General features: G+C 44.1%; 1 protein-coding gene across 1 annotated transcript; it reads right to left on the reverse strand.

The window, feature by feature from the left end:
* Positions 1-3506: 3506 nt before the first annotated feature.
* Positions 3507-179052, reverse strand: MAP7 (microtubule associated protein 7). The gene is made up of 18 exons (XM_060240007.1): positions 178279-179052; positions 87459-87554; positions 82798-82875; positions 59707-59870; positions 57309-57426; positions 53637-53747; positions 42700-42813; positions 38527-38651; positions 28651-28748; positions 27528-27802; positions 20123-20306; positions 18243-18420; positions 9876-9971; positions 9516-9566; positions 9385-9427; positions 8735-8852; positions 5434-5666; positions 3507-4347 (listed from the first exon to the last, which is right to left on the reverse strand). Exons 1-18 carry the CDS (start codon positions 178439-178441, stop codon positions 4337-4339), a joined length of 2256 nt encoding a protein of 751 aa, XP_060095990.1. The 5' UTR covers positions 178442-179052; the 3' UTR covers positions 3507-4336.
* Positions 179053-214211: the final 35159 nt, after the last annotated feature.

Here is a 214211-nt window from a genome sequence, read left to right on the forward strand (position 1 = left end):
AGTCCCTATAATATCTCCCCTTTCCCTGCTTTCTTCCTATCCACTAGGCAGCCTACCTTTATCACCCCCCTCCATCATTGGCCTTTCCTCCCCCTCACAGTCTCTCCACGGGAAAACTGAGTTGCATGGTACCAGTCCATACCCTGTTGTGCAGTGATGGCTGAGCTGGCTCAGTTGTGTGGTGCTGCTGGCCTGGGCAGACTATGTCCAGTTACATGGTGGGGAGCCTGCAAGGACACCTCATTTCCCCTGTATGCACCTCCTGACAATATTTTCTTTCCTTCCTTCTGGCAACCCTGATATTCTCAACTATCCCTGTTTCCTTCTCCCCTTCCCACCCAGCAATCAACCCATCTTTTATCTACCACCATCTACAGCTGTATTTACTATTTATTTCATTTACACTTTACCTTTCCTTCAACAGGGGTCCAAAACTGTTCACATCATTTTGCTCTACTCCATTTTATTCTCACAACAACCTTGCGAGGTAGGTTAGCCTGCGTGTGAGTGACTGACCCAAAGTCACTCAGAAAATTTCCAGGGCAGAATGGGCATTTGAATCTGGTCTCCCTAATCCTAATCTGAAACTCTAACCACTACAATATACTGGCTAAAAGGTGGCTGCTGTTGAACAGTATCAACCATGCAAGTTGTGTGTTAGCAAGTAGTCCGGTGGTTGCTGGCTGGCCCAGCCCTGAAGAATCATCCCTCAAAGACCCTCCCCCCCAAAAAACCGTGAAAAGAGCCCTGTCCTCTGATGTTTACTGACAGAAATCAATGCTTGAAGAGTGAGAATACAGAGAGTCAGTTTGGTGTAGTGGTTAAGCATGTGGACGCTTATCTGGGAGAACCAGGTTTCATTCTCCACTCCTCCACATGCAGCTGCTGGAGTGACCTTGGGTTCTCAAGAGCAGTTCTCTGAGAGCTCTCTCAGTCCCACCTACCTCACAGGGTGTCTGTTGTAGGGAGATGAAGGGTAAACTGCTCTGAGACTGAGTGAAAGGCGAGGTATAAATCCAATCTCTTCTTTTATGGCTGCCTAGCAATGGCCACTTAAGAGTATTTTTTTCTTACACCTACAGGTGCTGCTTGTATCATTTTGGATTTAACTTGCTTTTTTTTAGTTTTTAGTTTTGTAGAAAGATGTGTTTTGCTTGTTCATGTCCCCAGTCTCTGGATTTAAGTATCCACAGATTTGGCCACATTGAGAATTAGATATCATATCCAGGTTTGAACTGGGCCCTAGAGTGTGGATCAACCCCCCCACCCCCACCTACGTAACTGGGCTAAGGATAGAGATAAGGAAGCCCCAGGTGTACAGAAAAATCTGAAATCTAAACTAAATAAATTGGGGACTTAGTTCCCAAAATAATAGAAGCAATGCCTGTAGCTTTAAGAGATGAATGGCCATTGAGATCTCATAAGACTGTGGTCTGAGGTTTCAGTGGCCATTCTAAGGGTTGCTAGACAGCCAGAACAATAATGTAAAACTTTTCAAGCACTGGTTTCTGTTAGTCAAATGTCTATCATGGACTGAAAAAGGTAAAATAAAGGAAGAAAACAGGAAAAGGGAAAAGAACAAGGAGAAGCTGAACAGAAAATGAAGGTAGGTAGGAGGGTGGAATGGAAGAAAAAGGAAAGAGGCTGGCAGAGGAAGGAAAAGCTGAAGATGGGAAGACTCATAAAATTATGTTGGTTGATGGAAAGAGGGAAGCTGGAAAAGGGGAGAGGCAATAAAGTAGAAAGGTGAATATGGGGAGAAATTAGGTGCTCTTCTTGAATTCTTGCAGGTCCCAAATTCTTAGCAGAAAAACAGATATAACTGTAATAAATATTTCTCACAAGCAGAAAGAAAAAGCTGCCTTATACCAAGTCAGACAGTTGGTCTTAGACTGGCAGTGGATCTCCAGAATCTCAAACAGAGGCCTACTACCAGAACCTTTTAACTGGAGATGATGGTAGGGTAGCCAGCTCCCCCCTGGCCACTGGTGGGGGATGGGGGGGCACGATTGCCAGATACAAGTTGGGAAACTCCTGGAGATTTGGGGATGAAGCCTGGGGTTGACAGGGACCTCCGTGGGATACAATGGCATAGAGTCTACCCTCCAAATCATCCTTTTTCTCCAGGGGAACAGATCTCTGTAATCTAGAGATGAGCTATAATTCTGAGAGATCCCCAGGACCCACCTAGGACTTTCTGCATGCAAAACAAATGGGAGCATGGCTCTTCCCAAACTACTGATCAAAGATGACCAGTTCAGAACCTATCAATTAGGGTTTCCAGGTCTGCGTTGGAAAATACTTGGGAGGCTTTGGGGGTGGATCTGGAAGAGGGTGGGGTTTAGGGAGGGGGAGGGGCCTCAACATGGTACAATGCCAGAGAGTCCTCCCTTCAAAGCAGCCATTTTATGCAGGGGAACTGATCTCTGCCAACTGGAGATCAGTTGTAAAAGCAGGAGATCTTCAGGCCCCGTTTTGAGGCTGGCATCCCTTCCATCAACTGAGAAGAATAGGGAGGCCTATATGTACAAGAGTTCCACACTTTACACCAGCAAGTTGAATCAGAGCGACAACTATTTCATCCTAACCTTCTGATCTTGACAAAGAAGCTGAAGTACTTCTGAAAAGAAAAGAACACCATGTCATCTCTCTGCTTCTTAGAATATTATTTGAAAGCCATATCCAAACCCTGCTTCATTCCTAGAGCTGACTGACTCCAACTTGTCTGATTTGAACTGAAATGTCCACTGTTCTACTCACTTAATGAGAAATCAGAAAGGTATTTGTTGAAAATGAGAAAATGTCTTTGTTGAAAGTCACAACAGCAAGTTGTGCATCAACAAAACCAGACATTTGAAAATTACAAATATTTCATATGATGTTTACTAGAGATAATCAGACATATTACATAGTTTGGTCATTTAAAATATATTATCTATATACAGGAATGATAGAAATGGGAATTGGATGTTTTACTCCCAATACTAGCCAATAAGGCCCTAACCTTCTCATTGAATTTCCAACACAGTACAGTTTGAGATCACCTGCACTAAACAAACTCAGATTCCTCTCCCCTAATATCCATGGGCTCTATGTGCAACAATCACATGCTAACGCTTCAAGAGCACTCTTCTGTTTTTGTGCTAGGGTTGCCAGATTGCACCTGGCCATTAGCAGGAGATGTAGGGTTCCCAGTTTACCAGGATGTGAAACTCCTGGGGATGGAACCTGGGGAGGACAGGGACCTCAGTGGGGCACAATGCCAGAGTCCACCCTCCAAAACATCCATTTTCTCCAGAACAGATCACTGTAGTCTTCTTAGTGTGACACTGTTCAGAGCCGAATTGGCTGTATGAGCAGTGTATCACTAAAGTAAAAGATCTCTGTAGTTTGAAGATCCCCAGGTCCCAGCTGGAGGCTGGCATCTCTATCTTGTGCTCATGAGTTCACTGTTTAAAATCAATGTCTTCTGGACTGGCATGAACAAAGAAGAAACAAACAAAATATCAAGTTTACAAATGTAGATTTTGACCACATTTTTCTATGATTTATTTTATACTGAACAAAATTAATAAATACATTATCTAGGATAACAACAGGTTTTCATCTTATCCATGAAAAAATAATGCTTTTAATTTTTCACATTTTAAAACCTGCTTTGTTATTTTATTTTAAAAGAAAATGCAAGACAACAGTAGTGAAGCCTAAATATACAGAATGTCCATGAAGGAGATACATTTACAAGAACCTGATACAGAAGCCTATATTTTGCCCCCATAATTAAGAGTTCTCTGCAATAATATTTAAACCAGCTGGTTTAAATAAAACACCTCAGTAGCCCTACTTCTAGAGCAATGAGGTGTTTACTTTTCAAGTATTTAATCAGTAAAATGTAAAAAGATTTCTTGCTGATTTTACATTGTACCTTTTAAAACCAAAACGCCCATCCTCAAAACAGAAAAACAAAACAGAAAGACAACAACAGGTCCATTAACCTGATCAGCCTGTCATTGTTAGAATCCCGTGTCTTCAAGAAAGCAGAAAATATTCATTTTGCTAACCAAAGGAGTGTGCCGGGGAAAAGCAATTTATGCACATGGAACATGATTTTTCTAGTGGTGAAATCTATGTGATAGAAAGATAATCCAGGACTATTCCCAATAAATTCTTCTGCTGCTGGTTTTACTATGGTCCTTAAAAAAAAAGTTGTCCAGTTACCCAAGAAGTCTTTAGAAAACTCGAGAGTGCAAAAAATACAACACTCCTTCATAGCATGGAAGGAACTCCATTGGCTGTAGAGATGCTTACTTTGCCTTTGGTAATTCAAAAGCAGAAATCAAATAACTTCTGTAAGAAAAAACCAGCAAAGGATTAGCAGATAAAATTGATCTTCACTGCATAATATGCAATAACAAACACTGTCATGGAAAAGAACAGTGGCAGAAAGTGTTGCTTGCCAATGGCAACCATATTTAAATGAGGACAGACTCCAAAACCATTGAAACACTGAATAGGAAACGGGTTCATCTTACCATGCAAACAGAGGCAGTCATAGCAACAAAGCAACCATCCAGCGACAGCAAACACCCTGTCTGGGGCCTGGGCTGCCCACTCATGGCAGCGGCTTATGTTTACTTTGCAAAGGGGCTCAACTGCTTCTTGCCTGGGGCCAGAGTGGTGCTTGGAAAGAGGGGGGCAGTGAGACTGGAATCCCATTCTGGAACCCTAAACTTTTACTTAGAGCACCAGAATCGCTAAGAGTGCAAGAATGAGAAAGATTGCCTGAACCTGTTGAAATTCCTACTTCCACAGATTGTTTAAAGGTACAAGAACACAGCCTTTGCATCTAGTTATCCTATTTCTTCCCTAATGATGTTCAATTATACATACACTAAATACAAACAACAGCATCAGCAAGTCTGCAAAAATCCTGTGTGCACAGAAGTGTACAAAATGTCTTTTCCCCAAGGGCTCCACCCCACCCCCCATTCTCAATCACATGTAGGGACCTGATGCAGACCTTCTGCTGAACAAGCAGTGGAGGAGGATTCTGCCCTTCTCTATTCACATTTAATACATGCAACATGAAATAGTTGTTCAAGTGTACACTCTCAGGTCCTAAAAAAACATACCTTATGGAAGGTTAAGGATATAATTACTTGATTTTTTTTTAAAAAAATGAATAATTTGTTTCATCTACAAAGAGGTGTCATGCATTACTAGGAAGTCTAGTGAAACTCGCCATCATCTCCTCAGCTCTTTGTCTTCCCCTTTTAAAGCATCGGGCCAATATAAAAGGCTATGACAAATATGCAGCGCTTCCTTCCACGTCCTGAAGTTGTATGTAATACACTGAAGCCAGATGTTTCTTGGATTCATCTCAGATATCAATTAGAAATTAAAATGGGTTTAAGACATTTCAAGCAAACCTACCTGCTGTCTGATGCGTTTGAACATTATCTACCTGAGGCAATGGCCCAAGTGTCCCCTTATCTTCAAAGGCCAAAATTGGAGTCAACGGAATTTCAGAGCTATCTTTTTCATCATTGTTCAGGGCATCCAACCTTGATGGTTTCGTTTCCATAGGTAAGTTGATGATCTCTTCAAAGTTTTCATTCTGCATAGACACTCCATTTTCATTTGCATGTTTTCCTGGGTTGAGATTACTGAGAAACAGGAATATGATCAACTAACACATATTATGGATGTATTATCACAATTTTATAAATATATTACATTATACACTATTAAGATATACAGGGTATTGAGAAGTATAAATAAAACAACATTCATTATCATGCAAATACTATTTGCAACATCAAATAGCTGTTAACAGCAAACATTTAGTGCGTTCAACAAATAAAATGACCCGCAATCTGCAAGATCAGTGTATTAACAACCAAATAACTGAAGGTTTCCTTGTATCACAGGTCTGTTTAAAAAATTATTACCAGCAACTCCTCTTGTTTTGGATCAAGCAGTCTCCTTTCCTTATCTACACAACTGGAAAACACAGTCCCTAATTGACATTACCTGGTGTTCAAGTTGAAAAGACAGATAACAGTCTTTCACCAATAAACACTGACAGCAGATGGTATTTGCTATTAATCTGAAACACAATCAAACCTCAGCAAGGAGTAGTTTTGCCTTGATAGGCTGGCAACATTTCTGTTTCAAGGGGTTTAATATATGATTGGATTTCTTCCAAGAAGCAGCTTCTTGGCTCAGCACATAGTTTAAAAAGGGTTTGGGTTGGCTGTCCCTATTATTTGGGCATAAGCTTATGGATGTAAATAGACAAGGCTGTACTACCCCCCTTCCTCTGCTGAAGAGAAAACTACCATGGACAAAAGTCTGCAGTCTTCAGTATTTTTTAGGACTGCCATGGTCGGGGTATAGAAGGGGAAGCACGTGTTCAAAAAACTGTCCAATTTGAAAAGAAAAAAAGGGACTCCTACTATAGTATCCTCCCACACAGGCCTTGATGGGGAAAACAGAAATTACTTTGTGAGGGTTCACTTAAAGGCATACAACATATAGATCCATATATGTAGCACCCACTGCACTTTCCTTTGCAATAGAAAAAGCTACAGGGAATGGAAAGGGGGAAAATCCACACAGCTGAAGGGGGATTGCACTGGAATGCAAACAGGGTTCCACAGGAAGAGTGCAAAGTTAGAGTCTAGTGGGACCCTTAGGACCAACAAAGTTTTGTTCAAGGTATGAGCTTTCATGTGCACACAGACTTTTTCAGATATAATGAAATGGAAAAAAAACCATGCAAACTTACAGACAGAGGCCGAACAGCAAATTAGCATATAACAAAGAATGCAGGGAGGGTTTTATCCCAAATCCCTTGGAACCTAACATGTTGTTTTATTTTATTGTGGTGGCTATGGAGTGTGTGTGGTGTGGTGTGGGGGAGGCTTTGAGACAACAGTTTTCTGGATTGGTTCAGAGAATTGGAAGAGAGGAAGGACTAGGGATACACACATAAAAATGGTATTTTTCAGGTTTGGGTATATTTGATTTAAAAAATCAGTATTTTCTAATATTCTTGAATTCCAATATCGGTATGGCATTGGGATTCAGGATTTTTTTTGGAAACCCCAAAATTTTCAGCTCCATTATACCCTATGGGACCTCAGAAGGCAGCAGTGAGGCTTGGAGGAATAGGAATTTAACGAGACCCAATGTAGTATAGTGGTTACTAGTGGTGAACTCTAATCTGGAGAACAGGGTTTGATTCTCCGCTCCTCCACATGCAGCCAGCTGGGTGACTTTGGGTTAGCCAAAGGACTCAGAGCTGTCCTCAGAGCTCTCTCAGTTCCACTTACCTCAGGTATCTGTTGTGGGGAGGGGAAGGGAAAGGACAGCATAAGAGGCTCTGAGACTCTGAGGCAGGGTATAAATTTAGTTCTTCTCTGGCAGTGGTGCAACTCAGCAAGTTGCACCACTTGAGATCAGGGCCCTTTGGGACATATTACAGTTCCTCAAGGCCTGTAAAATGGAGCTGTTCCAACAAGTTTTGGCTGAGGTGATGGATGTTCAAGTCATTCCAGCCTCCCTGCTGTATTCAAGGACAGCCCAGCAAAAAGTCCATTATAGTAATCAAACTGCATTGTTAACAAAAAGCAAAAGAATACCAATTTGTACCCAGGTCTCACTGGTCACAATCCAACATTTTAACTACTACTCTGTTTGGGTTTTCTGATGGTGCTCAGAATTCTCAGTGCATTATATGGGTGCTTAAAAATGCAGTGTGTCACCTATTGGCATAGTCATTAACACAGCAACAGTGGGCAATCTGATTAAAAAGTAGATAAAGGTTTATTTAGGAATTAACATACTTGATAGGAAATAGTATTTTTCGCATAGTATATAGACAAAGGCAGGTTCCTAACTACATCTCTAGCTGAGAGAGAGAGTAGACTGAGTGTGGTACTTCTGAGAAGAAGGGGGAAATTGCCCTAAGAGTAGCAATCTGGAGTCAGACAAGGAATGACACTAAACAGGAAAGAAGGTGCTGACCTCCCTATCCTATCTAATTGTCTTCTTGCTGCCCCCTGCAGGGTCTTCTTCTCTTCTTTGTACCTCAGACATTGCCTTTTCCAACATCACCCACACTTTGAAAATATATTTTTCTTGAAGCCAGTGTCAATCCAGCCTCTCAATCAAGAAAGCACTTTCAGGTATAAGAGAATGCTTTATATACAAAATGATTTTTTTTTGTTCTCTGACACTAGTTTTTTAAAAACTTTAAACACTCTGATAAGAACATAAGAGGAGCCCTGTTGGATCAGAACAATGGTCCATCTAGTCCAGCTTCCTGTCTCACACAGTGGCTGAAGTCTGCAAGAGAGACTAGAGCACTTTTTCCTGAACCATGGAAAGCAGACATGAGTAATGTATTTTCTATAGTAGCTGTTATGTTCTTAACAACCACCAGAGGAACACAGAATGAGAAAAGGACTTTTAAATTTCTCATTAAATTTTAAAGAGTGTACTCTTTGCTACCAAGCAGTGCACTGTGCTTTCAGCAAATGTTCTCAGTTATGTAGCAAACAACCCATAAGAGATGATATCTAAAGCATTTGAAAGGCAGTCGTGGAGTAAGCGAAAAATACACAAAAACAGGAAAATAATTGTATTTAATATACTTGCACTAAAAAAGAAGAAATTATCTAACACTTCTCAATAAACATCCACTTCGAAATAGCATTCTCTCACTCACCTGTCTACATTTGTTGTGGGCTGATGTGAAATGAGCACATGTGTGTGGGTTACCATTTCCCCATTGCGTGGAGATTCTGGCACATGCTGAACCTGAGAGTCGATCACAGGGCTGGTCACTGACAAAGGGGAAAAAAGGAAGAGGAAAAAGGTTTTCCATATAACCTTTCCTAGAAATAATAGATTTCTCTAAATCTAGACGTGTGCACAGAATGTACGTATGTGTGGAAGCTGCCTATATGAAGGATCAGCATGTTGCTCATGTTTAGATGTGCTCTCTTCCTTGGTGCCATGGTATTCAAATATGAGGCCAAGATAAGACTTCCCTCAACATTAAAGGAACAGCTATACAATTTTTAGCTACTAACTTTGTGGATTTACAAGGTTAACACAAATCTTTGTTTCTGTACTTCTTGCTCAGAATTCATCTCAAGATTCTTTTTAAAGTCACAAATGGAAGTAGACTGCTAGTAACGTAATCACATTTGGAATAATTGATTCTCATAGTATACCTGCCATTGGGTGGAGCTAAATATTTTGTCATGCTTATTTAAAATAATCTCCTCCCCTACTAATAATCTAAAGCTTCAGTGAAATAATCTATCAATTAAGACTTGTACTGCTAAAACAAGCACAAATCAAAAGCAATACCTGCATCTTTTGTTATCTCCCCGTTTTGCTGCTCATTCGACTTCTGTAAAATAAAGTATGTTAACTTTAAAATGCTGCATTAACAAAGAACATATCCAGTGATCTTTATGAGAAAGAAACTGAAAATGTACCTTCTCTGCAGCTTCTGTTCGTCTAGTTCTTTTCATAATCTCTTCAAGGCGCTATGAAGAAAATGAGGGGGAAAGCCATAAACTTCAGTCAGTCTAAAAATGATAATTTTGAAATATATGAAAATGGTCACAGAAAGAAGAGAAGTGATCTGGTTGTAATGGAACCATTCTAATTCAAAGGCACTCACACTGATCTGGATGGGCTCAAATTTCAGAAAAGTTAAAATTATTTGCAATAATTACTGTAAATTATTCACAGCAGTGTAAGAAGCACAGGTCTACCGCCTATGGAAATGGAAAAGCCCTGTTTGCATTCAAGCCTCTCTAGACCATGGGATCGTGTACCATATTTGCTGTTACCTTCTTTCTTTCTAAACGCTCTTGTTCTTCTCTTTGGAAATGCTTTTCACGCTCTAACCGGATCCGTTCTTCTCGTAACCGAGCTTCTTCTTCTTTCTACAGGGATAGCACAGGAAATGAAAAAATACACTGATTATTAATGTACTTTTAAAAATTCCATGCTGCCTCTCCAAGAAACCTGCCCGTGGCAGTTTAAAAAATAAAACAGCCCATAAAAGTTAACAATTTAAAACCCTAATCAGTGCATAAAACCAACACAAAGCATTAAGCACCTTAAATTCTCAGCCTAAAAGCAGACTATAAACATATTAACACATCAAATTTCTTAATTAAAAGTCTGGGTAAAAAGAAAGAGAGTAGCAGAGACATCCAGGCAAGCTTCAAAGGGAAAGGATGTTCCACAGGCAAGGTGCCACTGACAACAAAACCCTGTCTCTGGCTGTCAGCTAGATCAGAACTGAAGGTACAGAGAGCAGAGCTTATAAGGAGGATCTTGGCTGGTGGACTGGACAGTATGGGAGGAAGCAGTCCTTCAAGCATCCATACCCCAAGACATGTAGGGCCTCAGAAATAAGAATCAACAGCTTGAATTGTGACTAGAACCAAATGGGCTGCAAGTGCAGATTTCACACTAAACACTGGACTATCAACAACATCACTTTATCTGAGCATCATAGTTTAACTAACTAGGTATTTTTAAAAATGAAATTAAGTTACTACAATCCAGCAAGTATATGAAATATGCATGTGTAGTTTGTAGCATTTTTCTTCTTCTACAAAACAGGCCCCACAGGGGTATACTAGAACCAGCCGCAAATGGGACAAGGTTGGGGAGAGGGGACAATAAAAATTGGCCATAAAAAGAAAGGAAAATCTGACTAAAATGTTATCTCTGAATCTCTCTGCATCATAACTAAGGTTTTCCACAAGATTTTTCAGACTAAACTGAGATTCTAAATTCTCTTGTGAATTCCTCTACCCCCTTCTTCATAAGATTAAAATAGCAGGAGTGCTTCAGAGAAAAACAGGTTGCTTACCTGTAACTGATGATCTTCGAGTGGTCATCCGTGCAGTCACACACATGGGTCTTGCCGTAGGCAACGAATCCATTCCTCGGAGTTCCAATAGCTCGCCTATAGCGCTTTTTGGCGCGCTCCCCTCCCGCCCTGGGGAGCAGGCAGCGACCGCGCATGCCTGGAGCGGGGGGGGAGCGCCTATCCCACTCAGTTTCTTCCAGCCGCCGCTGACACTGACACTGTACAGAGTTAAGCAACAATCACAAGAGGCCAGCAGCGGGGAAGGCTGGGTGGGCGTGTGTGACTGCACAGATGACCACTCGAAGATCATCAGTTACAGGTAAGCAACCTGTTTATCTTCTTTGTGGTCTCTGTGCAGTCCCACACATGGGTGACTAGCCAGCTGAATGACCTGGAGGAGGGTGCTGGAAAAAAAGGAGAGTTAGTCACATGTCACATGATCGTAACACCATCTACATGCAATGAAGAGATGAAAGCGAATGCACTCACCCATAACTTCAGTGGAAGATGGATCTGAGGACCGCTTGGCCGAAAGAAGCGTCTCGTCTCGCACGCACGTCTAGGGCGTAATGGGAGACGAACGTGGATGAGGAGGACCACGATGCAGCAGCACAGATGTCCTCTAGGGAGACGCCCTGCAGGAAAGCCGAAGACGTCGAGACCGCTCTGGTAGAGTGGGCTTTGAGGCCCTCAGGCAAGGGCTGCTTAGCCAGTTCGTAACACAACCTGATGGCACTAACTACCCATTTCGAGAGTCTCTGAGTAGAAATCTTGTGCCCTCTGTGAGGTTTGCCGTAGGCCACAAACAGATTAGGGTCCTTACGGAACGGTTGCGTACGAGCCAGGTAGAATGACAGGGCTCTTTTAACGTCCAAAGAGTGCAGGGCTCTTTGCCCTGGGTCTGATGGAGAGGAGAAGAATGCAGGTAAGGAAGTTGAAGCTGATAGGTGGAACTGGGAAACAACCTTAGGGAGGAAAGCAGGGTCTGGACGTAGGACCACCTTATCCTTATGGAAAATGGTGTAAGGGGAGTCATGTCGGAAAGCACATAGGTCACTTGCACGCTTCCCAGAGGTGAGGGCAACCAGCAATGCTGTTTTCCAGGAGAGAAGGTTGAGATCTATGGTAGCCATAGGCTCAAACGGGGTTTTCATTAAACATGAGAGAACGAGGGATAGACTCCAAGCCGGAACGAAAGGCTTGATGGGTGGGTGGAGATGCAACATTCCCCTAAGAAAGGATTTGGAAAGGCTATGAGAGAACACCGTCTTGCCCTCAACAGGGTCATGAAACGCGGAAATGGCGGAGAGGTGAACCTTCAGGGAAGAATAACAGAGTCCTGATCTCTGCAGGGAGAGCAGATAGTCGAGAATCAGATTTAGGGGTGCCGATTCTGCTGAAGAGTGATTAGATGCCGCGAAGGAGCAGAAGCGCTTCCACTTGCGCTGGTACGAAAGTCTCGTGGAAGGCTTCCTGGCGTTGAGGATGACGTTGGCTACATCCGCGGAGAGGGAGGAGGGCGGATTCTCCACGCTGTCAAGGCCAGGACCTGCGGGTTGTGATGTAGTATCTGGCCGCTGGCCTGCGATAGGAGATCGTTCATTAGAGGGAGACGGCGGTAAGTGTGACCAGACATTTGCAGTAGCCGCGTGAACCATGGTTGTCGTGGCCACCAAGGAGCAATTAGAATACAGTCCGTGCCGTCTCGTGAGATCTTCATGAGTACCTTGGTTAGTAGGGGGGTTGGAGGGAAGAGGTAGTGGAGGGGACCTCTCCAAGTTTGTAGAAATGCATCCCTGCCCCTCCTGGTGTAAAACCGAGGGCATTTGGCATTGTCCGTGGATGCAAAGACGTCCACCTGGGGTGTCCCGAAACACCGAAAGATGGGACGAAGGTAGGTCGGGTTGATGGACCACTCGTGGTCGTCTATGCGCAGTCTGCTGAGAGAGTCGGCCAGAACATTCTCCACACCTGGGAGGTGGATGGCAGTCATATAGATGTTGTGTTTGACACACCATTCCCAGAGAAGTATGGCTATGCGGCAAAGTCGCAGGGATCTGGTGCCCCCTTGCTTGTTTATATAGAAGACTGTTGCCATATTGTCTGTGGAGATCTGAACGTGGCGACCCCCGATGAGAGGGAGGAACGATTGGAGGGCCCTGTGTACAGCAATCAGCTCTAAGCAGTTTATGTGCATGTCCCTTTCTGAAGGAGTCCAAAGACCCCTGACAGTTCTGCCGTCTAAGTGGGCTCCCCAGCCCCACATGGAGGCATCTGTTGTCACGGTAGCTGTTGGGGGGGTTGGTAGAAACGGCATGCCCGCAAGAAGGTTGTCGGGTACAGTCCACCAGGTGAGAGAGAGAAGTGCTCTCTGGGGAACGGTGAGCAGAGTGCTCTGAGGTTGCACGTGAGGATGGTAGGCACGTACAAACCATAGCTGAAGTGGCCTCATTCGTAGCCTGGCGAAGAGGAGGACTGCTGTAGTGGCGGCCATCAGGCCTAAAAGGCGTTGGATAGTGAAGGCCGTTTGGGTGGGTTGTAGCTGAATCGATCTGGCGAGGTTGATGATTGTCAGCGCACGGTCCTCCGGGAGGAAGGCACGATGGAGGGAGGTGCAGAGATAGGCCCCTATGAAGTTGAGGTCCTGAGTTGGGGTGAGGTGTGACTTGATGGCATTCACACGCAAGCCTAGAGCAGATAGGAGGAGAAGAGTGGTGTGGAGATTGGACTCGAGCTGCTGCTGTGTCGAAGCAATGAGGAGCCAGTCGTCGATGTAAGGAAAGACTGGGATGTTTCGGATCCGTAGGGCAGCCGCCACCACCGCCATGCACTTGGTGAAAACTCTGGGTGCAGTGGAGAGACCGAACGGTAGGGATGCGTACTGGAAATGATCCTGGCCCACTGCAAACCGGAGATACTTCCGATGTTGAGGTCGGATTGTGACATGGAAGTAAGCGTCCTGAAGATCTAGGGAAGCCATCCAGGAATTCTTTGGAATCAAGGGCAAGATGGACTGCAGAGAGATCATTCTGAATTTCCTGTACTCGATAAATTTGTTCAGCTTCCGAAGATCTAGAATAGGACGCTTGCCTCCATCCCTCTTGGGGACCAGGAAGTATTTTGAGTAGAAACCCGTCCCCCGATGTTGAGGGGGAACAGGTTCTATGGCATTTTTCTGGAGCAAGTCCAGAATCTCCTGATGGAGGTGAGGAGACGGGGGGGGGGTAGTTATAAAGTAGTGGTGGTGAGGCGGTGAAGTGAACTCGATTGCGTACCCTAGGCGTACGATGGTGAGTACCCAGGAATCGGTCGTGATAGAGCTCCAAGTCCGATAGAATGGGGAGAGACGTGTTGGGTAGGACGGCTGCATGGGAGGGAAGTCAAAGAGACTGTTTGGTAGAGCTGGAAGACTTCTTGGTTTGCTGAGGGCGCGGCCTCTGGTGGAAAGGAGGTGTTTGTTGTGTAGGCCTTCTTTTCCAATAGTCGCCCTGCTTGGGAGAACGTTGGCGTCTCTGGAAGGCTGGCTTCCAGGACTTGTTGCGATTAAATGGTTGTGAGGATGGTTGAGACACCCCCAGGCGTTTGGCCCTCTTACGACCGTCGTCGACCGAGGTCAAGACCTCATCGGTAGAAGCGTGAAAAAGGCCAAGGCCGTCAAAAGGAAGATCCTCTATTTTCTGTTTGATGTCCGGTTGCAGATTGGTGGACCTAAGCCAAGCATGACGGCGTAGGGCGACGGAAGAGGCGAAAACTCGGGAAGAGCAGGAGACCGCATGACGAATGGAATTAATTTGTTGCTTGGAGACCCTGGATAGTTCGGCGACCAGGGAGGAGGCTGTTTTCTGAGAGGTGTCAGGAAGCGAGGGTATAAGTGGTGTAAACTGGTTGGCCAAATTAAAGGTGTAAGCGGCAAAGTATGCTAAATAATTATTGAGCTTCGAGTTGGTGGAAGCCAGAGTAAAGATTTTTCTTGCTAAGGTGTCTAGTTTCCTTCCCTCACGATCCGGTGGTGTGGGATGTCTGGAGGGTTTGGCCTTAGTGGCCGAATGGACAATTATGGAATTCGGTGCCGGATGCGAAGCTAGGAACTTGGCGTCGGGGGCATGGACCCGATAGAGGGAGTCGAACCTCTTTGAAGCGGGGGGAATTGAGGCAGGTTTATCCCAGGCCTCTCGGAGACCCTCCAAATGCACGGGTAGCATCGGAAGTAAGGAGCCGGGTGGGAAGTCTGACTGCACTAGGTCATGTACCATGTCCGACACCTTGGGGGAGTCCGCTGGGAGTGGTATTTTCAGCGCTTCCGCCATAGAGGTGATCAGGTTGAGGTACGCCTTGGATGCATCCGATGGAGAGAGCCGGAGCTGTTGCGCGGAATCAGAGGGTAGGGAAGGTGTGTGGTCTTCCGAGTCCGACGAGTCTGAGGACTCTCTGTCAGATAAGGAGGCCTCCCCCAAGGGAGAGGGTGGAGGTATGAGCGGCTCCGAGGTGGGAGCTCGAGGTTCTGAGGTTTTGGCAGGAGATCTGGGTGGGGTGGCCGGGGCAACGGACACAGTAGCAGAAGCTGTGCGAGGTGCAGCTACGTCCCGGTACCAAGGATGCTCCTGATGGTGTCTAGAGGGGCCAACTTCCTGTTCCAAGGATCGAATGCGGTCACGGAGTCGAGGTGAGTACTGGAAATGTCTTCCAGGAAAGTCACGGAGTCGAGAGGGATGATCATAATGGAGACGAGGTGAGTCGTCGCGTCGCGTCGGGCGCGTATGACGGGGTCGAGGTGAATCCCCGTAACGGATCCGTGGAGTGGAGACGTCGCGATGCAAGTAAGGCTCCGACTCCTGGTATCTAAAATGAACGTCCGAATCGGAGGGCGATCGGGAAAGGGGACGGAAACGACTGTGTCGAGGTGAAGGAGATCTAGAGAAGGGCGAATAGTCATACCGCCTTCTAGAATGGTAATCATGCTGCTCAACGTAAACGGAAGATCCGGAGTCGTGGCGGCTACGCGGTGAACGTGACCGAACTAGAATCCGATGGGAGGACACTTGGGTTGCCGATTCACGGAATAGTGGCGAGACTGCGACGTCCCGGAAGGATCCTGGCCTTAGAGATGAGCGCAAGTAGGTCTGAGTCGGGTCGGTGGTGCGGTCGGGTTCGAGAAACTCGGAGGGTACCAGACTGTGCACCGAAGGCGATCGCGACCGGATTGGAATTACCTCCACGGCCGTGGAGGTATGTGGAGTAAGTTGAGGCATGTCCATGATGACATCCGCCGGGGTTGATAATTCAGGCGGCAGGAGTGGTTGAGTCGAGGTGGACTGGGAAGTCGAAGCCACGGAAGTCGAAGCCATAGCGTCCCGAGGTTTTACGGGCGCCGAGTGCGACTGGTGAAGGCTCTTTAGAACCGAATCCGCCGATTCGGGATGCCGAGCCGATTCGGAATGGCGAGGTTTCTTAGGGGCCGAATCCGGAGTCGCCGAATCCGAATGCCGAGGTTTCTTCGGCGCTGAATCCGATCCGGAATGATGGCGCTTTTCCGAAGATTTGTGGCCGGTCTCAAGGTGCTTTTGAGATCGTTTCCCGGACTTGTGCGGCTTTTGAGACTGAAGCGCGGCCGGGGTAGCCGAATCTCCCGCTCGAGGTGGGGGAGGCGGCGGGTCAGAAGTGGGCATAGCCCGCAAGGACCGTTGAAGGAGGAAGGCCTGTAGTCGCGCAGCGCGGTTTTTGCGTGCCTGCTTGCCGAAGTTTGCACAATGAGGGCAAGACTCGACTCGATGGCCCTCCCCAAGGCAGAAAAGGCAATGGCCGTCTGTGGTGGGGATTTTGGCTCCACAGTGCCTACAGTTTTTGAAGGTAACCTTCCCTTCCATACGCTCCGGACAGGGGCGGGGGGGGGGGAAGGGTAAGAAAGAAAGGAAAGGAAAGCGCAGAAACGGTTCCTCTGTTTTTGTTTTTTGTTGTTGTTGTTTTTAGGGACGAAGAAAATTGGGGAAAAAGAGATACGATACCAGATGAAGAGAGAGAACGAGGCCGAGAAGAGACGAGGCGAGCTAGGAGAGAGCGCAGCGAGGAAGGTGTTGTCCGGGCGGCGGAAAGGAAGAAACTGAGTGGGATAGGCGCTCCCCCCCCGCTCCAGGCATGCGCGGTCGCTGCCTGCTCCCCAGGGCGGGAGGGGAGCGCGCCAAAAAGCGCTATAGGCGAGCTATTGGAACTCCGAGGAATGGATTCGTTGCCTACGGCAAGACCCATGTGTGGGACTGCACAGAGACCACGAAGAAGATTACTAGCCTCTCTGAGGGTAGACATTAGCAAGGCCCCATTATGACTTTAATGGGCACTAGGTGTTTGTGCCTTTGTGGGCTCCTTGCTCCATAAAAATGTTAAAAATTACATTTTATGACTCTGTTGGTATGAAGACAAATATAATCCAGGTAAGATTATATTCATTTTTATACCAACACAGTCAAAGTATGCATTAGGGCTGTGGGGATCTTTGACCTAAAAGTTCATTTCCCTTCTGATTTTAAAATAAATTAAAACATTTTTGTGGGCCCTAGACACTGTGCCTACTGTGTCTAATGGATGTTGGTCCTGGACATTAGTCTGCTGTTATTCTTGATGTGTGTATCTAACACTTAAATGCTTCCCCTTTTAATCTAATTACAGAATTGAGTATTGTTTGTAAACAGCATGTTTAAGCATTCAGGGTAACCGATAGAAGGAATATTGCTGAACTCTCATCCTGTATAGCTTTACACTGATTACATTCCACTGGCTAGTCTTGGGCTTCTTTTGGTGGGCAACCAGTTCTGCGGGAGGACAGGAGGAGGCAGAAGCATTATCAAAAAGCCTTTAGCAGCTCTCCTCCTGCTAGTCCTTGAGATCACCCTGAGAAAGAGCTGAGAAAGGTAAAATGCCAAGCTGCACTTTGAAACTGGAAAGCAAGTATATATTTCCACTGGCAAGGGAGAACAGATATAATTGACTGGCTCCTAGCCAATCACAGACTGTGCCTTGACAAAGCACCATTTCAGAACCTTAAAGCAATTACAGGAACATTACATGGAGTGTTATGAGAACCAGCCCAGTCCCATAATTTAAAAGTATCACACCAGAAAAAGGAACACTTATGCTGATTCTCCAATATCGCCATGATGCTCATTGAGTGAATTTGGATAGGTCTGTCTGTGTTGGGTTTGGAGAGTATATGTATTTATAGGCACCTGTCTTCCTGCCTTTCCCTCTGATTTAGTGTTTCCACATCTTCAATAAACCACACACTCATCTTTTATCTATCTTTGCAAGCAACCACAGACATTGGAAAATTACAGCACACCTGCTTCTGAAGCCGTTCCATTTCCTCCCTCTCTTTCTGTTCTTTTTCTTCAGCCAGACAGCGCAGTGCTTCTTCTTTCTCCTGCTCCAGTTCTGCCTCTCTTTGCTTCTGCTCTGCCTCTTCCTCTCGACGAGCTCGCTCTTCAGCTATCCTCTGTGCCAGCTCCTCCTTCTTTTGCCTATAAGCATCCAGAACAGAATCAGACATATGAATGGGACAAGGGGCTTGGAATAACAGAGTTCTATAGGATTGTTTTGAGAAGCAAAAACTTTGAAAAAAAAATAACTATCTTAAAAGTTCAGAGGGCAAAATTTAAACTTCTGAGAGAAAACTGCGCCTTTCTCCTCTTATAAGATCAGTGGGCTTACAGGGATTTCCCAGGAAGTCTCCCATTCAGGCACTGACCAAGCCCAGACCTACATAGTTTCAGCATGGACAGGTTGCCGCCTTGTATGCTCTCCTAACTAATCCTGGGACCACAACAGCAGACCATAGTGACCGCTTTACAGAAAAAAATGGGAAGAGATGCTTCTCCACTATAACTCAACTCTTAGAAAGAGACAGAAAGGTAATAACTGGATATACTGCTGAGTTTGCCATCTCTCCATGGAAAGACTAGACAACCCAAGGTACGGCCAGTAGATACTTCTTACAGAACTATACTTCCTCACATGGCAGAGAGTGGGAGACATGCACGGAGATATTGATGTGGAGCCCTTTAAATCAAGTAGTCTCCCTGGACATGCAGCTATCAGGGCCGTCTTTCTGAACATTTAAACCTGTTCCCTTATTTCCAAGACAGTTTAAAAACATAGCTCTTTTACTATGCTTATGCCCAGATGGAAATCAATATTTCTCATCCTTAAGACAAAAACTACCAGTAAGTAGATTATTTGACTAGTGAGATGACAGTCTGATGCACCCTAATATCAGCGGCGAATCTCTTCTGCAAGGGAAATCAAATTTCAACTGAGCTGGAAGAGTTGGGAATCAAACATCTATGCTGCAAAACCCTAGCCACTACATTTCTGCCACTGGACACAACAATGCATGTCATACAAAGAAGTGTTTGCTTCAAGAAGTAGGCATTGTCTCATGGGAATGAAGGAAACCACACAGCTCCACTCTTGGAAAAAAGTGGTCCATAAGGAAGCACTATATACAACAGGTGGTGTCTTACAGTTTGATCCACAAACCATTAAAGGGAAATATTCTGTACTAAGCTCAGTTATTTCCAATGGCAAAAAAATGACTAAATTTGCTAAAGTTAAATGACAAACTGATTCAGCTAAGTAGAAACACTGGGATACAAGTCTATTTACTCTCCTTGATAAACCACTGCAGTTAATGGCTGGGATCCAAAGACAGCATAAGCCAGCTCCACTTGCTCAAGGGAGACTTGTGCTTGTGTTTCTCAAAAAGCAACTCCTATGTTACATAGCAATTGCTTTTGAAACTGAGGCTTTCACAAGAACTGTGTGATTTGGTACATGTTCAAGAAAAGGTTGCAAAACCCCCACTGCACATACCCAGTCCTTGGGACATGCTTTAATTAGCTTTTTGGATCCCAGCCAACAAATTCAGACAATTCAAAATGCAGAGGTTCTTATTTCTCTGGGCTGCAGATCACATAATACCTGCAACAGCTAGGACAGTGGCAGAAGGGCAGCTACTCAGCTGGTGTAACACAGTTCATTTCCATCACTTACAGAAGACAGGTGGATATTTAGACAATATTGATTGCACAGCTCAAAAGACAACAGGCCTTTGATAAGCACCTTTTTTGGGCCTCATCAGCTTTAGGGTCTAAAACATGCAAAGGAATATTAAAAAATATGATAAAGTGCATCTGTTCTGCTCAGGAACTGGACAGTGGTCACCTTTCAGCCACTTCCCTCTCCCTTCTTTCTTGCTCTTCCCGTTCTCGTTGTTCCCGGGCTAGTCGTCTTTTTTCAGCAAGCACCCTGGCTGCTTCTTCTGGGTCTGTTGTCCCTGCAGAAGGTTTGCTGCAGACAGGAGACGGTGAGGCAGCTGAAGCAGGAGGGGACAGAACTGGGACAGCACCTGAAAAAACAGGTTACTCACCTGTAATTGATGATCTTCGAGTGGTCATCTGTGCAGTCACACACATGGGTTTTCCCGTCAGGACGAACCCTACCTCGGAGATTTTAAAAGCTAGCCTAGGCGTTATTTTTGGCGCGCACTCCCTTCCGTCCTGGGGAGCAGGCATCCACTGCGCATGCCTGGAACGGGAGGGAGGCGCCCCACCCACCCAGTTTCTTTCCCCGCCGCCGACATAGTAGATGAGCGGTTGCAGAGTACCAGTGGCCAGCAGCGGGGATGGTTGGGCGGGCGTGTGTGACTGCACAGATGACCACTCGAAGATCATCAATTACAGGTGAGTAACCTGTTTATCTTCTTCGTGGTCTCTGTGCAGTCCCACACATGGGTGACTGATAAGCTGAACTGCACGGTGGTGGGTGCTGGCACTAGAGTAGGAGAGAAAAATTAATGCAATGTTAATGCAAATCAGTCAAGCAAGTATTGGACTCCAAGGTAAGTTGGTACTTACCGGATCCAGATCGTATCTTAGTCGAAGATAGAGCGGAGTACTGCCTGTCCAAAGGAGGCATCTTGCCTAGCACGAACGTCCAGAGCGTAGTGCATAGCAAAGGTCGAGGTGGAAGACCAGGCGGCGGCAGCGCAGACGTCTTCCATGGAGACCCCTCTGGCTAAGGCAGATGATGTTGACAAAGCTCTTGTAGAGTGAGCTCGTAGTGTAGTTGGAACCGGCTGCTTTGCTAGTCTGTAACACAGCTTTATAGCAGCAACCAACCATTTCGAAAGTCTCTGCGTAGATATCTTTTGTCCCTTATTGTGCCGTCCATAGGCCACAAAGAGTCTGGAGTCCTTCCTGAATGATGCTGTTCTATCTATGTAATAGGCGAGTGCCCGTCTAACATCTAGGCAGTGTAGGGCTTCTTGGCCCTTATCCGTAGGACGTTGAAAGAAAGCGGGTAGAGTTGTGATCCTGTGGAGGTGAAACGTGGATACTACCTTAGGCAAGAAGGTAGGATCTGGTCGTAACACTACCCTATCGTGATGAAAAATGGTGTAAGGCGTGTCTGCTCTAAACGCACAAATATCGCTGGCTCTTTTAGCGGAGGTGAGTGCGACTAGCAGCGCCGTTTTCCACGAGAGGAAATGCAAAGGGATTGAAGCCATGGGTTCAAAAGGTGGTTTCATTAGCTGGCTTAATACTAGAGATAAACTCCAACTGGGGTACAGTTGTCGTGATGGTGGATGCAGGTGTAAAATTCCTTTCAAGAAGGATTTCGCAGCGGGGTGTGAAAATACAGACCGTCCTTGTATGTGAGGGTGAAAAGCTGAGATTGCTGCCAGGTGCACCTTTAAAGACGAATGAGTTAGCCCCTTTTCAGATAATGACAATGTATAGGCCAAGATTTGAGGCATAGAGGCAGACAAAGGTTTAAAGTTATGCTTGGTTGCGTAGATGGAAAATCTTTTCCATTTCATGGAATATGACTTTCTCGTTGATGGTTTTCGTGCATTTAATAGGACGTTTCTCACTCCCTCAGGGAATTCTGAGAAGGTATCCTCCAAGCCGTCAAGCGGAGTCTGTCCGGGTCGTGATGAAGAACCCTGCCGTTCTGTTGTGAGAGGAGATTCTTGGCCCGGGGGAAGTGATGGTAAGTATTGTCCGATAGGAACAGGAGCGTTGTGAACCATGGTTGGCGAGGCCACCACGGTGTGATTAGAATACAATTTGTATTGTCCAGTTGAATTTTCTGTATTGATCGTGTTATCAGTGGAAACGGTGGGAAGAGGAAATGTAATGGACCTGTCCATCTCTGAATGAAGGCATCCCCTGCAGATTGTGGTGAGGGCGGACCTCTCATAAAGAAGAGAGCACATTGTGCATTGTCTGGTGCAGCAAACACATCTATTGATGGTGTTCCGAATTTCTGGAACACTGGTAGGAGGTACTGCCTGTGGAGTGACCACTCGTGGTCGTTGATGAGGTACCTGCTCAATGTGTCCGCTTGTGTGTTCTGGGCACCGGGGAGATGTACTGCAGTGAGATGGATCTGATGTGCGATACTCCAGTGCCAGAGGTGCATTGCTCGCTTGCAAAGACGGGTAGATGCAGTCCCTCCTTGCCTGTTTATATAGAACACAGTCGCCACGTTGTCGGACGCTATTTGAACGTGACGGCCGTGAAGAGTTGGCAGGAATGATTTCAGAGCTCTGTGGACGGCTAAGAGCTCCAGGCAGTTGATATGGAGCGACTGTTCGTATGGCGTCCATTGCCCCTGGACTGAGAGGGTGTTTAGATGGGCTCCCCAGCCCCACCTTGATGCATCTGTTGTGACTACCGCTGACGGGCTTGGTCTTAAGAATGGCATGCCTGTCAGCAAATGATTTCGAACTGTCCACCATCCCAGAGAGGGAAGGATGTTGTTTGGGACAGTTAGGAGGGTTTGTTGAGATTGGTGTTGGGGACGATATGCACGAACAAACCAGATTTGTAGGGGCCTCATACGGAGTCCTAACATGCGTTGAATGGTGAAAGCTGTCTGTTTTGGCTGTTGCATTATTTCTGTGGCTAGTGTGTGAATAGAGGCTATTCTGTCTGTTGGGAGGTACGCCCTGTGGTCCGTGGTGCAGAGGCGAGCCCCTATGAATTGAATGTCCTGTGAGGGGATTAAATTCGATTTTTGCTGGTTGACTTGGAGACCCAGGTCTGCTAAGAGTGCAAGGGTTATAGCAATGTCTTTTTCCAGTTGTGGCCTTGAAGGCCCCACAAGGAGCCAATCGTCTATGTATGGGTAAGTTGCAATTCCGCGCTGTCTGAGGTATGCAGCGACCACCGCCATACACTTTGTAAAAGTCCTGGGTGCTGTGGAGAGTCCGAAGGGAAGCGCTCGAAACTGATAATGTCTGTTTCCCACGGCAAATCTCAGGAACTTTCTGTGGCCTTGATGGATTGTTAGGTGAAAATAGGCATCCTGTAAGTCTACCAGCGCCATCCAAGCATTTTGAGGGATTAGGGGCAAAATGGATTGGAGGGTGACCATCCTGAATTTTCTGTGGTGGATGAACTTGTTGAGAGCCCTGAGGTCCAAAATCGGGCGCTGACCTCCATCCCTCTTGGGGACTAGAAAGTACCGGGAGTAGAAGCCTGTCCGATGGTACTGATCTGGGACAGGTTCTATGGCCGCCTTGGCCATAAGAGTGATGATCTCTTCTTGGAGGGGAGGGGATGGAGGGGTTGCAACAAAGTGGTGTCTTGCAGGGGGAGAATGAAACTCTATTGAATAACCTCTTAAAATGATATTCAGGACCCATTTGTCTGTGGTAATTAACTTCCAGTTCTCGTAGAACGGTAGGAGTCTGGAAGTGTTGTGAGGTGGCAGAGGTGGAGAGTCAAAGAGACTGCTTGGATGCAGTTGCAGTCTTTTTAGGTTGTTGTGGTCTTTGCTGCCGCTGGTTAAAAGGTTGCTTAGATGGTGGAGCCTTACGCTTCCAGTATTCCGATTGTCGAGGGGACCTGGAGCGTTTGAATGGCATTGGCTTCCATGGTCTGGCTTTGTAGCCCTGCTGTTGCTGTTGAGTCACACCAAGTCTTTTTGCCCGTTTGCGGCTGTCGTCGACTGTGGTGAGTATGTCGTCTGTCGTGGCATTAAAAAGGCCTTGGCCGTCGAAAGGGAGATCTTCGATTTTGAATTTAATGTCGGGTTGTAGGGAGGAGGAGCGAAGCCAGGCGTGCCTTCTCAAGGCAATGGAGGCAGCCATCGCCTTGGAGGTGCATCCCACGGAGTGACGAATGGTATTTATCTGTTGTTTGGAGACTCTATTGAGCTCCTGTAATAATGTGCATGCCTGTTTTTGAGCAGGTTCTGGTAGAGCCGAGACAAGCGTGCCCAGTTGGGAGGACAGATTGTGGGAGTAAGCAGCAAAATATGCCAAATAATTATTGATTTTGGCGTTTGCTGTGGAGATGGAATACATCTTCCTTCCCAGTGTGTCCAATTTCCTGCCCTCCTTCTCCGGGGGTACAGGATGACGAGTCTGCTTCGATTTGGAGGAAGAGTGGACTATCATCGAGTTCGGAGCCGGGTGACTGAAAAGAAACTTCGACTCCGTAGCTTGGATCTTGTATAGGGATTCGATGCGCTTTGACGTGGGAGGAATAGATGCCGGCTTGTCCCAGGCTTCTTTAATGGCATCTAGATGTACCGGAAGCATCGGCAGAAAGGAACCAGCAGGTAGGTCCGAATGGACCAAATCGTGAACTACATCCGTGACCTTGGGCGCGTCCGATGTCAGCTTTACATTAAGAGCAGAAGCCATGTTTGCGACCAAGTCCAGATATGTTTTGGCTCCGTCGGATGGTGACAAATCTGCAGGCTTTGCAATATCTGAAGCTGGGGATCCAGGAGAGGACATCGATTGCATCGAGTCCGATGACGCGTCGGATTCGACATCGGAGTTGTCAGGTTCGGGTGCTTGCGGGTCCGGTCTGGTTGGACTCGTGTTCTTAGGTTTAGAGGTCGAAGTGGAAGGAGTCGGAGATGGCTGTTTCGTTGGTTGCTTACTCCGTTGGACGGGAGTTGCTTCCTTGGATTGGTTCCTGTGGTGATCTGCACGGTACCGAGAGTGGTGGTAACCGCAGCATTGATGGGAATCCATTGATGGAGACCTCGAGGTGTAGTAGCGTCTTCTCGGGGACATGGATGGAGACCGAGATCTCGGGTTGTAGCGATAGCGGTCCCTCCCCCTGCTAGGGGATCTCTCCGGGAAACGTGTATGATGGTACCGATGCCTCTCGATGCTCGGAGATCTGGCTGGGAATCGATGAGTATCAAAGTACCGATGAGTATCGTGTCTATATTGGATGGGATTCGACATATCGCGGAACGATCTGGGGTTGATGTGTTGTTGAGTCCACTGCAGCGGGTCTCGGATCTTCTCCAGCAAAGGGTCTGGTATGGATCCTTGCAAAGAAGGGGATCGGGACGGAACCGGGATAACTTCCTCCGTCTGCTGATGCGGTGAGTCCGTAAGCGGAGTGGCCGCTTCCTAGGTATCGGATCCGGGTGTGGACGGATCACAATGTCTGTCAGGCTCGTGTTGTTCCGAAGGTTTGTTCGGAGCGGTAGGCTTTTTCGAGTCCTTCGGGTCGGTAGATTTTTTCGGTTCCTTCGGGTCGGTAGGTTTTCTCGAATCCTTCGGGCCCTTCGGATCGGAGTGCTTGTGTTTCTTGGTGTGCTTCCCAGTTTTCAGTTTAATAGGCGCGACCGTTTGTTGTGACGTCTTCGCGCCGTCGCCGGTTTTCGCGGCATCGCCGGGCTTATGCTTGCTGGGAACAGTGGCCACTGAAGCTGCCGACCTTGCGCCGTCCCCTTGGGGAGACAGAAGGGGAGGCGACTTACTTGTAGTAGAGGATTGCGACATTTCAGGGTGAAGCACAGACTCCATAAGATGACTTCTCAGTCTAGCGGCCCTGTTTTTCCGCGCCTGTTTGCCGAATTGAAGGCAATGCGCACAGGCGTCTACTTTATGGGCTTCTCCCAGGCAAAATAAACAAAGTGAATGTCCGTCCGATGTAGGGATTTTTGCCCTACAACGCGAACACCTTTTAAAGGTTATTCTACTATCCCTTCCTTCCATACGCCCGGGGGGGGAGGGGGGGTAGGGGAAGGGAGGTCTGAGGTAAAAGCAGGAAAGATATTTTTTTTCTTTTCTTTTTTTTTTTTTGAAGAGTAATGAAGAGTATAAGAATATAAGAAGGAAAATGGAATAAAAAGAGAGGAAACGACGAAGAAGCGAAGGCTAGGTTCTGAGGTAAAAGAGGAGCGCAACGAGGTAAGACTATCCCGGGCGACGGTTGGAAAGAAACTGGGTGGGTGGGGCGCCTCCCTCCCGTTCCAGGCATGCGCAGTGGATGCCTGCTCCCCAGGACGGAAGGGAGTGCGCGCCAAAAATAACGCCTAGGCTAGCTTTTAAAATCTCCGAGGTAGGGTTCGTCCTGACGGGAAAACCCATGTGTGGGACTGCACAGAGACCACGAAGAAGATCAAGGAACACACCTTTACATTCTATTCAGTCAAACTTTTATATTCTGCCTTCTCCCCAAGATTCCATGTATCAATGTGCAAAAAGACAACAATACACATCAAATATATTAAACAGAAGTATCCAGTTAAGCTAACAAATGACAGTTACCAGCAGCCATGGAATCAATAAAGCAACACAAATGTAAGAACAAGCTTGCGTAGAAGCCCTATAGAAAAGCTCCACCTTTTAAGACATTCTACAACTTTGTATGGATGGGGTCTCACAAATTTCCTCAGGAAGACTGCTGCACAGTGTGGAAGCAGCAGCAACTGCAAAGACTCAAGTGCAAGGAACAGAATATACCATTCTATGACATACTGAGCAGGGATTAGTCATGAATGTAACTGGTTAGATAGGCTTTTAACAGTTAAATGCATGATCTGTATCTTTAAACAGCATGGGATCTGTGACCTGTGCACCACAACTATTTATTCACCTTCTTTTAGAAGACAGATTGATATACCAATGAATGGCCTTAGTAATTCTGATACCCTGGGCAAATGTCAGAGAAGGCATCCCAGAATCAATGGGTGTAGGGGAGGCAATCAGGGCAGCACATCTCCCACAGTTTTGGTCAGGCATTTCTCAGCCTAACATACCTCTCATGGTTGCTGATGTGATAATAAAAAAGAGAAAGGAAGAATGCCGTAAGCTTGCTTAGGGTCCCACAGGGGAGAAAAGCACACTATAAAATATCTAAATAAATATTCTCAGAAGTCCAGAGCAAGATTGATGCAAAAGCTTCAAACCTGATTTAAATATCCACCAAGGAACAATGACATTATAAGAAAGAGAACTTCTGAACATGTGCAGTCATGTGACTGGGCAATTTGCCAGCCAAGGCTAGAGTTTCTCCTGACTTCACTCACTCATTTACAATTGCAGCTGGGTCCCAGCAACAGTATTTGCTCCCACTGCTCAGGAAGTGGCTTGTATTGCTTGGCCCTTGGCAGCACAATGGGCATGAAGCACTTTGAATATTATTGGTAACATTACTATGAAATCCTTACACTTTTCCCCCCTATCACAATTACTTCCAATTTCAATAAACCAAAATGGCACTCAAAAACTGCACAGTGGACTGGGAGCTACACTGAGTGAACAGAGAAAGACACAACCCAAGAGGAACACGGTGAGTCTTACTATGCATGGTCTCTGGTTTACTAGGTTCTTCTACATTTGCAGCCTCTCTGAGATTTGGGTTTGCCTTCCCATTGCCCGTCTCATCTTCAACTGCCTTCCGAAATTCCTGATTTTTTTCTTTTTTCTCATTTTCCTTTTTTTTTTCATGTTTGACAGGTCGAATGTTGCCAGGAGAAGGAGGCCGTTGCTGAGTAGAGGAGAATCTGGATGATCCAGGTGTTGTGGTTACTTTTCTGGGCGTTCCAGGCAAAAAAGGCAAAGACCTGGAGGCATGCCTATTTCAACCACAACGACAGAAATAACAATGCTAATCATTTTTTTTGTTTATATCTTACCGATTTTTTAAAAGCCTACAACAATTAGCAGTGTCTACATTTCTTCTATCACATGAAGGTGCAATCCTAAACAGAATTATTCTGGTCTAAACCCACTGAAATACTGGAGTAACTGAACAGGACAACACTGCAATTATATTTATCAGTTTTAGTTTTCTTTAAGTTTATATGGAGGTCACTGAAATTATCTAGCTAAAATACTTGTCACCATGAAAATACCTCTGTTTAAGAGTTATTATGGAAGGTTAAAACGCTTGGGGCTCTTGAGCTTGGAGAAACGTCAATTGCGGGGGGACATGATAGAGGTTTACAAGATTATACATGGGATGGAGAAAGTAGAGAAAGAAGTACTTTTTTCCCTTTCTCACAATACAAGAACTCGTGGGCATTCAATGAAATTGCTGAGCAGTCAGGTTAAAATGGATAGAAGGAAGTACTTCTTCACCCAAAGGGTGATTAATATGTGGAATTCACTGCCACAGGAGTGGTGATGGCTACAAGCATAGCCAGCTTCAACAGGGGGTTAGATAAAAATATGGAGCAGAGGTCCATCAGTGGCTATTAGCCACAGTGTGTGTGTGTGTACTATTAGCCACAGTATGGCCACTATGTGGCCACTGTGTGACACGGAGTGTTGGACTGGATGGGCCATTGGCCTGATCCAACATGGCTTCTCTTACGTTCTTATGTTCTATAGTTCTAACAAAACTTGATCAAGAGAAAGGATCAAAACAGCTTGATCAAAACAGTTCTCAAAATGAGGCATATTCCATCAAGAAGTTACTTACCAAGCAGATGATTTACTTCTAAACGCAGAAGGTGAACGAGCCCTTTTTTTGCCAGGATTAGAGAATGAGAGGCCCCTCTCCTTTTCTTTTCTGTTCGCCTAAAATGTAACAAAAAGGATAAAGCAGCCATATCACAATTCATGAAAATAAATATTTCTGGATGTTTTGTTCATCTTAAATTTAATTACAGCATTACATAAAGTTAAGGTTATAGCTGTCCCTCAATAAGGTTGTGGGGAAAAGAAAAACTTTATGAAGTGAGAAGGATTTTGACCAGTGGGTTGCAGTATCTAATATGGACTGATAATGCTACCAAGAAGGTTAATTTTTGAGGAAGGACCCTTCCTAATATCCATGTCTATTTAATTTGTATTCCTGTATCACACCTCCAATTCAGTTTGCAGTTTTGTTTTTGTAGTGTATTATGCAGCAGTGCCTTTCAAATAATTTAATTTGTACCTGCAGCACTTTGGAGCCTATGTCTCCCTACTGACAGTCACATTACTGGAGTTGGGAGTAAGCAGTGAAGTGGCCAGGTTTGCAGATGACACAAAATTGTTCAGGGTGGTGAGCCGCCCTGAGCCACTTGTGGGAAGGGCGGGATATAAATCACGAATAAATAAATAAATAAATAAATACTAGGGGTGTGCATTCGGTTCGGCCGAATCAAAGAAGCCGCCGAATCACCCCTGATTCGGAAGTATACGGCACTGTATACTTCTGAATCCAATTGGGACCCATTATACGGGAGCCGTATAAGGCTCCCCGTATACTTCCGAATATATATTTGGAAGCATATGTAAGTCCATGGGAAAGGCGCTTCTGCAGCCTCAGGGGAATTGCTTGCTTCATTTCCCGCCTTTGGAAGCCTTTTCCCACCTCTCCCATAGCCTCCCTGGGATCAGGGAGGGAGGGGGAGGGGGAGAGGAGCCCCAGCAGCCAATCCAAAGCATGCATTTGCAAAATGCATTTTGTTCTTTTGTTTACTTGGGTATCCAAGTAAACAGTGTTCTCTGGCCAATCAAAGAGCAGTGCTATTTTTTGAAACTGCTCTGTGTAGTGCCAGAGAACCTTTTTAAGGAGTCTGCCTGGATTGACTCCATTCCATTGCTGCTGTGTTTGTGAGAGAGAGAGAGAGACTGTGCTGCGCTGGCCCTTGGCCTCAGCTGCTGCTGCTCTCTCTCAGCCTTGCCTGACCTGTCTGGAGTAGAGAAGACGTCTAAGATAACACAGTCTTGGGGTTCTTGTTTTTATTTTAGTTAGTAAAAGGACTTTTTAAGATTCAGAGTCCCTTTACTTATCCAGATTTGGGTGGGTGAGTACTGGGTAGCTTATTTGGGGTTAGGGGGTTCTGCTGGGGGTGGGGTCTGGGGTGGGTGGGGGGTTGCCATTTTGCCCATATCTTACTTTAGTGAGAGGACTTTTAAAAGTGCAGTTTCCTTTTACTTTTCCTGATTTGGGTGGTTTGGATTTCTTGGGGTTAGGGTGAAGGGTTTTTTTTGGGGGGGGGGGGGAAGGGATTGGTAAAGTTTCTGTATTGTTAAAAGCCAAGTTTTTTACTGTTTGAAAAGGAGTCTGTGTTTGATTTGTTGCTGCTGTGTTGTGCTGCTGTTTTCTTTTCTCTTCTGGTTCTGGTTCTTTGGGGTGGGGGGGGGGGCGCTGTTTGGCCTAATTTCCATTGTCCTATTGTCCCTTTTCCTGGTTCTGGTTTGGGGGGGGGGTGTTGTTGACTGATTTGGCCTGAGGTTTTTGTTGAAAAGGACACTTTTTTAACAGTTGAGTTTGTTGGCCTTTTCTCAGTGATCTGTTTGGATCTATTCACTGTCGCTGTGGGTTTTGAATCCTCCCGTCCTATTGTCTCTTTTCCTGGTTCTGTTTTTTGGGGTGGGGGTTAAAAGTTAAGTTTCTTTCTGTCACTTTTTTTTTTTAAATTACCTCTGGTTGTGTGGGGGTTGGTGTGTGGGCTGGGTCACTTTCATGTTTTTATAGTTATTTTTTGAGTCTGAGGGTGCTTTTGGTTTGGCTAGGGCCACTAAATAGGCTGCCCCACTAATAAGGGTGTTTTTAGGGATTGTGTTTTTTGAAATTTTAAAAAAAATTAATCCAGTTTAGGGCTTTATCTTCTTTCAAAATTTAACTAGGCCAGATAGGGGTGATTTAAAAAGATTTTAGGTTTCTCATAAAAGGCAGCATGACTACTAGGCCACATCAGGCTCCCTTTTAAAGAGACTAGGGTTGCAGTGCATCTTGCTTTCAGCCACTGAAAGCTGGTGCATCCTTAGATTTCCATAGGGTAAACCACAGCTTCTCTCAAGTTATAGGGGGCACCTGATTTCTAGTTTGCAAGGAGATCAGGTTTGCCCCAGGATCTAGTCAGGAGAAGTTTAACTAGGAGAATATAACAAGGATTGCCTTCATCTCAAGGTAGCCTTTTAAAAACTGGAGCCAGGTAGAGGCAGGATCACCTAGTCTCCTAAACTTTACCAGACTACTACTACCCCAACCCAAAGGACAGGTTAGGGACCAAATAACCAAACAAACAAGTTTTGGTGGGAGGGTTTTTAAAAAGAAGACAGGGCACATGTTGGTTCAGGGTACAGAGCAGTGAGTTAGGTTTGTAAAAAACCCCACTCTCAGTTCAGGTTGTGTGAGACTGGCCAAGGGTGACATGAGTGACAGGCAGCAGAAGAGGGGCCCGAGGGCAAGGCCAAGGAGAAGACTAGAGGGGTGGAGAGGAGAGGGAGGACCTAGGTTTACCCCCCACCTGTGCATAGGCTACTCCACAGCCACCTTCCAGCACTCTGACCTCTGGCCGGAGTGTGATGAAGAAGAAGGCCCGCCTTGGGACCTTCATCGAGGATGCTGCTGGGGTGTCCCCAGCAGAGGTGCCATTAGGTGCTGGCACTGAGCAGGGGTCTGCTGCTCAGGCAGTCTCTCCTCAAGCTGATGTCGCTCGGCCTCAGCAGCCGGAGGAGGGGCAGCAAGAGCAGCCCTCTTTGGAGATGAGCTTTGGGGACAGTTTTCTGTCCAAAACCATCACCCCAAGGAGGATGCAGAGTGTCGTGCAGGAGCTGGAGGAGAAGCTGGTTGAGGAGAACCAGCCCCCTTCTTCGGTTCCTTCGGGCACCAGCAGCCCTTCAGGGGATAGCCAGGAGGGGAGGCCGCGTGGGGTGGAGGGGGAAGAGATGGAGAAAGACGAGGTGCCTCCATCTCCACCCACTCCCCCCCCCCGGCAGCCAGCCCCTCTTGCCACCCCGAGACACGATGTGGAGGTGGCTCTGGACACTCACAGGAGGTGTCAGCTTGGCATCCATACACCTCCGAAGTCTGGAAGCATTTCCAACTTATGGAGGATCCACGCTATACGCAGTGCCAGCTGTGCAGGGCCCGGATCAGTTGTGGGTGGGACCCTGCCCACTTGACTCTGGGGGGGATGCGGAACCACCTGTGGAAGCACCACCTGGCAGTGCTTCTTAAGGGAGAGAAGAAGGCTGCTGCTGGGGTGCCCAAGCGGCCAACACCACCCAGCCAGGAGGTCTGTCCCATTGCGACTACCTCCAGAGCTCTCCAGGAAAGTTCTATGGCAGTGAAGGGATGCCAGCCATTTCTGCCTGAGATGTTTGGTGGGGGTGGCACCTGTGTGCCAAGAGGAGGAATCAGGTATGGCAGGAGGGTGATCGCCTGAAACCTTGCCAGGTCGGTCGCCCATGGGCTTCCATTTTCAGTGTTCGAGAATCCTGGGGTGCTTGGGTTGCCTGAGTACCTGGCACCCTGGTACAAAGTTCCTGCTAGAACCACCATTAGCAGGACCATTGTGCCAGTTGTTTTCAGGGTGACCAGATCTGTGGTGAGGGCACATTTGTCCCGTGCTGACGGGGGGACTGGTCATTTCACCTCAGATATCTAGGATCCCAACATGCGTTCGAGGGGTATCTCTCCCTGACTGAGCATTGGTGGCAACCCAGAGAACTGCAGGGTGGGGGTGGCACTGGCAGCAGCGGCAGGAAGGGTCAGGGTTATCAGGCTGGCTATTGCTGGGCCTTGCTGCATGCCGAAGCAGTTGACATGCCACACATGGCGGACACTCTCAGAGCCATCCTCTCATGGCAGTTAGAGGGCTGGGTAGGTAGCGGGGACGTCGCCACGGGCTTCGTGGTGACTGATGGTGGTTCCAACATCAAGGCAGCTGTCCAGCATCAGGGCCTACAACGCCTTCCTTGCGTGGCCCACCTTCTCCACCTCGTGGAGCCAGACGAAAAGCCAGGATCATTGGTATCTAGCCACGACCCATGAGTACCGACTTCTGCTCCAGAAGTGTTGGCACATCACGGGTCACTTCTCACGGAGCAATACGGACTCTTATCTGCTGCGTGAGAAACAGACACTGACAGGCATGCCAGGGCACCGCCTGATCAGTGACGTCAGCACACACTGGAACTCCACCTGTGCCATGCTGGAGTGAATGGTGGAGCAGAGAGCAGCCCTGGATGCCTTTGTCTCTGAGACGAGGGTTTTTTGGGATGAGAACTGTCTAACGCAAGAGGATTGGGTGGTCATTTCTCAGACTGTGGAGGTTCTTGGGCCCTTCAAGACCCACACAGAAATGCTCTCATCTGACACAGCGAGCATCGCATGGTCGTCCCCATGGTCCACATGGCCCGTGAGGACCTGGCCTCGTTTCTAGTGCCAGCTCAAGGCCGTGCAGACGTTCTTCCAGTGATGCATGCCCTGGTTGTTAGGCTGCAGGAAGGGCTTGAGGCCCACTTTCATACTTTCACCCAGGATAAGGTCTACATGATGGCGACCATGTTAGACCTGTGCCTTAAAGGCACAGTTGCTGAGCGGGCCAACGAGCTCGATCGCTGGTGAGACGAGCTCTCCCAGAAGGTCGAGAGTTGCAGAGTCAGGGCGAGCCCAGTGCCGGTAACTGAGGAGGAGGGGGGTGGAAGCATTCACCTGCCACTTCCACTGCTGTTCATCCCCAACCTCCCTGGCTAGGCAGTGTTTCCCACCAGACTCACGCCACGAAGAGTTCTGAGATGACACTCATCGGGCGGCTTGTTGGACCCTCTGGGAGTGGTAAACCCCTGAGAGCGGAGACGGGTGCTGCGATGGTGAGGGACTATCTTTAGGAGCCCAACGAGTCGCAAGAAACTTCTCCTTTGGACTACTGGGTCATGAAGGAGGGGGTCTGGCCGGCCCTCTCCTCCTTGACCAAGGCATTCCTCTCATGCCCACCGACGAGCGTGCAGAGCGAGCGCGTCTTTTCGCATATGGGCGACATTGTCTGCCCACATTGCAATTGCCTGCAACCCTGGACAGTTGAGCAGTTGGTCTTCCTGAAGGTCAACTTGCCTCTGTTCGGCTCCCCAAACGTAGACTTTGAGAGTGAATTAAGTGAGCACCTACTTGTGCCTGCATCCTCTCTTGGCTCGCGCTTGGGTTGTAAAACGCTCTCCCACTAAAAATAGGCTAGAGTCCAAAGACAGTCCAAAAACTCACTCACAAATTGATTGACAGTGCATCCCCTGCCCCACCCCTCATCCATCCCCAAACTAAAAGTGAATGCTGGTTTAAAATCTGCAAAGCAATCCAAATTTCCCCAGTCCCCATCCACACATGCCTAATAATAATGAAAGGGCCATTGCAGCCCCCAACTGTAACCGACAGCACCCACAGGCCTAGCCAGGATAACCTAGATTTTTTTCAGGGGCAGGAGGAAGAAAGGGGGAGGAGCCAGTGATGATGACAGGCAGCCAGCAGCAATACCAATGCTGAGGTCCCTCTAATGGGACAGTGATAGCTGGTGTGTTGCTGCTGAGCTGAGAGAGAAGGAATGGTTCCCTTCCTCTCCCACAATCTGAGGCCCTCCCAGTGATCTTCCTCATTTGGGGTGCAACTCTGGCTTGCCTCCTCAGGGTGCACCCTGGGTAACACAAAAGAGCCTGGACCAGCCAACAATCCATCACTCAAGGTAAGTCTAAATGTTTCTTGCTTTGTGTCAGATACAGAATGATGTGGAGCTAGGTGTGGTCCACCGCTTCTCTTGTTTTGAGAGTCGGGTTATTTGGGGCAGGGCTGGAGAGCTGGCATCTGTAGATGTGGCAGGGAAGCTGGAACCTGGGTGAGAGACCCAGAGCCAGCATGCTTGTTGTGCTTGGCCAGCTCTCCCCGCGTTGTTTGGGGCAGGGCTGGAGAGCTGACACCTGTAGATTGAGTGTTCTGTGGCAGGGAAGCTGGCACCTGGGTGAGAGACCCAGAACCAGCATGCTTGTTGTGCTTGGCCAGCTCTCTCCATGTTGGGGGATTTGTAGGGGAAAGTCCCCTGAAGGTCCCCTGGAAATTTGGGGGCTCTCCCTCAAACCCCCTCCCCTCCAGGCGGCTTCCAATATACCCTATTTTGCCATTGATTTCAATGCCCATAGGGTACAATCGGGCCGTATATTTGGAAATAGCTGTGCATCTACCACCATATATGCGGCTATTACGAGTACCCATATTCGGAAATATACGGTATTCTGATTTTTTTGGCCCCGTATATTTCCGAATCCGATTAATTCCATTTTTTTTTGTGCACACCCCTAGTGAGAACCAGAGAGGATTGTGAGGCACTCCAAAGAGAACTGTTGAGGTTGGGTGAATGGGCATCAACGTGGCAGATGAGGTTCAGTGTGGCCAAGTGCAAAGTAATGCACATTGGGGCCAAGAATCCCAGCTACAAATACAAGTTGATGGGGTGTGAACTGGTAGACTGACCAAGAGAGAGATCTTGGGGTCGTGGTAGATAACTCACTGAAAATGTCAAGACAGTGTGCAATTGCAATAAAAAAGGCCAACACGATGCTGGGAATTATTAGGAAGGGAATTGAAAACAAATCAGCCAGTATCATAATGCCCCTGTATAAATCGATGGTGTGGTCTCATTTGGAATACTGTGTACAATTCTGGTCACCGCACCTCAAAAAGGATATTATAGCATTGGAAAAAGTGCAGAAAAGGACAACTAGAATGATTAAAGGTTTGGAACACTTTCCCTATGAAAAAAGGTTAAAACGCTTGGGGCTCTTTAGCTTGGAGAAACGTCGACTGCGGGGTGACATGATAGAGGTATACAAGATTATGCATGGGATGGAAAAAGTAGAGAAAGAAGTACTTTTCTCCCTTTCTCACAATACAAGAACTTGTGAGCATTCAATGAAATTGCTGAGCAGTCAGGTTAAAACGGATAAAAGGAAGTACTTCTTCACCCAAAGGGTTATTAACATGTGGAATTCATAGCTACAGGAGGTGGCAGTGGCTACAAGTATAGCCAGCTTCAAGTGGGGGTTAGATAAAAATATGGAGCAGAGGTCCATCAGCGGCTATTAGCCAGTATGTATGTGTGTGTGTTTGTGTGTATATGTATGTATAGGTGTGTGTGTGTATATACACACACACATACTGAGGCTCCGCGCCTGTCTTCAGATTTAGTACTGGACCACTTCGACCCACTCAGCTTGGAGGAAGTTGATGGAATTCTCTCTGCTGCTCGCCCAACAACATGTGATTTGGACCCTTGCCCCTCTTGGCTGATTAAATCCTGCCAGAGGGAGCTTAGATGTCCTTTACGGGACATCATAAATAGATCCCTCCTAGAGGGGCATTTTCCAACGCCTCTGAAAGAGGCCTTGGTCCGCCCCCTCTTGAAAAAACCTACAGCAGACCCGGCCGAATTGGCAAACTACCGACCGGTGTCCAATTTACCATTTTTAGGTAAAATTATCGAGAGGGCAGTGGCGTTACAGCTACAGAGATTTCTAGATGACGCTTCTGTCTTAGACCCGTGCCAGTCTGGCTTCCGACCGGGCCACGGGACGGAGACGGTCCTGGTCGCCTTGGTGGACGACCTCCAGCGGCAACTGGATCGAGGCGGCGCGGCAATACTGATGTTATTAGATCTGTCGGCTGCGTTTGATACAGTCGACCATCGGTTGCTGATCCACCGCCTCGCCGACATAGGGGTTGAGGGGCTAGCCTTACAATGGCTTTCCTCCTTCCTCATGGGTCGGGGACAGAGGGTGGCGATTGGGGGTGAGCGATCCCAGAGGCGCACACTAGACTGTGGGGTGCCCCAGGGAGCAGTTCTCTCCCCGATGTTATTCAACATCTATATGCGCCCCCTCGCCCAGATTGCCCGGAGATTTGGGCTGGGTTGCCATCAATACGCAGATGACACCCAGCTCTATCTACTAATGGACGGCCGGCCCGCCTCCGCCCCGGGGAACCTGGACCGGGCTCTGCGGGCTGTTGCAACGTGGCTTAGACTGAGTGGGCTGAAGTTAAATCCAGCGAAGACAGAGGTTCTCCATGTGGGTCGTGGCACTCTGGGGAAGGAAATATCTCTCCCGGCCTTTGACGAGGCGCCGCTAAAGACGGCGCAGCGGGTAAAGAGCCTGGGCGTCTTACTGGAGCCTTCATTATCAATGGAGGCCCAGATAACAGCCACTGCCAAATCAGCCTTCTTCCACCTGAGGCGGGCGAGGCAGCTGGCCCCTTTCCTAGAGCGTCAGGACCTAGCAATGGTGATCCACGCGACGGTCACCTCAAGACTGGACTACTGTAACGCTCTCTACATGGGGCTGCCTCTGTACCGGACCCGGGAGCTGCAGCTAGTGCAGAACGCGGCGGCCAGGCTGTTACTTGGTCTCCCAAGATGGGAGCATATACGGCCGGGGCTGCGCGGACTGCACTGGCTGCCAATCGTATACCGGATCCAGTACAAAGTGCTGGTCATAACCTTTAAAGCCCTATATGGCCAAGGACCGACCTACCTGAGGGACCGTCTCTCCCCAGAGAGCACTGAGGTCAGTGGGGAAAAGCAGACTGAATATCCCTGGGCCAAAAGAAGTTAAACTTCAAAGCACCCGCACTCGGGCCTTTTCCGTTGCGGCCCCACAACTCTGGAACCAACTCCCAGAGGAGGTGCGGGCCCTGCGGAACTTAGACCAGTTCCGCAGGGCCTGCAAGACCGCCCTCTTCAAACAGGCGTTCACCAATAACTGAATTAATGTTTACCGCCAGATTAATAACGTTTACCGCCAGTGTTGATTTAGGAATGTTTTAATTAATTATCGATTATTGACTGATTTTAATGTGAATTTAATGTGAATCTTAATGTGAATTTAATGTTTTTATTACTGTATTGTTTACTTGAAGTGTTGTTAGCCGCCCTGAGCCTGCTTCGGCGGGGGAGGGCGGGATATAAATAAAATTTTACATTACATTACATACATTGGCCATTGTGTGACACAGAGTGCTGGACTGGATGGGCCATTGGCCTGATCCAACATGGCTTCTCTTATGTTCTTATTACCCACCAGGGAGTTAAGAACCCAAAGCAAAGCAGTCCTCCTGCTTAAGAGAACCGAACCAACACTTTTAGTATCTGTGATGCATGCTAGCTATTACTCTTACCTGTCTTGTAGCTTTATTGTATTCTTTTAACCACTGGTACAGAATAATCACTGTAGATAAATAGTGAACCACACCATGTCCTATGTTCTATAGGAATTTGATAACAATTTTCCAACTCTGAAATATCCACAGTTGCTAGCCAGTTTGATTGGGAGTAGGCTGCTGGGAAGTCAACTATGAATAGAGAGTAGTGAGAACCTGAGCATTATGTTCTCGAGATGCATCTTAATGACACAGGTGTATGACTTCATATTCCACCATTTATCTTCTAACATCTAAGCAACTTCCATTGTCTGTTGTTTATAGGACAATACATGACATTACTTTACCACTGCCATCATGCCAAATGCCCTGATCAAATTTGTAAATACCTCCTGGATGGAAATAAGTGAAATCTAAATAGAAATAAGCAAACATGCTTACCCCTGCTGACTGTGTAGTCCTCCTACGTCCAACATCAAATGTTGCACCAAAAAGTTTTGCTCTGTCTGCTGGATTTCGACAGCTTATAGCCCTGAAGGACAGAGGGCTGATGGGGCTGCAAGATGCTGAACGAGGACAAATGGGGATGACTGGGGTGTGGGATTATTTTTTTCATTATTTATGTGTAAACAAAACAGCAGTGGTGTTATGAAAGGCAAGCCAAGAGAAGGTAATAGGACCAGGAAGGAAGGAAGAAAAGGAAAGGAAGCAGAAATTAATACATGCAGAAGATCAGACACACCTTTAACTCAGAACCATCACTTGATTATCGGCTGAGAATTGCTAACTTTAAAAAGATATTTAAAATGGGTACACAGACACACCTCAAGAGAATTAAATTCCATAATAAAAGTAGCATTCCATGAGAGAATGTTTTATGGAATAATTTTGTTTTTAAATGAAAAAAGGAACTAGGAAGAAATTCAGTTTATTTTCTCTGATGAAAGTTTGCATCCAATATGTCTTGTGAATATACACCTATGGTACTGCCTTCTCAATTTTCTGTGAATATTTTTACACACATATAAATATTGCTTAGTCTTCTAAGATTAATCCAGTGATTCAGTGAAGTCAGTAGTTTTAAACACTAGTTCAGAACTTGCATTTGTGCCCTGTAAAGTCAGGGTTGGAAGGAAGCATTTAGAAATATAATCCCACTTGATGAAATCTGCACGGATACCCAATATATAGTATGCTTTGTTTTGGCAGAATAATACATTCAGTTCAAATAGAGAATTCTTATTTCTGTGTCAGGAAAGATAGCAGTCTAGTTAATAACATTACAAGTTCACCCATCCACTAAGGGGAGACACTCAAAGACCTTGCCTTAAAAAGAAACCATGAAGTGATGGTTCTGATAATGTATTACTGAATTTAGAACTACTGGAATGAACAAATTGGCTTATACAGTCACATTTCTAGTAGATTAGCATTAACATGCCCAAGAGTCAAATCAATTTTGTGTACTAAGATTAGGTTTGTAAGAAGAGGCCCGCAAAAAAGACACAGAAGAATTATTACAGATACCAGATATTAATATAGATAATAAATAGATCAGATATTAGCACAGATGCTACATCAGTGTCAGTAGAAATCAGTAGTACAATATTTATTTATTTAGAACAGTTTGATGCATCCTCTCCAGGAATCTGCTCTTGGAAGCTTATAAAATAAAAACTAAGCATTCATTAAAATCCGGCATTAAAAAAACTGCAGCCAAGAATGAAAAACATAGATCACAAAAACAGAGCACAGACAGTTTAAAATAACAGTCCCCAGACTAAAATTGTGTTTTAAAAAATCACCCCCTTAAATAAAAGTCTGGGTGAACATAAATATTTTGGCCTGATGCCAAAAAGAAAGCTGGGTAGGCAGGAGTGGAATTCTAAGCAGGAGCTCCTTTGCATATTAGGCCACACATCCCTGATGTAGACAATCTTCCAAGAGCTTACAAAAAAGAGCCTTGGAAGCTCTTGGAGGATTGGCTACATCAGTGGGTGTGGCCTAATATGCAAAGGAGTTCCTGCTGGAATTCCACCCCTGTCTGTAGGTGCCAGGAAAGCCTCAAGGGGGAGGACATTCCATAAGCACAGCACCACTACAGACACCTCTGATGGTGGAGGCTCTCAGAGCAGGGGTTGTGAGGCAAATCTTAGGTGTAAAGCTGGACTCTATGGAAGGAGGCAGTCCTTCAAGTATCTTGGCCCCAAGCCCTTGAGCTTTAAAGGGAAGAACCAGAACAGCAGGTCTAGGGCTTTTTTTTTTTTTTTTAAAGCAGGAACGCACAGGAACGCAGTTCCAGCTGGCTTTGTGTCAGGAGGCGTGGCTTCATATAAAAACGAATGTATTGCATAGCACTACAGATACTGTGCGCTGGCCTGGCACCCTCCCCACCTGCTCTCTGATGATCGGAATCATCAGAGAGCGGCAGGGAGAGCTTCTGACCGGTGCACAGTCTCTGTAGCGCTCTCTGAGTGATACAGAAACTGTGCCAGAAGCCCTCGCAGGGCAAATTTGGGCATTTGCCTATGGCGCCGGGCTAGAAGGGCCCAATTTGGTGCCCTCCCCAGTCAGGCACCCTAGGCAAATGCCTAATTTGCCTAGTGGGGGGGCTGGCCCTGCCCACCTGGAGGCTGGTATCCCTAAAACCAAGGCAGAAAATGTGTGGAAACAGCCTGAGTTGCAAAACAGTACAGTTTACGCTCTGTTAGCTACAAGTTTTCATCCTTGCTGGAACAAGGTGCAACTTTGAATATTATGAAAGTGCTATATATGCATTTAGTAATTCTTTGGTTACATTTTGAATATGCATTAGACATTGGTCACATTCATAGAGCCTAAATTGTAACCAGCAACAACATATACAATGTCTATACTGTTCACATGAGAACAATTTCTATGGGCTCTTTAGATCACTCTATAGGCTCTTTAGATCTTATGATAGTATGTTTTGCCAGCAACTGAATTATTTTTGGTACCATCAGAGAGAATACTGAGGAAAACAAATAGGCTCAAAAATGAGAGAGGTCAAGAACAGCAAAGAGATGCTAAGGGTTCTGCACTGCTGTCTGAATCTAGTCAATTAACTCTAAAGTCAAACTAAATTGACATTAATCCTAGATTAAAATGAAAGTTTTAACAGATGCTAAAGAAAGAGGAGGATTTCAACTAGCAGATTTAAGATTATATCATGAAGCAGTTTGTCTAGTGTGGATAAAAGATTGGGTGATGCTGTTGAATAAAAAACTTTTAACGTTGGAAGGTCATGGAAATAAATTTGGCTGGCACGCTTATATGTACTATGGAAAGAAAAAGTTGGATGTTTTTTTTCCTCACCATTATATAAGAAATAATCTACTAAATATTTGGATGAAGTACAAGAAATATGACGATGAGAGAAAACCACTATGGATAGTGCCAGCAGAAGTAATAAGAATAACAGCTGAGACAGGAGAGGATAAAGGGATGTCATATAATCAATTACTAAAAATACAAAGCGGTAAAATAGAATTGAAAACTGCTGAAGGGTTGAATAATAAATATGATTGGTTTCAAATGCAACAAATAAAAAGTTTGGTGGAAAGCGATGTTAAAACTGAAGGAATAAGACGAGAACAAACAGAAATGGAAAAAGTTCTGCTTGGAGATAATGAAAAATTAATTTCGAAAATCTATAAGTTACTTTTAAAATGGTCTATGGAAGATGAAGTAGTGAAATCTCAAATGATTAAGTGGGCAATTAATGTAAATAAAGAAATACAGATGGACACATGGGAATATTTGTGGAAGAACTCTATGAAACTCTCAACATGTCAGAGTATTAAAGAAAATTGTTTTAAGATGATGTACAGATGGTATATGACTCCTAAAAAGATGCCAGACAGATGTTGGAAATGTAAAAAAACATGAAGGTTCTACCATATGTGGCGGACTTGTGAAAGAGCAAAAAAGTATTGGCAGATGATTCAACAAGAGATTTCTAAGATCTTGGGATACAAATTTAACAAAGTTGCAGAGACTTTTCTGTTGGGATTACAAATGGAAACATTTCCAAAAGAAGATAGAACTTTAATCTGGTACTTGCTCTCAGCTGCTAGGACATTGTATGCGCAGTTGTGGAAGCAAGAAAAAATACCAGAGAAATGGGATTGGATTGTAAAAGTTATGACATGGAGCGAAATGGACAAGTTAACAAGAACCTTAAGAGACTATATTTTAGAAGTATTTAAGATGGAGTGGAAAAAGTTCAGAAGATACATAGAAAAAAGAGTGGAAAATAAAAGGACATTGGACATTTTAGTTCCTATTAATTAAGGGTACCTTTAATATTAAGATTTTAAGCATATAACACCAGCGGGGGTCAAGTAAAGAGGGGAAGGGTGGGTAGAAAGTAATATATGGGATAGATAAAAAAAAGTTATTATTAATGATGTAAGAAATTGAAATTTATTACCATATGTTACTAATAAAATTGTTTGAAACTAAAAAAAAAAAAAGAAGACATTCATCCTAGACAGGCTTTAATTCCACCCCCGAAAATTGTATAAACATTCCCCCCCCCCCCCAAAAAGGCACAATGGGGTAGAGAATTAAAAGATTAATCATTCATGTTACCTGCATCTCCTGCCAACGTTGCTGCGCTTTTACTCCTGGCCAAGAAGGAATGTGTTGGGGTCAAAAGTCTGCTCACAATGCTGTTCTCCCAAGGACTGAGCTGCAGCCGTCGAGCTGAGTGTTACCACAGAAGCAGGAAGTTAGATCACAAGCCTCCCATAGAATATCAAGTTTCATAGGAAGCAACTACAACATGTTGCTCCCTTTTTCCCATAGAGGATTATAAAGATTAGCAAACTGCTTATTCCAGTTTCTTTTTACCATGTATTTCTATATTGGCTTTATCAGCACACCTTTCCTGTCGATTGCTGATGCCATACATTAAAAAGTGTTTCAAAGGACTAAAATATTATTCTTTCTAAACAGGTTATATGTCAAGTACATTAGGTTGTTATACAATACAAACATCTTTGTTTACAAACACCTGACTTTTATCAGCTATCACTATGAAAATATTATAGACACTAGGCTGGATCCAGTTGAAAAACTCACAGAAGCAGTTGGAATAAATCTTTCTCCCTACCCAAGCAGTCTTGCTGTTTATCCTCAAAACCTCTCTGTGTGTCAGAAGAGTCTTGCAAACAAAATGCACCACATAAGTACATGGTGTTACAGCAATGCGGGATAACTGGAGATAATGACTCTCTTTTCCACTGACGGGAGGACTCTCTTTAATCTACTTTCAGATGGGAATATTATCATTTTTCATATGGAAAAAGAGCTCTTTGAATGAGGAATGCTCACATGAAAGTACTGACAACCATATCTGAAAATGAACGTGTGACAGCCTGAACTTTTAAAAGCTTAGAAGTGATGTGTGAACAGATAAAGGACTGTGAAGAGTTAATACTTCACAGGATCAGAGAGCTTTGTACAGGCTGTTCCAAAAGATTTGATTGGTTAGCATCAGCTGAACAGAGAAAGACTTTTAAACCGGATGCTGAGGAGAGATGCAGTCTGATTTCATCCCTAGCTGAGAAGAGTCAAGCACTAACAGTTTTGGAATTCAGTCCCCCGATACAGAGCAGTTTAACACAAACAGGAGACCTGGGGAAAACTGGCAAGGACTAGGGGGTAGTTCAACTGAGGCTGATTCTGCACACCTTTCTCTGGGGCAGGCTTCTGTTTCTGGGCAGAGCAAACGGGCGATTTCGCACCAGTTGCTCCGCGCTGGCATTTTGCATGGGGCAAACCCGCGATTTGCCCCACCACAGTGTAAACCTGAGAAATCGCCAGTTTGCTCCACCCAGAAATGGAAGCCTGCCCCGGAGAAAGGTGACTGCAGAATCAGCCTGAGACTCCCATTTCGGCCAAGGAAAAGGGACAGATCTTCTAGAGAGGAAAATTTTCATACCCAATCAAACAGGCAGTTAGCTCTGAAAATGCAAAGATCCTTGGTCAGGTGTGCTTAGAAACTGTCTGCAGAAACCTTAAGAGTCAGTTAAAAACTCAAAGCAAGTACTGGTGGTTCAAGAGAAGGGGTTTGGGTACTGGAAAGAGCACACCAGCCTTCTGGAAATCAAGAGTCTCTAAAATCTGTGCATGTACTGATTTTACCTCAGAGTTATCTATAATCTCAGTTGCTATTTCATACCTTTATTGACATAAATAAAGTTATCTATATTGAGTTACTTCAAAAATTTCCATCCCTTGACTTCATCTGACCTTTCTCTTCTATGTTAAATGAACTACTTTGTTAGTTTTGGATTTCAAAATGACATTTAAGTTTCTTAAGTAAAAAGGAAGCTCCCAATCCTTCCCTCAGGTTTCTGGGCTGAGCTAACGGCCAAAATATTGTACTGTGACAGAGTGGGACAGCCAGAGTTCTTCAGCAAAGACGAAAATACATTTCTAGGGCAGCTCAGTCAGTAAAGGGAAAGAGAAATGGAGATAAAAAAATCTTGCCTCTGAGAGAGGGAAGTGAACTTGGCAGGGGGGGTGGGGCTCATAGCATGCAACGCACACTTCATTTACCAGAACTACCAGATACAGTTGCCTCTTGATTTCCACATGAAAGTAGCTTTGAAATAGTACATCTTAATGCTGTAGTTGTCATTACTTATATCTCAGATGGGGGAGCTATTAAAATATCAAAAAGCAAACATATTCCTTATCAGATCCTTAAACACTAACCATTTCCAGAGTATCGCATGGGCAGGAGAGAAGAACATCCTCAGCAAAATAGGACAATCTTCTCCTATACAGTCTAGTCCCTGGGCAAATTTTCTCCACCACACATTTCTGCGCTTAAATTTTATGAGCAGAAAAGTAGATTTACAGAAGAAATCTTGGTCTTTCACCCACAGTATGCTGTTATGCAATGAACCGCTTTAGTACAGCTTTTCAATTTACAGAACCATTTTCCAACAGATTACATAACCACAAAACACAGTATGGGTGTTTCCTTTAAAGCATATCAGCTGTCAATAAATTTGAGGCAAGGGGGGGGAGAGTAAACTAAGTACACAATTTTCTTGTTATTTTGTTTTGACTATTATGGCAGTTGATGATATGCTCTCCATTATTCCATCTGTGCCAATTCACACTAGTGTTGTACAAGTTCAAGAGTAGAAATCACTGAGAGCAAATAAACTAAATGTTGTTCCATACTGTTCTTCTGGCATTTATTGTTTCTGCCCCACCCTCCTGCTAGCACCTTGAAATTTAGAAACAACAGGATGGTAAATTCTTTTCAAACTATTTGATTGGAATATGAACCAAACATAATTCAAATTGATAATTTAAAGGGGAACTTACAACACGATTTTATATGATTAATGACAAGAGGTTAAATACCTATTAATAATGATATGATAGAACTTTTTGTATTTGAGGATATAATGGTATGCAGAATGTATTCTATTTTTCTGAACAGAAGTTTCCTTTTTTACTTTTCCACACCCACCTTCCCTTTCCCCTTTCCTATTTGAAAATAAATATCTTATACATTCAAAATTTAGAAACAACTCATCCAGATGTACTAATATGAGAATGTTCAAAAGTAGCATAGTTACTGATCAGAACAATATAAAACCAGAAGTGGCCTGAAACCCTGACAGTGCCATCCCTGAAGCAGCCATTTCAGTGGTCCCTTTCGCTTCCCCGAGAGGGACCATAGCAAATGGCTGCAAGCCTTCAGTAATCCTGATAGCTGAGAAAGTATGCAGCAAGTTTAGACTAATAGCCTAAACTGGCTGCAAGCCTTTCCATTAGGATTGCCAGGTCCAACTCAGGAAATACCTGGGGACTTTGGGTGTAGAGTCTGGATACTTTCCCAAGACCCTAAAAAACAACAATACAGCAGCACAGGTCCCCTGAATAAAGTCTTCATTTCCTCATCCCATCTTTTTGCTTTCAAAGGGTCCCCAGCAAATACACTTCCACGAAATGAAAGTGAAATCTGTCATACCTCCACAAGTCTCTTCCCAGGCTTTGGTAGCATTTCCAAGCATGGTTTTATTAAAGGACAGATACCCACTCACTCAAAAGCAACCAAAACAAACAGAAACCGTCTGCAAGTCCAAACCTTTGTGATCTCACTGGGGTTAGGGTTGCCAAGTCCTCTTCAAGCCCCATAGAGTTTTACCTCCCAAATGGCTAAAGCTTCCGGGAAAACCATAGTGTTTCCCCAGAAATGCCTAGAGCGGCCCCGCATGTGCGCCACCATTTTGATGACATCATTTCCGGGTGATGTTATTGCACCAGTGACACAGGGGGAGGTTCCCCCCACTGGCCCAATGTGGGCTGGCGGGTTGGGAACCTCCGGGGCAGGGGATTCCCCGCCCAGACCGGGGGCTTGGCAGCCCTAACTGGGGCAGTTTACTCATGGGAATTGCTGAGTGTTAACAATCTGCTGTGTTTCAACCAGCTTCTTCAGACTAACACAGGAAAATGAAAGTAAGGAACAAAGCAGTCTAGGGGGTGGAGTTCTTGTTAACTCCTTACTATCCAATTGACCATACAAATGACTTCTGAATGGCATGCAAAACAGAGGGACTCTGCTCTCTTCCTTTCTCACACACTCACCGGGAATATTTGCCTGCTCACCCCTGCCCCCATGCAGCTTTCCTCCTGCTGAAATTTAAACATTCCAAAACAGTTTTTAAGCTTCTTCTAAACCTGAAAAGATTTAAAGAGACATCATGGATCTTGGGCTGGGACTTCCCCCACAGGTAAGCTGGCTGGCAGTGGATAGGAGCCTGCAAAACTTAGTATCCGCTGCCCAGACCTGGGGACAGGCAAGCCTACTTTTCAGTGATCAGTTTTGCTCCCCCTCAATTAGAACATCATTAGGGGGTGCAACGTCCTCACCCACTTCTCTGGAATGCCCCTCAACGGCCCCTGCCAGCAAGGTAAGGTGACCTGGCAACCCTAGGCCAAATTAGTTATAAATTAAAATTGACCTGCTACTAAAAATTGTGAATTACAAAATCAGTGCAAATATTTCAGATATGATCATGAATTTCTCCTGTGTGAACCATGATCCATTTAAGCATTTCACTTACATGTATTAAGATGGCATGGTCACATTACTGCTTGTATATTCATGGAAGCAAACCATTCCCATAATGGTATTATGCTATTACTCCTCTTCTGTGATCAGAAATATCTTAATATATAATTTTCTTTTCAAGGAAAGAGAGCTTGTGCAAGTTCCTTCCTCCCACATTATAATGCTTGCAATGAGCAGTGACCTACGTATGTCAATCCAGGAAAAGTATTGTATGAAGGCTCAGCTTCCATGTGGTTAAGTGTGTGGACTCTTATCTGGGAGAACTCCTCCACTTGCACCTGCTGGAATGGCATTGGGTTAGCCATAGCTCTGGCAGAGGTTGTCCTTGAAAGGGCAGCTGCTGTGAAAGCCCTCTCAGCCCCACACACCTCACAGGGTGTCTGTTGTGGGGGGAGAAGATATGGGAGATTGTAAGCTGCTCTCTGATTCAGAGAGAAGGGCGGGGTATAAATCTGCAATTCTTCTTCCATGCCTGGGAGAAACTGTTGAGAATGTCAACCTCTTCTTAGTAGCAAAATATATGTGGATGCTTTACTGAATGGTTAGGACACTGATAGTAACATATGTTGGTGAACTGGCCATGAAATGGCTGGCAGGCATTTGAGTGGTTCCTTTTACTGCCTCCTAGCAAAAGGGACCACTCAAATGGTTGTGTCCCACTTATTGTTTTTCAGGCCACTGCTGGCTTTACTAAAAGTGGTCCAAAATGTCATTTGGGGGTGGGATATCCCCACCCACTCCACAGAATGCCCCCCTCCCAAATGTTGATGAATAAAACTAACAAGAAGTCTAATTAACTTCTCAAAATAATAATGAAGAACACCCTAAAGACAACCACTGATACTTTTTTCATGAGCAGAGTGAAACTACTTGGAAGGTGATAGTTTTGAGCCAAAACCACTATACCAACAACAAAAAAGTTATAATGTGCTATTACTTTCTAGTGATATTTATTAAAAGGTTCATATTGGTTCCCATAAAAGTATGCAAAACAGATTTTAAATACATTTTTTGGAATGTTTCTTGAATGAGGACCCAAGATCCCATTTAGTCTTGATTTATCTCCCCTTTTAAAAACATTTTCCCTACTGAATAAAATATGTTTATTTCAGAAATCTACACCCATTTTAGTAGCTAGCTGTTTCTTGCATGGGACTCCTTTCATATTCTGGTGCTAGTCATGGGACAGATGTAGCCATCTGGAATTGCCCTTTGCAATGAAAGAGAATCTGTGCTGCCAAAAAACTTGGGCTTCGCAAACTGTGCAACTGATGCTGACTGCAATACAGTTCTCTTCTGGGTGGGTACTGCTCTATATGATTTGTGGAAAGCAGATGGGCGTAGAACATACATGCAGTGTTCAAAAAAAGGACTGTTTAGGTAAAGCGCAGCTATTGGCTCAAATTGTGATTATTTATCCTCACAAGAAGATTTTTTTCATTCATCTCATCGTGAGATTGATTATGTGTGTGTTTAAGGGTTAGGTACCATCTACTACCTACTGAGAAATGATGGCTGCAATCCATTCCTGGGAGTAGGCCCCAGTGAATAATATAGGATCTAATTCTGAGTAGACCTGACTTGGGATTCCTCTCTAAATGTTCTTCTGGAACTCTTCATCAGAGTTGAATCTATTCAATAAAATGTCTTCATTTCTAGACATCTTTTTTGCACCTCAATATTGAAGCCATCCTAGTAGCCCAAGGCAGGGATCTGTCTGGAGTGGGCTTTGTGAGTTTTTAAGCAGGAAATTTTTAAAGCACATGCCCCCACCAAAGGAAAAAAGGGTTTTGTGTACAACACCACAGATGTCACAAGAGCAAAGAGAACACATACAAAAAACACAGTTTACACATGCAGTAGCAAATATGACTAGAAGCAAGAAATACAGCGACTGAAATTCTTTATATATAGAGTTGCCAGGCACATTTGTTTAATGGGGTGTGTGTGGCGATTTAGCAGATGATAAAGTCTAATCTTTTCTAATTAAAAAGCTGTGTACTTGGCAATCTTTAAAATTATGTTTAATTTTACACATTTCTCAAATGATGCCTATTCCGTGCTATGTTTTTACAAGCATTTCGGACCCAGACAGATTTCACACTCACCCTACACATTGTTTTCATGTTCATCTTCTCAGCGTGACATCCTTCCGATTCCCCACTATCTGCCCTGAAGCTGCAACAAAGATAGGCGTTTAAGTGCAGCAAACAGAAACTGCTAAAAACCAGTTTCTGTTTGCTGCGCTTAAACGCTGATCTTTGCTGCAGCACCGGGGCAGAAAGTGGGAAATCAGGATGCCGCGCCGAGAAGTTGAATGTGAGAGTGGTGTAGGGTGACTGCGAAATCGGTCCCAATTAGTATTTAGCAAAATGATTCAAAGAGTGGCACAAGATCTGCTGCACACAGCTTATTTCCTAATATGAGCCCTTCCCGGTACAAGGCAAACTGCTTTTGAAACTTAATATTCAAAAGTGGATTTGCCCACTGGCTCGTGAGGTTGCTAAGGACAGAGGCACAAAGAGAGAGAGAGAGAGAGAGAGTGAGAATGAGAATGTGAGAGAGAGAGAACATTGTACAACTATGAAGTTTCAGCAACTGATCAAGCAACACTGCACAGAGACCAAAATAAAAATAATTAATGACTGCAAAAAAAAAAAAGCAGTATCAAGCAAATTTCTCATTATTTGATTGAATTACTCCCTTCTCCTAAATGGAAATCAAACTTTGGGTTGGTTGCATTGCATGATCTCTCAGTGGAAGGCACTAAAATGCACTATCCTTCTGCCCCAGAGGCCATTTCTGTCTCCAAGGAAGTTTATTCCTAGGGTTGCCAGGTCTGGGTTGAAAAATACCTGGAGACTTAGGGATGGATCCGGGAGAGGGTGGAGTTTGGAGATAGGAGGGGCCTCAAAATTGTGCAATGCCACGGAGTCCACCTTTCAAAGCACCATTTTCTCCAGGGGAGCTGATCTCTGTCAGATGAAAATCAGTTGTAAAAGCAGATCTCCAGGCCCCACCTGAAGGCTAGCAACCCTATTCCTGGGGTTGTGGGAACTGCATGGAGTACCATGTGGGCTGCGGTAAGGAACATTTTCCCCCTCCCCACTGCAATTTCCTGACACATGTGACTATTGTTTCATACAGGACCCACAATCCTGGGATTAAACTTTTCCAGGGTCAGAAAGGATTGCGTGGGAAGGGGAAAGATGAGGATCCTTGTTCAGACATTGCACAATATTTTTGCAGGATGCAACCCATTCAAATAATATATGACATAGAGCAGGGGTGGCCAAATTGTGGCTCAGGAGCTACAGGTGGCTCTTTCACACATATTGTGTGCCTCTCAAAGCTCCCACTGTTGGCCAGCTTAGAGAAAGCATTTATCTCTTTAAATAACTTTGCCAAGCCAGCCAGTGACTTGGAGAATACATTTAAAGATAAAGCTGCTTTCTTTTCAACTCTCCCTCCTCCCCATTTATTTTCCTTCCTTCCTTCCTTCCTGGCTGCTCTCAAACATCTCACATTTATTCTCTGTGGCTTTTACATTAAGCAAGTTTGCCCACTCCTGACATAAGAGTTTGTTCTTGGTCATAACCAAGCAGTACACTGTCTTTGATCCTTACATACTTCCCTCAAAACATTCTCAGGGACAACATAATCAGGCTATGCCACAATCTTGGATGAAACCAAACTGGCAGAATTAAACCCTAATCACATTCCAGATATGGGAGCTGGGAATCTGAAGGATTGGGCAAGTATCATCACTGAAATTCACCATTTTCTCAGTAAGCAATGAATTGCATTCCTTTTACATGCTGTATGATGGCTCGTAGACAGCAAAATATATGTTAAACACATTAAAGACAGTGGGGAGTATGCTTAAGGAGCACACTTTTCAGGAGCAAAGCACATGACATTCCTACTATTATTCTCAAATCTTTATCAACTGTAAACTGACATTTATCTATCAGTAATTTCTGAAGAAAACTACAGACATTATGACCGATTTCGCATTTAGCGTTTGCTACCGTTTATCTGCGGAGTGATTCTTTCCAGATCATTTTTGCAGATTTCGCACCAGGGTTTCTTCTGCAAGGTCGCTTTGCGTGCGCCAAACTGTTTTCGCATTAGCATCGGATTGACATCAAAGTTATGTCAATCAAATTTGAGTCCCCCCCCCTTTTTTAAGCACATGCGTGGTTGTGTTATTGTGTAACAACGTAACAAAAGTAACGTGAATGGGGTCCCTCCCCCCTTTTTTCGCGGGCTAACTGCATCACGTGTGATGTTTGAGCTTTACTATTGGCTCTAGCATCCTGTGCCGGGTTTTTGAAAGACGAACCCACCCACTCCCCCACAGCCATTTCTATTGTGATATCCACATTCACAATGTCTTGAGACCAAAAGTGTGGCATGCCTTTATTCCATGATGGAGGTGCTGGTTTTTTGCCTACATGCAGCAAGGCAACTCAGTCTGCTTAAGAGCATACGAAAGCTTACATTCTGAATAAAACTTAGTTGGTCTTAAAGATGCAGTCGTCTGGCGCTTTGTTCTATTGCTTCAGACCAACACAGCTGTCCACTTGGATCAACCCTTACATATGATAATGCGTTGCATTTAATGGATGGCAGAATTTCGCCACTGAGAAATATCGTAGTAACGCAATCAAATAAAAATGTTTTTAAAAGAGTGGGCACATGTCAGAAGTCTTATGTGAATGCACTGCTCCGTTCTACGGCTGATGTGGGAGAGAATGGGCGAGATTCGCCCCCCCCCCCCACCAAGCAAGGCTGCCAGCATAAGAATGGCGTTCGTGATTAAAGGTGTTAATGTCTATAGCCTGGTTCTAATGCTTCAGATCAACACGGCTGCCCACTTGGATCAACCCTTATGTATGATAAAATGGATGGTGGAATTCCGCTGCTTTGAAATATCGTTGTAACCCAATCAAGTAAAAATGCTAAAAAAAAGGATGGGCACATGTCGGCTGATGATTGGCATGTGACGTCAAAGGGGGAGGCAGTGGGAGGACTCACCGGCAATGGAGGGTAATGCCCCCAAAAGCAGTCGCTGCGAAATGGGATGATTTTCCCACTGCAAGTTCTGCGGATTGGATCCGCAGGTTTTCGGAAACTCCGCAAAAATGAGCATCCAGATACCGCGCGGTGGAAATGGTTAAGCCGCAGGTCAGAAGGAGGATGCGGAGTAACATGTGCGAAATCCAGCAAATGCCCCAGACAAAAATGGGATGCCACCTCGGGTTAAACGCTAGTGCAAAAACGGTCTATATTTCAATGTGTTCTATTGTAAACCTGAAACAGCTATACCTCAGAGAAAAGTTCTTACAAAGAAAAAAAAAGTCTGAAAAGTTAACAAAAATATAAGGAGCAGTGACTAACTGTTTTTCCTGAATGTAAACAACACTCTGAAGAACTGTGCTTTGCTGCCTAAAAGGTTGCACAGCCAGATCAGTACCTTAAGGTAACATTTCAAAGTTTAATGTTACAGTATTTTAGCAAGGCATATAAACACAACATATGCACACATATATACCACCATACATGCAGAAAAGCACACACAATTATTAAACAGAAAAACCACAGATTTTCAGAACATTATGTTTACCAAATGCTTGAGACCTTCCAACCAGTTTCACATTATAACAATCAATCTTTTGTCCCCGATTGTATTTTTAACTCCAAACAAAGTACGATATCCTTTGGATATTCTGGTTAACATAAATTTTATCACAAATGTTAACTTCTTAATAATGTTGGAGACAAACTTACCAATCCTTCCATTTATTTTCTATTAAAGTAGATGAAATACTGCATGGTAAGTGATTTCCTAACCACCTGATCTGATACCCAATTTCCTTCTTTTTAAATATTAAAATATAATTCGGAATATGGCTTGCCTTTAAAACCAAGCCAACATATAACAATAGTTCTTAGCCAATTTATGCCAACAATTCATTATGCTTAAGGAATTCCAAGATTTTTGTTTGTTAAATTGTTGAAACAAAAAACAACCATGTGAATGTGTTCTAGTGGTGATGGACAAAAAATAAAATGGATTCCATGCATTATGGAATGATACACTGATTCTCTAGTTTTTATTCATTTACTAAAATACCTGACAGAAGCACTGATTTTAGCACTTGCTAAATGTAGATTCAAGCAAGTTTTGATATTTCAAATATGTGATGCATGGGTTTGGTTTTTTGTTTGTTTTCTGCCAAAATGTGGCCAACCATTCAATTCACTTTGTGTTCAAACCCTTTTTAAAATTTTCTTTCCTCCTTAAATAATGTACATAAAACAACTTCAGATCTTCTTGAAGTTTTTCAAAATGGTCACATCACAATACAGAATATTTTAGTCTTTTCCTTTTCAGGCATTGTTTTTTTTTAAACTGTACCTCTGTCTGGAGAATTTAGTAATGTTGCAGATGAGGAGGAGAGCCGCTTGTTAATGACTGGATCAACATGTTTCGAAAGGTTCATTGTTGAAACAGACCGCCTGTCTGGATCTAAAACAAATGGAAATAATGCTAATTGGCAGCCTACATGCAGTAATGCAACCTCCTAGTCCTCTACAGGGAACAGTAAAGAGGGTTACTTCTTTCCCCCCCCCCTCTGTTGCTTAAAAATGGGAAGATTTTTCAAGGAAAATTTTACAGGTGACTCAAAGAATGCGCACAAGGTTGTTTAATTTGAAACTGTAGCAGTAGTCATTCAGTCAAGCAAGAATATAAGTTTTCAACAGGCAAAGCTGAATGAATTGATCAGTGAGATTTTCAACTCCATCTTGCTGTGCTTACAACAGGAGGTTCCGAGACGGGCTTGTGCAAAACAGAAAAATGTTTTAAAATATGAACTGTGAACACCTGAAAGCTGGGAAAAGAAGAATAATGAATATGAGAGAAAAAAGGAGGGAACAAAAGGTTAGGCAGCTTTCAGCCCCAAGAATTCCTGTAGATAAATTATATTACAGGGGATTAATCTCTATCAGCCAATTTTCATGTTACATGAGTAAGAGAGGCTCACCAAACCTCAGTCCTCAGACTCTGTGTTCTATAATCTCAAATGGGGCCATAATTCTAATATAGTCTGATTGTCTCACAAAATAAAAGCCTTACTAAAAAGTGTCCTTTATTGAACAGATGTCCTAATCATCCCAGCCACAACACTGTACCCTCTTCACCTTATCATGGCTATTACTTTCTTGTTGGTGTGATGACTCAGACATCATCTCCTTGTCTCTTTTCATTATATTTTATAACCACCTATAATAGCCATTTTGTAATCCCATGAGATTATTTGTTTTATCACTTTCTAAACTTTAGAAACTTCAGCAAAATTAACAGGGTCAGGTCAGCATGGACACACAAGTTATCTGTACTTGCATTTGGCATTTTTAAACTTTTGTAATGCAGCAATCACCTAACATCACCCAAAGCTACCTTGCTCCACTATTTTTGAGAAAACAAAGCATGTGTGGAGAGCAATTATGCAAAGCTCTTTACAGGCAGGTCAGCAATCAGAAAGAAAACATTAACAAAGGGCTAGGAAGGGGTGCTTCAGCAGACATACCCATGGAGTTATTAGACAGAAACGTTATGAAAAGGAGGACAGAAAGAGAAAGCAATGAGCGGGTAAACTGAAGAACACTGTGATGCACACATATTTTGTGTTATTACAATGTGACTCATTTTGTTTTTCTTAAATGCTAAGTTTCAGAATGCAATTTGATATTGAATCATGTGGCTGTTTTAATAAATGTACCATAGCGAGAATGGAAAAGATAGTTCAAGGGTACTGAGAAGCAAATAGAGTTTGAAAAGTTTTTCTAACAGTAAAAAAATTAAAAAATAGAGAAAGAGAACATCAGATTAAATAAATAATTTTTACATAGGGCTTTTAACAACACTACTTGCTTCCAGAGTTGGAAAGGACTCTGACAGTCAATTCTATACAAAGATACTCCAGTCTAAATCTATATAGACTGGAACACCTCTGCATTGAGAATTTCTTTAAAAAGATATACTATATTCTGAACTGTACCACATTCTTTAAGTCACCTGGTAAGAATTCGGTAATCTTGATGAAGAAAGTAGGGGATATCGAACAACTCTAGTCTATTAGCAGGTGTTAGGCATGCACTGAGTCTAAGAGGACTGTTTAGCTACTGATGTTGAGGTCCTATTCTGGGAAGGTATCTACTAGTAATGAAATCAAATCAGTGATTTATGTACCGGGTTTTCTAGCACCACCCAGAGGTCTGAAGTGGTACTCCAAGCCTGCTAAATCGAGAAAGGTGAATGATGATTCAACAAAATAACCTAGGGACAGAATGCAAGACAATGATTTCCAAAAGGAAAAGGAAAAAAAAGTTAAAGAACAGCAAATGGACAGAAGCAAAGAGCAAAGGTAGAGAGAGCACTGTTTACTGATTCCGCAGCTCAATGAAATAGCAGTATCAAGTTCTTAGTCTTTATAAGAGCAATGATACACATATTCACATATTTTTTATCTCATTACAGATGCTAAACCCACTCTCAGAACTTCAAGAACAGAATGGAGAGGGGAATTGCTGAATTACAAACTATTATGAAACTTGGAACAAACACCTCCCATGACTGAACAGAGATGTTGTTTTGTTTTTTTATCTCATTAAATATGCTAATCCCACTTTCACCAAGTAGGGCGATATATCCACAGTGTTCCAATGTATTTCTCTTTTAGGATAGTGTATCAGAATAACGCTTTTGTATTGACACACTCAAACTAGGGATATTGGCTGTTTATCTCATTACATATATTAAACCCATCTTCTACTATATTTTAATGTATTTTTCCTAATGGCAAACTAGAATGATGTATATATTTATGTTACATGTTAAAAGGTAAATTAGTTGGTCAGGAAAAACTTCTGGGAAAGAAATGCCTTCTTTTTGACCCAGGTTTATTAGCAATAGAATAATCAACAGACATTCTCACATTCTGACATGTTACTGTTTTATGGTTTCCCACGCTATTTCAACCCAGATTAAAGGTTTTCTGAATTTGTTAATTTTACTATTCTGCTATTGGTTTTTAACTTTGTACCACTTGGCATTCCAAACCCCATTCCAAAAGTGGCTCTGCTTATTGTACCTCATTCCTCATCTGAAGAAGTGTGCATGCACACAAAAGCTTACGTTCTGAATAAAAGTAAGTTGGTCTTAAAGGTGCAACTGACTCCTATTTTGTTCTACATATTCACTCTGTGAGCAATGAAGACATATTAGACTGTTTCCATGGAGAGCAGTGTTCCCTCTAAGATGAGTTACTGTGAACTAGCTCACAGTTTTTTAGCCTCCAGCTCACACATTTTTGTCTTCGCTCAGGAAGGATGGCCCCAGAACAAACTAATTTATGCAGCAGCTCACAGCTTTAATGCAAGTAAGATCATTTTTGCTCACAAGACTATACAGCTTAGAGGGAGCACTGACGGAGAGGTGAGAAAAGACTTAACTGGCACATATATTGAGAAAACATTTAGGGAACTGCTTTAGAATTAATGTCACCTATTTACTGATATGCTAGAAAAATAAGACGATTAAGCATTATATTATTACTTGACATTTCAGCAAACATTAGCATCTTCAGAGGAAATAAAGCAGCTTTCTACCAACAAAATACATCCTTTCTCCTTGGTATTTAAGATTTCACATTGTATAATGTTATTTATTTCTCAGATTTATATCCCGTCCTCCCCACCAAAGCAGGCTCAGGTTCCTAAAATACTCAAAAGGTCCAAGAAAATAAATGCATGTTGGTGCTTTTTTCTTTAGATTAGCATAGAATAGACTGTTGGAAGACAGACAAGATCACACAGGCACAAACAAAATTAAACACAAGTCAAGACAGAGTTAAAGCACGTATTGGTTTCTTTTTTGGTTCAGTATAAAATATAAGAATCATGTACATACAAAGTCTAAATTAAAGAACTCAACATAGTTTAGTCTGCAGAGAGAATTCCTCAAAGAGTTCATCACATACCTATATCAGCAAAAGAACATGGATGCTACCTGAAACACCTTTTTTACCTTTGTTATTAATGCTGCTGCTGCTATGAAGTGTACCTCCCCAGGACCACCTATTTTGCCTCTGCTTCAGTTTCTGGCTCCTCTCGATTGTGCGTCGCACCACAGCTTCATGTCGCTCCTTAAAGGCAACGAGTTAAACACATGACACATATTTGATTTATGAAAGTGAAAGTACGACCAGCTTGCTTGTTTGTAAGGTGTACCAGATAGCCATTTCGAAAAAGGATGGTTATGATTCTAGCAGGCATCCATCATTCCACAACAGTCCATTTTTCACTTTTTTTAGATTTTTAAAGTTACTGAACTTTGCTTGAAATATAACAAACATGGTAAAGGATTGGAAAGAAACTGGCTGCGGCAAAAGTAACTCTGAAGTAATAATTTCTATCTATGATGATTTTTCAAGAGAAAGTTCATGTTTTTCAGAGCTAATATAATAATTTCAGAATGAGAATGTTTATTCAACCACAACAAGTGCACCAGCTGCAATTACTTACCTCCACTTTAAATTAAAAGGCTTTCCTTCATTATGGAATTTGCATTTGGGATTATGGATGGCTTGTCTTTTTCAAACGGCTTACAAAAATAAGCAGCAAATACTTAACAGAACCCTGGTTTTTTTAGTGAAACGAAGGCATTGTTTGCAAGGTAAAAGAAAAATGTTTTGGTTTTCATACAAAGTTAATCAGGGAGCAGGGAGACTACTAGGGTGCTCTTCTACCTTTGAATCTGCAAGTCTAAACATTCCATGAAGACGACATTCATAGATAGAATAAACTCTTTACAGAATATTTCTCAGTGAGTGGAAAGCCACCTTTGGATCCCTCCATTAGGGATGAAATGCCAATAAATTCAAAATCAACAAAGCAATTTTAAAAACATTTTGAAAGAAACAAAATATTTAAATGAAAAGGAGCTTTTTACCTTTTGAGTTTGAAATCAGAAAGGTTGAGTACCTTACAATACAGTCACAGTATCTCAAGCAGTTTAGTAATATGCATATTTTTGAAATCATTTTGAGATACTGAAGAGATAGGATTGCCAGCATTGGGTTGGGAAACACCTGGAGATTTTAGGGGTGGAGCTTGGGGAGGGCGGGGTTTGGAGAGGGGAGAGACCGAAGCAGAGTATAATGATATAGAATCCAGCCTCCAAAGCAGTTATTTTTCACAGGGAAATTGATCTTTATCAGCTGGAGATCAACTGAAATAGTGAGAGATCTCCAGGTGCCACCTTGAGGATGGCAATCTTATTTGATAATTTATGTATTTAGATAGTTATAATTTCACTTTTCTTCCTAGTGGGGACCCAAAGATGCTTTCATCAGTCTCTATTGCACTGTATCCTGTAAGGTAGGTTAGACCTAAGGTCACTCAATAAGTTTCCATAACAGAGCGGACATTTGAACTTGGGTGTCCCAGCTTCTAGAACAATAGTCTAACCATTACACCATACTAGTTTCCAATTTATTGAACAGAGGTTATCAGCCACTGCTAAAAGGTCATCTTTAATCTTTTCAAACAAAGCCAAAAAGGCTTCGGATATGAACAGTTTTACAATCTCAGCCCCAGAGATTAAAATTTCATGTACAAAAAAAAAAATCACTAGCTTTAGCTCCAATTAAAATGTGCCGCCCTAATAAATATTTAGGAGTCTGTAAACACCAGGAGTCCTGCCAAAAAATCCATTAAGCAGATATGTAACTGAAACACACAGTTGGAGAAAAAGGAATTCATTGAGTTTAACGTTAATGGGATAACCAAAAGACACAAAGAATTAGATTGTAGTAAGTCAAATACAGCATTATCTTAAACCTTATCTTTGAATTTCTTAGGATAGCAGTGAACTCTGACACTAGTGTAATTCAGAGATACCTGGCACAAGAGGAGAAAATGCCAGTGCAGTACTACACTACTACAACCTCTGTACTGGCACATAAATGGAAGGCTTCAGATTCAGGTCAAGGGAGAAGTCCTTGTCCCAGCCTTCACAAGCTGTACCACTACCATGTCACATAATTATTCCATTAGCTACTATACTCCCTGCCCTGGTATATATGGCTAGGAATGAGACCACAGCTGCCAGAAGCTTTCAAGTGTACTTGGCAATTTATTTAAGCTATATGATTGAACAACCCATGGATAAGGAGATATAGTCCAGGTCAGCCATATGGTGCTAAACAGTAGTGTGGTTGTAACAGCTAAGTTTCCATTCAGTTTATACATAAAAACTTTTGCTGGTTAGCAAAGAGGCCTTACTTATTCCTTTCATGAATGAACTAATGCAATAACTATTTTTCTGGTACCTTGGTTAATTCTAAACAATCAGTCCTTCAAGTAAATTGTCACTACTACATTTCCTCAAAAGTCATTACTTCCCCTTGCAAAGATCCTTTTACCTTATCCTCTTCTATTCTCTGTTTTCGTTTCTCTTCAACTGCAGCTCGTCTTCTCTCTTCTTTTAGCCTCTGTTCTTCTAATTTCTTTTTGCGCTCTTCTAGATGCTTTTCATAATATTGCCTCGCTCTCTCTTCTTTTTCCAACCATGCAACTTCTCTTGCCGCTAGAATGCAAAACAAAGAACAATTCTATATCATTTTATTTATATTGTCCTATCACTCACCGGGTTTAAATAGCTTTATTTCTACTAAGATCTTGTGCAATTTCAGTCATTCAGGCCTATTTTCCTACCCAACTAGATAGGTTTGCCAGCCTCTAGATGGGGCCTGGAGAGCTCCCGCTTATATAACTGATCTCCAGGTGTCAGAGACCAGCTCCCCTGGAGAAAATGGCTGCTTTGAAGGGTGGACTCTATGGCATTGTACAATGCCAAAGCCCCTCCTTTCCCCAAACCCCACGCTCTCCTGGACCCACCTCCAAAGTCTCCAGGTACTTTTCAACACAGATCTGGCAACCCTACTACTGTATGAAGCAGTAAACTTACCTAACAATATAGCATCAGTAGATGAAAGCATAATATTGTTTATGTGTTATGTTTTAACACCAATCTTCTACAAGTTTTTGATACCTGGAATCCTACCATCCAAACAGCGGCTAAACTGGGATCTTTTGGGATAGGGTTGCCAAGTTCCAAGAGGAAACTTGAGCTCTCCTGGAATTACTACTACAGAAATTACTACACCATATTACAGAGATCAGTTCTCTTGGAGAAAATGGCTGCTTTGGAGAATGAACTCTATGGCATTATACTCCACTGAGGTCTCTCCCCTCCCTAGGCTCTACCTGCAAATCTCCAGGAATTTCCCAGCTTGGAGTTGGCAACTCTATTTAGGAACACTAAGTAAACTTTCTTAACTGAACCAATTAAGCAATAAAAAAGTTACCCTGAGAAGCTGTGGAAGTAATAACACTAGAACGTTTTCTGAAAAAGTTAAATTACCACTTAATAGATGCTTGGAAATAAACATATTAAGATCCTATTCTTTTAAATAAGATGGGTCTGGCTGATCCAGATAAGGTCCAGTTTCTTTTGAAGGATGTTACTCCTGACATAACTGTAAACACTGCCTTATTTCTGTACTGGGCCAAAATGATTCGTCAAGACAAGGAACAGTTTTGTTGTCCCATTTAACTGTGATCTTATGTAAATGTACTTTAATCCTGATGTCCAGTATTTTAACCTATTTTCTGTTTTTCAACCCATTGTTCTTTTAACCTGTTTTTACATGCCATTAAAGGTTGATTGATTGATTGATTGATTGATTGATTGAAGAAAACATACAGAAAATAGCTGCTATCATAAATTTGAGTTTCGATCAAAATTTATGATAGCATTAACTTTTTTCTGCATTGAATTCTGGAGTATAATACATTCACTTTTGTCACGACTCAGGGGGGTATTACCAATTGCTGCCACCATTCTGTGTTAAGGGTTCCCCTTGAGTAGGCCCAGAGTTCCCTCCCAAGCCCTTCAGGCCTCCTTTAGCTTAGGCCAAATAAGAGGCGTGAGGACGAGGCAGAGTAGGGTTGCCAAAACAATTCAAGAAATATCTGGGGACTTTGTGGAGCCAGGAGACATTAGGGTTGGAGCCAAGATCAAGGCTGTGACAAGCATAATTGAACTCCAAAGGGAGTTCTGGCCATCACATTTAAAGGGACAGCACACCTTTTCAATTCCTTCCTTCCATAGGAATTAATGAAGGATAGGGGCACCTTCTTTTGGGGCTCATAGAATTGGACCCCCTGGTCCAATCTTTTTTGAAACTTGGGGGTATTTTGGGGAGAGGCACTAAACGCTATACTGAAAATTTGGTGCTTCTACCCCAAAAAACAGCACCCCCAGAGCCCCAGATACCCGCAGGTCAATTCTCCATGTTTTTCTATGGGAATAAATCTCAATAGGGAATAACAGAGCTCCCAGCAGACATTTCCCTCCCCTCCCCCCGCTTTCTGATGATCCTGAAGTGGGGGGAGGGTCTCCAAACCGGTGGATCCCCTGCCCCCACCTGGGGATTGGCAACCCTAAGGCAGAGTGAACAACAACAACAAAAAGAGAGGTTTATTTAAAAGATCAATTCAGTGCAATATAAATTAACAAGGTGCATTAAACAGCAAAAGGAGTGAAGGGAAAATAAACAAATGCCCTAACACGTCTGGACTTACTGTCCCTAGACTGTCTCAGTCAGACCTGGGTCTACTCACCCTTCCTCTAAGGGCGAGGGTCTCTTCCTTTCAGCAGCCCTTCCTCAGCTCTGCTTCCTAGGAAAAGAGCATACCCTGACTGGGCTTGGCTTTTTTATCTTCTCCTCCCAGCTCCCACCCCTCTCTGGGCCTGTTTCCCTCCAAAATCTTGCCACTGAATCAGAGAAACAGAAGGGATCCTGGGAAATGTAGGCTCTTTTGTAACTCCTAGACAGGCTCCTCTAGGCCTGCAGGCCTCATTAGGCCCAGGATCATGACAACTTTATTTTCAAAAACATGATCTTGGATAATAAAAATGAATTAAGTCAGTACTGGGATTTCTGTACAGACTATTTGTATAGGTTATTCTAAATTACAATGTAAAGTAGTATTTAACAACATATTGTGCAAGACTAGGGCCGCCCAGGAGCTTCCCAACCCTCCAGCCCACACTGGGCTGGCAGGGGGAATCTCCCCCAACATTGCTGGCACGATGACGTCACCCGGAGGTGACGTCATTGTGCCAGTGACATCCCTGCGTGACCACGCTAGGCGTTTCTGGGAATACTCTATGGTTTTTCCGGATGCTGTAGTCATATGGGAGGGGAAACTCTATGGTACAACAGGTACCATAGAGTCCCCCCCTCCCAAATGGCTAGAGTGTCCGGGAAAATAATAGTTTTCCTGGAAATGCCTAGAGCAGCTGCGCGGGGAAGTTGCTGGCGTGATGATGTCACTTCTGGGTGATGTCACTGTGTCGCGCGCACACAAAAGTCCCCCGCTGCGGGAAGCGGTGGACTTGGCAACCCTATGCAAGACTTTGAAGAAAATAATGTAAATTGAAACTACAATATGCTGTATTCATTGCTATCATGGACAAACATCATGATTGAATGCAGTCTTGCAATCCCAGTTCAGTTTCCATTTTGTTGGGCAGCTTGCATTCAGATATCAAACTACCTGGAATTTATCAATCCATTGCTTATTCGTAGCTCCCTATCAATCCAACACTTAAATTATTCTCTTATTGGCAGACCAGCAAAATGTGATGGCACTTTAGACAAGGCCTATTGCTTTAATATTTTCATCATGACACTGAATGAAGTTAGACTGTTTCTGTAAGAGTAAGCAACACAGAATATAATTTGATTTATGTCATACTTTTAGCAAAAGTGCAATTTTCACTGAAAACTGACCGCTTTAAACAATATATTTACTAATTGTTTTAAGTGTATTTATAAGGAAACATTCAAGGAACTTTTTGAATGTGTACATTTTCTCAGTCTTTTAAATGAAAGCCAGTACTATGAACATCAACATTTGTGAGTCATGGAACAAAAGTACATATGTGTATTACATGTATCAGCATAACCCTGCTTTCTATTACATGTGCCAATGGCTACTCAACCAGCCATTTGAGCTATAGAGATACGGATTTGACACTCCAAATATCCCCACATTATAGGTACGTGCTTTGTAAAAAAAGAAAAAGGAGTCAAAAAAGGTCAACATCCAGACAATTAAGTATTTTCCTCTGTCTAAATGGTAGATACTGCTTTCAGATAAAATATTTAACTAATGATGCCGTTTGAGAATACAAGAGGGAGTGGACAAGCTAGACTGATTCTGATTAGGAGGCATCTTTCAAAGGTGACCCCTTGGAAAGCTAGCTGCTAAAAATATTAAAGCAATAGATCTTTAGACAAATCTTTTCTAAAATTCCATCACATCTTGCTGACTTGCCAATGAGAGAATAATTTGGGTATCATAGATTGATAGTGAGCTACAAATTCTACTCTGTAAACCAGAAAAGTTTCAAATTCCAAAAATAAATGTTTTAATCTTACTGAAATAATCTTCCCCTATCTGGGCAAAAAAAAAAAAAAGCTATTAAAAATTACTACCACTATGAATTAAACACAGCACAACCCAAGGACATAAGACCTATATACTAATTTGTAGTCACAGACTAGTATGATTTCAGATCAGGGGTGTCAAACATGCAGCCTTCAGGCGGTATCTGTCCCCTGTAGAGCTCCCATCCACCCCCCCAGGGCAACTGGCTTCCTTTTACTTACTTCTCTGGAACTGCTGCTGCCATCACATCACAACTAGCTTTTGCCCAGCTCCTTCTTCCTGGTTTTTGCTTCTTGCAGGAGAAAACCAAACCCTGCTTCCCTTCCCTCCATTAGCTGAGCTCGCCTCCTTTGGGAGAAAGGGAGGGGGAGGGAAAGCAAAAGCCAGTGCTCCAAACAAGAGCAAAGCTTGACTCTTCTTGTGGCTCCTTTAAGAACAGCAATGTTTCATTTCAGGTATAAGCTTTTATTCCTCTTCAGAAGGAGGAGAGGAGGGAGGGAGGGAGGATGGATGGATTTTTCTGCCAAGAATGGATGGATTCTTCTTCGAGACTTGGTCTCCCTCCCTCTCTCCCTCTCACACACACAGTGCCGGCCTAAGAGTGTGTGGCGCTCCAGGCAGGCACCCCTCCCTGTGCCCCCTCCCGTGGCGCTGCAACGCATCATACCCCACCCCCTCCTGTGCTGCGAGGCAGTGGCACCACCTTCCCCTGCGTGTTCACAGCCCAACACGGCATTAATCTTATCTTCAGAACGATGGGGCTGAAATGAACTGGAAGGGCGGGGGAGCCAAGCCTTCATTTTAGCCTAGTCATTCTAAAGATAAGATTCACCCATGTCGGGCTGTGAATGTGCGGGAGGGAGGGGGAGCGAAGGGAAGGGAAGGGGGTGCAGCCACCTCGCACTTTGATCATGGCAGCGGGGCAAGGGAGGTGAAAGGAAGGGGGCAGGCGGCAGCAGCGGGTGGCGGTAGTGGCCGGAGGAGGCAAGCAAACTAGGCACTTGCCTGGGGCACTGGGAGGGGGTGGGGAGCCCAATTTGGTGCACCCACCCTTCTGGAGCCCTAGGCAACCGCCTAGTTTGCCTAGTGGGCAAGCTGGCCCTGCTCACACACACATGTGTAGGTGTGCTAAAAGGAAGGGGCACATAGGGAAAGGAGAATTAAAAGGAAATTATTTTTGGCTTATTCTGAAAAGTTTTGTTTTTTAAGATTAGATCTCGACTTAGCAGAGCTTGCCAAAGTTTTGCTGCCCCGTTTCCCTGCATTGTTAGAGGACTCTCCATCGGCCGGAGATGGCCAGGGCCGTCTCTCTTCGCCATGAGACACACGGGGGACTTTTCTCACCCAGATGAACTCTCTTGGCCATCCAGCGGCGCAGATCGTGAGTGGAATCATTGCCTGGATGCATTGGGAGCTGGATGAAGTTGATTTAAGTCTTTATGCCTTTGTGTTGATTGTGTCTGAAAGGAGCCTCAGCCAGGCTCTGATGCAGTCCAGTGAAGAGAGGGCTGCATCCCTATCTCTGCCTAGGAGAACTGACAAAAGGAGCTCCTCTCCCCTCCGCGAGAGTCTCTCTCTGCCCTGCCTTCTCTGTCTTCCTGCGTCTTCTCCTCAATCCATGTGAAAAGCAGTCAGCTCTCCCTCCCCCTGAAGAATGCAGATTCTCCCTCAAGCCTCTAGCAGCCCCAGGCTCTGCAAGTGCTCCTTGAATTGTTTACATTGCAAGGCCTCCCCTTGGTGTTCCTCCCAAGCCAAATCCTTACAATGTAAATTGCTCTCTCTCTTTCTCTCTGCACCCAAGCCAAGCCTTCCAAATGTAAACGGCTCCATCCGGCAGCCTTGCAGGAAGCAAACGACTATCTGGGCTTCTATCCCTCAGTTTCAAGCATAGCCTTCCAGGAACCAGGCTTCCTTGTAATGCAAGGCTCTCGGTTCCCCAGCAGCCCCACAAGCAGCCTAGCTAGCCCAGACACTACGGTACATCTTTGCAATTGCTTTAAAATTAGATTTCTCAGTGCCTCTGTGGGATATAATTTTCTTTCAAAAAGATCCTAATTAGGAATTAGAACACTTGGGTTGTATTCCATAGTTTAATGACTGGAAGTTAGGGTTGCCAAGTCCAATTCAAGAAATATCTGGGGACTTTGGGGTGGAGCCAGGAGACATTAGGGGTGGAGCCAAGATCAAGGCTGTGACAAGCATAATTGAACTCCAAAGGGAGTTCTGGCCATCACAGTTAAAGAGATGGCACACCTTTTCAATTCCTTCCTTCCATAGGAAATAATGAAGGATAGGGACACCTTCTTTTGGGGCTCATAGAATTGGACCCCCTGGTCCAATCTTTTTGAAACTTGGGGGGTATTTTGGGGAGAGGCACTAGATGCTATACTGAAAATTTGGTGCCTCTACCCCCCAAAACAGCACCCCAGAGCCCCAGATACCCGCGGATTGATTCTCCATGGTTTTCTATGGGAATAAATCCCCATAGGGAATAACAGAGTTCCCAGGAGACATTTCCCTCCCCTCCCCCCGCTTTCTGATGACCCTGAAGTGGGGGGACGGTCTCCAAACCAGGGGATCCCCTGCCCCCACCTGGGAATTGGCAACCCTACTGGAAGTAGTAGGCTAAGTATTGTACATCCTGTAGAGCACTACAGCTGTGGAGATTAGGTGATCCATAAGTATAATAAAATAAATAAAATTTAAAAAATACATTTAAAAATACATTTATTGTTCCATATGTTCCAATTCAATATGTCTCTCTCCCTGGCTGCCTTTCTAGCTCCTCCTCCTCCTCATCATTATTATTCTTATTATTTAATTCATTGCCCATCCCAGTTCACGCCAGGCTCTGGGCGATTGACAACATAAACTATCATACAGTGTAACAACATAAAACTTAAAGTATAAAATCCAGATGGCAGCCTATAGGCTTTTTCATTCTTATCCTGGACCACCAGGGTTTCCTGCTGGGGAGGAAGAAAATTTGCAAAGTGTCAGGGGGATAGGAAAGGAGCTGCCAGCCAGATAATAAACCATTGCTGCCCTCAACTAAAAGCCTGGTGGTAAGGCCCTGTGGAATTGCATAAGGTCCTGCAGGGCCCTGATGTCAGAGAAGTTGGGGCCAGGACCAAACGGACCCTGGCCCTAGTCAACGACAGCTGGACTATCCTAGAGCCTAAAGCCAGGAATCACCAGAGTGTTGTTACTGGAGTGCAAAGCTGTCCCAGGGACATACCAGGAGAGACAGTCACCCAGATACGTTGCACTAGCAACTAATTTTGCCCATTCTGAAATCAACACATTATTTCACTTGGAGAGATCCCCCTCTCTAGTTTAAACAGGTGAATAGATAAAAAAGAAACATAACAGCACAGCTCGCAATCTTTATTAGTGGAAAGGAGCAAGAGCCCAGCTTGTGGCAGGGCATAAGCTTTTGTAAGTCACTGCTTCCTTCTTCAGATAAAGTTAGAATGTGAGTCCATTGGTCCTTACATCTTGGAGAGTGAGTGATTTCAGATACTAAATGACAATAGCAGGCGTTGGTAATGAGACAGGAAATTTCAGCCTCAATTTAGTCCTAGAGGATGCATTGAGCTTCATTATAAATAGCAATTTAGCAGTCTCTCTATTTCTAATCTCCCTTTCAAATCCCTTTGTGAGAGGATGAGTTTGACACCTCTGCTTTAGATCTTGATTAGCCCAAGAAAATCCAAGCTATCATATTCAGCTATGGTTTATTTCAGTGCACAAAGAACTTTTGATCGAGACAGCATTGAAAGAAAAGCTCTCTGGTTACTCTAGCCTCTTGATGGTGGTTGGAGATCTTCTGGGATTACAACTTACATCCAGGTGATAGAGATCAGTTCACCTGGAGAAAATGGCTTCTTTGGAAAGTGGACTCTATGGAACTATACACCCTTGAAGTCCGTTCTTTCCATAAATCCTGCCCTCCTCAGGCCCCATCCCAAAATCTCTGGGTATTTCCCAACACTAGTGACTATAAACTCTTGGGAACCTGTAAAAGTTCTGAAGTATCTCCATCATGGTTATGTCTTTCTGTGCCAATTTAATATATAAACGTAGATTATAAACTTGAAAGAGAACATGAGAAACCAAATCAATTTGCCATTTTTCGTATTATTGTTCTTACTTCTGTGGTTATGGACTGCAAGTATTTAAGTCTGCAAAATTCACAATGTGCATTTTGATAAAATCTACAGTGGGAAACAATATAATTTATATATTTATACCCTGGTTTTCATCCCAATATAAAGCAAGCAACTGTTTACACACACAGAGTCAAGGGTTGCCTACTCCAGTCTGGGAAACTCCTAGAGATTTGAGGGTTGTACCTGGGGGGACAGAGTTTGGGAAGAGGAGGAAGGTCAGCAGGGATGCGATGCCATACAGTTAACCCTTCAAAGCTGCCACTTCCTTCAGGGAGAGAGCAACCCAAGAGTACCACAGAATAAAGCAGAGAAACATGAAACATGAAACTGTGGCTCCTTAATGAAACAAACACTGTGCTAATAAATATATCACCATTCAATGGTTTTCACACATATTACAAATCGAACAGCTACATGCAAATACATCAATCAATAGTGGCTGCGGGCAGATCGTCTGTGAAGTCTTGAGAAGTCTGAGTGAGACGTATTATTGTATACTGGAATGGACTTGTATTTATTATAAACTTTGAGAATTTATATATTAATGTTATTGATTATTGATAAATTTGTATGTAGCTTCTTGATTTTTAATATTTGTGAAAACTATTGAATGGTGATATATTTATTAGCACAGTATTTGTTTAATTAAGGATCCACAGTTGGTTTTGTGTTTCTCTACTTCTTCTAGGGAACTGGTCTATATATTCTGTTCATCAGTTATAATTCCAGGAGAAAACCCCAACCTTAGGCTTGCCATTCTCCAATTGGGGGGTGGGGGATCCCCTGGTTTTGTGGACTCCTGCCCACCACTGACCAGCTGGCCTGTGGGAGGAAATCCCCCCCCCAACAGCTACATTGCACAATGTGCCTATATAACCTGGAGTTGACTTGGGCACTCAGGAAGGGATGCTTTGGTTTTGGGGCATAGCTTGAAGATGATTTTACCATACAGTTTTGCCCCAAAATCAAAGCATTGCCTGATGTGCCTATGTTTCTTGGCACACAACATCACTTCTAGTGGTGTCAGCACATCGGGGGCCAATGCTTCTGGGTCCTGGAATGTGCCCCCCCTCCCCAGCATCTCAAATGGATCTGGCAACCCTACCCAATCTGGATGCTGACAACCCTGATGCATTAAACTAGCTACATTTAGAATGGGGAGCTGGAGTTCTCCAGAAATTACAACTAATATTCAAACTTCTCCACAAAACAAGAGGGAGGGTGAAAAAACTAACACACATCATATCTCAAGGCAACTAACTATACAGATAAAGCACAGAGAAGACTCCTAATGCAGGGACACTTGAAAGAGTAGACAACCAGATAGTAAAGGTGCAATTCAGAACAAAGCTGATAAAATTGAAGTAACCTGCAGCACAAACCTTAGACTGTAAGACCTAACTAACATCCAGTCACCATGTTGAATGATCATGAAGAGAAAGCTGGCATTAAAACAAGGCTCTATCTGGAAAATACTGCTACTGACATTTTAAAAGCAATCTCTATCTTCCTCAGAAATGGCCCCACAAAGGGCTTTGCAACTACAGCTGACAAGACAGAGAAGAGAGATAAGCAAACTGTTGGCACAAAACAGACACACCTGATTAGTTTTGGTGTTTATTATACACTCTTTTATCAACTGCAAAGAGCTTATGTAGCAGGAAAGAACTGTCTGAGTATAACGTTCAATTTGCATTATGGCAAACATTGCAAAAGCAGCCTTTTTTGAGTCAGGCAATCAAAACTACAGCTTGTTTAGTATTTAATTAAAATATGCTTGTAGTGATTATGTGATACTGCGCTAACCTGTCCCCTGAAAAGCAAATTCTTTCAGTCTCTTAATTTGCCGATTTAAAATAATTTTATTTAGAGAATTTCAAAAATACTCATGAAAACATCAAAAGTACCCTCACATTTCCCCCCTAGACTTAAGATACTAGTTTATCCTTTAGAGCAGAGGTGTCAAATATGCAGCCCAGGGGTCGAATCAGGTCCCAAGAGGGGTTCTATCAGGCCCCTAAGCAACTGGCCGTCATCTTCTTCCTTCTCCCTAACTCTTGCTTCCTTCTGCATAACAGCTTGCTTTGCAAAGCTTGCTCAATTGCACAGGAGCTACAGAGCAAAACCTCTATTTTCTCCATTGGCTGAGGCTCCTCCCTTGGGGAGGAAAGGGGGAAGGCAGAGCTTGTTTTTCCAGGCTCTCTCAATCGCACAGCAGAGCTACTGAGCCAAGCCTGTCTTCCTTCCCCCTCCTGGTTCCCGAAGGAAGGAAGGAAGGAAGGAAGGAAGGAAGGAAGGAAGGAAGGAAGGAAGGAAGGAAGGAAGGAAGCCAGAGCTTCCTTTGCCCAGTTCCCTGGATCCCATGGGAGAGATACAAAGAAACCTTTAATACCAACAAGTGCTAATGTTTTAAGGTTTTTTTAAGTATTTAATTTTGTCTGTGTCCTTTATAAAGTCTGCTACCTAATCTTAAATAGGTATACACATGGCCTGGCCTGACATGGTCCAGCCCAACATGGCCTGGCCCAATCTGACATGGTCCAGCCCAACAAGGTCTCATTTATATCAGATCCGGCCCTCATAACAAATGAGTTTGACACCCCTGCTTTAGAACTAGCCTCCAGTTCCCTCTATGTACTTACAGGAAAGTTCATACTATTAGTTTGCCAGTCTCATCACTGCTCATGGACTACATTTAAGTAAGTAATTCTCTTTCCCACAAATTCTCTATTGTTCTCAAATCAGATTTTAGAATTAGGAATAATTTTCTGAAACTCTACTGTATTAGTTCACAGTTTCTCTTTCAACAGATCTCTAGTGTGGAACCTCCCACGTTAAGATTGATGATGATGATGATATTGGATTTATATCTCGCCCTCCACTCTAAATCTCAGAGTCTCATAGTGACTCACAATCTCCTTTACCCTTCCTCCCCCACAACAGATATCCTGTGAGGTAGGTGGAGCTGAGAGAGTTCTTATAGCAGCTGCCCTTTCAAGGACAATTCCTGTGAGTGCTATGGCTGACCGAAGGCTATTCCAACAGCTGCAAGTGGAGGTGTGCGGAATCATACCCAGTTCTTCATGCACTTAACCACTACACCACACAGGCTTAGGTCCTAAGCAGAGCTCCCTCTCTTCACATGAATGGGTGTGTCTTCTGGAATACACTAGTTAGAACTGGGTTATTGATAGTTAAGATTCCTGCCCTTGTAAAGTCTTGTTGTTCCCTCCCTTGCTGTTCTGCCTGTTAAATAAGGTTTTTGAAGACATCCTGCCTGGGTCTCTCTGACTTGAGGGAAAACCATTTACCCATCCCCACAGTAAGTACACTTTAAAGAGGATAGAAACACCACTAGATCTATATGACAGACAGACTTATATTGAACTTGTGCCATTTTAACTATCTACCCTTCTTGCCCAAAGAATCTTGGGAATGTTATTTTGATGAACATGCTATCAATCACCTACAAAACCAGAGCCAACAGGCCACAGATGAGGTGAAACAAATATTAAATCAATTTAAGGCTGCAATTGTGAATAATATTTCTGGGAACGCAAGCTGCATTGAACTTAGTAATGGACAGGATCAGAGTGGAATCCTAAGTATATTGTACTGAATAGGGTTGCCAAGTCCAATTCAAGAAATATCTGGGGACTTTGGGGGTGGAGCCAGGAGACATTAGGGGTGGAGCCAAGATCAAGGCTGTGACACGCATAATTGACCTCCAAAGGGAGTTCTGGCCATCACATTTAAAGGGACGGCACATCTTTTCAATTCCTTCCTTCCATAGGAAATAATGAAGGATAGGGGCACCTTCTTTTGGGGCTCATAGAATTGGACCCCCTGGTCCAATCTTTTTGAAACTTGGGGGGTATTTTGGGGAGAGGCACTAGATGCTATACTGAAAATTTGGTGCCTCTACCCAAAAAACAGCAACCCCAGAGCCCCAGATACCCGCAGGTCAATTCTCCATGATTTTCTATGGGAATAAATCTCCATAGGGAATAATAGAGTTCCCAGCAGACATTTCCCTCCCCTCCCCCCGCTTTCTGATGACCCTGAAGCGGGGGGAGGGTCTCCAAACCAGGGGATCCCCTGCCCCCACCTGGGGATTGGCAACCCTAGTACTGAAGGATGAAACACAATTGTAAATCAGTCTTCCTGCTGGCCATCAATTAATTAAGAGGCCCAATACCAAATTAAAAACTGCCTTCCCTTTGGCAACCAATTCCTATTTGCAGCCTATACTTGGACAAGTTGTACTGCCTTTCTGTTTTGTTTGTTTTTAAAAAGACTCATACTAACAGTGGTAAGGTTCTGAACCACATGTATAAATTCAGTCCAAGTCTGTAATGCAGGGACTTCCTTTGAGTGGCCAGTAGTTTCTTTAGAAAGCAGAATGAAATTCACTAGAGAGTATGTAGAAACACTTAGCCCAAGGCAATCTTCCTTCTGTTAGTTAGTGGCCAGGTACATTCCCAGAAAAATAAGAGTATGTTTACTGAATTCCTGCCAATTGGCAGTCTGTGGAGAAAATGCTCTGTATGAAAAATATATATATATATAGAGAGAGAGAGAGAGAGAGACAGGAAAGGACATCAGCATTTACACACTAAATGAAGTGTTCCACAATGCTGCAACTCTTTCAGTTTGCTGAGGCAGAATGAATATTTTTAGAGATCCAGGGTGCCTAAAGCAATTATCTGCTGTTTGAACATTCTTTCAAGGAAACACAGCAGGTACAAATATGCAAGAGCAGCTTATAGAGAACTGGGCAAGAGGTCTACTGAAAGAAAATGGATGTTTTTTTGCTAATTAGGAAAAAAAAGACACTACCACTCCTTAGTAGCATTCTTGCTCACAAAACTTTTAGGAGTGAAGCAGGTCCCTAACTCTGTTCCTCTGAAGTGTCCTGTAGTTCAATTTGATCCTGACTTTTCACACTTATATTTACAAATATCTACAGGGGTCTGGAATTAATGATGAACTAAAAACAAATCCCCATAAAACTACTGTTGTTCTTTTTGGGCTGGCACTAAATAAATCAAATAAAAGGATTAAGAAAAATGGAAATGCAGGAACACAGACAACAACATTGCTACTGTGCCTGCTTGTGAATGAAGGGTGGCTCAACTGTATGTTTCAATGGAAAAACACAACAGTTTACAAACTCAGTAAATTGATTTAGGATTTGTTTCCCTCCTAATTTTATAATAATAATCTGTACTTTGAAACAGTACTTCATGGTCTAAGTACACCCTGAGCCTGCTTCGGCGAGGAGGGCAGGATACAAATAAAATTATTATTATTATTATTATTATTATTATTATTATTATTATTATTATTATTATTATTATTATTATTAAATATAGGATTCTTTAATTAAATTGTGAAAAAATTACATTGCTTTGCTTTTTTATTCTCCTGCCTTAAATGGAAAAAAAAATCCACAGGATCAGCAAAAGGGGCCATTAAAATCAGTTTGGCATGTGGCATGTTATCAGGGCTCATTCCAAGGAAGACACTCATTACAAAATTAATTATTCATTGGAGAGCCAGTCTGGTGTAGTGGTTAAGTTTGTGGACTCTTATCTGGGAGAACCGGGTTTGATTCCCCACTCCTGCACTCGCACCTGCTAGCATGGCCTTGGGTCAGCCATAGCTCTGGCAGAGGTTGTCCTTGAAAGGGAAGCTGCTGTGAGAGCCCTCTCAGCCCCACCCACCTCACAGGGTGTCTGTTGTGGGGGAGGAAGGTAAAGGAGATTGTGAGCCGCTCTGAGACTCTTCGGAGTGGAGGGTGGGATATAAATCCAATATCTTCGTCTTCTTCTTTGGTGTTTTAGTGTAGTAGTTAAGTGTGCAGACTCTTATCTGGGAGAACCGGGTTTGATTCCCTACTCCTCCACTTGCACCTGCTAGCATGGCCTTGGGTCAGCCACAGCCCTGGCAGAGGTTGTCCTTGAAAGGGCAGCTGCTGTGAGAGCCCTCTCCAGCCCCACCCACCTCACAGGGTGTCTGTTGTGGGGGAGGAAGGTAAAGGAGATTGTGAGCCGCTCTGAGACTCTTTGGAGTGTAGGGAGGGATATAAATCCAGTACCTTCTTCTTCATTGATGAAATTTATTATGAGATGCTTGAAGAAGCTAATGCGAAACAGGGGCACGAGTACAAACCTGCTGCCTTATGGATTGCTGACTGCATATATTTAAAGAACTGGACTTATTGAACATTTGATTGTTTCACCGGAACCTTCCCAAAGGTGTCCTAGCATTGGTTTGCTGAAGAAAGGGGGGCTGGCATTTTGGTGTACTTGTTCCTTGGACTGCACAAAAGACTGAGTGATTTCATTTCTTTGGAACTTGAATATATTGTATTTTTGTATCTATTGCTTGGTTATATTGTTCATTGGAGGCTGGATTTCCCGGGAGCTGTTGCTTTATATTCCCCTGCCTTTCTTTGCCATGGTTCTCTTTTTTGGTTACACAACCTCCTGGTGGGGGCTGAAGACCTCCTGCAATTACAACCAATCTCCAGACTACATAAATAACTTATTTAAAATATTTATGCCACTTTTGCCAGATAAAATGGCTGCTTTGGAAGGTGCATGGCATGGAGTAATACCCTTCCAAGGTCCCTCCCCTCCCTAAACCCCTTCTTCCAGGCTCTACCAACCCAGTCTTTTCCAACCCAGATTTGGCAACCCTATTTCCTGCTCGCCATCCCATTAAGTCTTGCAGTTCAGATGTGTTCACAGAGCATGCCAGACTACAAAATACAACTACTGTTAAGTTCAATCTGTTGTCAGAAGTACTGAAGCTCCCTTTCAAATGTGCGTATTACACCAAAGGAAAATGGAATTCCCTGCAGATTTGCTTGGCTTAGTAGTCTTCTATCAGCAGTCACTACAGAGCTTCCCAATACGCAGGGAATATGTTTATTTATTATTTTGGATTTCTATCCCGCCCTCTCCACAAGTGGGCTCAGGGTGGGTAACAACATAATCAAAAATATTACAAACCAGTTAACATACATATATGAGGCAGGCAAGGTACATTTTTAGGCAGTGCTGGGCACTGGAACACAAAGCAGCAGCAGGTGCTCTCATTTTGCCTGTTCCAAAGTTTAATGTAACAGAAGAGATGCTGTCCTGAATCTTCATAGCTTTGGGGAATGGAGCAGTAGTTTTTAGAGCAACATTAGCCAGACAACCTGTGAGTTTTCTGCAGTTCATGGAGATCACAAGATAGTGTGTGCTACAGGATGCTTTGGCAAGGACAGATGTAGTTGCAAGAGAGCCAGAGAATGCAGCGGCTTGGCACTTAGCTTTTTAGAGGCATGTTAAGTTTCACTGTTTTATGTTCCAGCCTTTGACGGTGTGCCACTGACAATGGCGCACAGGGTCAAGAGCTTGGGGGTACTACTTGAGCCTGCCTTATCTATGGAGGCCCAGGTAGCAGCCACTGCTAAGTCCGCATTTTTTTCATCTTAGGCGGGCGAGGCAGTTGGCGCCCTTCCTGGAGCAGGACTACCTAGCAACAGTGATCCATGCAACGGTCACCTCAAGGTTGGATTACTGTAATGCCCTCTACATGGGGCTGCCCCTGTGCCGAACCCGGAAGTTGCAGCTAGTGCAGAACGCCGCCGCCCGGCTGTAATTAGGGCTCCCTAGACGGGAGCACATTCAGCCGGGCCTTCGGGGACTGCACTGGCTGCCAATAATATACCGAGTCCGGTACAAGGTGCTGGTTATTACCTTTAAAGCCCTATATGGTCTAGAACCTGCCTACCTTAGGGACCGTCTCTTCCCATATGTTCCCCAGAGAGTACTGCGATCTGGCTCCCAAAATCTGCTCGTAATCCCTGGGCCAAAGGAGGCCCGGTTGAAGTCAACCAGGAACAGGGCCTTCTCAATAACAGCCCCTTGCTGGTGGAACCAGTTACCGGAAGAGGTCAGGGCCCTGTGGGATATTGGACAATTCCGCAGGGCCTGTAAGACAGTCCTCTTCCGGTTGGCCTATAACTGACGGGCACCAAACCACCAAACTACCAAAATACTTAAGGAAGTGTATAGATTGTACGTTGTTGTACTGATGCACTGTTTTAATGTTTTTAATGTTTTAATTTCTTAACTATGTAAATTGCTATTGTATTTAAAATTTGAATTCTATGTTAGAATCTCTGTATTGTAAGCTGCCCTGAGTCCGCTTCGGTGGGGTAGGGTGGGATATAAATCAAATTAAATAAATAAATAATTATGGAGTTACTGCATTTTCCATCTCATTTCCCCCCTCAGTATTTTCCAACAATGCAAAAGTTAATTAAATATACTGCATAAAATCAAGAAATCAAAACGCAAAAAACAAAATATACAAACATACAAGCATCAAAAATTACAAAATAGGAGCAGAAAGTAGATTAAACATGGAATTGTAACAAAATAGGATTCCCGTAATCAATTTCAATATGTGATAAAAGAAATATGAACGCAATTGTCATCTTTTTTCCTATCTTAAAAAAACACAAGCAACTATTGCTGTAGACATTATATCTGAGGATTTACTATAATTATATTTTGTAGTTAAGTGCCTTTTACCTCTCAAATAAAATACATTCCAGTCATATTAATAATTAAACTTGAAATCCTTTCTGAAATAATCTTGTTTATGTTATTTTTGTCACATTTTTTGAAGTGCAAGGGAGCTATTTCACCGTACGTTATATCAGTATAAAAATGGAAAAAAAATCATGTTTTGGTTTTTCCTTTGATACTTAAACCTCTCCACCTCCCAGTGGTATGGCTGGGCTTAGTTGCAAATGTTAGCTGTTTGTATGTAGATGTTTTGATGTGATTTGTTAGGAATGTATGATTTTTCCTTTTTTGTTTTGTATGTTATGCCTTTTATTCTTTTTTCTTTGTATGTCTATTTTCTTAATAAAAAAACTCTTCTCTGCAAAAAAAAAAAAAAGGAAAAAATACTCTAAAGGTTGACATGCTTACTGAATCTTACTATTATGCACCATCCATGAAAGTCACCTTTATACAGATCATCAGCCACCAGTCAGTGAGACAGGCAGAATGCTTGGCCACTGTTGGGCAACTTATGCCCTGGACTCTGCCTCAATCGCACTGTAGCAGTGGCCAGAAGTTCCATCTCCAATTCAGATTTCATTATCCATGTCTCTCTGTTAACTTTGATTTGCAAATAGGTAAGTGTGGTCCCAAGAAAAAAATGATCTATAGTGAAATGTATTTTTTTTTTTATCAGCAGACACAAACACAGACAGAAATTTGGGGAAGAATCCACGAAAGCTCTGTATTCCATCATCCTGATCCTCCCCTATACCTGCCAGCAAGCCAGCTCAGAAAACCAACCCATAGAAAATTAAAGGCACAATTTGGAATTGCATGGACTATGCTGTGGTTAAGTAGCATCCCTAAGAGAGTGCAGTGTGTCTCTCTATCTTTGCACACAGAGGATACTTTAGCTCCTCATATGGGGTTGTGGTCAGTACATGTTGGATTGCCCAGAGTCAGAATAGGGCCCCAAAGATGTGCTCAAGTGGATCTTATGTAGAATGGAATTGTCCTTTTAATTTCTATGACAAAAAATTACAAAATGGATCAGAAGTCAGGTTGTATTGTGGTGAATACTCTTCCTTCCACCCTGCTTCTATAGCTGTTCTTTTCCCTTTGACATGGTAGCCTTCTCAGAAGTGCTACCTGTTCCATGTGCAGGGGAGGAGAGACAGGCACAAATTAGGAGTCTCAGTGCATGGATGGGACGATGGTGTAGGGAGGAAGGGTTCAAGTTTGTTAGGCGCTGGGATGCTTTTTGGAACAAGCAGGAGCTGTACAAAATAGACGGTCTCCACTTCTCCCACGAGGGAACCAGGCTGCTGGCACTTAAAATCAAAAGGGTGGCAGAGCAGCTTTTAAACTGAAACTTGGGGAAAAGCCGACAGGAGATGAAATGTTTCTGATTTGGGATAACTCATCTCAAAGAGATGAAGGGTTAGCTGTTACTTTTCTACTGGGAAATGGAATACAGTTGTCCACTAAGACAGTGACAAACAGCATGGACTGCCAGGCAAAGTCTTGAGGCAGCAGGAGGAAGGTTGCGGGCCTAACTTGCCTGGGAAATTACAGATGTTTATATACAAATGCTAGAAGTGTCCGAGGTAAAATTGGGAAGTTGGAATGCTTAGTATTTGGGGGGAAATATAGACATTGTGTGTATTTCAGAAACTTGGTGGAATGAGGAGAATCAGTGGGACACAGTGATTCCTGGATATAAATTATATCAGAAGGATAGGGAAGGAAGGGTTGGAGATGGGGTGGCTCTGTATGTCAGAGAGGGTATACAGTCCAGTAAGATTGAGAAGACCGGAGAATTAGATTCGCTTCTAGAAATGCTTTGGGTTGAAATAGTGGGCCCAAAAAGAAGCTTAACTCTGAGAATTTGTTATCGTCCACTGGATCAAAAGATAGAGGATGATTATAAAATGATGAAAGAATTAAAGATAGCGGCTAGACGTAAGAACTGTGTCATAATAGGTGATTTTAACTATCCACACATTATTTGGGTCAATATGTGTTCAGATTGGGAGAAAGAGATTGAGTTTCTAGACACTCTCAATGACTGTGCTATGGAGCAAATGGTCACAGAACCTACCAGGGGAGAGGCGATCCTGGACTTGGTCCTAAGTAATACCCAAGACCTGGTGAGAGATGTAAAAGTGACCATAATGTTATTGAGTTTACCATTTGTATAGAGAGTTGCCCCAAAAGATCAACACAACCACTTTTAACTTTAAAAGGGGTAACTTCTCTGAGATGAGGAGGCATGTGAGGAGGAAACTGAAAGGAAAGGTAAATAGAGTCAAAACCCTTGGGGAAGCCTGGAGGCTATTTAAAACTACAATCCTAGAAGGTCAGATAAGTCAGGAAAGTCAGGAAAGGCACAAATAGGTATAGAAAAAGACCTGCATGGTTAATAAACAAAGTAATGGAAGCTGTAAAAGGTAAGAAGGATTCCTTTAAGTGGTGGAAAGCTAGTCCAAGTGAGATTAATAAAAGGGAACATATGGCAAATCAAATGCTAGTCTGTGATCAGGCAGGAAAAAAGTGACTATGATGAGCATATTGCAAAAAACATAAAAACCAACAATAAACATTTCTTCAAATACATTAGAAGCAGGAAACCAGCCAGGGAGGCTGTGGGGCTCTTGGATGACCAAGGGGTAAAAGGATTACTGAAGGAGGATAGGGAAATGGCTGAGAAGCTGAATGCATTCTTTGCCTCCGTCTTCACTGTGGAAGATTAAAAGTGTTTGCCCACTCCAGAACTGCTGATTTCAGGAGGGGTGTAAAAAGACCTGAGGTGATGAGAGAGGAGGTCCTACGACTTATAGACAATTTAAAAACTTTTAAGTCACCAGGCCCGGATGGCATACATCCAAGAGTTCTGAAAGAACTCAAAGGTGAAATTGTGAAACTCCTAACAAAAATATGTAATCTTTCATTAAAATCTGCCTCCATTCCTGGAGAATGTAAGGTAGCTAATATCACCTCCATTTTCAAAAAGGATTCCAGAGGTGATCCAGGAAATTACAGGTCAGTCAGTCTGACTTAAATATCAGGAAAGTTAGTGGAGACTGTTATTACAGAGAGAATTAGTAGGCACATTGATGAACAAAAGTTATTGAGGAAGACTCAGCATGGGTTCTGTAAGAGAAGATCTTGTCTCACTAACCTGTTAAGAGTTCTTTGAGGGGGTGAACAAACATGTGGACAAAGGGGACCCAATAGATGTTATTTACCTTGACTTCGAAAAAGCTTTTGATAAAGTTCCTCATCGAAGGCTCCTAAGTAAGCTCAAGAGTCATAAGAACATAAGAGCAGTCATGTTGGATCAGGCCAATGGCCCATCCAGTACAACACTCTGTGTCACACAGTGGCCAAAACAAAAACAAAAAACAAGTGCCTTCAGGAGGTTCACAAGTGGGTCTAGAAGCCCTTCCACTCCCCCCCCCCCACAAAGCACCAAGAATACAGAGTTATGGGGTAAAAGGACGAGTCCTATCGTGGATCAAAAACTGGCTACTTAATAGGAAACAGTGAGTATAAATGGGCAATTTTCTCAGTGGAAAGTGGTAAGCAGCGGGGTGCCACATGGCTCAGTACTGGGTTGGATGCTTTTTAACTTGTTCATTAATGATTTGGTGTTGGGAATAAGCAGTAAGTGGCTAAGTTTGCAGATGACACTAAATTGCTCAGGGTGGTGAGAACCAGAGAGGATTGTGAGGCACTCCAAAGGAATCTGTCAAAGATGGGCGAGTGGGCATCAACATAACAAATGAGGCTCAGTGTGGACAAGTGCAAGGTAATGCACATTGGGGCCAAAAATCCTAACTATAAATACAAGTTGATGGGGTATGCACTGGCAGAGACTGATCAAGAGAGAGATCTTGGGGTCGTGGTAGATAACTCACTGAAAATGCTGAGACAGTGTGCTACTGCAATAAAAAAGGCCAATGCTATGCTGAGAATTATTATAATAATAATAAATTTTATTTCTATCCTGCCCTCCCCGCCTAGGCAGGCTCAGGGCGGCTAACAACATTCAGATACAACATTATACAATAAATACAGTAATTTTAAAACAGCATTAAAAGTTATACAGTAGTTTAAATCAATAATATCTTAAAACATTCCAGTTTATATAATATAACAACACAATGATGTTCCTGGCGCTATTCTGTCCGTTTACATAATGGCAAAAATCATTATATAGAGTCACTTTGATGGATCATCAGTTCGGCCATCCTTTGTCAGCAGTCTGCGAAGGCCTGCCTAAAGAGGATGGTCTTGCAGGCCCTGCGGAATTGGTCCAGGCTCCGCAGGGCCCGCACCTCTTCCGGGAGCTGGTTCCACAGGCACGGAGCTGCAACGGAGAAGGCCCGTGCGCGAGTGTTTTGCAATTTCGCCTCCTTTGGCCCAGGGATAGTCAGCTTGTTCTTCCCTTATTAGGAAGAGAACTGAAAAGAAATCAGCCAGGATCATAATGCCCCTGTATAAATTGATGGGGTGGGCTCATTTGGAGTACTGTGTACAATTCTGGTCACAGCACCTCAAAAAAGATATTATAGCTTTGGAAAAAGTCCAGAAAAGGGCAACTAGAATGAATAAAGGGTTGGAACACTTTCCCTATGAAGAAAGGTTAAAATGCTTGGGGCTCTTTAGCTTGGAGAAACGTCAACTCAGGGGTGACATGATAGAGGTTTACAAAATTATGCACGGGATAGAGAAGGCAGAGAAAGAAGTACTTTTCTCCCTTTCTCACAATACAAGAACTTGTGGGCACTCAATGCAATTGCTGAGCAGTCAGATTAGAACAGATAATAGGAAGTACTTCTTCACCCAAAGGGTGATAAGCACATGGAATTCACTGCCACAGGAGATGGCGGTGGCTACAAACATAGCCAGCTTCAAGAGGGGATTGGATAAAGATATGGAGCAGAGGTCATCAGTGGCTATTAGCCACAGCATATTGTTGGAAAACTCTGTCTGGGGCAAGTGATGTTCTGTATTCTTGGTTCTGTACACTTGGGAGAGCCAACAGTGTGAGGACTTCTGGTGTCCTGGCCCCACTGATGGACTTCCTATGGCACCTGGGTTTTTGGCCACCGTGTGACACAGAGTATTGGACTGGATGGGCCATTGGCCTGATCCAACATGGCTTCTCTTATGTTCTTATGACTCTTATGTTCTCACTTGTCTTCTTTCCTGCAGCAGCATCTCTTTGCCTTTCTGTCTCATCATCAGAAATTCTAGTGGTAACAACAGCCATACATTTCCTCACATGCTTCCCAAAGTCACGGCAAAAGTTTTCAAAAAAGGATTCCTCAATTGCAGATGGTAAGGAGATGGTAGTGGCTTTTCATACCTGTACTTTCCATTAATCTGCCTAGCCCTGAGCAAAACTTCCTACATTTTATTTGTAGGACAAAGAACCATTCAAATTTTATGGATGTTTTTGTTCCCTGGTAGTGTAATTTAATTTATCTCTTGGGATATTTACTTCAGTGTTTTGAGAAACTTTAAGCAGCTCATCAAGAAGATCATGAATGTTGTTACTTGAATGTTAGTCAACTTAGGTACATTCAAAAATGATGGTAGGTACAACAAAACCATTGTTTGCATGCTCTCTTCCACCATGTGTAACATGAGCCAGGCCCTATAGACATGCTTATGTAATTCAGTCATGCTTGTACTCCACCACATATAAGACATGCTTATGTAATTCAGTCATGCTTGTACTCCACCTCTACACAACCTGCAATGTGGTCATGAGAGGACCTTACGATTTCAAGATTTAATTTCATGGCAGAAAGCATATTTTACATATAATTATACTCTTTCACTATGCTGCTTACTTTGTTATAAACATCAAATTATAAACATTTAATAACCTATGAAAACCCTTTGCATAGTAAGCATGGCCCAAACCTGGATGGTCCAGGCTAGCCTGATCTCGTCAGAGCTTGGAAGTTAATTATTATTATATGTTGTTAACCACCCTGAGCCTGTAAAAGGAGGGCAGGATACAAATCTAATGAAACAAATAAATTAAATAAATAATTAGGGTCAGCCCTGGTTAATAGTTTTATTGGAGACCACCAAAGAAGACCAGCATCGTAATGCAGAGGCAGGCACTGGCAAACCACCTCTGAATGACCTCTGCTTTGAAAACCCTACAAGTTCAACATAATCAATTGCAACTTGACTGGGGTGAGGGAGCAGGGAAAGTACAACTCACCTAGAATTTTTTCCCGTTCCTCTCTGCGTTCTCGTGCAAGTCGCTGTCTTTCATCAACTTTCAGCACTGGTGCAGTTTCTTCAAAAACAGGACAATGAAATGTTTAAATATCTCAAATTGCATGTAGAGAATTCTAAAATCAATTAACAAGTAACTTTAAAGAAGTACAAGCATTTGTTATTTAACCTGTTTAAGAGCCCAACACATCCACAAATTAACAAACAGAACAATGTTTGAGTCCAGTGGTACCTTTAGGACTTACACAGTTTTATTCAAAATATAAGCTTTTGTATGCACGCTTACTTCCTCAGATACATTGAAATGGAAGTTACCAGTCCATACATATAGTTATGTATAAGAGTTTGAAGAGAGTTAAGGTAGCACTTGAAGAGAGTTAAGATAATTCTTCTGTGCCTAAACAAAAAGCATTGTCATATATGGTATTCAACCAGTTCTTAGAGTAATGCCTTTTGCATTCAGGTGATAACCCTGTGCCTGAGCTACCTGAAGCGTGAAATGGTTTTCTTCCATATAAAATACACTCCCCCAACATAAAAAACTTTGTCCCTAGGGTTGCCAGGTCTGACAGGAAATCTCTGGAGACATTGGGGGTAGAGTTAGGAGACTCTGGGGGTGGAGTCGGAAGCAAGGTTGTGACAAGCACAATTGAACTCCAAAGGGAGTTCTGACCATCACATTTAATGGGACCATGCTTCTTTAAAATATTTTCCTTTCACTGGAAATAACAGAGAATGGGGCACCTTCTTTTGGGGCTTATAGAATTGGACTACCTCCAATCATTTTGAAACTCAGGTTTTTGTTTTTTGAGGAGAGGCACCTGATGCCACACTGAAAATTTGGTGTCTCTACCTCAAAAAACAGTCCCCTCAAAGCCCCAAATACCCACGGATCAATTCTCCATTATACGTTATGGGGAACAGTCTCCTTAGGGTATAGTGCCTAGCAGACATTCAAACTGCCCCCTCCCCCGCTATCTGATAACCCTGAAGTGGGGGAGGGCTCCAAATTGGGAGATCCCCTGCCCCCAACTGGGGATTAACAACCCTAATTGTCCCTGACTTTTTTTTTGTTTGTTGTGTTATTTTGGGTTTGCATAGAGGAACACTCAGTTATGTGAGCATACACAGCAGCCATATGAAGTCATACAGTCCAGGTACACTTTTCACCTATGAGAATGACAGCTAATGTCATGCAGAATATATGTTCCATCAGCAGATTGGAACTTTCCTGCTTTTGTTTTCCTGCTTTAGCTTATTTCCACAAAATTCTGCTCTTGGGGGAAAGGGGACCAGAGAATGACATGACATGCAGTGAGAAAGGGGAATTATTGGAAACTGCCAATTTAGTCTGGATCCATCCCAATGTGTTTTGGAGATACCTGTACTTCCTGTTCACAATTTGTGGCTGCCAATCTCCAGGTGGAGCCCGGAAATCAGAATTACAATTGATCTCCAGAGAGTAGTTCCTCTGGAGTCAGCGGCTGCTTTGGAGAGTGGACTCTGTGGTCTTATACTCTGCTGAGGTCCCTCTCCTTCTCATAATCTACCCTCCCCAGGCTTTACCCTAATATCTCCAGGAATTTCCCAGCCTGGAGCTGGCAACCCTTAAAAACCCTATACTGAGCATAACTGTTCATTCTAAAGTTCCTTTTAGCACAAGGCATGTCCTGAATACAGTTTACATACAAAGAATGTCATATCTGTATACACTATGGATTTGTCAGAAAGATGTACAAGAGTGGCATGTCACCAAGTATCTCACAGGTCCCTAATCTGTGCAGTATTGCATGAAGCACTTCTGAGTAAGACAAAACTTTCTTTAAAGAAGTAGATGTGTTTTCTTCTTTCAGTGCATGCAATAGATCTTGCTGTCTTATAACTTTTGTTTTAAGAGAATACAAATGAAAGATTCATTGCCTGGCAGTAGGCCCAGGTGCCAGCAACTGGGTAATGGCTACAGCTGACCAGCTGACATCCTGTCACTGTCTACATAAAATGTAAGATATGTGAGGAGGCAGAAAAGTTTCACAGGGTATGTGATGCCTTTGTTTCCCCCCATTTCCAGTGAGCCCTATTTTCCGTTGAAAAGCTTTCAAGCCGGAACAAATAGCACTAAGACAGTTGTAAAACCTGAGCATGTTCTAGAGAATGTGGGATAGAAATCTGTTAAATAAATAAAAACTGACAACGTGGATGGCAAAGAAAGCATAACTCTTTACAGATTCACTTTGTCATTGGCATGCCAAGAGCCATAGGGAAAAACGACAAAAATGTGCTGACAGGATCTAACATAGCAAGGTCAATATTTAAAGTAGAGCCCAGCAACAAGCCAGAACTCTGGAACTTGTAAGAACAAAAGAGACATCCTCCAAAAATGGGTGTGCCACTAAGCATATGGAAGGTTTAATATTAGTGACAACAGGGCTCAGAGATGACATGAGTCTTCAGTGCCAGAATTTGTGTTCACTCACACTCAGAGAGCAGATCAAGGTATGAGAGCCAAGTCTGGATTTTTTCTTTTCTTTTCAAACAAACATCAATTGTTTTAGAGGAATTTAGCTGTAAGAGTGGCATTAAAGAAACCACCACGTATTTGCATTATCAGTATACTCAATATATACTATATATGGCTAGGTTGTAAAAAATATGCATGATCATGGTTACAGTTTGCAATATGGAAGTCCAGCTATTTGAGCTGGAAATCTTGTTACATTAAGAGATGCCAGAGGTTTTTAATCTGTGCTGTTGTAGGTAAAAACACACACATATATGTTGGGATTTCTTCATTTAGAATAACTCACGCTTTTCTATAATTCTGGAATAAAATTGTGTTAATTTTCCTAGTGCCATATCCTTGTTTATTTCTATCATTAACTGTTATCTAGTTTCTACTATAGTCTAGGATATTCTCCATCTTAAACCCACCCCTACTTTCTTGCAAAATAAATTGTCTATTATGGCTTGAATCTCATGGTAGGACTGCCAGGTAACCCAATTAGTGGGGAAATTCCCACCAACTAGGTCACCAAAAAGCTCTATGGGTAAACCATAGTGTTTGGAGTGAATGCTAGAGTCACCCTGTGTGATGATGTCACCACATCGCTGACACTGGTAGGGTTGCCAAGTCCAATTCAAGAAATATCTGGGGACTTTGGGGGTGGAGCCAGGAGACATTAGGGGTGGAGCCAAGATCAAGGCTGTGACAAGCACAATTGAATTCCAAAGGGAATTCTGGACCTCACATTGAAAGGGACAGCACACCTTTTCAATTCCTTCCTTCCAAAGAAATAGTGAAGGATAGGGACACCTTTTTGGGGGGCTCATAGAATTGGACCCCCTGGTCCAATCTTTTTGAAACTTGGGGGGTATTTTGGGGAGAGGCACTGGATGCTATACTGAAAATTTGGTGCCTCTACCTCAAACGACAGCCCCCCCAGATACCCGCGGATCAATTCTCCATGATTTTCTATGGGAATAAATCTCTATAGGGAATAACAGAGTCCCCAGCAGACATTTCCCTCCCCCCCCCGCCGCTTTCTGACGACCCTGAAGCGGGGGGAGGGCCTCAAAACCGGGGGATCCCCTGCCCCCACCTGGGGATTGGCAACCCTAGACACTGGTGAGCCCCCACACATGTTTTAAGTCTGCTGTGAGATTGCCGTGGACTTTCTTGTATCCCATTTCCCTCTAAAAGCCACAAATACTTTCTGAAATTCTACTCCAAGGGGACTTTGGTGATCCACAGCAAGAGGGCAGAATCAGCAAAAAACTGTCTCCATCTGTCCATGGAAATCTCTACTAGATCAAACCCTGAAAGTGCTTCCTAGGGAATGGGAGAAGTGTGCAACTTTGCCAGCTAAGTGAAATACATATATTTTGCAGTATGCATATCTGCTTAATTATCATATTCATGCCCAACACAAAACTTCAGCTGTTCCTGATAAACAAAAACTTATACTTCCTAGCTGATTATTGCCTGGTTCTGTTGGTTATTGATCCTGAATTTTACCTAATAAAGAGAGTGTGTCTCTTTATCAGGAAAGTACATTGTAACAAAATTACAATATTGCCAAAAAAAAAAAAAATCCCAGAAGGCAAAAATTACTTAATATTAAAATCACAGATGAATAAATATGCCTGGCAGTAAGAAACGATGTCAACATTTTTGCTGTCATATTATCTCTTTCCTGCACGACTCAAACTAAAACAAAACTCTGATCCTAGAATTCTCTAATAGGCATTATACTACTTCAAAAGCCCCAGAGACCACAACACCCAGCCTATTTCCTTTTCTAAGTGCTTGTTTGAAGGCCATCCCATAAAAGATCATTAGGAGCCATCTCAAACTCATTGACTCTTAAGCAAGTCCCATTTTCTTCCCAGAAGAGCATTCTCAGAACTGCATCCTTACCAAGAGTAAAATCTCATTTGTGTAAGTTTAAAATGCAAGCATGCAGCATCTGCTTCTCTTAAATATTTATGTTTTATATTAGAAAAAAAAATTAGCACACAAGCTTCCACCGTACAAGAAGAAATATAAGAAAAAGGAAAACAACACACCATTTTTAAAATGAAGGAGTTTTAAAATAGCTTTAGGTAACAGAAAGCAAAGAAAGGTAAAGATGAAAAGGCAAATTATACCTGGCTTAGCTCCAGTATTGTTCTGACCAACAGCAGCAGAGGAAGACCGGTTGGATGAAGCAGATTTTTTGTCTTGTGCTTTAGAACTTTCAGACACTACAATTAAAACAGAGAAAGATTCAATTAATCATGCTACTACTTCTACATTGAACCATATTTCTATTGCTGTTGTTTACACAAGGAAATAACTTCAGTCAGATATATTTAGAATAACTTCCCCCATTATTTTTGGTGATCCTACTAGTCAGGGCTTTTTTTGTAGCAGGAACTCCTTTGCATATTAGGCCACAACTCCTTGATGTAGCCAATCCTCCAAGAGCTTTCAGGGCTCTACGTCCAAGGCCTACTGTAAGCTCCAGGAGGATTGGCTACATCAGGGATGTGTGGCCTACTATGCAAAGGAGTTCCTGCTACAAAAAAAAGCCCTATTAGTTATTTCTTGTATTCTGTGGTACATGCCATCATCTCAAAAATGTGAAATCCACTACTTATTACAGAAATTTACAAAAGCATCTCTCAGAGTCCACAACAAATTAAGTGACTTTCTATCTCAGTGTTGTTGAGAAAAAATGTTTGGGAACAGGTCAGTTTTATCCAGGGGTGGAATTCTAGCAGGAACTTCTTTGCATATTAGGCCACATGCCCCTGATGTAGCCAATCCTCCGAGAGCTTACAAGGTTCTTTTTTGTAAGCTCTTGGGAAAACTGGCTACACCGGGGAGGTGTGGCCTAATATGCAAATGAGCTCCTGCTAGAATTCCACCCTTGGTTTTATCTACTGAAAATGCCAGAAACCAAGGGCAGTCTTGTGGACAGGGTGCAGCACAGAGGGCGCCAGGGAGCGATCTCATTGATGGCCACAACTAAATAGATGGCAGAACAGTTTAAAATTTTCTACAGACTTTTATATTCTTCAGAACAACCCAACCCATTAGGTCCTTCAAAAATTATTTTCTATTTTAAACATATGTATTTGTTAATTTATTTTATTCTATCTGTGTCCTGCCCTCCCTGTAGGAGGCTCAAGACAGGTTCAGTCATAAAATTCAGAATACAACAGATAGACAGGTAAAATATATCTAAAAATGTAGCTAAAAACAGCAATCAGTATAAAATGAATAGTAACAAGGCTCTGAAACCACGACTCCAAAATCTCTCTATTGGTCAGTTACTGTCAGCCTGGGCCCCATCAGTATGTATTTATAGTTGGGAATTTTGGCTCCAATGTGCATTTACTTTTTACTTCCCAATGGTGAACCTCATTTGTCACACTGACGCTCACTCATCCAACCTTGACAGATCCCTCTGGAGCACCCCACAGTCCTCTCTGGTTCTCACCACCTTGAACAACTTAATGTCATCTGCCAAATCATTAATAAACTCCAAATCATTAATGAACAAGTTAAAAAGTACTGGACAAGTCTAAAAGCACAAACTTAAAAAGCACCAAACTCCAAATCAATAATGAACAAGTAAAAAAGCACCAAACCTAGTATTGAGCCCTGCAGTACCCCACTACTTATCATCTTCCACTATGAAAACTGCCCATTTATATTCACCCTCTGTTTCCTGTTAATTTATCAGTTTTTAATCCACAGGAGGACTTGTCCTTTTATCCATGACTACTGAGTTGACTTAGGAACCTTTGATGAGGAACTTTATCAAAAGCTTTCTGGATGTCTAGGTAAACAACATCTAATGCAGGAGTGGCCAAACTTGCTTAATGTAAGAGCCACATAGAATAAACGTCAAGTGTTTGAGAGCCGCAAAGCATGAACATCAGATGTCTGAGAGCCACAAAACAGGAAGGGAGGGAAGAAGAGAGGGAATGGAGGCAGATTGTAATGATAGGTGGCATATTTTTGTCAGGATATCCACAAGTTCACATCTGGTAGGCAATAACAAACTCTTAGAGTTAAGCTTCCTTTTGGGCACATTATTTCCACCCATACTCTTATTGCAAGTAAATCTATTTCCATTACATTCTCAGTCTTATTGGACTGTATACCCTCTCTGACATACAGAACCACGCCATCTTCAACCTTCCCTTCCTATTCTTCCAACACGGCCTGAGCCTTCCTCTTTCCTCTGGCAAGTCCCCCTGCCAGCCAGCTGATCAGACGTGAGAAGTGGGGCCTGGTGGCAGTGGACTCTCAACTCCACGGGGGAGGGGGGAAAGGCAATTAACTTGGCCAGAGGACAACTTGTCATGTTCTAGTCAATGCAACTAGGATTGTTAGGTAGGCAATCCTGAGTAGCCACAGCCAGGCTGCCAACTGGAACATTTGGAACTAGCATATTATTTAGGGTGCTCAGACCACTTTGGGCATCTCAGTCTTTGTCCACACAACACTGTCTCTGAGCTCCCATCAGTTTTACCTGTACCCTACACAAACTGAAACAACACTGTATTTGAAAGACATAGCACTATTTTCGAAAGGTTTCTCTTTTAGATTTATAATAAGGATTGTGTTACACTGTATTAATTCCCTAGAGTATCCCTCCAACATGAATCAAAGTAATTTGTCCAGTTTCCATTAATGCTTTAATTGTAAAGTGTGAGCCATGAAATTAAAAGACGTTTGCTCCTTAGGAGGACAGCTGTGGCAAACCTAGGCAGTATAATAAAAAGTAGAGACATCACCCTGCCAACAAAAGCGCGTACAGTCAAAGCAATGGTAGTAAGCAGTGAAGTGGCCAAGTTTGCAGATGACACTAAATTGTTCAGGGTGGTGAGAACCAGAGAGGATAGTGAGGCACTCCAAAGGGATCTGTTGAGGCTGGGTGAGTGGGCATCGTGGCAGTTGAGGTTCAATGTGGCCAAGTGCAAAATAATGCACATTGGGGCCAAGAATCCCAGCTACAAATACAAGTTGATGGGGTGTGAATTGGCAGAGACTGAGCAAGAGAGAGATCTTGGGGTCGTGGTAGATAACTCACTGAAAATGTCAAAACAGTGTTTGATTGCAATAAAAAAGGCCAACACGATGCTGGGAATTATTAGGAAGGGAATTGAAAACAAATCAGCCAGTATCATAATGCCCCTGTATAAATCGATGGTGCGGTCTCATTTGGAATACTGTGTACAATTCTGGTCACCGCACTTCAAAAAGGATATTATAGCATTGGAAAAAGTGCAGAAAAGGGCAACTAGAATGATTAAAGGTTTGGAACACTTTCCCTATGAAGAAAGGTTAAAACGCTTGGGGCTCTTTAGCTTGGAGAAACGTCGACTGCGGGGTGACATGATAGAGGCTTACAAGATTATGCATGGTATGGAGAAAGTAGAGAAAGAAGTACTTTTCTCCCTTTCTCACAATACAAGAACTCGTGGACATTCAATGAAATTGCTGAGCAGTCAGGTTAAAATGGATAAAAGGAAGTACTTCTTCATCCAAAGGGTGATTAACATGTGGAATTCACTGCCGCAGGAGGTGGTGGTGGCTACAAACATAGCCAGCTTTAAGAGGGGATTGGATAAAAATATGGAGCAGAGGTCCATCAGTGGCTATTAGCCACAGTGTATATATATACGTGTGTGTGTGCAGATGTAAGTATGTGTGTGTGTGTGTATATATACACACACACATATATTGACCACTGTGTGACACAGATTGTTGGACTGGATGGGCCATTGGCCTGATCCAACATGGTTTCTCTTATGTTCTCAATAGTGATGTATGGCTGTGAGAGTTGCACCATAAGCAAGGCCGAACGCAGAAGAACAGAAGAATCTTGAGAGTCCCTTGGACTGCAAGATCAAATCAGTCAGTCCTAAGGGAAATCAACCCTGACTGTTCCCTGGAAGGTCAGATGCTGACGCTGAAGCTCAAATACTTTGGCCACCAAATGATAAGGGAGCACTCACTGGAGAAGATCCTGATACTAGGAAAGACAGAAGGCAAAAGAAGAAGGGGATGGCAAAAGATGAGATGGCTGGACAGCGTTACTGATATAACTAACATGAATTTGAGTGGACTTTGGAGGATGGTGGAAAACAGGAGGGCCTGGCATGACTTGGTCCATGGGGTCGCAAAGAGTCGGACTCCACAGTGTGACTGAACAAAAATTTGTGAAGCTGTGGACAGAAGTCCACTCTGCACAATTTTATCCTCTAAAAACGGTGGAGGGAAAACTATGGATTTTTGTTGTTCAGTCGCACGGTCAAGTCTGACTCTTTGCAACCCCATGGACAAAGTCACGCCAGGCCCTCCTGTCTTCCACCATCCTCCGAAGTCTGCTCAGATTCTTGTTTGTTACATCAGTAACTCTGTCCAGCCATCTCATCTTTTGCCGTCCCCTTCTTCTTTTGCCTTCTGTCTTTCCCAGCATCAGGATCTCTCCAGTGAGTGCTCCCTTCTCATTTGGTGGCCAAAGTATTTCAGTTTCAGCTTCAGCATCTGACTTTCCAGTACTTCCTTTTATCCATTCTAACCCGACTGCTCAGCAATTTCATTGAGTGCCCACGAGTTCTCGTACTGTGAGAAAGAGAGAAAAGTACTTCTTTATCTTCTCTTTTCCATGCATAATCTTATAAACCTCTATCATGTCACCCCTGAGTCGACGTTTCTCCAAGCTAAAGAGCCCCAAGCATTTTAACCTTTCTTCATAGGGAAAGTGTTCCAACCCTTTAATCATTCTAGTTGCCCTTTTCTGCACTTTTCCCAATGCTATATCTTTTTTGAGGTGTGGTGACCAGAATTGTACACAGTACTCCAAATGAGGCCACACCATCGATTTATACAGGGACATTATACCGTGGAAACATCATGTTGCGACGTCACCCCAGATTTGGAAATGACTGGTGCTTGCACAGGGGACTACCTTTTTAAAATTATTATTATGATACTGGCTGATTTGTTTTCAGTTCCCTTCCTAATAATTCCCAGCATAGCATTGGCCTTTTTTTATTGCAGTAGCAGACTGTCTCGACATTTTCAGTGAGTGATCTACCACGACCTCAAGATCTCTCGGGCAGTTTCCTCCAGTTCACATCCCATCAACTTGTATTTATAGTTAGGATTTTTGGCCCCAATGTTAATTACCTTGCACTTGGCCACACTGAACCTTATTTGATGCCACTTGCCTATCTTGTAGTAAGTCATCTGCACTCACTCCCAGGTGATTAATTTGGTCATAATTTGGAAGAGCCTTGTCTGATGTGCTTGCCAGAAACAAGGGAAATCAAAAAGAGACATATCCAAAGAAGAGAAGATGTTGAGAAGGACTGCTTTACTTCATGAAGTTTTTGTCCCTCAGACCATTTTGTATCAAATTATCACAATCATTCACAAACTGTGAATGGGACCCAACCATCACACATATGTAAGAGAGCGTAAAGACCCAGAGAGATATAGAAACTTGAGTCAGATATTGACTTCAATCCCATACTTGCTAAAATATGGGTGGGGTAAATGTCCCCTCACAGAAGACCCTCACTAATCTACACAGGGTAGGCACGGATGGGCTAACCAGTAACCTAGGGGACATCTTTCCCAACCATGCCACCCCATTGCCTAGCAAAGAGCAGAGCTTGCCTCATCTTGGGTGACTGTTATGGAGTACATGGGCCCTTTGTGGGCTGCTGTGTTGAGAATCAGCTTTTGCTCCTTTCCTCATATGTTGGGGGTAGGGCAGAGCCTTTCCATGGTTTCCCAGGCAACGCTATGTGTAGTGTCTTGTATTTGTCTTCTTAAAAAGTATTTGTCTTCTTAAAATGTTTTTTCTTTAAAAATACCAAATATCTTTTCTTTCAGCAGATATAATTTTGGATGCTTCCTATCCACTTCCCTATGACTATGTAAAAATAGATCATCATATTATTTTACTCCTGATGTCAATTTTTAACAGAACAACAAATTCAAGAACAGGTCAAAGCAGTACAGAATTAGTATCTACTGGCAAGTACAAGTATATAGCAAAGAACTGTTCTCAGACTGGTTTGATTTACTGAAATTATGGTAGCTTTTATTACAGCAACTTTGGTTTCAAAATGAGTTGTTGTATGAGCTTGCCTTAGGGTATTGCAGCTAAGGAAATAACATGCTTGTAAAGTGCCATGTTTAATTTACATAGATTAAATATTACAGCTACTTTCCCTATAAATATCTCTAGACTGAAAAAGATCAGACTGAACGATTATGAACTACCTTAATTCAAAAAAGCCACTGAAATGTTATATACACTCATTTTCTATGTTTCTCATGGCTGGCAATAACTCATGTTGTGTCATTATAGGAAAACAAAAAGTTTCAATAAGATGATGATTAAGTCATCACAAATGCAAAACACAGCAAAGGAATTCATTGATTATCTGGTATTACACTAAAGCAATTGGTGCAAAAGGGCCCAACAGGATATCATTCTGTGCAGAAACAAGTCAGAATACAGTCAAATTTTGTTTTGTAAAACAACCAAATCACAATATATTTTCAATATATTTGTCTATTAGATGCTAACCTACCAGTTGTGACACCCCCCGTCCCTTTCATTTGATGTATATCTATACAAGTCAGATACAGACATTTGGTGATGTGAACATAGAAAAAAATTCTGCAAATGTATTTATTTAGGATTTTGGATTTGAATGGGGGTTCACCTGCTAACCATAGTATTTCAAGTTAATTATGCAAACTCAGTTTCATTTTGTAAAAATTGTACATGGCATTCATTCTGTAGATTGTATAATAGGCTTGTGAGGTCTGTGTTGGAAGATACCTGGAGACTCTGGGGGTGGAGCTGGGAGAGGGCAAGGTTTGGAGAGGGGAGGAACCTCAGCATGGTACAAGGCCATAGAGTCCACCCTTCAAAGCAGCCATTTTCTCCAGGGGATGATCAAAATTACTGGAACCAGTGTAATCAGTGGAAATAACAGAAAAAACACGTGAAGCAATTAAATTTACACAGAAACATGTATAAATACGTTTTAGTGCAAGCTTAAATGAAACTTAAACAAAACAAAACTAAGGAACACTGAGCTTTCAACATATGAATTTTCCCACACAGTCTTTCAGTAGCCCTGTAAATCGGCTTCCTTCGAGTAGACTCAGTTGTGGGTGAACGCTTTTTTCCTCGGTGCCTGACTCCTAATGATGCAGAGAGAGTAAGGAAGGAGCCGCTTATGAAAGGACTCCTCACAGTTTCGATCACTTAACCTCCTTCGTCAGCCAGCAGCAACTGATGAGATTATGCGTAGATCCATGTTGAAAAAATTGAGCTTAGGCTCCGTGTAACGTCGGAAGAAGGAGGCTGACAAAGTGATCAAAACCTCGAGGAGTCCTTTCATAAGCGGTTCCTTCCTTACTCTCTCCACATCGTTAGGAGTCGGGCACTGAGGAAAAAAAGCGTTCACCCACAACTGAGTCTACTCGAAGGAAGCCGATTTACAGGGCTACTGAGACTGTGTGGGAAAATTCATATGCTGAAAGCTCAGTGTTCCTTAGTTTTGTTTTGTTTAAGTTTCATTTAAGCTTGCACTAAAACGTATTTATACATGTTTCCATGTAAACTTCATTGCTGCCGGTGGTTTTTCTGTTATTTCCATTTTATCCAGGGGAGCTGATCTCTGCCAGCTGGAGATCAGCGGGAGATCTCCAGACCCCACCTGGAGGCTAGCAACCCTATTTGTTGTAGTTATCATTGCCAATATATGTGCACATCATATCTTTTGTTTAAGGCTACCAACTGCAGCTTGAGAAATTCCTGGAGATTTGGGGGCAGTGCCTGCAGAGGGTGCTCAGTGGGAATTAGATGCCATAGAACCTACCTTCCAAAGGTGCCACTTCAAAGGAACTTATCTGGACACCACTTGCAATTCTGGGAGAACTCTAGGCCCCACCTGGAAGATGGCGACTATGCACTGCCTCTTGGTTTTGTAATGGTTTAAATAATAAAAGGTAAAGGTAGTCCCCTGTGCAAGCACCAGTCGTTTCTGACTCTGGGGTGACGTTGCTTTCACGTTTTCATGGCAGATTTTTTATGGGGTGGTTTGCCATTGCCTTCCCCAGTCATCTACACTTTCCCCCCAGCAAGCTGGGTACTCATTTTACCCACCTCGGAAGGATGGAAGGCTGAGTCAACCTGGAGCCGGCTACCTGAACCCAGCTTCCACCAGGATCAAACTCAGATTGTGAGCAGAGCTTAGGACTGCAGTACTGCAGCTTTACCACTCTGAGCCATGGGGCTCTGGTTCAAATAATGCCAATCCATTATTTGGCAATACATAGCAAGACTTGGACTCATGCTTTCACTTCAACCCCTGACATGCCAAGATACCCTCCCATGCATTCTCGTTTACATCAAACCATAGTGTGCACAATTAAACAGTCTGCACAGTCTCTTTCTCAAACAGGCATTCTCACAGGAGTGAAAGAATTGTTACCACTGCAGTTTTCTAATGACCTAAATATTCAAATATGAACTGCAACATTTGCTTCTACACTCTGTAAGCAAGGCCAGTATTATTATACCCATTTTCTCCATAGTGATAACAACAGTGAAAGAGCCCCATGGCCAGGGAGCACATACCATCAGGTCATGAAAATCCACCAAGGCCCTGAAAGAAAAATAGCTGAGGCAGCGTCTCCCCAGCACTCCTGAAGACCTGTGCCCCATGGGGAAAGCAAGAGACATACCTAGGCTGAAGAGTTCATATCATCAATTCCTAAGCAGATAACAGCTTGATTTTTTAAAGTAATCTTTGTTTTGTCTTTGATAAGCAATATGGCTAAGAACTGCACTCTACCACGTTTCTCTTACAGCTGCGAGATAGTGGAGGGGAAGGGAAACAGAACAGCATTCTGGATAAAATGCTAGTCAAATAATGTGCTGGAACCAGGGCTGTTTTTGTGGGGAAAGCCCAGCAGGAACTCATTTGCATATTAGGCCACATACCCTCATGCCAAGTCAGCTGAAACTGCATTTCTGCCAAAAAAAAAAAAAAAAAGCCCTGGCTGGAGCAGTGCAAGACTTTCCCCCACTTCTTGATAACCTTATGTATAAATTAGGTTCTCCAGGTGAATATGTAATGGCATAGAAGCACTTTCAGGCAATCTGTCTCCTTCAAAAAACAACAACAACCTGGTTATGTGATGAATGCATGAACTAGAGGGAGAGGAGTGAGTTGTTGGACACTGAACCAAAACACACATGTACACCTGGAAGACTGGAATGCCACTATAGGAAAATAAGTAACAAAAAGGGAGAGCAAGATGTGTACCACTGAACACATTTATAAACAGCTTGTGTCTGAAAGCTCGACATCAAGGCAAAGTAAAGAGCTCTGCTTGCCTATGCTTTTAGTACCTGCATTCTAAAGCCATGACACTAAAAATTTAGATACAGTGTTCTGAAGAACCTATAAAATGAATGTCAATCAAAAAGAGCTAGTCACTTGTAATATTGAAAAGCCTGTTATTCACAGATCTCCTAAGCTGAATGACATTACAGCTGATTGTACTTTCTTTCCACACATTTAATTTTTATGTAATGCTTTCTAGATTCCATGTATTCTAGCCAGGCTGCATAGCAGTTGCACAGCTGCTGCAGTGCAATGCCAAGGATGCAGTGAAAAACCAATTGTTTCAGTACTAGTTCCAAAGTACTGCTACTATTCCTGACAATTAATAATATTGGCTTGGACAGGTTCACATAGTCACCAGTTTCCTACCTGTGATATTAAGGTGGTAGTGGGGGAAGACATATGCTGCAACCAGAAAAGGAAAACTCTGTTTGCGCAGCCCCACAAGTGTATCTGTGAGAAGCTACAGAGAAACAACATAAGTACAAGATACATGAAGACACATGCATCTGTTGCATTTATATTGCACTGTTCTCCCATGGACCTGAAGGAGATGTCCTTGAGAATTCAATGTCTTTCCTTTCAGTGCTGACTGTCCATATATTGTATGTCTATCCTGTTCTTCCTCCAAGGAGTTCACAGTAGCTGACAATCACCCTTTGAGGTGGGTTAGATTATGAGAGAGAGAGAGATCCAAGGCCACCCACTGAGCTTGAGTTATTAGTGAATATTTGAAGATGGGTTTCCTCAGTCTGAGTCCAACACCCTAATCACTATACACACTGATTAGATCTAAACCTACCTAGCTTCAGAACCACATACTTTCATCATTACAACAACCATGTGAGGTATGTTAGGCTGAGAGTGTGTAGCTGGCCTGAAGTCACCCAGCAAGTGTCTATGGCAGAGTAGGGGTTCATACCTAATTCTCCCAAATCCTAGTTCACATTCTAACCACGTCACCACACTGGCTCTAGTAGTCTTCTGTATAATAGATAATACTATTACGTAGTAGAACAATATAATACTGGCTGACCTGTAGACATAGACCCTGGCTGACCTGTAATTATAGAGGCACTTCTAAAATGAAATGTAGCAGCATAATTAAAATAAAAGCTTCTAAATTTTATGTGCTCAAAATATATCAGATAAGTTTTGTGAAACAGAACCTATGCTTTGCAGCACTTACAAAGTATGGAGCAAGTCTCCCGGTGTTATATACAATGCATTTATGTGTTTTTATTCATTAAAAATATTCTAGGGTTCTTGAAAGCATTAAAAACAGATGCATTTCCTTTACGTAAAGATAATATTGGATTGTAAAAATGATCAATCACTTCAGGAACATGCAAAATATCTGTTTATTGTTTCACCAAGCACCTCACAGAGAGAATCATTTTCTTCTATCAAAAATGAAATGCATCTATCTTCATTTTATGCTATCAGAAACAAATCGTGCTCATAAATATTTGAGCAGGCTATTCTAAATCAAATATATCAAAACTTTAAATCCCAACAATTCCTTTATAGCTGAGTCCTAATCAAATATGTTTGCAAAGAAAAAAAGAGAAAGAAATCACATATCATCTTGCTATAACATCAGCACCAGGAAGTACATTGGAGAAACTGTTTATTACTTTTTAATCTTTTACTATGCATGTGATCTCCAATGACATGTTATACTTTCCCACTGTAGTACATAACCCGCAATACCACTAGAATTTGTTCAAAGATCACATTTCTAGAAACAGAGCCCATCTATCCATGTTTTCTCCTATAGGTAATTCATATTTTCCTATACTACCACATGCCTGTGGCTAATTCTCATGCTGCTCCAATACTACTGCAAGGTATCACACAGGCAGGCCAAATTACCCTGCTCTTTGCTTCCAGCATGCCACACAGCTCTTAGGGAGGAAGCAGCCCCGAAGGAATAAGTTATGCATCCTCTTTGTGTGATCATCCACAAAATATTGGTGCAATGTGGGAAGACAGAACAGAGAAGCACTTCCCACACTGTTATTACTCATATTAATTTTGTATTAGAATGAATCTTCATTTATTTTGGCGGATGCTTATGTACTTTTAAACCATCTGCTTGTCTCTTGGAGACTGATAGTCAACAAATATGGACCCCTCCATGCCCTTTCTACAGCTAAGACTCATATCACAACATTGGAAAGATAAATGCCCACCTCCAAAAACTCAATGGATTGAGGACCTTAGAACTCTACTAGGCTTGCCCGGGGGGGGGGGGGTTCTTCTGCTTCCCCAGGCTCCTTCCCACCCCCAGTCAGCTGGCCGGCAGGGGAAAACCCCGCCGCCACAACCACCATGTGACTTTTCACCTCCGGAGGCTTCAGTCTCTGATTGAAAGGCTTCCTCTTGGAATGGTGTGTCTGTGTTACTTTGAAGAAGTTGGCAGCAACTCGTGAGTAGAGACGCCAATCCCTCGCTTCAGAGTCACCAGAAATGGGGAGAGGGGAGGAGGGAAATGTCTGCTGGGCACTTCATTATTCCCTATGCGGAGATCGATTCTCATAGGGTATAATGGGGAATTGATTTGGAGGTATCAGGGGCTCTGGGGGGGGGGGCTGCTTTTTGAGGTAGAGACACCAAATTTTCTGTTTAGCATCTAGTGCCTCTCCCCAAATACCCCACAAGTTTCAAAACGATTGGACCAGGGAGTACAATTCTATGAGCCCCAAAAGAAGTTGCCCCTATCCTTCATGATTTCCTATGGAAGGAAGGCATTTAAAAAGGTGTGCTGTCCCGTTAGATGTGATGGCCAGAACTCCCTTGGAATTCAATTATGCTTGTCACACCCTTGCTCCTGGCTCCGCCCCCAATATCTCCTGGCTCTACCCCCAAAGTCCCCAGATATTTCTTGAATTGGACTTGGCAACCCTAAGAACATAAGAGAAGCCATGTTGGATCAGGCCAATGGCCCATCCAGTCCAACACTCTGTGTCACACAGTGGCCAAAATATACACACACACACACAGTGGCTATTAGCCACTGATGGACCTCTGCTCCATATTTTTATCCAATCCCCTCTTAAAGCTGGCTATGCTTGTAGCCGCCACCACCTCCTGTGGCAGTGAATTCCACATGTTAATCACCCTTTGGGTGAAGAAGTACTTCCTTCTATCCATTTTAACCTGACTGCTCAGCAATTTCATCGAATGCCCACGAGTTCTTGTATTGTGAGAAAGGGAGAAAAGTACTTCTTTCTCTACTTTCTCCATCTCATGCATTATCTTGTAAACCTCTATCATGTCACCCCACAGTCGATGTTTCTCCAAGCTACAGAGCCCCAAGTGTTTTAACCTTTCTTCATAGGGAACCCTAACCCTTTTGCAGACTATAGCCTACTTCTTCAGAAATATTTGGGATATGCTTATTTAGTTTTTGCTGCAACATGGTTACCCCCTGGAATGATCTTAGGCTAACATTTTGATCACACTGTCAGGATCCACTGGAGCTGGGTCTGAGTCCAGAGTTGTCTCACTCTTCAGGGTTGCTTTTGTTGGGCAAGCACCCCAGGATAGAGCTTCAGAATAGAGCAAGAGGAGTTTTCCTTTCACCCAGGTTCCCCACACTGCTTGGTCAAGTACCTATTCCCACCTGCCAGGGATTGGGTCTGGCACTTCCTCCATGGCTGCTCTGGGCACACCTTTTAAATGCTTCCCCAAGGGAAGGCCAACCCTGGGTTCAGCTAATCCACTCTTTCCAATGCAGTCAGGTCCCTACACCAACAGAGACTTGTCTCAGATTAGTGAGCTCACTGGCCACTCCCACTGAATTGCTTTAAAGAGCTGGCTGCTCTGCCCAACCTCCTCTAAGAATGTCAGTGCTGTCGCTGCCCCCCCTGGCAGAACTCACCTGGATCTCGGTGCCATGGCTGGGTTGGCTTATACTTCTGAGAGCCAGCTGGTCTCCTTCAAGGCAGCTGACTCCTGAGTAGACTCAGTCAAGGCCACAGCCTGCAGCAACCAGGCTGACAACTTTCCCAGCTCAAAGCTTGCTGGTACAGGGCTTTGGTAGGGCTTGCAGTCCTCTGGGGTAGGTGCAGGGACAGTGGCACAAAATCTGGATATGTGTAGGTTTGACTCCACAAAATCTCTTAATTGTTGATATCACTTGGCGAAACAAATCAAATGACTATTATATGTACATTCATGCACTTTTAATGTTAATTACAAAGGTTATTTTTACAGTTTCTATATATTTTAATAATCATCTTAACTTTAGTAACAAACATACTACGTTTCCCAGTTTGGTGCAGTGGTTAAGTGCACAGACTCTTATCTGGGAGAACTGGGTTTGATTCCCCACTCCTCCACCTGCAGCTGCAGCTGCTGCAGTGGCCTTGGGTCAGGTCTCTTAGGAGTTGTCCTTGAAAGGGTAGCTTCTGTGAGAGCTCTCTCAGCCCCACCTACCTCACAGGATGTTTGTCGTGAGCGAGGAAGATAAAGGAGATTGTGAGCCGCTCTGAGTGGAGGGCGGAATATAAATCCAATGTCGTCTTCTTTTTCTAAATACTTTCTATATTCATGTGTGTGTAAAGTGCTGTCAAGCTGCAGTTAACATATGGTGACCCTACAAGAGACTAACAGAGGTGGTTTGCACCAACATCCTCTACACAGCAATACTAGGATTCACTGATAGTTTCCCATTCAAATACTAACCACGGCTGCTTAGCTTTGGAGACCTGACAAACAGGAAAGCCTGGGCTGCTCAGGTCAGGGATAGAGTACAATGTAGCTTAAACAAACATGCCAATTACTCATAGATCAGCTAGGTTTTATTACTGGTGCCATGACTGAAGGGCCACATCATCCCATATGTCCAGCCCACTAGTTAAGATCTGAATCACAAAGCCTGTTCTCTGTGCCACCACCTTCATATGTGAGGTGGGAGGCAACGAGAGACATTGCTTTTCCAGAAGAAGCACTTCACTTGTGGAATGCTGTTTCCTTTTAGGCTTGCGGGGCACAAACTTTGCTTTCTTTTAGACACCAGGCCAAAATGTTTCTGTTCACCTAGGTTTTTAATTAAGGGATTGATTTTTAAAATACAATTTTAGTCTGGAAACCTTGTTTTTATGCTGGACTAGGTCCTCCCTTCAATGCTGGATTTTAATTAATTAATTTTATTTTTATCTTGTGAGCCATTTCAAGCAGGTTCCTGGAGACGCAGCATAATTTTTTTTAAAAAAACAACAACAACAGGAAAGTACAAAACATTACTCTGTCATATTGGGAGAAAACGGATCTAAAAATGTGGTAACTGAAATGTAAACTACTTTTAAGCTCTTCTTTCTTCTGTACTGAAGTCCAAACTACAGACATATTTTAATGAGTCGGGATGCTGTCAAGATGCTCTGAGATGGGGCTGTTTCAACTCAGGGAAATGGAGTTGTGGGAAGTATGGCTGTCAGTTCGGTAAAGGGTTTACCAAATATTTACCAAATAGAAGCCTTTTTGGTAAATATTCGGAAATAGGGATTCCAGATAGGCTTTTGAGCCTATTTTGCAGTTCTGAATACCTGATTTCCGAATAATTATGGTATTATTCGGAAATATTTGGTAAAGCTATTTTTTTCCATAGAAAACAATGGGGAAAGGCAAAGGGCAGTCTGTGATATCCTTTCCCGCCTTTCCCTGGCCTTTTCCCACCTCTGGCTGGGGTGAGGGGGATGGGCGGAGGAGGCCTCTGACCAATCAGAGCCATGTATTTTTGCAGATTTCTAATGCATGGCTTTGCAGGACCCTGCAGGACTGTTTCTGTTGTGCAAAGTAGGGGGAAGGGAGAAACTGCAATTCTCCAATGGAATTGCATGTTTCTTCCCTCAAGCCAATCAGAGAACAGAACAATTTATTTTCAAACTGTTCTGTTCTGTCCATGGGCATTTTTTGGCCCCTAGACTCCATTGCTGTTCCTGTTGCCATAAAGAGACTGTGAGCTGGTGCTGAGCCTCTGCTGCTTCGGCACAGTGCTTTGCTGCTCTGCTCTCTGTGGCCTGGTGTGGTGATCCTGACCCTCAATCCTGCACCTGGACTTCAGCATCTGACTGGGTGAGATCCTTCCTTTTTTTCCTTATTGTGGGGAAGGGGATTGGGGAATTTTTATAAGCAGGTTTTTGTTTCTATCTTTTAGAAAACCTTCTGTTTTCCTTCTGTTTCGGGTAGGTGTCTGGGTGGTTTTGTGTTTGGGGGGGTTCCTGGGGGGGCTTGGGGGTGGCTCTGGCCTGGCTGGGATTCTTTGTTTTAATCACTTTATAATTTTATTACATTGTCTAGTTTGTTAAAATTATTTTTGCTCTGCTGTTTTGAGCCTGTGGTAGTCCGCTTTGGTTCTTTGGCCCAGGCCATTTTTTTGTGGCCTGAGTGCCTCCCTGGTCTGGTTGTTGTGCTTGTGGGTGGGGTTTTTTTTACCCTTCCTGGTCTGCTGTGCTCTGCTGTTTTGGGCTTCTGATAGTCTGCTTTGATTCCTTGGCACAGGCAATTTTTCTGTGGCCTGAGGGTTTGTCAGGGGGGGGGGGCGGGGTTGCCTGCTGCTGGTTTGCCTGCTTTTTTTGGCTTTTGTCTGTCTCTGGCCAGCTCTCCCCGCATTGTTTGAGGCAGGGCTGGAGAGCTGGCATCTGTAGATTGTGTATTCTGTGGCAGGGAAGCTGGAATCTGGGTGAGAGACCCAGAACCAGCATGCTTGGTGTGCTTGGCCAGCTCTCCCCATGTTGTTTGGGGCAGGGCTGGAGAGCTGGCATGTGGGTTTGCTAAAGTCAGGTCTGCAGAGCAGACCTTGAGCAGACTGTGTTTTGTGTGGAATTGAAGTTGGCAACGGGGTTTATATTGGTGCCAGGGTGCATAGAGTAGATAGAATTAGTACACTGGGGTCCTATAGAGATTATATGATTTGAAGTTAGGTTTGGCTTTGGGTGCCCCAGGAATTGGACCCCCTGGTCCAGTTTTTTTGGCCTTGTGGGTTTTGTGTGGGACAGTGTCCCAAAACAGCTCTCCCCAAAACCCGCTGCTCCCCAGAGCCACTTTTCCCACGATAATTGCAGTGGGGGAAGTGGCTAATTGTTTTTTTCTCATCATTGGGAACAGTGTTCCTTTTGGGGTGCCCAGCGATGGGTGCAGTCTTTTGGGGCCATGGAGGCTGCATGTGGGAGAGTCCCCTGAAGCTGCCCTGCAGTTTTAGGGGCTATCCCTCAAACCCCCTTCTGGCCAGAGCCACTTTTCCCACAGTAATTACAGTGGAGGACGTGGATAATTGGACTTTCACCAGCATTGGTAGCAATGGGCCTTTCAGGGAGCCCACAGACAGGGACCCCTGACCCAATCATTTTGGGACTTGTTTTCGTAGGGGAGGGTCACCTGCAGGTTCCCTGCAATTTTGGGGGCTCTCCCTTAAACCCCCTGTCTCCCAGAAGCCTTTGAGTGTACCATATGTTGCCATTGAATTCAATGTCCCATAGGGTATAATGGTGGGATAGGGGCACCCTCTTTGGGTGTCCCCAGAATAGGACCCCCGGCCCAATCTTTTTGGGACTTGGGGGTTTTGTAGGGAGAGTCCCCTGCAGGTTCCCTGAAGTTTTGGAGGCTCTCCCTCAAACCCCCTCCCCTCCAGGCGACTTCCAATCTTCCAATATACCCTATTTTGCCATTGACTTCAATGACCCATAGGGTATAATGGGAGCCAAATACCATATATATCCGAATATATCTGTATATTCAGATATATCCAAAAATCACTATTCGGTTATATCCGGAATACAAAAAAAATTATTTCCGAATATTTCCAAATCCGGATATTACCAAATTTTGTTGTTGTTGTTGACAGCCCTAGTGGGAAGTAGTGGCCCCTCCACCCACACTGCAGTTCTGAGCTAAATTAGAACCCCCAAAATTTTTAAAATTATACTCCCTGAAAGTAGGGCTGCCAAGTCTCCTGCTGTGGTGGAAGACTTCCATCTATTTCTGCTTCCCATTGCAGCTTGGTCAGCATGCAGGAGAAAGATTAATTTTTGAAAAATAGCATGAGAAATAGCATTTTGAAAAAATTGGCATGATGTACAATTCTTGGTGCACACCTGGCGGAGGCCACCAATGGCGACCTGGGAAGAGGTGGATGCCACCAGGAGCACCTCCAGCCATTTCGAGTATGAGTCCATAATTAAGAAAAAGTTTGTCCCTGGAAGGGCCTCGCAAAATCCAGGTGCAACCCGGACCAGGGGTTTTGTGTGGATTCCCAGTGCTGCACCAGAGCCCAGGGAAGTGCTGGCCGGGACTCCTGGCAGGGCTGGCATTGAGCAACCCAAGACTCGATCGCATCGTCCATCCCGGGCCACCATACATAACCGCAGGCGAGTGCCTTCATGTGCACAATCCCCGGGTGCGTTCCGTGCAACACCATGGGGACTCAGTGTCTCAGAACCACCCTGTTCCCCCATAGCAAACACGCCTTATGGACAGAGAGCTCGTTCCTGTGGGACACGAACGCCCCAAACTCCGGTCCCACCCGACCCATGGGCCATCCCCTCCATACCCAGTTCAGAACTCAAGAGAGTATTTTGTCCTTGGCCGAACAGCGTGCAATGTATTCCGCATGCACTGGGTGGTCCGGGAGGGACTCTAGAAGCAGGATCTGGTGTGCTAGGGCCGGATCCGGATCTTCCTATGGCAGCAGCAGGCGGTTGAGGGTGTGTGCGTGGCCCATGGCTTTCCCTGACCTGTACTGAAGACCATACTGGTAACCCACCAAGAAAATGGATCACCATAGTACCCTGGGTGACAACATATGAGGTGTTTGTCGGTCAGGGGCAAAGAGGCCGAGTAAGGACTTGTAGTCCATATGGATGGTGAAGGGCCGGCCGTATAAGTAATCATGGAATTTTTTTTACTCCCACCACGATTGCCAGGCCCTCCTTGTCTATTTGCACGTAGTTGTGCTCCGGTTTCTGCAATGTTCTGGAGTAACAGGCCACCGGGACCTCCCTGCCATCTGGCAATACATGGGCCAGGACGCTGTCCACCCCGTAGGGGGAGGCGTCGCAGGCCAAAACGACGGGCATCCTCTCATCGAAGTGCGCCAGCAAGCTGTTCTATGTCAGGAGGTCTTTAACGGGATGGAAGGCAGCGACCCCAAACCCAAGGAGCCCTTTTGTCTAAGAGCCTATGCAATCAGGAATCAGTTCTCCTATCCCCCATTTTATCCGCACAACTATATGAAGTATATAAGGTTGAGAGGGTGTGACTGGCCCAAGATCATCCAGTGATAAGGTTGATATCTTCCAGGTGTTACCTGGAGGTCATCTTTAATTACAACCGACTTCCAGGCTACTAAGATCAGTTCTGCTGGAGGAAATGGCTGCTTTGGAGGATGGACTCGATAGCATTATATCCCACAGAAGTCCCTGTGCTCCCCAAATCCTTTCCTCCCCAGGCATCAACCCTACATTTCCAGGAACTTTCCAACCTGGAGCTGGCAACCCTACTCAGCAACCTTCCATAGAGTGGGAATTTCAACCTAGATGTCTCAGATACTAGCCTGAAACTCTAACTACTACACCACACTTGCTTTTGTGCAGTGGCTGCTGTTGAATGGTACTGAGCAGCCAAGTCTGCTAGTGGCTGTTACAGAGTTTAACTGTATTGTGTTATTTCAATGTAACTCTTGTGGATTTCGTTCTCAAGCCTACGTAGGCAATTAAGTGATGACGTAGACTAGAGAGTTTATTATTTATTTTATTATATGATTTATTATTGTTTGTATAATTTAGCTGAGAGTGTTTTTAATTGTTTTTGTTTTATCATTTGCTGTAGCTTGCTCAGAGCCCTGAGTGAGAGGAGGGCAGAATAAAAATCTAATGAAACAAAAAAAACAAATAAAAACAACTTTTGAAAACAGAATGCTCCAGATTGTTCAGTGTTGTCTGAAAATATAGCAGGAAAAGCTGGATCGATTGTGTTTATACTGAATCTGATCAAAGAGTTGGCCATGGCAATGTGTTCTCCTTGCCATTTGGCAACTAACAGAAAAACCAGACTGTTCAATCCCTTTAAAATAATTCAGCACAATAGTAAATACAAAAGAATTTGGAGTGCATTCATACCAGACTTCCACTGAAAAGCAGACTGAGGTGGTGGAAGATGAGGGCTTAAATACTAGATTGTTAAAAAAAACAGCATGATGATGCCTAGGCACAGTTACAGCAGAGAAGGATAGGATAAAAACCACTTCTTCTTGTTCCCATAATGAAAGACATTACCAAAACACAAATGTGGCATTTTGCTTATTTTTATGGAACACACACAAAAAAACCCCTCCTGTACTTAAAGCGAAGGCTTCTCTAGCAAATGGTGGTGTCAGAAATTCCTGTGTGTTTACAGCCATTCATGTGGTTGACATTACAGATGTGACTGAAGACTGCATATCAAGGGAGTATTTTGAGGTAGAAACTAGGCTGTTAAAGCAACAAAGATGTTTTCTACACAGGGACAGGCTTGTGTGATATGCAACAGAACTTCCACATAGCAGATTTCCCCATGCTTTGGAGGATGAAATCGATAGCATTATTTTTAAGCCCCAGTCTCCTGCCCCTAGGGGATTTTTTTATTGTTTTCAAAATTGACATTGTTATGCTGTCATAACACTGTAATAACAGGTTCTTTTGAATTCCTAGCTTTTATTTTTATTTTATTTTTTTTTAAAAGCAGATATATGCCTTTACTAGAGTTAGGGTTGCCGATCTCCAATTGGGGCAGGGGATCCTCTGGTTTGGAGGCCCTCCCCCTGCTTCAAGGTTATCTGAAAGTGGAGGGGGAGCAAAATGTCCACTGGGCAGTCTATTATACCATATGGAGACCAGTCCTCATAGGATATAATGATCAATCCATGGGTATCTGGGGCTCTGGGAAGGCTGTTTTTTGAGCATAGCATCTGGTGCCTCTCCTCACACACACACCCCAAGTTTCAAAAAGATTGGACCAGCTGGTCCAATTCTATGAGCCCCCAAAGAAGGTGCCCCATCATCCATTATTTCCAATGGAGGAAAATCATTTTAAAGGAGTGGGGTCCCTTTAAATATGATGCCCAGAGCTCCCTATGGAGTTTATTTGTGCTTGTCACAAACTTGCTCCTGGCTCCACCCCCAAAATCACCAGATATTTCCTGAGTTGGACTTGGCAACCCTACTTTACCCTTAGAGCTGCATAATGATCTGGGAGTTCAGAGAGACAGATGGTTGTAACATTATGGCAGTATAGTGATATTCAATTGCTGATAACAAAACAGTCTACGGAAGGAGGGGAAATGGTCATAACAGGGGACCGAGGAAGAGAAAGTGGCACTCATCTGGGCAAGTCCAAAGAGATATGGACTTTCATCTCTATATGAGTGCCAGTCTGGCTCTCCCATAATCTCTGCACATCAGGTTTGGGAAAAGATCTCAGAAAAGACAGGTAGAACATGGGAAGCACAGAAGCACAACAATGCCATATGGAAGCAGGAAAAAATGTTCCCCCTATAACATCCAAGCCAGGGCAAACAACCACGTATGAGTGACCAAAGAAATTCTCTCCTTGTCTACTTTCCAGTCTGATATAAACATGCAAAAATCTGAGAACAGTTCTGTGCTAGGTCAGCAGAATGTTTATTTCTTTGCCCCGGGTTGGAATGTGAGTCTGCAATATATGTAAATTCTACATGGAAATTAAAAACTATTGAGCACCTGAGGGATACGTATAGTGCCTATTTTGGTAGTTGAATTTTTTCCTCCATAATGAATGTAAAAAAGTCATGTTTCTTGAATCTCTGAGGCAAGCATTGATCTAATTCTCAGCTCATCTAATTGATCTAATTCTCAGTAGGAGCCTGTAACACTAAGGGCTCTAATTTCTTCTCTATACCAATATTGGTATGCCTTCATCACTTCCCTGAGAAATTTCAGAGACAACCTTACAGTTTGAATTTCTGTTGATGAGAATTAATGACTTATTTATTTACAAACGTATAGTAGCGAGCACAGGCAGAGACAAAGAGGCCCTCCCAAGGGCATCAGATTCATTACCTCATATTATTTTCCCTTGCCCTCAATGTATACTTCACAGGGCCATTCCTGCCACTAGGCAAATTAGGCATTTGCCTACATCACTGGGTCGGGGGCACTGAATTGGGTGCTCCCCCCCCACTCCCTGGTTTCACAGTGGCCAGCTAGCTTTGCTTCACCTCCTTTCTGATCAGAAGCCAGCTAGCTGCTGTGCAGCTACTGGCTTTGCTCTGCCTCCCTTCCAATTGGAAGGGAGGTGGAGTGAAGTCAGCCAGCCTCCCTTCCTGAGTGCCCTCCCCACCCCACTTCGCCATAGAGGGTAGAGGGGTGCGGCATCACAGGACACTGCTGCAGAGGGTGGCAGGAGAGTGACAGCAGGCCAGCCTAAGGAAAGTGACAGCAGGCCTGGAGAGCCAGTTTGGTGTAGTGGTTAAGTGTGCGGACTCTTATCTGGGAGAACCGGGTTTGATTCCCCACTCCTCCACTTGCACCTGCTAGCATGGCCTTGGGTCAGCCATAGCTCTGGCAGAGGTTGTCCTTGAAAGGGCAGCTGCTGTGAGAGCCTTCTCAGCCCCACCCACCTCACAGGGTGTCTGTTGTGGGGGAGGAAGGTAAAGGAGATTGTGAGCTGCTCTGAGACTCTTCGGAGTGGAGGGCGGGATATAAATCCAATATCTTCTTCTAAGGGGCTGTGCACCCTAGGGCTGGCCTTGATACTGCCGTTTCTTCACATATAGACATAGTCTGTCTATATGTGTCTATATGCATTTTCCCTTTTTCCTCCTGTTGTGATGAGTTTCTTATCTTATTCAAGGACTCAGAGCTAACAACAAACAACTCGCTCCCATTGAGATGATATTCACAGCCAGTAAAAGGCATGAGCATGCTTTTTTCCAAAAGCACCATCTATCATCTGGTAACATTTGAGCAAAACAACAGTGATAGAGCCACTTATAGTAATTCAAGAACAAACTCATAATAACATAATCTATTGAATGGATAGAAATGTATACTCTAGTGCAGAGGTGTCAAATGTGCGGCCCAAGGACTGGATAAGCCCCAGAGGGCTCCTGTCAGACCTGTGAGCAACTCACTGTCATCTGCTTCCTTCTCTTTCTCTTGCTTCTTTTTGCATCACACCTTGCTTTGCCAGGCTTGCTCAATCACACAGGAGCTACAGAGCAAAGCCGCTATTTTCTCCATTGGCTGATCAGCACATGAAGCAACTTATGTCTAAAACTCACAATGCCCAGCCATTTCATGTTTGCCCCTGGGTCTTAGGCTCAGAGCACTGACCATGAGATTTCTGTAATGAATGTCAATAAATCAAAAGTAGGCTTGTAACTCACAGACACAACCTAAACAACACCTGAACAGCATACTCAAGATTGCTACAGCATAGACATTTTGTCCAGATTTTGATGCAATAATTCAGAGCAAGAGGCATCAGTTATCAGAAACTGTTAAATAAAATACTGCAAGAGTGCTAAACTTTTAAGCATATTTTATTTTAAGTTTTTTTTAAAAAAATGTGTTTGTGTCCTTTATAAAGTTTATATCTCTGCTACCTGGCATTACAGTTTATGACACACATGGCCTGGCCCAACAAAGCCTCATTTATGTCAGATTCGGTCCTCATAACAAATGAGTTTGACACCACTGTTCTAGTGGTTTACAAAACTGTTCATGATCTATTTTGCACACATCAGAAAATAAAAGCAAAACAAACATTACATGCTAAACTCTACTGACAAAAAGTGTGCAACCAGTTATTGCCATTTTTAATACATGGAAGAAAGCAGGGCTTTTTTTGAGGAGGAACGCACAGGAATGCAGTTCCGGCTGGCTTGGTGTCGGGGGTGTGATCTAATATGTAAATGAATTCCTGCTGGGCTTTTTCTACAAAAAAGCCCTATGTGAAACAATGGTGCCATCAGGGGGAGTGACCTAATATGCAAATGAGTTCCTGCTGCGCTTCTACTACCAAAAAGCCCTGGAAGAAAGTGTTGGTTTTGATTTGGTTAACCAACCACAACTTCTGCCAGGGCCACATGATTTTTAATTTACTTTTGGAAAATAAATCCAAGTGGGCAGCCGTGTTGGTCTGAAGTAGCTGAACAAAGCAGGAGTCAAGTTGTACCTTTAAGACCAACCAAGTTTTATTCAGAACGTAAGCTTTCATGTGCTCTCTAAGCACACTTCATCACCTGATCCCCTCGTCTGATGAAGTGTGCTTAGAGAGCACACAAAAGCTTATGTTCTGAATAAAACTTGGTTGGTCTTAAAGGTACCACTTGACTCCTGTTTTGGAAAATAACACCAGGTTACAGTATCCCATACTCTACACATTCTCCATGTACCCTGGGCTCTCCTTTCCAGTGGTAGGTCCTCCCGCACTTGGTGAAAAGCCAGCAGCACAAGTTCAGGGCCAGAGGGAAAAACTTGGCCACCTACTTATTAGCATGGAGAAAGTAGAGAAAGAAATACTTTTCTCCCTTTCTCACAATACAAGAACTCGTGGGCATTCGATGAAATTGCTGAGCAGAAAGGTTAAAACGGATAAAAGGAAGTACTTCTTCACCCAAAGGGTGATTAACATGTGGAATTCACTGCCACAGGAGGTGGTGGCGGCCACAAGCATAGCCACCTTCAAGAGGAGGTTAGATAAAAATATGGAGCAGAGGTCCATCAGTGGCTATTAGCCACAGTGTATGTGTGTGTATATATATATATATATTTGGCCGCTGTGTGACACAGAATGTTGGACTGGATGGGCCATTGGCCTGATCTAACATGGCTTCTCTTATGTTCTTATGTTCATGTAGAAGGACTTCGCATGTTTGCATTGGTCTTTTTGTTTCCCAGCCTATGTATTGTTTACATTATCTCTTTTGTATGCATACATGCCAAAAATAAGTCTCAGGATTCAATCCCCCCCCCCCCAAGTTAATAGAAATATTAAATCATTTCCAGTTATCCAAGATATAGCGCTGATTGGGCAAAAGTACACAAACTGAAACTTAATCAAGGCATTTACTTAATGTTTACAGATTAACGTTTGAACATAAATCTCCAATCTTAAGAGATCACCAGGTCAAAGTGTAAAATAAATATGAGTCTACTGTTGTCTTTTCTGTTTCTTCCACTCATTTGTTTTACGTCTCTAGGTAGATTAAGGTAGAGAGTACATCTGTACAATCAAGAAGTATGTCTGCATATATCTTTCCACTTCATGCTAATATACTATGATGCTTTAAAGCTGAAAAATACTAAGCATACTTATATGACATACACTTGTGTGGGGCACACAAATATTTTTATGCAATGCATAAGAAAAAGAATTCACTCTTTATTGTACAGTATCATGATGGAGCTGCATCCTTAATTTTTCCTATGGGATTTTAACTTTGGGCCACCGTCTGGTCCGAGGCTTATATGGATTCTGTAATTTATTTTAGATCTAGTTATATTAAAAATTGCTGCAGTAGGTATCAAACACATTCCAAAGTATACTTCACTAAAAATGAGAGTTCTAATTCTCTTAAGTTATAAACATTTTAGAAATGTAAGTTTTTGAAAGAGACTGATAATTTGCATGAAAAATTAGCATTTGTTAATTACATTTCAGCAATCCCACAAAATAATTCTTCATTGTGTTACTACGAAATAATAGCTCAACTTTTATTAAGATCAGTATTGTCTCAAGTGCAAATTTCAGTTATAAATATATCCACCTTCTGGTAGAATACATCTGCACATTCACTCGTCTCAGGTGTGAATATTTCCTTTCCAAAACCTCTGGTTGCCAGGCAACATAGACAGTTCCCCCCAGCACTGCATTTCTTCTGCTTCCTTCCCCAAGTGTTGGTATAGTCACTTCAGAACCCTTCCCTCTTTCAATACCACTACATATTTCTTCAAAGTTCTCCCAACCAGGTCTTATCCTTCACAGGTTTAGCATGGGATACCCACCAAAGAGAAGAAGAAAGGTAAGCCATAACAGTCCTTTATGAGAACTAGTTTAGTGTGGTGGTTAAGTGTGTGCATTCTTATCTGGGAGAACTGGTTTTGATTTCCCACTCCTCCACATACACCTGCTGATGTGACCTTGAGTCAGTCACAAGTTCTCTCAGAGTTGTTCCTGTCAAGAGCAGTTTCTGTTAGAGCTCTCATCTCCACCTACATCACAGGTTGGTTGATCAAACAGCAAGAAACCTGGGAAAAACTTTGGTCTGGGCTTCCTTTGCTGTCGAATAACTTCGACACAGAGTCAAGGCAACACAGATTGCCAACAGATAACAGAATGAATGACAGATGTTCCAGTCCAAACGTACACTTTACATCTGGCAGTCAAGCAGAGCTACATTGGATCTAATCGTGCATCTGACGCCTGCAAGGTGTCTGTTGTGGGGAGGGGAGGAGAAAGGAGATTTTAAGCTGTTCTAAGACTCCTTTGGGTAGTGAAAAGAAGGATATAAATCCAATCTCCTCCTCTTCCTTTTAGACTTCCACACAATCTGAGAGATCTTAAGAATCTTGCTACTACAAGCCCATAAGGCCTCATTCCATTAAGTACACTGCATAAGATCCCAGAGTATCCCATTATCAAAAAAAGTAAAGATACAACACTACCTCTAATAACAGTCCCACAGACAGCCGCCTCCTATCCTTTGTCTCCTGCCAGGAACTGATTGGCATAGACACTTGGCAATATACTCTGAAATTTATCAATAGCCTGAAGGATAAGGTTATGACCCCGCCAAAGACAAAAATGCCATCTCACTCTATAAGCTATATATCATCTTTTGTATACATCTCTTGTTCCACAGAATCAGAAATATTCCAGGGTCTATTTTTTTAGCATTAAATTGGAAGTGATGTAATGGTGATTTTGGACCTCAGATGGCTCTACAGAATCCTTAAGAAGAATCACATCAGGATGGAAATCATTACATTATCGCTAAATGGCAACCAGTGACATGGATTCAAAAGAAAAGGCAATACCTAACCCCCAGCATAGACTCAAATACCAACCAGATGTGAATCACAACTAAGCCTAAGATAAGCTGGCCAGCAGAGCTGCCAAGAGGGGTCTGGAGGACAAAATTCGGAGGGGAGGGGCTCAAGTCCACTGGAGAGTTCTGGAAGCCAGTGTCATGCTGTGTTCATCAAATGCATTTGATTTTTCCCTAATGCACTTCTGACTTGCAGCCACTAGAAGCACAGGAAAGGCAGAGCACAATAAAGAGCAGTATCTGATTCCACTGTCTTGGCCTTTCTGTAAAGTTTACTACGAGGCTGCGGGAAACCACTTTCTGATCAGATGAATCGATCAGTCAAGCCACCACTGGACCAAGACAAGACCCAAAAGGAAAAGCTACAGTCTTTGTCAGAATGCATAAGACTATAAAAGCCCTACTGGATTAGACCAATGGTCCATCTAGTCCAGCAGTCTGTTTCACACAGTGGCCAACCAATTCCTCTGGAGCGTCAACAACAGGGCATGGAGGCTGAGACCTTCCCCTGATGTTGCCTCCTGACTCTGGGATTCACAGACTGACTGCCTCTGAAAAAAGAGGTTCCCCTCAGTCACCATGGCTAGCAGCCATTGACAGATATATCCTACATTAATCTACCTAATCCCCTTTTAAAACTGTCAATTCTTGTAGCCATCACTACATCCTCTGGCTGCAAATTCCACATTTTAATCATTCTTGTTGTAAAGAAGTATTTCCTTTTGTCTATCTTGAATCAAGTACCCATCAGCTTTATTGGATGTCCTCCAGTTCTAGTATTTTGGGAGAGGGAGAAAAATTTCTCTTTGCCAACTCTCACCAGCCATGCGTATTTTATAAACTTCTATCATGTCCCCCTTTAATAATGTCTTTTCTAAACTGAAAAAAATCTCTTCAGCCTTTTCTTATAGGGAAGGTGTTCCAATACCCCCCTAATCATCGTCATTGCCCTCTTTTGCGCTTTTCACAGCTCTGCGATGTCCTTTTGGAGATACAGTGACCAGAACTGTACACAGTATTCCAAACTAGGCTGCACCATAGAGCTACACAGAAGCAGTAGAATATAGGCACATTGGGACAAAAACTCTCAACTTCAAGGTCTGAACTTGCTGAGACTAAGAAGAGAAAAGATATTGGGGTTGTAGTAGATAGCTCAATTAAAATGTCAACCCAGAAGTGAAAAAGGCAAACTCTTTGGTAGGAAATTATTAGGAAAAGGATTAAACATAAAACATAGATCTTGCAAAGAGGTAGCTCTGTTAGTATGTAGTAGTAATTTAAAAAAACAAAACAAAACCCTTTGTCTTTTCCTACATTTCTGTATTTTTTTTCCCTACACTTTTCTCCTTCCCAGCGCCTCTTGTTGCCATCACTCAGCTGGGCCATGAGAAAAAATGCCTGGGGAAATGAGGGGTTACAATATGTGTCACATGGTACAACAACATCACTTCTAGAACAGCCTGGAAGTGACATTATCATGCCAGATGCTGCTGTATTATTCAGCCAAAACCCTATATTTAAACCATAGAGTTTTGGACCAATGCTAGGGTATCCCCAACCTAGATGCAATTATCTCACTTCAGGATTGCTCTAAAATTGTGCCAAGAGCACTGATCTCTCTTTCTCTCTCTCACAATCATCTATGCCTCCCTCATCTCCTGCTGGTTGCCCAGCTGTGCGTGGCAACGCCATGGGTAACCAACATACATTACAGTAGCCTAGCTTCGATGCTACTGTTGCATGGATCAGCATGGCCAGGTCATCACCTGGTGATGGCTTTCCATTGAGGCTGCAAAACAGTCATTCTGGGGAACTCTGAGTGCAACAAAGGGCAAATATCCTGCTGGTGGGGACATAAAGGGTTGTTGTTATTATCTCTATTTATCAATTTGTTTTTATGTTGTTGTCTATTGTTACCTGCTGTGGGTCCTGAGAAGCAATTTCACCCACCAAAAGAAGGGAGAAAATCTTACTGACAAGCATCTCTTCCATCTTGTATGGATTCATGTTCAGCTTTGTCGACTTTGACACTTGATCACAGTTAAAGGCACTTTGATAATGAAATATAGAGCTTCAACTTATGAATTATTCCTTAGATCAATATTGATAAAAGAAAACTATCACCTATCTGACTATCTATCTATCATCACTGCTCATACAGCAATAGCCTTGAGCAGAAAATAATAAAAGAAAACTAGTGTAGAAGCATTGGTTGTTGTAGATTTTCCGGGCTGTGCGACCATGGTCTTGGAATTGTGAGACCTGACGTTTCGCCAGCAACTGGCATCCTCTGAGATGTAACCCAGAAAAGTTATAAGTTATTTGATATAGGGGCCGCCAGGAGGAGATAAAGAGGACATAGGGAGGGGAATGTAGGTAAAAATGAGTTGCTTCTCACAGGTCCTTGCAGATTGACCCAGACAACACCACAGCCTTTGACAACATATCGACAACATAGTGTAGAAGCCATTAATGTTAATTTACAAATTAATTTGAAATGAATTACTTTAAAAAAATAGTATATTAAAATAATACCAATCATTGGTATAAATTGTTAGAATCACTGGACATAAATGGCTTGGAGAACATAAATTTTGTTCCATTACAGGGAACACTCACAAATGAATGAATGAATGAATGAATGAATTATTTATTTATTATGGTCAAAGATATGAATAAGAAAGACAGCGCACGCAATAAGTTCCTCGTGCAAGTAGACTGAAGCAAAACAAGCCGCATGATACCATTCAGGTATTGGGTTGAGTCCAAACAGCAAGGAAGAGAAACTAAAGCTCATCTTTGGACATTTTATATCAGACAAATTAGGCAGCCCCAGTCTTTACTGACAAAGCACCTGTAGAACACCCCATTGGCCTATGTAAGCAAAGCGAAACCCTCCTATAGGCAGGCCTGTACTCTGCATATAGTCCTCAAGTCACAATTTTGTGGGAAATCTATTTAAACCCAGACCTATCATACTCTAGCATTGCATCAAATAACTTATGGCTGAGTTGAAAGTAGGGCTATGTAGATGGCCTCTAGAATAGGGAACCACAATAAAGGGCTACAATGTAGGACATATGTGAAAGCACACAAAATTCTATACTCACTAAAACAAAAACTACATTTGTTCAAGTGTTCCTGTAACATAGAGACCCTTCCCTTGGTCCTTCTGCTCAGAAACCCTGATAATAATAATAATAATAATAATAATAACCATGCACTAATAATAATAACCATGACGACTTTCCACTCATCTCTTGTCCATCTCTTATCATTATCTAAACAAAAGCAACACATTCTTCTGTAAGGATCTGCTGAGCACTTTGTGCCTCCTCTCCTCTAATTTTCAACATGGTCCCATCTGTGCATACTTAAATCTAGACATTGGGACCATGGACAGGGCTGGCCCTAGACCAGGGGTAGGGAACGTTGGCTCTCCAGATGTTTTTTGCCTACAACTCCCATCAGCCCCAGCCATCGGCCATGCTGGCTGGGGCTAATGAGAGTTGTAGGCAAAAAACATCTGGAGAGCCAACGTTCCCTACCCCTGCCCTAAACTGTCTGGCACCCTAGGCAAGGCTAATTTCTGGAGCCCTCCCTGTACTGATAGCATCACAGAGTCACATGGGGGGCGCCCGATTTTTCACCCCGAGAAGGCCTAGCTTGCCTAGTGGCAGGGCCAGCCCTGACCATGGACAGACAAGATGAAACTTTCTTCAAACATGAGAAAAGCCAAAGATCTACAGAAAAAATCTGACATAAAGCCAACCAAAGTGATAGCTGCAGCACCTGCACTTTTAAGATACAAATGTCCTCCATGGCAGTTGCTTGGAAACCATAGCAGTTTTGCCAGCTTTCAAGTCTTGGTTTGTACCAGAAAAAGGAAGGATTGGGGCAGGGTTCTTTCCAGAGCTATTCTGGACTTTGAGACAGCTCTTTAAGACAAGGTCTAACAGCAACAAACTTGATGATTTACTACCATGCAATTTGCTTGAGTCATCCAGTTATGAATTCTTAATCCAGTTATTCCTCATAATAGCTTGTGGATGCAGTGGTTAAAGTTTCAGATTAAGACACCCGGGTCTGAATGCCCACTCTGTCATGGAAGCTCACTGGGTGACTCTGAGCCAGTCACACACTTTCAGCCTAAGCTACCTCACAGGGGTGCTGTGAAGATCAATAAGGAAGAGGTGAATGATGTAAGCTGCTTTGGATTCCCATTGCAGAGGAAGTCGGATATGAATTAAATTAAATTAATAATAAATATAGCTGGAGATTGGGATAGATAAAAGGTAGGCTGGTTGGTGGATGGAAAGAAAAGAAAGAAGCAGGAAAAGGGGAGAGGATATAGGGGCTGCCAGGAGGAGAGAAAGAGGACATATGGAGGGGGATTTAGGTAAAAATGAATTGTTTCTCACAGGTCCTTGCAGGTTCTCCAATGTGTAATAGGGCCTGACCCAGCCAACACCACACAGCTGGGCTTCCCAAAATTGGCACAGCAGAACTTAGCCAGGGTTTTCCAGGGGGGAGGCTGCTGGAGAGAGGGAAATATAAGATAATGGGGCAGATAAAGATAATGGCTTGCAAGTGGGATGGATAGAATTAGTGGTACAGGGAGAGGCTATGGGGGTTTAGGAAAGGGAAAGAGGAAAAAGTGAGGGAAGGAAGGAAGGAAAAATAAGATGGCCCTTGTGGGTCCTCCATATATCCAGCAAGTCCTTGTGGGCCCTCCACTTGTTTTTATACTGTTAGCAAACATTTCAGTTTCAGAGTACATTCTAATCTTTCCCTCTCAAACAAGGACTGTGTTCTGTAAACCTTGGAAGGATATCCCCTTATTTTCTTCTGTTCTGCTTTCCAGAGAGGAAGCAGTCCCTCTAACTGTGCTATTCAGATACACACAGGGAATGTGTGGGACACATTCGGCCGGGTCTTCGGACTCTGCACTGGCTTCCAGTGATGTACCGAGTTTGGTACAAGGTGCTGGTCATTACCTTTAAAGCACTATATGGCCTGGGACCTGCCTACCTGAAGGACCGTCTCTACACACATGTTCCCCAGAGAGTGATGAGATCGGGAACCCAAAATCTTCTCGTTATCCCTGGGCCAAAAGAAGCCTGCTTAAAATCCACTAGAGACAGGGCCTTCTCTGTTATGGCCCCTACATGGTGGAATCAGCTGCCGGAGGAGGTGAGGGCCCTGCGGGACCTTGTTCAGTTCCGCAGGGCCTGTAAGACGACCCTCTTCCGGCTAGCTTATACCTAGCTGAGATGAGAAACTTAATGTAGCCTGCCAGACTCCTGTTTACATAGCCTTGGAATGTTTATTGGTTTATTGGTCTTAAGGTTTTATCTGTTTTAAATGTTTTAATTGTTTATTTATTCAAATAATTGTTTAATTTCATGTCTGACTAACTATTGGGAGCCGCCCTGAGCCACTTGTGGGAAGGGCGGGATACAAATCATAAATAAATAAATAAATAAAATGGAAGACAGGCCGTACTCTTATAAGGGTACCCTAGCCATTTGAACTAGCATCTTGTGAAAGGCTGTAGGCTCTCTTTAAAGACAAGAGACTGTTATTCTCCTCTGCATGCTTTATTTCTTTTCTCAGGAAGACGGACACAGATAATTTTATTTTTCACTTGATGCTAATTTCCAAATAGCCCAGCCATTTTATTTCCCTAGCATCACCACCAAATTGCAATTCACCTTTATATGGCCTTATCAGAATCTGCAAGCTGCAGCTATTAATGGGAAGAAATCCTGTGTGGGATGAGATTATCTCTTTTGAATGGTTTGTAAGCAGGTAGCCCAAATCCACCTTCAGTGATCAAAGGCATAGATATAAGTACTTGAAACAAAAGTAGGGATACCAGTCTCCAGGTGCATGTACCCAATGAACAAATACCATGAATAATTAAAATAATAATAACTACTGTCTATACATAAAGAGCCCTGTGGCGCAGAGTGGTAAAGCTACAGTACTGCAGTCCTAAACTTTGCTCACGACCTGAGTTCGATCCCAGTGGAAGCTGGTTCAGATAGCTGGCTCATGGTTGACTCAGCCTCCCATCCTTCCGAGGTTGGTAAAATGAGTACTCAGTTTGCTGGGGGGGGGGGAGTTTAGATGACTGGGGAAAGCAATGGCAAACCACCCCATAAAAAGTCTGCTACGAAAACGTTGTGAAAGCAACGTCACCCCAGAGTCTGAAATGACTGGTGCTTGCACAGGGGACTACCTTTACCTTTTTTACTGTCTAAACAAAGTAGATACTTATTTATACAACCACCTCAATGTATTTATACAGTAGTCTCCAAAAAATAGAATTAATTCCAAGCTGTAGTTCATTATTGAAAGCAGTCTCCTGAATAACAGCATCTTCATTTAAAGTGACACATTCCAATAAAATTGCAAAAGGCAGCAGCTCCTCAAAACGAAAACATCTCTTGCAATAGTCAAACTGCTTCTTCACAAGACCAAACAACAAAATAAGGTGCTTGTGTCAAATTGTAGAGAAAACTTTTAAGTAACACAATTTTTTTTTCCAAAGTAGAATACCACCTTTAACAGGAGCCCAGCAGGCTTTTTGTAGAACCTGTTTCTATTCCCTTCATCAAAGAGGTGTAGTAGTTAAGAGAAGCAGACTCCCCATTCCTCCACATTAAGCCTGCTAGGTAATCTTGGGCCAGTCACAGTTCTCTCAGAACTCTCTCAGACCCACCCAGGGCCAGATTAACAATTAGGCCAAGTAGGCACTGGCCTATGGGCCCCCATATCTTTAGGAGCACTAGGCTGACTTTCCCCCCAGGTTTCCCCCCTGATTGCAGCCCTTCCAGCATGCACACGCAGCCAACAACTGGGCTGCTCTTTGCCCGAATTGCCTGGTGTGGCTGCTGCCGGTGTCATCAAGTTTGTGTAACTCTGCCTCTCCCTCACAGCTTTGTCAAAGGGGCTTTTGGGAAAATGCCTGTAAAATGTAGCAGGAGCTGCAGGTAGCAGGGTGAGTGCTCTGACTCTGAGATAATTTGTGAGCCGCCCCCCGCCCCCGCCCCCCAAGATTTTGACTGCTTAAGGACTTCCACGGGGTTTAATCCAGCACTGGACCCACCTACCTCACAAGGTGCCTGTAGTAGGGAGAAGAAGGGAAGGAGATTGTAAGCTGCTTTGAGACTCCTTAAGGCAGAGAAAAGTGGGATATAAAAACTAGCTCTTCCTCCTCCTCCTCTGTCCTCTCCTGCAGTCTGTAGTAGTAGAGTGGAGGCAAGGGCAGGACTTTTTTCTTGGGGGAATGTGGCAGAACAGAATTCTGGAACCTCTTCATGGAAACAAAAATCTTGAAAAAAATTTTTAAAGTTCATGAGGGGCACCTGTGTGTTTCCCCTTCACTTCTCTCTTAAGAGTTCCAGCACCATTTTTTCCAGAAAAAAAGGCCCTGGGCAAGGGTTTACCACCAGAGAGGAAGGTCACAGGCAGACTTGGGCCACAGCTTTTTGAGCAGGAATGCAGTTCTGGCTGGCTTGGTGTCAGGGGGTGTGGCTTGATATGCAAATGAGTTCCTGCTGGGCTTCTTCTACAAAAAAGCCCTGTGTGAAACAAGGGTGATGTCAGAGGTGTGGCCTAATATGCAAATGAGTTCCTGTTGGGCTTTTCCAACAAAATAAGCCCTGACTTAGGCCCAATATAAAACTATGACTACACTGATGAAAAGAGAACAGTTGACTACATTTAGAGGTAGTCTATTTACAGGTACAGGACTTTCTGATGGCAATAGTATGGACTCTGGAAACTGTTTCTGCTTTCTTAGGAACGGTTTATATCATAGTAATATAAATCTTGTAATAGCATCAGCGAGACCTCACCCTGCTACAAAGCACTGATATGGTGAGCCAGTCAGTTACTCTCAGCCTCACTTACCTCACAAGGCTGTTGTGAGGTTAAAATGGAAGGAGAATTGTGCTTGCTGCCCTATCTTTAGATATATATATATAAAATTCAAATATGTCACATCTAGAAGGCCTCTGTTTTATCAAACCATGTGTTGTAGTTCAGATCCATGATCATCCATTTAAAAAGTCTTGCTTATAGTCAGAAGTCAAATCTTTTACATAAATCGACATTTTACCACACTGCTGTACTTCAGTTACTATATGTTGTTTGTAACATCCATATTAATCAATGTGATGTGGATTCATTTTAAGAAAGAGCAATTCATGAGCTGATCAGGGGATTAAATTTAGCAACTGTTCACATCTGGACAGCTGGATTAAGGTTAGAACAAAAATGAGGCTGAAGTCTCAGCCTACTTCAGAGTAAATGTTTATTCACTGAATAACCCCCACCCATCCCCCATTTCCATGCAATCTGTTACTATTTGTAGTCTTTAAGCTCATGACTGGAGTTGAGGACAGGAGGGAGCTATTCGTAGAGAAATGTGAATGCTACCCTGAAAGCCTTGGAGGAGGGGCAAGGGAGAAATGTGATAAGATGCATTATTCAATTTATTTAATTTCCACTTGGCTTTAATTTAAAAATATTTAAAGTAATTGTCTAAAATACAATTTATTAAATGACATTATTGTAAATTATTGTAAATTAACAAAGTATGTAAATTAACGAAGTATATATATTTCCACCAATAAGGATGTGACTTAAAACAGTTTTGAAAATGGAGACAGGAATTCTTTGTGCAAACTAAAGACATGTACTACACTGGTATCTCTGTAGCTCTTGCAAGTTAACCAAGAACAGTCAGTAGCAATAAGTTATAACCACTAATCTAAAACTTCTACAAAAAGAAAATATTTTGACTGTTACTATTCTTAATTCAAAGCACATTAAGACCTACCAGCATCCATCTTGCTATATCCTTCACTTTCAGACATCTAGACTCAGTGGAGAACATTTCACTTGGAAATATATAAAAACTACTGCAAAACATTTTCCTCCAAAAATAACAGGGCAAAAACAGCATACCAACTCATTCTGACACATACTACTGCCCAAGAACTGTAAGTGTTTGCACGTGGTTGCCCTGCACATCTGAAAACACTTTCAGAAAACAAGGCACAAAGAAAATCTATTTTCCTACTTGATAAATACCAATTCAAGACTAATATACAAATGGGTCCAAGGCCTTACCAGTTTCCTCCATTACTTTACTCATATCCTTTCCCACGGATCTACTGTGACTCCATGGTAAGCCTCATACCAGACCTTTTCTGGAACTTAACCTTAAATCCATGCAGAGATGAAGCCTGGTTGGTGGTAAAGAAATCCGAGGGAGTAAAATCAAAGGGTTTGTGCAAAATATCTTGACTGTGGTACTTCAGAAACACCAACAAAAATCCAGTGCAAATAAAACATAGCTCTCACAGCAACTTCTTTGTGTGCAAGGATCCTTAGTCAATACTGTTTTACAGTTCCTGGTTCAGCATCTGATCAAAATGGAGTTTGTCAGTCACTTCCATGAGATTATTTGTGGGGACAGGGAAGGGGGGGGGATCTGCAGAGCCTTTCCCAATGCAGTGCGTCAGTATTATGAGCAGCTTAGCTGAAGGTAAGCCTCAAGGCAACTGGTTAGTGGTCCTGGCAGCTGTCTACCACACTGCTTTGCTTCTTAATTCACAGCACAGCCCACATGGTTAAAAGAGAAACAGACTTTAGTTCACCTTTCAATAAAGACCTACTGCTGCACAGAAAATTATGAAGTTTTAAAAAGCCCTACAATAATTAAAATAAGGAATTACAGTTAGGGGCAATAGTATTCATTGCCAGAACTAATGTTTACGTTAGAGATTGTACATCAGAAGTGTTTAATACATGAAATAGAAGCTGTTTAGTGATTAGAATACTGGACTAAGACAACTCAGGCTAGTTTACATCCCTACTCAGCTATGAAGCTTACTGGATAAACTGTATTTTAGTCCTAACCTAGCCTTATTCACAGAATTCTTGTGAAGAAATGGGCAGCCAAAGCTTTTCATGGAACACAGGTAAATAACACAGCCTCAAGGTGAATAATATCTGATTAAACTTCTATTAAAGGTGCAGGCTTTTTTTGCAGGGGGTGGGTGTCTTCAAGCCCTTGACTATTCCATGTCTTTGGGATTAGTGTTCCTGGTCTTTATGGCATTTTGTTCTTCCCACCAGCTGTACTCTCTCTTGCCTATGCATAAGGAACTCTGGGACTAGTAGGTCTTGAGACAGGCGCACCACACAGGGAAATACAATTCTCTCTCTTAAACTACTGTACCAGTTTAACTGCACAAGAATGTACTTTAGACTTGGTTAGCCATTCACTGTTTACAATGTTGTTTGTTCTGCTAGGGTTGCAAGCTCCTGGCTGAGGAATTCCTGGTGATTTGGGATAGAACTTGCGGAGAACAGGTACAACACCATGGAGTCAACCCTATCGTTGACTTCAACAAATCTCCATACGTATACATAGAGCAGTTTCCATAAATATCCTGAAGCATGATCTGCAATTTAGGCTTAGTTTTTTAGTACTTATGGTAATTAGATTTAGGATTGCCAACCACCAGGGGGACCTGAAGATAAATAATACATTTAGCTGAAGATGAGTGACAAATAAAAGGTAGGTTGGTGAATGGTTGAGGAGAGAATGCAGCAGGAGAGAGAGGATATGAGAGTTGCCAGGAGGAGGGAAAGAGGAAATGTGCAGGGAACGGGACAGTAGGGAAAGTGAAGGGACCCCATGCAAGTCCTTGAGAATTCCCTACCCTGCAAATGGGCAAGGCCCAGACAGTGACTGACACCACACAACTAGGCCATAGTTTTCCTAGGCAGAGGCTTCCAGCTTTGGGGAGGGGGACCTGAAGATGGCAGGGGCAGATAAAAGTAGTTTATCCAATGTATTTCTTAAGAAGAGTAATCTGCTTGATAACTTTTCTGTGTTCAATTAATTAGAAATGGAATATGTTACATAGCTCTGCCTACTCTTCTGTCAAAGAAAGAGCTTAATTAAAAACAATATGGTAAGTATTAAGATTTAATTGATCTTAAGCACACCAGTATAATTCTCTAGCTTAGGGTGAATTATTCACAATTGGCTTTGTTTGCCCACATGAGGGGTACAAGTATTTGGGTTTGAGGATTCTCCACAATCACAGCAGCTGCCAGTGAGGGAACATATGGTACAATACTGTTATGTGAAACCCTACCCCAAGTGGAGTGATTAAGCAGGGCTAAGCTTTGATTGCAAGTAGATATAGAAAACATGGCATGACCAACTAACCTACATGACTAGACCAGGGCTTTTTCTGCAAAAAGTGGGAACTCATTTGCATATTAGGCCATACCCCCTGACATCACCATTGCTTTGTACAGCATTAACTTATTTCCATATCAGGGCACACCCCCTGATGTCAAGCCAGCTGGAACTGCGTTCCTTTGCGTTCCTGCTCAAAGAAAGCCCTGGACTAGACCAAAAGCACATGCAAGCACAATTCAGCTTCCATGGGCTAAAATAACACTGTCAACAGGGAGAAGCAGCAGAAGCCACTTACTTGATAGTAGTAACTTGGCTTGCCAGTCTCCAGGTCTTGGAAGTTAAACAACTACTTTGATGATAAACAAAGTTTATAGTAACCATTTAAAAACCTTCATATATTTTAATGCTCCACATTTTAAATTTTACATACTTCATGTTATAATAAAAATCCAATTTAAATATTCATTCATATATTTCATATTGTACATTTTGCATACTTCATGTTGTAATAGAGGTCCAATATTAACATTTCCATACTGCAAAAAAAGTCTATGAGCACCTGGATATAGGCCCATTTCATCAGTAGACTTCCTCGGGAGTAATGTCTTTCTGTTTTTTCCAGGTGTAACAGCCACTAGTACTGACCAATGTTCATGATTCTTCTTACCACATCTTTCTCTCAATCACTCCAAGACACTTAAGCGTGTACATTTTTCATATAGGAGCTAGAGCCAGTTCAAACTGATTCATTTAACCAGATGCTCAAGCCTTCTGGAGTTTGCTGGCCTATAGCCTTCTATGAATATATTCAGCAAGCTGTTCTGTAGATGGCCATTTGCTCTTATTTTCTTTATAATTAATTTTAATGTCAAGCGGGCCCTTCTTTTTGCAGCAATTTTAGCTCAAAACACTTAAGTGTATGGTTTCAAACATACCAGTACTGTACCTATCCTGAATTCAAAAACTCTGGCAAGTAAATTCTAAGAGGTTTTGAATTCAGGATAGAAAAAGCTTGCAAACTGTATTTTGGAATGTATGTGTGCCCTTAAATCACAACAGGAGGAAAGCTGCATGGGGGCGGGGTGAACAGGCAGAGAGCCACATGGCTCTGCCTGATGAATGTGTGAAGCATGTGAGAAAGGAAAAGAGCAGAGTCCCTCTGTTTGTTTCACATTTGTTTAAGAAGTCATTTGCATAGTAAAATGGATAGTACAGAGCTAACTAGAACCTGACTCTGGAATGGAGGAAAACTCGTTCCCCTAGATTGCTCTGTTCCTTACTTTGGTTTTCCTGTTAGTCTGAAGAAGTTGGTTGAAATGCAGCAGATTGCTACATTCAGCAAATCCTGTGAATAAACTGCCTCAGTGAGATCACAAAAGTGTGGGCTTCAAACTGTGTTTATTTTGGCTGCTTTGTGAGTGTGTGTGTATGTGTGTGTTCCTTAATAAAACCATGCTTTGAAATGCTACCACAGTCTGGCAAGGGACTTCTGGAGGTATGACAAATTTCACTTTCATTAAGTGGAAGTGCAGCTGCTGAGGAACTCTTTGAGGGCAAAAAAAGGATAAAGAAACTAAGGCTGCATTCAGGGGAACAGCACTGCTGTATTTTTATTTTTTTAGGTAATGGGAAAGTCTCCAGGCTTCTCTCCCAAAGTCCCCAGGTATTTCCTGAGTTGGACTAGGGTTGCCAAGTCCAATTCAAGAAATATCTGGGGACTTTGGGGGTGGAGCCAGGAGACAGTGGGGTGGAGCCAGGAGCAAGGGTGTGACAAGCATAATTGAACTCCAAGGGAGTTCTGGCCATCACATTTAACGGGACAGCACACCTTTTTAAATGTCTTCCTTCCATAGGAAATCGTGAAAGATAGGGGCACCTTCTTTTGGGGCTCATAGAATTGGACTTCCTGGTCCAATCGTTTTGAAACTTGGGGGGTATTTTGGGGAGAGGCACTAGATGCTATACTGAAAATGTGGTGCCTCTACCTCAAAAAACAGCCCCCCCAGAGCCCCCGATACCTCCAGATCAATTCCCCATTATACCCTATGAGAATTGATCTCCACATAGGGAATAATGAAGTGCCCAGCAGACATTTCCCTCCCCCCTCCCCCCCCCCATTTCTGGCAACTCTGAAGCGAGGGATTGGCGTCTCTACTCAAGAGTTGCTGCCAACTTCTTCAAAGTAACACAGCCACACCATCCCAAGAGGAAGCCTTTCAATCAGAGACTGAAGCCTCATTCTGGTATTATTTTGCATAAGAATACATTCAAAAAGCTTAATTCTACAATATTTTCTTTACATAAATTGTCCCCTATTATTTTGTCTCAACTGGACATAATCCATTTTCAAATTTTATAGTATACACCTTTTATTAAAAGTATCTAGTAATTTTGACAATTCCAGTAAAGTCAGTCAGTCAGTCAGTCAGTCAGTTTATTGCGGCTCTAGGCCAATCAACAACAACAACAACAACTCATCAATAACAGTACAACACAACACCAAGCTAAAATATAACATAACAATATAAAACTATGTACAACCATCAAAGTAGTAATAAAATTATCTGACGTAGGCAACACTTAACTAAGGGCATCTTCTTTCAAATACAAACAGCATTAAGTTTCTTCCTGTCAAGGTCGGTAACATATAGAAACTTAGCAAGATCCAGAGAAAGTTGATCACTCCCATCCCCTAAGAGGAAGTAAATGACTTGGGCCTGATTTAAAGATTTAGCTAGCATTAGATGGTTCCGCAGAAGTTTGTACCTTGCCTCTGTATGGAAAAGACAGTTCAGAATGAGATGGGGAACCGTATCGACCTCCTCCAGGCCGCACGGACAGATCCTGTCTTCTAACGGGATCTTGTGGAAACGGCCCCTCAGTACTGCTGTGTCAAGAATGTTCAGGCGTGCCAAGGACAGCATCCGCCTGATCTTAATTGGCTGTATCTTTTCAAGATACCTGGCACATTTAAGATCACTTGTAAAAAAGGTTGGGATATACGTCCCCCCAACTTTGGCCAGAGATTGTTTTAACTCCAATTCCAGTAATCGGTCTCTGATAATTACTTTTGCCCCGTTCTTGAACATGAGGGCTAGGGAATCAATATTCAGATCACATTCCTCTAGTTTGGAATTTAATTTCCTCAACCAATTGCTAACAAATGAGTCATAGAAGATTTGATGTACAATATCATCTGGATTCGCCAGCACCCTTAGAAGGAGACTCAAACCTCTATTCCACATTACTGTGGAGAGGCTTGGAAGCCCCGTTTCCAGCCTATTTGCAATAGATGAGGCATATTTTGGCACCTGCAGGATACATCGTACAAACTTCGATTGAACCATCTCCAATTTAGTTATTTTATTATACAAGAAAATCTCAGCTCCGTACATTAATTGGGGTATAACCTTAGCGTTGTAAACCTTAATCGCCGCTAAGGCGTTATAGGCGCCCTTGGAAGTGTAAAACTCCTGCAGAGCAATTCCAGTAAAGGTAAATTTTATAATATAAAATACAGGGAAAAAAGAAGGAAAAAATGAGTTCACACCAGAGAATCTTAAGAGTCTTGATTGTCTAACCAGGCATAAAATTTCATCCAATATTTTCTTGCTTCTTCTTTAGATTTCCCAGCCAACAGCTGGGATAAAAAGTCCAGCTCTGCTGTTTCCAGAACTTTTCCCACCAAGTCCATTTTCATGGGGATTTCCTGAGATTTCCATCTCTGCGCCAAAAAAATCCTAGCTGCTGTGTTAAAGTGCGCCAACAAGTGTCTCATTTCTTTGGAATAGTCCTCAGGAAGTAGTTCAATAAAAATAGTTCTGGTTTGAAATGTATCTGTGTCTTCATGATCTTCTGTAGCATTTCATGCATCATTTCCCAATAGTCTTTCACAATCGCACATATGGTAAAAGGAACCAATCTGTTTAGTACATTTCCAACACTTGTTGGACATATTGGTATAAATCTTACTCAATTTCTGCGGGGTCAGGTACCATCTATAAAACGTCTTATATAGATTTTCTTTGAAAGTTACTGACCTAGTTAATTTAACGCTAAGCTTCCACAGTCTCTCCCAGTCTTCTAATGCAATATTGTAACCAAAATTTTTGCCCATTGGACAATACAATCCTTTACAACTTCATCTTGTGTCTTCATTTGAAGTAGATATGCATATAATTTGGAGATTAACTTTTCTTGTGGTCTCAAAAATTTTTTGTCAAATAAATATTGTTCTGTATTAAAACCTGTCACCTTGTCTTTGGCATATCTAGATTCAACTTGCATTCTCAACCACCAATTCATTTTGATATCCATATTTTCCAGTTCTTCTTTGGTTTTCAGTTGGTTGTCTTTTCCCAACAAGTCGTCATACCTATAATTCTGATTTAATTTTAGGAGATTTGGATGGGTAAATGCTTCTACTGGAGAAACCCATCTTGGAATATTTTGGTAAATTCTAGTCTTTAACCATGACCACGTATGATACAAGGATTTTCAAAACCAATGATTCTTAAAATAGGAGTGGCATTCAATTCTTTGATACCACAAATATGCATGCCACCCCATAGTCAAATCATGTCCTTCTAATAGCAGTTGTCTCTTGTCATTCAAAAGTATCCAGTCTCTTACCCATAAAAGTGCAGATGCTTTATAGTATAACTTCCAGTCTGGCATTAAATTTTGGAAATTTTCAGATCTTTCTTTCTTTTTCTTGATACTATATCTAATTGCAAGGCCCCTATAATAAGCTTTAGCAGTGTCCCAAACTACTTGCATCTTTACTTCTTGTGTTATATTCTGTTTGAAAAAATATTCCATTTCGGCCTTGGATTCTTTAAAAAAGTCTTTATCTTTCAAAATTGCAGTATTTAACTTGCATAATTTTCTCTTCCATAGACCTTTTAGCTTTATCATTACAGGGCTATGATCTGAGATAACTCTTGTTTGAATTTCTATGTCAACTAGATCTTTAATCAAACTTGCCGAAAGCCAACACATGTCAATTCTTGACCAGGTTTGGTGACTGGAGGAATAGTAAGTAAAATCTTTGGAATTGGGATATCTTGTTCTCCATACATCTACCAGATCCATTTCTTCTGCTCATTTCCAAAAGCTTGCTGGTAACTGAAGACCTTTACTTTTCATCTGTTTATGCATTTTTTTATCCAGTTGTCTATCAGAGACTGCATTAAAGTCTCCTATTAAACAGTATTCTGCATACTCCAAATTTGATAATTTAAGACGTAAATCTTGAAAAAAAATTCTCTTGGTGATCATTTGGGGCATAAATATTTACACGTAAAAATTTTTTATTGTCCACTGTAATTTCAACCAATAAAATTCTTCCATCTTCAGAGGCAAACTGCAATTGTGGACTAAATTTATCTTTAATATATGTTGCCACTCCCAGTTTCTTCTTATACATGTCTGTTGCTGTGAATAAATTACCCGATTTTTTATTTTTCAAAAAATGTTGGTCTTTTGTTAGAATATGAGTTTCTTGTAAGCAAATTATATCCATTTCCAATTTTGTCTTCTAAATGTCTTCCTCCTTTTAGCAGGAGAATTAAGTCCATTCACATTAATTGAAACTATTGAAGCCATTATGGATTTGGATTTTCTGGTGTGTTGTTTTGTATGGTATCTCCATGGTTCATTTGGATTTTCTTCACCAGAGCCTCCTTCCTCCTCCTCTTCATCCTTCTTTTCTTTGCCTTCTTTTTTCTTCATTCTTTCCAAAAAATTCTGAGCTTTAAAAATGGAGTTAATCCTGCATCTGTTCTCCTGGTATGTAAAAAGAAGGCCCTCTGGCATTAGCCACATATAAGGTATTTTTCTTCTTCTCAGAAAATCTGTTAACTCTTGATATTCTCTCCTCTTTTGTTTCACAGGCCAGGGAACCTCTCTCAGAATTCTCACCATATTTCCAGCTATCATCATAGGTCTATCTCTTACTTGTTTTAAAATGTCATCTTTGGTCCTCTTCCTTGTGAATCTCAAATGAACTTCACTAGGTAGTTTGTTTCATCTTGTATAGCTCGATGGTACTCATCTAACTTGCTCAAATTCTTCTTCCATCCTCTCAGGAGTCACCTGTAAAATTTCAGCCAAGGCTTCACTTAGAATTTTCTGTAAATCTTCATTTTTTCTCTTCTGGTATGTTTTGAAACCTCAGCATATATGCAACTCTATCTACTTCCAGTTGCAAGAGTCTAGAATTTGTATACTCTCTTCTTTTCCCAGATGTTCCACCTTTTGAATATTCTTTGTCACCTGACTATCTAGTACTTTTAGAGCCTTGTTAGTCTCAGCTGTCTGTGTGCTGTTCTCCAAAAGCTCTTTTTTAATCTCTGCCATCTGTTCACCAATATTATCTACTTTGCTTGTTAACTGTACTATAGCAGACATTAAAGCAGTTTGCATTTCTTTCGTATCTCCTTGCATGGTTGTAAATTTGCCTGGTCCAGATGGAACATTAGGTGAACAAAATGTTTGCTTTCCTTCTTTGTTGTCTTTTCTTTTAACAGTTTCTTTGGGACCACTCATTCTTGTTAAAATAAGCACACTCGCAACCACAAATCCAATAACACCTCTTCCACGTTTGTTTTGAAACTCTATGTTCCTGTTTATACCAGATAAGCTAAATTCCACCAAAGGACGACCTTATTATAAAACAGTTCAAAAATGAAAACAACCTTCTGGCTTCTATCAACAGTTTGTGTTAGCCAAAACAATACTAAAAATAATAACACCACTTTTCAGTTCACCACACTAGATAGTCAATAGGGAAAACAGTTCAGTTCAGTTCACTACAACAGCAGCCATTCCCTGTTATGTATCTTGAAGCAAAGCTGATTCAATAATAATAATAATACTTTTTATTTATATCCCGCCCTCCCCACCGAAGCAGGCTCAGGGCGGCTCACAACACATAAATACAATGTACAATAAAACCATACACAATAATTACAATTATATAAAATCTGTCATGGGTGCTGGGGACCCTTCAGAGGAAGTTGAGTCTGATGAGGAAACTGTGCCCCTGCCACCTGCACCAGTGCCCCTGCCTCCTGCTGGAGAAGATCCCAGCCCCCCTGCCTCGCCCTCTCGGGTGGCTCGTGTGCGTGACCGCCTCCGGCAGGACCTCAGGGATCGGAGGAGGGCGGCACGCTCACAAGCAAGACGCTCCCTGAGCCCTGAGTTCTGAGAGGATTCTGGCCCTTCTAAGAGCAAGGATGCTTGAGTGGTAACAGGATCCTGGCTGCCTCCCTGAGCCAGCAATTAGCCCAAACGGGCAACAGCCAGCAGAGGGCTATATAGCTGTGGGCTTTGGGAGGAAGCTTTGTGGAAGCAACTAGTCATCTCCCTGACATTCTAGCATCCACTCCGGCTTGACTTTGGTTCCTGACTCCCTGACTTTGGCTTTGGACTTCTGGACTCCCTGACCTCGGCTTCTGGACCTCAGACCTGCGATACTTCTACAGTGATTCGGATTTGGCGCCTCGGACCCTCCTGCTTACTGGCTACAGACCTCGGACTGCCTCTGGACTTTGCCTGACCCGGCCCCAGCCGTGACAGATTGCTTCCACCGACAAACACCCACTCCACAGGATGGATGCTGAAGCAAGTGAAACCACAGAACTACTGGCTGCGCTCCAAGCCCAGGTACAGCAGCTAACACAGGCAGTAGTGCACTTGCAGCAACAACCTGCGGCCAGTGCTCCAGCCAAGTGCCCAGTTCCCCCACCTGACAGATTTGGGGGTGCCGTGGAAGAATTTCCTGCCTTCCTAGCACAGTGTCGGCTGTACTTTGAACTGAGAGCACGGGACTTCCTCAATGACAAAACCAAGGTGTGTTTCGTCATCAGTCTGTTAAAGGGGCAGGCGGCCAAATGGGCCACACCCTTACTGGTCGCGTCCTCTCCCCTACTGACTGATTACCAGGGGTTTGAGGCCCACCTGTCTGCTGCTTTCTCAAACCCAGTCCAAGCAGCCACAGCTAACCGGAAGATCAGGGCACTGAAACAAGGCAACTCCTCGGTGGCTCAATATGCCACTGAATTCAAGCTCCTGACCCAGGACTTGGCGTGGAATGAGGCTGCCCAGATGGACCAGTTTACTGAGGGGTTGGCAGAGGAGGTCCTGGATGAACTGGCCAGGGTGGAGCAGCCACCCACGCTCCAAGAACTTATCACCCTCTGCCTCCGCATCGATGGCCGCCTGGAAAGTCGCCGCCAAGCCAAGACCAGAGGGCGCCAGCTCCCTGCGCCGTGCTACCTGGCTCCTCGCCCGTCCCCAGCTAGTACCAGCGCCAAGGACGAGCCTATGCAGCTTGGAGCTGCTCGACCCCGCCTGACCCCAGAGGAAAAGACCAGACGCCGCACGCAGAATCTGTGCCTCTACTGCGGCACGGCAGGCCACTATGCCTCTGGCTGCCCTGCTAAGCATCGGATACCTGGACCTTCGCTGCCACCGCCGCCAAAAGGGCAGCCCCAGGCGTAAGTGGACCCCCCAGCCTGGGGCGACTAGCTGGGTCCTCCGAACAGCGGGCTGATACCCCAGGGCCATTCCTGCTACCAGTCAAACTCCGTCTGCCTGACGAACGCTGGCTGTTCGTGTATGCCATGCTGGACTCGGGAGCGGCCCACTGTTTTATAGATGCCGCCTTTGTGAAGCAGCACCAGATCCCTGTGCAGACAAAAGGGATTCCGTCGCTGGTGGAGGCTATTGACGGGCGCCTCCTCCGTTCTGGCCCCGTCACCCAGGAGACCTGTCCCATCACCTTCCACGTCCAGCAGCACCAAGAACAGCTGCGGTTTGATGTCGCCCGCATGCCTCGCTTCCCGCTGATTCTAGGCCTTTCCTGGCTGAAGCTGCACAACCCCATCGTGGACTGGGCCCAGCAGGAACTACGCTTCCGAGACCCATGCCCCCATCTGACTCCTCCCACCACTCTAGCAGCTGGCATCCCGAGTGGTGGTCCTCAGCTCCCTCAGAAGTATGTGGACTTTGCTGATGTCTTTGAAGAGACAGGAGCTGATCAGCTTCCCCCTCACCGGCCCTACGACTGTGCCATTGATTTGATACCTGGGGCACCACTCCCGGTGGGGCGTCTGTACCCAATGTCGGAGCCGGAGTTGGCAGCTCTGCGAGACTTCCTGGACAAGAACCTGAAACGCGGATTCATCCGACCCTCAACCTCTCCCCTATCTGCTCCAGTGCTCTTCGTGAAGAAGAAAAGTGGGGAGCTCCGGCTGTGCAATGACTACCGGGCCCTGAACAAGATCACCATCCGCGACCGGTACCCTCTACCACTGATCCCTGAACTCTTGGATCGCCTAAAGGGGGCCCAAATCTACACCAAGCTGGACCTCCGTGGAGCGTACAATTTGGTGCGCATACGGCCCGGAGACGAATGGAAGACCGCGTTTGGGACCCGATACGGGCAGTACGAGCACCTGGTAATGCCCTTCGGACTGACCAATGCCCCCGCTGTCTTCCAGAGGTTCATGAATGACATATTCCGGGACCTGCTCGACCGCTTCGCGATCATATACCTGGATGACATCCTAATTTACTCCCGCAATCCTGCCCAGCACGCCGAGCACGTCCGCCAGGTCCTGCAGCGCCTACGAGCCCATGGTCTCTACGCCAAGCTGGAGAAGTGCGACTTCGACCTGCGCTCCGTCGAGTTCCTTGGGCACATCGTGTCACCGCAGGGGATCCTCATGGACCCGAAAAAAGTAGAAGCGGTCCTGACCTGGCAGGCTCCTCAGAATCGCAAAGACCTGCAGCGGTTCCTCGGTTTTGCCAACTACTATCGGCAATTCATCCCGGCCTACGCATCCCTGACCACACCCCTGACTCAACTACTCCGCCCCAAAGAACCCTTCCACTGGTCCCCAGAGGCCGATAACGCCTTCTCCACCCTGAAGACTCGCTTTGCCACCGGGCCACTCCTGAGATACCCCGACCCCCAGCTTCCCTTTACGGTGGAAGCTGATGCCTCCAACGTGGCCCTGGGAGCAGTGCTGTCCCAGCGCGAGGAGCCGTCCCAGCCACTACAGCCCTGCGCCTATTACTCGCGGCAGCTCACTGCTGCAGAGAGGAACTATACCATCTGGGAGAGGGAGTTGCTCGCGATCAAGGCGGCGTTTGAGGTTTGGCGACATTACCTCGAAGGGGCTCACCACCCTGTTCAAGTGCTCACCGATCACCGGAAAGACAGGTTGCTTACCTGTAACTGTAGATCTTCGAGTGGTCATCTGTGCATTCACACTTGTGGGATGTACTGCGCCTGCGCTGGTCCCCAGTCGGTATCTGTAAGAAAGCCCGGGAAAGATTTCCGCGGACGGCGCCACTGGGCATGCGCCGGCGCCCCACTGCGCAGGCCCAACGGCGCCACCGCGGCAATCCCACCAGTTCCTTCTTGACCGCTGAAAGCCCCTAAGGAAGGGAGACCGTCAGCAGTGGGGAAGGAGGGTGGGTAGTGTGAATGCACAGATGACCACTCGAAGATCTACAGTTACAGGTAAGCAACCTGTCTATCTTCTTCGTGGTCTCTGTGCATCACACTTGTGGGAGATTAGCAAGCAAGTCATACCTGGAGGTGGGAAGACGGTCAACCGGAGATGACAGATTGTAGCACCGCAGTCCCCAACCGGGTCCTCTGCTGAGCATGCACGTCCAACGCGTAGTGCTTCATGAAAGCATGCGGGGACGACCAGGTAGCAGCTTTGCAGACATCAGCCAGAGGCACGCCCTTCAGGAACGCCACCGATGTCGCCATCGCTCGTGTGGAGTGGCCACGTACAGGTCCAGGCAGTGGCCTCTTTGCTAGGAGGTAGCAGAGCTTGATGGTCTCTGTCAACCATTTCGAGAATCTCTGTGAAGAAATCTTGTCACCCATTCTGGGTGCGGTGTAGGAAACGAATAACTGCTGTCCCTTACGGAAGGACTTGGATCGGCTTAGGTAGAAAAGCAGGGCACGCCGGACGTCTAGGGAGTGAAGCCGACGCTCCTCGTCCGAGGAGGGGCTAGGGAAGAAGGCGGGGAGCCACACTTCCAGGTTGAGGTGGAATTGGGAGGGCACCTTAGGAAGGAAGTTGATATCAGGGGCCAGGGAGACGCCCGACTCTCTAAAGGCTAGGTAGGGGTAGTCACAACGCATCGCCGTGAGTTCCCCCACCCGGCGTGCGGAGGTGATGGCCACTAGGAAGGCAGTCTTCCAGGACAGAAGCTGCAGGGAACATGAGGCCATGGGTTCGAAGGGCCGCCTGGTTAATCTGTCTAGGACTATTGACAAATCCCACAGTGGGGTGGGGGGTTTGGACGGTGGATGCAGTCTAAATAGCCCCTTCATGAACTTCTTGGACTGGGGATGGGCGAAAACGGAGTACCCAGCCACAGGTTCGTGAAAGGCAGAAATGGCTGCCAAGTAGACCTTAATGGAGGAAAACACCAAGCCCGCGTCTACTAGGGACAACAAGAAATCAAAGACTGCCGGCAGGCCAGCCTCCCTAGGTGCGACTGGCCGGCCAGCCATGAAGTCCGAGAACCTCTTCCACTTCCTGTCATAGGATGCCCTGGTGGAGGGCTTCCTGCTATTCAACAGGACCTCCTGGACCCTACCCGAGAACTCTAAGGGTCTATGCGCCACGCCGTCAGTTTCAGGTGTGGCACGTTGTGGTGTAGCACCCGCCCCCGTTGGGACGACAGGAGGTCTGGTTCCGCTGGAAAGTGGTAGAAGTTCCCCCCCGACATGGTCAGTAGGGAGGCGAACCAGTTCTGGCGGGGCCACCAGGGGGTCACCAGGATACAGCGTGGCCTCTCCCTCGCTAACTTGTTTATTACCCTGGTCAGCAGAGGGAGAGGAGGGAACAGATAGAGGAAGCGGCCCTCCCACGGGATGAGGAGCCCGTCCCCCAGGGATGCAGGGTCTGCACCCCCTCTGGAGCAAAACATAGGGCACTTCTTGTTGCCTGCCGTGGCGAAGGCATCCAGCTGTGGGTACCCCCAGAGCTGGAAAACTGGTTGTAGGAAACGCCACTGAAGTTCCCACTCGTGCGGGGAGGCCCCCCCCCTGCTCAGAGAGTCCGCTTGAATGTTGAGGACCCCTGGGAGGTGTGCGGCCTTCACGAAGACGTCGTGCTGGATGCATTCCGTCCACAATTCTATCGCCAACGCACAGAGGCGGCGGGACACTGTCCCGCCCTGCCTGTTGATGTACGCCAAAGCGGTGGTGTTGTCTGTGAGTAGTGCCACTGTCCTCCCTATCAACTTTGGGCGGAAGGAACGAAGGGCAAAGTGAACCGCTAGTAGCTCCAGATAGTTGATATGGTGCACAGCCAGCTTGGGAGGCCACTGGCCCCCCACACACAGGCCTTCCATGTGGGCGCCCCAGCCCCACTGGGAGGCATCGGTGGTGATGGTCACTGAGGGCGGTGGGAGGTGGAAGGGAGCTCCCTGGCAGATATTGTCTCTGGATCCCCACCACTGGAGCGATTGGAGCGTCATAAGGGGAATAGTGAACCTCTTTCGAGGTGAGTCTCTGTTCGGGCGAAACTGGCGAAGAAACCATAGCTGTAGGTCCCTCATCCTCAGTTTCGCGTAAAGAAGCACGCTTGTCGTTGCTGCCATCAGTCCCAGCATTCGCTGAAGTTGCTTTACTGTGCCCCAGCCTTGGTTCTGGAGTAACTGTACTGAGTTGGTGATGTCCTCTGCCCTTTGGGCGGGGAGGAAAGCTCGATGGAGGTTTGTGTCCAGCACTGCCCCTATGAACTGCACTGTCCTTGATGGAGTGAGATTTGACTTTTCTAGATTGACCTGCAGGCCCAGGGCATCGAGAAGGTGCAGTGTGGCTGTGATGTGGGTAGACAGACTTTCTCTTGAATTGGCTACCAGGAGCCAGTCGTCTATGTATGGGAAGACTATCACCCCCTGCAGCCGCAGGTAGGCGGCCACGACGCTCATCATCTTTGTAAACACCCTGGGTGCCGTGGAGAGCCCGAAGGGTAGGGCAGTGAACTGGAAGTGTTGTGAGCCTATTGCAAACCTGAGAAACTTTCTGAACTCTGGGTGGATGCTGATGTGAAAGTAAGCATCCTTGAGGTCTAGAGTGGCCATCCAGTCTCCTTGGTTGATGAGGGGCAGGATGGACTGCAGTGTGGACATCCTGAACTTTCGATACAGGATGAATTTGTTCAGATTCCGGAGGTCCATGATGGGCCTTAATCCCCCATCTCTCTTCGGGACTAGGAAGTAGCGGGAGTAGAAACCACCCGTCCTGGTTTCCGATGGTAATTTCTCTATGGCTTGTTTCTGTAGGAGGGTGTCCACCTCCGCCAGCAGAGGTGGGGATGGGGGGGTGGTGATCACCACTGACTGTGTTGGAATCTGAGCAAAGTCTATTTTGTAGCCCTCTTGGATGACAGAGAGGACCCACCTGTCTGAGGAGACCAGCTCCCAGGCAGGCAGGAAAGGGCGAAGGCGGATGGTGGGCTGGGTGGTGGCAACGACGCGTGGTGCAGGAAAGTCAAAGCCCCTGCTTGGCGGGGCGGGTGCCCTTCGGTTTGCCTGATGGCTGGGCACTGTAGCGCCCTCTGTTGTTGCCCGAGTAGGCCTGCTTGTCGGGCTGTGGAGGGCGTGGTCGCCACTGTTGGTCCGAAGATGGCTTATGCGGAGTCTTTCTCGACCAGGACCTGCTCCACTGTCTGGCTCTGGGTTGTCTGGGAAGTGGCTGCACCCCAAGGCTCCTAGAGATCTTAAGGTTCTTATCTAGTTCCTGCAGTGCGGTGTCCGTGGTGGAACTAAAGAGTCCGTCCCCTTCAAATGGCAGGTCCTCGATAAGCGCCCTGGTGTCTTGTTGCAGGGCGGTCGATCTCAGCCAGGAGTGCCTGCGAATGGAGACAGCGGACATGATTGCCGCAGCTGAAACGTCCACTAGGTGCTTGGCTGCTGTTAGTTGCTGCTTTGCGACCTTCTGGCCCTCGTGCAGCAGTGCCTTGGCAGTGGTTTTCTTGTCATCCGGTAGGAAGGACAGGAGGGGGGACAGCTGCTCCCACATGGCGTATTGGTATCTGGCCATACAGGCCGTATAGTTCGATACCTTGGCGCCGAGGGACCCCGCCGAGTAGATCTTCCTCCCCATGGCGTCGAGTTTCTTCCCCTCCTTGTCAGGGGGGGTAGAGTGCACCTTACGTGACCTCGAGGAAGAGGAGACGATGGCTGAATTTGGTCTAGGATGTGTGAACAGAAATTCAGCCCCCGCCTCTTGGACCTTGTACATGTGGTCCAGTTTTCTTGAAGACACCGGTGCAGAGGATGGCTTCTTCCACGGATCCTTGAGCGCCTGGAGCATGACCTTTGTCATTGGGAGGGAGACGGCTGGAGAAGTGTCCTTCTGGACGATATCAAAAACACTATCGTCCACGGTTGGCTTGGGTTGAGAGATGGGGAGGGAGATGGTCGCTGCCATTCTTTTGACCATCTCCGCATAGGAGCGTAGGTCCTCAGAGGGCGAGACTGGGAGGTCCTCTGACGTGTTGGGGTCCGGTGAGGGCTCCCAGGTTCTCTCCTCGTCGCTTTCCGACCCCGACGGGGAGGACTCTCCTCGGCCCGAGCGCTCCGATAGGCGCGGTGATGGCTCCCTTCGCGGCGACCGGGTCGGTGTCGGTGTTCGGCGCGGAGGCTCCGTCGGTGTGACGCGTTTGTCCCGAGGAGTCGTGGCCGATCCCTGAGGATGCTTGGACCGATGCGATGTCCTGGAGAGCGAGGATAGCTCAGATTGATGCTCCCAGTCCGGGTGGTCGAGTGGCTGATGCCAATGATATTGGGGGCAGCAGGGATACGTCGACTGCCATCGATGGTGCTCCCAATGCGGCATCGATGGGTAGTGGCGTGGCTCGACCGAAGGCTCCCTTGGCCTCACGCGCTTGGGTGCCGCAGGCGTTGTCACGTCGACCGGTGGAAGAGACTCGACGTCCGATGCCGAGTCGAAGCTCCGCTGACGAGACGCCACCGATGGAGACCGACGGGTGAGGTCGATCTCCACGTCGTGTGTCGAGGACTGCAGCCGATGGTCGCTGGGTCCAGGCGTCGGGGAGGTACGACGTCGATGCGCGCTAGCCCGTGGAGTTGAAGGGCTGCGTGGTCGATGGCCGCTAGCCCGCGGAGTTGGAGGGCTGCGTGGTCGATGGCCGCTAGCCCTTGGTGTCGGAGGGCTGCGCTGCCTTCTTGCGCTAGCCCCTGGAGTAGCGGGGGTGCGGAGAGGAGAGGGGGGAACCCTTCTCACTGGGTCGGTGCCGATCGGTGCCGACACGTCGGGGGGAGGCGGAGGGGAGCGTGGCCGTTTCCGCTTCTCCTTGCTCTTCGCCTTCTTAGAGGATTCATGTCCCGAATCCTCCCGTCGTTTCTTCTGGGGCCTCTCGACCGACTCGTCGGTGGGCCGTTTCGCCGACTGCTGCTCCTTCTGCGGGACAACGTCGACCGGGGCTGCATCGGCCGATGGGGCCTTCGGGGTTTGGGCGGCAGCCATTTTCGGTACCGATGCCGAGGAAGACGCCGTTTGCTTCGGAGGGCGAAGTGCCGAGGCAGTTAGTGCGGCCGAGAGCCTAGCCGCTCTATTCTTTCTGGTCTGCTTCGAAAAGCGGAGGCAATGCGGGCAGGCTTCCACGCGGTGTCCTTCGCCGAGGCAGAGCAGACACAAAGAGTGGCCGTCGGGAGGGGCGATTTTCTTGCCGCAGGCCTGGCACCTCTTAAAAAATCCCCAGCGACTGTCCATAGACAGCGGTCGCTGGGAAAAATCCTCTCAGAATCCTCTGAGAGGAGGAAAAACTAGGGGCGAGGGGGGGGAAGTCCCGGAGGACAAGAAACCCCACCGCGACACGCACCCGAACGAAAACGCACTTTTTTTTTTTTTTTTTTTTTTAAACTAACTAACTATGGAACTAACTAACTACTACACTACAGAAAACAATAAACAGGCTAATATTTACAGGAGGCTCGGGGAAAAAGGGGTAGAAAAAACCCAAAGCTCACCGACCGGGAACACGAGGAAACACAACTCTTCGCGCAGCGGTCAGAAAGGAACTGGTGGGATTGCCGCGGTGGCGCCGTTGGGCCTGCGCAGTGGGGCGCCGGCGCATGCCCAGTGGCGCCGTCCGCGGAAATCTTTCCCGGGCTTTCTTACAGATACCGACTGGGGACCAGCGCAGGCGCAGTACATCCCACAAGTGTGATGCACAGAGACCACGAAGAAGATCTTGGAACACCTCCAGACCACCCGCCGTCTCAACCAGCGCCAGATCCGGTGGTCCCTATTCTTCTCTCGCTTCGACTTCCGGATCTCCTACATCCCCCATACCCAGAACCGGAAAGCAGACGCGCTCTCCCGGAAACCGGAATACGCCCCTGCCTCAACTGAGACCGCGCCCGCTGCTCCAATCCTGCCGCCCTCAGTATTTGCAGCCACCTCCACTTCACCAGCACTCGTGGAGGACATTCGGGCTAGCCAGGCCAATGATCCCTGGGTCCAGCAACACCTCCAGGCTCTCCAAGATGACCCAACAGGGGAGTTCACGGCTCGAGGCGGCCTCTTGCTACACCGCGAACGCCTCTATGTGCCGCCCGGGCCCTTGCGGGCAGAAGTGCTACGCCTGACCCACGACTCGTTACCCGCCGGGCACTTTGGACAGCATAAGACCACCCACTTGCTGACAAGGGAATTCTGGTGGCCACGAGTTCGCGCTGATGTTGCCCGCTATGTCAGCTCCTGTGACGTCTGCCGACGGGCCAAAGACATCCCAGCCAAACCCTCAGGGTTGCTGCAGCCCTTGCCCACATCTTCAGGACCCTGGGATACCATCTCGATGGACTTCATCACGGAACTTCCACGCTCCAAGGGTCAGACTTGTATCTGGGTGGTCGTCGACCTATTTACCAAGATGGCCCACTTTGTTCCGTGCCCGAAACTCCCCACAGCTCAGGAGACGGCCCAGCTTTACCTGCAACACATCTTTCGTCTGCATGGACTCCCAGCCCATCTGATCTCCGATCGGGGCCCTCAGTTCTCCTCTCGGTTCTGGCAAGCCCTCCATTCCAGCCTGGGTACTCGAGTGCACCTGTCCTCGGCCTACCACCCACAGACAGATGGCCAGACAGAGCGCACCAATGCCACGCTAGAGCAATATCTCCGCTGTTACACCTGTTACCAGCAGGATGACTGGACCACTCTATTGCCCCTAGCGGAGTTTGCATACAACAACGCGGTCCATTCATCCACCCAAATGACCCCGTTTGCTGCAACCTACGGGTACCACCCTCGGTTCTTCCCAGCGATCCTACCACCCACGAATGTCCCCGCCGTCGATGCCTACCTGCAAGAACTCCGTGCCAGCCAAGACTTGCTCCGAGAGCAGCTACAGCAAGCCAAGGAGGCATATAAACGGGCTGCGGACCGAAAGAGGCAAGAAGGCCCTCCAGTGCAGCCGGGGGATCAGGTGTGGCTCTCAACTCGCTACCTGCGCCGGCCTGGTCGGTCTCACAAGCTGGATGCACGGTTCATTGGACCCTACCCCGTCGTTGAACAAATAAACCCCGTCGCCTTCAGGCTCCAGTTGCCACCCCACCTCCGCATTCACCCCGTGTTTCATCGCTCCCTCCTTGTTCCGGCTGCACCCCCTGACCCAGCTCGGACTCCTTCCCCACCGCCGCCACCACCAGTGTTGGTGGATGGTGAGGAAGAATATGAGGTGCGCCAGATCCTGGACTCCCGGTACCATCGTGGAGGCCTCCAGTACCTGGTGGACTGGGAGGGATACGGCCCAGAAGACCGGTCTTGGGAGCCCGAGGACAATCTTCATGCCCCGGACTTGGTGCACCAGTTCCACAACGACCACCCCGACCTTCCAGGTCCCTCGACGGAGGGGGGCCCTGGGGGGGGGGATAGTGTCATGGGTGCTGGGGACCCTTCAGAGGAAGTTGAGTCTGATGAGGAAACTGTGCCCCTGCCACCTGCACCAGTGCCCCTGCCTCCTGCTGGAGAAGATCCCAGCCCCCCTGCCTCGCCCTCTCGGGTGGCTCGTGTGCGTGACCGCCTCCGGCAGGACCTCAGGGATCGGAGGAGGGCGGCACGCTCACAAGCAAGACGCTCCCTGAGCCCTGAGTTCTGAGAGGATTCTGGCCCTTCTAAGAGCAAGGATGCTTGAGTGGTAACAGGATCCTGGCTGCCTCCCTGAGCCAGCAATTAGCCCAAACGGGCAACAGCCAGCAGAGGGCTATATAGCTGTGGGCTTTGGGAGGAAGCTTTGTGGAAGCAACTAGTCATCTCCCTGACATTCTAGCATCCACTCCGGCTTGACTTTGGTTCCTGACTCCCTGACTTTGGCTTTGGACTTCTGGACTCCCTGACCTCGGCTTCTGGACCTCAGACCTGCGATACTTCTACAGTGATTCGGATTTGGCGCCTCGGACCCTCCTGCTTACTGGCTACAGACCTCGGACTGCCTCTGGACTTTGCCTGACCCGGCCCCAGCCGTGACAAAATCATCCTTAAATCATTAAAACAACTTGTATTAAAATTAACATTATGGTGCTATAACTAAGGTCTTCTATAAAATTCATTGGCTAAGACATATCCAGCGAGACTTCCTTGGCTCGGTATTAAGTGAAGGCTATTTCAAAGAGGTAGGTCTTGCAGGCCCTGCGGAATTGGTCTAGACATCGCAGGGCCCATACCTCCTTCGGGAGTTGATTTCACAGTAGAGGAGCTGCTATGGAGAAGGCCCGATCCCGGGTAGTCTTCAATCTGGCCTCCCTTGGCCCAGGGATATTCAGCTGGTTCTTTCCATCTGACCTCAGCGCTCTGGATTCAGCTGTAATCCAAATCACCACCACATCTTCCAACTAGATTCCAAGTACAAAGACTACAAAGTGTAAATCTGTAATCCAGGGCTGATTACCCTATTTGTAATCCAAGAGTGAGACCCAAAATCAAACAATGAACCAGTAATGCAGACAAAAAGGGAAAAAACCCAGCAAACCCAAAAATAAGGCAAAAAATACAGGTGCATAAAAAAAAGAAATCCCAAACCAAAAATCTTTAAAACCATATCAAAAAATAATCCAACTACAGATGTACAAAAGGCAAAAAAGAAAAAAGTAAAATATAAGTTTAAACGATTATATTCATATCATCCACAAAAATAGATAGAAATCCACTTTAAAAATTTGCAAAATGTTCTTATTACAGCCAGAAATCCTTATATGTCTTATAGATCAATATCAGGTACCCACCAACTTTTAATAGTTACGTGAAGTACTATATAAATTCAGTCAGACCACTTCAACTTGAGCTTCAAAATATTTTTAAGCCAACCAACTTTCACATCCATGTGCACTTGTCAGCAGACATCTTCCCAAAAAACGAATGCATTTTCATCCCCCAAAGGGGGTTTAAGACAAGTCAACTAAATTCAGCCATCCACTACAAGTTGATGAGATCTCTTACTGCAGGTATTTTCAGTGTATCAAGTTAGGCAGACTTTTACAAGCCTTGAAAAAGAAAGAGGGAGAGTCCCCCCCCCTTCTTAGTCTCTTGCCTTACTTGAAATCTGCTCCTGACTCCTTTTTTCTGCTACTCATAAATGTTGCCAATCCAAAAAAAAGTATGGGGAAAAACACTTACAGTAATAAGAAGAGCAATGTCATTTGTCTTGAAGATGTAAAACTTGAGAATCCAGAATGTAGAGTGATGGGAAAAGGAAGAAGAAGCCAGTGGATGACCCTCTTGCCATTTAAAATGGCAATTGGTACGATGAGGCTTGAGAGAAGCGGGATCGGGGAGCAGCCGCCTCCGCTGGTATCTCCGATCTATCGCTCAGTCCTTCTGCCTTCTGGGACCCTTCCTAAGCCCCAGAGTTGAGTCGTCCTTCGGGGGCGACCCCTCAAAAGTGCCAATTTGAAAGTGGTTCAGGATGCATCGGTCCAAGCCGCTTTCAACTATGCGCCGCCGAAACCGGAAGTCCATTTTAATTCCTATCTTACTCGCTATAGCAAGAATAGTTATAGCGTCCAAATGGATAAGAACCCTCCTTCTCTTCAGATGTGGCAGAACAAAATGTGGGAATACTTCCTAATAGGTAAAATTGCAAACCATTTGTCAACTCCATGACAGAATTACACTTCTTTTCAGGCAGTCTGATTCCTGTTGTTGGGTGTTTAAGTGAACAAGATATTATCCCCAAATATGCTTTTTATAAAGAACTATTTTTTTTTATCTTTTGTTTGACTAACAAATCAAGTGGTCATGATATATGTGATATTACCACATTAATTTTCTGTGTGCCAAGATATACTTTTTATCCTTTATATACTTTGTAACTTATATATATATATATATATATATATATATTAGATTTTTATATTATGTAATTTAATGGTAATTTTAAATGGTACTGAATGTATAATTGTTTTATTGTTTAATATGGCTTTTGCCACACTCTGTAAGCCGCCCTGAGCCTACCTCGGTGGGGAGGGCGGGGTATAAATAAAATTTTATTATATATATATACACACATACACACACACACTCTTTTATATATTTTGTAATCTTTTGGCATATTATGGAATTTGCTTATTCTAATTAACTAATGTAACCCCCTTATTTTGAAGTTAAATAAAAAAAGGTTTCTAAAAAAAATAAAAGAACAGTTAGATCCTAATCAAAAATGGATGGAGAAAAAAAATTAAACAAAACATGTCCAAGGCACTAGGATAAGTATCTCAGTGACGAGAACATTCTGAACATTTTCATTTCATATGTGTTTGCCAGTTCCCCTTACCTTGCTAGTGGGGGCCTTTGGGGGACATTCTGGGGGGTGGGTGGGGACATCCAACCCCCAAATTACATTTTGGACCACTTCAGGTAAAACCAGAAGTGGCCCAAAAAACAGGTAGCCATTTAAGTGGTCCCTTTCACTTGGGGGAAGCGAGAGGGACCTCTCAAATGGCTGCCAGCCATTTCATGGCCAGTTTTGCTCTACCTTACTTCTAATTGGAGGGAGGGGAGTGAAACTGATCACTGAAAAGGCAGCTATTTAAGGCTGTTAGCCTAAACTGGCTGCAAGCCTTCTCAGCGATCAGGGTAGCTGAAGGCTTGCACCCATTTGAGTGGTCCCTTTTGCTTCCCTTAAGGGACCACTGAAATGGTTTGGGCCACTTTCAACAGCCAACTGGCTGGCGATAGGGAAACCCTCCCTAAATTGGGAGATCCCCCACCTAGATGTGGGAGGGCTGGGATCCCTATATTTCATACTACTATAGAACTTTGGGGATATAGGATGGGACAATGAAATGACTTAATTTGCATATTGGGAGGAGTGTGTGTAGAAATGACTGGAAGAAAAAAACTGGGTAGGAGGTGGAGCATTTGTCTCTCTAAGGAGGAGTGCTGAAAGCCTCAGCTGAAGAAAGTTTTGTCTGGTGCAGGCCCTCCCTTTATAGACATCACTTCTTTTGGAGAAAGTTAGCCCCCAGACCATCTATCTTTGATTTCTTCTCTTAGAAGGTGAGGAGGGAGGCCCTGAGAACTTTCCTGCTCTGGGGGTCTGTTTCTGAGAAACTGCAGCTAGACTAGCTTCAACAAGAAAAGAAGCACTTCTGGGACACTGACTGCTGAACCTTTGATTTGGAAAAGGAAAGGAGTTTGGGGGTGAAGAGTACCATATCTTGTGTACAAAACTGTATTTTCTCTGTAGTAATATTTTCCTTGTTACTTTGCTTAAGCCAAGGTGTTTGGGTGGGATGGAGGGTATTAAGAAAGAAAGCCCTAAGCCTTGAACTTGCCCTTATTTCCAACTCCTGGGTTACACTACAATAGCTACTTTGCCATGATGCTACAGTACATGTAATGTAACATGTTAGAATGTAACAGACAGGGCTTTTTTTTTAGCAGGAATGCACAGGAACACAGTTCCAGCTGGCTTGGTGTCAGGGGGTGTGGCCTGATATGCAAATGAGCTCCTGCTGGACTTTTTCTACAAAAAAGCCCTGGTAACAGATATTCTTTTATGTGTGTGTGGGTTAGTATACACCTCCAAAAGATCTTGGATTGAAGGAAAAGAAGTTAACGAATAATGCAAAAGTCTGTGAAACACCCTAGGAATTTACATGAAGCATAATTACAAACCACAGGTACAATTGTACCCATTGCAATATAAACATAAGTTCTGTTTTCAACATGACATTGGAGTCAATATCCAATACATTTTTTCCAATTATGACAATCAGGATCTAACTTGACCCCAATATTAGATTACTAGAGTATTTTTTAAAAATACAGGGGTTTAAATGTGTCACTAACAGGCATTTTATTTTAATTGTGAAGTACAGCTAATTTATTAGAAAAGTGCTCAGCAAGGTGGTTCAGCTTTGCTGGAAACCAGCAGAAGATTGGCGGAGGGGGGAATATGGCGTATTGGCCGGTGGTATGACATCACTTCTGGAAAACCCCTAGGTATAAATTGTCTAGGAATAATGGAAAAACTCTATGATTTTTATCATAGTGTTTCAGCCAATTCCTAGTGAGGTGCAGCATCACTTCTGGGTTTTCCCAGAAGTGACATCCTCCTCTAAGCCTGACATATTTTTTTTAAACTTTATTTGTCTCTCTCCTCTGCTTAGAGAAGTGACAGGAAATGCCAGCTGGGGGCAGGGGATCCTCCACCCCCCACCCCCAGGGTACTGGCAACCCTAGGGCTCAGTGGGGCAATATTAGATATAAAAACATAATTGTATATTTGGTCCAATCTTTTCTTCAAGGAAGGAAGGGGCTGTGTACATTGTTCTTCTGACACCCATTTTATCCTTACAATAATCCTGTGAGGTACATTATGCTAAGAGTCACTGACCCAGGATAGTAAGTTTGATCCCACGCCTTCCGGCTCTTAGTCTAACATAATAAACCTTAATATACTGGTTCTCATTTTTACTCATAAACACTGCAATATACCAAGATACAGAATGTTAAAATATATGCTAATTCAGCCATTATCACTCCCAATTCCACTTTGCATCTGAATAGTTAAAAAATAAAGGTCAGTCTTATTTAAAACAAGAGTGATTATTATAATGTGTATATATATATTTGCTTACAAAACAAAGTATTTCCTAAAATGATGCCCATACAGAAGTATAAACACACTAACACACATTGCTCCAGTACCACAAGACAGAAGGTTGGTGGCCAAGAATAGCTGTTCAGCATGCAACAGCAGCTGCAGATTGCCTTAGAACACAGTGATGTAGGACACTGGGGGGGGAAAAGAAAAGGTGGGGGAAAGGACTGTTTGGCTTTCCTCAGTCATAGGCAAGAATAACAAACAAAATAATCAAATACTGTTTGCTGAGGCATTACTGGGAATCGCCTTTTCATGAAACTTTTACTAAAAGTTTGCCAAGGATTTTCTAGTTGATTTTAAAGGTATGTAAATAGTTATGATGAACTTTATGAGGAAAATTTTATGAGAGAAGAGATATTCTAAAGTTCTTTCAGATGACACATAGCCATCCAAATATGTAAACACTAGAGCTGTGATGACCCATCTTTGAGATGCCTGAAAGAACCATCCCTTTGACAGGGCTGGAATAACAACAGGAGCTGTCAAGGAATGCACAATAAACACAAGCTCCAGGAGGTCAGGTCACATGGTTAACCAAGAGGTCTCCAAGGCTGGACCTGTCTGTTTTAAATGTTATATACTTATACATCTGCTTTCAGGTCTGTTTAAATCCTGTGGCAAATCACCCCAAACTCTGAAGCACCATGTTCTAAATTCTGAAGCATAGGCAAATATTCATAGTTCATGAATATGGGCCTTTTCACACTTACCAGTGGAAACCGGAAGGAAGTCGGTATTGTGCCGCCTTGCAGTAATCCGAGACAGGGATGGGAGTTTTCAGACATGTTTCTTTTCCCCGATAGGGTTCCGTGATTGAACTGTTCCGCTTTTATCTCGCTCCCACCAGCGCCAGCCATTTTCGCCCGCCGGCACGCGATCGCCAGCTTTTTTTTTTTGGAACGTCGGGCTAAGATCGCTATAGCGCTATAGCAACGTCTCAAAACAGCAACACCATAGGGACCTGCTGCCCTATGGGCAACCCGTCTCCAGGTGGCAACAGCTCCCCCCCCCAAAAAAAATGTGCCTCAGAGAAACCTACAAACCAATCACATTCCCCTGACTCCTGTGTGGGCATGCAAGTGATAGCAACAGGTGACAGACCAATGCTTGGTGCCCTGATCTCCCGCTTGAACTGTGTATCCAATGGGGCACCTGTTACCAAGTTTCAGCGGCAGCAATCTCTGGCATCACAATGGAGCCCAGGCATCCCTATGGTGTTGCTGTTGTGAGACGTCGCTATAGCAATCTTAGCCTCACGTTCCAAAAAAAAAAAAAAAAAGCCGGAGATCGCCGCTGGCGGGCAAAAAAGGGTGCGAAAACTGCTCGTGGATTAGATACTGGACATTTCACACAGCGCTCCATACCGATTTCAACCCGGAAGGAGGGGCTGAAAACTGGAAGAAGCTGCTCTTCGTTAGTAATGACTCAGGCATGCCTCACTACCGGGACAGCCGTGGGACTGTGTGAAAAGGTGAGAATATTCCGGTAGCAGCCAGTTACTGAATCGGGTCTGTCTGAAATGCCAGCAGAAACCCGTTACTGTTCAGTAACTGACCAGCTTCCATACCAGAATACATAGGCTGTGTGAAAAAGCTCTATATTTCCTACTTTTGAATAGTATGTGGTACTTCTGCTAGGCATGGGAAGGAACCAAGAACAAGGAACTTCCAACCCTGAGTAAAGCTTCATCAGCTCAAAGGGTTGCCAAGTCCAATTCAAGAAATATCTGGGGACTTTGGGGGTGGAGCCAAGAGCCTTGGGGGGGGGGAATCAGGAGACATTGGGGGCAGAGCAGGGAGAAAGGGTGTGACAAGCATAACTGAACTCCAAGGGAGTTCTGGCCATCACATTTAAAGGGACAGCACACCTTTTAAAATGCCTTCCTTTCATAAGAAATAATGAAGGATAGGGGCACCTTCTTTTGGGGCTCATAGAATTGGACCCCCTGGTTTTGAAACATGGGGGGTATTTTGGGGAGAGGCACTAGATGCTATACTGAAAATGTGGTGCCTCTACCTCAAAAAACAGCCCCCAGAGTCCCCAATACCTCCAGATCAATTCCCCATTATACCCTATGAGAATCAATCTCCACATAGGGAATAATGAAGTGCCCAGCAGACATTTCCCTCCCCCCCCCCTCCGTTTCTGGTGACTCTGAAGCGAGGGATTGGCATCTCTAATCACAAGTTGCTGCCAACTTCTTCAAAGTAACATAGATACATCATCCCAAGAGGAAGTCTTTCAATCGGAGACTGAAGCCCCCGGAGGTGGAAATTCACATGGTGGTTGTGGAGGTGGGGCTTCCCCCCTGCCAATCAGCTGACTGGGGGCAGGAAGGAACCTGGGAAAGCAGAAGAACCCCCGCTGGGACCTGGGGATTGGCAAACCTATCACCTCATCCCTTTTTCAAATTCTGCAGTTTCACTAGCATTGCCCACATACTGAAAGCTTAACAAGGGAAGAGATTTTCAGAATGCAGAATTCTGTGTCCAGTGCCAAGTTCTGTATAGTCCTAATACAGTCTGAGACTCATGGAATACACAACTTGAGTTGATTCAGTATCAACTGAAATTGGATGCTAATCAAAAATTTAGAAAAATCACACTTCCGTATCTAAGTTTCATTTCTGGGGGGAAAATACAATGCTACTGTGGACTACAAGAGTACTACAGGCGCTCCTTTTATTATTTTTGGATTTTTTTTAAACCTTCCCATTTTTATTTTTATTTCAGATTTCACATTTTTTCTGCAAACCTAGACCCCTTTTCAGATTTGTAGAAAGATTTCTCTTGCCAATTCACAGCTCCAGTCACTGGATTTAAGTATCCAAAGATTGGTGGACTTTGCTATTAAGATATAAGATGGCATCACTTCAGTCTCAAGAAATGATGTTCAGCATTTTCCCTCAAGTATGTGACATCTATGTATTATCATTCCATTAATATTGATACTAATTACATAACATTATTAGTTAAGTATTTTTGCTCTAACATATAATTTTCCCATAAAGAATAAGAGCTTATAAAAAAGCAGCTCCTCTAGTATCCTTGAAGCTTATTTAAAGATACATTCCAAGATCTATAATTATGGTATTCCCTGCAGGTGATAATTCATTGCAGCAGACTATATCCCACAATGAAAATATTTCTTTTTTCCAGGTGGTTCAACAAGAACGAACCTTATATGGCTTAGCTATTTAATTCTTCATTCAAAAGTTAGAGGGGATTATTGAAGAGCCATCAGTATTAGACAGATAGATAATGGAAATGTATCACTGTTGTTAGAAAACATGACTGTTGTAATTTAAATAGCACTTTCAGCATACAAGATGTTCTGGGTGGTCTGTGGTTCGCAAAATGATGTTCACAGACTGAAAGAGCTGCCATGAACTTCCACAAATTTTGATGCAGTTTGTGAAGAGCAGAAAACGCTGCCAAGAAAACATTGTGATGTGATGTCACCCTTCGGGGCTTGCACAGGGGATTACCTTAACCTTTACCTTAAAAGGTTCTGGGTTCAGTTGTTTTGTTTAGATGCCTCAGAACCATTTCACCCCCAGCCTTCTGCTCACTGTGGCTTTTATCAGTGAGCAAAAAGCAGGCGGTGATATAGCTGGCAGGCATTTTACCCCCTGCTTTCTACTGGCTGCGGCTTTTTGTGGGAGGCAGAAAGCAGAGGTTTAAACTCTAAATGGCTCAGGAACCAATCCAAACTGGTTCGGTTCGAGAACCAGCCTATCAGTTCGTAGTTTAACCACAAACCAAACCACATTTTGTGCCCATTCCTAATGAGAACAAAAAGCCAGGATTAAGTCTGTTTTCATGTCCCACATGAAACTGTAATCAAGAATGTCGTTAATAAACCTCAGCTCAAACCTTATGAATACAAATTCCTAAAAAAAAATCACAAAAATTCACAGCTTTCAAAACCATTCATTTCCAGTCTGAACAAGTGGGATTCATCCTGTATTATTCATTGTATCTCAGTTATTGCCAGATTTCAACCCCCTGATTGGAAATCATGTGGTTTTGATATCTCAGACCTGATGTTGTTTTTCTAGACACGGTTTAGCTCTGAGACATAAAATCACAGACTTATAGAGTTGGAAGGGACCTCTAGGGTCATCTAGTCCAACCCCCTGCACAATACAGGAAACTCACAAACACCCCAAATTCACAGGATCTTCAGCCAGATGGCCATCTAGCCTCTGTTTAAAAACCTCCAAGGAAGGAGAACCCACCACCTCCCGAGGAAGCCTGTTCCACATATAAGAAAACATTACAGTCCATAACACCCAGTAGGCAGCCGTGCTGGTCTGTAGCAACAGAACAAAGCAGTAGACAAGTGCACCTTTAAGACCAACTAAGTTTTATTTAGAATGTAAGCTTTCATATGCTCTTAAGCAGACTTCATCAGACAAAATGGGAATGGCAAGCAGCAATACTTAATATAAGTGGGCAGTGTGGAATCTTGGGAATGTTTTTAGCAGATTAAAAGAATCACAAATAGGGATCTGTGTTTGTTAGTGTAGGACAAAACATTGAAAATACATTGAAGAGTGATAAAAAGGTTGGGTTGAAAAAACATTGGAGAGTGATAAAAAGCAGACTGCTGTCATAGGTGCGGTGCCACAAGTCTAGGTAACATTCTGGCTTTGTTAGTTTAAATAGAGGACATGGTTTCTCAAGAGATTATAATATCCATATAGTTTGCCATAAGATGGGTTGGTATATGCAATAAAACAAACAGCCAATATCCCCCATTTGAGTATGTCAATAAAAAAAGACAAAGAACAAAAACAAAAAAACCCCAAATATTCTGATACACTGTTCTAAAAGAGAAATAATATAAGTTAGCCCTTAGAAAAACAGGGTGCATTGAAGTATAGTGGTAGGTGGTTTAGTATATCTCATCACCCTCCCGGTACTCCAGGCAAGTGCCTAGTTTGCCTGCCTCCACTGCCCACACACCCGCCCACCGCTGCCACTGCCGCCGCCCACCTCTCCTTTCCTGTCCCTTCACCTCCCCCCCTGCACTGCATGGCATCCCTGCCTCCTGCGCCACCCGCCCCCTTCTCCGCCTGCCACCCACCCCCTCCTTTGCTTCCTGTTCCATCCCGGCTTCCTGTTCCATGCCTGCCTCCTCCTCCAACTGTGCCTGCCGCTCCTTTCCCTTCACCTCCCCTGTGCCTGGGCCCTGCCGGCTGCAGCACGCCTGCTTCCTCCACCCGCATGCCCACCCTCCGCTGCCCCCTCCTTCCCTTCCTGTCTCTTCACCTCCCCCGGTGCGATCACAATCATGTGGGGGGGAGGTGAAGGGAAGGAGGGGGTGGGCGAGCGCCTCAACACCTTGGGGGTTGCAGAGCTGGGGGGGGGCGCCTTCCTGGGGCACCATGCACCCTTGGGCCACTGCTGTGCATGGAGTTGACAAAGAGAACTTTTCTCCTTCTCCCAACATACTAGAACTTGAGAGCATCCAAGTCAAGCTGTTGGGCGGTAGATTCAGGATGGACAAAAGGAAATATTTCTTTATGCAGTAAGTGACTAAAATGTGGAATTTGCTGCCAGAGAATGTCGTGATGGCCACAAAGATAGACAGCTTTAAAAGGGGATTATACAGACGTATGGAGGATAGCCTAGGTCTACCACTGGTCACTAGCAGTTCCCTCTAAGCTGAGTTAGCGTGAGCTAGCTCAAAGATTTTTAGCCTCCAGTTCACACAGTTTTGTCTTAGCTCAGGAAGGATGACCCCAGAGCACACTAATTTAAGCAGCAGCTCACAACTTTAATGCCAGTAGCTCACAACTTTGATGCCAGTAGCTCACAAAGTAGAATTTTTGCTCACAAGACTCTGCAGCTTAGAAAGAACATTGGTCACTAGCCATAGTGACTAAAGGGAACCTCCACATTCAGAGGCAGAAAACCTCTGAATCCCAGTGCCAGAAGGCAACATGAGGGGAAGGCCTCAGCCTCTATGCCCTTTTGCTAGACCTCCAGAGGAAATGATTGGCTACTGTGTGCGAGAAAGGTGCTGGATTAGTTGGCACACTGCTCTGATCCAGCAGGGCTCTTCTTATGTAATGTTAAATGATAGATTTAACAGCAAGGCTGCTTAGAATTTCCAGACTCACCTAAAGGTTACCTGCTGATAAAAGGCTATTCCAGTATAGCTTTATAGACTTAAGAACTACTGTTAATATGTAGATATGCTATACATTTATTTTGGGTACCTTAAATAAAGGGGAAAGCTATTAAATCACAAACACTATAAGCAGTTTGTTTATTGTACTGTAGCCTAAAATGTACTATTCCACACACAGTTACTCTGACCATCAGATTTATGCAGTAATCATCTGTTTGCCTACACAAAAATGAACTGTGTGCAAAACAGAGTCCACAGCAATTTTTACTGCTGCATTACCTGGACACAGCAGAGCAAGTGACTACTCCTACATACCTTGAATAAATTCACAGCCTTAATGCAATACCACATCCTTTGTTTATTTCAGCAAGGGAACTTCTCACAGCAAAAGGTCCTCCCATTGGGTTTCAGTCATCTATACTAGAATCAGGGGTGGAATTCTAGCAGGAGCTCCTTTGCATATAGGCCACACGCCCCTGATGTAGCCAATCCTCCAAGAGCTTACCAAAAAGAGTCTTGTAAGCTCTTGGAGGATTGGCTGCATCAGGGGTGTGTGGCCTAATATGAAAAGAGCTCCTGCTAAAATTCCACCCCTGACTAGAATCCCCCCTCTTCTGCATTGCAAACCTTGCTAGACAGCCCAACACTAACAAAAATAGATTCAAGTGAGTAGCCATGTTGGTTTGAAGCAGCAGAATAAATTTTGAATCCAGTCATGCCTTTACAACCAACAAAATTTTATTCAGGGTATGAGCTTTCATGTGCAGGCACAATCCCTCAGATACATAGAAATGCAAGATAAAACTTTATATATAAACTTTTGTTGGTCTTAAAGGTGCCACTGGACCCAAAATTGTTCTACTAACATTTTGACCTGACCTTTCCCACCAGAATGAAATGCTACAGTTACTAAGGAGAAAGAGAATTGTATGAGAAGCAATCTTCAGTAGCCAGATAGTCTTACAGACAATAAAGGATGACTTCTGCCACTGGCCACATTAATTTTTAAACAAGTCCTACAGCTTCAGCTTCCTATATATCCCAAAAGGAGACAAAGAAAAGTTCAGCTGTGCAAGATTTTGAAATACATTTCACAAAAAGTAATCAATCAAAGATTTGTCTGGCTGCAGATGATGTGTTAGGGCACAAATACCAAGAACAGAAAAGTAGAATTTTGTTCCTGCAATTATATTGTGTGGGGAACTAGAGCAAAATCAAGAATCTTATATGCTGGCATTTCCCAATAGCAGGATCGCGACCCAGCACTGGGCCACGGAGCCCTCAACGCCAGGCCACGAGGCCTCCCCTACTCTGGCTTCCCCCCGCGTCCCCCCCACATCACGCCTCCACCGCATTGCACCCCTCCATGCCTCCTTCTCCCTCCCTTCCCCACTGCAGGCAGGTCAGTTTCATGCTGCGTAAAGCCTCCCCCCCACGACCGATCGCCCGATTGGTGGGATATCGGCACAGAGCTCACTCCACACTGGGCCAAGCCGGCAGCAGCTCGAACAGACTGCAGCTGAAAAGGGTGCGTGGCTCCTCCCTCTCTGGTACTTCCTTCCCATCAGGAAGTGCCGGAGAGGGAGGAGCCACGCACCCTTTTCAGCTGTGGTATGTTCATGCTGCTGCCGGCTTGGCCCAGCGTAGAGTGAGCTCCACGCCAATATCCCACAGATTGAGCGATCAGTCGGGGGGTGGGCTTTATGCAATATAAAACTGACCTGCCTGCGGTGGGGAAGGGAGGGAGGAGGAGGCGTGGAGGGGCATGATGCTGCAGGTGGGGGGGTGAGGCCAGGGGAGGCCAGAGGAGGGGAGGCCCCGCAGCCCGGTGTTGAGGGCTCGGTGGCCCAATTTCCCACCAACGAGGGGCTTTACAGTCTGAAATTGACCTACAGTGGCCAGAGTGAGCAGCTTTAAAGGTGAGTTGCTCCCATCCCATTTCTTTCCATTTTTTCCCTTTCTTTTCTCTTTCTTCCTTTTGTTCCTTTCTTTCACTCATTCCCTCCCTTTTCCTTCCTTCATATTTTCTTTCTCTTTCTTTTTTCTATATTTGTTTCCAACTCTTTCTTTCTGTCAGTCTTTTCCCCTGTCTTCTTCCTTCCTTCATAATTTTAGTTTTCTGCTGTGTGGTCCTTGTGGTTTTTCTTAATGTATTATTTTTAAAATTGCATTGCAAAATCCCACTATTCTCCTACCTTTCCTAAACAAAATATTGCAAGAGTTTTAGGCTTGTTTGTACATCATTTCCTGTCTCCCAGCTCCACCCTCAAAGTCTCCTGGCTCCACCCCCAAATTTTAGTGGACCACGAAAGAGAAGTATAAAAATAACCAGGCCATGGAAGGGGAAAGTTTGGGAAACCCTGTATGCAATGCATTCATTTTCACCATGCATTTTTATTACAAGACGGATGCTTCTTTTAATTCATAAAGTTATGGCTAAGACTGCAGCCTATACTGGTGACGTCCTATAATTAAGATTACCTCATTGAAACCACTATAAGAGGATTTATATTACAATATTTATGCAAGCAGGGCCGGCCCTAGACTGTCTGGCAACCTAGGCAAGGCTAACTTCTGATGCTCCCCCCCTTGCACTGATAACGTTACTAAGTCATTGGGGTGGGTGCCCAGTTCAGTGCCCCCAGAAGGCCAGTGACCTAGGCAATCATCTAGTTTGCCTAGGGGCAGGGCCAGCCCTGTACAGAGGGCATTTGGAGATAAATTCAAGGAACTGGATACTATGGTTAGGGTTGACTGTTCTTATTTGATTTAGCACATTTTCACTCTGCTCTTCCCCCTCCACCTCTTCACCTGTGGAAGAGGTATATTCCATTAGAAGAGGGCTGTTTTTATACACAAGGAAGCCTCCACCCTTAGCAGAATTTATTTATTTGATGGGATTTCCACCCCGCCAAGGCAGGCTCAGGGTGGGTTACAACATAATACAACACAATATCGCAATAAAAGCATTAAAACTCCATGAAACTATGTATAACATACAATTATAACACAGATGGCGATACCTCCATGTCTGCTTACTGAAGAGAATCATAGAGTTCAACCTGTTGTTGTATAACAAAATCTTAGTTTCAGACATCACTGGGGAAAAATTATAAGCGATACACTGTTAGAGATGTTGAGTTTTCAGAAATTTTGAAGATTTGAGAAGGGATACTTTTTCTCCCCTTGGGGGGAAAATGATTTTTTTCCAACCCTTGAACTTATTACATTATTTTAATGTAAAATGTAATTTAGCAGTTAGCATATAAAAGCTGAAATATTTAGGAAATGCAGAATACAAATGCCTTTTCCCCATGAACTAGAGAAACAGAACTTCAGATTATGTACCCAATGCCACCATAGAATATGTATCTTATTCTTTGCCATCTCATATAGTCACAATAGGACTATCAAATATGCTGTTATCCATAAAACCTAAAATAGCTGAACTCTTAAATAGTGTACTACTACACACATGGTGGTGGTAGACAGTGCCATCAAGTTGCAGCTGATTTAGGGATTCCCTTCAAGCCAAGACAAAAACAGAAGTGGTTTGCCATTGCCTGCCTCTGCACAGCAACTGTGGACTTCCTTGAAGGTCTCTCATCCAAGTACTAACTATGGCCAACCCTGCTTGGCTTCTGGGATAAGAGGAGATTGGGCTATCCTGTTTAGGGAACAACATACATGACAATACATTAATTGTGAAGAAAAATAAAAATTGTAAAAATCACATTTATGCAATATTTATGTATTATATATTTATATTTTATGCAATATTCATATATATGTCTACAGTAACCACAGGAATTACATTCTCTAATGCCACTTATTATTTTACTACATTTTGAGTGAGTAAACTGTTAGCTTAAAAAGCATTTCATCCCTTCCACAAATGAAAATAATTACAGGAATCCCCACCTCCACACACAGTGTTTCCCCCAATTAACAGTTTCCTCACTGGAAAAACTGAAAAGCCAGGGGAGGTGGGGATATAGGTTATTCCCAAATTTTTGGAACTTCACATCCTTTCTATTAATACCATGAAATTAATTATCTCTTGCTTATAGTGCATGATGAAGGCACATATTTGTAAGTATTCCTTAACTGTGGACTGGTTGCCATTAGTCAGCAGAAGAAAAAACAGATATTCCCACCATTTCCAGTGCTTCCAACAATCCTTCTACTAGGTATGCTCCCCTATGTTCAATGGACCTTGCACATGTTGTAGGACAGGGGTCCCCAACCTTTTGGACTCTGTGGGCACCCTGGGAGTTCTGACATAGGATCAGAGCTTTGTTTTGAAGTAGAAAGTAGAAACTCCTTTGTATATTAGGCCACACACCACTTACACAGCTCTCAGTACAAGGCCTACTGGAAACTCCAGAAGGATTGGCTACATCAGCGGTGTGTGGCCTGGTTCTGGCTCCACCCCCAAAGTCTCCAGATATTTCTAGAATTGGACTTGGCAACCCTAGCACCTACTATTCAATGGACAAGGTAGGCGGGGAGGAGGAAGGGGACCATCAGAGATGTTCAGGAGCTGTGCGCTCCTGTGAGCTCCTGCTAAATTTGAGGTCTGGATATAATACCAGTAAAACACAATGGATAGAGGGAGGGAGGGATAGATGGAGACAGACAGACAGATAGAAGCCTGCTGTGGCAATCAAGATGCCTCTGGGGTACTTCACACAATAAGTCTGCAATATACACAAGCACTCCCAACCTGATCTTGGTAATACTTAATGCAGGATAATGGCTCATATAAAACAATCCTATAGATACAGCTGGGAGCACTTCTTCCAGCTATTGACTACAGAAGCACACCACTGGATGACAGCATGCGTTTCCCTATGTGAGTATCATAGATTGCTTACAGGAGAAAAAGTACTATGTGCATTTCTCCTTTGTCATGCCCCAAATAATCATTTCAGCTTCCTTAGCCTCAGCACCAAATATTTAAAGCCTCACAGTGAACCTTAGATTAGACCTACTATGTTGCATCTTTTTCTTTATGCAGCCTAGCTACTTAAGACGATAATATTCTCAGTCAGTTCCTGCATCAAATCACTCTCAGTGATTAAAGTTTTAATTTAAACTGTAGGGTGAGTATAGACTAAGCTTAGTTATCTTGTCCTTGAGGTGTCTGCTATTAAACCAAAACAGAGGTTGGAAACACAAGGCTAAATCTAAGGTCCATCAGAAATCATCATTCAGCATTGTAGGGAGACATTACTGCTGTAAGGAATGAAATCAGATCCCTGCCATCCTCTTATCTATCTACCAAGGCCATTTCAGAATCTATTTATGGAAGTAATAAGCACATACACTTCTCAGAAGTAGGCTCCATATTTTCTTTCTTCAGCCAGTAAAACTGCAGCAAATATATGCAGCACAAAATACACCCCCAGAAGGTGTGGGATTCAGATGAAGACTGCATAGTGGATGATTTGGGGACTTTTTAGCACCAAGTTAGCACCAAGTTCAAAACATTTTAATGCTGTCCCCAAGATAGTTAATAATCAAAAACAATAAAACTGCCTTGAAACACACACATACACACACACACAATTGGAAACAACAATTAAACAAAGCACGAATAGGAAAGAGGGTTAGTGAGGGATGCCAAACAAAATAGAAGAGTCTTCACCCACTGGTGGAATGATAGCAGTCAACAGATGAATCTCTCTTGCCACCCATATAGCCCCAGGATACAAGGGTACCTGAAGCAGGTCCCCTGAAGATAACTGTAGTGGTTGGGCAGGTTTATATGACAGTAGGCAGAAACATTAGAAATGTCAAGAGCATATCAAAAGGCACTAAAACCATATAGTCATCTTGACTGAAATACCTAGATATTTTAATAATTCTGAAGGCCACTTCATACAAGTCCAATATGTGCAAGTTAGCCATGAACTGGAGAGCAGCAATCCCATGCACCTCTCCCAAATAGGGTTGCCAGTCCTAAGGTCCAAGTAGGGGTTATGTCAAGCATGGTAAAATGTAATGGTGATTTATGGTTTTAGGGCCCTCCATGAAGCTGGTCTGTAAAACATCATGGAGGGCTGAAGTAACATGGCTCTGTTATTCTCCCCCCCCCCCATTTCCTGCTTTATGGCTTTTGTAGTGAAATAGGAAAGTAAACTAGTAGATAAGAGGAGTGACACCTTCCCATACATTCCTGCATGGGAGTGTGGACCATCTGGGGAAAGCAAGGATGAGATAATGATAACATAGTGAGAATGTAGACTTTTATGATAGTTTATGCACCGGCTGGCTTTCCTCATCCCTTCCTGTGAGAACCCTTTAATGTATGTCTCAAAAGAAGTGTATCAATGTATTGTTGGTATTACTCTCAAGGTCTTGCACCAAGAGAGAACATCTCAATTTAGCAATAAACGTAGTTTTGTATCAACTTGACTTGTTCTTTTGGAAATCGCATGCTTGACAGGTTCCCCCCGTTTGGGGGGTTTCTTCCTGCCATAAACCAGCTGGCCAGCAGGGGAAACCCTACCCCTAAACAGGGATACCACCATGCATTGACCCTGATGCAGTAATGTCACCCAAAAATGACATCATCATATCAGGGATGTCACATGTGGACACTCAGGTTTTTGGACAAAATACTATGGTTAGAGGGTGAATTTACCATAGAGTTCTGCCCTCAAACCAGAGTGTTGCCCCTGGCATCGCCAACATGATGATGTCACTTTCAGGTGACATTGGAATGTTGTGCAATGTTGTATGATATCCTCGCCCACCCTTGGAAATCTCCCAAATCTAAGGTTGCCATGTCCAATTCAAAAAAAATATCTGGGGACTTTGGGGTTGGAGCCAGGAGCAAGGCTGTGACAATCACGACTGAACTCCATAGGGAATTCCTTACAGATGGGCTTTTACCATCTCATACTGGTGAGTATGTATGGGTTTGTGTATATAAATGAGTTCTCTAGATATGCCTGAAGCTCAATGGACAAGAACAACACATCCAACATTCTTGCAAATGTTAGTCTCTTAAGCAAAAAGACAGAGAATGGAAGAATAAAGGAAAGCAAGGTCACAGAACTTGAAATATGAAAAGGCAGAAATGAGGAATCACAAGTCCTTCATGAGTTTGTTCTATATGATGTGACAACAACATTATGTCAGGGACTAAACATCTGAATCAGCCCTTATTGTCTAACTGCATCCATCTGCACAAAACCAGAATCCCTATTTTCCAATTATCCAAATTTGATTTGCACTTCCCTTGTAGCCTCATTTTAACATAATCCAATGAGAGACTGCATCTGTTTATCTGAATACTGTTGACTTCCCCTCCCCATTTCCGCTTTAGCCTTTCTGAATAAAGAGCAGTTAGGCTGCCACAGGATATTTAATTTATACATTTCTTCAATGTTAAAACTGCTTTTAGGTGCTATGGGACTTGAATTCATTCTCTCTGATGCCATATTTCAAATCAAAGAAATAGATCTACTACACACTAGCCCAGGTGACCCACCACAGACAACTATATTGCATGCAACAGAAATGACATCCCTGTATCACCGACACCACTATGACACTGGCCTAGGTCTTTCCTCACTGCTGGTAAGTCCCCACCCCCTCGCTGGTTGCCAAGAAGGACCCGGCAATGCTTCCTGCGTCTTTAGCACAGAGCTAATTTGATCCAGAATATGAAATAGTCATCTTATTCTAATGTCAAAGAAAGTAATATAATAAATAAACCATAACTATTTCTAAAATGACAAAAAGATGAAAGATAACTGTTTTGCTAACATAATCCCTAATTATCTAATAACACTGTTGGTTTCCTAATTCAGATTATTTATTTCAATAAAACAGTGTTGATAAATCATCGGAAATTTAGGCTGGAAGGAACAGTCCCATCAAAACAAGGGCACCAAAAGCTTAAATTCATGTTTAAACAAATAACAGAGTTGCAGATGGGCCAAGGGAGAGAGAGCACATAACAGGGTTGCCAATCTCCAGGCCTAGAAATCTCCCAGAATTACAGCTGATCTCCAGACGATAGAGATAAATTATTCTGCTTTGGAGGATGGAATCTATGATGTTATACCCTACTGTTCCCCAAACCATGGCCTACCAAATCTCCAGGAATTTCCTAACTCAGAGGTGGCAACCCTAGACCACAGAGAGTAAAGCGATAGGAATTGCAAAAGTGTAAAGAGAGTTAAAGTAGCAGGGAGACTGAGAGAGGAAAGGAGAAGGCTAAAGTTTAGAGGGAGGAAGGGACTCTGTGGCTGGGTTCAGTCCGGCATTTTGAGCCGGCACAGGGATGGGACATGAGTGGACCAAAAAAGTGCGACCAAACATGTGCAGCCACCTCCCATCCTGCTTCCACCCTCAACCTGTCTGAGAGTCATCCCAGTCGTGCTGTGCGACTGGGATGACTGTCAGATGGGTTTTGGGTGGGACAGGAGGCAGCCATGGTCATGCTTTTTTGGTCCGCCCACGTCCTATCCCTAGGGTTGCCAGGTCCAACTCAGGAAATATCTGGGTACTTTGGGGGTGGAACCAGGAGACTTTGGGGGTGGAGCCAGGAACAAGATTATGAACCCTGAAGAGAGTTCTGCCATCACATTTAAAGGAACCACACTCCTTTTAAGTGCCTTTCCTTCACTGAAAATCATGGAGGATGGGGGCATTTTTTTGGAGGCTCTAAGCATCAGATGCCATGCTGAAAATCTGGTACCTCTACTTCAAAAAACAATCCACCCCCCGGGCCCAAGATACTCACAGGTTGATTCTCCATTATACCTTTTGGGGACCAGTCTCCATAGGGTATAATTATTATTTATTTTATTTATATCCCACCCTTCCCACCAAAGGCAGGCTCAGGGCGGCTCACAAGGGTCGACATTAACACATTAGTGTGACTGATACAATAAACAATAAAAACGTAGAACATAAAAACAATTTTAAACATTTGCATGTGCTACTATCATAATTTCAGGCAGCGATTTAAATTCTGGTGGTTAGCTATACTCAGAGGTCTCAGGATCACCATAGCATAGTGCAGTGGGCCACTGGTGGTGTTCTTATAGGCCAGTCCCATTGCTGCAGATGTTACTATTCATGTAAATGCTTGGTGGAAGAGTGCCATTTTGCAAGCCCTGCAGAACTGTAAAAGCTCTCGCAGGGCCCTAACCTTCTCCAGCAACTCATTCCACCAGCTAGGGCCAGCAACGGAAAAGGCCCTGGCTCTCATTGTTTTGAGCTTCGCTTCTCTGATACTGGAAACTGTCAACAGGTTTTGAGACCCGGACTGAAGTGCTCATTGGGGTACGTGCAGGGAAAGGCGGTCCCTAAGGTATGCAGGACCCTAGCCATATAGGGCTTTAAAGGTAATGACCAGCACCTTGAAGCAAATCCGGTACCCTATCGGTAGCCAGTGCAGCACAAGCTGGATGTGTTCCCATAAAGGAACTCCCATTAACAGCCTGACTGCAGTGTTCTGCACTAGCTGAAGTCACCGGATTTGGAACAAGGGCAGACCCATGTAGAGAGCATTACAGCAATCCAGTCTCGAGGTGACCGTTGCATGGATCACTGTTGCCAAGTCGTCGCGTTCGAGAAAGGGGACCAACTGCTTTGCCATCCACAGATAGCAAAAGGCTGACTTGGCAGAGACAGCTACTTGAGCCTCCATTGTTAAAGAGGGATCCAAGAGCACCGCTAAGCTTTTAACCTTGGGCGCCAGCGTGATCTGGGCTCTGTTGAAGGTTGGTAAATGGACCTCCGGTCCCGGACAGCAGTGACTCAGATAGAGGACCTCCATCTTTGTCGGATTTAATTTCAGTCTACTCAGCCTGAGCCACCCCACCACAGCTTGCAATGCTGCAGACAGATCTTCCGGGGTGGAGTCGGACTGGCTGTCCATCAACAGATAGAACTGGGTGTCATCCACATACTGGTGACAACCCAGTCCATACCTCTGGGCAACCTGGGCAAGGGGGCGCATGTAGATGTTGAATAACATCGGAGAAAGAACTGCTGCCTGCGGCACACCACATATAAATGGGTGTCGTCGGGATAGTTGGTCTCTTAGCGCCACCCTCTGTCCCCAACCCTAGAGGAAGGAGGAAAGCCAATTCAAGGCCAACCCCTGAATCCCAGCATCGGGGAGGTGACAGGTCAGTAGCTCATGGTCAACCGTGTCGAACTCCGCCGACAGGTCTAGCAACATCAGCACTGCCGAGCCACCTCTGTCCAGGTGCCTCTGGAGGTCATCTGTGAGGGCGACCAGAACCGTCTCCATCCCGTGAACAGGACAAAACCAGATTGATGTGGGTTAAGCACTGAAGCATCATCCAGAAAACTCTGAAGCTGTACTGCAAAAGCCCTTTCAATACTCTTGCCTAAGAATGGCAAGTTAGATACCAGCCTGTAATTAGCCAATTCAACCGGGTCCAAGGATGGTTTTTTAAAAAGGGGGCGAACCACTGCCTCTTTTAGAGGCTGGGGGAAGGTTCCTTCAAGAAGGGACCTGTTGACAATTTCCCTTAGGGGAACCCATAGCTTCTCTCTGCCAGCTTTTATTAGCCAAGAGGAGCATGGGTCCAGAGAGTACTCTATCAGTTTCCTCTAGGCTGAGTGGAGTGAAAGAATCCAAAACTTGACTAGAAGACATGCTCGAGGCCTCGAGTTCATTTACTGTTTCCAAGGTGGCAGGGAGGTCATGGCAGAGTGACAGGACTTTATCGGCGAAAAAACTTGCAAATGCCTCACAGCCAATATCCAATTCCCTAGCATTTGGTATACCCTGCGGTAGAGTAGTTAAAGACCGAATTGTCCTAAATCAGAGGTGCTCTCCAGATGTTTTTTGCCTACAACTCCCATCAGTCCCAGCCAGCATGGCCAATGGCTGATGGGAGTTGTAGGCAAAAAAACATCTGGAGAGCTACCGTTGGCCACCCATGTCCTAAATAATTGTGCTGGGTGCAAGTTCGCAGACGCAATCATGGTTGTAAGATATATTTTCTTAGTGTCCTTGACTGCCACCTCATAGGTTCTCAAGTACGACCTATAAGCTGTTCTTGTCACTTTGTCACGGGCTCAACGCCACTGCCTTTAGCTGTTTGAGTCTCCGTTTCATCTGCCATAGCCCCAATGTATACCAGGGTGCCAGCTTTGTACTGGGGTGCAGAGGGCGCCTGGGTGTGATTTCATCGATAGCCATGGTGAGCCTGCTATGCCAGGTCTCCACAAGCTCATCTAGAGAATCGCCAGGGGGCCAAGGATCCTGAAGAGCCATCTGGAACCGCATAGGGTCCATTTGGCTCCATGAGCGGGCTAAAATACACCCACCGCCCAAACAGGGTTGGAGTGGGATATTCAAGAGGACCTTCAGGGCATAGTGGTTCAACCAAGGCACTGCATCAGCAGTAATGCGGTCCACTGTCATTCTCGCGGCAAAGATCAAATCCAAAATGTGTTCAACCTGATGGGTGGGAGCTGTTACATATTGAGAGAGTCCCAGTGCCGCCATGGATGACACCAGGTCCAATGTCAATGTGGAGCCCATGTCGTCGGCATGGACATTGAAGTCACCCAGGACCAGAAGTCTAGGGTACTCCAACATCCAGCCTGCTATGGTCTCCACAAGGGCTGACAGGGTATTGGCCAGTGCAGAGGGCAGTCAGTACAGCAGCCAAATCGCCAAACTCTCTTGCACCTCAACCATCATACTGGTACATTCAACACCAGTGATCCTTGGAGCCGGGAGTGCCTGGAAGGAGTATGCCTCCCGGATGAACATCGCTACTCCTCCCCCCTCCGTCTGCTAGTCCGTTATTGATGAAGGACCAAGAACCCAGGAAGAGCTACTCGGGAGAGAGCAGCTGTCTCCCCATCTCACACCCAGGTCTCAATCACGCAAGCCAGGTCCATATTCTTCTCTAGCAGGAAATCCCACAAGACAGTGGTCTTATTATTAATGGACCTAGCATTGCACAACACCAATGTTGGAGGCAAATGTTTCAGCTTGGCCCCACTGCTTGCAACCGCTGGGATGGGACACAAGCTGGAAGGAGGTCGAGCATTCTGGCATCTCAGCCTCTTTTCCCTATATAAATACCTGTTCCCACCGCTATACTTTCCCCTCCCTAGGAGCACCGGAATCCCCAGTTCAGTCATCTCACACCAATGGTCTCCGCTGGAGCCTCAGGTGTAACTCTGAGAGGGTAACCACAGTACAAACCACCAGTCAATACCTGATATGCTCCAACTTGGCATTAGAATAAGATAGTCCACTAATGGAGTGCTCAGCTGACATTCAACCCCTCCCCTGCTTTCTGATAACCCTGGAGCAGAGCAAAGGCCTCCAAACCAGGGGATATCCTGCCCTGCAACTGGGGATTAAGCCAATCCTGGGAGGGACTGTGATACAGAAGTCAAACACAAAAAGCCGAAAGGCAGTCACAATCTCTCTTCTCTAAACCATAAACCTCCCCAAACCTCAAAAGCATACAACTAAGTCTTTATATATCACTTTATACAATATTATTACTTACCTATTATATACAAATATCACACAATTATTACAATCATGAATGCTCATGTTCTCTTATGCAACCAGAGTAAACATTGCTGCATGTGCCATATATGGGCTGAAGACCTCTGTAATGATGTTTAAAGTTCAAAGTCGTCTTTTAATAATAATCCAAGGGAACCAGGTAAGGACGTTCTGTAGTCACCACCAACAACAAACTCATCGACCTCTTGTTCATTTCCCCCAATGCTTTTTCTAGACTGGATTTGTTACCAATAGCCAAAGTTCCAACCCTCACACATTGACTGAATACATTCACATCAAATGTCTTTCACTGTTCCAACAGCTGCATTCTGCTACCAATTGTCAATGCTGCAATCCTCACACATATCTCAAGAAATCTTTTACTGTTCAAACTACAGCCTTTTGGCTTTTTGTGCTCGCCCAACTGGGGACTGGCAACCCTAGTATCCTAAACTTCTCTTGTGCTGGCTGTTGAGCTGAGAAGATAGGCAAGTACCTCACTGGCCATCAGATGTAGCTATGGGCTAATTCAGAGGACGGAGGTGGCACACACTTGGATAATCAGATTTTGCTCAGGCTCAAATGAGGAACACTTTACAGTAAAGGGGCATATAAGACCATTTCTGCAGTAGTATATTCTCCGTTTTGATGTTTTAAAAACTGAATGTTATGTGAAATTTTCCACAGTACATTCTTCCTCACCAGGTACAAACCCAAAGTTTTTTCCTTCTTACCCCATGTTTTTGGAATCCCCAGTTTTAATGAGTTCTGAAAATGTAGGGTAAGGAGAAAACTTTGGGTTTGCACCTGGTGAGGAAAACTCTACTGCAAAAAATTTCATATAACATGCAGGTTTAAAACCATCAATGCAGGGAATTTCACTACTGCAGAAATGGTCAAGACATGAAGTTGCACAAGTACTATAGGTGCATGGTGCAAACCACCAAGCACTGCTTATTAGCTTCTTTAGTGAGAGCTATAGCCACTTCATGCTGGGGGAGAAGCCTATATTCTGGGTGCCCATGGAGCTGGAGTCATATTTATATGTTGCTTGGTTTTAGGCTTCCCAAACCTCCCGCTCTGGCGGGAGACTTCTGGGTTCGCAGCCTCATCTCCCGCTCTTCAAAACTCTGGAAGCGGGGTTGGAGGTGGAGGGGGGGGAGAACATACCTTTAGGCTTCATGTTGTAGAGCTCCTGAGCCATTTGCAAAATGTCTGCCCCTTTAAGGCTGGGCAGGAAGCAGAAAGGGCTTCTGAGAACGGCCCCTCCCTTTCTTTTGCTTTCGTTTTCACAGGAAGTAGAGTTGTACGGAGGAAGATCTGGTAAGTGTGTGTGTGTGTGAGGGAGGGGGCAGGGGATTCCCTAGTTTGGAGGCCCTCCCCCCCTTTAGAAAGCGTGGGGGAGGGGAGGGAAATGTCTACTAGGCACTCTATTATTCCCTATGGAGAACGATTCCCATAGGGAATTATAGGAAATTGATCTGTGGGTATTGGGGGCTCTGGGGGGGCTATTTTTTGAGGTAGAGGCACCAAATTTTTAGTATAGCATCTAGTGCCTCTCCCCAAAATACCCCCCAAGTTTCAAAACGATTGGACCAGAGGGTCCAATTCTATGAGCCCCAAAATATGGTGCCCCTATCCTTAATTATTTCCTATGGAAGAAAGGCATTTTAAAAGGTGTGCTGTCTCTTTAAATATGATGGCAAGAACTCCCTTGGAGTTCAATTATGCTTGTCACATCCTTGTTCTTGGCTCCACCCCCAATGTCTCCTGGCTCCACCCCCAAAGTCTCCTGGCTCCACCCCCAAAGTCCCCAGATTTTTCTTTAATTGGACTTGGCAACCCTACTTGGTTTGGATCTGTATGATGTGAAGAAGGTTCAGAATTTACGGATCTTTGTCTGGGAACCTTGGCTGGCTCTTGGCACCCCTTACATCTCATAGACTGTCAATGACATCTGTGTCATGAAGTGGCTGTTTGAAGTGGCCCAGCTGCACCTGGCAAAGTAAGATTTAGGAGCAACTTTCATCTCATTACAACAGCACTAGAAAGACAGGTTTATCCATATGCAGAAGGGAGGGAGCTCCTCTGAAGAATAGAAAGGTACAATAAAGGTTTATGAGTAATTGAGTTAATGCTATTTATGTGGGTGTGTTGGGGCAGGAAAAACAATTGAATGAGGCAGTTATTTTCCTTCAAAGGTTAAGAAAAGGCACTCCAGATGGGCAGTGCTCTGAAGATTTCATCAGGTTCTAGATTCCTTCAGCTCCTACCATTCGGCCTGGCAGAGGCAAAACTCCATAACTAAGCTGATAAAAGTACTGACCAAGTGAAAATGTAAAAGAAGTGAGCCAGCCAGTCTCTTCTGCTTCAGCGAACTGCCAGCCAAGTTTCAGATGGAGAAACAGATTACGGTTCCATATCTTGATCTGCTTATCTTCTCTGAATTTTAATAGCCAGCATTCACTTGTCATTTTTCATAATTGATGTTCTTGCAAATTTTTCTTTTCTACCTTCTCAGATACTATATACAAAATACGAAAACCAATGCAAAACAATTTTGTGAATTCCTGGCTCTCTCACCAACACCCTATCCCCTTTACATTTTCTGAATAAGGCTTCAGTATACCTAGATGTTAATAAAAGAACCCCTCTTCCGTTCTAAATAAACAATACAGCTTGTGGTTAAAAACATACACACTATCATTACTATGCTAAACCTCTGTGATCACCACCGACATCCCTGCCATACACCAAAAGGGGTGGGGGTGGGCAGGCCTTTTCTTCATTTGATTTTTTTTCTTCATCCCTTAGAAAACAATGTTATTGTTTAGAATTCCAGCACATTTGTCCTTGTTGTCAACTGAGTAAAAATAATTTCTCCCTAATTCATGTCTAATCAGAAAACAGGAGAAAAGATTGCCTTGGAATTCCTGTGGAGATTTTAACAAATTAATTTAATTTAAAGCATTTCAACATGACAAGAGCTGAAAGATTTATTACAGAAGCCAAACACAAGCTTGTTAGCACTCAGTTCTGGCCCAGACATTTAAGATAAGCATGTATGTGGATTTTAAGACTGTGGACATATGATACCCATATATGTAAAAAGCTTTCCAGAATACTCAAATACTATTGTTCGAGAGGGTTTAAAAAAAAGATTTGTTTCAGTAGTTTCAAACAGTTGAGTATTAAAATGTATCCAGATTAACAGGTGAAGGGATTGTGATAATTACTGGGCTGCTTCACAATGGTAAGCAAGTCACCTGAACACCCACAGATTTCCTCCTCCCTTAGAGAATATTGATTTAGAGTCCTGCTGACACATCAGAGAGGTCAGAAATGTGACATGAACAATATTTTCTAAAATAAGGGACATCTCTTATTTGTTGTGAAACTACGATAATGAAAAGTAAGAGGCTAGTTCCAGATCGTGCTTCAAAAGTAAGTAGTGCCCAAGCTTCATCCCACAGATATCTCCCACCCAATATAAACAAACTTTTGCAAGCTAGTAGTTACCCAGGATACTGCACATGAATGTCAGCCAAACAGACTGGCTAAAAAGCCTTTGGGATTAATACAAAGCAGCAGCAGCCTCCAGGTTAGGGTTGCCAGGTCTGTGTTGGAAAATATCTGGAGATTTTGGGGGTGAATCCGGGGGAGGGGCCTCAGCATGGAACAATGTCATACTGACCACCCTTCAAAGCAGCCATTTTCTCCAGGGGACTGATCAAAGCCACCAAGTAATACACCGACTTTCAGTTTGCAAAAATATATTACAAGGATTGTGTACAACACATAATAAACAATACAATAATGATAGAGGCCGGCAGTGCTACGCCCTTTTAAAGTAACAGAAAACCCAAGGGGGCCAAAAACCTCCGTCCCCAAATGAATAGATATAAATCCAAACTTGGAAACAGTCCAACTGAAATGCAAAAGGTGGGTGTTCCCAAGGAACGTAACTTCAACTTTCTTAAAAAGACATCTCTCTAGATATTGATGATGTTTCAATTCCTTCTTCAGTTTAACAGCTCAATTATTTAGGAACCCTGTTCTATATTCTTTAATCACAGCATTAAGCTTCTCATTTCAGTGTGAACATCGAGCCCGAGTTTGGACTTATATCTATTCATTTAGGGACGGGTTTTTTGGCCCCCTTGGGGTTTCTGTTACTTTAAAAGGCCCTAGCACCGCCAGCCTCTATCATTATTGTATTGTTTATGATGTGTTGTAATATATTTCCTTGTGTTGTAATATGCAATCCTTGCAATATATTTTTGCAAACTGAAAGACGGTGTAATACTTGGGGGCTTTGATCAGTCTACTAATTACACCAAGTGCCTTTCAAGCAGCACATTTTCTCCTGGGGAGCTGATCTCTGACAGCTGGAAATCAGTTGCAAAAGTAGGAGATTCTCAGGCCCACTTGGGCCAGCAACCCTGCTCCAGGTGTGGCCTGGAGTTCTCTCATTATTTATAAGTGATCTCCAGACTATGGTGATAAATTCCCCCAGATAAAATGGCAGCTCTGGAGATTCCACTGCTAAATTTCCAGGAATTTCCTAATCCATAGTTGGCAAGCCTGATACCAAGCCTTAAAAAATACTTCAACTGTAGAGACGATTTACAGATTTGCGGATATGTGGTTTTCTTTCCTGACAAGTCTGCTTAAATCAAAAAGCATTAAATGTAATCATCAGAACTTCTTTAAGCAACTGTGTACAAAAAGAGGAGGGACCTTAAAGGTGTCACTGAACTCAAACTTTGTTCTGTTACTTCAGACCAACATGGCTTCCCACCTGAATCTATCTTCATTTCCCCTGTATCCTTTTCCTCATACTATTCCCTCTTGTCCTAGCAGCCCACATACACTGTACTTGCTTCCTGCTCTCTTTCCCACTCATAATCAACCTTACTTTTATATGCCCCCTCTCTGCTGTTATCAGCTTCATCCATCCATCCATATATATTTCATCTTTCTCCAGAGCAGCTTACAATTCAGGGGTGTTGAACTAATTTGTTACAAGAGCCAGATCTAGGGCTGCCAAGTAGTCAGGCCAGGTGGGTTTTCCCCGCCCTGGAGGTTCCCAACCCACTGGCCTGCACTGAGCTGGGGGAGATCCTCCCCCGACATCGCTAGCGTGATGTTATCACTTGCAGTGACATCATCACGTTGGCAATGTCACGTGCCAGCCACTCTAGGAGCTTCTGGGAAAATGCTATGGTTTTCCCAGATACTCTAGCAATTTGGGAGGGAAAACTCTATGGTACCTATTGCACCACAGAATTTTCCTTCCCAAATTGCTAGAGCGTCCGGGAAAATCATAGAGTTTTCCTGGAAGCTCCTAGAGTAGCCGGCGCACTACATCGCTAGTGCGATTACATCACTGTGGGTGACATCATCACACTGCACACACTGTGTGCATGAAAACAGTTCCCTGCTGGAGTCTGCGGGAGAATTGGCAACCCTAGCCGGATCTGATATAAATGGGACTTTGTGGGGCCAGGTCATGCATATCATAAAATATAATGCTAGGTAGTGGAGATATAAATTTTATAAAGGATACAGAGAAACACAATTAATGATATTATTTTTTACTTAAAATACAAACATGCTTAAAACTCCTGCAATATTTAGTTTAAATGGAAAGGTAAGGGAATAGTGGGATTTAGCAATACAATTTTAAAAATAAAACATCAAGAAAAAGCACAAGGATCACATCAGAGACTTAAAATATAAACCAACGATATAAAATGCTCTGGACTTAGGAGAGCATGAAATGGCTGGGCATTGCAATCGTCTCCCCCTGCCCCAGTTTTACTCAGATTGGCAATGGCTCTTCAGTGCAATATCCCCCTTTGGCTGTGGGTTCCCAGGTTAGAATAGGCACAAGTTCTAAGGTCCATTCAGCAGAGACATGCTGGCTCAAAGCATCAACCTTTTATTTGCAGGGTCACACAACACCTTCTAACTGGCCGAATAAACACTGAAAAATGAAGCTAAGCTCCACTCCATTAAAATATATTGTAGCCCAGACAAAGTTGCAAGGAAAACACAGACTGGATTTTCCATAAGGGTCTCTGTGCCCAGATAGACTCCCAGAGTAGTCTGACTGGGCACAGATACCTTAATGGAAAGTCTATTCTGCATTCCTTTTCAGCTTGCAAGCCCAGAACTGCTTCCTGCTTCAGCCAGGAAAGACAAGGAAGAAGGAGCTAGGAACTTTGGCAGCCTTTGAGCTTCAAAAGGTAAGGACAAGAGGTGGGAGGGGGGGAGAAAAGAGCCCTGATTAAAGCCCTGGGTGGGCCAATTCTGGCTCAAGGGCTGGACATTTGACACCTATGGCTTACATCATTCTCCTGTCCTCCATTTTATCCTCACAATAGTCCTGTTAGATTAGGCTAGGAGTGGGGGACTGACCCAAGGTCACAAAGCAAGCTTCCATGGCAGAGTGGGATTCAGACCTGGATCTCCAGCATCCTACTCTGAAACTCTAACAACTACACCACAATGGCTTTTGTATGGTAGCTTCTAGTAGCGAGTCACCTGGGCTGAGTGACTCCTGTACATTGCATGGTAGCAGATTACCTGGTTGTTTTTGCCAGACCTGCCCCCAAAGAGTTCATACCTTAAAGTCCTGGAAAAGGACTTTACTCCTACTCCCTGCCCTTTACTGACAGAAACCAAGGCTTGAAAGCTGGCAATACTGCTATGGTTGCCTAGCAATTCCTACAGTGGTCACTGAGATTCTCAAAGGGACGGGGGGCTGCTTTTATTACTTTGGGGGTGTTTAACCATCTGTTTCTTCCAGATTTTTCTCTAAATCTGGGGGTTTCCTCGGGTTTGTAGAAAGATCTGTCTTATGTGTTCATGGCTCTAAGCTCCAGATTTAAGTATCCACAGACAGAGCTGTGTTGAGAATTACATATATTGATGATAGAATAAACTGGTCACCAGGTGTTAAGTAATACCAGTATAGACTGAACAGCATTTTTTGGTTTCTTCTCCAGAAAAAAAAAACACAACAGCATGTTGTCAACATGCTGTTTTTGTGTTAAACAAGAAGGGAGGGACGGTGGTTCAGTGGTAGAGCATCTGCTTGGTAAGCAGAAGGTCCCAGGTTCAATCCCCAGCATCTCCAACTAAAAAGTGTCCAGGCAAGTAGGGGTGAAAAACCTCAGCTTGAGACCCTGGAGAGCCACTGCCAGTCTGAGTAGACAATACTGACTTTGATGGACCGAGGGTCTGATTCAGTATAAGGCAGCTTCATATGTTCACAAATGCAAACATTGGGATTTTGAGAACATACTAGATCATAAGACAAACGTTGCGTCTTTTTTGTTATGGTAACCACCAGTGTTCCCTCTAAGCTGAGTTAGTGTGCGCTAGCTCACAATTTGTTAGCCTCCAGCTCACATGTTTTTGTCTCAACTCAGGAAAAATGGCCCCAAACTAATTTACGCAGTAGCTCACAACTTCAATGCCAGCAGCTCACAACTCTAATGCCAGTAGGTCACAAAGGAGAATTTTTGCTCACAAGACTCCACAGCTTAGAGGAAACATTGGTAACCACTGGTACTGAATACTGGCACCCTTCTTCAGGGCTCTCCCAAGTCCTACTCCACATGGGCCTACCTGCCGCACTCACTAGAGAAAGAGACTAGAGATATGTTGCGGCAAGCATGCACAGCATCACTAAGGAGGGCATGCAGGAACCCAAGCTGGGGCAGACAGAGAGACGTGGGTGCATCACAAGTTGAGCTGCCACAGGTGGCAGACATAGAATTGGGTGAGCAAAAACCTGGGTATCTGAAGTCACCACACCTGAGTCAAGTAGGAAAATGAGCCAGGCCACCACCACCCTGCAAATTGGGTGGGTAGAGAGCTGCTTGCTCTTTTCATTTCTCCTTTATGAAATGGGGTGGGTCAGGTGATGGCAGGCCAGATGATGGGCCAAGTTGCTGCAAGATAGGCAGGCAATGAGTTGCAACTGCAAGCCAGGTGGGTGCAGCATGGTGCCTGACCATGGCAGTGGAGGAGCTCAGATGGGAGGAGGCCAAATGGGGTGGAGTGAGGGGCAGAAAAGTAGCTGGCAGTCACTTGCTCCCCCCCCCCCCACCTTGTGTGTTATGTGAAGGGAGAAAGCTGGGCAGGCAAAGAGGCTGTGTGGGGGAAGGCAGATGGGAAACAGGATGGACTGTTGTGACCCCAGACAAGCACAAAGCCATACTGTCCTGCAAAACAGGTGTGGAGCTAGCAGAGAAAAAGTCTGAGTAGGAGTAGTGGGCAGTGGAAGAGCACAGCAGAAGAGAAGGAAGAAGTGGCATTTGGTCACCTGTTCCCCTGGATCTTTCTTCCTCCCTCCCTCCCTCCTTTTCAAGATAAGAGAAATAAAATTTCTTACTTCTAAAGCAAAAGATTAATGTTTGAGTTAAACTTTTGAAGTCCTGCAAGGAGAGCTAAGTTTTCAACTTGCCCTTGCGCCTATGTCTTTAGGAGTAACTGACCTGGTTGCCAACTTCCAATTGGGGCCTGGCATTCTCCCAGATACAACTGATGTTCAGACTACGGAGATCAGTTGTATCTGGGAGATCCCCTGGAGAAAATGTCAGTTTGGAAGGTAGACTTTATGGCATCATATCACCTCCTCAGGCTCTGCCCCCAAATCTTCAGGAATTTCCCATCCCAACCCTAAGCCACACTATTAAGAAAAATTCAAGTACTATTTTCTTAAGTGGGGCAGCCCCAACCCCCACCCCACCTTCTGCAGCAGCCTACTCAACCCTAAAATGTTGTTCCTCCAGATCAGAGATCCTTTAGGAACAACTTAGTGGGGATCTGAAGAAGGGGAAATTGACAGAAATTGGTGCAACCATATAGGAGTACTGGCACTTTTTAAAATAAAAAAACCCACACTAACAAAAGTGACAAATAAACAGGATTGCCAACCTCCAGGTTGGGCCTGAAGTTCTACCCAGAATTACAACTGATCTTCGGAACATAGCAATCAGTTCCCTTGGAGAAAATAGCTGCTTTACATTATGGGACTTTATGGCATTATAACCTGCTGAGGGGTCCCTCTTCCTCCCCTCCCCAAACTCAATGAGGGGAGCATAAAGTACAATTAAAATCAGGAGGAGGAAATGAAACTTAAAGTCAGCAAAACAATTAAGAATGCCTGCAATGTTTTTTCTTGTCATCAAAAAACTTAACAGCTTTGATGCCAAGAGGACAGCAAGGGAAGGAGCCATGACAGTAAAGACCCTATTCCTTCTTTAGAAGCAGCACACACAATAATGTCTGAGATTATTTTTGTTTGGTTGACAGGCCAGGCAATTCTATAAATGACCTAGCTCCTGACTGGACATAAAGTAAAAGAGGATACCCCCAGCAACCATTTCTCATCTCTGTCCTGTAACAGTACATGTGTTACTAGGCACTCAATCAAAGCCATATTCATAGACAAGGCTGCTCTTATGTTACTGGAATGTGTTTTTAATCTCTCAAGAAAATCACCCCAAACAAATATATGCCTCAGAACTGAACTTTCTCTCTAGTAAGCATGTTGAGGATCTCAGCTACTATGTATTTTACAGTCCGTACTTGAAAAAAATACCCTCTATCAGAGCAGAAAAATTGTATTTTTGCAGGTTCCAGCATGGTCGTGCTCCCATCTGCTGACTGTCCAATGCATTAACACCATTGGGACACTAGGTCAACCAACCTTTTAAAGGGGGTAGGTAGTCTTGTATTAACTTCCTTTTCAAAGAGAGCAATCCAATAAAAGAAATATGGTCCAAACAAGATAGGGTTGCCACATCTGGGATGGAAAATACCTGGAAACTTTGGGAGTGGATCTGGGAGAAGGCAGGGTTTGGGGAGGGGCCTCAGCATGGCACAATGTCATAGAGTCCACCCTTCAAAGCAGCCATTTTCTCCAGGGGAGCTGATCTCTGCCAGGGGGAGATCAGTTGTAAAAGCAAGAGATTCCCAGGCCCCACCTGGAGGCTGGCAACCCTAGAACAAGAGTTGGAAACTAATCCAAACAAAATCACAAAAGCTCTGTGGCTAACTGATCTGTCAGTTCCAAACTGTATTATTTACAAGAATATCATTTACCATTTAGGATTATAATTGTTAGACACTGGAGTAGCTAAGACTGTTCTAAGGTAGGTAGTTTTATACATGAAAGACATTAGCTGGAAGAAACTAATACTAATGTCATTTGAAAAATTATTTTGCAGGTACGTTTTTAAAAAATGTGGACATGCGCTCTGAAATGCAAAGCCTGTCGAAGTTAACTTTACTGGAACCAAAGTAGCTGACACTTTGAAACAAACTGGCCATAGATAAACATGAGAGCAATGTAAATATGAGCAAGTCAGACTCTCCAATTAATTGTCTGGGTTGACTGACAAGAGTAAATAAATGGTCACCAAATCAACAACAAAACTGAACATTATAAAGCCCTACCTCCTTGTCAAACATCAAACAAAAATCTGACAGCTAGTTTTTGTGCCTTTGGAACATTAACAAGGAATTTTATACTTAACATTGTTGATTACCCTATCTAGAGATGCAAAAAGAATTATAACAGTCCAATCCATGTTCCAAGTCCCTGGGTAAAGGTACCCGACTGGTTGCAGGTAATCTAAATTTTAAGAATCCTGTATGGGGCAAAGCTACAGATGTTAAATTGTTATTTTATCCAAACAATGGACTGTGAAATTTAAAGATAAACAAGAATTGTGTGGTACCCTAAAGATTCACAAAAGACTTTTTTTAAGGTTAGATTCCTTCCAGAGCCTATTTTGAAGGTACCTGTGTTTGAGACCAGATGTTTTTAGAGGACTTGAACCCACATTTTAAGATAATAAACTATAATAATACAACATATGCTATCTCCAACTGCAAATTTACTTTAGTTTAGTTTACTTAGTATGCTGGAAAGCTCCAATTTCTCCATTTTAATCCCTTAATTTCAACTGTCATATGCCAAAGGAACAAAACAAACAATTATCTCGTAAAGGGAAGCCAACAGATCTTTCTAGTTCTGGAATTTTATCTCTAACAGACCATGCAACTAGAGGTCAGCTTTTGTGTGCGTTTTATATGAAAAAGAAGAAGCAGCTCACCAAGGTTAACAACCCAGAACCCACTGCACCAGAATCCTATCTTCCATAGTTTACAACACAGAAATATAGCCAGCATGCAAGAAGAGCTACTCATAGACAAAATAAAAGGATTGTAACTATTGTGGACATTATGCAGCACAACTAACAAAACATATGTGTGTGCAATGCTGTACACACACTCTAGGCAATGTTGGCTCTCCTGCATAACCAAGACCATACCTTTCGTTCGTTTGGGATGGTTGTTTTTCTGCTGTTCATCCTCCTCATTAATGGTGAACAAAACTGGTGTATTTGGCCTTACGCTTGCCTTCTTCAGTCTTTCTTGACGTACAGCAGTCGCTGAACCAGGCATATTGCTGTTTTCTGGCTTAGTACAATACATACATTTGCTTCACGGCTAAGTAAGCTGCATAGCTGCCTGTTCATTTGTAACAGATCTCCTGTTACAGTGTGCTAAGAAATGCTAACATCCACTTGGCAGATGAAGGCCTGCAGTTTATTCCACCTAGACGGAAAAGCTTTAATTAAAGGCACATTGGTTTGGAAGCCGCCTCCTGTTCCTCGCTGCCTTAACCTGTTCAGTCAGATCCCATGTCGTCTTTCCTTCCTGATGCAGCACCTTTTTCCTCTCCCATAGCTTCTTCCCAGCTACTGCACACTGAAATATTCAGCACGCAACCCAAGAGGAGAAAATATGATACGCCACTGTTAACAGTTGCCCTGACAACAGTGACATATCCTCATCAAAAGGAAGTCCACGAATGTTGTCTCCTCAGCTGCAGGAAAGCAGCCTGCCGGAATGTTCCCTGTATGCTGGCTGCTGAGACAGAGTGAACCAGCATAAAAGCCGAAACCACACAGCAGGCTGGGCTACTCCTTTTTCCCTCAGAGACAGGCAGAGGATGGATAGAGCTCTTGCTTGTACAAGCAGAGGAGTTCTGAGGCCAGCAAGCCTCCAGGCAGGTATGTGGATTTAGCCACCTCCTCCATTCATAAGCGCCAATGCAAGATAGGTCATGGCTTCACAGAAACACTTTCCCTTTCCTTGTACAAGGCAGATAAATACGTTGACAGAAATATTTGAATGCATTTCCTTTTTAAAACTTTAACTATAAAAAGGAGAAATTTACATCTTTTACATATAACTGATATTTCCTGTGGTTAAGTTTTAAATTAGTAACGAACAAAGGTCGCTAATAGTAGCAAACACTGATGCTGAGAGGTCAAAGTACCATCCAAGTAGATGAATTTTCCAGTGACAGTGTCCTTTGATGTTTATGTGCATGCCTTCCATGAGAGGCTGCAGTGCACTGTTATCTTTCTACCTACTATTAAGTAGGCTTGACCAACAAGGAAGTTCCAGAAGGTTTGCAATACAAAACACAGCTTATAAAAGGGTTTGACAAAGACAGTCTTATTCATTCTTGAAGACCAATGTGTTGCAATAGTCAAATTAAATAAAATTTAGTACAATTTAAAAGCAAAGCATTGTATCAAGAAATTGATTTTAAATTTTTGTATATTTGTTTCCATATTTGTATATTTATAGCCAAAATGTCGGGGCATCACTGTAAAAGATGTCAGATTTTGTGATAAAGAACCATAGTCAGAATTAAGAGTATTTAGGATATTAAAACTGTATATCCTTCTTATATACTGATTTTCCCAACAAAAACACTACATGCTAATTTCTCTACAGGGATTACACATTTTAATTTTTTCAAAAGAGTATTTTTCTTTTTGCCCCTTTCCTCTGGGATATGTTTATCTGCACACTCAGAATATCACAATGTAAAAAAAACCCCAGATCTTGAACCTTTAGAAGTGTTTAAAACTTTGAAGTGTAAAACTAGCTTAAAAACTATTAAGGGAGCACAGTAACTGCTGTCAGAAAATTGCTCTTTCTCCAATGTCTTCTGTATCAAATACATGCAGAAGATAGGCATGTTTGTATGTCTTTGAAGAACATGGTATATGCCTATCAGGTTTCTCAAATGTGTCTATGTAGGTGTTAAAAGACAAATGTATGTGCATATTTTAACTACCCCACAGATGAGGAGGAGACTGAAGATTAAAGCAGTTATGTAATTTATGATGTTATTATATTCTCTTCAAAAAGTGGCTGTTCAAGGTTATAATGTCCAAAGCCACTCTGAGACATACTGGCTTTGGAATGGGCTCTGGGGCTGTACACTTATACTCCTATTTATCTCTGGCAGCAAAAACCATTAACAAGACTGAGTTTTCAGACTAATCACAGAACTCATTCCAAGTATATTATTTCAGAATATCCTTGATAGGATGATTTTGAACAGCCTGCTGAATGCACGGTCACATCTACATCTGGCTTGCATTCTGGCTTGCAAACTGCACTGGGAAGCTGCATGGGAAAGGTGCTACGGAAAGCATGAACACCTTTGCCTTTGGCCATAAAGCCAGTGTGGGAATGATCATGCACTGGTTATGCTGTGCAAAATCATCATATCCAAAGCAATTTCTAGCCCATCTATTCTTCATTCCTTCATTCAACATGGAAAGATGGACATTTTAGTCCACTATCTGAAAGGATATAATGCTCATCTAAAACAACTCTATTTGGAAGGCACTGCAGCCATGTTAGGCAAACACTGAAGTACAGCTGAAGCATGTGAACATTCAAGTACAGCTGAAGCACAGTCCTAAATGGTCAGTATTTGGATGGGAGACCACCAAAGAATACCAAGGTCACAATGTAGAAGCAGCAACGGCAAAATACCTTTGAATGTCTCTTGTGTTGAAAGCTTTGTAGAATTAGTGTAAGGACAACTGTTAAATAGAGAGTCCACAAAATAAAGAGTATATTGGTGAAGAAGAGGCACCTTGGCCACTTGCCTGGATCTTAAATGCCTAGCCTCATGAGAACTCACCTCTAAACCTCCATGCCTTCCAAAGATCTGCTCTAGCCCTTTGTTTCTCCTTGATTACGGGGCAGCTTAAGAGTTCTTTGGCTAATGCTCAACCATTCCTGCTGGACGTGGGCCTCTTGTTCTTGGGCTCCGTTCTTCCCTTGGTCATTCCATGTTCTTGTAGCCCTTCTCCAGCCCTAGGGACAACTCTGCTGGCATTCCTGGCTTCTCCTCACCACATGCCCCAGCTGCTGGCGTCTCCTGGGTCCTAGCCTGCCCACGGTCTGTTGCTCTTCTGGTACCCTGCCCAGCCTCTTGGGCTGTATGACCTTCTCCCGTGTCTTTGGCCCATTATCTAGCCTCCCCTCCCCCTCCTGTCACTCCCTGCCTTCTTCTGGCCGCCAGCTTTTAAGGCTCCTGGCAGTTAGGACAGGCCCCTGCACTCCTAGGTGTTGTGTGTCACTTCCAGTCCACCCGTTTTTTGTTCTGGCTGCCGCTTGGGGTCTGCAGGGCCATTTAGGTTGCCAGCCTCCAGGTGGTAGCTGGAGTTCTCCTGAGATTACAACTGATCTCCAGGTGACAGTTCACTTGGAGAAAATGGCTGCTTTGGCAGGTAGAGTTTATGGCATTATACCCCATTAAAGTCCCCCCTCCCCAAGCCTCATTCATCTCTGACTCCACCCCCAAAATCTGCAAGTATTTCTCAATCTGGAACTGGCAATCCAGAATGCAATCCTGATGGCCATACCTTCCAACAGTGCATTTGGAATAATTGAAGTACTGGATGGTTCTGCAACAATACCAGTAGTATTTCTGCTTCACATCATTCCAACTAGCAAATGACTATTAAAGAACTCTGAGACTTTAGAAAGCCACTGCCAATCAGGGCCAAACTAAATGTTATGGCAGCTACAAGTCCAACCTGTTGCCACAGAAGTCATTTTAAAGAAGAATTTGCCAATTAAAAAAATGCTGCAAAGTAGGGAACTCAAAAGGAAGTTCTGGCTACCATGCTTAACGGGACCGCACACCTTTTAAAATGCCTTCTTTCCATAGGAGATAATGAAGAAAGACAGGCTGCTTACCTGTAACTGTAGATCATCGAGTGGTCATCTGTGCATTCACACTCATGGGATAGAGCACCTGCGCCGATCACCGAATCGGTATCTGAAAAGCCCAGGATTTTTCTGCGCTCGGCAGAAAGGCCCATGGTGCAACAAAGTGATCCTGTTTATTCCCCCCTCTGCTGCATCTTTTCAAGTGGCAAAACAGAGCAACCATGGGCTCACAGCATTTTTAAATGGTCAAATTATTTTAAATGGCATTGACAGCCACAGGTCAGAACTGCAGCTGCCAGGGCTTTTTTTAAGCAGGAACTCCTTTGCATCTTAGGCCACAGCCTCCTGATGTATACAATCTTTCTGGAGTTTACAGTAGGCCCTGTACTAAGAGCCCTGTAAACTCTCGGAGGATTGGCTGCATCAAGGATGTGTGACCTAATATGCAAAAGAGTTCCTGCTACAAAAAAAAAAGCTGCCATAATGTCTGTTTTGTCCCTCAGAACAGACAGTGCTGATTTTGATAGTTCAGTGGTCTGACTCTACTTCATGTAGAAAAAGTTGAAGTATGAAAACTAGATGTATACCAAGTTTCATGTTCAGGGATTAATATTTCAGAATATTTGGTGGACAAGATTCATGAGACCTTACTTCTTGGGTGATGTTTGCTCACTCAACAAAACTATAACTTTCTGTTTTCAGGAGAAGCAAAATGGTCCAAGGTCCATTTTACACAGTCCTCATATTTCATACACACAGAGCTCCTAGATTCAGTCTCATTGTCACACTCTTGAATAATCATGAAACAGAAGCCAATGAAAAGGCTGCATGGATGGAAGGATTTGGCTAAATAAATAAAGGCAAACTTTGTTTTAATGATTCCTAATTTTTTAATAAACAAAATGCTGCACTGTAATCTGGGATGCAGGCAGAGAGGCACAACCTGGTATCTAATGAAGGAAACATTGACTCTCAAAAGCTTAGACCCAAGAATCTTGTTGGTCCTGAAGGTGCTACTGCATTCTAATCTAGCTGTTCTACTGCAGACCACCACAGCTGCCCTCTGAAACCTGCCAACTGTTCCACATAATCCTCCTAGAATCTCTGCAAAACATGAGCCCTCATTCCATTCCCCATACGCATTGCCACGGCAAGCATTTGACTCATCAATAAAGTGACAGATGGAATGAGAGAATTCTAAGGGGTTAACCTGCCTCAGAATTATTGATGGAATTGACTTGAGAAGGGAATTGGCAATCCACATGTAAACAAAAAACACAAAACACCTAGCTAGTTTGCCTCACTATTATTTCCAGTTTACTTCAGGCTACTTGCTCCCTGGGCAGGATCTCATCTTGTTCATCTGTACTTAGAAGACTCAGCCTGGTGACACATAAAATATAATGAGGTAAGAAACTCTTTGAAGAAAAGGGTGTGAACCAAATGTTAACAAATAAAACCCTACATGATACAAATAGCTCAACCTTTACCAGTTTGCCTTCCAGTGAATGCCTATTCAGACTATAATGTACTCAGTGACGAGACGTGTTGAAGGCAACATACTTTATTAGCTGGTACATCACAAGAGGGCGAAACGTGGTCCGGGTCCCAATTATATACATGCCCTGGAACAACCCTCCATCTGGCCAGGTCCAATCCTGGCCAGTTAAACTTCCTGCCACAGATCTTAATTGGCGGAGCGTATTAGCGAGCTACATCCGGGGACCAGTGGGTTTCCCCTGGTCGCCTCTGTAGCGTTCGCTGTGTTATACCCAAAGACTTGGATGCAATACATAACACAGACACTGCTCTGCAGTCTCTAAAAAGCCACTGTCAATACTACTTTATTTCCTAAATGCTATTTCATTTCCTAAAATCTTACTTCACAGCAGGCCACAGCCATGGGGGGGGGGGAGGGCGGCCCTGTGGGGGACCCTCCTCCCAACTTCTGGCCAGGGCCCCCTGACTTGGGGTCCCCAGTCATTCAGTGCTGCTGCAACTGTGGTTCCACTGCTGCTTGAGTGCTGTGGCTGGCCTCCTGCACAATTTAAATGCCCCACTGATCAACTGACTGGCAGGCCTTTCAATAGCATGGGAAGGGCAGCGGCTGCTCCTGGGCACCCTCCTATGCATTTTAAGCAGCCCCCATTGTCTCCTCCTCCTGAAGGGCTATGGAGGTGAGAGCTAAGGGTAGAGGTCACTCCTCCCTCCCAGCTGATTTAAATCATGTGGGAAGGTGCCCAGGAGCAGCTGCCAGCCTCCTGCACAATTTAAAGGCCCACTGATCAGCTGATTGGCAGGCCTTTCAATCATGCGGGAAGGGTGGCCTCCAACTCTTTTAGCTCTCACCTCCATGGCCCCTCAGGAAAAGGCAGCGGCAACAGGGGGGCCTGCTTAAAACACACAGGAAGGGCACCAGGAGCAAATGATCTAGAATAGATGATCCAACCTCTAGAGCATTTTTATTGTTTAAAAGCAGTTGCATGGGATGAAAGGGCATTTCAAATCAGGCCATGACTCACAGGGGGTAATGATGTCAAACCCTGGAGGACACAAACGGAGCAAAGGGCAGAGGTTCACCAAAGGTACAAGCATGCAGGGTTGGGACACTGGAGTGAAGGGGTGGAGACCATGTGCCAAAGAACAGAGGTGAGGGATAAAACTTAACAGTCAAAAGAAAACACTCTATTCATCTAGGGTACATCAACCAATTTGTAATTCTATATGATTAGGGCATCATATGTTCCACAAATGTACATGATTCATTTCAGCTTGTTATAAACACTATGTATTGTTTGTTAAAATCCCTGTCCTAGAGGAATGACAACATTTCAAAAACCAAGAAACTGCATTACCCTAAAGAGGAACACATTTTTGACAGCAAGTTTTTGTAGAGTTAACTTTTACAGATATAGTTTTTCCCAGATTGGGGGAGGGAATTGTTTAGTGGTAGAACACATACTTTGTATGCAAGAAATTCCTCCCTTACAACAACAACAACAACAACAACAACAACAACAACAACAACAACAACAACAACAACAATAATAATAATAATAATAATAATAATAATAATAATAATAATAATAATAATAATAAAATTTTATTTATATCCCGCCCTCCCTGCCAAAGCGGGCTCAGGGCGGCTAACAACATATTCATATAATTATACAAAGGTTTAAAATCACATTAGTCTTAAAACATTCCAATTTAAAATGAATACAAATACAAATAGATTTCAGGTGCTAATTCTGTTCATAAAATAATGGTGATAGAAGTCACCTAACATCAGTCGCTCAGCCAGCAAAGGCCATCCTAAAAAGGGTGGTCTTGCAGGCCCTGCGGAACTGGTCAAGGCTCTGCCGGGCTCGCACTTCTTCCGGGAGCTGGTTTCATAGGTGTGGAGCTGCGATAGAGAAGGCCCATGTGCGAGTATTTTGTAGTTTTGCCTCCTTTGGTCCGGGGATAGCCAACTGGTTCTTCCCTGCTGACCTCAGTGCTCTCTGGGGTTCGTATGAGGAAAGACGGTCCCTCAGGTAAATGGATTTCTGGTAGCAGGCCTTGGAACAATTTTCATACATGTAACAACCCAGCAGGACTTGACTGGTTTTTGCTGCAACAAACGTGTAAGCAAGCCCAATCTTTGAACGGGTCGTATTTCCTGGAATCTAACAGTACAATCCTAGACAATCACACCTATCTAAACCCGGCGAATCTAGAAGAGTGTAATTTAGTGGCTACGACGTCAAGTCCCACTGAGTCGGCAGGCGGACCTTACACAATAAGTGCTGCACTGCACGGCTGTCTCCCCTGGCCGAGCTATTTCTGACTCCCCTCACCCTCGTCGTATTGAAGAGAAAGACAGCGAGGCTCCGCGTTTCCAAGGGGGAAGGGCAGCCAACGGCATTCAAAAATCCCCACAAGACAGCAGCCCGCCCTTTCCATCCCTCGCGTGCCCAAAGCCCCGACCTCACGTACATGGCCTTCCAGAAGACCCCCTCGCAGGCCTCCTCAGCTGGGGAAAGTGCCTGGGGCGGCTAGGCCTGTTTTCAGTGGCCGCGCTCGCGCCTCACGGCTTGAAAGGAGACCGTTAGAAGCAGCATCTGCCAGGCCTTTTCCGCCCTCCTGCATCCGCCGGTTCCACACATGGGGAAGTGGGTGGGACTGCCAGCGGTGACGGCAAACGGAGGGAGCGATGGGGGCGTGCGGCCAGGCCTCTCCTCAGCAAAGGGAGAAATTGTTTGCTGCCCAGCTGCTGACACACGCGAGCTGCCAAGAGGCTGAGGGCGTGGAAAGGATGGCCTCAATTTGCCCTCGGGGTTTTTATTCCCGTCCTACTGCAGCAACTGCTGTATGCCCTGTGCAGACAATCTGTGGAAACGCTGCAGAACCTTGTTGCCCGCCGGATTGCCTGTTTCTCAATCATACAAGCATGCGCACAATCCTCCCGAGTTGAACACAGTTAAACATGCCATCGCAAAAACAAGAAGTCGCCTTGTGTCACTTTAAAGACTAGCAGGTTTATTGCGGACGGCAGCAGATGCTCCTTCGCTTTGAGACGTTCAGATACTGCAAAGGAGCATCAAAAGCTTCTGCCACAGCAAAGTGCCCGTCTCAGAGGAGCAGCTATGGTGAAGCGGAGAAGAGGCGGCAGCTGCGCAGCGGCGTCGCCCGCTCCGAGATGGGGCGGCTCGCCACGCTCCTTGGCGCCGTTTCCCCCCTCCCCCGCTTCCGTTTTTTGGGGGAGTGGGGGAAGACGCTGCAAAACCTGGGGTCCCCTGCCAGGGCGGGAGGGTTGGGAAGCCTACAGTGACAGTCATACAACACTGGAAACAGAACAAAAGAAACAAATAATTGCTCAACTACTTAAATATATGCCAGGAGTTAAAATAGTTGGGTCATTTGGGGGAAAGGTCCATTAAATGAGCACACAATCAAAACAAAACAGGTTTCTCTTTTGAATAAAAACATTTTTACAAAATCAACCAAGGGAAACTAAACAGCCCCAAATAACAACATTTAAACTTGTTTCGCCACAGCACCAACAATGATATTATCAAATATATTACGTCCCTTTGTCTATGAACTCCTGAATGGTATCATCAACTAAGCAATTAATTTCTAGTTACTAATCAACATGCTGAGAGAACTCAATGGGCAGCATTCATGCCAAAGAGCAAGTACCCACTTCTTCTCTGTGGTGCATTTAAAACTCTTTTTCTATATAATGCGTCACTTTTTCCCAGCAAGGGAGCCAGTATGGTCATAGTGTCAGACTACTGTCTACGAGAACCAGATTCAAATCCCTACTCTGCCATGGAAGCTCACTAGGTGACCTTGGGTCAGTCACATACCCTCAACCTAACCTAGCTCACAGAGTTGTCATGAAGATAAAAATGGAGGAGATGCAAGCCACATTGGGTCCGCACTGGGGAGAAAGGTGGGGTATAAATGAAGCAAATAACTAACCAAACAAACACATATCATTTACTGACATTTGTGCATAGCTGTGAATCGCTATTAATGCATATTCGTACCTTCTCACTGTAAAAAAATTACCCCCAAATCTCTGTCTATTTATCCATAGACAATGCTGGGGAGTGTTCATAAGCAGGATTCCTGCAACCAGGCTCTTATCTCCTGAATAACCATGGCATTTTGAGCACATGTGTGAGCCACTGGTGCCTTTACCTCCTTCCTACTCCTCTTGGGCACCCCGGAATAGCAGACTGCAAAGAGCTGACATACTCCAAGTGGCTCAGCAGTTTTTCAAGTGACTAGGGGTAAACGGAGACTTTTAGGGACTTTCCCATTTCCTAAAAACAAATAAGTAAAAATACAGCAGTACAGTTCCCCTGAATACAGTCTTTATTGCCCCCTCTTCCATTTTGCATTCAAATGGTTCCACAGCAGCTGTAGTTGCACTAAAATGAAAGTGAACTCACACACACATACTCACTCACACTCACAAAGCAGCCAAGATAAGCAGTTGGCATGCCCAAACTTTTGTGATCTCCCTGGGGCAATGGTATAGATAGCTTTACTCACATGAGCTGCTGAATGTCAATATCTGCTGCATTTCAACCAGCTTACTGAGGTCTAGGGGGTGGAGTTTTCCTCTATCCCATACTCAGAGGTTGTAATTAACTCTTTACTATTCCTTTTACTACACAGTTTCTGAAAGGAATGCAAAATGGTCTCTCACACACATGTGGCTCTTCCTGCTTGCCCCCCCCTCCCGCAGCTTCAGTCTTGTTGAGATTTAAAGGCACACACACCTTCCAAAATAGTAGAAGTTGCAAGTTTCTAAACTTGCCCGAGATCGAAATGCACATTGTGGCTTTTGGGGCAGGGCATCCCCCCACCAGCCAGCTGCCTGGCAGTGTGGAGGAGCCTGCAAAACCAGGGGACCTGGGAACTGGCAAGCCTAACTAGAAGTCAAAATTGAAAGAGGCTACTTTGCCCTATAAATATCCAGATCTGTCCCAGCTCTTCCACCAGGGCAATTTATCTCCACAGCAACTAAGCTTCCTGCTCTGCTCCTGAATATTTATTACAGCATGCTTTTCTTCATCCACACTAGTCTCTGACCGAACTTTCAGCTTGACAGAGCTAGTAGCAAGTGTTTAGTATTCAGCAGAAAATGCCAGGGCCCAAACCTACTAAAATTCAGTCTTTGCGGTCTGCAAGTCCTTTAGTTCTTTGGGCTTGGGTGACTAAAGTGGTGGTCATGCAAACAAGGTGATCCATCCATGTTTCCATCAACATCTGCTCTGCATGTTAAGAACTAATTCTCACATAGGAAAGCAACTTCCATGGGTACAGCAAAAAAATGTCATTTGTGAAGCAGCCATAGGAGCTGTGTAGACTCTGTTTCACCAGGTTAGCTTTTCCTATTGTGACAGCAGTGAGGAGGGGAGGAGAAATTTTCCTTTCTGTACAATTCAAAAGGTAAAGGAGTTCACCCAGGTAGGGTTGGCAACTGCTTAAAAAAAATGCCTTGCCCCTTTAATACAGACTTGCATGCCAGGAAAAGCTTCAGGTGCTCATTTCAACATATTATTTATTAACAAGGCAGGGCATGTATCTCCAGGCCAACTAGCAACCTGTTCCCATATTAGGGTTGCCAGGTTCAACTCAGGAAATACTTGGGGACTTTGGTAGGGCTTTTTTCTAGCAGGAATGCACAGGAGCGAAGTTTCAGGTGGCTTGGTGTTGGGGTGTGTGGCCTAATATGCAAATGAGTTCCTGCTGGGATTTTTCTACAAAAAAGTCCTGGGTGAAACAATGATGATGTGAGGGGATGTGGCCTAATATACAAAAGAGTTCCTGCTGAGTGTCATGGGTGACAAGGACGAGCTGGCATTGGAGCCTATAGCAGGCCCTTCAAGTGCTCAGGAGGTTGACAGCCTGCTGCCCCCTCCCTTGACCCAGCAGCAGAGGAGGAGGAGGGGCAAGCACAGCAGGGAGCCCGGCTGACTTCCCCCTCCCCCAGTAGTCCAGAACAGCTATGCTGTGACTTAGCAACCCGGAGAAGGGAGGCGCGCCAAAGGGGAAGGGGTTCGATTAGCCCCAAGTATTAGCAGAAGCTTCCCTGATGATAATTGAAGCACCATGGGAGGGCCATTTAGCCTCTGCTCGGGGCTCAGGGTCTCCATGGAAGCAACGCATCTATCTTGTGATGTGTGTCCACCTTGGATGGCTTTGAAACCTGATTCTTCAGCTCCTTGACTTGGCTATGAACGACTCTGCTCTCGGTTTGCGTTTTGGACGTTGCTCTCTATTGGTTCCTGTTCTGCTCTATTGATGCTGACCTTGGACTGGATTTGGATTCTGTGCTTTGGACTTGCCCTGGTGGTTCCCTCTCTGCTTTCCAACTCAGACCCAGGCTGGGACATAGTCTCTTCCCCTTCTTGCACCCCAGGGCAGGACACTGGACTTTTTCTACAAAAAAGCCCTGTATATATGTACAGCAGTGCAGTTCCCCTGAATAATCTTCATTTCCTCATTCTCCTCAATCCTTCAAAGGGATTCCTAGCAGCTGCACTTCCACTAAATGAAAGTGAAATTTGTCATACACCCACAAATCCCATGTCAGGCTTTTATAGCTTTGGTAGCATTTCTAAGCATGTCTTTATTAAGGGACACACACACACTTAAAAAGCAGCCAAAATAAATACACAGTTTGTAAGCCCACACTTTTGATATCACACTGGGGCGTTGGTATAGATTGCTTTACTCACATGAGTTGCTGAACGTAACCATCTGTTGTATTTCAACCAAATTCTTAATACCAACACAGGAAAAATGAAAGCAAGAGAGCAGGGCCTAGGGGTGGAGTTTTCCTCCATCCCATAATCTGGTTCTAGTTAACTCTTTACTATCTATTTTACTGTACAAACAACTTCTGAAACAAATGCAAAACAGGCTTCACACACTCACTGGGAGAAACCACATGGCTCTGCCTTCTTGCCCCTCTAATGCTTTTGTCCTGCTGAAATTTAAAGGCACAAGCATCTTTCATAATACAAACAGTTCGTAAGCTGGTGGCGGAGAGAAGCCTGCAAAACTGGGGGATCCCTTGCCGGGCTCTGGGATAAAAAAAAGACTTGACATATACTTCCATTATATTAGTATCTTTAGCTATACAGAGTTCCATGATTCTGAATGCTTTTTCCCTGCTGGGGGGGTGGGGGGGATCAGTGTATGATAATAGGGTGACCTGTCCAACCAGGTTTGGCAATTGGGTTTTTGCATAGCTTTCAAGTTGAAAAGACAAACATGTTGTCAGATGGTTTCATAGATCCTTCTCGATTGAGAGACTTATTAAAGAGATTAAGCTTAATTATCTTTGACACAACAAATCCCTTTTCAGCTCTGAAATAGAAGTGAACCTTTTCTTTGTACACCAATTGTTTCAAAGTTTGTTTTACACAATTTCAACATAGGAGAAATGTGAAAACATCCACACTAATTGATATATGTCATGTTGAGACATATGTTGAGACAGGTGAAATTCAGATGCAACAATACTGCTCTGCATGTTTGCCACTGTGAGGAGAAGTAGCTTAGTATGAGCTACATGTCATTCACTGGTTATTCCTGGTTTTTGTTTTGTTTTTATCAAAGTGTAGCTGATCATTAGATCATAGCTAGAAACCTGTTGTGGTCTATGCTTCTCACAAACCAGGATTGAAAACAGGAAAAACTATGGCTTGCAGGACAGGAAAGAGCTACAGGTTCCCAGTTTGCACAGGAACAATGTTTTGTCTACAGCTTAGAAGCATATAATTACCTTACCACACACAGAGGAAGGAGAATCTAGTGAACAAGCTTTCATTCATGTAGTGACAATGTAGGGTCATTCATGTAATGACAAATCAAGCTTTGACATTATGCCTGAACTAAGCCATAGTAAAAGTCAGTGCAGAATAGTCCTTGGTAGGGATACCAGAACCCACAGTGGGGGCAGGGGTTTCCCACTTTCAACCCCCATCTCTCCACCAGCTGGCCAGCAGAGGGAATTACCCTTCCCCAAAAGGAGGAACACCAGAAATTAATGCGACATGCCTACATGGCCCGGAAGTGACTTAGGGATGTTGGGGAGTGACACTCTGGTTTTGGGGCAAAACTCTATGGTAGAAGCCAATTCTAACAGAGTTTTGACCCAAAACCAGAGTGTTGTTGCCCTCACATGCCTACATAATGTCTGGGTCAAGCAGCCATGCCACATTGATTTCCAATGTTTGTCCCCACTCTTGGTTTCTCTCCCGCTCTCCCCAGCCAGCTGCTCTGAGGGACCTTGCAACCCTAATCCTTGGTTACCAGGCATGAAAGTTTCCCATTTTGCTTCAACGAAACAACTATATGTGTACCCTTTTTGCATATGTAAATCTGCTCGTCTTGAAACAAAATTTCTTATGCTTTTCCACTTTCAGTACATTGAATTGTTAATATTATACATTGATTAATTGTAAAACTTTTAGAATTCAAAAATATATAAAAGTCATCCCACATGGAGCATTTCATTTCATTTCCATTTAATTTTATTCGATTTATATCCCGCCCTCCCCACCGAGGCGGCTCATCACATGCAGCACAAAAACACACATGATTTTACACTAATAAAGTATATATTACTTATGACTTAAACGAACTAGTGCAAGCCAGATTTCACTGACATTAAGAGCAACCCCATCCATATTTAATCAAAATGCTACATGTGATTACAAGGAAAATCTTTTGCTTGCAAATTCATTAGGGACTTTTTTTTAATTTTGGAATATTTTTAGATTTACATTTAGGTAAAATATCTGAAACAGATGCCAGACTTCATGAGTGCAAGAGATACAGCTTTTGAGGAGAAAACACTTAAAAACAATTGCTCACTTACCACCTCAAACCAATCTGTTTGGGGGTTTTTTAGAACTAACAGGAGGGCTTTTGAAGCTCAGCAAACATAGGGCTTTTCCTCATAAGTTTTTCTCCATCAGTTTTGGTCCCATGCTGCTTTGGTTTATCCCCTGATTTCTGCACACATTTTTGTGTCTTTAGTTGTCCCTCATTCTGATGACTGGACTCCCTCTCCTCATCCCACCAGGGTCTGATCTGGGGGGAGGGCATAGGGGGAATTAAGCCCAATCTGGCACCCAATTTGGCACCCTCCCCCAGGATGGGCTGGAGTGGGGGGGGGGAGGAGATATGCACCTTTTGCTGCCTCTCCAAAAGGTTGAAAGGCAGCAAAAGCAGCCCTGTGGCTTCCCCCCTTTAAACACCTTGCCAGGGTGTTTAAATGGACAGAGAGGCAGATCGCTTACCTTTGCCATCTCCCCGCAAGGCAGGGAAGCAGCAAAGGCAAGCCCCGCGGCTTCCTTCCCATTTAAACACCAGACAGGGTGTTTAGATGGGGAGGAGGAGGCAGAGCACCTGCCTTTGCAGTCTCCCTGCAAGGTGGGGAGACAACAAAGGCAGCCTCCAGCTTCCCTCCCTATGTAAACACCCAACGGGATGTTTAAATGGGAGGGGAGGCAGATAGCTTGCCTTTGGTTTCTCTCTGTGAGGCAAGGAGGCAGCAAAGGCAAGCTCCATGGCTTTCCTCCCCATTTAAACACCCCACCGGGTTTGGGTGGGGTAGGCAGATCGCCTGCTTCCCATTTTTTGAGTGGGGACACCATTTTTTGGTTTTGCCCTCACTCAAAAAATATGTAGATCCAGCCCTGCATCTCACCCTGAACACAAAGGGTTTCATTTTTTAGTTTTAAGAGCAACAAAATATCTATATATAGGTCAAGCAGGTTCTTTAAATTATCTACTTTGATTTTTTTTTAAAGTAAGCCTCTAGCCTCTTCCTTTGTGGATACATAAGTGCCTCAATAGGCTAGCACTATGATCCTCCTGCTGCTATACAGATTTGAGGCTATGTGAGAGAGAAAGCCGGGGAAGTTTCACCTCCTCTGTACTTATGCTATATGGGGAATTTAGTAGGGATAGGGAATGCTGTACACTTTCCAGGATATAGTTTGAGTCCAGTGGTACCTTTAAGTAGGGTTGCCAGGTCTGTGTTGGGAAATATCTGAAGACTTTGGGGGTGGATCTGGGAGAGGGTGGGATTTAGGGAGGGGACTCAGCACGGCTTTTTAAAAGCAGAACACAGTTCCGGCTGGCTTGGCACCAGGCAGTGTGTCCTAATACACAAATGAGTTCCTGCTGGGCTTTTTCTACAAAAAAGCCGTGTGAAACAATGGTGACATCAGGGGTGTGGGCCTAACATTCAAAACAATTTTTTCTACCAAAAAAACCCTGGGCCTCAGCATGGTACAATGCCATAGAGTCTACTCTTCAAAGGAGCCATTTTCTCCAGAGGAGGTGATCTCTGCCAGCTGGAGATCAGTTGTAAAAGTGGAAGATCTCCAAGCCCCACCTGGAGGTTGGCAGCCCTACCTTTAAGACCAACAAAATTTTATTCATTATTTATTTCATGTGCAAGCACACTTCATCAGATAAACAGTTTCCTCAAGCCTTACTTATAGGGGGTGGGGGGTTGCTGTCAGGGAAGGGCTGCTTAGAATCAATTTGCATAAGTGCTGGGTGCTTACAGCTGAGAGTGAAAGACAGTGCCATTCTTGTATCTTTCTTGCATCCAGTCTCAGCTATAATCACTTATGCATCTTGATTCTAAACAGCCCTCCTGACAGTAACCCCCCACCCCCTATAAATAATGCTTGAGGAAACTATTCCAATGTATCTGGTGAAGTATGCTCGCCCATAAAAGCTTATACTGTTAATAGATTTTTTTGGCTGGTCTTAAAGGTGCCAGTGGGCTCAAACTTTGTTCTGCTGTTTCAATAGGCTTCCCAACCCTCCCGCCCTGGCGGGGGACCCCAGGATTTCCACCCTCTTCCCCCGCTCCCCCCAAAAAATGGAAGCAGGGGGAGAGGGGGGAAACGGCGCCGAGCCGCCCGATCCTGGAGCCGGCGAGGCCGCCGCGCTGCTGCCGCCCCCTCCCCACCCACCGCAGTTGCTCCTCCGAGATGGGCCCAGGCTGAGCCCATCTCGGAGGAGCAGCCAAGAGGCGGCAGCAGCACAGGGGAAGGAGAGGCAGGCCAGGAGCATGGCGAGCCACGAATCCGGGCCCTTCTAGGACCCGGACTTGTGGCTCACCACGCTCCCGGCCCGCCTCCACCCCCCCTCCGCTTCCATCCCAGAGGCGGAGCGGGTGAGGCTGCCGCGCCGCTGCCGCCTCTTCTCTGCTCGCCATGGCTGCTCCTCCAAGATGGGCTCAGGCTGAGCCCATCTCGGAGGAGCAGCCACGGCGAGCGGAGAAGAGGCAGCAGCTGCGGGGCGACTCGCCACGCTCCCCAGCACCGTTTCCCCCCTCCCCCCTAGCTCCACCCCAGTGTCTCCTGGCTCCACCCCAGTGTCTCCTGGCTCCACCCCCAAAGTCTCCTGGTTCCACCCCCAAAGTCGCCAGATATTTCTGGGGTTGGACTTGGCAACCCTATGTTTCAATGACTACCCCACAATGAAAAGGCCCTCCTATCCAGCATAATAAAATCTACTGTGTCCAACTTTTCATGTGAACATTTCAAATAACGTGTTGGGGCAGTTCCTTAGCTCACCATTCCTCTTACTAGCAAACTTCATGAATGAGCACCTATCAGATATGCAACAAAATGGGACCACCCACAAACAAGGAAAGGGCTACAGCATTACTTTCTGCTTCCTTTAAAAAAAACAACCAACCAACAGCTTGCTTCCGAGCCCTGTACTGGAAAAACTGGTTTTGGTAGCTGTATGAATCCAATAAGCAAACTAGTTTCAGACATGAATTCACCACCACCAAAGTCATATCTATACCCATATTGTATGTCAAAGAAAAGGATTAATCATTACTCATCGTCCTGGGTCCCAAGACTGAGAAAGACATGTTAGAATTTTTTTTTAGAAAAACACATTAGCTAGTATTATCCCTCCCCATCATTATAATGCTACATAGGGCTGCCAAGTTCTCCCACCCTGGAGGTTCCCAACCTGCCAGCCCACATTGGGATATGGAAAACAGTCCCCCGCCAGAGGCTGCGGGGGACTTGGCAACCCTAAAGCTACAGCAACCTAAAAACTTTGGCAGAAGTCTGTGCCTACTTATGCATGTGCATGATCCATTGATTTTAATGGAACAGAGGTGCAGAATTAGCTACAAGGTTACAGCTGATTATACCGACGCAAAACAAACTACCCTTAAGAAAACTACCAGTATATTTCAATTACCTAAGCACAAAGATGGAATATGTTGCTAGTTCCACTACTCAAAAATATTATCCAAGGTTGCCATATCTTCCCTGGCCACTGGCAGGGCATGGGGTTGGGTAAGGTTGCCTGATTCAGACTGGGAAACTCCTGGAGATTTGGGGATGGAGCCTAGTGAGGACAGGGATCTCAACAGGGTATAATGCCATAAAGTCCACACCTCAAAGCATTCATTTTCTCCAAGGGAATAAATCTCTTTAGTCTGGAGATGAGCTGTAATTCCAGGGGATCCCCAGGTCCCACCTGGAGGCTGGCACCGTTATGAACCATCACTTATAAGAAACAGTCTCAGAGTTTGGCAGCCTCTCCTTTTATTTGAATGTCAACAGTGCCATCTTGTGGTTTTATGACTGTCAAGTGGAACACAAAACAGTACAGAGCAGAAAGCTAAACCTAACATAGGCAAACATAACATTGAAGTAATACTGGTGCATTAGTAGTTCATGTATTTAATACCATGTCTGACTTGCCATACTATTGAGCCTGAGACTTAGATGGACAGAGTGACCTCTGCACCTTGAGTCACTTATGATATATGCAAGTGCTAAGCAGTTAATTACACACCCACCCAGTGCTTTTAATTTTTAAAGCACTGCATATACATTTATATTTTATGCATTCAATATTCATAGGGTTCCCATCCTCCACTGGGGGTGAGTTTCCCTCTGATTTCCCATCTTCCAACCTGCTGGCACAAGACTGGCTGGTGGGGGAGCCCTGCCCCGGAAGAGTAATACTGCCCTGCCTCCGAAGAGCCCTGCCCCCGAAGAGTAATACATTCTGCATGCAACATGCCCGACATAATTACCTCACCCAAACCTCATTGTGCCAGGACACTCTAGCATTTGGGTGAAAAAAACTCTACAGCACCATAAAGTTTTTAATCAAAATGCTGGAGTGTCCCCGTGTGACATGTCTGGTGCAATTGCATCACTTCTGGGTGATGTAATTGTACTGTGTGCACAAGGCACGCACAAGGACAGTCCCCCCACCAGCAGCCAGTTAGGACCAGGCAACCTTAATTACTCAGCTCTTATATAAATCTGCAAACATTTTTAAAAGCTGCAATAGCGTTTCAGGGATTAGGAGGGAAGTGAATTCATAAAATCACATTAACATCCTCCAGAAGTGGATCTTCTCAACTCAAATCTGCAGAACCAGTTTTTTAAAAACTAACAACAGAGGGGAAAATACATATGTTTACAGAGCAACTAAACTCTCTCATTGCTCTCACTATACACAATGAGAAGTGACCAGACTATGGCGCAAGCAATTTAAAGCTACTGACATGATAACAGGCTATAAACCTAAACCCAGGTCCTGGATTACAGTGAGAAGCCATGATACACACTGTGAAGGACAGTGTATGCAGGGTCGTATTAACAATTAGGCCAAGTAGGCACTGGACTATAGGCCCCCCTGTCTTTAGGGGCCCTGGGCTGGCTCCCCTCACCATTTTCTTTCTGCTTGCAGCCCTTCCAGCTTGCACACACAGCCAACAACAGAGCCACTCTTTGCCCAACTTGCCTGGAAAAAAGCCTTAAGAAAAAAAGCTGAAAGAAAAAACCCCACTGACATAAATGCTCACAGGAAAAAAGTCCACATGGAAAGAAGCCCGCACAGAAAAAAGCCCATACTGAAAGAAGCCCACATGGACAGAAGCTCACATAGAAAGAAGCCCACATGAAATAGGGTTGCCAAATCCAATTCAAGAAATATCTGGGAACTTTGTGGGTGGAGCCAGGAGACTTTGGGGGTGGAGCCAGGAGCAAGGTTGTGAAAAGCACAACTGCACTCCAAAGGGAGTTCTGGCCATCACATCTAAAGGGACCACGCTCCTTTTAAATGCCTTCCCTCCATAAGAAATAATGGATAGGGACATGTTCTTTTGGGGCTCACAGGAGGTCCAATCCTTTTTAAACTTGGGAGGGTATTTTGGGGAGAGGTACTAGATGCTTTGCTGAAAATTTGGTGCATCTACCTCAAAAAACAGCCCCCCCAGAGCCGCAGATACCTGTCGATCAATTCTCCATTATACCATTTTTTAATTAATTCCAACTAAGTGGTACACCCAGTGATCACGACAAAAGACTATCTAACCCTAATAGTAAAAGCAACAATTATTTAACAACAACTCAGAAATAACTCTTCATTTCTAATAACTCAGAAATAATTCTTCATTGCAAATTAGCCAATCGCTTTAAGGAACTAAAGTTTATCTTCCACCTGCTCATATCGCTGCACAGAAGTGGCAATCATGTCATGTAGTGCCTCGTATTTCCTCTTTTTCACCTCTAGGCGACCTGCCTGTGCTTTAGCCAATGCTAGTTTGTGACAAGCCAGGTCCCTCTGCAGTCCATCGAGCAGAGGCCACACAGTGGGATAACTGCAATGGAACAAGGATTTCAGAGCATTGTGAAATCCCTCACAACAGTTTCTAGCAGGAGTGGCCAAACTTGTTTAACATAAGAGCCACATAGAGTACACGTCAGATGTTTGGGAGCCGCAAAACATGAACATCAGATGTTTGAGAGCCGCAAGGCATGAATGTTGGATGTTTGGGAGCCACAAGGAAGGAAAGGTGGAAAGAAAGCAAAAAGATGGGGGGAAGGAAGGAGTGGAAAGAAAACAACTTTAACTATAAATGCATTCTCCAAGCTGCCAGGTGATCTGGCTTGGAGAAGCAATTTAAAGAGACAAATGCCTTCTCCAAGCTGGCCGATGGGGCGGTGGGGGCTTTGAGAGTCACACAATATCTGTGAAAGAACCACACATGGCTCCCAAGCCACAGTTTGGCCACCCCTGGTTTATAGTCTTTGGTGACAGTTCCAGGGCTGCATCATGATTCCTATATTCTTATAGGAAACTGAGGATCTCTACCTGCTGCACCCTCAATATATGTCGAAAAGAAGTACGTGAGCACTGCATTGCAGCTGTCTTCATCTGGAAATGTGGCAGCGAGCTCATCAAAAACAGTTCTCACATCATTGATTGGGACAAAGGTTAATGCAGCAAGAGACTTCAGTGTGATTTTTATGTTTATATTATTTTCATATATATTTTCATTTCATTTTCCTAATGAGACTCTGACACAGGTGAAAATAACACCCTTTGACCTCAGCATGTGGAAAGGCAATCCTCACTGCATTCATACAAGCATTCTCAAAATCCACTAAAACCTTTTGAGGTGACAGATCTGGAATCAATAGCTTCATTATTTCAAACATTCTATCAAAGATGTCCATGTTCTTTTTTTGAAGTAAAATGTAAATACATGGTGGATATGAATTACACACCTTGGCATGCCATGTGTACAGTTGGTAAAACATATTTGGCACTTTATCAAAAGTGTTATCTCCATAGATGGTATCTTTGTTTAATTCAATCACCTAAAACCAGAATTCTGTCTGGATTTTTCCACATCAGAATCGTGAAATATCACTTGCCTATACCTTTCAGGAATGTCAAAATGTATGGTTTTGGGTTAGGCAAATTACTGCCTGCTCTGTAATAGCTTCATTTTCTTAAATAGCAGAAGTAGTTAAGGCCTTATAGATCTACGAAGCTAAGCAGGGCTGGCTCTGGCAAGTATCTGGAAGGAAGAAATCAATAAACATAGTTGGAATTAATTAAAAAAATGGTATAATGGAGAATTGATCCACGGTACGGGGGGCTCTGGGGGGGCTGTTTTTTGAGGTATTTGCACCAAATTTTCAGCATAGTATCCAGTGCCCCTCCCCAAAATACCCTCCAAGTTTTAAAAGCTTGAGCCCCAAAAGAAGGTGCCCCTATCCTTCATTATTTCCTATGGAGGGAAGGCATTTAAAAGGAACATGGTTCCTTTAGATGTGGTGGCCAGAACTCCCTTTGGAGTTCAATTGTGCTTTTCACAAACTTGCTCCTGGCTCCACCCCCAAAGTCTCCTGGCTCTATCCACAAGGTTCCCAGATATTTCTTGAATTGGACTTGGCAACCCTATTCCATATGGGCTTCTTTCAGTATGGGCTTTTTTCCGTGTGGGCTGCTTTCCATGTGGGTTTATTTCCACGTGGGCATTTTTCCTGTGAGTATTTATGTCAGTGGGTTTTTTCCTTTGGGCTTTTTTCCTAGAACCGGCTGCTGCTGGTGTTGTTGCCAAGTTTGCCTCTTTCTGCAGCTTTGTCCAATGGGCTTTTGAGAAGGTGCCTGCAGGCTGCAGGTGGTGGTGCTCTGACTCTGAGATAATTTGTGAGGCCCCCAAGATTCTGACTGCCTAGGGGGCTTCCACAGGCTTTAACCAGGCACTGAGTGTATGGGTTGTTTGTTCATTTTCTCTCTTGGTTGGATCCAGCACAAGACTCCTGCTTGTGCTAGAGCTCTTATGCAAGCCAAAATACAACTGAAACCTCACAGCACCTGTTTATGCTATATCAAACTTATTGTTATCCCCACTTGTGTTTACACATGCACAAGATTTTGTGCAACTAATTTCTGAGCACAATAATATATAGGGAGAAAAGTGCTAGGTGTTGCTTGAGATCATGCACAAGTAGAATTGTACCCAAGTCAATCTGCGTTTCTTTTTGTGCATTACTGGATCCAAACTACACTTATCATGAAAAAGGTAATGAAACATTTTAGGCTTTGAATCCAAATGCATGCAGGGTTGAACTGCAAGTGTCCAAGAGTAATATTTCACTTCCATGGGCAAAGTTCATTCACAGACATAAACAAGGAATGAAAGCTTTCCAAACCCTGAGCTATTTATACTACAGGATTAAAAAGAAACAAAATTATGTTCCTAAACAACTTGGCATGCCATCCTGCACACAGGTACAAATACACAACTCCCACAGACTTTAATGGGATTTACTACCACATAATGCCATGCTGGATTATAGTCTTGAAAGGTAAAAGCTTTAACTAGCAGAAAACAGATTCTTGCTTGCTTCCCACATGTCCAGGTCTAGATGACCTTTAATACTGTGCAGCTTTGCTAAACATCTTCCAGCAAAGAGAACAAAAATTAATATTTTCCTGTGACTGTTTAAAGCTTTAAACAAAAAATAAGTTACTATGCATCTTATCATGGGATACTGAACATATTATGGCATGATCCACCAAATGCAAAGCACTTTTAACTTCCATTGTTTTTTCCAGAGGTGCATATACATTTCCTGTTGAAATCAAGATGAAGAAACAAGTTGGTGCAGGGAAGTAGAACCCTGAATAACTGCAACCCTTATGCGTTTTGCATGCAGCTTCATCAGGGGGAATCTACTAAAATAATTTAAAATGTAAGGAAATATTTGATGCATCATTAAAATATAGAACACAGGACAATTTCACAAAGCATGTACAGAGTGCAGTTAATAATTAGTTGTTATATTAAGACAACTGAACTATACTGACATTTCAAATTCCTTTTGGTTAGTTTCCATATACTTAGAGTAAGCTGTCTATGCTAGTCTGTACATGCTCTGTGAAATTTCAAGAAATACATTTTCTGGACACTACTGTAAAAACACCCAATGGAAGCATAGACACCACCTTACACCTGAAACCTACTGACTGACAAACATATCTACATGTCTCCAGCTACCATCCTAAACATACAAAACAATCCATGGTATACATCCAGGCTCTATGCTACAGCCACATCTGCTCCAGTTCTACAGACAGATTCTCACCAGAGGGATCTACAATAAACCTTTTTGGTACTAAAATATCCCCTAAAGAGGTCAAGAAAGAGATTAATACAGCCAGAACGGTACCCAGAGAAAACCTGTTGCAAAAGGCTAGCCAGTCCCCAGGTCCAGTTGGGGGATCCCAGGGTTTTGCAGGCTGCTCCCCACCACCAATCAGCTGATGGGCAGGGGGAAACCCTGCCCCAACAACCTATGGAAGGGGTGTCAAACTAATTTGTTATGAGGGCTGGATCTGACATAAATGGGACCTTGTCAGGCTGGGCCATGTGTGTACCTACTTAAGATTAGGTAGCAGAGATACAAACTTTATAAAGGACACAGACAAACACAATTAAAGTTTTTTTAAAAAAAGAAAAATCTTAAAACATGCTTAAAATGTTAACACTCATTAGTCTTAAAGGTGCTTTCTTTGTATTTCTCTCATGGGAGCCAGGAAACTGGACAAATGAAACTCTGGCTCTTTTCCTCCTTCCTCAAGGGACCAGGAGGGGGGGGGAGCCTCAGCCAATAGAAGAAAGAGAGGCTTGGCTCAGTAGCTCTGCAGAGCAATTAAGAGAGCCTGGCAAAGCAAGACCTGCCTCCTCCCTTTCCTCCCCAAGGATCCTCAGCCAATGAAGAAAACAGAGGTTTTGCTCTGTAGCTCATGTGCAATTGGGCAAGCCTTGCAAAGCAAGCTGTGATGCAGAAGGAAGCAAGAGAGAGGGAGAAGGAAGCAGATGACAACCAGTTGCTCGGGGGCCTGATAGGAGCCCTCTGGGGGGCCTGATTCGGCTCCTGGGCCACATGTTTGACACACCTGGCCTATGGTGACTTGCCTAAGACATCATAGGCATACAGAGGAAACATAATCTCAGCTCTGTTTTAACTTCTCATGTGTCTCTTATGACAGAATAGTTCACTATAGTGCAGGTCTATATGTTTTAAATAAGTAAAATAAATAGGTCTGAGAGGTCTGAGAGGAGCAGAGCAGAGCAGCTCTGATAGCTGAGACAGCTGGAGAAATTGCTGAGAATTTCTGAGTTTTGAAGGACTTCATTCTAAGGTTTGTGGGGCTGCCTAAAATTCTAAGGTGTGATAGCTGGGGAACTGCTCTTTGTTTGGTTGACTGCCTTAAGGGTGAAAGAGATTGAGAGTGATTGCTGAGGAGTGCCTCTGCTCCACCTCTTTGCATTTTAAGCTGCGCCTTGCTAAAGGCGCGAGCCTTTGGCGCGAGCCGAAGGGCGAGAGCTAAAGGGCTCTTGGCCTGTGGCTCTTCGCCTAGGGGCTCCCTAAGGAGCAGGAACCCAGATCCCTGCCTTCCTTGTTCTCCAAATAAGGTAAGTTCCCAATAAGGTAAGTTGAGGTAAGGTAAGTTGACCCGCCAGAAGGGGAGCCACTTAAACAGCATTTAAAGAGGACTGTATATTTTAATATATATATATATATATATATATATATATATATATATATATATATATATATATATATATATATATATATATACACATACAATGAAGATAGAATGCCAGCAGGGGGTTGGGGGCTTTCCAGTGTTTTGCACTGAGTGTCACATGTATGACTATATGCCCAAAGGACAGAAGTCTTGGGTGTGTGCTCGATGCAAGGAGCTCCTGGTCCTCAGGGAACGAGTTCGTACCCTTGAGGCCGAGGTGACTGCCCTGGAGAAGCAGAGACGGTCAGTTAGGCACTTGGGGAAGACTCTCGGGGGCGTATTAGATGAGCCCCGCTCTGAACGTAGCAGCCCCGTTGCTGCCAGAGAGCGTGAGGGTCGAGAGGGAACAGGGCACCGTGCTGAGGATAAGGGGAATGCGCCCTCAGAAGGGACCTCTTCTTCGGTTGGTGAGTGGGAATCCTTTCGCGCCAAGGAACCATCCCTGAGCAGGAGGAGAGGGGGGGTATTGGTAGTTGGTGATTCGATCATTAGGCAAGTAGACAGCCGGGTGGCGAAACCGCGTACTGACCGTATGGTGACTTGCCTGCCTGGTGCGAAGGTAGCGGACATTACGCGTGTAGTAGATAGACTGATAGACAGTGCTGGGGAGGAGCCTGTGGTCGTGGTGCATGTTGGCACCAACGATGTGGGGAAATGCAGTCGTGAGGTCCTGGAGGAAAAATTTAGGCTGCTAGGCGGGAGACTTAAGGCCAGGACCTCCAAGGTAGCCTTCTCGGAAGTGCTACCTGTTCCACGTGCAGGGCAGGAGAGACAGGCACAAATTAGAAGTCTCAATGTGTGGATGAGACGATGGTGTAAGGAGGAAGGGTTTAAGTTTGTTAGGCACTGGGATGCTTTCTGGAACAAGCGGGAGCTGTACAAAAGAGACGGTCTCCACTTGTCCCCGGATGGAACCAGGCTGCTGGCGCTTAAAATCAAAAAGGTGGCAGAGCAGTTTTTAAACTAAATCTTGGGGGAAAGCCGACAGGAGATGAAATGTCTCTGGTTTGGGAGGACTCGTCTCAAAGAGATGAAGGGTTAGCTGCTATTTTTCTACCGGGTAACGGACCGGAGTTGTCCACTGTGAAGGTGACAAACAATATGGACTGTCTGCCAGTATCTCGAGGCGGCAGGAGGAAGGTGGCGGGCCTAGCTCGCCTGGGAAATTATAGATGTTTGTATGCAAATGCTAGAAGTGTTCAAAGTAAAATTGGTGAATTGGAATGTTTAGTGTTGGGAGAAAACATAGACATTGTGGGAATTTCAGAAACTTGGTGGAATGAGGAGAATCAGTGGGACACGGTGATTCCTGGATATAAGCTATATCGGAAGGATAGGGAGGGAAGGGTTGGAGGTGGGGTGGCTCTGTATGTCAGAGAGGATATACGGTCCAGTAAGACTGAGATCAGAGAATTAGATTCACTTTTAGAAATGCTTTGGGTTGAAATAGAGGGCCCAAAAGGAAATTTAACTATGGGAGTTTGTTATCGCCCACCAAATCAAAAGAGAGAGGACGATTATAATATGATGGAAGGCTTAAAGATAGCGGCTAAACGTAAAAACTGTGTTGTAATAGGTGATTTTAACTACCCGCAGATTGATTGGGTCAATATGTGTTCTGGTCGAGAGAAAGAGATTGAGTTTCTTGATGCTCTCAATGACTGTGCTATGGAGCAGATGGTCTCAGAACCTACCAGGGGTGGGGCGATCCTGGATTTGGTCCTAAGTAATGCCCAAGACTTGGTGAGAGATGTAAAAGTGATTGCGCCGCTTGGGAGCAGTGACCATAATGTTATTGATTTCACCGTTTGTATAAATAGGGAGTTGTCCAAAAAGACCACCACAACCACGTTTAACTTTAAAAGGGGTAAATACACTGAGATGAGGAGGCATGTGAGGAGGAAACTGAAAGGAAAGGTACATACGGTCAAAACCCTTGGGGAAGCTTGGATGCTATTTAAAACTATAATCCTAGAAGCTCAGATAAAATACATACCACAAGTTAGGAAAGGCACAAACAGGCATAAGAAAAGGCCTGCGTGGTTAACAAACAAAGTAATGGAAGCTGTAAAAGGTAAGAAGGACTCCTTTAAGTGGTGGAAAACCAGTCCAAGTGAGATTAGTAAAAGGGAACACAGGCTGTGGCAAATCAAATGCAAGACTGTGATCAGGCAGGCAAAAAGGGACTATGAGGAGCATATTGCAAAAAACATAAAGACCAACAATAAAACTTTCTTCAAATATATTAGAAGTAGGAAACCAGCCAGGGAGGCAGTGGGGCCCTTGGATGACCATGGGGTAAAAGGATTACTGAAGGAGGATAGGGAAATGGCTGAGAAGCTAAATGAATTTTTCGCCTCCGTCTTCACTGTAGAAGACGAGAACTTTTTGCCCGCCCCAGAACCACTAATTTTGGAAGGGGTGTTGAAAGACCTGAGTCAGATTGAGGTGACAAATGAGGAGGTCCTACAACTGATAGACAAATTAAAAACTAATAAGTCACCGGGTCCGGATGGCATACATCCGAGAGTTCTGAAGGAACTCAAAGTTGAACTTGTGGATCTTCTAACAAAAATCTGTAATCTTTCATTGAAATCTGCCTCCGTTCCTGAGGACTGGAAGGTAGCAAATGTCACCCCCATCTTTAAAAAAGGTTCCAGAGGAGATCCGGGAAATTACAGGCCAGTCAGTCTGACTTCAATACCGGGAAAGTTGGTAGAAACCATTATCAAGGACAGAATGAGTAGGCACATTGATGAACACGGGTTATTGAGGAAGACTCAGCATGGGTTCTGCAAGGGAAGATCTTGCCTCACTAACCTGTTGCATTTCTTTGAGGGGGTGAACAAACATGTGGACAAAGGAGACCCGATAGATGTTGTTTACCTTGACTTCCAGAAAGCTTTTGATAAAGTTCCTCATCAAAGGCTCCTTAGAAAGCTTGAGAATCATGGAGTAAAAGGACAGGTCCTCTTGTGGATCAAAAACTGGCTGAGTAAGAGGAAGCAGAGAGTGAGTATAAATGGGCAGTCTTCGCAGTGGAGGACGGTAAGCAGTGGGGTGCCACAGGGCTCGGTACTGGGTCCCATGCTCTTTAACTTGTTCATAAATGATTTAGAGTTGGGAGTGAGCAGTGAAGTGGCCAAGTTTGCGGATGACACTAAATTGTTCAGGGTGGTGAGAACCAGAGAGGTTTGTGAGGAACTCCAAAGGGATCTGTTGAGGCTGGGTGAGTGGGCGTCAACGTGGCAGATGCGGTTCAATGTGTCCAAGTGCAAAGTAATGCACATTGGGGCTAAGAATCCCAGCTACAAATACAAGTTGATGGGGTGTGAACTGGCAGAGACTGATCAAGAGTGAGATCTTGGGGTCATGATAGATAACTCACTGAAAGTGTCAAGACAGTGTGCATTTGCAATAAAAAAGGCCAATGCCATGCTGGGAATTATTAGGAAGGGAATTGAAAACAAATCAGCCAGTATCATAATGCCCCTGTATAAATCGATGGTGCGGTCTCATTTGGAGTACTGTGTGCAGTTCTGGTCGCCGCACCTCAAAAAGGATATTATAGCTTTAGAGAAGGTGCAGAGAAGGGCAACTAGAATGATTAAAGGGCTGGAGCACTTTCCCTATGAAGAAAGGTTGAAACGCTTGGGACTCTTTAGCTTGGAGAAACGTCGACTGCGGGGTGACATGATAGAGGTTTACAAGATAATGCATGGAATGGAGAAAGTAGAGAAAGAAGTACTTTTCTCCCTTTCTCACAATACAAGAACTCGTGGGCATTCGATGAAATTGCTGAGCAGACAGGTTAAAACGGATAAAAGGAAGTACTTCTTCACCCAAAGGGTGATTAACATGTGGAATTCACTGCCACAGGAGGTGGTGGCGGCCACAAGTATAGCCACCTTCAAGAGGGGTTTAGATAAAAATATGGAGCAGAGGTCCATCAGTGGCTATTAGCCACAGTGTATGTGTGTATATAACATTTTTTGCCACTGTGTGACACAGAGTGTTGGAATTGATGGGCCGTTGGCCTGATCCAACATGGCTTCTCTTATGTTCTTATAAATCCAGGTTAAGGTAATTAATAACCCGAAGGCAGAAAAGGATATTACTTCCCCCAGTGGTTTATGACATGATTGGGTCACTTGCTTGACCCATCTGATGACTTCACTAAACATTTTCAGGTAATTTTGCTTAGGTACAAGAGTCTTGCTCATCCCTGCTTGTGGTGTGATATGTGTTGCAAAGTGTTTAGTATGAATAAACCAGCCTCCTTGTAAACAGAGGGATAAACAGCCTTTCATGTCTCTGCTTACAATCCCTTCTGTCTGTTGTAGGGATTAGTACAGTACAACTTTTACTTCTAAAGCTAGCAAACACTTGGCCTTTTAGAATGTCAAATAATTAAACTGATAAACTGCAAGATTTTACATGAAAGGAGGTGCTTAACCACACATTACCTCATCCTCTGGTTCACCTATTTTCTTTCACTCTCTCTGGCTTTTTCACTTAGTGCCTCTAGAGACTCCACAACATGATACTGTTCCCTTAGAGAACTAAGTCAGTTTATCCACCTCCTTCAAAGTCTAACACCTGTTCACAATAAGGCAATAAAGGATTTTTTTATGTAATTTCTGAATGGTTTGCTCTTGTGGATGCTGTCATAATGAGATCTGTTCTATTATTTCCCATGATGAGAAACAATCAACATCATTTCTTGACTAGAGACAACAGGAAAATCAAATTATAACATTAAAAATAGCTCCCTTATGGAGGATGTAGTCCCCTAATGGAGAATGTAGTAATAATGAATACCCTACAGAGTAAGATCAAGATGGGTGGCCATGTTTGTCTGTAGAGGTAAAAAGAGTAAGAGTCCAGTAGCACCTTAAAGACTAACAAAATTTGTGGTAGGGTATGAGCTTCTTGAGCCACTGATCTGAAGAAGTGAAGAAGCCTTTTCCATCATTTTCCTACCACAAATTTTGTTAGTCTTTAAGAGGCTTATGGTCTGGACTCTGACTTTTTTCTACTCCTACACAGTAAAAGCAGATCAGTATGTGTAAAGTATATATGTGTGTATACATTTATGTGAACCTTCAATTGCTAGTTTCTGTGTCCCCTCTCAAGGCCGGTATGAGAGAGTCTTCACAAGCCTTCTCAGTGTATATGTGTATTCACTGCAGTCTTCCAATGTGTGTCCTAGTATTCTCCATCTGTAAGTGTTTTCAAACTGGAAGCAATAAAGAGACATGTTATTGAAACTACTTAAATCTTTTGTGTGCTGTCAAAGGTCTAGAGAGTGGGGGGGCGCCGTGTGATAACATGTCATTCATAGGGAAACCTAAAAGTGACATCATAACTCTCTAGGAATTGCTGGAAACTCTATGGTAAAACTATAAAGTTTCCAGCAATTTCGAGGGAGATGTCACATCACTTTTGGTGTTTCTCTTAAGGCCAATGGAGTTTTTAAAAATTATCTTTCTCCTGCTGGCTGATACAGCAATGGTAGGCAGTGAGATCACCAGTGACAACCCTAGTGCTAGTTATTGAGCAGAACTGAAGGGTAATCTGATATTACCTAGAGCACCATCTAAGGTATACCCTATATTAGAGTTGCCAGCTTCAAGTGGGGATATTCCTGGAGATTTGGGGGTGGATCCTGGGAAGGGCAGGGACCTCAGCAGGGTATAATGCCTTCGTGTCAACTCTCCAAAGCAGCCATTTTCTACAGGGGAACCCATCTCTGAAGTCTGGATCAGCTGCAATTCCAGGAGCTCATCAGGCCCCACATGGAGGATGGCTATCTTAGCTGATAGGGAAGTTTACCACAAAATTAGACTCTAAGAATATTTTGTTAAAATTGCTCAGTGTGGGATCTGAACATGAGTGAATTTTGACAGAGCAGGCTCCCTGCTTTGGTGCACCTATCCCTGCAAAAGATCAAGCTGCAACATGCTGCAACATGCAAGGAAGATGGTGAAGGGTCTGAAGACCAAGTCCTATGAGGAAAGGCTGAAGGAGCTAGGAATGTTTAGCCTGGAGAGGACTGAGTGGTGATATGATCACCATCTTCAAGTACTTGAAGGGCTGTCATATAGAGGATGGTGTAGAATTGTTTTCTGTGGCCCAGGAAGGTAGGACCAGAACCAATGGGTTGAAATTAAATCAAAATAGTTTCTGGCTCAACATTAGGAAGAACTTCCTGACCGTTAGAGCGATTCCTCAGTGGAACAGGCTTTCTCGGGAGATGGTGGGCTCTCCTTCCTTGGAGGTTTTTAAACAGAGTCTAGATGGCCATCTGACAGCAATGAAGATCCTGTGAATTTAAGGGGAGGTGTTTGTGAGTTTCCTGCATTGTGCAGGGGGTTGGACTAGATGACGCTGGGGTCCCTTCCAACTTTATGTTTCTATGTGCATGTGCTGTTGGCCATTCGACCTAAGGTCGTCAGACATTTAAAGTCTCAAACTTTGTTTCCACATCCCATTTGAATTTCTCTGCCGTTCTGATGCTGTTTCCCAATGCCTGTAAAAGGCCTCCCAATTTATCTAACCATTTTCATCTTGCCCTTCCTATAGGAAGTGGGGATGCTGGCTTCCAGATGGGACCTGGAGATCCCCTGGAATTACAGCTTGTTTCCTGACTACAGAGATCAGAAAATGAATGCTTCGGAGGGTGGTTTGCTCAACTGCCTCAATCGCACAGGAGAAATACAAAAAGCACCTTTAAGACCAAGTTTTATTCAAAGTAAGAGCTTTCTCTCTCTAATTTTGCCAGGGCTCTCCTGGGTGCAACTGGATTCCCTCTCCCTTTTCACTGTATTCACGCCCTCGTGATCCAGTCTTTCAGTAGGAAAGCAATTTGAATTATTTCTTTTGTACTGTATTCATGCCCTCATGATCCAGTCTTTCAGTAGAAAAGCAACGTGAACTATTTAGATGAGGAATAACAACGAGCCAGTGGGGTGGGTTAGGCTGGAAGTGTGTGTCCAGCACACTTCATGAAAACATAAGAGAAGCCATGTTGGATCAGGCCAATGGCCCATCCAGTCCAACACTCTGTATCACAAAGTGGCCAATATATATATACATATATATATATATATATACACACACACACTGTGGCTAATAGCCACTGATGGCCCTCTGCTCCATATTTGTATCCAATCTCCTTTTGAAGCTGGCTATGCTTGTAGCCGCCACCACCTCCTGTGGCAGTGAATACCACATGTTAATCACCCTTTGGGTGAAGAAGTACTTCCTTTTATCTGTTTTAACCTGACTGCTCAGCAATTTCATTGAATGCTCACGAGTTCTTGTATTGTGAGAAAGGGAGAAAGGACTTCTTTTTCTACGTTCTCCATCCCATGCATAATCTTGTAAACCTCTATCATGTCACCGCACAGTCGACGTTTCTCCAAGCTAAAGAGCCCCAAGCGTTTTAACCTTTCTTCATAGGGAAAGTGTTCCAAACCTTTAATTATTCTAGTTGCCCTTTTCTGCACTTTTCCCAATGCTATAATATCCTTTTTGAGGTGCGGTGACCAGAATTGCACACAGTACTCCAGATGAGACTGCATCATCGATTTATACAGGGCATTATGATACTGGCTGATTTGTTTCCATTTCCCTTCCTAATAATTCCCAGCATGGTGTTGGCCTTTTTTATTGCAATCACCCACTGTCTTGACATTTTCAGTGAGTTATCTACCACGACCCCAAGATCTCTCTCTTGGTCAGTCTCTGCCAGTTCACACCCCATCAACTTATATTTGTAGCTGGGATTCTTGGCCCCAATGTGGATTACTTTGCACTTGGCCACATTGAACCTCATCTCCCACATTGACGCCCAGCCTCACAATCCTTTCTGGTTCTCATCACCCTGAACAATTTAGTGTCATCTGCAAACTTGACCACTTCACTGCTTACTCCCAACTCCAGATCATTAATGAACAAGTTAAAGAGCATGGGGCCCAGTACTCAGCCCTGCGGCACCCCACTGCTTACCGTCTTCCACTGCGAAGATTGCCCGTTTATACTCACTCTCTGCTTCTTATTAATTAGCCAGTTTTTGATCCACAAGAGGATCTGTCCTTTTACTCCATGACTCTCGAACTCACTTCCTTTGTAGACTGTGGATTCCTAGACTTCCCAGATAGTAGGCTGATACTGACAACTTCCCAGATACTGGGGATTCCTAGATATTTCCCAGATACTGATACTGAATTGCTGTTTCTCTATTCTTGCACTGCCTCAGAGGTGGTGCAGTTATTTTTCTGGGGAAAACTATAGTTTTGTAGATAAACACATAACCCTCAGTCTGTGCCATGGTGCCTTCACATGTTCTTGAGCAGCACACAAAGAAATTATGTACAAAAGCTCAAAATGCCCAGCCATGTAATGTCCCCTGGATCCCCTGGATCATAGGGGACAAAGCATTGACCATGAGATTTCTGTAACAAATATCAACAAATCAAAAGTAGTTGGCAACTTACAGAAATGCACCTGAACAGCATACTCAAGACTGCTACAGCACAGACATTATCTCCAGATTTTGATGCAGTAATTCAGAGCAATAGATGTCAGTTATCAGAGGCTGTTAAACAAAATACTGCAAGTGTGCTAATGTTTTAAGCATGTTTTAATTTTAATTATGTTTATGCCCTTTGTAAAGTTTATATATCCGCTACCTGGCATTACATTTTATGACATACACAAGGTCTCATTTATGTCAGACCTGGCCCTCATAACAAATGAGTTTGACACCCCTGGTTTAACCACATTGATTTTCCTTGATCCCCATGATTAATTTTTGAGGGAAAAGCAATTTCTAAACCACCACAGAGTCCCTAAACCGTTTTTCCTCAGCTACCAGCTGAAATTTGCTTAGCTCACCCGTACCAGTGATATTGCACGCTCTGATATGTTACTCCTTCCCATCTCTTCTGTCAAGCATGACTGAAAACTCTGTGGCAAGGCCTCCATTTTCACAGATGTCTAAAGTTTAAACAAACTTGAGACCAGGTACATGGAAAGTGTAGACATAGAGCAGAACTGTTGAAGGAAAACTCAGCAGTTGGACACATTAGTCTGAGAGTAAATATCCTTCAAAAACCTCGGTGCTAGATCCCTTAGGAGTTTAAAGGTAAGAACCAGCATTTTAAATGAAGGAAATGGAGAGGAAATCATGTGAACAAATGATATAAATAAATAAATACTTATCTCAGTATTAGAGGGAATATGCCTCTTTCTATCGGTTGCTGGGAGAGAATGGGCAGGCAGGAGACTGCTGTTGCAGTCATCCTGCTTGTGAGCTTCCTAAAGGCAGCTGGTTGGTTGCAGTGTGGATGGAATGCTGGACCTTTGGTTCTTCTTGGGTTCTTAAGTACGAGTCACAGACTGCTGTTCTCAATGAGACTCAAGGTATATTACATAATTTTTATTTTAAAAATCATCTGTCATTGTAAGCATAGTTTCTTAGAACTTACACATTGTGTTTGCAATACCCTAAACCAGATAACTGACCCACCCAAAATTTCTACTCTTCAAAACACAGCCTTGTAACATGTTCATGAGATCTGGTTGTGATCATCACATGAGTGACTGTAGCCAGATCTCACCAGCCAATGAAGCACCACAGGCAGTGCATGAACAAAAGCAAATTAAAAGATGTTGCATGCCAAAAAAGAGGCCTGAGCCCCCAACTGTAGGTCTAGTAGCACCCACATACCAACTTTCTCCTTTAAGGAGAGTGCAAGCCCATTCAGAACAGGCTGTTCTGCTTAATTTCCAGCTGGTTATATTGCTAGACTTTTGGTGACCCTATGAATTAGGATCTCCCAAACATCAAACTGACCAACTGAGCTGCAGTTTGTTGACCTTCGTTCATTCCATTACTGTCTCAAGCACTTATTGAGAATGTCCACCAATTCATCAGTCTCTGCTGAGAAAGGGAAATTGAATGGGTGCCATTTGCATAGTGATGACATTTTCCTTCAAATCTCCAGACAATCTCCTTCAAGCAGCTAAACAGCATCTGGGAGAGGATGGAATCTTGTGAAATTCAACAGCACAAATACTACAGAACCAAGCACCAATTTTATAAACCAATCCACCAGAAAAAACTTAGTGTTGGAATGCTGTGCCCCCCACACCCATCTCAGCCAACCAGCCAAAGACAATTCTATGCTCTGTGATGTCAAAAGCTGTTGAAAGAGTCCAGGAAAATCAATGGGGTTGATGATCCCATTTATCTATCAGGTTGATCACAGAAGTTTTTAAATCTAAAAATCATACTGAGTTGGGCATCATCCAAAAATTGCTCAAGTTTTGCGGACAATTCTCCAAAGCAGTTATTTGCTCAGGAGGACAACTGTTCTAACTACTAGGGTCGAGGGATGGCTTCTTTCAAGTTTGGTATCTCCATCAGCAAGATGCCACAAATATAGGTAGCAATCATTATATTTTTAATATCAAAGTTTAACTCATAAATCTGAGTTTGCTTTTATATAGTGGCCTTTATTTACATGGTTTTCTAGTTTCACACTATTTATCTCCTAATTCTCTATTAAACAGCAAACATCTTGGTACAAAGCTTTTATCTTCCTAAAAACCTACTGAACAATTTTTCATTATGTTATATTTAGATCACTTATTTTATTTCTAAACACACCTCTAAAAAGTATACAAAATTAGACAAAAGGCAGTGAATAGAGGAAAACAGTACACACTCATTTCAGTGTTTAGTTTTTCCAATACGATTGATATATGAATAGAAACAAACACAGAAGTACAGAGCAGATCACATAACATGCACTCCTAGAACTACTGGGAACACCAACCATTCTTAAAATTAGAATACAGTGAACCTAGGATTGGCTAGCTGCACTGGAACCTATTACAAATTAAATGCATTGATCTTGCACACCACAACACAGCTCTAGTAATGTGTGTTTGGGTGTACATTCAAATTTATTACCCTGAGTCATTCCATTAGGGCCAACTAAAATTATCCATGCGTATACTTCTGTAGAGACCTTGACTGTAAGCGTACACTTGCCTTTCAGTGGAAAGCTTTCAAATCAGATTAACCACATTCTGTAGAAATCAGGATGCTGAAAGCTTATGCTTTTAGAGTGTTGCCAGCCAACCAATACACTCCTATAAGATTTTATTTTTAAATACCATATATGTGCTACTTTAAATCAAAAAGGAGTAAAATGCCAAGGTGCCACTTGAATCACCAGGGAGAAAGGCTGCATGCCAGCTGCCACAAATT

This window comes from Heteronotia binoei, chromosome 1 (genome assembly GCF_032191835.1).
Source record: "Heteronotia binoei isolate CCM8104 ecotype False Entrance Well chromosome 1, APGP_CSIRO_Hbin_v1, whole genome shotgun sequence".
Taxonomy (NCBI): Eukaryota; Metazoa; Chordata; class Lepidosauria; order Squamata; family Gekkonidae; genus Heteronotia; species Heteronotia binoei.

Bases quoted from the DNA above. Each gene is read 5' to 3' on its own strand.
- MAP7 (XM_060240007.1), bottom strand. From the start codon at position 178,441: ATGTATTGTACTAAGCCAGAAAACAGCAATATGCCTGGTTCAGCGACT. The intron at 82,876-87,458 runs GTATAATTTGCC...CTGTTTTTGAAG, and splicing joins CAATACTGGAGCTAAGCCAG to AAACTGCACCAGTGCTGAAA. The intron at 9,428-9,515 runs GTACATTTTCAG...TTTATTTTACAG, and splicing joins GAACAGAAGCTGCAGAGAAG to AAGTCGAATGAGCAGCAAAA.